This window comes from Uloborus diversus, unplaced genomic scaffold (assembly GCF_026930045.1).
Source record: "Uloborus diversus isolate 005 unplaced genomic scaffold, Udiv.v.3.1 scaffold_13, whole genome shotgun sequence".
NCBI lineage: Eukaryota > Metazoa > Arthropoda > Arachnida > Araneae > Uloboridae > Uloborus > Uloborus diversus.
In genome coordinates, this window is record NW_026557987.1 from 2,554,413 (window position 1) to 2,789,537 (window position 235,125).

The 235,125-nt window shown below is 34.1% G+C and overlaps 2 protein-coding genes across 2 annotated transcripts; one reads left to right on the plus strand and one right to left on the minus strand.

Annotated features, from left to right (window-relative positions):
- The first annotated feature begins 38,698 nt into the window (after positions 1-38,698).
- On the plus strand, positions 38,699-182,978 carry LOC129232671 (uncharacterized). The gene is made up of 4 exons (XM_054866804.1): positions 38,699-38,838; positions 103,907-104,065; positions 115,696-115,786; positions 182,828-182,978. The coding sequence occupies exons 2-4, from the start codon at positions 103,918-103,920 to the stop codon at positions 182,865-182,867; spliced, it is 279 nt and encodes a 92-aa protein (XP_054722779.1). The 5' UTR covers positions 38,699-38,838; positions 103,907-103,917; the 3' UTR covers positions 182,868-182,978.
- A 14,392-nt stretch (positions 182,979-197,370) lies between these two features.
- On the minus strand, positions 197,371-211,958 carry LOC129232608 (solute carrier family 25 member 44-like). The gene is made up of 3 exons (XM_054866743.1): positions 211,301-211,958; positions 207,461-207,588; positions 197,371-197,562 (listed from the first exon to the last, which is right to left on the minus strand). Exons 1-3 carry the CDS (start codon positions 211,956-211,958, stop codon positions 197,371-197,373), a joined length of 978 nt encoding a protein of 325 aa, XP_054722718.1.
- Positions 211,959-235,125: the final 23,167 nt, after the last annotated feature.

Consider the following 235,125-nt stretch of genomic DNA (forward strand, 5'->3'; position numbering starts at 1 on the left):
AGAATAAAACTTCGAAACAAAATTGTTTTGAATTGACAATAAAGAAGTAGTACATAAAAGAAATAAATGAGTATAATTATACAAACAAATGAGAGAAATTAAGTAGAATAAATTACAAATGAATGCAATATAATGCTTACACTTTCGTAAGACTAACATTGGAATGGGCAGAAAAATTAAGTTTATAATATTTGAACTATAACATGCAATTGACTGGTCAACGTGTTTACTTTTCACCCCTTCAATGATAATGGGAGCAACAAGGATATTTGTCATATTCTGTAAATTCGCTTAAGAGTGCATTCCTAAAATTCCTGTATCACATTAAAGACAGTTAAAAGGATTGCGGAACTGATCTGATCAGTTCCGCAATCCGTTTTCACTGATCAGATCAGTAAATCTGCAGAAATGCATTAGATGTAGACGCAATAGATTGATTTATGTGAAAAACTTAATGCTCGAAAACATCAATGTCCAAACTGAGTCATGAGACCAACTTCAAACTTTGATTCAAACGTAGAAACTTGTTTGATTATTGTAAATGTAAGTTCTTTTACAAATATATAAGCTTCGTAAATAACTATCCTTCTTGGTTGGATGGATGGGAAGGGCAGGGTGGAACACAAAGGGGAACTACCTATTAGTGGTGGGTTCTTGGATTCTAATGTAATAAAATGCGATTGAATTTCTAACAAAGAAATGCATAGTGCACATTTATGTCAAACAAAATTATCACTGGACTATAAAAAAGATATCAGTGAAATTCGCAAAAGAACTAAAAAAAGTCGATAAATGGTACATTTTACAGAAATTTACGACTTATGCGCGAACTAAAAACAGTAAAGGAATGCCCAAAGATATATGAAAAAGTGTGAAAAGGTGTATGAAAAAAGGATACATGAAAAGTGTTAAAAAGTGTCCGAATGGAATCTTAACAAAAATGCTGCTCCTCTAGCGAAAACAGTCTCCAGGTTTCGTCAATATCCTACACTTAAATGCATACATACACGCATCTACACACATATACATATATACACCTACACACATACACACACAAACACACCTACACACTCAGATACACACAACTACCCACACACTCAAGCCTGCACACAGACAAAAACACATATGCACACAGATACACATCCCCCCCACACACAAACACTCATACACACAACTACCTACACACTCATACCTGCACGCAGACACAAACACACATGCCTACACACATACACATACCCCTACACACAAACACACATTCCCCCACACATACGTAAACACACACGCCTACATACACACACTCGTGATTGCGAAAAATGTAATTTGAATTCAAGAGGTCAAAATTCAAATTATTTTTTCTTTTTTTGGCTATTAGAAGTTACATATCGAAAATAACTTTTTTTGAGCAATCACGATTGCTTATTGTTCTCACATGACTGTTTTTGGCGTCCTATCATTTTATTTTCCCACCGCCACCCTCCCCACCATCACCGTCGACGGGCTCCTCACGATGCTGCACCTCTAGCGAAAGCCGTCTCCAGGTTGCATCCATGTCCTACACACACGCGCATACATACACAACTACACACACACACAAACACATACACGTACACACACGCATACATAGAGACACCCACACATACACACAACTAGCTACCCACACATTCATGCCTGCACACAGACACAAACACATATGCCTACACACACATACACATACCCCCCCCCCCCCCACAGACACAAACACACATGCCTACACACACATACACATACCCCCCCACAGACACAAACACACATGCCTACACACACATAACCCGTACACACAAACACATACCCCCACACACAAACACACACGCTTACATACACACACTCGTGATTGCGAAAAACATAATTTGAATTCAAAATGTCAAAATTCAAATTAATTTCTTTTTTGTCTCACTCTACTACAAATTATTCAAAAAGCAAAATCGGAGTATTTATAATTACATTCTCTCTATCATAATTTAAAATACCTTAGTCCACAGACATGGTTCGGTTCAACTCGTAAGTTGAATTTCTTTTCGTTCAGCCTTAGCCCTAGAGGTAACTTGCTGTTGTTGCATTTCGGCAGTCTCACTTTAAAACCTCATGATTTGAAAATGCGACACGCAAAGTATACTCATTTTTTCTAAGGAAAAAATATTTTTGAGCCCTTTTTTAAGTTACCTATGAAAAGATTATTGATAGGTCTACCACGGAAAACGGTCCCGCACGTTACACCCCATATATGGGTCATTCTCCAAAAAGTGTAGCTTTTCAGTCACACGCCTTTTACACTAAAAACTTTAAGGAACAATTCATTTAACAATGATTTTTAATTTCATCAAAAATATATCTCTTTAATCTTGCCAACTATTTTTTAATAACAGTTTTTATTTTAGTACATTTTTGGTTCACAACATGTGAATTCTCACCTCCATGACATATCACACACCTTGTGTGACTGTTTATGTTGCTTAATAACGTGTTTAATAAGTATATACTTATTTATTTATTTATTATTCCTCTCACAAGTGTCCCAAATATAAATTGTTTAAGAACATTTAATTTTTAATATTGTATTTTAGTTCGTTTTAGTTGGATAAGAAGTCATATCACACAATGAATTCTCACCTCCGTTACCTAAACACAAAATGCCATTCATCATTAACACGTGGCAATAATGACATCACATTTTATTTTCCATGATGCAAGGGAGCCCCCTTGTTTATTTTAAGCTATAAAGAACTTGTGACATTTTTGTCAGAAAACAAGATAGATTTTGCTTTAAAAACTAAGTGTGGTTATTATGAACTCCCACCTCCATGAACTTAAATTTCAGGGATGTAAATTAATGTAAAAAAGAAGTGTTCATATGCTAAACATGTGCAGATTATAGCAACGAAGAAAAAAAAAATATTTCTCTGGAAAATATATCCATTGGGCCTATATTAATGAAAAATTCTCACCTCCGTGATAGACCTTATAAATGTCATTATTTCTGAGGTGAAAATAAATGATGGGGGGGGGGGGAAATACATCAATCTTAGGCATTCTACCAAAATTATAAATTTCCAGTATACTCTCAAATTTACTAAATGCTATTTTTTACACACATTTGAACAAAAATGATAACTACTAATTAAGCCGTACTTTAATTAATATAGCTTAATATTATGTTCCCACTAACCATTAAAATAGCTCATTGTTTGCACAATCAACCAAATTACTACTTTGATATCAAATTGGCCTCGATTTCTAAACATTAAAAGTTTTTCTCTTTTTTTTTTTTGTTTCATTTCCGTAAACAAGACATTTTTTTAATTATTTTTATTTATGAGTAAAATAATTGGAACTTAGCTGGGCCATTGTTTGTTGTTACTTCTCGTGGGTAACGCTTTCATGTAAGAATGAAAAAAAGAAAACAAAAGGAATTAAATTTGATAAATATTTACTTTCAAAAGTTTCGTTTTCTGGAGAAGGATCCTCATTAAAATGATTTCATTATAAATAGTAATTTACAAGGGTAATGAAAAACAATTTGCTGCCCAACAAATTACAAACGAATGTGTGAGTTCTAAAGCAAAAGATTTCGGCATTATTTTTTTTAATAATTCCGTTTTAATGAAATATATGAACCGTCAAGTGCGGAACAAAGTGACTACTTTTTCGTGGAAAGGCCCAATACATCATTTTTACTTTTTTCTATATCTAATATATAGAAGAAAGTATTGGATTCGTGTAAATTTTTGAATTGCGAAGGATTCGAACGTTTTGAGGTGTGCTGAGTCCATTTCGACTATTTTTGGAAAATGTCTGGCTGTCTGTCTGTGTGTGTGGGTGGGTGTGTATGTGTGTCACGTCTGTGGCCGCTCTACAGCAAAAACTACCGCATGTAATCGAAAGAAATTTGGTACACATATGTGCCCCTATATGAACTTGTGCCCATTGGTTTTTGGCGCGAATTCCTCCAGGTGGGTGGAGCAATGGGACGTTTTTTGAGTTACGCGTGCTTGCCATTCCTCAGGAAGTAACTGGCGGAATCAAACAAAATTTGGTCCATATATTGCCATTAACAGGAACAGGTGCTGATTCAATTTTGGTGTCAATAACTCAAACGGGGGTTTGAGCTATAGAACGTGTTTTGTCGTCAAGTGTGACTGCTGTATCTCAAGAAATAATGAACGGAGTGAAAAAAAAATTTATCGGCAAGTAGCCCTTAGTGGGTATAAGAGCTGATTTTATTTTGGTGTCAACAGCTAAAAAGGGGGTAGCGCAATCGTCCGTTCTTTTTTTCCATTGTGAGTGCTCTATCTCAAGAAGTAATGCTACGTTCTGGTTGAAATTTGGAATATATGTGAATCCATATGTAAACAGGCTTCGGTTCAATTTTGACGCCAATCGCTCCAAGAGGTGTTGATTTTTTTTTTTTTTTGAATAAAAATAGCTTTATTAATGCAACAATAAGAAAGATAAATCGTAATAGATTGTCGTCTGCGTATTTCTCGTGATTTTAATTGTATGGAAATGATCGGAAATATTATCTCAATGATTTAAAATTTTTACCTGTTGCCATCTTATGTTTGTTAACAAATAAAATATTTGTAATTAATTCAAGCAAGGCTTTTAAAATAACTTTCAATTTTCGCTCTTTGCTTTGATTTTGCAATAATTCAGACATTGGGATGGTCGTCAAGTTTTTGCATGGGTAATTTTGTTTTTGTTGCGATATTGCTCTCTCATCAAACATTGGGAGGGATCAGAAAAAAAAAAGGAAAATAATAGAAGAAAGTTTTGTGATGGCCGCAACATACTAATTTTTCAGCGGTTTAATTTAAACTATTGTTTCTTAACAATTGAGGTATGAGGTTTTGAGAATCAAAGGGATGTAAGTGGCCATTTTCAAATTTTTAGTAAAACGACTTAAAGATAGCATCCTAGGTAGACTTCCATGGGTTTTTTTTCTAAATCATGCTTTACAGCAGGACCCACCAGGGATACTAGTACTATCTCTTGCCCCAAGACATAGGAGGGGTTCACCTAGTATTTGTACTGGTTATCTCCAAATTTCATTCGTATTGGAACCTTTGCTCTCAAAATCTACAATTTATTTTAACATTAATATATTTATCGAGAAAAAATATGAGCTAATTCATAAGCAAGAGGTGGACTTTGGATATCCCGCATGTGACGCATGCAAATAAATTCAATTTTAAACAACAAAATTGTAAAAATGTAACTGTGTCAGGAGTATTCTTTGTATCAAATATAAAGATTAAAAAAAAAAAATAATTTGAATTTTGTCATTTTGAATTCAAATTATGTTTTTCGAAATCACGAGTGTGTGTGTGTATATGTAGGCGTGTGTGTTTGTCTGTGGGGGGGGGGGATATGTATGTTTGTGTGTAGGGGGTATGTGTATGTGTGTTTGTGTCTGTGTGCAGGCATGAGTGTGTGGGTAGTTGTGTGTATGTGTGTGTGGGGGGGGGTATGTGTGTGTGTGTGTGTAGGCATATGTGTTTGTGTCTGTGTGCAGGCATGTATGTTTCTGCGTAGGGGGTATGTGTATGTGTGCTTGTGTCTGTGTGCAGGCATGAGTGTGTGGGTAGTTGTGTGTGAGGGGGGATATGTGTATGTGTGTAGGCATATGTGTTTGTGTCTGTGTGTAGGCATGAGTGTGTGGGTAGTTGTGTGTATGTGAGTGTATAAGTGTGTGTGTGTGTGTTTGTGTATGTGTGTAGGTGTATGTATGTGTGTAGGTGTATGTATGTGTGTAGGTTTATGTATGTGTGTAGGTGTATGTATGTGTGTTTGTGTCTGTGTGCAGGCATGAGTGTGTGGGTAGTTGTGTGTATGTGTGTAGGTGTGTGGGGGGGGGTATGTGTATGTGTGTAGGCATATGTGTTTGTGTCTGTGTGCAGGCATGAGTGTGTGAGTAGTTGTGTGTATGTGTGTGTATGTGTGCGTGTGTGTGTATGTGTGCGTGTGTGTATATGTGTGTAGGTGTATGTATGTGTGTAGGTGTATCTATGTGTGTAGGTGTATGTGTGTGTAGGTGTATGTATGTGTGTGAAGGTGTATATATGTATATGTGTGTAGGTGCGTGTAAGTATGCGTGTAAGTGTAGGATATTGACGAAGCCTTTAGACGGTTTTGGCTAGTCGGTTTTTTGATTGGAAGATTTCTTAATTGAGAATATTAAGTAGAGTTAAACTGAAAACCGATGAATTATCAGACTATATGCGGAAACTAGACAAAAAAATGAAACAATGTGTTTGAACATTATTCTAAACAAAGATTAAAAAAAATATTTAAAAAAATTAATTTGAATTTTGACATCTTGAATTCAAATTATGTTTTTCGCAATCACGAGTGTGTGTATGTAGGCGTGTGTATTTATGTGTGTGTGGGGGGTATGTGTGTTGGTGTGTAGGGGATATGTGCATTTGTGTGTAGGCATATGTGTTTGTGCCTGTGTGCAGGCATGAGTGTGTGGGTAGTTGTGTGTATGTGTAGGTGTCTGTATGTATGCGTGCGTGTGTATGTGTGTGTAGGCGTATGTATGTATGTGTGTGTAGGTGCGTGCAAGTATGCGTGTAAGTGTAGGATATTGACGAAACCTGGAGACGGTTTTCGCTAGAAGTGCAGCATCGTGAGGAGCCGGTCTACTGTGATGCTGCGGAGAGTGCTGTTGGGAAAAAAAATCATAGGAAAGCCAAAAACAGTCAAGTGAGAACAATAAGCAATCGTGATTGCTCAAAAAATTTGCCTACCCCTATTTAATTAAAATATTGAGAGATATGACAAAATGTTAATGGAATTCAAGCGGGAAAAATGGAATGGCCCTGATACTCGATTACACACAATTGAATGGAGAATTAATTTAAAAAAAAACATGATTAATTAGGGTGGATTATAAAAATAATTCAAAATTATTGGTACTATTTTATCTTGAGAATGCTCCGAGTACCTCATTTTAGACACGAATCGGTAAAAAACTAAAAGATAACAGTTTTCAATTCAAGAGAAACTTTGTGTGCTCGACAGTTCATTCATCAGAAACATTCGATTGAACTGTTTACGCATACGGAAATGAAAACTAATTCTCAACGCTTCCTTCTAAGCAAGAAAATCGCAACGTGTTTCGGGCAGATCAGACAGATGATTCTTTTAATTGATTCCTCGTTCAGCGGTGCATCTATCAGTAGAAAAACAATGCCAGAATAAAGGGAATACTATTGTACAGTGCCACGCATCGTCATTGGACTTTTTCTCTATCATCGCTTTTAGGAAAAACGGAAGTATCATTCGTTTGTTTCTGCCTAAATGTCACACAAAACTGTCACACAATAATGTTAATGTACTCCAATTTTACTGCTGGGAAAATGTTATTACGTTATTTTTTACTCGTGCATTTTGTTTTCTGACAAGTATCATAGCATACTTCCAAAACCATTTTACTACAAAACTTTATTACTTCCTTTTACAAAAAAAGAATTACTGTATTCGCGAAAAAAAACTTCATTAAAAAATCGACCTTCATTTCCATTTTGCTCACCCCCGAATGAATGTTGAGAATTTTTTTTCGACCCGACCACACTTGCATATGTACCAAAGAACGTATAAACGCCCGAAATATCCGTTTTAACGTTTCCCGAGTTAATTACAACGAGTTTTCTCGTTACGTCTGTACGTACGTATGTATGTGTGTATGTATGTACGTATGCATATAAGTACGTACGTATGTATGTACGTATGTTCGTATGTATGTGCGTATGTGCGTACGTACGTATGTATGTGTGTATGTATGTACGTATGCATATAAGTACGTACGTATGTATGTACGTATGTGCGTATGTATGTGCGTATGTGCGTACGTACTTATGTATATCGCATAACTCAAGAACAGTATGTCCTAGAAAGTTGAAATTTGGTACGTCGACTCCTAGTGAAGTTTAGTTGTGCACCTCCTCTTTTGGTCATTCAGGTGTTTCTAAAGGGGTCTTTTGCACCTTTTTGAGGGGAAATCATTGTTAATTTCGATGCAAATACAAGTGGTGTTATAATTTGGCGGACACTTGGCGATATATTTCCAGTCTTTCGGTCGCCAAGTTTTGTCGCAAAGTTTTGTAGTTTTTTTTTTCTAAATCTGGTTTCAATTTGGCCACTGTTGGGGATATTTAGAGAGTTAACTATTGAATCACATTAAAATTGCCAATAATGGGGAAATAACATTAAATTGGTGTAAAAGGAAGTCACGTGATGCACACATCAGCTCGTTTTTTGTCATTATGAACGGAAGGTCTGCCTATTTACGGATTTTTGCTTTGCTTATTACCAAAGTTCCCGGATGTCGATCACTCGGATAGCCTTTAGTCCCCGTTATTCCGAACAAGCGAGGTCGTACTGCACTCAAATGTACACTCATGTCCAAAATTAAGGTCCCAAACATAAAATCTGCGAAAACTGAAAAAAAAACGAGCTGATGTGTGCATCACATGACTTCCTTTTACTCCCATTTAATGTCATTTCCCCATTATTGGCAGTTTTAATGTGATTCAATAGTTTACTCTCTAAATATCACCAACAATGGCCAAATTGAAACCAAATTTAAAAAAAATCGCCAAATTTGTCGCCAAGTTGGCGACCAAAAGATGGGCGATATATCGCCAAGTGTCCGACAAATTATAACACAACTTGAGTTTGCATCGAAATTAACAATGATTTCCCCCCAAAAAGGGGCAAAAGAAACTATTAGGAACATTCTAATGCAACCAAAAGAGAAGGTGCACAACTAGACACCACTAGGAGTCTACGTACTAAATTTTAACTTTCTAGGACATACCGTTTTTGAGTTATGCGAGATACATACACACATACGCACATACATACCGTACATACGGACGTCGCGAGAAAATTCGTTGTAATTAACTCGGGGGTCGTCAAAACGGATATTTTAATGTGATTCAATAGTTTACTCTCTAAATATCACCAACAGTGGCCAGTTTGAAACCAAATTTTAAAAAAAAATCGCCAAATTTATCGCCAAGTAGGTGACAAAACTTAGCGACCAAAAGACTGGCGATATATCGCCAAGTGTCCGCCAAATTATAACACCACTTGAGTTTACATCGAAATGAACAATGATTTCCCCCCAAAAAGGGGCAAGAGACCCCCTTTGAAGCATCCGAATGCTACCAAAAAGGAAGGTGCACAACTAGTCCCGACTAGGAGTGTAAGTACCAAATTTCAACTTTCTAGGGCATTCCGGTCTTGAGTTATGCGACATACACACATACTGCACATACATACATACAGACGTCACGAGAAAACTCGTTGTAATTAACTCGGGGACCGTCAAAATGTATATTTCGGGTGTCTGTACGTTCCTAGGCATATATCCGCTTGTGATCGGGTCAAAAAAAAAAAACTCAACGTTCATTCGGGGTTGAGAAAAATAGAAATGAAGGCCGATTTTTGAGTGAAATTTTTTTTTGCGAATACAATACTTCCTTTTTTGTAAAAGGAAATAAAAATCACTGTGTTGCCACGAAATTCTGCACAGCAGTATATTACAATGGGAGAAAGAACACAAAACCTACCAACGTGGAAAAGATTTTATTTGGGAATTAAGAAACAGGGTATATCAAAAAGTGTTGAATTATGAATCAGAGATAAAGAATTTATCTCGAAGAAAGCCTGTCTAATATTGAGTACGACAACCGTGCACTGTCATGCAAACTTCACAATGAACTTTCATACTGTTTATGAGGGCGTCAATAAATTCTTGGGTCAACAAAGCCCATTTGCCCGGATTTTAACTCATGGAGAGGATTAGGAGGGGGATTACGCCATGAAATGATTCTTCCTAGACCATCCCAAACATGTTCACTGAGAGTTGTATCCTCAAAAGCCAGTCTATACGTCAAATATCCTCTTTCTGAATATGTTTGTGACCTTAACCCCTTCTCTCTCGCTCCCGTGAATATGCCGGGCTGGGGTTTCGATCTTCATTTCTCGCGCCCGTGATATTGCCGTGCTGGGATGTGCAATATTAACGCGACGAAAAGATTAAAATCAATTCATTTCTTTTGCCCGGAATACATTTTATTTTTTTATACACTAGATGGCAGCACCAGTCAATTTTAAACGTAATTGCGGTTTTTAAATGTAATTTCAGAGATGCAGGAAGGAATTTTGGTACTACTGTCCACATTGTGACGTTGGCCTCTGTATCTCAAGCTTTGAAATTTGCCACACAAGAAAAATTTACATCTTTACTTACTTATATTACACAAAAGATTAATAAAATTCTTTTTTAATGTTTAAAAGACGTATTTCTTAAATTTTCGCTGCTTGCTTGGGCTTGCTTGTTGACTTTTCATAAAATTTTAATTTTTTTTTAAATTTCGATCTAAAAAATATTGAAAATGAAAAATTGAATGCACATGTTGTTTATACACTTATTTTTATATAATTTTCTTAAATAAAAAAAAAATAGACACTTTTATGACCGTTTTCTTGAAAATCATTCGATCGTTAAGGGGTTAATTTTGGACATGAGTGCATAGAAGAATTAAGCTAAATATTAAAATTTCGGGAATAAATAGAAAATATCTGAGTATAAATGTCTCATTCGTGCAAAAGGATTGAGCAAGGTGCCACAAAAGATGCTATTCATCCTTTAATGCTTCTATGAGCGAATAAATGATAATTACAAAAATCGCCCAGTTCGTGAACGAAAGCATGAAGTGAAATGATTACATTGAAGTAGAAGTAAATAGTCAGAAATGACGATTGAATCGACGAAGACTTTAGGAAACGGCACTAATTAAAACGCTGCGGTCACAGTTACGGCGTGCCCTTGGGGGGGGGGGGGGAGTACTCGACTCGGGTGGAAAGTCATTTATTTATTGCGGCGGCTTCATTGTTTTAACTCCCTGAAAAGTGATGAAGCTTCAAATTTCTTCCGCCAGGAGGGTGAAAGGAGAAGCGAAATTTAATTTTCTCCTCAAAATCTTCTCTCCGGAGTGCGTGCTTTTTAATATCATTTCGCGGGACCGGAGATAAAAACGTAAATGCATTATCGTTTCAATCGATTGGGTGTTTGGGGGGTGGTGAGGTGTGGATGGGGAGTCGAACAAGAAATCGCTCGACGCTTACGACGGGCTACCTTGTTTCAGGACAATTTCGTGCTCTAAGTTAGTTTCTGTGAAACAATTCTTGGTTATCTTGACTACTCGAACGAATTGATATCAGATCAAACTTCGTAATTTGAACATGTCGGATAAACGAACATTAAAATCTTAGAGGGAGTTGGTACACTAAAATCTTTAAAATTATATTTTTTCAATTTTATTTCAAAACTAGTGGTACCCGTACAATTTTGCCCGTATTTGAAAATTAAAAGGTCATTTGGTTCTCCCGAGTATTTACAAATAATGGATGACGAATTTCTCGCCAATTTGCTTTGTTCATTTGATCTCCGATGTTACGGTTCCACATTAATATAAGCTTGGTTTTCACTAAAAGGTGTAACATAAAGTACAGTACAGGACAAAAGTGTTGCAGGTTTGAGAAGATTAACATTTTTTCAAGCATGAGACCCATGAAAAAAAAATTTTTCTCCAATTCAACTCATACTTTTTTCGTCAAGATGTTTCTTTAGTTTAAAAGCAAGATATGATTAAGTTATTAAACACAAGTTTTTATTGAATTTCTTTTTAAAAAAAAGAAATTTTAAAAACTATTTTTAATTTATCAGAAAATGAAATCCATTTCGAATCCCCTCAAATAAAATGAAATAGAGATACAATGTCCAGTCACTCTGAGCAAGAAAAACAATAAATGAGTGCAACTAATGTGTACACGGCAATTCATAACAAACATCTTTATATTTAAATGAATTCAAAAACAACCAACAAATTTTAAAATAAAGAAGATTCAAGAGAAGATATAGGCGGTATAGATATAGACAAATATAGTAAAAGCTACCGTTTTGTACGGATAGCTTATACTATACAGTGAAACCTGTGTAAGTTGACCACTCGCGGTGCGCTACTTTAGCGGTCAACTTAAACAGGTGGTCAACTTACAGAGGTTGATTTATATGATAAGGGCTAATTCCGTGCCTGAAAATAGCGGTCAACTTAGACAGGTGGTCAACTTACAGAGGTTAATTTATATGATAAGGGCTAATTACGTGCATGAAAATAGCGGTCAAATTAAACAGGTGGTCAACTTACAGAGGTTGATTTATATGATAAGGGCTAATTCTGTGCCTGAAAATAGCGGTCAACTTAAACAGGAAGTCAACTTACAGAGGTTGATTTATATGATAAGGGCTAATTCCGTGCCTGAAAATAGCGGTCAACTTAAACAGGTGATCAACTTACAGAGGTTAATTTATATGATAAGGGCTAATTACGTGCATGAAAATAGCGGTCAAATTAAACAGGTGGTCAACTTACAGAGGTTGATTTATATGATAAGGGCTAATTCCGTGCCTGAAAATAGCGGTCAAATTAAACAGGTGGTCAACTTACAGAGGTTGATTTATATGATAAGGGCTAATTCTGTGCCTGAAAATAGCGGTCAACTTAAACAGGAAGTCAACTTACAGAGGTTGATTTATATGATAAGGGCTAATTCCGTGCCTGAAAATAGCGGTCAACTTAAACAGGTGATCAACTTACAGAGGTTGATTTATATGATAAGGGCTAATTCCGTGCCTGAAAATAGCGGTCAACTTAGACAGGTGGTCAACTTACAGAGGTTAATTTATATGATAAGGGCTAATTACGTGCATGAAAATAGCGGTCAAATTAAACAGGTGGTCAACTTACAGAGGTTGATTTATATGATAAGGGCTAATTCTGTGCCTGAAAATAGCGGTCAACTTAAACAGGAAGTCAACTTACAGAGGTTGATTTATATGATAAGGGCTAATTCCGTGCCTGAAAATAGCGGTCAACTTAAACAGGTGGTCAACTTACAGAGGTTGATTTATATGATAAGGGCTAATTCCGTGCCTGAAAATAGCGGTCAACTTAAACAGGTGATCAACTTACAGAGGTTAATTTATATGATAAGGGCTAATTACGTGCATGAAAATAGCGGTCAAATTAAACAGGTGGTCAACTTACAGAGGTTGATTTATATGATAAGGGCTAATTCTGTGCCTGAAAATAGCGGTCAACTTAAACAGGAAGTCAACTTACAGAGGTTGATTTATATGATAAGGGCTAATTCCGTGCCTGAAAATAGCGGTCAACTTAAACAGGAAGTCAACTTACAGAGGTTGATTTATATGATAAGGGCTAATTCCGTGCCTGAAAATAGCGGTCAACTTAAACAGGTGATCAACTTACAGAGGTTGATTTATATGATAAGGGCTAATTACGTGCATGAAAATAGCGGTCAAATTAAACAGGTGGTCAACTTACAGAGGTTGATTTATATGATAAGGGCTAATTCTGTGCCTGAAAATAGCGGTCAACTTAAACAGGAAGTCAACTTACAGAGGTTGATTTATATGATAAGGGCTAATTCCGTGCCTGAAAATAGCGGTCAACTTAAACAGGTGGTCAACTTACAGAGGTTGATTTATATGATAAGGGCTAATTCCGTGCCTGAAAATAGCGGTCAACTTAAACAGGTGATCAACTTACAGAGGTTAATTTATATGATAAGGGCTAATTACGTGCATGAAAATAGCGGTCAAATTAAACAGGTGGTCAACTTACAGAGGTTGATTTATATGATAAGGGCTAATTCTGTGCCTGAAAATAGCGGTCAACTTAAACAGGAAGTCAACTTACAGAGGTTGATTTATATGATAAGGGCTAATTCCGTGCCTGAAAATAGCGGTCAACTTAAACAGGTGGTCAACTTACAGAGGTTGATTTATATGATAAGGGCTAATTCCGTGCCTGAAAATAGCGGTCAACTTAAACAGGTGGTCAACTTACAGAGGTTGATTTATATGATAAGGGCTAATTCCGTGCCTGAAAATAGCGGTCAACTTAGACAGGTGGTCAACTTACAGAGGTTGATTTATATGATAAGGGCTAATTACGTGCATGAAAATAGCGGTCAACTTAAACAGGTGGTCAACTTACAGAGGTTGATTTATATGATAAGGGCTAATTCCGAGCCTGAAAATAGCGGTCAACTTAAACAGGTGGTCAACTTACAGAGGTTGATTTATATGATAAGGGCTAATTCCGTGCCTGAAAATAGCGGTCAACTTAAACAGGTGGTCAACTTACAGAGGTTGATTTATATGATAAGGGCTAATTCCGTGCCTGAAAATAGCGGTCAACTTAGACAGGTGGTCAACTTACAGAGGTTGATTTATATGATAAGGGCTAATTACGTGCATGAAAATAGCGGTCAACTTAGACAGGGGTCAACTTCAGTTTTTACTGTACCTCCTACATTTCTTCTTCTTCCAAATTATAATATGAATTTTATTAGCTGCTTGAAAATATTTAAATGTTTTTCCGTAGTAAATGCAGTAATTTTGAATGCTGTAATCATGAAATCATATATTTATTTTATTTCTTACTATTTAGTGCAAATCAAGTATAAAGAAATAAATTTTAGAATTTTAAAAAATTGTATTTTATATTCAAGTTCTTTCGCTTTGAAATTTATTAGAGATGAAACTTTTTAAAGTTTTAATTCAATGGATTACTCGCTAAATATCTCCAATATCGAAAAATTGAAACCAGATTCAAAAAATTATTTATTTCAAAAAATTGGTCACCAAGTTATAACATCACTTAAGTCTGCATTGAATTTAAGCCTCAAAAAAGTGTAAAAGAGCCTTTTTGGAACATTCGAATGCAACCAAAAGGGGAGATTAACCTCGTAACAAGTCTAGTGGAGTCTAACTAGACTTCATTCAGAATCTATATCCAAAATTTCAACCTTCTAACAGCATATCGTTTTTGAGCTATGTGGTATAAATATATACGGACATGCATACAGACGTCATGAGAAAACTTGCAATAGTTAACTTGAGAATGGTCAAAATTGATACTTTGGGTGCGCATGCGTTCTTGGGCACATATGCACGTGATGATGGGCTGCAAAAACGACTCAACATTCATTCGAGGGTGAGTAAAATGGACATTTATGCAGAAATTTGAGGGAAAGTTTTTTCGCGAATGCAATACTTAATCTCGACATAGTATAAAATGAAGTTCCCAAAAAGCGTCTGTGTGTTTGAACTCGCAAAACTCGCAAACTACCCGGCCGATTGCGCTGAAATTTTCAGTTTGTTCCTTTTATTCCTGAAAAGGTTTGCAGACCAGTTCGAATAAAATTCGATGAATAGTTCTTTTTTTATTCCAATTTACGTCCAATTTTCACATAAACTCTCAAATATGGGAGTGAAACATTACTCGCAAATAGTTATATTATATATCGTTGGAAAGGGAAGAAATTTCCGCGTTCTACGCAATTTGTTCCAATGCTCTAACTTAATTGCGGTGGGAGTTATTTGCGTTTTTAACTCGAATTTTTTTAGGCTTAGCTGAAATTTAAGCACTACTTTCTTCATTAATTAAATCAATAAAAAGTGAAGGAATTGTCCCAAAGCTTTCTTTTTGACGCCGTTGGAAAAAGCGGCCTTTTTTACTCCAGATCAAACTCGACCTATGGTCGAAAAAATAAGTTTTTATCTCGAAAGGAAAAAAAGTTACAAGCCTTTTTTAAATCAAGTTTAAGAAATATCGATTCCATTCAAATTCAGAACCATTTTCTTTCGCATTTTAATTCCTCAAACTTATTTTATTTTGTGTTTCCATGGTTACGTATTTTATATCCATCTCTCTGGATTTAATTTCTTAAAAGTATTTTAATATCTATCGTCATTGTTTGGAAGGGAAATTATGATGTTTTTTTTATTTATTTTTTTACGCCTGATTGTCGAGTATACCGTCACTTGACACAATTTTTGTTTTCAAGGTGGACCGGGCAAAGCCGGGCAACGCAGCTGGTTTACTATGTAAAGAGAAGTCAAATTTGCTTCCTGAAATAAAATTGTTATCCGTAAAAAGTTAAGCAATATTTTAGCACATACAAAACGATTATTGAAGGGCAAATTACAATTTGAGAGAAAGTTTCTTCTCTCCCCTTCGCGCTCGGAGGCATGTTTTTATAAACACTTTGCGGCGACAGACGAGATGAAGACAAACATGACTCAAGAACGTTTTCGTCGAGATTGAGGAAGTTATTTTTTGTACTGGTGGTTCCTCGGAGATACTGGAGAAAAAGTTCCGTATCTAATGGAAGGCAAAAAAAAAAAAAAAAAAATTAATTTGAATTTTGACATCTTGAATTCAAATTATGTTTTTCGCAATCACGAGTGTGTATGTGTAGGCGTGTGCAATTGTGTGTAGGGGTATGTGTGTGTGTGTGTGTGTACGGGTTATGTGTATGTGTGTGTAGGCATATGTGTTTGTGTGTGTATGTGTGGGTGTCTGTATGTATGCGTGTGTGTATGTGTGTGTATGTGTGTGTAGGTGTGTGCGTATGTAGTTGTGTATGTATGCGCGTGTGTGTAGGACATGGATGCAACCTGGAGACGGCTTTCGCTAGAGGTGCAGCATCGTGAGGAGCCCGTCGACGGTGATGGTGCGGAGGGTGGCGGTGGGAAAAATCAAAGGAACGCCAAAAAACAGTCAAGTGAGAACAATAAGCAATCGTGATTGCTCAAAAAAATCCGTATGAAAGTAAAAAAACATTTAGAGTTGCCTAACAACTTCGTATGTACGTACAAATTATACGCACACACGTCTATATCAAGGATTCCCATCCTGTGGGTTGTGATCCTAAATGGGATCGCGAAGCATTTCGTATGAGGTCGCAACTTTATTCCTACATTTAAAAAATGCAATATTAGTTTTAAAAACATTCATCATCATCATCTTCAATAGCTCGATAGTACTGAGCCTGGCTTTCTGGAGAAGACGAGACCATTCCCATAAAACCATTACAAATGAAAAACATCTTACTTTTATTTTCCTTAATAGCTATGCTAGTTTTGGCTAATTTTAAGAACAAAAGCATGTCGCTCGGATTTTTGTTCAAAATTTATCAATAACTTCCGATTGTATTAATAACTCATTGCATAATTTGTTTATTCTACGTATATTAAAGAAGAAAAAAAAAACGTTTTTTACGAATCGCGTTTACCACAAAATCAATAATTACAACGATTTGTAATGTATCGTCGATGTATGGTAAAAGTTATGGCTGCTGTCGTGTTCTAGTTTCTATAGTAATTTTTCTACGCGCATTATTACGTGTAAATGAAATATCTTCTTAAGAATCTTATGTTAAACATGCAGATTGTATGGATACATACAGGGTGACAAGAAATAACTTAGCCACACATAATACATTACAATTTTAATGATAATGAAAATACTGCGACCAAAATTCGAAATAACTATTAATACACTATCTCGTCTAATGTACAGTGTTGCCAGATGGTTAAATTCAGATTTCCCCAAAAAGCGATGTTTTCTATCAAAATTCCCCAAATTAAAAAAACAAAAAAAAAAAAAAAATCACTAATATTTTCATAAAATGAATCGATTTCCTCCAATATTTTTGTCTCTTGAAATTTTTTTTCCCCCAAATAGCCAAATTTTCATATAAAATTCCCCAACTTTTTTTCTTATCTTTACTAATAATAAAGCTAAATCCTCTGTCTGGATATCTCTCTGGCTGTCAGGATCTTTCTGGCGCGCATAGCGCCTAGACCGTTCGGCCAATTTTTATGAAATTTGGCACAAAGTTAGTTTGTAGCATGGAGGTGTGCACCTCGAAGCGATTTTTCGAAAATTCGGTTTTGTACTTTTTCTATTCCAATTTTAAGAACATTTTCCCGAGCAAAATCATCATAAGATGGGCGAGCTATCATAACATGGAACCGTAGCGTGGGCAAGCCAATTGGAGATAAGTTCAACATGCATTATCTGTAAATATACAGGGGAAACAAAAGACCTTTTAATTTTTCTACTGCGGGCAAAGCCGTGCGGATGCCACTAGTCACAAATACATTCGCCTGACCTAAAGATAAGAAATAGCAAAATGTTTTTTTTCTGCTTGCATTGACTACTCTGCTTCTGTATGTACATTTAAACTATGATTTTTGTATACATTTATCCAAGAACATTCTTTATCACACTTATTTTCACCCGTTTCACGTATCAACTGGTTACTCACGCAGAATATTAATGCGAATTCCATAGCATAATGTTCCGCATAATGCGAAATGCGAATTCCATAAAGTTGAGCAAAGCTGAACCAACGCTGTTTGATACAAACAATGTAACTACTACTTCTTGATGCGAATCTAAATACGAAAAAAAAAAATTTTTTTTCCTTGAGGTTTTTTTTCCCCAGGGTTTCCCCAAGAAAAAAAATTTTTCCCCAAAGAATTCCCCTCAAAACCCATTTTCCCAAAATTTCCCCAGAGAGCACCAGATTTCCCCAAAATGGGGAAATTTTCCCCAATCTGGCAACACTGCTAATGTATTTACAAATTTTCATAGTTGCTACCTTTAAACTAAATACAGAACTTTAAACGTGTCACAAAATTTTCGACTGTGGTCCGCCACTCACTTATTGAATATTTTGTCCTATTCCTTGGATAAGGATTTCTTTAGGGATGCCAAAGTTTTATGAATTTTAGCACACACCCTTGTCTCCGAGATGGTCCGAACAGAATAATTCGTTCTGTTCAAATCTGGGGAACACAGTGGCCATTCAGGAGCTCTAATTTAGTCCGGAAAATGTGTCCTGTACCAATCTTGAGTGCCTTAGCTCTATCTGCAGATACGGGATCGTGTTGGAAGGTCTATCTTTTGTTTCCAAAAACCTTATTTTATTACCAAAGTAAGACAACATCTTCCAAAATGAATTTGCGATATGTTTCTTGATTAATTTCATACCCTGATCAACAAAAACAAGTGGTGTTTTCCCACTAGCGCGCACCCCAAACCGTTACAGATTGGGGTGGTTGACTCCGTTCAACAATGTAAAAAGTTCTTAAAGGCTGGGGTATGCGCTAAACTTTATAAAATTTTGGCATCCCCAAAGAAATCCCCATGAAAGGAATGGGATAAAATATCAGTGAGTTGCGGCTCGTAGCCGAAAATTTTGTCACACGTTTCAAGCTCTGTGTTAAGGCCGCAGGTAGCCACTGTGAAAATTTGTAAACATATTAGACGAAATAATGCATTCATACTTATTTTGAAGTTCGGTCGTAATATTTTTATTAGCATTAGAATTATAATGTATTATGTGTGTCCAAGTTATTTCTTGCCACCCTGTATAGAGGGTGTCCTTCGGCCTGCAAGACCTTGCAACCGTTAGTCATAGATACATACTTCCATTTTCAAAAATGGTCAGAATACATTGCACACAGTTCAGATATTGAGAGTTAGAAGTGAATAAGAAAGTTAGTGAAAAGTATCGGCAATGTATGCTTTTCACTAATTTTCTTATTCGATAACGAAAACTTTTATACGGACCCTTAGTCCAGGAACTTATATTTAGGGAAATAATCTCCAATGAAAAATAATTCCAACACAAAAAAGTTTGACATTAGTACGACAAATATTCACTGACATATGAAAAGCAGCGTTTTGTAACTTACACCACTTTACCTTAAAATTTTCATAACCATAATAACGAACCTTGTTTTGACCATTTTTGCAATTGGAAGTATTCGTATGTATCTAGAACTAACGGTTGCGAAAATCGAGATCTTACAGGTGAAAGAGGGACATGCTCTACATAGACCGGTACACATCTGGTTTGGTTCAATACCCAGGTTGTTTAATGGACAAAAATAGGGGGCAAGGGCGGATACAAGGGAGGGGCGATGGGGGCGATCGCCCCCTCCTTGAGCCGAGAAACTAGTACTTTCTTCAAGTATATTTTCGATATTAAAGTTCCAAAAACGCAATTTTACATAATCTTCGATGGTGTTAGAAAAAAGGGAGCTATTTCGGAATTGAAGTTTTGAAAACGCAATCGTAGCCCATCTCTTATTACTCTGGGGATAGGGACTAGAGCTTTCAATAGGACTTTTTTTGAAATTAAAGTTCTAAAATCTCAATTTTAGACGATCTTAGATGATAATTAGGGATAGGTTCAGTCTCACCCTAGATATGTTTTGAAAGAAACACAACTATAGGACACCTTTGTCTACATAAGGGTAAGCGATGGGGTTCAGTACACTCCTTCGAAAATTAAGAGATTCAAGTTCCAAAGAGTGAACAGTAAAAAACAATCGCCCCCTCCTTGAACATTTTCTGGATCCGCCCTTGATAAGGGGTCACAACGAGCAATAGGTTGGAAACTCCTGTTCTATATTTACCGAATGATCTAACCCATGGAACGAACATAAGATTTCAAAATCAAGGAACAAGTGGAATTTTTGGTTTAAATTAAGTTTCATCGCGATGCATCTCCATGTATTGCATGTAGGAGAAAAGGGGGCATATGTGAGCATGGTATGTTTCACTCGGATAACTTCAAGCAAACGAGCAGATGTGTGCATCACATGACTTCCTTTTACCCCAATTTAATGTCATATTCTCATTATTGGCAGTTTTAATATGATTCAATAGTTTACTCTCTAAATATCACCAACAGTGACCAAATTGAAATCAGATTTAAAAAAAAAAAATTAAAAAAATCGCCAAATTTGTCACCAAGTTGGCGACAAAACTTGGCGACCAAAAGACTGGCGATATATCGCCAAGTGTCCGCCAAATTATAACACCACATGGAGTTTACATCGAAATCAACGATTTCCCCCCAAAAACGGCCAAAAGACCCCCTTAGAAACACCCGAATGCAACCAAAAAAGAAGTTGCACAACTAGACCCCACTAGGAGTCTACGTACCAAATTTCAACTTTCTAGGACATTCCGTTCTTGAGTTATGCGACATACATACACACATACGCACATACATACGTACATACAGACGTCACGAATAAACTCGTTGTAATTAACTCGGAGATCGTCAAAATGGATATTTCGGGTGTCTGTACGTTCTTAGGCACATATCCACGTGTGGTCAGTTGAAAAAAGAACTCAACATTTATTTCGGGGTGAGCAAAATGAAAATTAAGGCCGATTTTTGGGTGAAAATTTTTTCGCAAATACAATACTTCCGTTTTTGTAAAAGGAAGTAAAAATCTTGAAAAATTACCAAGTAATGGCCGTAGCAGTACTACTTCTTGGCCAACATTTTAGAGCAATAAGCCAGTTTATGTTCCTGTGGTGATAACTTCTTCGTTTTAGTAGATGCTGATGTAATTTTATCTCACTCTTCTTCACGTAAAAACACATTTTAAACTAAATAATTAGCTTAAACTAATTATTGCAAAGCATTGTATGAACATTCAAGTAAATTTATGACAGTGTTTAATATTTTTAATTAAATTAAGAATTTTTTTTTTTAAGAACTAGTTCTAAGGTAGATGACGAAACACTTGTGAACACAACATGTAAGGGTACATGTGAACAGTTCCCATATCCTCTTCGCAAAATAATTATTATAAGTGTTAATAAAAAAATTTTGAAAAAAAAATAGAACCGACTTCAAAATTGCTCTAAAAAGTGAAAAATAATTTTATTCTTTAAACACCATCGATAATGCTTTTAAACATAATTTTTGAAGTTGGCGCAAAAACAAAACGTAAAATCCAGTGTAACCATGCTTCGTTCATATTTTTTTTCAGAAAAGCATCCAAAGTTACGAACGAAACATTTATATCGCTATTCAAATATGCTGTCATCAATGCATAATGTATGTGATAGTGAAGAAACTGGTCCTGGTTAAATTTATAGTTGTATTTGAGTTATGGCTGTGAATGATTTTATCTATCGTTTTTGCGCAAACTTCAAAAATTATGTTTAAAAGCATTATCGATGGTGTTTAAAGAATAAAATTATTTTTCACTTTTTAGAGCAATTTTGAAGTCGGTTCTATTTTTTTTTCAAAATTTTTTTATTTCATTCTTTTTAGTGTAAATGTAGATATTTCAGAAATAATAAGAAGTTACCATCACGATAATTCACATTTTTTCTTAAAAATGCTCCATACTAAAAAAAAAAAAAAAAAAAAAACTATTGATACGCGTTAAACTTTAAGCGATTGGCACTAAAATCTTATCTTTGTTCCTCTCTGGAAATCATGCGTAGTTAATTTAATTATAACCATTTAAGTATTACGTTTTTCCTAACTAATTTACATTCCACAGCATCTAAGTTGCTCATGATGCAATTCTGTATTTTCTTACTTAGCCCCGATCATCTGTTATCGGCCTAGTTGATAACGATAAAAATACTACAGAGTAGTTGAGTCAAACCTAATGCTTGCATTGTGAAGGCTAAGCAGATCCTAATCACTGCATCACCTCGCTTCCAGGTTAGGTTTACCCCAACTATGGAGCAATAGCACTGAAGAAAGGAAGATTTTGATAATTCACATAGGGTTACTATAAATCAGCAGGGTTACTAAAATAAAATTATTTACGCCAAAAATGAGACGACAGCGTCAGATTCCCCATTATCGAAATATCCCTTGAAGAAATTTGATGCTTGCTTCAGAGAAGCCTTCATTCAAAATTATCATTACAATTACTATTAATGTTATAGGGCACCAAAGTTTTATAACAATGAGTTTCCTATTGTCGCGTAGATGAAGAAAGAGAAGACAATGTGAAAGCCAAATGAAGCGTATATTCGTTAGTCTCAACTCGAGATCTTTATTCAGAACCACGAATGAACGTTACATTTCCTTATATACAACTTGAGAAAGTGCTGGAACTTTCCAGACTTGGAAAGATACAGAAATTAATAGAAGATTCGAGAAAATACGGGAAACAGTAGAAACGAAATTTTAGTAAAATACACTTTGTCCTAGTCGGGATTTGAACCCGGGTTGCTCATGTGGGAGGCGAGAATTCTACCACTGAGCCACCGTTGTCCACGGATGAAAAGTGCGAACTTCGCTACAAACTCATTTAATAGGGAAATTGCATAAAATTTACTGTTTTTTGCCCATAACTTTTTTTCTAAAGAACAAATATGGTCAAACAAAGTAATGGGACCTAAGTTGAGCCATCCCCTATCCATTAAAAAAAGAATCATCAAAATCGGTTCACTAGGTGAGACGCTATGAGTGGACAAACAAAAAAAAAAAACATACATACGGTATGAATTGATAACCGCCTCCTTTTTGAAGTCGGTTAAAAAAGAGGTAAAGATTTATAATTAATTTTTTGTACAATCTGCATGTAAATAAACTGTTCATTATTGATACATTATTATTCATTAATTACTTGTTTACTTTATTAGTTTTAATTTTTTAATTCTTTTGTTACTAAATATTTGGCCAGCAATTTAGTGTCATTTAATATTTGCAAAAAAAAAAAAAAAAAAAAAAAAATAGTAATTCTTTTAATCAAAAACTGAAGTTTAAAATAATTTTTAAATTCATCATCATATTCTGTTTGAAGCTTAAACACACCATATAGCAAGTAACAAAAATAACCTCTTCATAATAAAATATTCTTTGTATTGTTTAGTCTCATTAGATTATTTCTTGTCGATCCAGTGATTAGAACATGCTACGAAAGTTTAAAATGTGAAGTCAAAAGAGTTATATAATTCGGAAAAAATATTTTCCTATTGACAGTTACTGTATGCAATTTAAACTAAGTAAAAATTGTCCTTCAGTGTTATTGACATATACGTATATGTTTCCTATCAAAGAGTTTTTCGTTGAAATGTAGCGCTTGTCCCGTATTTTTCAAATATGTTCATATGTGCCCCAGGCTTGTTTACGCGACCCCCCCCCCCCATATAGGGGCGCATGAGATTAATTGAAGTCATTTCTTTAAAAAAGCCAAGAAGTAATGAAATATATATTTTTTTTAATCTGAAAAAAATTCCAGGTCACAAAGAAACGACTATTCAATCATGAAGACGCTTTCGCGCTGAGAAATTTATACTATTTTTTCAGAAATCAATGAAAAAAAAAAAATGTGCAAATGTGCGCACTTTTCCCCCTATACTATGTTCTGTTTTTTTCTCTTAATTTTCATTGAATTCTTATTTGCTTTTCCTCTTTTTAGCCCATATTTTGGTTAACATTTTTGAAATATTTTTCTTGCATATAGAATCTCTCTTTTCCTCTTCCTTTCAAAACTGTTTCTACTGAGCATACTGCTGCTGACACCCCAAAGAAAAAAAAATATGAAACATTTTTCCACCACAGTAAAATATCTATTTTCTGGTGGTACTATCCAACATTTTAAAATTTATATTGAACTAGCTGTACCCAATGCGCGTTGCTACGTCAACAAAAAAATACATCATTATACTGATTTTCATGACAATCGGTTGAACGGGGCAGAAGTTGCTATTCTGCAGTGCCACCTGGTGGCGAGTGGCTTCAATGAGCATACTATGCACCTTCTCCGTGGAAAAATACATATATATAGCAATTTTCATAATAATCGGTCCAGGTATCCAGTGAAGCCGTGACTCTACTCAAATTTTGTACTCACGCAGTTTGCAAGATCAATCCATCGCTAAAAATATCAAATAGAAAAAGTTTTAAATCCCCCCGTTGCATGAAAAGCCATAAAACAATAAAGAAAGAATTTATTTGTTTAAACTCACAGCTAACGTCTTATCAATGAGATCTTTCACGCGAATTAATTTCTGCAGCCGATCATTTTATTCGTATTTATCCAATGGATTGTGACTTAAATTGGAATAAAAAAGGAACTATCGATCGGATTTTTTTCGAACTGGTCTATAAACATTCCCAGTACCAAAAACAACAAACGGTGAAAGTTTCAGCCAAATCTGATGGGTAGTTTTTGAGTTCATGGATGACATACAGGCAGACATTCATTTTTATATATATAGATAACAATAATTCTACAAAAGATCATTTCCTTCTAGTATCAAATTATTATAATATTATCTTCATTGGCTAGTACGTATTATAAAGTTCGGTCACTTAAGGACTTTTCGATAGTTATCACAGTTTGAAAAGAGGGATAAAAACGAAGGTGCAGAAGTGAGAAAATTCTGGTGTCCTTAGCATTCTGCGATACAGTAGTCAAAGGAGTCATCTATTATGAACGGATTAAGTTGTCAACTCATTTAAGAAAGCCACCAAATAGTTCCTCGTTACTCAATGACTTTGAAAGCCACTGTAAAGGAGAATAATCCTTAACCATTATTAGACAAAAGACTTAATTTGAATGAAACTCGGGATAGTTCTTCTAAAAATAAAAGGTTTTAATGAAGCACCCTTATCTAAAAATGTAAAATAAAGCTTGCTGAAATGCTTGAAGACGGTACGAAACTTAATAATTACAGTAAAAATGTATATATTCAAGAGTTTATACCTTGGAGCAGAAATTAGAAAATGGAGGGAGCAAATTCAATCATTGGCTTAGCAAAAGCTGAGGCTAAGACTCCAAGTCACGTGACTCAGTAACGACGAATGGTTGACACGCTTTGCGTGAAACTAGCAAAAGAAAATTGATTTCTTCCAATGCTTTGCTTTAAACTCTATTACGTGACTTGGCATCTATGGTTCACGAAAGAAAGGCTTCCCTCCTTCCATTTTATCTCTTCTCAACGATTTATACAGAGTGTATCTGGCAAATGTAACGACAAGCTATCGAGAGCGAGAGATAACATCCAAAGCTACATCCCCTTTTCACTTTTATGGAACGCTTCTGACAACGTCCAGATTTCAGGGAACTCGAACAGCCATATACTAATCTTTCCTAAAAATAGTTATTTTTTAGGTCAATACTAATGTTAAATGATTATTAAAGCAAAACGTATTCCTCATGCTTAACAGCTAGGAAGCAGTATTGTGATAAGAAATAACTGAAAAATAACGCTTTATAGATCCGGTATAACAGTATCAAATTACATAAAACTGCTTAAATCTGCATAAATCGCTACTGAAATATCTTAGTAATTAATAGATTCGTTTATACAGTCGACGCTCGATATAACGACCATCTCCGTCCCAGAGAAAAAGGTCTTTATAACGAGTGGTCGTTATAAGAGGTATAATTTAAAAAAATATACACAGTCATCTTGCATGCCCCGTTGTTCCGTAAAAAAATGGTACTTTTTCAAACATTCCAGTTAAATGCTCAAATTGTTTTTATCGTAGGAATTTTTAGAAAAATCGTGTGCGAAATACTATGACAGAACATTATAGAAATTTTAAAGTAGAAAATATAGGGAGGAAAATGTTACACACTTACAAATCTACTACTACTACTGCTACCACTACATTTTCTGAAGATAAAACCAGAAATAGATGGTTGCCTTTTTAACAGACGTGATTTTTGCAAAACATTATTTTCCGTTTCAGACATAGGTAATAAATTGTTTTTTTTTTTTTTTTTTGCTTTTCAAAGAAACATTTGAAAGTCCCTCGAGAACCGCAAATCTTAAAAACCACTAGATTCAAACACCAAACTACCAACACATCTGTCAACTCCCTTTTCTTAGGAACCTGGAAATTTCTCGATTTTTCCCAACTCCCTTTTCTTAGGAACCTGGAAATTTCTCGATTTTTCCTCCCATTTTTTTTTTTTTTTTTTTTTTTTTTTTTTTTTTGTGCTAGCTGCGATGAATGGTAATCTACGCGCACCCCCTCTCAAAGTTGGATTTGACATTGAAAACTTCAGGCAGATGTCCGTAAACAATAATCAAGGCCATTTCAAGCTACAAATTTGTTTTATTGGGAAGAACACCCGAAATAGCGTCCGCTGAATTCGGTCGTTGTATTGGATAAGATGATACAGAATGGTCGTTATAACGAAGGCAAATTAACGTTGTGTTTATTGGAACAAAGTTGGGACTTTTGCCACTGGTCGTTATAGTGGGACGATCTTTATAATGTGTGGTCGTTATAATGAGCGTCAACTGTAGTATCGAAAAAAGTTACCAATTGTCGTATGGCAAGTACAAAATGAAATACAATAAAACAAAAAAAAAGAGTCAAATTGAGCCAAAAGCATCGAGAAAGACTTTGGCGACTTCTTCGGCCTTCCGTGTGTAGAGCGTTCGCTTTGTGCAGTTCTGATCTATTTTGAAGAGGGTCGGTATGATGGACGGGCAATTGAAAATGTGTTCCGGGTAAAGTTGTTTGCCTGGGTCAATGTAGGCAATCTTGGAATTTTCTGGATCCATCAGGCATAATTTTCATGCCCTTCAAGTGCCTCGTTCTAAGCCTGGTGATCGTGGTAGTTAAGGGGTCTAAGGTCTCTTAACCTTCAAAATTTTCAATTTTCTGGAAAAAATATATGTTGTGCATAATTTAATTCTGAACAATTTGATACCTTATTTATTACCATACGCAAAAAACTTTCCAAGTTATCATGAAAATGCGTATACTTTCCCCATAGAGATTTATGTTAACAGCAGCTGTTTAAGCCTCTTTTTCTCAGGTTGCGTTTTCTCGGGTTTCTCATTTTGCGCGCATGATATCTCAAGACGTTTTGTATATATTTCCGTAAAACTTTTTGTGCATGCTTTTCCGGTTTATTTTTATGATCTGAACCGAAATTTATTTGTTTTTTTCGAAATGATTTAATTCTTTTTTGAAATTTTATAAGTTAATGTCAAAATTTTCCAAAAATTTGGGGGAAAATATTTTATTTAATACTAACTCTTACTTTTAGTTAAAATTTAGGTTCAGATCATAAAAATAAGCCAGACAAACACGCATGAAAAGTTTTACGAAATACATAAGAAACTTTCGAAGATATCATGCGCGCAAAACGAGAAACCGGCACTTGAGAAAAAGAGGCTTAAACAACTGCTGTAAACATAAATCTCTATGGGGAAAGTTTACGCATTTTCACGATAACTTGTAAAGTTTTTTGCGAATGGTAATAAATAAGGTATCAAATTATTCAGAATTAAATTATGCATAACATATATTTTTTCCAGAAAATTGAAAATTTTGAAGGTTAAGAGACCTTAAGTCTCTGTTGTAGTTTGGTTCAGGTAAGGAGTATTTCTTTACTGAGTTAGCACAAAGTCTCGTTTTAGGGACTGCATTTGCGTCAGACGATGTAGTGGATTAGGGAGTAGGATCAATTTACTAGCTTTCTTGGCAAGTTAAAAATTAATTTTATTTTTTGATTTTGGTAGAACTAGTAGAGTAACGCTTTTTGTTTTCTTGCAGAATCTTTAACATTGATTGATAGACCAGATTTGGGGGGAGCCTATTTAGGAAAGGCTAATCTAAATGAATGAAGATTACGAGGGTATTAACTTCAATAGTGGCAACTATTTATTTTCATCTAATGCAAAAGTAATGCGTGCCACTAAGTTTTACAGTCCTTTAAGATGAATCCATAGTAAAATTATATCTCTGTGAAACATTAATGACACATTTACGCATCCAACAAAGTAGTTCAATGATTTAAATAAAATTGGCACACAGCGGGACTCCAATCTTTAATAAAAATAAAACTGAAAGTCTCTCTGTCTGGATGTCAGGAGGATATCTGGATGTCAGGAGGATGTCTGGATGTCAGGAGGATGTCTGGATGTCAGGAGGATGTTTGGATGTCAGGAGGATGTTTGGATGTCAGGAGGATGTCTGGATCTCTGTGACGCGCATAGCGCCTAGACTGTTCGGCCAATTTTCATGAAATTTGACACAAAGATAGTTTGTAGCATGGAGTGTGCACCTCGAAGCGATTTTTCGAAAATTCGATGTGGTTCTTTTTCTATTCCAATTTTAAGAACAAATTTATCTTAACATGGACGAGTAAATTACGAAATTATCATAACGTGGAACCGTAACACGGGCACAAGCCAATTGGCGAGATACGAAATTATCATAACGTGGAACCGTAACATGGGTACAAGCCAATTGGCGAGGAAATTCACCATACATCATTTAAATATACAGGCGAACCAAAAGACCTTTAAATTTTTCTATTGCGGGCAAAGCCGAGCGGGTACCACTATGGGAAATAAAGCTAATTAGTTTCTCGTTTCGTCGTACCAAGAAGAATGACATTTTTTCTATTTATAGTATTTTTACTGGAAACAACAGAAAAATTTTCATGACGTTCCCCTACCGCATGAGTACTACTTTTTATTATAACTATTTGTAAATAAAATTCAGTAATGAAGAAATGTTAACGCATCGTTAATCCCCAAAGTCAATTTGAAAAACTATATATACTAAAGTATATTATTGCTTTTTGTTCTCGTTCAAAGACTTGCAATCATTTTGCTAAAATCATGTTTGTTAAGAAAGTATGAGAATCTGCGAGTCAGATCTAGATATTTGCCAGACAAAAAGAACATTTGAAGGCATCGCGTTGTGTTTCGTAGGAGTCGCAGAGTGCTCGGCAAACTTTCATTTTTAATATTCCGGTATATATCTTTTTCGAATTCAAAAAGAGCGGGTGGGTTGGGGAGGGAATGAACGGGGCGGGGTACGAAAACTGTAGAAATAGGTATAAATAGAACATACGTCTACTTTCTTTCTCCGTTTCGTTTAATCCCCTTTGTCAGGTGCAAATGTGTGAATCTATTTCCGTCTTGTGAAGAAATTATAAATAAAACCTCAAAATTTTATAGGAAACAAACATCATCGAAAATGCTCATCTTTCATTGCTTCTCTTTCAGTTCAATATTTATTGTGTTACTTTATTTATTTATTTATTTCTTAAAAGTAATTACGAATAAAACTAGTTGGCACTTGTTTGTCCTATAGAATGGGATACAAAAAAAGCTGCACTTGATTAAATTCAATATAGAAATTCCATCAAACACCGTGAACATATTTGGCAGTGAGAAGCAAAGGAATGTTAGTGAACATTTTCAAGTTTTGAGTAAAACATGTTTAAAGATAAGGTCCTAGGTAGACTTTCATTGATTTTTCCCCCTAAATCATGCTGTACAGCAGCACCTACCAGGGCTACTAGTGCTATCTCTTTCCCCGAGACAGAAGGGTAGTTCACTTAAAGTTTGCACTAGTTATGCCCAAATTTTTAATTTTAGTCTGCTTCTCACTTCCTCATATAAAAAAATCATCATAGCTTAACTATGGCTACCTTTGTGTCACTTTTCTTACAAAAAAAAAAACGAAAAAAAGTTAAGGTAGTTATGCCATTTAAGGCCAACCTAAGGCTCGGGACCAAATATCTCTCGCTCATTTATAGTTCAACTGGCTCCAATTATTGTACCTCCGTCAAATGACTCATACCAAATGAAAAAAAAAAGCAATTCCATGTTAAAATGTAAGCTTAAATTATTTTTGCCAGCATTTTAATAAAAAATGCGAATTGCCTTAATTAGAAACAGGGGTCCCCAAAAAGACAAAGTTTGAGTAAATGCAAACAATTAATGGAAAACTGTGAAAAAAAGGAAAAAAAAAACTCTGTCAATATCAAGAAATATTGAAAAACATTTGATAAACTCAAAACCATCATCAAAAGTTCCATATTTAATTCAATGAAAAAGGGAAAACTTCCATCGTCACATTCGGGCAATAATCTGTCGTTTTTTTTTTTTTTTTTTTTTTTTTTTTTGTTTTGGTCAATCCTACGCACAGTTCGTGCACACATGTGCAGCACTATTCCACGACTCTTTGGTGTGCAGGTAAGGAAGATTTATTATTATTTAATCTGAGTCGCGCTGGCTTTGGCAGATAGAGGTAGCAAAGGTGCAAAAAATTGCTGCAAAAGCTAAACATCATAGATTCGTTCCATGTTGCGTGACCTGGTTGTCCTCTTCCAACCTTCTCCTACTTTAAGGACGTTCTAGAGAGGTATAGACATGCCTTTGAAAATGACCTATGCACATTTTCAGCTTCCAAGACACAAATCCTAAAGATCTAGGGCACTTCAAATGTTTTTAAAAAGTGTGGTCCAAAGTGGCCTCCAATGGGGGAACCCTGTTACACATGACAATTCGTTTCACAAAGCTGATCCGCCACTTTGGAGCTCTTTTTTAATCGATCCTAGATCCTCAGGATTTGGGTCTTGGAAGCTGAAAATTTTTACAGTTGAGGTTCAAAGGAATGTCTGTGCACCTCTAGAAAACTTCTTTCAAGTCAGAGATGGTCGAATGGAGATGACGAGGACACTTGACATGGAATGGCTCAGTTTTTGACGCAACTTTTGTTTCCTGCCAATGCAAGGGCGACTCTCAATAATAGGGAACTTTTCTTACCTATTGTAGTGTCCTTTAGCAAAAAAAAAAAAAATATTTGAATTTTGACATCTTGAATTCAAATTATGTTTTTCGCAATCACGAGTGTGAGTATGTAGGCGTATGTGTTTGTGTGTTAGGGTATGTGTGTTTGTGTGTAGGGGATATGTGTATGTGTGTGTAGGCATGTGTGTTTGTGTCTGTGTGGGGGGGGGTTGTGTATGTGTGTGTAGGCATATGTGTTTTTGTCTGTGTGCAGGCATGAATGTGTGGGTAGTTGTGTGTATATGTGTGTGTATGTTTTTGTGTGTGTATGTGTGGGTGTCTGTATGTATGCGTGTGTGTATGTGTTTGTATGTGTGTATGTTTTTGTGTGTATGTATACGTGCGTGTGCGTGTGAGTAGGTGTATGTATGCGCGTGTGTGTAGAACATGGATGGAACCTGGAGACGGCTTTCGCTAGAGATGCAGCATCGTGAGGAGCCCGTCGACGGTGATGGTGCGGAGGGTGGCGGTGGGAAAAATCAGAGGAACGTCAGAAACAGTCAAGTGAGAACAATAAGCAATCGTGATTGCGCAAAAAAAAAGTGGGGCCATTATACTGTGACGTAGGTCTGGTGCTCACGGCTCTTACTCGATTATAATCAGCTGGGTTTTCTTATGGCGTCAAAAAAGTCAGGAGTTGTTTTTATATATAGGACAGCAAAAGCTTTCTAAGGGGTTGGTCTTATTGGTTTTACATGGTTTTATTTGGCGCTCACCTTATGCATTTTTTCAAGAATCAATTTTCGGAATTGTAGATTTTTTTTAGAGCGACGACCCACACTGATTTGTTTTATTTAGCCACTTATTGCACATCCAAAAGTCATGTTGTTGCTTACATTCAAAATAATTTACAGCGACCTTCTCTAAATTTCACTTGCAGTTATTTCTCGGTAAAACAGCAAATTACAAAGAATAAATGAATTTATATTTTTTCCCTTGATAAATCTCGCATTACAAAGACAGTACACTACGACGCGCAAACACGATGACACAACTCTACCTAGCCACTTTAGTCAAACAACAGCTCGTAAATTATTAAATTGGCTGTCATTTCGGCATCGACAAAGTTGCTTCGTTTAGTAATTGCAGAAAAACGGAGTTTACAGGGAAAATTAGTTTCCAACAAGTTCCGAAGCTCGTTTTAAACTGCAAAAATCAGTAATTCATTAGCTATTGTTTTGAGCAAGCTTAGAAACGTCTTTAAGGGCTATTTAAACTAATTTCTGTCAGAATAACGAGTTTGTTTAAATTTAAGTAATTCTTATCTTAGGGACAGAATGTGGAAAATATTTCTTAAGATTTTATTAAAAATTCGAACCTTTTGAAATTGCTGAAAATAGAGTTCATCACGAAATGAAGAGCGTTAGGTATACTGGTACATCATATTGATTTTTATTTTATGGTTAATATTTCTTATAAAATGTTCCATTTATGTGTTTTTCTTACTTTTTAAACGTTAATTTCGAAAAAGTTGCATATCGTTCCGCTGCATAATACGTGACTCCTAAATACTACTACTAAATGTATTTTCGCATTTGTTTTATGAATTTTGATTGACCGACCTAATTGCTTTTGCACCATGTTTCTATTTTTTCATTGCATTATTTTTTAATTTATCTCAAAGACTTGTGCTAGCCAAGTTTATTACATCTATACATATTTCTTACATCAGCATTTATTGCATTTGTTACATTATCATTATTATTGCTCTCTGATTTTAAGACCTAATTTTGATAATTAAAGTGAAAAGCCAACGTAAATAAAGCACAAATTCTCAAGAAAATACAGCGAATAGCTACTTCAAAGCTACAATAGAGTCTCTTCATTAGAAAAAAAAAAAAGCTCAAGACAGCAAGACACAGTAAGAGAACTGAGCGTCTGGTTCTGGTTCTGATAGTTGGTCAGATCTCCGAAGCGTCACCACGTCGACACTGGTACATGTACCAATTGGGACAACTAATAGGGAATCACGGTAAGAGTCGACACCCCCAAAAAAAAAGCAAACAAGTCAGCCCCGGAGCAAGCAGCAAGGGGGGGGAGACAAACGAACGGGAAAAGAAGAAACGACCGGAAGAAACGAACAAACGATTGGCAGTTAAAAAATTTGCTTCCCCAAATAACAGGAAACGAGCTGATGTGTGCATCACATGACTTCCTTTTACTCCCATTTAATGTCATTTCCACATTTTTGGCAATTTTAATGTGATTCAGTTGTTTACTCTCTAAATATCACCAACAGTGGACAAAGTAAAACCAAATTAAAAAAAAAAAAAAAAAAATTTGTCGCCAAGTTGGCGACAAATCTTGGCGACCAAAAGACTGGCGATATATCGCCAAGTGTCCGCCAAATTATAACACCACTTGAGTTTACATCGAAATTAACAACGATTTCCCCACAAAAAGGGGCAAAAGACCCCCTAAGGAACATCCGAATGCAACCAAAAGAGAAGGTGCGCAACTAGACCCCACTAGGAGTCCACGTGCCAAATTTCAGCTTTCTAGGACATACCGTTTTTGAGTCATGCGAGATACATACACACATACGCACATACATACGTACATACGGACGACACGAGAAAATTCGTTGTAATTAACTCGGGGGTCGTCAAAATGAATATTTCGGGTGTCTCTACGTTTCTAGGCATATATCCACGTGTGGTTGGGTCGAAAAATAAACCTAACATTCATTCGGGGGTAAGCAAAATGGAAATTAAGGCCGCATTTTGAGTGAAAATTTTTTCGCGAATACAATACTTTCTTTTTTGGAAAAGGAAGTAAAAATGGAGTACTGGAAAAATAATTGAAGAGAGAAGGATAATTTTTACAAATATAGAAAGCTCCCCAAACGTCAAAATCTTAGAAAGACGAACAATTACAAATGATTCTGGCAAATGAAAAATCAAAACAGTTGCAGAAGTCCAACGACGCTGAGGTAATGGAAGAGCGTGCAAGGTCTTGATGTTCAAATTTCATATTATGTTATAATTTTGTTATTTGCTCCACATTTTTTGCAGAACCACGTTACGGATCGTGCTGGAATGATGTCAAGCTTTGAAGGGAGAGGGAGTCGAGAAATTTTTAGTTTGTTTCAAAAAATAAGAGGGAACAAGAAGAAAGACATTACACATTTTTCAATACCGATATGTATGAAAAAAATGTTCATCACATGACTTCCTTTTACGGTAATTAATTGATAATAGTGTCTTGGCATTTGAATACGACAAAAAACACTTTACATATTTAAACCCCAAGTTTGCTGCAAACCTAAGCAAAAATAAAAACGTTTCATTCAGATTAATTTTCCCAATATTGGCAATTTTAATGTGATTTATGGTTAACTCTCTCAATTTCGTCAATAGTGGAAAAATTGAAACCAGATTTTTTTTAAAAAAAACTGCCAAATTTGTCACCGATCTCGCGACAAAACTTGGCGACCAAAAGTTTGGCGATATATTGCCAAGTGTTGGCCAAATTATAACATAACTTGAGCTTGCATTAAAATGAACAATACTTTCCCCCCAAAAAAGAGTAAAAGACCCCCTTTGGAACGTCCGAATGCAACCAAAAAGAAAAGGTGCACAACTAGATCTCACTAGGACTATACGTACCAAATTTCAACTTTCTAGGATATACCGTTCCTGAGTTATGAGACATACATACATGCGTACATACGGACGTCACGAGAAAACTCGTCGTAATTAACTCGGGAATCGTCAAAATGGATATTTCGGGTGTCTAAACGTTCTTAGGCACTTATCCTCGTGTCGTCGAGTCGAAAAAAAAATCTCAACATTCATTCGGGGGTGAGCAAAATGAAAATTAAGGTCAATTTTTGAGTGAAAATTTTATTGCGAATACAATAAAAAAGAAAGTATTGTATTCGTGAAAAAATTTCTCTCAAATTCGACCTTAACTTTCATTTTGCTCACCCCCGAATGAATGTTGAGATTTTTTTTCGACTCGACGACACGAAGATAAGTGCCTAAGAACGTATAGACACGCGAAATATCCATTTCGACGATTCTCGAGTTAATTACAACGAGTTTTCTCGTGACGTCCGTATGTACGTATGTATGTCGCATAACTCAAGAACGGTGTGTCCTAAAAAGTTGAAATTTGGTACGTAGACTCCTAGTGGGGTCTATTTATGCACCTCCTCTTTTGGTTGCATTCGGGTGTTTCTAAAAGGGTCTTTTGCCCCTTTTTTTGGGGGGGGGGGAATCATTGTTAATTTCGATGTAAACTCAAGTGGTGTTATAATTTGACGGACACTTGGCGGGCGAATATTTTTTTTGAGCAATCACGATTGCCTATTGTTCTCACTTGACTGTTTTTGGCGTTCCTTTGATTTTTCCCACCGCCACCCTCCGCACCATCACCGTCGACGGGCTCCTCACGGTGCTGCTCCTATAGCGAAAGCCGTCTCCAGGCTGCATCCATGTCCTACACACACGCGCATACATACACAACTACACACACACATACACACAAACACACACATACACAAACACATACACATACAAACACATACACACACAAACACCCACATATACACACACAAAAACGTACGCACACACATACACACACACAAAAACGTACGCACACACATACACACAAACACACACGTACACAAACACATACACACATACAAACACATACACACACAAACACATACAGACACCCACATATACACACACAAAAACATACGCACACACATACACACAACTACCCACACATTCATGCTTGCACACAGACACAAACACATATGTCCCCTACACACATACACATAACCCTACACACAAACACATACCCTAACACACAAACACACACACACACTCGTGATTGCGAAAAACATAATTTGAATTCAAGATGTCACAAAATTCAAAATTTTTTAATTTTTTTAATCTGGTTTCAATTTGGCCACTGTTAGTGATATTTAGAGAGTAAACTATTAAATCACATTAAAATTGCCAATAATGGGGAAATGACATTAAGTTGGAGAAAAAGGAAAACATGTGATGCACACATTAGCTCGTTTACAAAAGGAAGTAGAAAGACATGTGAAAAGAAAGGGGGGGGGGCAGGTGAAGTGAGACACTTTGTGACAAAGGGGGAGGAGGGGGGGAAATATACCTAAAAACTGATTATTTTACATGCTGAAAAAAAAAAAGTGATATTTATGAACAGTCCCATAACAAAACTAAAGGATTTTTTTTTCTTCCATTCAAACTACTGTGATTGGAAAGCCACTTTTACAGAGTTTATTTACTTCAACTAGCCTCGCTCGTTATAGAAATTCGACCAACCATGTTCAGTGTTTCTTTCTACCGAGTTGGCTTTCAATCTTACCTGTTATGGTTGTTATGGCAGGCAAAGCAAAATACATTTTTTTTTTAAGTTTTAGACAAGAAAATAGGTGTTTACTTTTAGGAAAGAAAATTTGGTAATCACTTTTAAAATAAGTATACATTGATTTAATCGTTAGTTAGCAACATTTTACGTATAAACTTTTGCGATTATTCCAAATGGATAAATACACTCGACGTTAAATCCCGGTTATCACAAATTTGCCATTTCAACTGCGCTTACGCGCGGACATAGCTGATTTCAAAAATCTTGCTAAAATTAAACATTTTTAATTTGTTAATAAATATGAGAAAGCAACAAATAAAAGTTACGAATCACAAAGCTTTCTCTGATTCAGTTTTTAGGTCTCGGTAAAGATTGAGTTTTGAGTCTTAATTATTAATGAATTGAGTCTGATTTTTCTATCAAAGGCCCTTTTCAGGGCCAAATTTTCAACCTCAGAAGAGCATACTAGAATTGCAGCATTCACGGCGGATCTTCGCCAAATTCGGCAAATATATATATTGTACCAGAGAAATATTACAGATGGTTTTTTTTTTTCGAAAGTTAAAAAAGCTACAAGCAGTGTCGGTTTATAATTTCATAGCCAGGAAATGACATTAAATATTTTTTTCTAATTTAAGAAATTATCGTATCATTTCAAATTTGCTACCGTTGGTAAACCGGTGGAAAAAACCCTCCATTATGAAGTTTTCCTCTACAAAGTAAAATAGAATAAAATAGCAAAAATATGCGAAGAAACTACATGAGGTTCTCAAGCATTTAAGTGTAAGTTACAAGTATCAGAACATTTTTTTCGGGGAACAGAATCAATAAAAACATTAAACAATTGATAACAAAACAAAATGACTTTTATAGGCAACAAAAGTTAAAAAAAGTTTATTAATGTAACTCTTATTTATGAAATTGGCTTATATAATGAAGTAATTAATGTAAAGTTCAACTTTTATTCAGTAGAGTAGTATTCCCTTAGATGTCTTTTGTTTATAGGGACTTTTCCCATACGCCGACACAAATAATATTTTTCAGACACTAAATGCTAAAAATAGGAAGGTTTTTTTTGCAGTTTTAGGATCATTTGTTGAAACAAGTAACTCAACGAATAAGGTCCTATCTTAATTCGTGATTGTGAAAAATAGAGTTTCAATTTAATCTGTCAAAATTCAATTTAAAGCTTTATATGCTAAAATAATTTCTGTATAAGCATTGTACAAAAAAAAAAAGAAAAAAAAAAGAAAGATTGGAAATCCAGCCCCTGGCATTAATTTGAATTTTGACATCATGAATTCAAATTAGTTTTTTCACAATCACGAATTGCTATAGGACTTGGCTCGTTGGGTTTCTTGTTTCTACAAATGGCTCCTGTAACAATCATAACTGCGAAAAACATAGTTTGAATTCAAGACGTCAAAATTAAAATTATTGCCAGGGGCTCGATTTTTAATCTTTCGATATTTTTTACACAACTTATACAAAAAAAAAAAAAAAATAGCGCATGGACTATAACAATTTTAACTTGATACAAAAAATACAGTACAGTCAAAAGATTCATCCTCCCCTGCATTTTAGGAATGACTTTTAAGACAATTTTGGTAACATTCGATTGAAAGTTATCTTGCCCTTATTTTTTTCCTACTAACGAATAAAAACTCTGCATTAATTAAAGTGAATAAAGTGCATTTTTTCACCATAATGAAGGATTATCCCTCCTTTCCCGACAATAAAACGTGTGAAAACCACTCATACGAAACAATATTTTCTTCCCCGAAATATCTTTGATTTCAAATAAATAGTTTTTCTCCTACATCTTTAATTAACTACTTCACTTGTTGATAAAATCCAAAAAAAAAAAAAACACGAGAAAAACAGCCGGGGCGGAAAGAGGTGCGCATGCGTGATCGTGGGAACCAATCAGGAGTGCCGGCGTGGGTAGGAAAGGGCGGCCCGCAGAGTTTTCGCGCACGTTTCGCTCTTTCGGTTTGGGGCGTAAGTCTGCGCCCTTAAGAGTATAAGAACAAGCGCTCTAGAATTGCTCCAGTACATTCACGCGAAGTTCATCTTCGTCAAAAACATCCAAAAAAGAGAAAACTAGCCTGGGAAGCCGCCCACTGGCGTTAGCGCAATTCGTTTCCAACTACAGGTTAGTGTTCATAAAAATATTTTATTACGTTTCAATTAATTAGTAATATATTTAACTATACATAGAGAGAAAGGGGAGGACTAAACAGAACTTGTTGCAACACTTTCTATATTAGTTTTATCCCAATATTTTTTTAAAAGTCGTCTCTTTTTTTTTCGTTTTCTTTTTCTTCTGTGTTAGTTTGATTTCAACAGGAAACAAATGTTTTTTAGACTAAGACCATGTATTTTTCTTTAAATACTATTTCTCAACTTACTTTCTCTGTCATAGTGCCAAAGTTTTACTTTTACTTTTCTGGTCAAAAGCAATGAAAAATAATCTTTACTAATAATAAAGCTGAGAGTCTCTCTGTCTGGATATGTGTCCGGATCTCAGTCTGTCAGGATCTCTGTGACGCGCATAGCGCCTAGACCGCTCGGTCGATTTTCATGAAATTTGGCTCAAAGTTAGTGTTTAGCATTGTGGTGTGCACCTCGAAGCGATTTTTCAAAAATTTGATTTTGGTCTTTTTCTATTCCAATTTTAAGAACAGTCTCCAGAGAAAAATTATCATAAGATGGACGAGTAAATTACCAAGTTATCATAACGTGGAACCGTCTACAACCAAAAGGCGAGAAATTCATCATACATTATTTGTAAATGTACGGGCGAACCAAAAGATCTTTTAATTTTCTACTACGGGCAAAGCCGTGCGTTTACCACTAGTAATAACTATAAAGGTAATTCTGGTTCAAATGTTAAGGCTGAACTTAAGCAACCGTACATTTCTAGATTATGGGCTATTCAAGCTTTTCAAATATTGCAAGTTTTTGTAGCTTCCTTTGATTCATGATTTATTTATTTAAGTCATCAGTATAAAAGCGTTTTTAAGAGCTTTTTTACAGTATATACTTACTTAAATTTGCTTTAAAATTACAATACATTTAGATCGTGAAAATCAATGCATCCTTTTTTTTTCAATAAGGATAGGTAACAGGCAAATATGTCTTAAATTTCAAAGAGCTTAATTTCAAATAAATCTCAAAACGAAAGTATTCTTTACTAATAATAAAGCTGAAAGTCTCTCTGTCTGTCAGGATCTCTGTGACGCGTATAGCGCCTAGACCGTTCGGCCGATTTTCATGAAATTCGGCACAAAGTTAGTTTGTAGCATGAGGGTGTGCACCTAGAAGCGATTTTTTGATAATTAGATTTTGTTCTTTTTCTATTCCAATTTTAAGAACAGTCTCCCGAGCAAAATTATCATAAGATGGACGAGTAAATTACCAAGTTATCATAACGTGGAACCGTCTACAACCAATTAGCGAGAAATTCATCATACATTATTTGTAAATATACAGACGAACCAAAAGACCTTATTATTTTCTACTACGGGCAAAGCCGTGCGGTTACCACTAGTAATAACTATAAAGTGAATTCTGGTTCAAATTTTGAGGCTGAACTTAAGCAACTGTATCTTTGTAGATTATGGGCAATTCAAACTTTTCAAATTTTGCAAGTTTGTGCAGCTTCCTTTGATTCATGTAAAGTCATCAGTTTAAAAGCGTTTTTAAGAGCTTTTTTACAGTATATACTTGCTTAAATTTGCTTTTAAATTACAATACATTTAGATTGTGAAAGTCAATGCATCTTTTTTTTCAATAAGGATAGGTAACAGGCAAATATGTCTCAAATTTCAGAAAGCTTGATCTTTACTAATAATAAAGCTGAAAGTATCTCTGTCCGGAGGATGTCTGGATGTCTGTAGGATGTATGGATCTCTGTGACGCGCATAGCGCCTAGACCGTTGGGCCGATTTTCATGAAATTTGGCACAAAGTTAGTTTGTAGCATGGGGGTGTGCACCTCGAAGCGATTTTTCGAAAATTCGATGTGGTTCTTTTTCTATTCCAATTTTCTTTACTAATAATAAAGCTGAAAGTCTCTCTGTCCGGAGGATGTCTGGATGTCTGTAGGATGTTTGGAGGATGTCTGTAGGATGTCTGTGACGCGCATAGCGCCTAGACCGTTGGGCCGATTTTCATGAAATTTGGCACAAAGTTAGTTTGTAGCGTGGGGGTGTGCACCTCGAAGCGATTTTTCGAAAATTCGATGTGGTTCTTTTTCTATTCCAATTTTCTTTACTAATAATAAAGCTGAAAGTCTCTCTGTCCGGAGGATGTCTGGATGTCTGTAGGATGTTTGGAGGATGTCTGTAGGATGTCTGTGACGCGCATAGCGCCTAGACCGTTGGATCGATTTTCATGAAATTTGGCACAAAGTTAGTTTGTAGCGTGGGGGTGTGCACCTCGAAGCGATTTTTCGAAAATTTGATGTGGTTCTTTTTCTATTCCAATTTTAAGAAAAAAACTATGATAAAATACGAAATTATCATAACGTGGAACTGTAACGTGGGTACAAGCCAATTGGCGAGAAAATTCACCATACATTATTTGTAAATATACAGGCGAACCAAAAGACCTTTTAATTTTTCTATTACGGGCAAAGCCGTGCGGATTCCACTAGTTACTAATAATAAAGCGGAAAGTCTCTCTGTCCGGATCTCTCTCCGTCTGTCAGGATGTCTGTGACGCGCATAGCGCCTAGACCGTTCGGCCGATTTTCGTGAAATTTGGCACAAAGTTAGTTTGTAGCATGGGGGTGTGCACCTCGTAGCGATTTTTCGAAAATTCGAAGTGGTTCTTTTTCTATTCCAATTTTAAGAACAAAATTATCATAAGATGAACGAGTAATTTACGAAATTATCATAACGTGGAACCGTAACATGGGCACAAGCCAATTGGCGAGAAAATTCACCACACATTATTTGTAATTATACAGGCGAACCAAAAGACCTTTTAGTTTTTCTATTACGGGCAAAGCCGTGCGGGTACCACTAGTGAGAAATAAAATATAAAAATGTTTCTAACTCGAAAGACAGTTCTAAAAGCTTGTTTCGGACATAAAACCATGAAATAAAATATGAATTTGATTTCTTGGTTATAACACTCAAAAACTAGTCAAATTCTTATTTATTTTTAGGTTAATTCTTAAGCAACCAATAAAATTTAAATAAAAGAATAGAGAGAAAAAATATGGATGGTATAGTATAAAGCCATTCGGTACAAAGCTTTATACTGCTTATTTTTCTCTCAAATTTTTACTTTAAACTTTATTCGCTGCTTTAAAAAAAATTGCTATTAGCTCTTTTTTATATTTTATTATTATAGCTCTTTTTAGTATTATTATATTAATCTTTACTAATAATAAAGCTGAAAGTCTCTCTGTCCGGATCTCTGTCTGTCAGGATCTCTGTGACGCGTATAGCGCATAGACCGTTCGGCCGATTTTCATGAAATTTGGCACAAAGTTAGTTTGTAGCATGGGAGTGTGCACCTCAAAGCGATTTTTCAAAAATTCAACTTTGTTCTTTTTCTATAAAAATTTTAAGAATATTTTTCCGAGCAAATGATCAGAACGTGGAATAGTAAATTACGACATCATCATAACGTTAAATCGTAACATAGGCGAGCCATTTAACATAGCAAATTGGCAAGACATTCGTCATCCATTACTTGTTAATATGCAGGCGAACCAAATGACCTTTTAATTTTCTACTACGGGCAAAGCCGTGCGGGTGCCGCTAGCTCTAAATATACTAATATTAAAAATAACTGACATTTTTGAGTGTTGTAATCGAAATGTCATTTACTTATATTTTTGCCTACTTCTTTATGCGAACCAAGCTGATAGAAATCGCCTCTAGAATTTAAAAAAAAAAGTTTTATATTTTATTTAAATTTTTTTTGAACCCATGCTATTGACGTGGTGTGCAATATTTATGAACTACGGGGAACTGTTAAAAACTAAGAATAATTGTTCTACATTTTCTGAAACTTAACACCAAAAAAATAAATAAAAAATTGTAATAATAAAGCATTTTTTTAATTAGTTACAAACTTGAGCTATAAGCTAACTTTTATGAGGCACGTTACGTGTACAATTTCGTTGCGTATTGATACTTTAATTTCATCTGAAATAAAAGTACATTCATATAAAAATGATCATAGTCTAACTATGAATTTGAAGAAAAGAAGTTACGTTTCAAACTTTTTCAGGATAGATTTAGAGGCGTTTTAATTTCCTCCAGCTTAAAAAATAATATATATATATATATATATATATATATATATATATATATATATATATATATATATATATATATATATATATATATATATATATATATATATATATCAGAATAATACGTATCGTGTCTTTGTCCGCCAACTTTTACAACAATATTTAAATTGGCACAGCAGGACTTGAAATCTTGCAGTAAGTCATGCTGCAAAAAAAAAAAAAAAAAAGCCACTTAAGTGTAGAAATAAAAAATTTAAAAATGCCAAAATGTGAAATTTAAAGAAAATATTGCTAATTGAAATCGCACAAATTTTCATAAAGTTGTCTTTTTCCATTCAAAAGATTTGAGCTATGGACTAAAAAACATCGGACAAATAATTACCTCTTTTGCATTGAAACATTAGTTCATTATAACACCGAAACACGTGTATACGGTTAGATGCAAATTTGTGCGATTGACCGCTGTAATATTCTCTTTTGCATGCAACTGAAAGTATGCGAAAGATAAAGGAAATATTTTGGTCAAAATAAATAGGAATGTATGGCGCTTAATTTGACGTATAAACGAGAGAAAAACGTAACGGTGAAAGATATATAAATGAAAAAGACATGAAGCCTAAACAAGAAACATGTGAACGTCGCTCTACGTAAAAGATGAAAAAGTAAATTTTGAAACCTAGTTTTTTTGAGCAATCACGATTGCTTATTGTTCTCACTTGACTGTTTTGGCGTCCTATCATTTTATTTTCCCGCCAGCACCCTCGGCAGCTTCACTGTCGACCGACTCCTCACAATGCTGCACCTATAGCGAAAACCGTCTCCAGGTAGCATCCATATGCTACATACATGCGCATACATACACAACTACACAAATACATATACAAACGCATACACACAGACAAACACATACACACACACATGCATATACACTGACACCTACACATACACACACAACTACCCACATGCCTACATACACACACTCGTGATTGCGAAAAACATAATTTGAATTCAAGAGGTCAAAATTCAAATTATTTTTTTTTCATTAATTCTGAGCATTTACCGAACAATTTAAAACATTTAATTCCACAAACTTCTCTAAAACAGGCTCAAACTTCCGGAAAAGTTTAACAGCGCATGATTACATAATCATCGTCACAATTTGTTCTTGCTGAAATACCCTTCATCATTTCCTCACTCCAACTTGCTAGATCTATTTACAAAGATATGACTTACGCATGTAAAACTTCATTATCATTTTCCGTTCCTGAAAAAAAATAGAGGTTGATCGCTACTAGACACCGTTTCTGAAAATGCAAAAACAACAGAAATCTTTTACTTTCTGCTTACAGTATATTAAGAACATTATGATTAGAATGTATTTAACTAGAAAAACTAAAATTTTTCTATCATGAAATCTACTTCTTACAAAAAAAAAAAAAAAAAAAAATCCATGTAAGAACTAATTCACTTTAAAAAGTGAGAAGAGGTTTGTCTACTTGAGACTGTTTTTTGTTTTTTTTTTTCTGAACCAACTTTTGTTTTTAGTTCTGCTTTGAGTTCAGTTTTGAGCCTATTTCTCACTTGTTTAAATGATCTAAAAATAGATTCTGATCACTAAAGTGATGTATAAATACCCCCGTTCTGTCCGTAAGCAACGACATAAATTTCGAGATCAACCTTTTGAAACCCCAGGCACATGAAGTTCCTCTAACTGTAAAACCTTTTCGGCATCGACAAAAATTGAATAGCCCAATGTTTCTTAAAAAACCGTCATGGAGAGACAATCATCTCGTTATATAACAAGAATTTCTTCGACTACATTATGGTTGGCGTATTCACATTTAAAAAATCGTAACATTAAAAAACAATCCATTAAGAGAAACTTTTATGAATAGAGACATTACTGACTTCAAAGTTTTAAATCCTTTTACAGAAAAAAAAGATATCTTTACGTTATTTTGCTTCCGAAACTATTTCGTGACAATGCATTTTCTCCGCTTGGAAAAACATTTTTTTAAAGTGACAGAAAACATGAAACATGTTCTGACGGAGGAAATTGTAAAACAATTTGTACAGTTGTGTTCTGATGTCATAAGAAATTTCTTTATCAATTCAAGAGTTGTGAGCTTCGAGATAAAAGTCTCTCGCCATGCCTTACTTGACTAGTGGGCTCATATCCCTGCTCGCTTCTCTGGACAACCCTTCTTCGCGGCTTGCATTACTGTACGGCCTATCGATTTTTAACCTGTGTGACACACTCGTACATAGCAAGGCGGTACAGAGTAGGAGATGGTCAAAGTTTTTTTTTTTTTAACCTATTAGTTTGAAAATAGGGTCTCTTGCGGTAAACCGAAACATAATTTCAATGTTTCGACTTCAGAGCCCTCCCTTTTCTTTGGATGATCTGAGATACAAGTTTTTCTACATCATTGTGATTGAAACTAATCTCTGAGAGTATCTGGAGTTGAACAATTTCACTTTTTTTTCTGTTTATTAGGAAATGAAATCATGTTTGTTTCTTTCTTCTTTTTTTTTTAACCCCTTTGTTTCAATTTACCCCAAAGACTGAGAGGTAAATGAAAAAAGAAAAACACACACACGCACAATTATTTCCTCATGAGAGTGATGCTTAAAACGATACTGACTGTGACTCAAATTGATACTGACTGTGATCAATTTGATGCCCGCAGGTGATATGCGACCTGCTGAAGCCTCCAACTGCCATTTGGAATCATTTAAAAAGAAAATACACGCACAAAGTTTAAATTATTCGCTGAAGTTACGGAAAATAAACATAAATATGTCGTTTACATCTAAATGTAATCTTCTAAAAAAATGGAAAAATGAAAAACTTAGTTCCAGTAAACTCCCGATCATTCACGGAATAGAGTGACGCGGAAGTCGTGGATAAGCAAATTCCCGGATAATCCAAAAATTGGTTAAAACGATGCAATTGCTTGCATCTCATATACGTTAGAAATATAGATATATACATTACTAGTGGTACCGGCACGGCTTCGCCTGTAATAGAAAAATTAAAAGGCCTTATGGTTCGCCTGTATATTTACAAATAATGTATGGTGGATTTTCTCGCCAATTGGCTTGTACCCATGTTACGGTTCCACGTTATGATAATTTCGTAATTTATTCGTCCATCTTATGATATTTTTGTTCTTAAAATTTGAATAGAAAAAGAACCACATTGAATTTTCAAAAAATCGCTTCGAGGTGCACACCTCCATGCTACAAACTTACTTTGTGCCAAATTTCATGAAAATCGGCCGAACGGTCTAGGCGCTATGCGCGTCAAACATTCAGACATCCTACAGACCTCCAGAGATCCTCCGGACAGAAAGACTTTCAGCTTTATTATTAGTAAAGATAACTATTAATAATACTCGCATATACATTATAACTATTGATAAAACTACAACAGTGTAGTTGAAAAATGCACGAAAAGCTAGAAAAGGATCGCTCACCATAGCAAACAAATTACACCACACATACGCTAGTAAATCGTACAAGCAAATTAAGTGCAGCAGGTCAATCTAGGTTACACCGAAAACGTAATGAGGAAGGGAGAAGAATTTTTTCCAAGGGGACTGGTCCAGTCATATATTTACGCACGTAAGTGGAGTGGATATAAAAATCACTAAGTAGTGAAATTCTAAATTAGTAAGTAGTGTAGATTTCAATTAGTTAGGTTTAAGTGACCTTAAAAGTTTAGCTGCCATTGGAAGGAAGAACGGAAATATCTAAAAAAAAAACATTTTGTACTAAGTTAAAATGTGCATTTATCTACATTCAGTTAATTATTGCCGAAAAAAATAATAATGTTATTTTTTTCTTTTTGAAAGGGTGAAAGGCCGCGGATAATCCGCCGCGTGGTCGACGGGTCTTTTGGAAATTTATATTAAAATTGAAATTTAAAGCAAACATTTTTTCTGGAAAACAACACCTCTTGTGTCCGGATTAACTATGTGAAAAGGCAATTTCGATAAATAAAAATTCAAATAATCCAAGTGATAAGCAGAACGCATTCTTAAATAAGCAGATTTATCTTTCACAACAGCAAAAAAAATAAATAAATAAATAAATAAATAAATAAAAGTAAAAAAGATTAATTTGAATTTTGACTTCTTGAATTCAAATTATGTTTTTCGCAATCACGAGTGTGTGTATGTAGGCGTGTGTGTGGGGTATGTGTGTTTGTGTGTAGGGTGGTGTGTGTATGTGTGTGTAGGCATATGTGTTTGCGTCTGTGTGTGGGTAGTTGTGTTTATGAGTATTTGTGTATGTGGGGGGGGGGAATGTGTATGTGTGTGTAGGCATATGTGTTTGTGTCTGTGTGCAGGCATGAGTGTGTGGGTAGTTATGTGTAGGTGTGTGCGTATGTGTTTGTGTGTGTTTGTATGTGTGTGTATGTGTTTGTGTGTGTTTTTGTGTGTTTGTATGTGTTTGTGTGTGTTTGTATGTGTGTGTATGTGTTTGTGTATGTGTGTTTAGATGTATGTATGTGTGTGTACGTGTGTGTATGTATGCGTGTAAGTGTAGGATATTGACGCAACCTGGAGACGGTTTTCGCTAAAGGTGCAGCATCGTGAGGACCCGGTCGACGGTGATGCTGCAAAGGGTGCTGGCGAGATAATAAAATGATAGGACATCAAAACAGTCAAATGAAAGCAATAAGCAATCGTGATTGCTCAAAAAAAAAATGATTTGTAACAAAATTGCAAAGTAACGTTTCTCGCAAATACTTAACCATTTCTAGTCCAGCTGCAGCGATGTCGAACTGACACACCAAATATGCAGTGTTGTTCGTTAGATTACAGTAATTTATTATATGACCCATGTAGGTGTTGTCAGAATTTAAAGCGAATGATTGGTGCATTTATACGTAGGTCAGTCAGAAAAATAGTTGCACTTCTTCGTAAATCTGTTCAGTCTAAGACAATTTCGATGAAATTCTGCGGCAACACTTCAGACATGTACTTTTCTTGAGTGACGTAGCGGCTTTCCCAAGACAAGTTCAGTTTTTCTGATAATCAGTCGCAAACATGTCTCGACAGCTGCAAGTGGCGCTCAAATTGGAAATGCGTGCAGTGATTCGAATTGGTGGGCAAAAAAGGTGAGACTGCACTGAAATATATGGGCAGTAGCATGAAGTTCATGGTAAAAATGCAATATCACGTCAAGCTATCGTGAAATGGTGCAACATGTTTGAGAATGGACTTACAGATATTGATGACTCTGAACGCGAGGGAAGATTACATTTAGGTGGGGTGTGTGGGATCACCTTCCCAAGCCACCCTAACCTTTCACCTCCTGACTTCGATATTTTTGGTCCCATAAAACAAGAACTTTCTAAGCGATGATACCATTCGGATGATGAAGTGAAAGCTGCAACCCAACAATGGTTATCGGATATTGGACGGGATTTCTTTGCAGAATGCATCGAAAACCTTGTACCATGCATCGACAAATGCTTAAATAACGGATATGGTTACGTTACAAAGTAGATTTTGAAAGGAACTTTAAAATAACAATAAAGTTATTGTAAGATTTCAATCCTTTTTTTGTTTTCTTGAGCAGTGCAGCTAACTTTCTGACTGACCCTCGTAGTTTTAATCTTGCTATGTCTATTTCGAATTATTATTAACACTAGAAAAATGTCTGTCAAGATGTGACGGGGGAAAATTGATTCTACTTTTGAACGAAGCCATTACCTGTTTGGTGATATTTTGATTGTCGAAATTTTAACCCTAACTCCAATGGCTGAACCCGAAACTCCAGTAGGCAGCCTTTTTCCTTCCTTCATTCCCCTGAATTCCCCTGAAATGACACAGTCTTACCAGTAAAACAGTGATCGGATCGAGTTCAGCCTTGTCACAATAAAGCCGTTCCCTCCATGTCAAACATTACAAAAACATAATATCAAATTGTCATGTCTTGGCGCGGGTTTCATTGTTGATGACATCAGGAACGTTGCCCGATCATTGGCTTTGACTATTATATATATGAGGATGATTTTTTTTTTTTTTAACTTTTACAAACTTATTCCGGTAAACTAGAAATCCGGAAAAACGAGAGCTGGATAAAAGAGGTCCTAATGTTCTTTCTTAGTCTCCTACAGGGAAATAAAAAGTATTTCTTGTGGACATTGGTTTCACTAGAGCATCGTTCCTAATAAGTATATTAGTTTAAAGATCCACTCGAGTTAATAACTTCCAGCATCAATTTGATTTAAAAGAAGACAAGGAAACTTTCTATACTCAGTGAAGAGATTGAACTTTACTTGATTGTGAAGCATTGTATTAGATTTTGACGCTGCATTTTTTCATTCTGTAACTTTATTAATGACATCAAAATCCTTGGAGTTAAAAAGTATTTGTTTATTTTGACTGATTGAAAATGCTTATATTTTTGTAAAGTTTTGCGGAAAGCATTTTTCAAAAAGAAAATTTTTTGCCGATAAAATAATATTCAAAATAACAAGACTGCAGTGGTTCAATTAAATTCTACGGAGTGTGTGTCTAAAATGAAATGCTGTCACTAAATAATCTATTGGAAGTAGTTCAGCAATAAATGAAACTGTTACCCGAAAACAGTAGGGATTGTTATAAGAGTTGTAAATGAGTGATGTTTCTGCTATTATTTTTTTGAGCAATCACGATTGCTTATTACTTTCATTTGACTGTTTTTGGTGTCCCATGATTTTATTTTCCCACCGCCACCCTCCGCACCATCACTGTCGACCGGCTACTCACGATGCTGCTCCTTTAGCGAAAGCCGTCTCCAGGTTGCATCCATGTCCTACACACACGCGCATACATACACAACACACATACACACACGAATACACACAGACACCTACACACACACACACAAACACAAACACATACACACACATACACCTACACAAACACATACACATACACACACACAAAAACATACACACAACTACCCACGCATTCATGCCTGCACAAAGACACAAACACATACGCCTACACACTACACACACATACCCCCCACACACACATTCATACACACAACTACCCATACACTTATGCCAGCACACAGACACACATGCCTACACACACATACACTACCCCCTGCACACAAACACACATACCCCCACACACAAACACACACGCCTACATACACACACATACTCGTGATTGCGAAAAACATAATTTGAATTCAAGATGTCAAAATTCAAATTAATTATTCTTTTTTATATTTGTTCAGAATGATTCTCAAATATATTGTTTCATTATTTGTCTAGTTTTCGCGCATAGTCTGATATATTCCCTGTTTTTCAGTTTAACTCTACTCAATATTCTCAATTAGGAAATCTTCCAAACAAAAAATACTTTCTCTGTATTTTTCTAGCATTACATAGGGCGATCCAAAAGTCAGTAGGCTTTTCAAAAATTTTTAATCATTGAGCTATTTACAATAACACGATGAATTTTTCACAAATGCTAGGAAACGGGGAGGATTTTTGTTTGTCATGGAAAAAAATGTTTTATACTAGTTATATTTTTCACTAAAAGGTGGTGCTAGTGTTTTAAACAGAATGCGATACTATTGCACGTAGAACAAGCAAACGAGCTAATTACATATTATCTACAAGACTCTCAGAATGTTGTTTTGATGTTGCTGAAACGTTTTTGCACAAGTTATTTTAAAAGATTTAAGAAACTGATCTTAAATCTATATATATAAAAATGAATGTTTGTCTGTATGTCATCCATGAACTCAAAAACTACCCGGCAGATTTGGCTGAAACTTTCACCGTTTGTTATTTTTGGTACTGGGAATGTTTATAGACCAGTTCGAAAAAAAAATCCGATCGATAGTTCCTTTTTTATTCCAATTTAAGTCACAATCCATTGGATAAATACGAATAAAATGATCGGCTGCAGAAATTAATTTGCGTGAAAGATCTCATGGATAAGAAGTTAGCTGTTGCCATTTTTCTTGAGTTTGAACAAATAAATTCTTTCTTTATTGTTTTATGGCTTTTCATGCAACGGGGGGATTTAAAACTTTTTCTATTTGATATTTTTAGCGATGGATTGATCTTGCAAACTGCGTGAGTACAAAATTTGAGTATAGTCACGGCTTCACTTGATACCTAGACCGATTATTATGAAAATTGCTATACATATGTATTTTTCTACGGAGAAGGTGCATAATATGCTCATTGAAGCCACTCGCCACCAGGTGGCACTGCAGAGTAGCAACTTCTGCCCCGTTCAACCGATTGTCATGAAAATCAGTAGAATGACGTATTTTTTTGTTGGCGTAGCAACGCGCGTCGGGTACAGCTAGTAATTTCGATAAAATTTGATCTTCAACTTCTGCGTTTGAAAATGCTATCTTCGTATGATAAATCTTAATTAGTATTTTTGTACATAAATAAAGAACCCGTAAGAATGGTGAGCAAGGTCTCGAAGTCTTATATCTTATAACTTTTGGTTGCTGAATATTGTAAAATCACGTGTGTAAAGAGAGAGGCCTACTTCTTTCACAAAATTAAAAAAAGCTATGTGACTTACAGTTAGTCAATAAAGTCTGCGTATATCAAGAAAACGTAATGTCATATCTAAATTGAAGGTGCGAAAATGGTAGTTTCTTAAAGTTTTATTTATTAAATATTTATTTTCAATAAGGGACTTTGAAATTATGTAACTGTAATATTTTCATATCTAATAATTTATGCACACTAATTTTTAAGAGGTTACAATGCCTCTAAATTGATGAAACGATCAAAAAAAATTTTAATGCTTATTTCAAAACTAAAAACTATCTAAACACAGGGGAAAAGTTTCATTGCTTTGGTTCTTAAAAAGTTGTGAGTGGTTTTTAGGCCATGCTCGCTGTGTGTTCTTATGCAAAAGAAAAAATTTAAATTGCTTTTTCTCGATGATGGTTTTTTTGTGTTTTCATGTCAGTGCAATCCCTAAGGATTTTTTTCTATTAAAGATACAGCTTTAAAGTAATATTTTTTGCACTTGGGATGACATATTTGACAAAACTGTGCATTGGATAAGCCTTTTATAAATTACTCAAATATTTACAGCATGTTAAACCTTTAAAAATCGAATTTTGTTTTTTAAAAATTTTGATTTTTTACATAATTAATCACAGAAAAGTTTCTAACAAACTCATAAGCAAATGAATGCACAGATTTTTAGAGATGATTATAGTGATCGTTTAGCAAAAAACTTTTTTTTAAATGAGTGCAAAAATAAAAAGCCTTAGGAATTTTAAAAAATTGAAATTTTCCTCAATTTTTTGAAGTTAAAAAAAAAAGTAGGCAATATTTTTAAATATTGAAAATAAATTATTGATTAAGTGATAAGTATGCATGTTATGGTTTCAAAGAAATATAAAATTTACTTGAATTTAAAAAAAATTGTTTGAAAGGTTATTATGAACTAAGTTTGCGTACAACGCAAAGGAAGCGGCGGATTTCTTATCTAACTTTTAAACTTCAAACTTGAGAATGCAAAGATTTCACGTTGATTGGAAGTTGTTATTTCTATTTTCTTTGACGAAAATGACAACCGATGAAGAAATTCCTTTAGTTACGAGAACACTAATTATAAAATTGAGAGATGAAGGTAAATATCTTCGTGATATTAGTAAAACCATTGGAAACTGATTCTCTAGTGTGCAAAAAGTTATTCAAAACTATCTTGACACTGGTAGTCTTGCTGTAAAACCAAGATGTGGGAGACCGAAGAAGCTAACGCAGAGAGAAGAAAGAAAAATTATTTTAAGAATTAAGCAGAATCCTAAACTTTCTGCTGCAAGCATTGTAAAAGACATTTTTTTTTAACCGGCAACAGGAAAATTTCTCCTGAAACTGTACGAAAAGTTCTGCGAAAGGCCGATTATCATGGACGCAAACCTAGGTCTAAGCCATACATTTCACTCGACGTTAAATCCCGGTTATCACAAATTTGCCATTTCAACTGCGCTTGCGCACGGACTTCGCTTATATCAAAATACTTGCTAAAATTAGTTACAAACATTTTGAATTTTTTAATAAATATGAGATAGCAACAGATAAAAATTAGTAATCACACCTAATCCCTGATTTAGTTTTTAGGTCTCGGTAAAGATTGAGTTTTGAGTCTTAATTATTAAAGGATTCGGAGTATGATTTTTCTATCAAACAAAGACCCTTTTCAGGGCCAAATTTTTAACATCAGAAGAGCGTACTAGAATTGCAGCATCACTTCTTGCACAAAGCCGAACCCTCAACCTAAATAAAAATGTATAATACACAAAATATCCGCAAAAGACGGATATCTGTACTCATATTCCTATCACTTTTGAAGAACACAACGTGTTTTACGTTTATGTTAAATAAATATTTCCAAACCAATAAATATTGAAGTGTCATTTTTCTCTTTCCACTATAAAAATTATAAGTTATTCATATCCGTAGTTTCATATAATATATCACGAAATCGCAGTGAAAATATTCTAATCGCATTCATTAATTTGTTGGGGCTCTGCCTAAATATAAACAAGTAATACGAAATTCTAAAACAGAAAGCCCAAAAAGCCAAGTCCGTGCGCAAGCGCAGTTGAAATGGCAAATTTGTGATAACTGGGATTTAACGTCTAGTATACATTTCTGAGACAAATAGAAAGAAAAGAATTGCTTTTGCCAAAACATATTTAAACTCTTCGCAGGACTTCCGGAACAATGTAATTTGGTCAGATGAAAGTAAATTTACAATATTTAAAGTTAATGTCCACCTTATTGTATGTAGAAATTCAGGAACATAACTGAATCTGAGAAATTTAAATCCAACAATCAAACATGGAGCAGGTGGTGTGATGGTACGGGGGTGCATGTCGTCGAAAGGAGTTGGAAATTTTCACATCTATATATATAAAAATGAATGTTTGTCTGTATGTCATCCATGAACTCAAAAACTACCCGGCAGATTTGGCTTAAACTATCACCGTTTGTTATTTTTGGTACTGGGAATGTTTATAGACCAGTTCGAAAAAAATCCGTTCCTTTTTTATTCCAATTTAAGTCACAATCCATTGGATAAATACGAATAAAATTATCGGCTGCAGAAATTAATTCGCGTGAAAGATCTCATTGATAAGAAGCCATTTTTCTTGAGATTGAACAAATAAATTCTTTATTGTTTTATGGCTCTTCATGCAACGGGGGGATTTAAAACTTTTTCTATTTGATATTTTTAGCGATGGATTGATCTTGCAAACTGCGTGAGTACAAAATTTGAGTATAGTCACGGCTTCACTGGATACCTGGACCGATCATTATGAAAATTGCTATATATATCTATTTTTCCACGGTGAAGGTGCATAATATGCTCATTGAAGCCACTCGCCACCAGGTGGCACTGCAGAGTAGCAACTTCTGCCCCGTTCAACCGATTGTCATGAAAATCAGTATAATGATGTATATTTTTGTTGGCGTAGCAACGCGCGTCGGGTACTGCTAGTTATTGATAAAGTCATGGATAAGTATGTTTATCTGGATATTCTGAAGAAAAATCTACGAGACAGTGCCCGAAATTTACACCTTTCTAATACCTTTATTTTCCAAGAAGATAACGACCCGAAACATACAGCTAAAATTGTGAAGGAATATCTCCTCTATCACACTCCAAGACAGTTGCGTACTCCTCCACAGTCACCAGACCTCAATCCAATCGAACATTTGTGGGCAAAATTGGAGAAACGAATTCGAAAAGACAATATTACGTCGCGAAATCAGCTAATTAGTAAACTGCAGAATGGAATGGGCAAAATTTACTTTGGGTGACACTGAAAAACTAGTTCTGTGAATGCCCAGACGTTTGCAAGCTGTTTTGAAGAATTAAGGATATGCTACAAAGTATTGAAGAAATAAAAAAAAAAACTTATATTTTGCCCCTTTTTTTTCTGAAAGTGTACGCAGATTTTATTAAAAGGAATTTCCGAGTTTTTTTGACAAAATATAGTTTTGTAAAAATGTAAAAAGTATTACACTTATATTATTTACTTTTTATTTAAACTTACAATTGTAATTAATAGAAGGAAAAAAATTCAGTGATTAAATACATTTTACTATGCTTTAAGTGTTTTTTTTTAAATTGAAAATTTAGTCTGTACGCAGACTTTTGTGACTAACTGTATATTCTCCGAGATGCCTTTTAGTGCGCTGTACAGGAGTTTGACATCATCTAACGGCTTTAATACTTATATGATGGAAAGCATAGCTACACTATATAGCTACAATACATTATATAGCTACAATATTTAAGCACTTCTATTGAGAAAAATAAATTTGAAAAGTCTAATGATGAAAATGGTTTTCAAAAGTCTCTTGACTTTTGCATCACCCTCTACAACCAATACCCCATCCCGATAGCTTTAAAGCAACAATGATTCATTATAGCACACTAAATTTACAACTTCGCAGCCCATTATTATTCGTTTCAGCTCAAATTTAAAATCCCAGAGAAAAACAAAACTAGCTCGAACTTCCAGAGGAACCCTATTTCAACCTGTCACCTGACTTGGGAGAATACCTGACTCGGGAGGGAGTTTGGCATCATCTAACTTATATGATGTAAAATAATTTAAACTGCTACAACATTTAAGCACTTCTATTAATAAAAATGAATTTGAAAAGTCTAATGTTGAAAATGGTTTTGAGAAGTCTCTTGACTCTTGAATCACACTCTACAACCAATACCCCCATACCGATAGCTTTAAAGCAACAATTATTCATTACTAGTGGTCCCCGCACGGCTTTGCCTGCAGTAATAAATTAAAAGGGCTTTTGGCTCGCCTGTATATTTACAAATAATGTATGGTGAATTTCTCGCCAATTGGCTTGTCCAAGTTATGATAACTTGGTAATTTACTCGTCCATCGTATAATTTTTCTCGGGAAAACGTTCTTAAAATTGGAATAGAAAAAGAACAAAATTGAATTTTCGAAAAATCGCTTCGAGGTGCACACCCCATGCTATAAACTAATTCTGTGCCAAATTTAATGAAAATCGGCCGAAAGGTCTAGGCGCTATGCGCGTCACAGAAATCCAGACAGAGATACTTCCAGCTTTATTATTAGTAAAGATAGCACACTAAATTTACAACTTCGCCGCCCATTATTATTCGTTTCAACTCAAATTTAAAATCCCAGAGAAAAACAAAACTAGCTCGAACTTCCAGAGGGACTCTATTTCAACCTGTCACCTGACTCAGAAGAATATTTCGCATTTTTCTTGAGGCAAGAAACTGATATTCATTGCTTCCTGCGTTGGGAGATGTCTCTTCCCCCCCCCCTCCCCCCCCCCCCCCCCCCCCCCTTGTCTTGACGGCGGTGAAATATTCTTTCGGAATGGCTCGTTTTTGAGTAGAAATTAAATGAGACAAGATTTCACTATCTTTCTTCCGAGGACGGACTGTATTTTATCATATTTTCAACTCGCTCCACGCAGTGGCGGAGATGATGATTTAAATGTTGTAAATAAATTATACGAGAGCTGTAAACATTTTCTGGTAAACAATCTGAATAGATTAAATTTTGAAAATTTATAGTTCTGAGGTTATAGTTAAGGAAGTTATTAATGTTATTGAAACACAAAGAGGAAATTCGCAGTTTGTCTTTGTGCCAGGGAATAATTACTGCATAGACGCAAAATGTAGAAGTATTAGTAACGCTTGCGCTTTATTTGACTACTAATGGTACCCTCACGGCTCTGCCCGTAGCAGAAAATTAAAAAGTCATTTGGTTCGCCTCTGTATTTACAAATATTGGATGATGATTTTCTCGCCAATTTGCTATATTCATTTGCTTGCCCATGTTACGGTTCCACGTTATGATAATTTCGTAATTTAGTCGTCCATGTTATGATAATTTTTCAGGTAAAATGGAAAAAGAACTAAATCAAATTTTCGAAATATCTTTTCGAGGTGCACACCCCTATGCTACAAACTGACTTTGTGCCAAATTTCATGAAAATCGGCAGAACGGTCTAGGCGCTATGCGCGTCACCGAGATCCAGACATCCAGACAGAGATCCAGATAACCAGACAGAGATCCAGACAGAGAGACTTTCACCTTTATTATTAGTAAAGAAAATGCAAAAAAAAAAAAAAAAAAATCAGCCCCTGGCATTTATTTAATTTTGATGTCTTGAATTCGGATTGTGTATTGTGTTTTTCATCATTTCGGTAGGGCTCTATTCGTTGGGTTTTTTTTTTCTACAAATATAATAGAATTAAAGTGGAGAAGAAATTCGCTCTCATCATATTATAATATGGATAATATCTCGTCATACTATATGCTGGTGATTTTCTAGATTAGGTAATACGAAGCATATTTATTGTTTCAAAAAGTAATGTATGCATTTAAAAATCACAAAATTTGACAGCCAATTTCTTCCCTTTCTGCAGTTACTGAAGAATCATTGTTTTAGCTAATATTCAATTTGTATAAGCATCGATTACAAAAAATAATAATAATAATAATTAATTAATGAATAAAGGAGTATATCACTATTTTTGGTTGACCCATTTTTATATATACCGGTGTCCACGTGATCGACGTTTTGTTCTTTTGTATATTGAGCTTTCTGCACAGATTGTAGTTTGACTCTATTGTGGCCTCAAAATAGCTATTGGCTGTATTTTCTTGATAATTCGTGCTTTATTTTCGTTGATCACTTCAATCAAATTTTCGCACAAAGGTCTTTTGATCAATTTTCATCTATATCACTATTATTTTAGTAGAATAACAATAAAGTAAATAACACACAACACTAAAAATGCTTTCGACCGAATTTCTACAAAACATTCATACGTTTAGATTTTCTTCATGAAAAAAAATGTGACTTAAAAAGATCACATTAGAAACAAGAAGTCAAAATATCGAGTAAACTTTCTCATACCTAAAAATGTTTCTCAAAACTCATTGGGAAGGACAAAAATACTGCTAAAACCATCATAATCAAGTTTAATTAATTAACTAATAAATGGTTAAAAATGCCTTTCACTGAAATTGGTTTTAAACATTGATTGATATAGTCACTGTGGATTACATTATTAAAACTGAAAGTCCATTGTAAAATAGTAAAACTGAAAAATATTATCATTAATGCAAACTATTATGCAAACCTTAATTAATATCGTGTGTAAATAGATATCAGCCATCTTCGAGAGCCTCAAACGCAACAAGAAAGTTCAAGGGAGAAATGCATTTGCGCTGTGTAAGTCTCCTAGCGTCAAACGAAATATTTCTATCCGACGCAGAAAGCATTCTACGGGAACAAACTCATATACTTTAAAGAAAATATTTCATGAAACTTTCAAAAATTCGTTTTCGAAGTCTAGCATCTTCTGCTGTTTTTCCATTCTTTTGCTTTGGAAATAAAGTCTTAAAATATAAACCATGAAACACGTTTGAGCACGAGGTCCCGTTTCTTCACTTATTGCATGTTTTTTTTTTTAATTTTAAAAAACTGTAAGCCTGAATTCAGCTTAAATATGAAACTTATAAAGTTAATACATTAAGATTAGTGTATAGGGTGTTCATAATTGATTGATCCTACTAAGTTGTCTAATGGCGAAGCTACTGCTCAGAAATCAACGAAAAAGTGCAAAGAGATTGAAAGGATGGGAATTTGTTTGAACGAATTAACTGCTTTAATAGTTCAAAATTTCACAACTAGCAAGCGTTTTTAATGAAATACATTACAGTAGACCCTCGTTTTACGCGGATTCATTTTACGCGGTTTCGATTACACGAATTACACGCGGTTTAAGATTTGACACCTTTATTTTATTTTACGTGGATGAGTTTTGGTTTTACGCGGATGCGGCAATGCAAACAGATAAAATTTTCCCCACTTCCAAAATCCTAACTCCTAAAGATTGCAGATTACGCGTAATCAACTGCATTTTGGCGTGCTAATAATCGAGCTTGGGCAGCTAGAGACATTTTATGCGATTGGTTCCAGAGCTCTTTTCAGAAGTAAAGTTATTAAGAGCCATTATTTTGAAGTTCAGACAAGGTGTGGCAGTGACCATTTTTGATTTTTCTAATTTTTTTATATGTCAAAGTAGGTCATGAGAAGTGAACATTCTGAAATTTTTGGCCTTCCAAAAAATTTTTTTCGCTCGTTAAAAATTTCCAAAGTGTGAGGTTTTGCAGCGCTTTTTTAGAAAAATTCTAAAAGTCGCATTTCAGTGCGCTTTAGCTCTTTACAGAAACAACACCCCACGGTTATGTTTATATTTATTGGTTGTACTGTATCTAGTGATGATGATTTCATAGTTATTTTGGTTGGGGGTTGTTGCTTTCTTCAGATTAGGGGTCGCAAAGTATGGATTTTATCCGTTTTCGCGCAAGTGTAACCTGCGTTATTTCCCCCCAAAAAGCCACCCCCCGAAAAAAATGTGACATATACTGAAAATTTATACTAGGAAGAGAGTAAATAGCTCAAAATTTGTTTGAGGTTTAATTTTTTTAGGAGAAAAATGTCCTGATATTTTTCAAATTTTCAAAAATTGTGCTTTTTTGATCGCAATTAACTCAAAACAGCATCACTAGGAAAAAAACCCTTTTATATATTATGGTACTTGGCTATGTGTAAAATATCATGATAAAGAAAACAGCATGGGATCTCTTCTTGTTTTCTAGAAAATAATTTTTTTTTAGCTCATTTTATGCATTTTCTCGTGCGTAAAACGTGTGTCCATTTGCATTTATTTTTGAATAAAAATAAAAAATATAAATAGTACCTTGTTTTTTCTTACTATGACGACCTGTCATTCTTCTGAAAGGGCGATAAGTTCCAATCTTCTGTATGGTCCCTTAAAACATTCAACTGGAATATCTCCTTGCGTTTTGGTCGCACAAATGTCAAGTTTTTTGTGTCAGCAATAGTTTTCCAATGAAGATTACTTCTCTAAATACTAGTTAGGAGACCTGAGGCCCGTATGAAATTTAAATTTTGTATTTTTTGACTCATTTTTACTTTTACTTCAAACTTTCAATATCCTAACTCTGCATCTGATTTTGAACATTTGTGCATTTGAAAGTATACACCTAGGACTAATGGTTGCGAAAATAAAGGTCTTGCAGGTTAAAACGGAACACCCTGTATAATACAGTTAGTTGTATAGGAACCACAAAACGAGTGTATAATTATAGAGCATGAAAGAGAAAATTTTAAAAAATCCTTTTCATTTTGTAGTAAAGTTGACAATTATTGTCTACTTTATAATCGTTTATTAATAAAGTACAAAAAAAAAACTATACATTTGAGAATGTCAACAAAGGTTTTAGAATTTTATAGTCATCAGTACTAAAAATTAAATCGCTTACTGATCTAAAATATTGCGCTAAATGCTATAAATTTGTGAATTTATGGTTGCGGTCATAGACTAATAATAAGAGTAGACCGAGCTTTCCCAGACTTGCTGAAGAAAAAAATTGGTTCATGGATACATCATGTGACTAGTGGAAGGCTTGGCGAAAACTTTGTCAGCATGGTTGCTAGATGGCAACATTATCTATAGTTTGGCACTCGACATGTATTTTAATACGTAATGTGTTTTCATTATATTTTTTTCCAGGTGCAGAGATTGAACTGTTTTTCTTGCAGTTATGCATTATTTTGACATTAGTAATTAGTTTTTGATCACAGTTTTCAGTAACTTTTATTTCATTTGGAACTGCTACATCAGCGTTGGCGTGAACGGAATGGCGTAAACGTTTTGCGTTAACGCAAAAATGTACTAATCGCTATCTTAAATTTAAATACTAGGTAAAAATCTTACCGTTTGCCGATTCTTTTTCGACGCTTGCATCTTTAATTGCTAAGAGAGTTATTGAAATTGACTAAAGAAAATGCACAGTACTATCTAAACGAAAAACTCACTATATTAACAAAATATTTACAACTTAAAATAACAAATTTACAAATCGGACTCCATAAAAGATCATTCTTCCGTGTTCCATCAATTTTATTTATTTTATTTCTCGCGGGACGTGATCGTCTGCGACGATCAACGCCCGCTGTTGCTAGGATATCCACTAGTCACATGGTTTGGTTTATGAGCAGCAAAAGGGTTGTCATAGCTCGATCTACTCTTATTATTAGTCTATGGTTGCGGTCCAATTAAAGTACCTGGTTACTTTTGTCAACTGAAAACTACTCGTACATAAAATGTCTCTTTCTTTTTTTTGTCACATGTAATTATTAACTTAAATCGTTAACTGGCGAATTTAATGGAGTTATAGGATAAAGTAGAGAATGAACATAAAACGGTTCTCTCGTAGAGTGGAAATCCATAGCTAGTACTAAAATAGTGATATTTATAAAATATTTTGTTACCAGCGCAGTATAATCCATTATTTTACGCTTTACAACCTAACATTAAGAACACCATTTTATACACATGCAATAGAAATATTTCCTTTCAAAAATTCACTTAAAGGCTAAAAAACTGGGAACGAGCTCTTCAATTTTGAACTTCATCCACTTGCAAAGCAGTAAACGGAGGGTTTTTTTTGACCTTAAAGAAACCGCTATCATTTCATTAAAAGTCAAAAGTTTCAATTTAATTAGCTATCCATAAATCAGTTTCGAGCCTAGTTCAAACAATTCCGGTTTTTATGAATTGCTTCATTTGGTGAAGCAGTACTCGATATAAAAATGGCACGGTGATTAGAATCTTCTTGGTAGCCAAATGGCCCCATCACGGGTACTTCGAGTGCAACCACTTGCTTTAAACTTCGTAATTAGAGTGGCAGAGTTTGAAAAAGGGATATTACTAGTTGATGCCATTGCTGAATTTTAATGAAGCATCGATTAAAAGAAAGCGTAGTGAAAATGTTGATGAAAGTGTTTCCAATAAATGAACTCTTTAAAGATGATAGTATATCCCAGAATATTTTTCTCAGCAGGAGGATGAGTAAGGGTTAGGACATCGGTGGCGGGGGAACAAAGCTTTTAGTAGAAAAAATATTGCCTAGTACAGATCAAGACTTCTTCGTTCCCAAACTATTTCGAGAGAAAACTGCTTAAACTGCTATGGCAATCGCTTATTAATTCATTTATTAATCCCTTGGGGAGAGATGTATTTCAAAGTGTTTTTGCATTTGGAAAGGATTAATTTTCTGTTACATGGAAAAGTATATAAGACTGCAGATTTCGGCCAAAAAATGCATTTATTTGAGTGGTATGATGGAGGAAACCTAACCTGCACTGTTAAAAATTCAGGAAGATTTTCTGGTAATTGTTACTGTAAAATTGCATCGCCGACGCATCGCTGATTTTTACGGTAATTTATACCGGAGAAATAAGCGATCCCAGTGCCAACTGGTTGCTGTGGCCTACCAAGGAAACCGTAAAATTTTACACAGTAACATTTGATTTTTACGGTAATAGTTACTGGCAACATGGATGCCAGTAATAATTACCGTAAATTTTCCGGAAAATTTTTAACAGTGTGGCAGCGCCGTAATGCTGTGATTCTGATCTGCGTAACCTTCACAATATTTCCAGCTTACGTTTGCTCCAACTTCAGAGTGGTAGAAATCTCTACATAGTATAAAATGAAGCCTCTAAAAAGTGTCCGTTTGTTTGAACGCGCAATGCTCAAGAATTGCCCAGCCGATTTTGCTTAAACTGTAACCGTTTCTTTTTTTACTTCCTTTCACAAAAAAGGAAGTAGTGTATTCGCGAAAAAAAATTCAATCAAAAATCGACCTTAATTTCTATTTTACTCACCCCCGAATGAATGATGAGGTTTTTTTTCGCCTCGACCACACGTGGATAAGTGCCTAAGAACGTATAGACACCTGAAGAATCCATTTTGACGATCCCCGAGTTATTTACAACGAGTTTTCTCGTGACGTCCGTATGTACGTATGTGCGTATGTATGTCGCATAACTCAAGAACGGTATGCCTAGAAAGTTGAAATTCGGTGCGTAGACTCCTAGTGGCGTCTAGTTGTGCACCTCCCATTTTGGTTGCATTGGGGTGTTTCTAAAGGGGTCTTTTGCCCCTTTTTGTTGGGGAAATCACAGTTAATTTCGATGTAAACTCAAGTGGTGTTATAAATTTGGCGGACACTTGGTGATATATCGCCAGTCTTTTGGTCGCCAAGATTTTGCGATTTTTTTTTTTCCAAATCCGATTTTAATTTGGCCACTGTTGGGGATATTAAGAGAGTAAACTATTGAATCACATAAAAATTGCCAATAATGGGGAAATGACATTAAATTGGAGTAAAAGGAAATCATGTGATGCACACATCTGCTCTTTTTTTTTTAACAACGGAAATTTTTGAGACCAGTTCGAAAAAACTTCAAACGGTGCTTCTCTTTATTATAATTTAAGACATAATTTTCCCATCAACTCCTGTATATACGGGCAAAAAATTCCCCGCACATATTAATGTTAAATATCTTTGAAAGGGCAAAATTTTCTGTGTTATGTGCAATTTTACACTATTCATTTTTAGTGACGAAATCGCTCCTTGCTACACGATGACGGGAAATTTTACACTATTCTATTTTCATTTTACTTAAGCCTGATTGTTGAACGTACGTCGCTTGAGACAATTTTTATTTTCGAAGTAGACCGTTCAATATTGTGCAATGCAACTAATCTGTCATGAAACCACTAAGCATACCTATGTTCAAAAAAATATCAACTTCTGACGAGAAGCCATGATGATGCAACTCATATGAGCAGAAAGTTTTTCAGCCAACTAAAGCAAAATCAACTGACTTAAACGTACTAAATTGGTAGCTAAAACATGCATTTATTTCAGTTCACAAGCTCAACTTTCTCCGAAGGAAAACAAACTCAAGTTTTAAGTATCTCTCTCGAGCAAAAATAAGAATTGATAATATTGGCTGCACAACCTTTTCATTAAGTTAAACACTACATTAATATTGGAAGAATTACTAGCACACAAGCGTTTACATTTTTATATTTTAAAACGATTCAGGCCCTCCTTCTTAAACATTTTAGCAAAGTGCGGATAATATTTTGTTAACATTTACAAATGATAAAAACAACCTTCTAAAAGAATAGAAGTGAAACGAGCTGATTTGTGCATCACATGACTTCCTTTTACTCTCAATTTAATATCATTTTCTCATTATTCGCACTTTTAATGCGATTCAATAGTTTACTCTCTAAATATCAACAACAATGGCCAAATTGAAACCAAATTTAATTTTTTTTTAAATCGCCAAATTTGTCACCAAGTTGGCGACAAAACTTGGCGACCAAAAGACTGGCGATATATCGCCAAGTGTCCGTCAAATTATAACACCACTTGAGTTTACATCGAAATTAACAATGATTCCCCCCCCCCCCAAAAAAAGGCAAAAGACTCCTTTGGAGCATCCGAATGCAACTAAACAGGGAGGTGCACAATTAGACCCTACTAGGAGTCTACGTACCAAATTTCAAATTTCCAGGACATTCCGTTCTTGAGTTATGCGACATACATACACACATACGCACATAAATACGTACATACAGACGTCACGAGAAAACTCGTTGTAATTAACTCGGGGATCGTCAAAATGGATATTTCAGTTGTCTGTACGTTCCGTTCCTAGGCATATATCCACGTGTGGTCGGTTTGAAAAAAAAACTCAACATTCATTTGAGGGTGAGTAAAATGGAAGTCAAGGTCTATTTTTGAGTAATAATTTTTTCGCGAATACAATACTTCCTTTTTTGTAAAAGGAAGTAAAAACATTAAAAACTAAATTCGAGCTTAGATGAGGCCTTAAAGAAACCTACATTGTTAGTCGTTGCTAAGATGAGGTCGCAACTTAACTCAGCTACTAATTCAGAGCTAAGATGAGATCCAAAAAAAAAAAAAGGAAAAAAAAAAAAGAAACATTAATTTAAATTTTGATATCTTGAATTCAAATTATATTTTTTCGCAATCGCGAGTGTGTGTATGTAGGCGTGTGTGTTTGTGAGGGGGGGTATGTGTGCTTGTGTGTAAGGGGTATGTGTATGTGTGTAGGCATGTGTGTTTGTGTCTGTGTGCTGGCATAAGTATGTAGGTAGTTGTGTGTATGAGTGTTTGTGTATGGGGGAGGAATGTGTATGTGTTTGTAGGCATATGTGTTTGTGTCTGTGTGCAGGCATGAATGTGTGGGTAGTTGTGTGTATGTGTGTGTATGTTGTGGTGTGGTGTGTGGGGGGGGGGGGGGTATGTGTATGTAGGCATATGTGTTCGTGTCTGTGTGCAGGCATGAATGTGTGGGTAGTTGTGTGTATGTTGTGGTGTGTGTGTGTATGTGTAGGTGTCTGTATGTATGCGTGTGTGTATGTGTATGTGGGTGTTTGTGTGTGTAGGTGTGTGTATGTGTTTGTATGTGTGTGTATGTGATTGTGCGCGTGTGTATGTGTTTGTATGCGTATGTGTGTAGTTGTGTATGTATGCGCGTGTGTGTAGAACATGGATGCAACCTGGAGACGGCTTTCGCTATAGGAGCAGCATCGTGAGGAGCCGGTCGACGGTGATGATGCGGAGGGTGGCGGCGGGAAAATAAAATGATAGCACGCCAAAAACAGTCAAATGAAAGCAATAGCAATCGTGATTGCTCAAAAAAAAAAAAAAAATCCTTACACTGTTAATCGATGGAAGATAAAAAAAAATCTGAAGTACAAAATATGTTTTAAGTAGTGAAATAGTTTTGACATTCAGTTTTTATTAAGTTATTTTTCTGCCAAAAGGCAAGGGTTTAACTTATTATGTAATCCTGTGCTTCAAAAAAAATGAACAATTTATTCGTTATCTTGAAATTTCATTGCAGCGGCAAGAAAAGAAATCACTAAGTTTGCAATTTCAAAAAAGTTGTACTAAATCTGCTTCTAACATTAAAAATCTCGAAATTTTAAATAGCTTTTAAGCAAGTGCTTCCTGTGCGGTATTTGTCTCGATACTTTAAAATCAAAGAGGCACTGAAATTGTTTTAATTGCGTTTGGCGACTTGTTTACTTTCCAAGTTGACCAAGTTTTTCTGCATCAGCAGAAAAATCTCTCTTATTTCACTGTCATATTTTTTCGTTGTGTCTTAATTTTGCATTTTAATGGAACTTTTATTGTTACTTAAGGTCTTGTAAATATTTAGTAGCGTAAATTTTTAAAATTTAATGCTAATTTTACTTAAGATCGTGTTATATTTTCTTGTCTGGTTATTTTGCATTTTACTGGAGCCTTTCTTACTGTTTTATTTTGTTAGTCGATTATTTTCATGAAAACTTTAATGACTTATTTTTTCATTACTTTATTTTTTTTCTTTTTTTTGCTTGAGGATTATTTTACTTCTTAATGGTTTTATTTACTCAATCTAAAGATTATTTTTCCTTTAAATGAAGCTCTTAGTTTTCTTTAGAAACTTGTTTGTTTTAAAAGTCCCTCATAAACACAACATTAGTATATGATATCTCCAAACAAGGAGTTTTTATTGCACTTTGATCAAAATAGCGGCAATAAATAAAATGGGAAAATAACCACCAAAATTAAAAATGCCGAATGCAGAAGCTGTAACTTAAAAGTACCTTTATATCTATACCCAATATTCTCTGGCGACTGAGCAATAGTACTGAATTGCGATGCAATCTAGTTTAAGTCGAAGAACACTTTGGTGTAAATTCCCGATGAAAATGAATGAATTATGTAAAAGATATTCAGTAAGTTACCGCCCTATAACCGTGGGCTAAGGCAGAAATACATGAAATACACCGCCAGCTCAGTCAATTCCAGCCGAGAACTGCAGTTTCGTGCTTATTAGCACTCATCAGCCCGGCATAGGAGTGACTGAGCTGGAGATGGAAAACCTCTTAAGGAAGCCAAGAGTGCCAAACAAACTGGTAACTAATACAGAATTAGCACTGACCAGACGACTGACGGAAGCAATGGTTCGGTTCAACTCGAAGATTGAAGGCTAGGCTGGTATATTCAGTAAGTTACCGCCCTATAGAGAAATACATGATATACGTAGTCACTCCTATGCCAGGCTGATGAGTGCTAATCAGCACGAAACTGCAGTCCTCGGCTAGAATTGACTGAGCTGGCGGTGAATTTCATGTAGTTAAAAACTTGTTAGCGTTTAGTCCATTGGAGGCATTTAGCTGTAAGCAGGAAGGTTATCTCTATGCTCTCGACTATTTTTGAATTTTCAAAAGATAATAAATGACAGGCTTTTTTCTTTCAAGGAAAAATTCTTGCCCGAGATGCAGTCCGCCAAAGATGGCAACTTAGGCGCCATGTCTAACTCAGGATTTTTGACAAAAACTTTAAATTGCTTCATTGCCAAGAACCGTAAAAGATGTTTCTCTGCAAAAGTAGTGTCAGCGCACGGAAAACAGCCTGTCCTCGCTGCTTCGTTAGGGACCATTCATTAATTACATAAGGACGATTTTGGCAATTTTTGGCACGGCCCTTCCCCCGTGAAAGGGTGCATAAGATTTTTCAAATCCCTCCCCCCTATTCTTACGTAAGATTCCATTTCGTTTTTCCAAAATAATAAAATAACGAATCTTAGATCACTGGAATCGTTATTATATTTACAGATTAAATTAAATCTTTTTGGGTAAAGAAATATTTACAAAAAAGTTTGAATCTAGACTGAATGTTCTTTCGACATTTTTTTTGTATATGATGCGATACTAATTAAAACTGAAACAAGTGATATATTATACAGGGTGTCCGAGAAGTCTTTGACACACTTCAAAAATTCGGTAAACAAATAAACGAGATAGAAAGTAAAATTAAATTACATTTATTACCTCATATTAGAAAAGTTTTTTTTTTAACGTATCGATACCCTCGATGTGGGCCCTTTTCGAAGTGGGCACGAATAATATCCATCCTATAATCAATTTCTGATAAAGTTCATTGTAGCATTGATTCTGTAACTTCTGTGAGATTGCAGCTGTAACGCGATGTTTAAGATCTGAAATGTTGTGCACTTTGGTGGAATACACAGAGTCTTTGACGAGTCCCCGAAGAAAGAAAACAGGCGCCACTGGATGGGACCATCTCGTCCGATCCTCCTGTTTGGGAATTCTCGATTTAAAAATTCCCGCACCCAATTTTGCAGCCATTTTTGCATTAAAAAAAAAAACTTTACTATATGAGGTAACTAGCTGCGTTGCACGGCTTTGCCCGGTCCACCTTGAAAATAAAAATTGTGTCAAGTGACGTACATTCAACAATCAGGCGTAAAAAATAAATAAAAAAACATCATGATTTCCCTTCCAAACAATGACGACAGATATTAAAATACTTTTAAGAAATTAAATCCAGAGAGATGGATATAAAATACGTAACCATGGAAACACAAAATAAGTTTAAGGAATTAAAATGCGAAAAAAAAAGGTTCACAATTTGAATGAAATTGAGATTTCTTAAACTTGATTTAAAAAGGCTTGTAATTTTTTCCCCTTTCGGGATAAAAGCTTATTTTTTCGACCATAGGTCGAGTTAGATCTGGAGTAAAAAAGGTCGCTTTTTCCAATGGCGTCAAAAAGAAAGCTGTGGGGCAATTCCTTCATTTTTTATTGATTTATTTAATGAAGAAAGTAGTGCCTAAATTTCAGCTAAGCCTAAAAAAATTCGAGCTAAAAACGCAAATAACTCCCGCCGTAATAAAGTTAGAACGCGGAAAATTCTACAATTTCTAACGATATGTAATATTAATATGTGCAAGTAATTTTTTACCCCCATATTTGAGAATTTAAGTGAAAATTGAGCCTAAATTGGAATAAAAAAAGAACTATTCATCGAATTGTTTTCGAACTGGTCTGCAAACCTTCTCAGGACTTAAAGGAACAAATTGTGAAAATTTCAGCGAAATCGGCCGGGTAGTTCTCGAGTTTTGCGAGTTCAAACAAACAGACGCTTTTTGGACACTTCATTTTATACTATGTAGAGATAAATGTAATTTAATTTTACTTTCTATCTCATTTATTTATTTATTTTTTACCGAATTTTTGAAATGTATCAAAGACTTCTCGGACACCCTGTATTTTACGCTTTTCATTCTTTGCAACACAAATAAAAACAGTTCATCCTAATACGTTTTTTACCTTAAAGACGCAAATGAAATATGACCCCTACCAAACCACTTGACCGAGCGATTTCTAATGTAAAATATCGACTTGGAAAATATTACGTAAGAATGTGTTTGACCCCCCCCCCCCTTCCCCAAAGTATGGGTATGCGGAGATTTTCCCAAAACCCCTACCCCTCGGTACCCTTACGTAATTAATGTATAACCCCTTTCTTGACTAGAAAACGGTTGCTTTAATGCAGAGTTTTCTAGATAAGAATAAATGACAGATACTGGAAGAAAAATACCTGTTAATAATTTGATATTGATGCTACATGCAGCTTGATCATTCAGACATTAAAACAAAACAGAAACACAAAATTAGATTTTAACCTTAAGTCGTCGGTTAATGTATATTTTCTATTGTTCTAAATCGGAAATCATCCCCAAATCTTCCTACTCTTTATTATTGAAATATGGATAGCTGAATTGAAGACACGTCATTTCACAATTATTTCCCAACGTCATCACATTTGAGAGATGCAAGTTCCCATAAAACGGTTTGAATCAAGATATGGAGAAAGTTTTACCTCTGGAAGTTTCAAATATATTCGTTCTTCAGATACGAAATAATCAGCATAAAGCACCATGACATGCAATGTTCGTTCTAGCTCGCTAGTATGATCACCGAAGATTTCATATTTGCGTAATTACAATACGTAAATGTTATTGAATTAAACTTTGCGTTAATCGATTTGATAAACATTGTCTTCCGTAGAGATGTCATGTAACAGAAAAGCGATTTGAGGACTTTATTTCTAGCAGGGATTCGGGGAATCGGAGTCGAACTGATGTTGGGGAAAAGGAGTCAGAGTCGGGAGTTGAAGGGTTAAAACTCCAAGTGTCGGCGTCGATCATTTTTCCTCTAAGTCCGCAACCCTGCCAATGCTTATGCTGTAAAGTGGTTCACTAAAAACTTTTTTAGCTAATGTCCAGGACACCCCGTATTTTTTGAGCAATCACGATTCTTATTGTTCTCACTTGACTGTTTTTGGCGTGCTATCATTGTATTTTCCCACCTCCACCCTCCGCACCATCACCGTCGACGGGCTCCTCACGATGCTGCTCCTCTAGCGAAAGCCGTCTCCTGGTTGCATCCATTTCCTACACACACGCGCAAACATACACAACTACACACACGCGCACGCACAGACACACACACAAACACACACGCATACCATCCAGACACATACAAAACTACACACACGCGCACGCACAGACACACACACAAACACAAACACATATGCCTACACACATATTCACATACCCCCCCCCCCCCACACACACATTCATACACACAACTACCCACACACTTATACCAGCACACAGACACAAACACACATGCCTACACACACATACACATAACCCCTGCACACAAACACTTACCCCCACACACAAACACAAACGCCTACATACACACACTCGTGATTGCGAAAAACATAATTTGAATTCAAGATGTCAAAACTCAAATTAATTTTTTTTAGACTTACTAATAGTATTATGCTGTAAAAGTTTTAGCTTCTTACTCAAATTTAAGAAAGTGCTGAATGACCCCTTCATTTTACATTAGCCGTAGAAAATGCATAGAAAATGTCGCAAATTTAGAAACATTGAATTTCCCCAGTTTTTCTTTTTGTAAATAATTATTTTATTGCAATGTATATGCACATCACTCGTGTATATTATAATATGTAACATTGTTTTTTCAGTTCAATGTATTTTTACCCCCCCCCCCCTTCCCCGTACTTATGAAGTTTTGGGGGAGGGGATGAGCACCCGCTTTCAATTAAAATAGGAAGTCAAAATTCTTCCATTATATTTCTATCTTCAAGTCGAAAAATATAGAGGGGTGTCCCGTTATCTTGGAGAAATATTTTCTTTTTCATATGTATTTTTGAACCACCCTATTGTACAGTCAAACTTAATTTGGGATAAAGGAGTCGGTCATTTCCCACCCCCTCTAGAGATATTTTTAGTATTTTCTTAACTTATTTTTAAATAAAATTCTCGTGTTCCATTTCCAAGTTTAAAACAGTAATAATTAGAGGAGTATTTTAGTTTTAAGAAAAAAAGTAAGCATTTCTTCTAAGTTTTGGGCCATTTTTCATTTTAAAGCGTTTTGTCAAATGTACGAATCTATAAATAAAATATCTTCAGCTTTTAAGTCATTTTTAATTCAAATATACTGATGAATCATGTAAGAAACTTCTCAATAATATTAATGATAATAATTAAAAAAAACTATTCGACTATTTAAGTGTTTATGATTAAAGTAAATCATTGTTAGAATAACAATAGTACTCTGCCGTTGGAAGGTAAAGCACAGTATCTACATAAATGAAGTTTCGAGATGAGAGACGGAACGCATTTCGGATTCCATACCAACAATTGGGAAATGTTGGAATTTGACTTCTCCCCCCTCCCCCCGAGTGATTTTCTAGAAGAGGGTCTAGAGTTGAAAATCTACGTTTCTGATAATATACAACTCCAATAACTCGTCAAACATATTTTTTGATTTTAATAAGTGTCTCGAACAAATAAAATTTAAAAATAAATTACTGAATTAATAAATTATTATTAATTAGTATTATAAATTATTGATAACAAATACTTAATTAAATTACCAGAAATCACAATAATTTCTGCACGCATTTACTTTTTTTGGTGATTAAAAAATTAAAAAAAAGCAAATCATTTTTCAGTAGACCGAGAATTTTCCATCACTTCCAAAATATTACTTAATTTTACAGGGTAATTTACAAAGCATATTCTACAATTGAAAATCTAAATGTACTTGAGCTGCATCCGCGGAATATCCGCGCTACCTAGCCATGTACAACTGTCTTTACTAATAATCAAGCTCAACGTCTCGCTGTCTGGATATCGGGATCTCTGTCTGGATACCTGAATCTCTCTCTGTCTGGTTCTCTGTGACGCGCACAGCGCCTTAACCATTCGGCCGATTTTCATGAAATTTGGCACAAAAATTAGTTTGTAGCATTGGGGTGTGACCTCGAAGCGATTTTTCGAAAATTCAAATTGTTCTTTTTACATTCCAATTTTAAGAACATTTTACCGAGCAAATTATCACAACGTGGATGAGTAAATTACCAAATGATCATAACGTTGAACCGTAGCATGGGCGAGCAAATTGCCATGGCAAATCGGCGAGACATTAATAATCCAATATTTCTAAATATACAGGCGAACCAAATGACCTTTTGAATTTCTACTACGGGCAAAGCCGTGCGGGTACCACTAGTATGAAATGCAAGTAATGAAAGCTTTTTTTATTTTGTTGTCACGTGGCATTACCGGTGTACGTGTAGAGATTATTACTATATCAATACGATTATATATAATCGAAAAATAAATTGAGGGTGATAGAGGAATTTGGACCCCCTGATGTGTTCACTTTAATTTCAAGATAAGTCACCAAAAAAAGTAGAGTAGACCGGAGCACGTTTACGCGAATTTTTTTTAATGAATTTTCTAATTTTAATGCTTTAACTAAGGACATTTTAAGACATTGAAGTTTTATGAAGCAGTTAATGGAGTCAAAACAAGTATATTCAGTTGTTGCTAAGTTTGTGGTTTTAACTGTTAAAAAATACTTTTTGAGTTCAAGTCGGTTGCGTAAACTTGCCACATGGGGCACGTTTATGCATATTTATTTTGACACCTAGCGTGGTTTGATTATGCTTTTGAACATAATGCCTTACCATCGCTGAAATAAAGCAAATTTATTACAAACTGGATCTATATATATAAAAATGAATGTTTGTATGTCATCCATGAACTCAAAAGCTACCAGGCAGATTTGGCTGAAACTTTCACCGTTTGCTATTTTTGGTACTGGGAATGTTTATAGACCAGTTCGAAAAAAATCCGATCGATAGTTTCTTTTTTATTCCAATTTAAGTCACAATCCATTGGATAAATACGAATAAAATGATCGGCTGCAGAAATTAATTCGCGTGAAAGATCTCATTGATAAGAAGTTAGCATTTTTCTTGAGTTTGAACAAATAAATTCTTTCTTTATTGTTTTATGGCTTTTAATGCAACGGGGGGATTTAAAACTTTTTCTATTTGATATTTTTAGCGATGGATTGATCTTGCAAACTGAGTGAGTACGAAATTTGAGTAGAGTCACGGCTTCACTTGATACCTGGACCGATTATTATGGAAATTGCTATATATATGTTTTTTTCCGCGGAGAAGGTGCATCATATGCTCATTAAAGCCACTCGCCACCAGGTGGCACTGCAGAGTAGCAACTTCTGCCCCGTTCAACCAATTGTCATGAAAATCAGTATAATGATGTATTTTTTTGTTGGCGTAGCAACGCGCGTCGGGTACAGCTAGTAGTGTATAAAGTGGAAGCCGAAGGAGCATGAAGACAGCATTATATGATTTTAAGCTATAAGATACGCATGTGTAACTTAATTAAAAATTAAATGGTAATTTTCAAAACTAAATAGCTGAAAAATACTAAAAATCTTTGAGACAGTTTGGAGCGAAAAAAGGGTCATTTGCACGTTTAAGTAAAACGCAGAACGAACGATCGTAAAAGTTCTCCGACGTTCAACGCGTAAACTTGCCCCGTTGCTGAGTTTGGATTTATTTTTAACGTGCAAAAAAAAAAATTAATAACATTTCTGTTCATACAAATACAATTCTCAAAAAAGGATAAAATTTTGCTCATTTTTATATATTTGTTTTCTGTTTTTTTTTTACTAAGTATTACGTATCTTAATATATAAAAATCAATGTCCTGATATATATATATATATATATATATATATATATATATATATATATATATATATATATATATATATATATATATATATATATATATATATCAACGCACAGCCAGTACCGCTAAAGCCTCAGACTTTAAATTTAGCAGGCATGTCCACATGATTACGAAAGTATCCACTAAGAAAGGATTTTTCGAAATATCGATTAGTTCAGGAGAAATTAATTAAAACCCCTTAATTTCTGTGAAACTAAAACCTGTCATTGAAATTTAAATCCCTTATTTTCGGAGGCTTTCCTCCATTCAAATCATTATTCAGTATTCATCTCAACTTTTGGTCGATAGCGAATTTTAAATTTGATATTGTTTTTGTTTATCACGTGATTCTTCGAGGCTTTTCTCAAGTCAAATAATAATGTTTCTGTCTTTTGCTTTCAATTTTTCAAAACTAGAAACGAAGTTTTTAAGAACATCATCACAGGTACACTATCCTTTTGAATTTAGAAAAGGGCAGTTTCCTGTAAAAGTTTGCTTTGCAATAACCGTTATTAAGTCACAAGGACAGACATTAAAAGTAGCAGGGATCGATTTAAGAGAATATTTTTTTTCAGATGGCCACTTTGTATTTGTAGCTTGCTCCAAAGTCAGTTCATCAAGCAGCTTAATAATTTTAGCACCAGAAAAAAAAACTAACTAGTATGTTGTGGCCATCACGAAACTTTCTTCTATATTTTTCATTTTTTTTTCTGATCCCTCCCCATGCTTGACGAGGAAGCAATATTCCTAACAAAAACAAAATTTCACATGAAAAAACTTGACGACCATTCCAATGTCTGAATTATTGTGAAAACAAAACAAAGAGCGAAAATTGAAAGTTACTTTAAAAGCCTTACTTGAATTAATTACAAATATTTTATTTATTAACAAACATAAGATAGCAACAGTTAAAAATTTTAAATCATTGAGATAATATTTCCGATCATTTCCATACAATTAAAATCACGAGAAATACGCAGACGACAATCTGTTACGATTTATCTTTCTTATTGTTGCATTAATAAAACTATTTTTATTCGCAAAAAAAAAAAAAAAAAAATCAACACCTCTTCGAGCGATTGGAGTCAAAATTGAACCAAAGCCTGTTTACGTATGGATTCACATATATTCCAAATTTCAACCGGAACGTAGCATTACTTCTTGAGATAGGGCACTCACAATGGAAAAAAAGAACGGGCGATTGCGCTACCCCCTTTTTAGCTGTTGACATCAAAATAAAATCAGCTCTTATACCCACTAAGGACTACTTGTCAAAAATTTTTTGTTTGATTCCGTTTGTTATTTCTTGAGATACAGCAGTCACAATTGACGACAAAAAACGTTCTATAGCTCAACCCCCCTTTGAGCTATTGACACCAAAATTGAATCAGCACCTGCTCCAGTTAGGGGCAACATATGAACCAAATTTTGTTTGATTCCGCCAGTTACTTCTTGAGGAATAGCAATCACGCATAACTCAAAAAACGTCCCATTGCTCCACCCCCCTTGGAGGAATTCGCGCCAAGAACCAATGGGCACAAGTTCACATAAGGTCACATATGTGTACCAAATTTCGTTCAATTTCATGCGATAGTTTTTACTGTAGAGCGGCCACAAAAAACTGGTCACACACAGACGTGACACACACACATACACACACACATACATACACACACATACATACACACAGAAAGACAGACATTTTCCAAAAATAGTCGAAATGGGCTCAGCACACCTCAAAACGTTCGAATCCGTCAAAATTCGAAATTCGAAAATTTGCACGAATCCAATACTTTCTTCTATATATTAGATATAGAAGAAAGTAAAAATGTGTTATACAAAGAAGTTCTTGCTTAAACATAGGTATAACAATAAAATGTGGATGGCCTGTGTTTGAAAAGATAATCAATACTTTAAAATGATCGTTAAAAACAGTTAAAAATCGGTTAAGGACAAGGGCATATATATATATAAAGAGTCCAGGGACCCCGGGATCCTCCCAAAATAAGAAAATAAATTATAGGTAATAAGTAATTATTATAGGGGATTTTCGAAACTAGGTGCACCAAGCACTGTTAACCCCTGCTAATTCCATTACCCGAGCAATGCCGGGTACGGGAATGTTAGTTCACAATAAGTTTCAAAACGATCCACACAAGATTTACTCAACTTGGTACAAAAAAGATTATTATTTCTGCATGCTTGACCGAAGCTCGACAAATGCTCAAAAACTTGTGAGAATATTTGCTAGGGAGTAGCATTAATCTGTTATGACTGTTAGCTCTCCAGTTACAATTCGTTTTGAAAAAAAAGGGCACTGCGTAAACGTCTACCCTATTTTTGAAATTAAACTGATTTTTAACTTCCTTTTACAGAAAAAGGAAGTATTGCATTCGCAAAAAACTCAAGAACGGTATGTCCTAGAAAGTTGAAATTTGGTACGTAGACTCCTAGTGGGGTCTAATTGTGCACCTCCTCTTTTGGTTGCATTCGGGTGTTTCTAAAGAGGTCTTTTGCACCTTTTTGTGGGGGGAAATCATTGGTAATTTCGATGCAAACTCAAGTGGTGTTATAATTTGGCGGACACTTGGCAATATATCGCCAGTCTTTTGGTCGCCAAGTTTTGTCGCCAACTTGGCGACAAATTTGCCTTTAAAAAAAAAACGGTTTCAATTTGGCCACTGTTGGTGACATTTAGAGAGTTAACTAATGAATCACATTAAAATTGCAATAATGGAGAAATAACATTAAATTGGTGTAAAAGGAAATCATGTGATGCACAAATCAGCTCGTTTAAATGTCAAATTCTGAAACGAAGTTGGAAGAAACGTAAGGGGAAGTTTTGGCATTATGAAACAACGAAATTAGTTAGTTAATTTGTTAAACAAAAGCTTGTGGAATCCATGCCTAAAAGAGCGGCTACTGTTATCGAGAAAGGGACGGGCCCAAAACATTATATTTTCCGGTTAAGTTACACTCACTCATTATTTTTCCTGCTCAGAGTAATTTGAGATTGTGTTATTATTTCATTTTATTTCAGAAAAGTCGAAATGGATTTCAGTTTTTAATATCCGGATCATTTTTTGCATATCATATTTTTTATAAAACTAACTTGTTTTTAATCACTGAATTATATATTGTTTTGAAACTAAGTAAACATTTTGACATTTGCAAAAAGTATCAGATAAATGGCAAAAAAACAAAATATCTTGCTTAAAAATGTCCTTCTCAAACTTGCAATGCTTTAGTCCAGTAGTGTAGTTTTCATATAACCAATTGCTATACTAATATTAAAATGTCAATGGGATAGTTAAAAATAGAGAAATTGTGAAACAAAAGTCTTCTGGATGAATATTGAAGATGATTTGACTTAATAACCACTTCTATCTCATATTTCTGACACCATTAAAAATGACCTGAAGTAGCAGGAAAAATTTGAACGAGGATTTTTCAGTCGACCCTCGTTTATTTGAACACGCTTAAAACGAATTTTGCTAAGACGAACTACATTTGCATGAGCTCTTGATTGTTGCCGATTTTTTTTCACATAAGACAAACTATAAGATAAATAAATACCTTTGTGATGAAGTTAATAATCTTAAAGGAGTTCCAATATTTTTCCAACATTTGGCTCTCATATCTTTAATACTTTTCTTTCCCCATCCATTTTTTTTCTATTTTGCATATTTTTTTCCCATTCATTTTTATCTATCTTGCTTTATTTTTACCTTTTTTGTCTTGGTTGACATTCCCCCCCCCCTTTTTTTTTATTCTATTTATCTTTATTTTTTCCTTTTTCCGATTTTTTTATATTTTTTTAGCTTTTTTTTCCTTGCGGTTCACAGTTACTGACATTTTCTTTTTGCTTAAGCTTCGGCTTAATCTTTGTGCAATTGAATTCTTTTTTTCTGGGTTTACTGTACCTCAGAGAAAGCTCTTGGCCTTTGCTGGCATTCCTATTGGTTCCTTATCGGTTTATAATTTTCTCATTGGTGTTTAACTAATCCGCTATTTTTATCTTTTAAGTTGCATGCTTATCTGCTCTTTGCTTTTGTCGGATGTCTTTTCATCCATAAGCTCATTACTTTTTGCACTGAAAAAGGCGTTCCCTGTAACGCCGAAACACGTGTTTGCTGTAATTGGCAATTTGTGCTTTTTTTGACGTTGTTTTTCCTTATTTTTAGACTTTATGTTTGTCGAGTTTCAACTGTAAGGTCTGTTTAAAATTTTCATGTCTCATTTTTGAATGACTATGCAATATTTTAGGAGTTTTTTCTTTTATTTTTATGCCAAGAGATGTAATATAGTCGAAACGACCTTTAAAATGAATTATCCTTAACCGCAGTAAATACAAGTATTAAAAAAAAGAAAACAATAGCATGGGCGTCGCAAATACAGTTCATCTTACCTCGTTATGCGTTTTAAGCGCGTTTCAATTAACCGAGGCTCAACTGTAATACTTTTAAACTATTAGTGGGCCAGTTAAAAATGGAGTAATAAAGTTACCCAATATGAGTGCAATTAAGATAATTCCAGCCATTAAGTATAACAAAACTAACACCACTTCTTCTACCTTCCTATTGGTATGAGATCGATTAAAACCTATTCACTAATCCTTCCATTTCTTCCTCTATTTCCTTTCAGCGTCTCCTAATCATCCGCTCTTTGCTCATCAAAAATAGAATGTCGGGAAGAAAACACCACATTCCATAAACTCTCTCCCCGTTTTGTTTCCACTAAAATATTCCACGCCCGTAGACCTCGGGGGAGTTGTCCATTTTTGGAAGGAAAGACTCTGAAGTCGATTAAAATGAAACTGCCACTTGGTCGAACCGTTTTCCCCGTGAACGTTGAGACGCATTCCTGTTGTTAAATGAAATCATTAGAATGGATGTTTTACTCTTCTAATGGATACTTCCTGCCCCCCTTCCATCTCCTCGCTTTATTCTCGTCACCGTAATTAGTGGAGGTATTTGTGTCAACGGAATAACCAGCTCTTATCGATGTCTTTTTTCCCCAAATTTCAATCGAATTTAAGTAGTAAAGCCAAAGATATCTATATTCTTTGGTAAAGCGTTTGAGATGAAACTCGAGTGAACTTTAAATATACAGTAAACTCCCGATTATGCGTGGATTAAGATGGCACAGTAACCGCGGATAAGCGAAACCGCGGATAATCCGAGTTATAGGCCAAAAACGATACTGGTGTATACAATAGTTAAAAAATAGGAATAAAACTCACACATACAGAAAAGTTATAGCTAAACAAATAATATTGATAGTAAACGAGCTGATGTGTGCATCACATGACTTCCTTTAACTCCAATTTAATGTCATTTCCCCATCACTGGCAATTTTAATGTGATTCAATAGTTTACTCTCTAAATATCACCAACAGTGGCCAAATTGAAACAGATTTTAAAAAAAAAATCGCCACATTTGTCGCCAAGTTGGCGACAAAACTTGGCGACCAAAAGACTGGTGATATATCGCCAAGTGCCACATCACACCCGGCACTTGGCGATATATCTCCAGTCTGTGATATATCGCCAAGTGCCCGCCAAATAATAACACCACTTGAGTTTACATCGAAATTAACAATGATTTCCCCCCCAAAAGGGGCAAAAGACCCCTTTAGAAACACCCGAATGCATCCAAAAGGGGAGGTGCACAACAAGACCCCACTAGGAGTCTACGTATCAAATTTCAACTTTCTAGGACTTACCGTTCTTGAGTTATGCGACATACATACGCACATACATACATACAGACGTCACGAGAAAACTCGTTGTAATTAACTCGGGAATGGTCAAAATGGATATTTCACTTGTCGATACGTTCTTAAGCTCTTATCCACGTGTGGTCGAGTCGAAAAAAAAAAACTCAATATTCATTCGGGGTGAGTAAAATGGAAAGTTTAAGGTCGATTTTTGAATGAAAATTTTTTCGTGAATACAATACGTCCTCTTTGAAAAAAGGAAGTAAAAATGTATGAAAAAGCTAAAAACAAAGAATAACATAATCATAAGTCACCACCGTTGAAGGAAAAAAAAATGTTAAAAGACACGCGGATAATCCGAACGCCGATAATCCGGAGTTTACTGTACTTGTGATGACAAAATATAAATAACACGACCTACTTATCGATGGCTTTAGTGCAGAGCAGGGGTTTTCAACCGTTCAGGCTCTACATCCCTTTTGAAAACTGACATCCCCCTCCTAACAATATGTTGGCAATACAAGAATCTGAAGCCAAATAGGATAACTGAAACTGGCTTAAGGGTAAAAATTCAAGATGAAATTCACATAACAAACTTTATTTTGGAACGCATTAATTTTCGAATATAATGCAAGAAGCAAAAAAATAAATAATTAAATACATTTTTTGGAGGTGATCTTGAGGAGGGGTTATCGGGGTTAAGTTGGAGTGCATCCTCCCTTCCCCCCTACCCCCAGTCATTTTCCCCACATTATTGCGAGTGATGACACTGCTACCTAATATTCACATGTCACCATAAAATTCAATACGTTATTGCTTAGTTTTGCTTTATCTTTCATACACTGAAGTCTCCCTTGAAAATTTTCTACCCCCGTCTAAGGGACACGCTCCCCCCTCCCCCCCCAAGTTGTGAACTGCTGGTGTAGAAAACTTGACCGTAACTCAGTTTAACAATCGCAATAGCTTTATTACAGATACGCAAACACATTTTATCAAACTATGCTCAAAAGTTTTCAACTTAAACATTTATTGACCTATACATAATAGGTTAAGCCAATTTGTGATTAAAAAATATGGCATGGATTGCATATCACGTTTGAACTTTCAAGCTAAATAAATAAAGCCTGAACTAAAGGAAATGTTACGCATCTAAAACAACGTACAGAACAGGTACAGAAAATGTTGCTGGTAAGTTGAAAAAATAAGTTGCAAAAAAAATGAGCTGCTTGATTTTGAATTTTAAATTTCAGAAATTCAATGAGTTTATCACTAGTGTTATCAACTCTATCGATTTAGCCCCAAATTTTTAATTTCAACTCTTCATAGTTTACCTCCACTAAAAATGTATCAATAGAAATTTTCAAGAAGTGGGTACGCTGTTTGATCTAAATTTGAGATAAAAATTCCATATACTTGTTTACAACAAGTTACAAATGCCTGAGAAAAAAATTAACTACGCAAGAAAACTTTCCTACTTTTTTCGGCATTTCGTATATTGGATTTCTATTCATCGTTAGTGGACTCAAAACAATTGCGAAACCTAATACAAAACATTTGAGACGCCTGATGCAAAACATTTGCAGTTGCTTATATTTCGTCCACTTCCAATTAGAGCAGATAAAAAACTATCTGATGTGTGCATCACATCACTTCCTTTTACGCCAATTTAGTGTTATTTCCCCATTATTGCAATTTTAATGTGATTCAATAGTTTACTAAATATCATCAACAGTGACCAAATTGAAACGAGATTTAAAAAAATATATATTAATTTGAATTTTGACACCTTGAATTCAAATTATGTTTTTCGCAATCACGAGTGTGTGTATGAAGGCGAGTGTGTTTGTGTGTGGGGGGTGTGTGTGTTTGTGTGTAGGGGTATTTGTATGTGTGTGTAGGCATATGTGTTTGTGTCTGTGTGCTGGCATGAGTGTGTGGGTAGTTGTGTGTATGAATGTGTGTGTGGGGGGGGGTATGTGTATGTGTGTGTAGGCATATGTGTTTGTGTCTGTGTGCAGGCATGAGTATGTGGGTAGTTGTGTGCATGTGTGTGTATGTTTTTGTGTGTATATGTGTGGGTGTCTGTATGTAATTGTGTGTGTATGTGTTTCTGTATGTGTGTAGGTGCATGTGTATGTGTGTGTAGGCATATGTGTTTGTGTCTGTGTGCTGGCATGAGTGTGTGGGTAGTTGTGTGTATGAATGTGTGTGTGGGGGGTATGTGTATGTGTGTGTAGGCATATGTGTTTGTGTCTGTGTGCAATCATGAATGTGTGGGTAGTTGTGTATGTAGGTGTCGGTATGTATGCGTTTGTGTATGTGTTTGTGTATGTGTGTAGGTGTATGTGTGTGTATGTGTTTGTGTGTGTGTTGTGGTGTGTGTTTGTGTATGTGTGTGCGTGTGTATGTGTGTGTGTGGTTGTGTATGTATGCGCGTGTGTGTAGGACATGGATGCAACCTGGAGACGGCTTTCGCTATAGGAGCAGCATCGTGAGGAGCCGGTCGACGGTGATGCTGCAGAGGGTCCGGTGAGAAAATAAAATGATAGGACATCAAAACAGTCAAGTGAGAACAATAAGCAATCGTGATTGCTCAAAAAACATCAAGAATTTGTCAAATTTGTCGTCAATGTGGCGACAATACTTGGCGACCAAAAGACTATCGATATATCGCCAAGTGTCCGCCAAATTATAACACCATTTGAGTTTACATCGAAATTAACAATGATTTCCCCCAAAAAGGTACAAAAGATCCATTTGGAAACACCCGAATGCAACCAAAAGAGGAGGTGCACAACTAGACCCCACTAGGAGTCTACGTACCAAATTTCAACTTTCTAGGACATACCGTTCTTGAGTTATACGACATACATACGCACATACGTACATACAGATGTCTCGAGAAAACTCGTTGTAATTAACTAGGGAAATATCAAAATGGATATTTCGGACGTGTCTACGTTCTTAGGTATATATGCACGTGTGGTCAGGTTAAAAAAAAAAAAAAAATGATTTCCCCCTAAAAAGGGGCAAAAGACTACCTTAGGAACATTCGAATTCAACCAAAAGGAAAGGTGCACAACTAGGCCCCACTAGGAGTCTACGTACCAAATTTCAGCTTTCTAGGACATACCGTTTTTGAGTTTTTGAGTTTGAAATCATACGCACATACATACATACGGACGTCACGAGAAAATTCGTTGTAATTAACTCGGGGGTCGTCAAAATGGATATTTCGGGTGTCTGTACGTTCCTAGGCACATATCCACGTGTGGTCGGGTCGAAAAAAAAAAAACTCAACATTCTTTCGGGGGTGAGCAAAATGGAAATTAGGGTCGATTTTTGAGTGAAAATTATTTCGCGAATACTATACTTCCTTTTTTGTAAAAGGAAGTAAAAATATGGCAGCAATCTCCATTTCAAAAATTTAACCACTAACAAACTATGAGAACACTAGCGGTTCACCATAAACGCAAATAACTCATTTCGAATGGAAAAAGCGATTCGTTATTTCGTTAACATGAAGAACTGCTTTGAAAAATGAGAGAAAATCCATTACGTTCTCGAAAATTCGATCTAGTTTTTTAAAATGGTGAGCCGTTCATCACAACCGCAGCCTTATTTCTGAAGAATATGCATCATAACTCTAAATTTGACACATTCAAACGCTGGCGGAAAAGTAGTTAAGTAAAATGGCGTAAAACAGAGAATGGGAAACGTAGTATCGCCGAGCAAAATGAAATGACATTAGTTGCGGGAAAAATGGATCTTGCTCGTAAGAAGAACAGGTTCCATTAAATGTTTGATATTTAGGACTAGAGTGGGCATCTATTGCTGAAGAAGAAGGGTTTTGACTTAGAATGTTCTAAGTTCGTCTTTGTTTCTAGTTAGTTTCTTTGTGCTTCAGAGTGAGCTCGGACGAAAATTATTCTCATCAATATAATATGCACACTGTGGTTACTATGTCCTTTTTCTAGCCTGTAGTAAATTTCAATAAAAGTTTTGATACAATATAATAAAATAATAATAATTTTGTCCAATTCCAAAAAAATGGTCCGCATCAATGACTTTTAAATCGCAAACTTCAGTTCCTTCAGCACAGTCCAAATTATAATATTTCAAAGAAACTTCTGATTCGAATATTTATATTTTGCCTTTTTACTTTCTTCTATATCTAATATATAGAAGAAAGTATTGGATTCGTGCAAATTTTCGAATTTCGAATTTTGAAGGATTCGAACGTTTTGAGGTGTGCTGAGTCCATTTCGACTATTTTTGGAAAATGTCTGTCTGTCTGTGTGTGTGTATGTGTGTATGTATGTGTGTGTGTATGTGTGTGTCACGTCTGTGTGTGACCAGTTTTTTGTGGCCGCTCTACAGCAAAAACTACCGCATGAAATCGAACGAAATTTGGTACACATATGTGCCCCTATGTGAACTTGTGCCCATTGGTTTTTGGCGCGAATTCCTCCAAGGGGGTGGAGCAATGGGACGTTTTTCGAGTTACGCGTGCTTGCTATTCCTCAGGAAGTAATTGGCGGAATCAAACAAAATTTGGTCCATATGTTGCCATTAACAGGAACAGGTGCTGATTCAATTTTGGTGTCAATAACTCAAACGGGGGTTGAGCTATAGAACGTTTTTTGTCGTCAATTGTGACTGCTGTATCTCAAGAAATAATGAACAGAATGAAAGAAAAATTTATCGGCAAGTAGTCCTTAATGGGTATAAGAGCTGATTTTATTTTGGTGTCAACAGCTAAAAAGGGGGTAGCGCAATCGCCCGTTCTTTTTTTCCATTGTGAGTACCCTATCTCAAGAAGTAATGCTATGTTCTGGATGAAATTTGGAATATATGTGAATCCATATGTAAACAGGCTTTGGTTCAATTTTGGCGCCAATCGCGCCAAGAGGTGCTGATTTATTTTTATTATCATTATTTTTTAGCGAATAAAAATAGTTTTATTAATGCAACAATAAGAAAGATAAATCGTAATAGATTGTCGTCTGCGTATTTCTCGTGATTTTAATTGTATGGAAATGATCGGAAATATTATCTCAATGATTTAAAATTTTTAACTGTTGCCATCTTATGTTTGTTAACAAATAAAATATTTGTAATTAATTCAAGCAAGGCTTTTAAAATAACTTTCAATTTTTGCTCTTTGCTTTGCTTTTGCAATAATTCAGACATTGGGATGGTCGTCAAGTTTTTGCATGTGTAATTTTGTTTTTGTTGGGAATATTGCTTCCTCCTCAAGCATGGGGCGGGATCAGAAAAAAAAAGAAAAATATAGAAGAAAGTTTCGTGATGGCCACAACATACTAGTTTGTTCATCGAACGTTGTCGATAACTTATACAGAAATGTTACCATGTGTCTTCTTTACGAAGTGTGTTTTTAACCTTTGTTCTACTCTACTTTTAAAAAACAGATCGTAGGGGGGTGGGGCCAAATAATAGTTTTTAGATATAATATCGTCTGAAGAATATCATAAATAATACCCTAAATAATTACGTAAGAGGGCTAATATCACCGAGTAAAACGATGGAGTTAGTTAACTTCCAACTTTCCCAATGTTGCTCTAAGTTCAGGGTTTGTGTTTACTCAGTAAGTTACAACCCTATAGCCTGGGCTAAGGCAGAAATACATGAAATACACCGCCAGCTCAGTCAATTCCAGCCGAGGACTGCAGTTTCGTGCTTATTAGCACTCACAGCCCGGCATAGGAGTGACTGAGGTGCCAAACAAACTGGTTGCTAATACAAGAATTAGCACTGACTAGACGAGTGACCGAAGCAATGGTTCGGTTCAACTCGAAGATTGAAGGCAAGGCAGGTATATTCAGTAAGTTACCGCCCTATATACCGCCCCAATGCCCTATATACCGCCACAAAACTGCAGTCCTCGGCTGGAAATGACTGAGCTGGTGCTGTATTTCATGTATTTGTTTTTACTGTTCAAAATCGGTTTTTTCAAAACTATCAACACATTTTATTTTCCATTTTATCGCGAATAACACTAGTCTATAATATATTCTACTGTTTCAGTTGCTACAAGCATCATACATTTAATGCAGTAAACGTTAAAGTACACTCTTGTCCAAAATTCAGGTCACAAGCATAAAATCTGCGAAACAAAAAATATTCACTGTTGCCACGAGACTTGGTTCAGAGGTGTACTACAATAGGAGAAAGAACATAGAAACATAACAACATGGATTCTATTTTAATTGGGTATTAAGAAACAGGGTATACCAAAAGTGTTAACTTATGAATCAGATATAAAACATTTATCTCGGGAAAAGCCTGTCGAATATGGATGCCGTGCACTGCTATACAAGCTTCACAACAAGCTTTCAAACTGCTTATAAGGGTGTCAATAAATTCTTGGGGCAACAAAGCCCATTCTTCCAAAAACGCTGGTTTTAACTCCTGCAGGGCATGAGGAGAGGGGGGGGGCGGACACGCTGTGCAATGGCTCTTCTTAGCCATCCCAAGCTGCTGAATAGGATTGAGATCCGGAGACCTCGAGAACCAGTCCATGCGTTGAATATTTTGTACCTCAACATGCTTGTGACCTTGATTTTGGACATGAGTGTAGCCAGATGCAACTGCAGCAAGTTTTTTTTTTTTTTTTGAGCAATCACATTGCTTATTGTTCTCACTTACACACACATACGTACACACGCATACACATACACTCATGCCTGCACACACAAACACACTCGTGATTGCGAAAAACATAATTGGAATTCCAGATGTCAAAATTCAAATTTTTAATATTTTTTTCCAGGTACAACTACAACTATAGTCTATAGTCTTTTAGCAGTCAGGACACAAAAGTTCATCAATTGCAACCACAGGAGATTTTAAAAAATGCAAAAGATTTTTTAAGTCATATCCCTAACACACACGTATCGTAAACTTTAAAAAGTACTTTTTAAAATAAAGATATTATCCAAAACGCAAGTGACTAAAGCATAGCTTTACTCCATGCTCATTGGACTCTACAAGTAATAAATATTAATAATAACGAAAAAATATTATAACAATAATAATAATAACAAAATAATAATGATGATAATAACAAAGATAATGATAATAATCAATAGTAACGATAAGTAACAATAACCATCTTCATTATATAAAGAAAAAATTAATTTTACATGGGGTCAATTTATGAAAACACCAACATTTAAGAGCAAAAATTACAAAGCATATTTCTTACTCAACACACATTTCGGAGTGACAAGAAACCTGTTTATCAAAAACATTGTTAAAACGATGAAATGAGCTTTCTGATCTGGAGCAGAAGTCGCAACAAAGCTAGCAAGTGGTTTATATTTATGACCTAAAGCAATAACCCCGTAACTAAAAATATGCAAACTTTTCAGGACAAGCAAAAAAAACCTTGCGCAACACGAGTTTGAGTTTATCCATTTAATAACGCATAAAAAATACTTTAGAGTTTTTTTCTGAGGTTTTTCATTTCATACCATACAAATAATTTTATTTGAACTTAAAAGAATGCAAAAATTAAATTAAAAGTAATATACTTAGTTGCTTAACGCTTTTCTAAAACGAATGATTATTTTTAAAACAACTCACAGTTAATTGAGCATTAATAAGGAAACAAAATTTAAATCTTTGAGTTTAAACGAGCTAAACTATATCTATTTGAAACTAATGTTGTGTTCTCTAAAAACGTTCTTTGCTGATTTCAGTAGTTCACCAGAGATTTATAACTGATAAAAAAAAAGTGATTTTACATGAAATTTTATCTCAAAATTTAGAGTACATTATCTCTAGTACCTGTGTGAGCCGTTCATCCTTTCTCCCCTAACGGCTGATGAGGTTTTGGTGATGATTTTTTTTTCTATCTCCACACACACAAAGTAGAAAAGATTGATAAAGTGCAAGCGGTTGATATTATTTTTAGGCTCTCGTCTATTAAATTATTGTGGAGCAGTGATCTTTAATCGAATCTTGAGAAATCTTTGTTTCATATTTTCGGCGCGTACCATAGCCTCAGGCTTTTTACTTTGGGTGGAAGACAATGTATTCAGCATTTTGGAGTAAGTATTTATGATGAGGCTAAACCTGATTACATATACGAGGCCTGTTAGAAAACTATCTGACCTTTTTTTTTCGTGAGGGAAAACTACCCGTTGGATATGAATAAGTGCGCTTTCAGGAAATAACCATGTATCTTTGTGCGCTTGCAATAATTTTTTCTTCGTCTGTCAACAGTGCCAGTCGCTGGCAAACAACGTTTGATTGAGACAGTGTATAGTACTCTCGTAGGTATTTTAAATTTCAAGGAAAATGACGGGACAACTAAAGTAGCTCTTGAATCAAATTTTGCCATAAACTGGGCGACAGCTAAGTGGAAACTATTCGGAAGATGTAGACGGGTTCCGCAGACGATTTTCCTGAACATTTACAAATACAAAAGTGACGACCAGCAACAGGCTCTGGGCCCAGCTAGGCTGGTCCTAGTCCATTTACAATCCCCAGTGAAGATCAACGGCCCTCTTATAATTATCTACTCCCTTGCTCATTACCACCTCTTCCGGTTAGCTGTTCCAAGGTTCCACTACCCTGCTATAATAATAATTTTTCGTAATATCCGTGTTAGCCTGAGATTTAAATAGTTTAAAACAATGACCCCTTGTCTTGTTTTCAGTGCTAAACTTCAGCCCCGTAACATCTTTCATTTTAATAAATTTAAACAACTGAATCATGTCCCCACGGTCTCTTCTTTGCTCAAGACTGTACATTTTTAGCCTTCTAAGCCTGGAATCATAGTCTAAATGAGAAAGTCCATTTATTAGCCTTGTAGCCCGCCTTTGAACCCTTTATTTACAATTACATCTGCTAATTCCTCCGCACATTCAACTAAAATTTATGGATAAATATTATCTGGCCCCGGAGCCTTAGTCTCTTTAATTTTTTTCAAGTGAAGTAAAACGTCATCCCTGGAAAATACAAAGTCCTCAAGCTGTACTGTAGCTTGTGTCTTGTTGATGTCAACTGTTGATTTCTTGCACTTGATTCAGGGTGTTTTAACGACTAACTCCAAATGGTTCAACAAGCTCTTTACTCTCCTGATTTGTCCTTCTGCAACTTCTAGCTGTTCCCTAAACTATAAAAGCAGTTGAAGGAAACGATATTTCCAACGAAAGAAGATATTATAGCGACAACGACGGTCGAGCAAAAGTTGATCCCTAAATAGGTCTCCTTGGAGTGCTTTCGATTATAGAAGCACCGAGTGAGAGAAGTGTGTAGATCCTAAGGAAACTACTTTGATGGCAGTTAGATTTTCGTCGCTCCTGCTTTTGCTAGTTTTCTTTTTTCTTTAGACAAAGGTCAGATACATTTCGAGCAGACCTTGTATATTAATGTCGGGAAGAACAGTTTATAGGTTAGACATACTTTCGATAGATATTTCAAGTTTTAGAAAAATGTCGGCCAAATTAAGTAGTTTTGAATATTTCTTTCCATGTTGCTCCAACTCAAGTCGACGAATCCGTCGAAATGATTCTTATTAGGTTACTTTCCGGAAAAAACACGATTTTGAAAGAACATTGGCTCTAATACCCCTGTTGTCTTCATTGATTTAGAAAAAGAGGAGGATAAGTAATTGTATTAATATCAAAATTTCCGATTTTTTTTTTTTTTTTTTTTTTAATTGCCTCCAACTTAACACGAAAATTCTGTGCTAATACGCTTAAGAACTTTCCAAGAAAGCGCCTTGTTAATAGGATGTGCTGTGTAGGAAAAAAAATAGCGAAATAACTTTCTGAGCAGCCATTAATATTATTGAACAATTAGCCCTTTGACTGTTGGATATTTTTCCTTAGAAGCTCCTTCAAAGAAAAAAAAATAATTCATTTACGTATTTCAATTTTCCACATATTTTAGAATGGCAACCTATAATATTCTCATGCAACAGATGTTTTATTACTATTATTATCATTATTGTTTTTAATCATATGAACAGACGTTGAGGAAAAACTAACGCTTCGAAAAATTATACAAAACAAAATTCTGTAGTTATATTACTGTTGATTATGTATTTAAAAAGATAAATATACATACTGCTTATACTAAATATATTATTTACACAAATTATGTTAGAATCAAAAATTATACTTAATGTAATATTAAATCAAAACAAGGTTTAAGACAAAGTCCTATTTCCCGTCTTCAGCGTTTAATTCTTTTTCTTTTTTTAATATTATAATTTATTTATTTGTTTATTTAATTCATTTTTTAATTGATTTGTTTATTTTTGACAGCAAACATCACAATGTTTTCGAATCTTTTCCGTGATTGAATTAAGCGGACTTGGAAAAGGGAACGCTGTCAATATAAATGCGTCAGAAAATGGATTTATGACATTGAAACGAGGAAATAGCGGTTAAGGTTTTGAATATGCTTAAGAAGGCAAGAAGAAGGCGTTGGGATGAGTAAATTTTGTTTCATTTGCATTACTCATGGAATCGCAGGATGAGCAATCAAATAGTTAAACAGGAAAAGCAAAAATGCTGAGCATACTGATGGTAGATTCGTTAAATAGTGTCGATGGGCTGTTAGCAGAACAAGAAGATTGAGTGAACCGTATGTTAAATAAAAAAATATAATTTTATTTAATGACATCGGAAGTAGATTAAGAGGAATGTAAATAAACAATGTTACATACCAGTTAAAAACGCTGTTCTTAAAAACTAAATTAAAGTACCATTTTAATGTATTTGGCAAACGACAAATAGAATGAATAAATATATTCAAAGGCTCTGAACTTAGATTTAACGAGAAGGAAATGATGGGGCATCTGGGTTGTCAACAAATGGGTTCCTATTCTTTTTACAACTACGTGTGAACAAATAAAGACAGCTTAAAATCCTGCTATCTAAATGTAACCCTGTTTTGTCTAACAATGAAGAGCATATAAACAATCGTTCATTTAAAAGAATACTTCAACGCGATTCAGTAAGTAGTTTTGGAGTTTAACAAAGAAAAACAAGTTTCACAGACTCAAATTTAGTACCCTACGTTAAGAGATGCATTATGCGTAAGAGGGCTGAATCCAAAGTGTTTACACTATAGGTAGTTTATTCTTAATTATCCTTTATATATTTTCTTTTAAAATCTGGGGACATCTTTAACTATCATCTTTGTAAAAATGTAATAAAATCATTTTTTTCACGAGCCAATCGACAAAATTAACGTAACGAATATACGGGATCTCAATCGACAAAATTAACGTAACGAATATACGGGATCTAAGACTATTCACAGTTTTACAGCTTGGACACGCCACCTCGTGGGGATTTAGGATATTAGCCAAAAAGGTAAAACAATGCAATTGGCGTGGACGAGGCAGTTTTCTTATTAGGCAAGTCTAAGTGAACTTATCTTTTGGCTTATCTTGTTTGGCTTATCGCTTTCATCACTCAATGGCCAGCGCCCCCTATAGTTCGATTGAGTTGAGAATATTTTTTGGCACGCATCGTTTCAAAATTAACCAATGTATAATGCACTCAAAATGTCCATGATACGTACAAATACAGCATGCCTGCAGAAAAAAAAATTAAAATCAACTCAAACTCGAATAAATTAAAATAAATTTTCTTAATCTCAAATTTTTATCCCTTAATTACTGCTATATAATACTTTTTTTTTACATTCGACAATGCTTTATATATCTTTGCTATTAATTTAATTTTTTATCATCTGCATTATTTACTTTTTTTAAACGCTACACATAATAAAATTAAAAAGCAAGTAGATTAGTTGGAATGTTTTGACAGAAGCTGAATTTTATTTATTACCCGTTTGCTTTATTAGTTTATAATGAAAGTAGTAATTCATAACATATTTAATGACACATTTTCGGTGAAGACTCGGATTTCATTTATGAAAGATATGACAAATTTGTTTCAAAATTTCAAATAAAAAATGAAACAAAAGAACTGTTCTGTTTTTTAGCAAAAAGACCTTGTTTATCCGGCATTAACATTTACATAAAAAACTTCATAAAAGTTGGAGAACTACAACTGAAAAATTCCAAGTCTTTCAGGCAAAAACCCCAAAAGATAATTCTTCTTAGAGTGCTGAAAAATGACTTGCGCTTGATTGGTTTTTTGCACTTACTACAACACACCTTAAAAATACTTTTGATTTCTCTGTCACAGAAGTTGTCTTCCTGCATAATTTCCTTTGCGTAATTGTTGTATAAGATTCAGGAACCCCCAAAGCGTTTTTGTTCCTTAATAACAGTGTGCTGAAAAGAAATGATGTAATGTCGAAGTTTTTTTCTTACGGAAGAACAGAATCTTCATCGATTTGGCAAAACTAGAGGGTTTATAAAGCCATGCACTAGAAAAAATATTTATTGAATAAAAACTACTCTAAACCCTCATCATTCCGGACCCTATTAAACCGGACTTCGCTTAAATCGGACAGCCAGGTGTACAGGGTGACTAGTAATTAACGCGACGAAAAGAATTTTAAATTTCTCGTCCATAGTTAGTTTCAGTTCGTTGGCGGATTTTTTTTTCTTTTTTTGCGCTGTCTCATTCAGTTGACTTTTGTTTATTTTTTATTGAAAATCGTGAGATATAGCGTTTCTGAGCGTATTTTCATAGTTTGAGCGTATTATTCGAACAGTAATATCCCAATTGAGACTCAAAGAAAGTTTTCGACCGAGTTTAAGCTTAAGACAACGAAGAGACTGTCACTTCTGAACGATACGTGTTGTTGTTGAAAAATCAGTTCACTCCAGCATTTCAAACTGAGCAAAAATTTGAAACCACGTGGTTCATGAAAACCGGCGCACAACCTCATCATACCAATGAAGTGTTTGATCTGCTTGAAGAGCACTTAATGAGCGGATTTTGGCTTTAGAGTACCCAAAAAATGAAAAATATGGGAATTTGATTAGGCACCCCAGTCTCCTGACCTGAACCCCCGCGATTCATTTTTGTGGAGAGACATCAAAGAAAGTTTACGCCAGATCCACCAAGAGCATCGAAGACCTGAAAACTGCGATTCAGCTAGTTATTGAAAGCTTTGAAACTTCGACCCTTCAGTGAGTGATGCAGAATTTCGATATTTCTTTTGTGCTATAGAGATAGAAGAAACATTGAACAAGTATGAAACTGATTTCAATGTATTGTACTATGTTTTAGAATTTAAATAGAATTTTTTTAATCAGCAGTTTTCGAGAAATTAATTTTTAACATCAGCGGGTTAATTACTGGTCGCCCCGTACATACTATATAAATATGTCAAACTATTTTTTCACTTGATGTTCATTGTAAGTAAAATTATGTACGTTCTCTTATGTAGTTCTGTATATCATTTTCTTGGACTCAAATACAAGTTTAACTGTGTGCCTTAGTTTGCTTATGTACCTTGGCTCAGTTTATAGGTTATTTTGTTTAATCCGCATTTCCTTTAGTTCGGAAAACCTGAACTCCCTATGAGGTTCTACTGTCCTTCATATTTAAATATAATTATTTTTTATGTTAATCCTTATTTCAAAAAAATTTCTTTTTTCACACAATGTTTATACGCTTCTACGTGTGCGCTTTCCATACTTCTGAGAAAATTTAGACGACTTTCAACTTTTCGCCAGGCACTAACGGAGCTGAAACTTACCTTCGGTCACACCCACAATTCGCACATCTCAATGATTTTCAAGAACAAAAAATATTTTTTCACAATATTTATACATTTCTAGTGTGCACCTTCTGTCCTTCTGAGAAAATTTAGACGATTTTTAACTTCTTGCCAGTCACTATCGGAACCAGAATTTACCTTCATTTACGCCCACGATTCGTAAAAATCATTAATTTTCAAGCACATTTTTTTTTCACATAGTTGATACTTAATATTATGATTCATAATGGTTTTTTATATTACAACTAGAAAATCACCTGTTAAAAATATGACGGGCAAAAATTGCTTCTACATTTGAATGAAGCCATTGCCTGTTTGGTGATATTTCGATCGTTGAAATTCCAACCCTAACTCCAGTGGGTAGCATTCATTGTTGACCATTTTTTACGTTTCTTCATTCCCCTGCAATGACACAGTCTTACCAGTAAAAAAGTGAAGTGACCGGGTCGAGTTCAGCGCTGTCACAATAAAGCATTTCCCTGCCATGTCAAATATTACCTAAAAAATATTATCAAATTATCATGTCGTGGTGCGAGTTTCATCGTTGATGACGTCAGCGTTACTCGATCATTCGCTATTAAATATATGAGGATATATCACAATTAAAAGCAGAAGTTTAAAATTCCCGGATTAAGATGCAAATGCAGGAGTAAAAATGTCACATTATCGTAGAGAGATCCGAAAGAGGACGTACCCCCGTTTCCAATCCAAAAAATATGGTATAACAAGAATACGAGTAAACTCGTTACGACAATACTCGTAAGTCTTTTCCTAACTTCGTTACAACCAAAACTTGTAATTATCACTCCGAAATTTCATTTGGGAGGAAGTCCTTCGATGCGTTATTACTGAAAGGAAGTCTATGTTCCACGCATCTTAGAACCAATGTCAACTGTTGGCATCGTGTTTTGAGGAAATAAAATCCCTTGAAGCAAAACTTCAATTTAAAAAAAAAAATTAAGCGAAAGTTTAAAGTTTTCTTTTCTGTTGTAAAACTGAAGTTTTTGAAGTTTGATAAACGAATTACTTTTCCATGACCTATCAACGCATTAAGTGATGTAACAGAACTTGATTTAAGTGTCTGAATGACACAAAAAAGAAACGGTCATGAGAAATTTTCAGTTCACCTCAGGACATTGAAATCATTAACACAGTTTTATTTCCGAATGAAACTTTCATTTCAAATTCAATAAAAATCCAATTTTCTTCATCTTTTTCTGCTAATAAATTCTCGGTTTCTTCGTTTTCTTAAAGAAGCTTCGGTAATTTTCAATTAAGTGTTGTTTTCGAAAAATAATATGATGTTCGTTTTTTTTTCCAAAAAAGATTTCAAACGAATTATTCTATCAAAAGAAAAGTATTTTTCAAGCTGGATTTTGAAACGTCTAAAGCCAATTGTTCTTTGTTGTATTTAATCAAGAGAATTAAAAACTCTACTTATATTCAATGGTTCTGTTTTTCTTCAAACATTTGACTAAAGGGAATTTGAAATATATATATATATATATATATATATATATATATAATATACAAAGAGGTTAGTTGTTTCAGCAGTAGTTTAGTCTCTCAGATATGCTTACATATACGCTACAAATTATCGTCCAACCTCTTCGCAGCACTATTTATGGCGACTTTTATTGCAATTACAGCGTGAAGCGCCAACTGTTGGAACTTTTTAAAACTAATTTACAAGTTCCTGTATATGATTTTTATGGGTTTCACAGTAAACATACCGTTTATTTTATTCCAATATCGTCCTTTGTTTTCGAGATATTTAATTTGGAAACCAGGGAGTCCTTTGCTAAACACCCTGTATATATATATATATATATATATATATATATATATATATATATATATATATATATATATATATAAAGTAAAAAAACATACAAATACACACAGTACTAAAACCAACCCTTTCTTCAGCCATAAACATTTAAATAAAATTAATTTAAAAAGCTCAAGAAATGTTTTATAATTTGCCATAAATATTGCTTTCGTCCAGCCCATAAAGAAAAAGGGTGTTGCAATGCATCAAGGGATTGTGCTTTATTGTCACTCATAATTTGAACCTAAGCACCTCAAAGGGTGACTTTGGAGTTAGCACCATCAAGAAACATACCTAAGCCTGGATTACTTGGCTACCACGACAGATTTTTATGAATTTTAAACTTTATACGGGCTTTTTGCCTACCCTGCGTACACAGGCGTATGTGTGTGTTTGTGTGAGGGAGAAAAAGAGAGACATTCCACTAGACGGTTTTTTTGTTTGGGTTTATGTATTCCCATTAGAATGCGGAGCAAAATTGCTACAATTCTAGAGCTTATCGTTCTATTTATTCCACATTAACTAAATCTAGACTAAGCATCCATAAATTTACTGCAAAGAAATATTAATGATAGTGATTGCATGATAATGATGTGACACTACGTTTTTTGTTCTTAAATGCGTGCTTAAATGCTCATAAAACCTTCTACTTTTGCAGCAGAAATTGAAAAAAAATTTAAAAATTAATTTGAATTTTGTCACCTTGAATTCAAATTATGTTTTTCGCAATCATGAGTGTGTATATGTAAGCGTGTGTGTTTGTGTGTGGGGTATGTGTGTGTGTGTAGGCATGTGTGTTTGTGTCTGTGTGCAGGCATGAGTGTGTGGGTAGTTGTGTGTTGGTGTGTGTGGGGGGTATGTGTATGTGTGTGTAGGCATGTGTGTTTGTGTCTGTGTGCAGGCATGAGTGTGTGGGTAGTTGTGTGTAAGTGTGTGTGGGGGGTATGTGTATGTGTGTGTAGGCATATGTGTTTTTGTCTGTGTGCAGGCATGAGTGTGTGGGTAGTTGTGTGTATGTGAGTGTATGTGTTTGTGTATGTGTGTAGGTGTATGTATGTGTGTGTAGGTGTATATATGTATATGTGTGTAGGTGCGTGTATGTATGCGTGTAAGAGTAGGATATGGACACAACCTGGAGACTGTTTTCGCTAGAGGTGCAGCATCGTGAGGTCCCACCCGGTCGACGGTGATGCTGAGGAGGGTGGCGGTGAGAAAAATCAAAGAAACGTCAAAAACAGTCAAATGAAAGCAGTAAGCAATCGTGATTGCTCAAAAAAATTGCCTTTGTGAAACATCATGCTCTTTATTCCTTCCTATACTCAGTGCATGCAAAAAAAATCACGTTTTAGCCAGTTTTAACTCTACAACGAGATCTTGTGAAGGGAATCTTTCGAAAAACTTGCAGGGTCTGTTGGGGAGTAGAAAACATAACTTCAATGTTTCAACTACAGATTCTTTCCTTTCATTCGGATGATCTAAGATCTAAAATTTTGTACACTTTTTCCAAGATGACACTCGCTGAGAGCAACTGGGTATGAATGATTTGTTTGTATAACCGTTTGTTAGCGTAAGATATTAGTTTTTTTTGGGGGGGGGGAGGGGTTGTGGAATAAATAGAAAACCCTCGTTTATTCTTTCATTAGGTTACTGTAGGTAAGTAATCGCAATATACACAATCCGTTTTGAATCATATGCTGCTTCTACACCAACAATACTCAATATGTAACCTACAAGTTGTATGCGACACGATAAATCCTCCAAGTGTAATCTAAAATCACTTGAAAAGAAAAATTACACAAAAAATTAAATTGTGCTAAATTTATGTAAAACGCACACAAAAATGACATTTACATCGAAATTGAACCTTCCAAATATTAGGAAGAATGGAAAAATTTAGTTGTTTCCATTCACCCCAGAGCACTGTATTTCTGGGGGTTAGTAGAAGAACCGCAGTTGCACATCAAAAATGGCTGGGAAAGTGCAATTCATAAATTAAAGTTTTTAGTAGCCTTCCGCACGACGGGTGAAACAATTTGATACCAGTTACTTCATTTTGTAGTAAGTTACCGCCCTAAGCCAGGGCTGAGGCAGAAATACTTAAAATACACCACCAGCTCAGTTATTCCATCCGAGGACTGCAGTTTCGTGCTTTTTAGCACTCATCAGCCCGGAATAGGAATCACATGAGCTGGAGGCAAAAAACCTCTTAAGGGAGCCAAGAGAGCCAAACAAACTGGTAGCTAATGTAAGAATTAGCACACTAGATGAGTGACCGCAGCAATGGTCACTCATCTGGTGAGTGCTAAAAAGCACGAAACTGCAGTCCTTGGATGGAATAACTGAGCTGGTGGTGTATTTTAAGTATTTCTGCCTCAGCCCTGGCTTAGGGCGGTAACTTACTACAAAATACCATTGCTTTGCCATCAATCTTTGAGTTGAACCGCACCATTGCTGTGGTCACTCATCTGGTGTGCTAATTCTACATTAGCTACCAGTTTGTTTGACTCTCTTGGCTCCCTTAAGAGGATTTTCGCCACCAGCTCATGGGATTCCTATTCCGGGCTGATGAGTGCTAAAAAGCACGAAACTGCAGTCCTCGGATGGAATAACTGAGCTGGTGGTGTATTTTAAGCAGTTACTTCATATCTGCAGGCTTGGCAAGGAAAAAATAATATAACTAAAATAATGTAATTTAATTAAACAAATCATAAGTTTTTTTTTTTACTGTGATTTTTTAAAAACAGGCAAAGTTTGAAATGTTTGTTTAATTTTCGCCAAAGCGGGATGAAAATTCTTTAAAACCATACCCTACGTTTGAAGTTTGATGACGTATTAAAAAAGTTACGGCGTTCTCACAAAAAAATAATAATAATAATAATAATTTGAATTTTGACATTTTGAATTCAAATTATGTTTTTCGCAATCACGAGTGTATGTAGGCGTATGTGTTTGTGTGTTGGGGTATGTGTATGTGTGTGTAGGCATGTGTGTTTGTGTCTGTGCTGGCATAAGTGTGTGGGTAGTTGTGTGTATGAATGTGTGTGTAGGTTGGGGGGTATGTGTACGTGTGTGTAGGCGTAGGTGTTTGTGTATGTGTACAGGCATCAATGTGTGGGTAGTGGTGTGTATGTGTGTGTGTGTATGTTTTTTGTGTGTGTATGTGTAGATGTCTGTATGTATGCGTGTGTATATGTGTATGTGCGTGTGTGTATATAGTTGTGTATGCATACGCGTGTGTGTAGGACATGGATGCAACCAGGAGATGTCTTTCGCTATAGGAGCAGCATCGTGAGGACCCGGTCGACGGTGATGCTGCAGAGGGTGGCGGTGGGAAAATAAAATGATAGGACATCAAAACAGTCAAACGAGAACAATAAGCAATCGTGATTGCTCAAAAAAAAAAGAAATAATGTAGGTCATTCATAAAAAATATATTCATTAATGCTCTCGAAATTTTGCAGAAAAGGTTAAAGTTACTTCCTTTACACATTAACTCACTATTCCCTACCGAACAAATTAACAATGCTCTTATTTTGTGCGTGTAGCGTCAGATGAGCGTTAAACGAGACCAAAAGCGAATTCGTACGTGTTTCAATCTGACGTCGCGAGCAGGAATAGACTTTGACGAGCCGTCACTTCGGAGCATTGAGTTTACTTTTCCACTTACGATGGAACTTTGCCCTAACGATGGTTAATATTTGCAGCGCGTGGGCGCAGAATTGGCGAGAAATCACGAGATATTATTCCTAAAAGAAGCGCGGTGAATATTCACCGCCTTATGCTCCAAAATTACGAATCATTGTTCCAGTACAATTAATAGTTTAAACTGCTAGCTGCGTCGCCCGGCTTTGTACGGTCCACATCGAAAATAAAAGTTATGTCAAGTGATGCTTGTTCAAAAACTGCTGGCTTGAACAAAAGAAAAAAAATCTAAAAATTAAAAAATCAGTAAAATTTTGAGGCAGATTGCGGAAAGGTAAACATTTTAACTCTCTCGATTACAGAAAAAACCTTTAAAAGAAAATCCAGAATTTTACCTGTTCATATTCGAGGAAAAACTGGCAACAGATCTTTCGTCTCAATGATTTTCTTCACGCTATACATTTTAATAAAAGCATTGTTGCGGAAAGTTGAGATGAAGCACTGAATAACAATTTGAATGGAGGAAAGCCTTCGAAAGATAGGGATTTCTTATCGAAATCTAAGGGTCATAATTAATACATAGTTTTAATTGATATATCTCCGCTAATTATACATCGGAGGATTATGTTAAATAGCCAAACATAAAAACGGGAAGATGACGAATCCATCGATACCTGGTTCGATGGTCCGTTCACTGTCGTTCGGGAGAAGAAACTTGGACCTACATAGCCGCATACAAAATTGCATACATAGTTACATACATAGGTACATAGGCTCAGTTTTTAATTATATGGGTCTTTCCAAAAAGAACGATCTCTTTCAAGAATTGAAAAAATGAAAAAGATTTTTTTTCAATTAACTCAAAATATTGTTTGAGTGGTTTATAAATATAAACATGAATATAGTTTGAATATTGGCCGCACACTTAAAAAATATATTAGTCACAAAACTTAGAAATGTAACCATGTAAACTAAAAATTGTCTCCTGTGTCAACATTATTAAATAATTATTTTCATATCAAAGTAAAAACCTATCTCTATGGTGCTAAGACTTTGATATAGATGCACTTTTACACTGTCTCGTAATTTTTTGTTCGTGAAATATTTTTCCTCTTTAAGTAGGATTTTTATGTCCCCTGTGTTATTTTTATTGTATTTTCCCAATATAAAACTTTATGCAGCTTATTAAAAAGCCTATCAGTACAGTAAAATTATCCTAATATTTACCTAGACAAATTAGTTATTGCATATGTTTCAATTTGATTTTCAAATTTTTTTTCCCCTTTTGTCCATATAATAAAAAGGTGTTGGTAACACGGGGGACATCAAAGTAACAAAGTGGACATTATGAATGCAACACTCTTTAAAAAAAAGTAAGGTTTTATCGAAACTAACAATTGATTTTTCATATATATACATTAATGAGTACACATCAAATTTTTAATATATCCTATTTCCTTTTATTTTCAAAGTTGGATTTTTTTAGAATTTCGAAAGACATCAAACTTGATGTACCATATCTCTTAAAAAGAAATCTTAAACACTTTCATTTATTATTAAACGCTTCTTTTTCTGAATTCTAGATTTTAAACCTATAGCTTTGAATCCGATTTCTCTCATAAATCCTGTACTTCTTAATCACTTTACTTGTTAGAATCCTTTTTAAGACTAATTTCTTCTTTTTTGCAATTTTTTTTTATTGTGTTGACATTGAATATGCTATGGAACTGTATTTTAAGAGTTGTCTTGAAACTTTTTGAGTTATAGGTGTTTATTTCCCAGGGAAATTTGCTCTCATAAATTGTGTCTAGTTTTTGAACGAGGAGTCATATTAATATCTGTATCTGTTATGCTCTTTCTATACACTTGTTTTCTTAATTTTTCTATTTTTTCGTGTTAATTTTTTATTCTCTATTTTAAGATGCAAACTATCCTTTTAAAGCTTCGTTCTGTTTCGTTTAATTTTCTTCTTTCCACTGCAGCTGCGTGAATTCATGTCTTCAAATGGTGAAAATATTATATATAAGGCAGATTCAAGCTCCTCCCCTCCCCCCTCGTTGTTTTGCCTTAGGTTTTTCTATTTAGTTGAATTTTTCTAGCAGGCATATCAGAATGTAACTATTCTGTTGCATGATATTTGTCACATGCTTTTTTTTCCCCTTCGACTTCTTTTCCTTATTTTTATTTAGTTTCCTTCGTTCTCTATAACGGCCATTATCTGCAACAAAAAGGGGCAAATTTACCAAAAATCTCATTGTTGTAGGTTAAGAAGGTTACATTAAGGTAAAAACGTGCTTCTTATTTTAAAAACTACACTTTTCTTGCAATTTAAACAAAAAAAAACTAGTGCTCTTTTCCATTAAAAATATTTTCCAAGTACCAAAACTGAATTCATTTAATGATAACGTAAATAATAGGGATTAAGAATTTTTATATTAGAAATCTAAATAGAGTCTTAGGAGAAGAAAAAGGTGCCTTTTAGTCCTCCTTTGTTTTGATTATCAATCTCTGACAAAATTTGGATGTAACCAAAGAAAAATTTGCAAGTTCTTAATTTAATTTTATTAAACATACACATTTTACATATAATTTAAAATAAATACTGCATGTTCTTTCAACGTAAATATTTTTTTCTTTCAAAATTTAACTACATAGTAAGCTTAGAAACAATTAAGTCCCCTATGTTACTTGTTGTCTCCTGTTTTACCAAGATCATGGTAACACAGGGGACTAGTAACACAGGGGACAAAACTGCATTGAAAATTCCCCTTGAATTAATGCGGTCATGGAAACAATGCAAAAGTATGTGATTTTTTTTTTGTAAAACTTAACCTGAAAGTTTTAACATGGATTAAACAAAAAAAGTTTAAACATTTATAGAATTTAATAGTAACACAGCGGACACATCAAAAAGACACCTACGTCTAAAGTTCTTTTTTCCTCACCTAAAATTCTTCAAAATATCGCATGTGAAAAAAATGACTACTTTGCATTAATAATAACTTGCAGAAAAGTGCATAGCTATTGCTAAAAATATTTAAATAACAAATTCTTATTCTAATAATTAAATAATAAATAGGCAGTAACATAGGAGACAAATATTAGGGGATACAAGATTTTCTTCCATAAAATAAAAATAAATTTGAAATTTTATTTTAAAAACATGTTAATATCATATCATGTTTACAAAGAGTTGAAAAGAAAGAGAAACATATTTTCAAAAAATTAATAACATGAAAAAAATATGGTTTAAAAATAAAAAAGTGCTGTTGGGACAGGGCTTTTTCATAGGATGCAATTTCAATAGCCCCATTTAAAAAGTAAAAAATGTATTTTTTGTTAAATTTTAGTAATGTATCAAAGAAAAATATGTCTGATCTATCATTTTTAATATTTATATTTAACTTTGGAGTAAAATTTGGGAAAATATTACAACTTAAAGTCTCGGACACCAAATGTTGCTTTAATTTTGGAATGACCCATATAAGATAGTCATCGGATTAAATGTGATTTTACTCCTTCTCAAATTTTGATGGTGAAATGCCCGGATCCATTGGAAAAAATGATATTTTGGTCTTGCTCAAAATTTTGTAAGGCTTATTTACTGTTTGAGAGATTTAATTTTGTTGTTTAGTTGGTATTAAATATTCATATAGGGGAAAGGGGGGCACGTGTGAGCACTTGGCACATGGGAACGTAGTATGCTTTCTAAGTAAACAATTATCGGATTCCTGCTGTTAAATGTTTGTTTCATAAGTTTTTGCAGGAATTCACATCGTTAATCGGTCGACCTCTCGCATAATCCTATTGTTGTGAAAATATGAGGGTGATGCATTTTTTTTTTACCAGCACTGTATTTATGAATATTGGATGATGAATTTCTCGCCAATTTGCTATGTTTATTTGCTCGCCCATGGTCGCATATGGTAACTTGCTCGTACACGTTATGGTAATTTGCTAGTCCACGATATAATAATTTGTTCGTCCGTGTTAGGATAATTTGGTCGGTAGAAAGTCCATTTCTTAAAATTAGAATAGAAAATTATTTCATTATCTTAAAATTAGAATAGAAAAAGGATAAAATCGAATTTTAGAAAAGTCGCTTCAAAGTGCTCACCCCTATGCTATGAACTCATTCTCTGCCAAATTTCATGAAAATCGGCCGAACGGTGCAGACGCTATGCGCGTAACAGAGATCCAAAGATCCATACACACAGACTTTCAGCTTTATCATTAGTAATTAGTGGTACCCACACGGCTTTGCCCGTAGTAGAAAATTAAAAGATCATTTGATTCGCCTGTATATTTACAAACACCGGATGATGAATTTCTCGCCAATTTGCTGTGTTCATTTGCTTGCCCATGTTACGGTTCCACGTTATGATAATTCCGTAATTTGTTCCTCCACGTTGTGATAATTTGCTCGGTAAAATGTTCTTAAAATTGGAATATAAAAAGAACAAAATCGAAATTTCGAAAAATCGCTTCGAGGTGCACATTCTTATGCTACAAACTAATTCTGCGCCAAATTTCATGAAAATCGGTCTAACAGTCTAGGCGCTATGCGCGTAACAGACATACAGAGATCCAAAGACACAGACTTTCAGCTTTATTATTAGTAAAGATTTGTCACTATAACTATCAGAATGGGCCGTGGTAGCCCAATCGGTAGAGTGTCGGATTCGGGGCCGGAGGGTCCTGAGTTCGAACCTCGATGGTCGAAGACCCACCGTCGTCATTAAAGGGGATGGGCGACGTTAAATATGCTCGTGGTCTCAATGTCCTCCAAGTGAAACGATACCTCTGGGGGTGCTAGCACCAGGTAGCTATTAGCTCCTGGTCTAGTTCTAAATTCTCATTAACTGTTCGATGCGGTGATGGTGCTGCCATCTATCGGTATAAACAATAATGGATGCAAGGCACTTAGCATGCAGTCCTCGACATAAATACAGTTGTAGTCAGTTGTGACTCGGAATCGAAAACTATCAGAATCAAATTCTCAAAAAAACACCTGTTCTAACTTTAAATTTATGTGCCTGTAATATTGTACTTCAGTGTATAAAAATTTTCTCATGGCGATATCGTTTTCGGATATTTTGCAGACAAGTCCAAGATGGCGTCCCTCTTCTTATGCAGCTCCCGACACGTGGCCGTCGTGATCCTGGCCCTGCTATGTTGCTCCCTACTCTGCGAAACGAGGGCACAACAGTTCTATCCCAACGGACGGTACGGAAGAAGAAGCTCAGTCCCACCCCTGGCCGGTAAGTTCTCTAACTCCTGATGCCATTCTCCTATTTAGCTGACGAAACTGCTGTCATATCTGAAGTTGTATTTTCTCCAAGACATCATATTAATCTCGATTCCTTCTCATTTCACAGAAATGATCAATCTTTAAACGTTGGTGGTCTGTTTGCACTCCTCTTTAGTCCCTCTCCCGCCTCCAAAAAAACCCTTCACAAAAATCGTTATCGCATAACTGACGCTTCATAAAATCGAAGCAAAAATTGTTTTCGTTGCTCATTTTTAAATTAGATCAATAAGCTTTAATCAGCTTCAATCGGAATCAACGTTAAAAATGTATATATAAATAGAATCTCAAAAGAGAGAGTGAGAAAAATGAAGCAGCTGGAAATTTCCGGGTTAATAAATAATTTATTAGCATTCGATTGGCTAACACCCCCCCCCCCCTAGGGTGGTTTCCAAAATACATGTAAAAAAGGTTTTTTCTAGATAACAGGACACCCCTCAATGTTTTTAGACTTGTGAATAGTAATATAATGGAAGAATTTTAGCTACCTATTTCAACTGAAAGAGGGTGCTCAACCCCCTCCCCCCAAACTTAAATAGTATGGGGAGAGGGGTTAAAAAATACATTGAACTGAAAAAAAATGCTACATATTATGATATACATTAGCAATATGCATATACATTGCAATAAAATAATTATTAACAGAAAAACAGCTGGGTAAATTGTTTCTAAATTTTTGGCATTATCTATGCTACAGCAGATGTTAAATGAAGGGGTCATTGAGCCCCCTCTTAAAACTTGAGTCAGAAGCTAAAGCTTTTACAGCATAATAATATTAGTAAGTCTAAAAAATAAAAATATAAAAAAAAATAAAAAATAAAGGGGGTGTCCTGGACTTTAGCTGAAAAAAAGTTTTTTAAACCACCCTACCCTTCCCCCTTCCCCCACTGCTAACACCAATCCTTTTTTTTTATATGAAGTTTGCATACTTGTCTTATGCTGAGCAAATATCTCCTCCATGTGGCTATATGACCAAAAGTATTGGGACACATTCAAAACTTCACATTTTTACGGATTTCTCGAGAAATAAAAGACCAATTGCTCTGTAATTTTTTTCACATTAAAGGTATACTCCAGCTGCCATTTTCCAACAAAAATTAAGTCTACTATTCATATCGGAGACGATTGGAAACAAGAATTGAGGAAACAAGAAAAGGTTTTTAATCATTTTTCATTGTAAATAGCAGGGAATGAGCTATAAATTTCAGAAATGAGTTAAAAACCTATCTAGAATTTATTTTTATATTTTCGTAAAAGTATCTCCTATACCCACGGAGATATAAGCAATTCTTTCAAAAATGCAATTTTTTTTTTTTTTTTTTTTTTTTGAAGGTTATCGGCTCATATCACGCAGAGTTTTCCGTCAAACGTTACTAAATTTTCAGAATATTTAACAGCGTATTAGAGAAACATAATATAAAATTTGAAGATAAATTATTAAAAATTTAATGAAATATGAACATTTATAGCAATTAATTTTTCACCGCGCATGCGCGAAAGATAGCAATTTATAACTTTCACAATCCAAAACTCGGATATATCCTACAACTCATAAAAAAAATTCCACCTCAATATCTTTAAAATTAAAAAGTTATCAGTGATCTAATGAGCCGAATTTCTAGAACTCTTGGATAGGCAACGAATGGCAAGGGGTCGTTCCCAAACCGGCAACTCTTTCCTGTTATCTCTGCAAAGTGATTCTTGATAAGAACGGATTATTTGCGAACGATCCCTCTTGATTCGTCGTCTAGCCACGAATTATTAAAATTCGGCTCATTGTATCGCTGATAACTTTTAACCTTTTAAAGATATCAAGGTGGATTTTTTTTTTTTTTTTTTTTGTAATTGGGCGCCAATTATAAAAGGTTTAAATTGCTCTTTCGCGCATGCGCAGTGAAAAATTAATTACTTTAAACTTTCATATTTCACTACATTTTCAATATTTTAACTTCAAATTTTATTATTAGGTTGCTCTAATATGCTGTCAAATATTCTGAAAATTTAGTAACGTTTTACGGAAAACTCTGCGTGATATGAGCCGAAAACCTTCAAAAAAAAAATTGCATTTTTGAAAGAAACGCTCGTATCTCCGTGGATATAAGAGATACTTTCACGAAAATATAAAAATAAATTCTAGATAGGTTTTTAACTTATTTCTGAAATTTATATCTCATTCCCAGCTATTTACAATGAAAAATGATCAAAAACCTTTTTTCGTTTCATCAATTTGTTGCTGGTCCCCGAAATGCATATTAGACTTAATTTTTGTTCGAAAATGGCAGCTGGAGCATAATTTTTATGCGAAAAAAAATTACAGAGGAATTGCTCTTTTATTTCTTGAGAAATCCGTAAAAATGTGAAGTTTTGAAAGTGTCCCAATACTTTTGGCCCCTACATACACTACATGACCAAAAAAGATCTTTCGCTAAAGTCGTCATCGTAAATTGAATCCAAAAATCATAATAAATAAATGATTCTTCACAAAATTTTCAAAACGCGCTAGTTCATCTGTCAAATATCAAATGACATTTTATACAAAGATAATACAAAATCCGCAAGAAAGGAACTGTTACACTACCTGCTGGAAAGGATATCTAAAGGTTTATTGGGGACTAGTGACACCCGCACGGCTTCGCCCGTAATAGAAAAATTAAAGGTCTTTTGTTTCGCCTGTATATTTACAAATAATGTATGGTGAATTTTCTCGCCAATTGGCTTGTACCGACATTACAGTTCCACGTTATGATAATTTCGTATCTCGCCAATTGGCTTGTGCCCATGTTACGGTTCCACGTTATGATAATTTCGTAATTTATGATAGTTTTTCTTTTCTTAAAATTGGAATAGAAAAAGAACCACATCGAATTTTCGAAAAATCGCTTCGAGGTGCACACCCCCATGCTACATATTAACTTTGTGCCAAATTTCATGAAAATCGGCAGAACGGTTTAGGCGCTATGCGCGTCACAGACATCCATACATCCTACAGACATCCAGACATCCTCCGGACAGAGAGACTTTCAACTTTATTATTAGTAATAATAATAAAGAAGATAAAGAAGATTAAACGACTATGGGAAGGAGTTCGGAGTCACATCAAAAGCAATTCCTCCAAGGGCAGGTATACGGCAGTATCTGGAGAAATGAGTTTTTGAGATATTTGAAGAAACGTGTGTCGGATTCAATACTAACAATAGGAAAATGTTGGATTTATACTTTTTTTTTCGCGTCTTATTTTCAGCGGAAACTAAATAAGCAAACTTGTACAATAAAGCTAATCTCTACATAGTATAAAATGAAGTCTCCAAAAAGCGTCTGTGTGTTTGAACTCGCAAAACTCGAGAACTACTCGGCCGATTTCGCTGAAATTTTCACAGTTTGTTCCTTTAAGTCCTGAAAAGGTTTGCAGACTTGTTCGAAAAAGAATCGATGAAAATTTCTTTTTTAATTCCAATTATGCCCAATTTCGACATAAATTCCTAAATATGGTGCTGAAAATTACTTGCCTATATTAATATTATATATCATTGGAAAGAGTAGAATTTTCTGCGTTCTATGCAATTTGTTTCAATGTTCTAACTTAACTACGGCAGGAGTTATTTACGTTTTTAGCTCGAATTTGTTTAGGTTTAGCTGAAATTTAGGCATTACTTTCTTCATTTAATCTATCAATAAAAAGTGAAGGAATTATCACACAATTTTTTTTTTTTTTTTTGACACCATTGGAAAAAGCGACATTTTTAACTCCAGATCTATCTCGACCTATGGTCGAAAATTTAAGCTTCTATCTCCAAAGGAAAAAAAGTTACAAGCCTTTTTAAATCAAATTTAAAAAATCTCATTTCCATTCAAATTGTTAACGATTTTCTTTCGCATTTTAATTCCATAAACTTATTTTATTTTGTGTTTCAATGGTCGCGCTTTTTGAATCCATCTTTCTCGATTAAATTTCTTAAAAGTGTTTTAATATCTGTCGTCATTGTTTGGGAGGGAAATTTTGCATGATGTTTTTTTTATTTATTTATTCAAGCCTGATTGCTGAATATACGTCACTTGACACAATTATTATTTTCAAGGTAAACCGGGAAAAGGCGGGCAACGCAGCTAGTGTACAATAAAAGAAAAATTTGCAGTTTCTGCCCTTTACCTGCACACGGCAGAATAAATGACTACAAATAAAATCGGGACGAATGTGAGTTTATTAATGTATGAGCAAGGTATATTCAATAGTAATGTTTCACATCATCAAGAGCTAATTGTTGAAAACACAACTGTTCGCGCGAATATCTTTTGGTTGACGGCTGAAAATACCACTCAAAACTTTAAAACATGGTTCCCATGTGGCTTATTTTTTACAATTAATCATTATTAAATTCAAGTTATAAAAATAAAGCCAATGCATCTCAACCTTTTTTGACTGCCCCCCATACTTGAATGAATCAGATAAAATTTAAATGTCTTGAAAAAAATTTTTTAGACGATACGGGAGGTAAACTGTGTACAATGTTGCCAGCTTATTTTTAAAATAAAAAGTAAAAAACTAGAACTATAGTTTTGCCAGTAGAATGCATCATTCGGACCTTTACAATTCCTTTCAAATTCGAACATACTAAGTAGTATGAAGAGGTGAAATGTAAACTCACAATGCTCAAAGTTACGTAAACTTACTGAACCTATAGAACTTTCAATTAAAGAGATTTTTTTTTTTTTTTTTTTTGCGTAACCCCCCCCCCCCCGTTCTGAAAAATCCTTTTAACAGTTACGAAATCTACGTACAGTAGAGTCTCGTTTATCTGCGCCTCGTTCATCCGAATCTCTTTATTATTCGGAACAAATTGGTAGCCTTACAAAAAATATGCTTACATAGATAATTTCAATTATGATAGCAAGAACTCAGCTTTAAGTAATCCGAACATCCGCTTTTTCTTTTGATCAAATGTATAGCTCCTGCATAGATTACACAAATAAATAATGATAATCTTACAAACACCACTGTAGCTGAACTGTACGATACTACAGTCGGACCCCTAATTAACGAGTTCCGCGATTTAGCAAGTTTCTCCCCCCCCCCCCCCGACTGAAATGTAGAAACAAAACCCCTATATACCGAATATTAAACCATGAATTAACAAATTATTTTAACTTCCGATTTTATTATTATTATTATTATTGATTTGAGTTTGGAAATATTGGACTGTTTACCAAATGTTATTAGCCATATTTAGCAGAAAAAGACTTTTTCTGGAATCAGCAATTTTTGATATGCGAAGGAGAAACTAATTGAATAGCGTTTCTGATGCAGAAAGCGATCATGAAATCCCCATTAAAACTTACTTTTTTAAAATGCTTTACACATGGTCTGGAAACTGTAAAAACATATCTAATGCAGCAGGCTTTTAAAGGAAACAGTATTTTCTTCTCCCCACAAAGTCAAAAGTGTGAACTATTTCGAGTCAAATATCTAGGATATTGTCAAACATCTACAATACAGTATTTTGAAATTTCATATTAACCAGTGTGTAATAAGTCGCGGAATCAATACTAATAATAAAGCTGAAAGTATCTCTGTCCGGAGGATGTCTGGATCTCTGTGACGCGCATAGCGCCTAGACCGTTCGGCAGATTTTCATGAAATTTGACACAAAGTTAGTTTGCAGCACGGGGGGTGCGCACCTCGAAGCGATTTTTCGAAAATTCGATGTGGTTCTTTTTCAATTCCAATTTTAAGAACAAAAATATCATAAGATGGATGAGTAAATTGCGAAATTATCATAACGTGGAACCGTAACATGGGTACAAGCCAATTGGCGAGAATATTCACCATACATTATTTGTAAATATACAGGCGAACCAAAAGACCCTTTAATTTTTCTATTACGGGCAAAGCCGTGCGGCTACCACTAAGTGATGAATAAAAAGGGTACACTTTCTAATTATGGATATTTTTCCGCACTTGCTTATTGGGACTTTTAGGTAAGATAAGTGAAATTTGTAAAAAAAAAATCATACCCCGATCTTACGAATAACCTCGATTTAACGTGTAAAAGTTTCGGTCTCGATGAATTCGTTAAACCGGGGTCCGACTGTATTATGATAAAGTGTTAGATTGACCATGTTTTGCTCAAATGACACTCTTATTTGAACTGGAAGACATTTGACCAATTTTATGTTAAGAAATTACTTGAAAAATCGTTTTGATATTTTTAAATGTTTTTTTAACTTTGTGTAGTTCTGCTACAAAGTATGATTTTCTGTCGTAACGAATGATAAGCCAGCTTATTTAAGAACTTTTCAGCTTATTACCCGATTATTTTTTATAAATGTTTTTTTTTTTAATGTTGTACAAAGTTAAACTGTACTTTTCATTGTGATTGACAGCACTTCTTTTTATTTATTTCAAACTAGTGGCACCCGCACGGCTTTGCCCGTAATAGAAAAATTAAAGGTCTTTTGTTTCGCCTGTATATTTACAAATAATGTATGGTGAATTTTCTCGCCAATTGGCTTGTACCGACATTACAGTTCCACGTTATGATAATTTCGTATCTCACCAATTGGCTTGTGCCCATGTTACGGTTCCACGTTATGATAATTTCGTAATTTATGATAGTTTTTCTTTTCTTAAAATTGGAATAGAAAAAGAACCACATCGAATTTTCGAAAAATCGCTTCGAGGTGCACACCCCCATGCTACATATTAACTTTGTGCCAAATTTCATGAAAATCGGCCGAACGGTTTAGGCGCTATGCGCGTCACAGACATCCAGACATCCTACAGACATCCAGACATCCTCCGGACAGAGAGACTTTCAACTTTATTATTAGTAATAATAATAAAGAAGATAAAGAAGATTAAACGACTATGGGAAGGAGTTCGGAGTCACATCAAAAGCAATACCGCCAAGGGCAGGTATACGGCAGTATCTGGAGAAATGAGTTTTTGAGATATTTGAAGAAACGTGTGTCGGATTCAATACTAACAATAGGAAAATGTTGGATTTATACTTTTTTTTTCGCGTCTTATTTTCAGCGGAAACTAAATAAGCAAACTTGTACAATAAAGCTAATCTCTACATAGTATAAAATGAAGTCTCCAAAAAGCGTCTGTGTGTTTGAACTCGCAAAACTCGAGAACTACTCGGCCGATTTCGCTGAAATTTTCACAGTTTGTTCCTTTAAGTCCTGAAAAGGTTTGCAGACTTGTTCGAAAAAGAATCGATGAAAATTTCTTTTTTAATTCCAATTATGCCCAATTTCGACATAAATTCCTAAATATGGTGCTGAAAATTACTTGCCTATATTAATATTATATATCATCGGAAAGAGTAGAATTTTCTGCGTTCTATGCAGTTTGTTTCAATGTTCTAACTTAATTACGGCATGAGTTATTTACGTTTTTAGCTCGAATTTGTTTAGGTTTAGCTGAAATTTAGGCATTACTTTCTTCATTTAATCTATCAATAAAAAGTGAAGGAATTATCACACAATTTTTTTTTTTTTTTGACACCATTGGAAAAAGCGACATTTTTAACTCCAGATCTATATCGACCTATGGTCGAAAATTTAAGCTTCTATCTCCAAAGGAAAAAAAGTTACAAACATTTTTAAATCAAATTCAAAAAATCTCATATCCATTCGAATTGTTAACGATTTTCTTTCGCATTTTAATTCCATAAACGTATTTTATTTTGTGTTTCCATGGTTACGCTTTTTGAATCCATCTTTCTCGATTAAATTTCTTAAAAGTATTGTAATATCTGTCGTCATTGTTTGGGAGGGAAATTTTGCATGATGTTTTTTTTTATTTATATATTCAAACCTGATTGCTGAATGTACGTCACTTGACACAATTATTATTTTCAAGGTAAACCGGGCAAAGGCGGGCAACGCAGCTAGTGTACAATAAAAGAAAAATTTGCAGTTTCTGCCCTTTACCTGCACACGGCAGAATAAATGACTACAAATAAAATCGGGACGAATGTGAGTTTATTAATGTATGAGCAAGGTATATTCAATAGTAATGTTTCACATCATCAAGGGCTAATTGTTGAAAACACAACTGTTCGCGCGAATATCTTTTGGTTGACGGCTGAAAATACCACTCAAAACTTTAAAACATGGTTCCCATGTGGCTTATTTTTTACAATTAATGATTATTAAATTCAAGTTATAAAAATAAAGCCAATGCATCTCAACCTTTTTTGACTGCCCCCCATACTTGAATGAATCAGATAAAATTTAAATGTCTTGAAAAAAATTTTTTAGACAATACGGGAGGTAAACTACAATTTTGCCAGCTTATTTTTAAAATAAAAAGTAAAAAACTAGAACTATAGTTTTGCCAGTAGAATGCATCATTCGGACCTTTACAATTCCTTTCAAATTCGAACATACTAAGTAGTATGAAGGGGTGAAATGTAAACTCACATGGCTCACAGTTACATAAACTTACTGAACCTATAGAACTTTCAATTAAAGAGATTCATACCCTCCCCCCCCCCGTTCTGAAAAATCCTTTTAATAGTTACGAAATATATGTGTCTCGTTGATCTGCGCCTCGTTCATCCGGATCTCTTTATTATTCGGAGCAAATTGGTAGCCTTACATAGATAATTTTCAATTATGATAGTAAGTACTCAGCTATAAGTAATCCGAACATCCGCTTTTTCTTTTTCGATCAAATGTATAGCCTCTGCATAGATTACACAAATAAATAATGGTAATCTTACAAACACCACTGTAACTGAACTGTATGATACTACAGTCGGACCCCAATTTAACGTACCTCTATTTAACGAATCCCGCGGTTTAGCGAGTTTGAAACAAAACCCCTATATACCAAATATTAAACCCCGAATTAACAAATTATTTTAACTTCCGATTTTTTTTAAATTTTTTATTATTATTATTATTATTATTGATTTGAGTTTGGAAATATTGGACTGTTTACCAAATGTTATTACCCATATTTTCTGAAGCAGAAAAAGACTTTTCCTGGAATCAGCCATTTTTGACGGGCGAAGGATCAACCATTGAATAGCGATTCTGATGCGGAAAGCGATCATGAAACTCCCATTAAAACTTACTTTTTTAAATGCTTTACATAGCCTGTAAAAACATCTAATGCAGCAGGTTGTAAATGAAACGGTATTTTTTTCTCCCCACAACGTCAAAAGTGTGAACTATTTCTAGTCAAATATCTAAGATATTGTCAAGCATCTACTATAAAGTATTTTGAAATTTCATATTAACTAGTGTGTAATAAGTCGCGGAATCATTACTAATAATAAAGCTGAAAGTCTCTCTGTCCGGAGGATGTCTGGATCTCTGTGACGCGTATAGCGCCTAGACCGTTCGGCCGATTTTCATGAAATTTGGCACAAAGTTAGTTTGTAGCATGGGGGGTGCGCACCTCGAAGCGATTTTTCGAAAATTCGATGTGGTTCTTTTTCTATTCCAATTAAGAACAAAAATAACATAAGATGGATGAGTAAATTGCGAAATTATCATAACGTGGAACCGTAACATGGGCACAAGACCATTGGCGAGAAAATTCGCCATACATTATTTGTAAATATACAGGCGAACCAAAAGACCTTTTAATTTTTCTATTACGGGCAAAGCCGTGCGGGTACCACTAGTGCTGAATAAAAAGGGTACACTTTCTAATTATGAATATTTTTGCGCACTTGCTTATTGGGGCTTTTAGATAAGATAAGTGAAATTTGTAAAAAAAAAAAAAAAAAAATCATACCCCGATATTACGAACAACCTCGATTTAACGTGAAAAAGTTTCGGTCCCGTTGAATTTGTTAAATCGGAGTCCGACTGTATAATGATAAAGCGTTTAGATTAACCTTGTTTTGCTCAAATGACACTCTTATTTGAACCGGAAGACAATAAACCAATTTTATGTTAAGAAATTTCTTGAAAAATTGTTTTGATATTTTTAATGTTTTTTAACTTTATGTAGTTCTGCTACAAAGTATGATTTTTTGTCGTAACGAATGGTAAACTAGCTTATTTAAGGATTTTTCAGTTTATTACCCGATTTTTTTTCCCCTCCCATGAATGTTTTTTTTTTTTTTTTCAGTTTATTACCCGATTTTTTTCCCCTCCCATGAATGTTTTTTTTTTTTTGTATTATTATTATTATTATTATTATTAATGTTGTACAAAGTTAAACTGTACTTTTCATTGTGATTGACAAGACTTTTTTTTATTTATTTCAAATAAAATTATTTATTCAAACTAACAAATAATTTATTCATTTATTTATTTCTTATAACTTTAAAGAAAATCAAGTAGTTGCTGATCGCTTCTCTGATTATTTAACTGCTCGCTAAAGAGGGAGCGACATCGTCACTTCCTCACACAAGACTTTTTCAATCGAACAACTACCGATAGAACCTTCCGCTTCCACTGAAAGGCATATCGAATTAAGCTCCGGAATAGAACGAACTCTGGCAAAAATTAATTTCCCCCCTCATTAGACATTCAAACCGAACGTTTAAGCGCCATCGTAGAAAACTTAAGGTCTCGCTAATGATCTCCAAATCCCCAAAAATATCCTTAACTTTATCTCGAGATGTGACTGAAATGTTAAAGTTGTGGTGGCCGCAGAGCTCATTACACAGACGATAGAGAAAAAGGAAGTGCTGCTGCATAACCTGTTTAATTGCATTGTGCTTGCTGATTAAGAAGCGGACTGGGATGCCATGAGCCGTGTGGGGCCGAGCATTAGTAAGATGAGCTAAGAATGTCTTTATTTAATTACCTTCCATTGCTGCGTTGATGGACATGGATTTCGTAATAAATATGCATTAGATATGTTTTTCAAGGGGAAATGCTGCGAAAAGTGGGTAGTAGACTAATAACTTAATTTCGCTCTTCAAATCTAATGATTATTAATTCTTCTATTATTAACAATTCTTCACTTTTTGCTTAAAAAAATAATGACTATAAATGGGTCAACTATTTTTAAGTACCGTTATAGGCTTTTAGTTGATTGCAAAACGTAGCTAGTATTTTCGACGAAGAAAAATTATGCAGTATCATGAAATATGAAAAGAAAATTTTATTTTTGGGTGAAAAATTGAAATTTAAAATGGCGCTTTGCTGAAATTTAACAAAGTTGTCAGATAACTCAAAAAGCTGCAGCTCATTCTTTTTCAAATACATTCGGATGTTTTCCAAGATTTTATTTTTAAAACTGATGTTCATATTTTGGTAAGCTTTTGTTTATTCAATCTGTTTAATTTTATTGAGTCTGTAAAAATTTTAATCTACTTAATACTGCTTTTTTTTGAGATTACTCTATCTGGTAGGGCATAACGTTTAAAATATTACGATTCATCAGTTTTAACTTCATGTGATATATAGAATGAATAAAAAATCTGAAAAGTTTGATTGAAATTTAAAACTTTTCGAAGTACGAAGTAACAACTATCGAGCATGAAAATTCGAAAATAAAAAGGACAATGATTGAAAAAAAGTAAACTACGCTTCAAAACCTAGTTGTAATCTTTGATCGTAAAAATTCTAATTGGCCACAGAAAAATGTATTTTCTCTTTTTTTTTTAGATTCCGTCAGAGACATCAGAGTGGCTTTTTTCGGAGATGATTCTGTGGTCTGCAAATTCACCGGATATGCCGATTACTACAGTTGTACAAGGTAAGGACTTAACCATTAAATGTATTGTGTTTTTATTTAACACGCTTTTATTTTAGCTTCACCTGTATGTATGTATGTATGTATCTTGTAACGGAATCTTGCAGCTCAAATTTCGCCCACTTCCTGCGATCGGATTCTTTTGAAATTTGGCACGCGACCTCAGATCCGATGACAATGCAATGTTCTATAATCAAATTAATTAATTAACTCTTTTAATTGTTAGTTTCCTCCAATTTTAATCAATATTTTGGCATAAGTCCAACAATGTGAAAAAGGAAAAATTAAAAAAAAATACATTAATAAATGCTCGTAAAAATTATTTAAAAATATCTACAAAAACCTTTAATTTTTCTGCATCAGACAAAATTTGGTTTAATGTTCCAAGGTAATTAGAACATGAAATATAAGTGTTTTAAACTAATTTCATGCCAAAATTTAGGTGAGCCTTCAATTCGAAATTCATTGCTGATTAGACCATTGTTGAACAAAACTTTTATTCAAATGCATCTCAAATTTTCAAAGTAATATAAATATGATTTCCGCAAACATACATCGATGACTCACAGTAGCTTCCCATCGGGGTGCCCTTGTCTTACCTTTAAGACATTACCTCGCATTCGTTTTATAAATAATTTCGTCGCCTGATAATTCTCCAACATAAGACTAAAAAAACAGAAAAATAAAATAATAGTTTAAAAAACTAAAAAAACACGCTTTCGTAGCAAAATGAACTAAAAAGTGAAAAATAATCCTTGGATGAGAGTAGTTGACCAATCACTTAATTTTAATGTAATACAAAAAAGCGTGGGGGGCTTATCAGTTGTCTTGAATTTCTTCCATTTGTTGTCCAAGCAAAAATGTAAGTAGACAGCACCCACGCTTTTTTGTATTCCATTAAAATTAAGTGATTGGTCAACTACTATCATCCAAAGATTAGTTTTCACTTTTTAGTTCATTTTGCTACGAAAGCGTGTTTTTTTAACTTTTTAAACTATTATTTTATTTAGCAATATAGGGGAGAGCGGGGCACAATGGAACAGTTTTCTCTTGATGTGTTGTCATTTCTTTCATTCTAATTTTAAATGAATTTTAATTGCAGGGCATATTTCAGAACACTTTAGCCTGTGATTTTCTTCATATTTTATCCTCATTCGTTTCTATTCAAAAAATTAAAATTCCGAAAGGCTGTCAAAGTGTCTCCCCCTATGCCCCACCGTTGTTTTATGTGATTTGCATATCAGGTTTAACTGCAACCTGATGCTTGTGTGTAATCTATAAATAGTATCTCCTATGGTTTAATTTATTTGTTATTGCCAAGCGAAAAGTGGAGCTAAGATTGCTAAAAGTATACTTAAACTAGTATGTTGTGGCCATCACGAAACTTTCTTCTATATTTTTCTTTTTTTATCTGATCCCTCCCCATGCTTGATGAGGAAGCAATATTCCAAAAAAGAAACAAAAAAAAAAATTACATATGCAAAAACTTGACGACCATCCCAATGTCTGAATTATTGCAAAAGCAAAGCAAAGAGCGAAAATTGAAAGTTATTTTAAAAGCCTTGCTTGAATGAATTACAAATATTTCACTCGTTAACAAACATAAGATGGCAACAGTTAAAAATTTTAAATCATTGCGAAAATATTTCCGATCATTTCCATACAATTAAAATCACGAGAAATACGCAGACGACAATCTATTACGGTTTATCTTTCTTATTGTTGCATTAATAAAGCTATTTTTATTCGCAAAAAAAAAAAAAGAATCAACACCTCTTGGAGCGATTGGCGTAAAAATTGAACCAAAGCCTGTTTACATATGGATTCACATATATTCCAAATTTCAACCAGGACGTAGCATTACTTCTTGAGATAGGGCACTCACAATGGAAAAAAAGAACGGGTTATTGCGCTTCCCCCTTTTTAGCTGTTGACACCAAAATAAAATCAGCTCTTATACCCACTAAGGGCTACTTGCCGATAAATTTTTCTTTCATTCCGTTCATTATTTCTTGAGATACAGCAGTCACAATTGACGACAAAAAACGTTCTATAGCTCAACCCCCGTTTGAGTTATTGACACCAAAATTGAATCAGCACCTGTTCCTGTTAATGGCAACATATGGACCAAATTTTGTTTGATTCCGCCAGTTACTTCCTGAGGAATAGCAAGCACTCGTAACTCAAAAAACGTCCCATTGCTCCACGCCCCTTGGAGGAATTCGCGCCAAAAACCAATGGGCACAAGTTCACATAGCGGCACATATGTGTAGCAAATTTCGTTCGATTTCATGCGGTAGTTTTTGCTGTAGAGCGGCCACAAAAAACTGGTCACACACAGACGTGACACACACACATACACACACACACACAGACAGACAGACATTTTCCAAAAATAGTCGAAATGGACTCAGCACACCTCAAAACGTTCGAATCCTTCGAAATTCGAAAATTTGCACGAATCCAATACTTTCTTCTATATATTAGATATAGAAGAAAGTAGAAATGTTACGAGTCTAATCGGGATATATACATCGCGCTCATGGAATATAGAAATACACCTATTAAAGGTTTAGATTTTTCCCCATCCCAAGCCCTAATGAGTAAAAGAAATCGTACTAAACTGCCAATAAGTAGAGAGTTGTTAAAACCTGAATTACAATGTAACGTTCGGGATAAAATTATTAATAAGCAACAAATAAGTAAGTTATATTATGATAAAACTTCTAAAAAACTTAAAGATCTTCATAAGGGTCAAAACGTGTTAATTCGTAATGGTAATGAATGGGAAAGAGATAAAATAGTTAGAACAGATAAAGAACCTCGTAGTTACTGGGTGAAACAAGAAAATAATCGTATAGTAAGGCGAAATAAGTGCCATTTAAGATCTTCCCATAATGAGCCCAGTTTTAGATTTGATTGCGATATGGATGGTTCTATAAATGCTGAAAATGTAACAAGTGATTCAAATATAGATTCAGGTGTTGAAAAATCAAACAACAATTGCTCTAGAATGAACTCAAGATATTATGTGACAAGATATAGAAGAACTGTTAGACCACCAGATAGGCATGTTGCACCGGTAAAATAATTTGAACAGTAAATACTTGAGTTGGTTTGTGTATATAGTTTTAATGTTTAAATTCTGAAAAAGGAAGGTGTTTTATGTGATTTGCATATCAGGTTTAACTGTAACTTGATGCTTGTGTGTAATCTATAATTAGTATCTCCTATGGTTTAACTCTGCAGACTCTTGCTCAGGCTTGTAACTGTTTATGTTGTGCTTTTAATAAACATTCATAAAATACAACAACCGTGGTACAGGGTTTGGGGTACAGTGGGACATCGAGAAATGCACACTCAGAATCAGCTACTTTCTGACAATATTTATCATTACTTCATTGAGATTGAAATACAGTACACACACGATATTAAAGCAATTTCTAAGCAACAGGATTTTTAAACAAGTTTTTATTATAAAGCACATTTGAAATTTAAAATATTTTTCCAAAATAATGTTTGAGGCAATGAAAATACCGAAAGAACAGTAAACAAAATATTTTTAAAAAAATAAAATTGGAAGGGTAGTATAATTCTTTATATAATTTTATTCCTTTTAGAATTTTGAAATTATCTTATTGTTCGACACAAAAAAAAAAAAAAAAAAAAAACAATTTATGTAGAACACTAAACAATATCAATATAATAGCTCCAGTAAAATATAGGCTGCTAGAAATTTTTTTAAAAGAGATGTTCATATATGATTAAAGCAGCTGTTTGTATGACACTTCATAAAAATTAATGACCATAGTTTATTTAATGTCAAATCTAGATATTTGAAAATGCATTTACTTTCCACTTGCTTAAAACATGTTTACTTTACAGTGAATTATGGAACGCTGTCCCACTCTAATCCCATTTTTGACCCAGTTTGACCCGGGTCAAACCTCCCTATTTATTTTTATTTGATGATGTAACAATTTTTAAACCGTATACAGCATTTAGTTAGTTAAAAAAAATGATTTTAAGGGGGTCCGGGACACAAAAATCCTCAAATTTTGCATTTTTTTTAATTTGAGAAATTGCTTCGTTTTTTTCTGCTTAAGAAGACGTTTGAATCTTGTTTCTACCTTAAATAGAACGAAAGATATAGTTATTTTTGTTGCATGCATCTAACTAATGTGTACTTAACTTTAAAACTTTAAACGCGTTTTTCTCCATGATGCAATTTTTTCCGAATTCTTGCATTCAAACTCTTATAAGTCAGGAACCGATAAAGATAAAGTAATGAAACTTGGAGCATATCTTTTTCAAGCAGTTTACTTTAATTTTTATTCGGCGAATTTAAAAAAACGTTTACTGCAAAAATTATGATTTTTTTTTAAAAAAGTATCTTCGAATTATTCGAAATTTTTCTTCAAATATTTTTTATCTTTTATTGAATCAATATTTTTAAAATCGCCGAATAAAAATTAAAGCTTAGATATTTGTGCATACGTTTTTGAAAAAAAATTGAAAATTGACCAACAATATTTTGAGTTATAGCAATTTAAAGCAACCCCATTTTTTTGAAAAAAAACTAATTAAATTTAAATAAAAAGATTTTTTTTTTCATATTTATGTTATGATTTTGCTTATTAAATAAATGATGAATCAGTGCAAAAAATTTCAAAACTCTAAAGTACATAATAAAAAAATTTTCAAAATGTGTCCCGGACCCCCTTAATTCAAATAAAAGAAGTTTTTGGTTCTTAACTTGGAATCAGCGTCTCGATATTCATTTGAAGCGGTTTATGTTAATGCGCTGTACTGGTCGGACTAAACACAACTGAAACTCACTTTTCTCATTTGTTAGCAAACTTATTAAGATACTCAACTCATGTCTACTTTCCTCGATTATTGGCCATTTTGGTTTTATTCTAACTTTAATTTCTAAGTACCTTTAATTTTATGATATGAAAATCATTAAAATAAAATCCTAGAAAAGACAAATGTGGTGGAAACGTACAAAACCAATGATTTTTAGACACCACTGCCAAAGCTAATATCGGAAAGATGCACAACATGAAAAAGGTAAAGAAAAATTCTTAAAGTATTAAGAAAACGACCACGAAACAAACAGAAGATTAGATTTGTCTTCACATAATTAATCTGAATCAAAATAATTTCTAGAGTAGATGATTATTTAAAAGACTTCCAAACAATTGCAGTATCCTTGAAATTGGAGATTTTTTGTAAGTAGTTTAAATAACTAAACTTTCTTTACAATATATTGGTCGCTCCTTGAACGCAAATGGACATGAATCTATATATATATACAGATGGGGGACAAAATAATATGAACACCTATGAAAAAGTATGCCGTATTTCACACCTATAGTACAGCCACGCCACCTGCAACAGAAGTCTGCCACCTGGTGAGCGTGAAGAGGAACCTATCAGTGTCTCAACAGTAGTCACAAATGTTGCGTGCTTGGTTCTAAATTTCTGTAATAAGTTGAGATGTCAGACCTTACAGAGTTCCAAAGAGGAATGATTGTTGGGGCGCGTTTAAGTGGAGCATCGGTTACGGAAACAACAAAGCTTTTGGGGTGTGCAAGAGGTACGGTGTTAGAGGTTATGACAGTAGACACGAAAGAAGGTAAGACGACGTCTTCAAAGCACCACAGTGGTCGAAAGTCAAAGCTTGCTGATAGGGATAGAAGAGCTTTGAAGCGCATAGCAGCCCGAAAGCGCAAGCAATCCCTATCCGAAATAACATCTGAAATGAACAGCCATCTCCAGGACCCCGTTTCAACAAAAACTGTCAAAAGGGAACTTCATGCTGCGAACATTTATGCAGAGTGGCAATTCGAAAACCCTTGGTGACAGCAACTAATGCTTTCAAGCGACGCCAATGGTGCAGAAACTACAAAGTTTGGTCCCCACAGATGTGGCAACAGGTAATATGGTCAGATGAATCATCATTTACCCTATTTCAGACTACCAGGCGCGTTTATGTCTGGCGAACGCCCTCAGAAGCATTTAATCCTGAATGCCTTTTGCCGACTGTGAAGCATGGGGGTGGCTCAATTATGGTATGGGGTGCGATATCTTGGCGTGGTCTTGGGCCACTTGTTATTCTGCATGGGCGTGTCAAATCTAATCACTATCTGAGCATTCTAGAGGATCATGTCCATCCGTTTGTCCAGACTGTTCTCCCTGGAGAGCGACCGCTCTTTCAAGACGACAACCCCCCCATACACACTGCCAGATTTGTCCAAAAATGGTTTGAAGAGCATGACAGTGAAGTTGAACATCTCGCCTGGCCCACTCAGTCTCTGGACTTAAATATTATTCAGCATTTATGGGGATATTTAGAGTCCAAACTTCGTTCCCGATTTCCACCTCCATCCGGACTTTCGGAATCAGAGACCATTCTGCACGAGGAATGGCTTAATATTCCTTTAAATGTTGTCCATGACCTTTATGCATCCATCCCCCGTCGCATTCAATCTTTTCTTCAATCAAAGGATGGTCCAACCCCCTATTAATAAAGATTTTTCCTTATTTCACAGGTGTTCATATTATTTTGTCCCCCATCTGTATATAAATGAATGTTTGTCTGTATGTCATCCATGAACTCAAAAACTACCCGGCAGATTTGGCTGAAACTTTCACCGTTTGTTATTTTTGGTACTGGGAATGTTTATAGACCAGTTCGAAAAAAATCCCATCGATAGTTCCTTTTTTATTCCAATTTAAGTCACAATCCATTGGATAAATACGAATAAAATGATCGGCTGCAGAAATTAATTCGCGTGAAAGATCTCATTGACGAGAAGCCATTTTTCTTGAGTTTGAACAAATAAATTCTTTCTTTATTGTTTTATGGCTTTTCATGCAACGGGGGGATTTAAAACCTTTTCTATTTGATATTTTTAGCGATGGATTGATCTTGCAAATTGCGTGAGTACAAAATTTGAGTATAGTCACGGCTTCACTTGATACCTGGACCGATTATTATGAAAATTGCTATATATATATATATGTATTTTTCCACGGAGAAGGCGCATAATATGCTCATTGAAGCCATTCGCCACCAGGTGGCACTGCAGAGTAGCAACTTCTGCCCCGTTCAACCGATTGTCATGAAAATCAGTATAATGACGTATTTTTTTGTTGGCGTAGCAACGCACGTCGGGTACAGCTAGTATTCTATAAATTTTATAAGAAGACCCGTTGCATGTGGCTTCAATTTTATGTGTCCTGAAAATGAAGTTGTTGCAGCAGTGTCCCAAACAGATGCAAGTAAATTACCCCATCCAGTAAAGGCACAGAATGAATTGATTTGAAAAGGAAATTTAACTGACATTTGTATCAATCATAATCTCTACTGATTCAAATTAAATACATTTAACAATTTTTGGCATTTCCTTAGATGAAATTATTTCCGGTACCTTGTAACAGCATCTCATTTGACATGTAATGATTTCAGCATCATCTTTAAGTTTAAATCTTAATCTCTATGAGTCAAACCTCCTCAAGTGGGAAGGTCTGACCTACTTTGGATACTCTTGAAAAATTACTAATGAAAATATATAATTTAAATAATTAATTATGTAAAAAGTTACGAGACGTCATAAGGAAACAAATATTGCCAATTTGGAAATTTTCTAACTGTTATGGAAAAAAATAGAAAAAAGTATTTGTAAAGAGCAGATTAAACCTCCCTAGTTCCCCCTAAATTACACGAAAAAAAACAGGAACAACATTGTATCCAGAGATATTACTAATTTAAATTAAATTAATGTTGAAAAATTAATTTGCAACTTAAACTGATACTTTTACTTCCCTAATTTCCAGTATGTCACATAAAGCCACGTCCTATTCCCATAAATGTTTATTTTTAAGGCTTTTCAGTAAGCTTATTATACGTAGCGGAAGCGGTTTTTTTTACTGATTTCAGCATTTCTCTGATTTTTCATTACAATCTAACCATTAAAAGGTGCTAATTCAATTGAGAGAAACAGGCTGTTTATCCATTTATTTTATAGTTCAAAACTAAAGCCGTACTCTTTTTTTTTTTAATCGTTACGAACTATTTAATCATTGTTATTTCCCAGTTTTTAGCTTAATTCTTTTTTAGGAAAAGGTTTTATTTGATTGCTTTCACACATGCAAAAGAAGAGGGATTTTAAATTTTTCTAATAAATATCTTGCATTTTCCTTATAATTCTACACCATTTTTTAAAAAATTATCTCAGTGCACCACTGAGTCAGTAAATATTCTAGATCTACGTCAAGAATTTTGAACTGATAATCCGGTGAACCGGTACTGGTTCTTGTAAAACTTTTACAAGTTTTCCGGCTTTTATTTTTTCTCGTTCAACGGTTTTTCCGATTTTTAAAAAAAGGATAAATTGATAGTATTTTTTACGTCACAATGCTTTAAACGTGTCTTTACATGTTGTAGTTATAAACTAACCTAGTAGTTTTTTAAATATACCCATTGCTATTTTTTTAGTTTATAAAAGAAATAAAAACACAAATACGCGTTTTTTTTTTTTTTTCTCAAATTTTGATAGTCAATGCATCAAAATGTTTGAGAAAAACTATTCAAGAAAAACTGAAAGCTAAATATACGTGGAAATTCGAAGGAAGTAATTCCACTTCATGGTTATTTTTCGCTAGCTTTTAAATGAGACTGAAATCAAGCCAATCGGATAATTATTTCGGGTCTAAAGAGCAATTTAATGTCATTTTTGGCTCCTAAAATTAAAATCCGAACGGTTCGGTTCTTTTTTTTGCACTCGAAAAACCCCTGCGTTCCTTCTCGGGAGCCCGAGTACCTGAGATTCGACGTGAACTGTGGATTTGTATAGAGAACATAACATACATACATATATATTCTTTTATTGTTATCATTTTCGCAACAGATTATAGCTCAGAGTAACTGAATATGTTTTTCCTTTCATAAGTCTTAAGATGTGAATGACACGTTCAATAAGTATTGCATCCCCCACGTGTTCAACCGTGCTTTCCCAGAAAAGATGCGCTTTTGGAAAATATTTAACTGAAAAAATCGTAAATTAAAAACTATATTGCACTATGTGACAACGTTTGCAGGAGCGTGCAATTAAGTTGTTAGTTTAAAATGTAATCTTGAAAAATATTTTGTTTGCTTCATTAAGTATTTGAACTTTTTTCGCAAACATTCTAATTTCATTTAGATTTTTTCAACTTTTAATTACAAAACTTCAAACGACTGCTATCACAACAAAATTTGTAATTTAATGTTTCGAAAACTTATTTGCTTTCTCAGTGATAGGGGCAGATAAATTGGCTGTTTTGCTTTACTTAAAATTTTAGAAAAGTTTAAAAGAGGAAACATGGGTGGCATTTTCAATAACTATGAAAAATATAATTCAATAAAAATATAATCCAAGAACAAAAAAAAATCAATGCAATGCAAAACTACTATTTCTATGTAATTTTATTTGCTAGCATTTATTTATTATGATGAGGGGGCAGGCAATCGAAAGGCGGGGGGATCGATTACATCCCTTGGCTTTGAGAGATTAATGTGGTTACATGTAAGTAAGCGTGTTTGTGCTGTTTTTTTTTTTTTTTTGGTGTATTACATCTCTATCTCTACATAGTACAAAATGAAGTCCCCAAAAAGCGTCTGTGTGTTTGAACTCGCAAAACTCGAGAACTACCCGGCCGATTGCGCTGAAATTTCCACAGTTTGTTCCTTTAAGTCCTGAGAAGGTTTGCAGACCAGTTCGAATAAAATTCGATGAATAAATCTGTTTTTATTCCAATTTACGTCCAATTTTCACATAAATTCTCAAATATGGGGGTGAAAAATTACTTGCACATATTAATATTACTTATCGTTAGAAAGGGTAAAATTTTCCGCGTTCTACGCAATTTGTTTCAATGCTCTAACTTTATTACGGCGGGAGTTATTTGCGTTTTTAGCTCGAATTTTTTTAGACTTAGCTGAAATTTAGGTACTACTTTCTTCATTAAATAAATCAATAAAAAGTGAAGGAATTGTCCCACAGCTTTCTTTTTGACGCCATTGGAAAAAGCGACCTTTTTTACTCCAGATCTAACTCGACCTATGGTCGAAAAAATAAGCTTTTATCTCGAAAGGAAAAAAAGTTACAAGCCTTCTTAAATCAAGTTTAAGAAATCTCGATTCCATTCAAATCGTGATCCATTTTCTTTCGCATTTTAATTCCTTAAACTTATTTTATTTTGTGTTTCCATGGTTACGTATTTTATATCCATCTTTCTGGATTTAATTTCTTAAAAGTATTTTAATATTTGTCGTCATTGTTTAGAAAGGAAATCATGATTTTTTTTTTTATTTTTTTTTCTACCTGATTGTTGAATATACGTCCCTCGACACAATTTTTATTTTCAAAGTGAACCGAGCAAAGCCGGGCAACGCAGCTAGTATAGTATGAAATGAAGTCCACAAAAAGCGTCTGTTCGTGTGAACGCGCAAAACTCGAGAACTACCCGGCCGATTCCGCTGAAATTTTCAGAGTATCTTGTTCACAGCACCGGAAAGGTTTGCAGAAAGGTTCGAAAAAATTCGACGAGTAGTTCTTTTTTTTATTCCAGTGTAGGCCCAATTTTCAAATTCTCAAATAGGGGGCCGAAAAATGACTTGCACATATTAATACTGCATATCGTTGGAAAGGAAAGAATTTTCCGCGTTCTAAGCAAATTTTCTTCAATTTTCTAACTTAATTACGGCGGGAGTTATTTGCGTTTTTAGCTCGAATTTTTTTAGGCTTAGCTGAAATTTAGGCACTACTTTCTTCATTATATCTATCAATAAAAAAGAAGGAATTGTCCCACAGTTTTCTTTTTAACACTATTGGAAAAAGCGACATTTTTTACTCCAGACCCATCTCGACCTGTGGTCGAAAAAATAAGCTTCTATCTCGAAAAGGAAAAAAGTTACAAGCCTTTTTAAAATCAAGTTTAAAAAATCTCATTTCCATTTAAATTGTTAAGCATTTTCTTTCGCATTTTAATTCCTTAAACTTATTTTATTTTGTGTTTCCATGGTGACGCTTTTTAAATCAATCTTTCTCGATTGAATTTCTTAAAAGTATTTTAATATCTGTCGTCATTGTTTGGGAGGGAAATTTTGCATGATGTTTTTTTTTTTTTTATTGATTTATTTAAGCCTGATTGTTGAATATAAGTCATTTGACGCTACTTTTATTTTCAAGGTAAACCGGGCAAAGCAGCTAGTTGAGTATATATCTTTTGCCACTCCCCTGGAAAATTTGAAATGAATGGCGTGAACGGTATATTAAGTGATTTACCTTTTTTTTAAGACCATTTAAAAATGCTGCAATTGATGAAATAGATCTAAAAATATATCATTCAATAAAAAGATAAAACGTCAATATAGGATTTTCTTTTTAAATCGATAATTTGTTTTCAAGGAAAATTAAAAAATGTATGAAGTAAATTTTTTACAAACTGTTTACGACAAAAGTCTTCAAACAAACTTTCAGACAAATTTGGTTCTATCAGATGTATAATATTTTTCTTTTTAAGTAATAAATCTGAAATTCACTAAATGTTTGAAGTGTTTCATGGATGTAGCTGTTGATGCGTCATCTTCTTCATCTTTACTAATAATAAAGCTGAAAGTCTCTCTATCCGGAGGATGTCTGAGTGTCTGTAGGATGTGTGTGACGCGCATAGCGCCTAGACCGCTCGGCCGATTTTCTTGAAATTTGGCACAAAGTTAGTTTGTAGCATAGAGGTGTGCCCCTGGAAGCGATTTTTCCAAAATTCGATGTGGTTCTTTTTCTATTCCAAATTTAAGAACAAAACTATCATAAGATGGACGAGTAAATTACGAAATTATCATAACGTGGAACCCGTAACATGGGCACAAGCCAATTGGCGAGATACGAAATGATCATAACGTGGAACCATAACATGGGTACAAGCCAACTGGCGAGAAAATTCACCATACATTATTTGTAAATATACAGGCGAACCAAAAGACCTTTTAGTTTTTCTATTACGGGCAAAGCCGTGCGGGTACCACTAGTAGTTAATAATCGTAATAACTATGAAATAAATAATCCCCGTTACATCATAGTAACAGTTAATATGCTGTAACGGGATGCCACTGCCTCGAGTGGTTGGATTTCGTTATAAACACAAGAAAGATTTCCAGCACCAAGAGAGGAAATAACACCCAGGGCACCGGTGGGAATCGAGCCCAACATACGTAGCGAAACCTCTACCACAGACTCCCCACTGTTTGTATGGTAGCACAAATAATAAAAATATTTTTACTATTGCATTTCTTAAAAAGCTAATGCAATGGCACAGCGAGCAGGGGAGATTTAGGAGTAAAAACACCCCCTAGACGACTAGATTATAGCATTACTGCCAATTCGTATGTAGTAGTTTATACACCTTTAAAGACTTCTTTACTAATAATAAAGCTGAAAGTCTGTCCGGATCTCTGTCTGTCAGGATCTCTGTGACGCGCATAGCGCCTAGACTGTTCGGCCATTTTCATGAAATTTGGCACAGAATTAGTTTGTAGCATGGGGGTGTACACCTTGAAGCGATTTTTCGAAAATTCGATGTGGTTCTTCTTCTATTCCAATTTTAAGAACAAAATTATCATAAGATGGACGAGTAAATTACGAAATTATCATAACGTGGAACCGTAACATGGGCACAAGCCAATTGGGCGAGAAAATTCACCATACATTTTTTGTAAATATACAGGCGAACCGAAAGACCTTTTAATTTTTCTTTTACGGGCAAAGCCGTGCGGGTACCACTAGTATGATATAAAACAAAACTGATAGGTAATTCTGGCTGCGTTAGTGAGCTAATGCATTGTAAAACTTTTGTTTCTCAAGTCCGAGGATACTCATTAGGAGAAAAAAAATGCCTGCGCTGATTCTTTTAATTAATAATACGGTAGAATCCATCTCAATTCAACAAGTAGCGTTACATGATGGTCTCCTATTTTTTTTGAATTTAACATATGTTAAAGTTCATAAAAAATTAAGAAATAGGTTTTTTTTTTTTTTTTTTGCCCAAAAAAATTCTTGGGCCGAGATACAGACCGCCAAAGATGGCGGTATTGTCGTAATTTCTCAATTGCGATTTTCGTCAAAATCTTTAAAGTTCATTATTTCAAGAACGGTAGAATATATTCTGTTGCGGTTTGTTTTATTTAAAAGGATATTTTTTCTTGTTTAAAACAATATGCAGCATTTTGAAATATGTCCTTTACTTTTTTTCTACAGTCTTTTGAAAAAGAAGTTTAAAATAATTTTTTGATTTTTCTCAAAAATGCCAATTTTAAAACTTTTCATTTTTTTACTGTTTATTAGTACCACTGAGCACGACATTAGGTGCGCTTCCACTTGTTTGTTTAAGAGATTTTAGAGGCATTTGAAAAATTGGGGTTTTTAAGGAACTCTTTACGTAATGGCAGACCTAAAAGTTCAAAAAAAAAAAAAAAATGAACAAGTGGCCAGAAAACACTTTTAATCAAGTTATATAGCAAAATTTTCATTTTGAGTCTCCACTTTTCCTAGGAGTTTCCTTTTTTATGAAAACAAGAACGCATTTCCCCACGCAACCTTTCAGCGCAGCGCCAAAAGAATCGTTAAGCGCAATATGCCATCTTGTTCTCACTAAATTTAATATCGCGAACGAAATGGCCACTCAAAATTAAAATTTCGCTTTATAACTTAATCAAAAGTGTTTTCTGTGGCCACTTGTTGCGATTTTTTTTTTTTTTTTTTTTTTTGAGCAATCACGAATGCTTATTGCTTTTATTTGACTGTTTTTGACGTTCCTATCATTTTTCCCACCGCCACCCTCCGCAGCATCACCGTCGACCGGCTCCTCACGATGCTGCACCTCTAGCGAAAACCGTCTCCAGGTTTCGTCAATATCCTACACTTACACGCATGCATACATACATACATACACGCACGTACACACACACAAACACACACATACATACACCTACACACATACATAAACACACACACACACACTTACACACTCACATACAACTACCCATACACTCATGCCTGCACACATACACAAACACATGCCTACACACATACACATACCCCCCACACACAAACACTCATACACACAACTACCCACACACTCATGCCTGCACACAGACACAAATACACATGCCTACACACACACACATACCCCTACACACAAACACACACGCTTACATATACACACACAATCGTGATTGCGAAAAACATAATTTAAATTCAAGATGACAAAATTCAATTTTTTTTTTTTTTAAATTTTCAGATCTGCCATTACGTGAAGAGTTTCTTTAAAAACCCCATTTTTTTCAAATGCGTCTAAAATCTGTTAAACGAAAAAGTGGAACCTCTCCTTTTCAAGGAACGTAGTGCTCAGTAGTACTAATAAACTGTAAAAAATAAAAAATTTGAAATTGGCATTTTTGAGAAAAATTAAAAAAAATATTTAATTTTTTTTTTAAAGACAGTGAAAAAAAACTAAAGAACATATTTCAAAATGTTGCATACTTTTTTTAATAAGAAAATATAAACCGCAACAAAATATATTCTACCGTTCCTGAGATAATGTACTTTCAAGATTTTGACGAAAATCCCAAGTGAGAAACCATGCTCGGCCCAGGAATTCTTTTGAGCAAAACAAAACAAAACAAAACAATAAAATTGAATTTTGACATCTTGAATTCAAATTATGTTTTTCGCAATCACAAGTGTGTGTATGTAGGCATGTGTGTTTGTGTGTGGGGGGTATGTGTGTTTGTGTGTAGGGGTATGTGTGTGTAGGCATGTGTGTTTGTGTCTGTGTGTTGGCATAAGTGTGTGGATAGTTGTGTGTATGTTTTTGTGTCTGTTTATATGCGTGGGTTTATGTGTGTGTATGCGTGTAGGTGTGTGTGTGTGTGTAGGTGTATGTGCGTGTATCTGTATGTATGCGTGTGTGCGTGTTTATGTGTGTAGGTGTATGTGCGTGTATCTGTGTGTATGCGTGTGTGCGTGTTTATGTGTGTAGGTGTATGTGCGTGTATCTGTATGTATGCGTGTGTATGTGTTCATGTATGTAGGTGTATGTGTGAGTGTGTGTGTGCGTGTAGTTGTGTATGTATGCGCGTGTGTGTAGGACATGGACGCAACCTGGAGACGGCTTTCGCTATAGGAGCAGCATCGTGAGGAGCCGGTCGACGGTGATGGTGCGGGGGGGGGGGGGAATAAAACGATAGGACGCCAAAAACAGTCAAGTGAGAACAATGAGCAATCGTGATTGCTCAAAAAAAAAAAAACGTATTTCTTAATTTTCTATGAATTTTAACCTATATTGAATTCAAAAAAATCGGAGACCATCATGTTACACCCCTTGTTGAATTGAGATGGATTCTACCATAAACATATTTCCTTGTTTCTCAAAACCTCTTTTGAGTTGAAATATTTGATCCACTCAAAAATGTTGTCATGAAAAATTTAAAATTTATATTACAATTCTAACTGAATCCATATTTCCAGACTTCGTTTAAAAGAATAAATTCACCCTAAAAAGTTAGATTTTTCAGTGTAGTTAATTTTCATCGAAATAGTTAAAATAGCCCTTAGATCCTCGTTGCTTTACTAACTAAAATAAGATCAAACACAGTTCTTCCGAGAACTTATGAAAAGAAACATAAAAGGAAGCTTATGTGCATAAAAATCACGAGTTAAATTAAGTATACAGAATTGACCTTTTTAAATTTACGAATAAAAATCTTAATTACCCGCCATAAAATATAAAAAAGCTAACTACACCATTATGAGCATTGCATCCTGTGTTTAATACGAAAATTCGTTTTCAATAGCTTGTGGTGACACGCATGTTTTTGTCCAGTTCCTAAAGGCCCATTAATGTCCTACTTCCTACGAAAATATTTTTAAGTTCTTGAAAGTTCTTTCATTTTTATAAAATTTCCCACATTTTCTTTATGTAGTTTGAAGAAACTCGTTTTTCAAAAGAGATGAAAATTATACTCGACTTTGAAGTTGAAGGTTCTATTTTAGTTAGATTAAAACAAAAACTCACTTATTTCCCTTTGTTCCGTAATAATTTTATTTTTCTTATGAAATAGTCATTTGTGTGCTGTATTTCAAGTGATTAAAAAAGTACATTTGTTTGGTTATCTCAAAGTTTGGAATCTTCACGGACTTTGCAGACTGAGAAAAATAAATACCTTTGTCCCAAGAAGTAAAATTAAATTAAATAACGCTGTTATCGCCGAAATTTGCAAAAAGAAAATCTGGCCTTATTAGAGGTTCCTATTTTGAATGAAAAGAGAGGGGCTCCCTTGTGACCTCTAAACATGTGTCTGAAATTTTCTGTCTACAAATTCAGGCATTTTCATAACTTTGTTTAACTATTCTTCACACTGTTATTAAACAGAAACTGAGCAGTTAAGGAAAAATATTTTGCAGTGGTGAATGATGCAAGTTAATTGCTGCCCAATGTATATTTAGTAAATGCTTAAACTGCAAGAGGAAATATTTACGCTCAAATACAAAACATAAATTGGTACACTGTCCACCTCTGAGAAGCTGAGCTAGTGCCTTGAGCAAGTCTATTTCTTTCAAGGGAGAGCAATCCGTAAGAAGAGGAATTGTTGGGCACACAGTTGGGCTACCATTGCAACCCTGTTACTGGCGAGAAAATCCTGCACGGCTTGCTACTGCTTACCTGAATAGTAATATTGTTTGCCAAATGAGCAATGACACTGTCAACTAAATTCACAAGTTGTTAATCCATTCCTCCTCACCCCTATTTCAACTAATGGAAGCGTTCAATCGGTCTGGCAGCGGAGCTTAACGTGCCAGAGGTGGACAGTAGGTTTTTGCTCACTTAGGCTGAACGTTTATTATTATTATTATTATTTTGATAATCTTGCTCGCAAGCCAATGGTTTCAAGTTTGCAGTCTGTGTACAAGGAGTGCCTACGAGGGGGAATCATGTCCCAGACAGCGCCAATGAAGTATTTAGGTGAGTGTTTTAAGGAGTCTTGGTCTCCTTTTGAGTAGTCTGGTTTGGGGGAGGAAAGATGCTCCGTAGTATTTTAAGGGATGAATCAGTACTCATATGGTGACGTTTAGTTAGGGCCTTATTAACGAATATGCCAACTAAGCCTGGGCCTAAAGTTCCATTTTCTAAGGGTCTCCAATTTTTTTTAAAAAGATTTGTACACAGCATTAAAACTAACATAAACAAGGAAAATTCCATGTGTTTTTTTTGAAAAATTATGGGTTATTAACTAACAAAAAGATCTCGTAAAGGGAAGTTTTTAAAAATTCTGCTAGTGGCATATTTGCCATGTCGCAATTGCTAGGAGTCCCCTCCCCTTCCTCCTCCTATCGTAGGGGGCCCAGAAGAGGTTCCATAAATGCGCATGATACATGATAAATAATTAACTAAGTTCTGTGATAGACAAAAGGGCCTCCAAAAAATACTTTCCGATGCATCAAACCTATGGTTTGCCATAGAGTCTTGAGGTGGCCTCCGAACTATTTGGGGGCCTTGGGCTTCTCCTTTAATCAGTCGGGCCGTGAGTTTAGTCCCGAATAAATGTTGAACACGTATTAAAACGAAGTATAAATATGTTGCGAAGTATTAGGTAAACGTATTAAAACGTATTAAACGACGTGTAAACAAAGATCAAAAGAAAAAAAACTTTTAGTTCTTTCATGCCCGAGACACGGGATCATAACGCAAAATGTTACGCCCGAGCATTGGGAATTATTTTTACTTCCTTTTACAAAAAAGGAAGTATTGTATTCGCGAAAAAATTTTCACTCAAAAATCGCCCTTAATTTCCATTTTGCTCACCCCCAAATGAATGTTGAGTTTTTTTTTCGATTCGACCACATGCGGAAAAGTGCCTAAGAATGTATAGACACGCGAAATATCCATTTTGACCATCACCGAGGTAATTACAACGACTTTTCTCGTGACGTCTGTATGTATGTGCGTATGTGCGTATGTATCTCGCATAACTCAAAAATGGTATGTCCTAGAAAGTTGAAATTTGGTACATAGACTCGTAGTGGGGTCTAGTTATGCACCTCCTATTTTGGTTGCATTCGGGTGTTTCTAAAGGGGTCTTTTGCACCTTTTTGGGGGGAAATCATTGTTAATTTCGATGCAAACTCAAGTGGTGTTATAATTTGGCGGTCACTTGGCGATATATCGCCAGTCTTTTGGTCGCCAAGTTTTGTCGCCAACTTGGCGAAAAATTTGGCGATTTTTTTTTTTTTTTTAAATCTGCTTTCAATGTGGCCATTGCTAGTGATATTTAAAGAGTTAGAGAGAGAATCCCATTAAAATTGCAATAATAGGGAAATAGCATTAAATTGGTGTAAAAGGAACTCATGTGATGCACACATCAGCTCGTTTTCTTTTTAGTACAGTGTTCTATTTTCGAAGAAGTTTCATTGCGGTTTCATCTCTTTGTCACCCCAGATATATCAGAAAAAGTTGAATTTCAATTAACACTTTACTGAAAGCTTAAAAGGATAGAAGACTCACAATACGCGGCATTTTATTTCTATTTAATTTTTTAATCAATTTATTTCTTTATAAAATAATGAAATTACTTTTTTGAAGATAATGTTCTACTATAAGCAAACATTACCCCTGCCACAAGCAAATATACAGTTGCTACAAAACCTTAAAATTTTTATGCATGCAGTTGTACATATCAATTATTAACTACTAAATATGTTTTATTTTGTATTAATCATTTAATTTTCGTAATAAAAAAATGAAAATTTATGTACCCAAATCATCAAAACAACTTGACAGTTAAAAGGCTAATCAACAAAAAGTTATTAGTCTTTCTGAAAAATAAGTTATTGATCTAATATTAATCCAATAAATTGGCCTGACAGGATCGTTTTTATTTCTTTAAGCTCTTCAAATAAATTATGCGTATTTCATGTAAAAGGTTCTCCATAAATAATGGGAAATAATTTTGACTTCCTTCCCCTTTATTACCCTTCACTGCACCCTTTTTTTCTTCCCTCTGTCACATGTCAAGATAGATAAATTACATAAACGTAAATAAGGAGCTTGGAAAAAAAAGCACTATTTTTCAGATCATATTTCTATTTTTTGTTCTTAAAATTCGACTATGTGTTTTTAGTACACACACACACACTTTTATGAGCATAACAATGATCATAAAAGTACTTTTGCATGAAAAAAATTAAAGTTTACCACAAAAACATAACTTTTATACAATAGTAGACAATATGAAAGAGCGTCAAAAACAGGAGTATTTAAGATTTTTAAAAATTTTGCTACAAATTTTATCTTTAGCTCTTGAACACAAAATACTCATAGGCAGATATTGATCAATCTTTAAAAATTAATGTTTTTTTTTAAAGAATTAATTGAAATTTGGATAAACATCGATGTAAAAAATGTAAACGTAAAAAGTACAAAAAAGTATGATCTGCGACTTGTAAGTGTTTTTATTTTAACCGAAATATTTAATGTCTTACTTTTTGTTCCACCCTCTCCCACCTTTATTACGAGCTGCCACAATTTCATGACCCCTTAAAAGCTTGAAACCTTGTAGACGACCCCTTCGGGCTTCATAAAATAAATCATTTTCAGGCAAAGAAGGAGAATCCACTTCGATCCCTCATCGGAGGATGAAAATCAAGGAGGATACAATAAGAGGAGCCTCAAACTCAATCGTGAGCACTTGTAACCGTGAATAAAGTTGGGTGAGGGAAAGATAAGGGCAAAAGTCTGCCAACAGAAAGCAGTTTAGTTTAATGGAAAGAAGTCGGGGGGAAAAAGAAATTAAAGAAATTCTTCGTACTAGTCGAGTTTTTGTTGTTAGAACACAATTAGTGTTTTACCTCCAAACAGCAACCTAAAAGTGCAACTTATTTAACATTTTCATTTATTTTATTTTCTGTTAGCATCAGAAAAATTTTCTCTGCCAGTTAATGCATTTTTGGAAGGTTCTGTGCTTATTAGTTTTCACCACAGCAACTTAATTTTAGGAACTTGACTGCGGTTAAAATGAAATTTGTTTTATTTATTTAATTTTTAAGCTAATGCAGAGGCATGCATGGAATACTAATGATTTTATTAAGAAAAATTTTAAAAAAATGAAATTCAGCTTCGGATTTAAAAACAAAAATGTCCTCCATTTTAATAAAATGGAAGATAATTTGTTCGCTAGTTGAACTAAATTAAAATTATACTCTACTTTTGTGAAAACAGCAGTACAGATTTATTTCAAGTGGCATTACGTTTTCCATTTTGCATGACCAATTAAAACAATTTCTCGTTTCGATTTACCAGATACAATTACAGATTGAAAATGAAACCAAAAGTATTAACGAGACGATATGGAAGGAACAGATTAATTGGTTAATATGCAGAGAGACAATCTACAGGTTTTTCTATTACTTCAAAAAAAAAAAGGAAGTTCTTTTATTCAATAATGGAACCCTAAAACTTACAACAAAGAAAGTCTTTATATCTTCAATACATTCAAGTACAGAGCTTTAAAACTACACCGCAGTCACGTTTCTATGTCGATTAAAATTAACACAATTAATGGAGCAGGAATGTATTTAAATACAATTTTACTTTTTAACATGATTTCTCAAAACGTCAATTTTAACGCATGCTCTTTTTTCTAGAGAACTTCTTTAAGTATTACTTTGAAATTTTTACCTCATGAAATTTATGTGTTCATAATTTTACTGAAGGGAGTTTTTTGCTGTAACCCCTTCAGTTGGAATTATGAAATATTTGACCAAAAATGTTAATATTTAGTACACAGTGTGCTATAGTAAAGGGTGTCTTATAGACAAAATTTTGAGTTTGTAGGAGAAAAATTAAAAGAGTTATGGCACGTCCAATATTCCAAACTTATATTTTTGAAATCAATATTTCATATACAAAAACGATAAAATACCGAACAAACTTCATTATACAATGTTCTACAAACAATTATAAAACATAATATAAGCGTTTGAAACGATTGATTAAAGATTATATATTTTTTTAAAAAATCAGGAAAAAACCTCGCTTTTCAGATGAAAATCCATGGTTGGAAAAATGAGCCTCTCTCAATCCTTATATGTCAGTGTTGTCAATCACAAAATGAAAAATTATTTCACAGATTATAATACGCAGAATGTAAAGAGTCAACTACAAAAAAATCAACTAATTAAATCAATTATTAAATGATTAGCAGCTGTTTAAAGTAGTTGTCCGGTATACAGGACACCAGGTCGGAAGGGGTTAAGACTCGATTTTATCCTAAACAGTTGTTTTTATGGTCAAAAACGTTTTTTTTTTTTAATTTAGAAATAATTGGTTTTAAATTAGTGCAGAATTGCCTTCAAATTTCACTTTAGTAGACGCTTGGATATTTGTTGAAAAACTGAACGTAATAAGTTTCTGCCATTAAACGTTTTGCGAAAAAGACACAGAGAAGTTTAGCAATTTTCCATTCCACGTGTCAGGTAAACGTTTAAGGGAATAGATTCCCCTTAATGCGCAATGTCAACTGAAATCAATTTATACAGCTCAGTCCTCGAAGGAACAGAGTATAATTTTGACTTAAAAAAACTTACATAAAACAAATTTTTTGAGCAATCACGATTGCTTATTGCTTTCATTTGACTGTTTTTGACGTTCCTTTGATTTTTCCCACCAGCACCCTCCGCAGCATCACCGTCGACCGGGTCCTCACGATGCTGCACCTCTAGCGAAAACCGTCTCCAGGTTGCATCCATGTCCTACACACACGCGCATACATACACGCACCTACACACATATACACCTACACACACATACATACACCTACACAAACACATACACACACACACACTTACATACACGCAACTACCCGCACACTCATGCCTGCACACAGACACAAACACATATGCCTACACACACACCCACACAACTACCCACACACTCATGCCTACACACACACACGTACCCCCCTTACACAAACACACACGCTTACATATACACACACACATGATTGCGAAAAACATAATTTGAATTCAAGATGACAAAATTCAAATTATTTTTTTTTTTTTTTTTTTTTTCAATTTAAGAAAAATAGTGCCTTATATATGGGTTTGTCGTAGCCTGAAACTGGCTTTAAGTACTGGACTTATTATTGAAAGCATTTTAACCTTTAATTTCTTTTAAAGCAAGTTTATATTAATGTCGAAGAAGTAAGTGCTTTATATAATTTTTGCAAATTTAACAAATCTCCTTCTGAACAAATAAGTTTCATTTTCAATGTCAAAACCATTCAAAAGTAAGGTAAACGGTTGATGTACCAAAAAGAAGGGAGTGTCGGAAAAGCTGTTTTATTAGATCTTAACATTACTCATTAAATAACTTCTAAACATGGAAGAGGACTTCAAAAATCAGGACGGATGGCCATCGTAGACTCTCCCCTGCAATTGAATGTTCCATTTTCATGAAATAACGTGAGGAAAATCCATTTATTTAGTTTCTATTTTTAGAAAAAAATCAATGCACCTGTAAAAAAAATATTTTTCAATCAATTATTACCTTTCAGACATTTTTTTTTTAATTTAAGAAAAGTTTTTTTTTTTTTTGAAACCATAACATGCATACTTATTTCGTAATCCATAATTCATTTTCAAAATTTTTAAACATTGCCTATTTCTTAAAAAATTCACAAAAATTAGGAAATTTTCTTTTTTTTTAAATCTATAAGGCTTTTTTGTTTTTGTACTAGTTATTTTATTATTTATTTAATTTTTTTTTTATAAACGATCACAATCCTCATCTCTAAAAATCTGTGCATTCATTTGCTTTTGTGTCAATTAGAAAATTTTCTGTAATTAATTATGTAAAAAAACTTTTTTTTTTTAAGTTTGGTTTTTAAAGGTATAACGTGCTCTAAACATTTGAGTAATTTATAAAATGCTTATCTAATGCACAGAAATGTTAAATATTTCATGCTAATTGCAAAAAGTATTACTTTAAAGCTGTAACTTTAATAGAAAAAAAATCCTTAGAGATTTTAATGACATGAAAACACAAAAAAGCAATTATCAAGAAAAAGTAGTTTAGATTTTTTTTTTTTTTTTTTGAATAAGAACACATAGCGAGCATGCACTAAAACCCCTCATAACTTTTCAAATATTTGAGCTAAAGCAACGAAACTTGATCCCTGTTTTTGGAACAGTTTTTAGTTTTGAAATAAGCAACAAAAAGTTTTTCGATCGTTTGATCATTTTTGAGGTACTTTGACCCCCTAACTTTAAACTCCAAAAAGGGGAGGAAGAAAGGCCCTTTACCTAAGGAAGTCAGGTGGCAGTTCACTCCCCCCCCCCCCCTCCGTCACCGTACAAGCTGCCTATAACGTCAAAAATGTTTTTCATTTTTTTCCTTTTTTCTGGTTTGTTTATTGACTCCTTTAATAGTTGGATTCACTGCCACAATGAACATTGATAAATTAATATTATAATTATTGAGCAATCACGATTGCTTATTGTTCTCATTTGACTGTTTTGATGTCCTATCATTTTATTTTCCCACCGCCACCCCCCGCACCATCACCGTCGACCGGCTCCTCACGATGCTGCTCCTAGAGCGAAAGCCGTCTCCAGGTTGCATCCATGTCCTACACACACGCGCATACATACACAACTACACACACACACGCACGCACACACACACACACAAACACATACACACACATACACCTACACACACCTACAACTATACACACATACAAACACTTACACACACGCATACATACAGACATTCACACAAAAACATACACACACACATACACAACTACTCACACATTCATGCATGCATACAGACACAAACACATATGCCTACACACACATACACATACCCCCCCCCACACACACACATTCATACACACACATACACATAACCCGTACACACAAACAGATACCCCCACACACAAACACACACGCCTACATACACACATTCGTGATTGCGAAAAGCATAATTTGAATTCAAGATGTCAAAATTCAAATTAATTTTTTTATTATTGACTAGTGATACCCGCACGGCTTCGCCCGCAATAAAAAAATCAAAAGGTCTTTTGGTTCGCCTGTATATTTACAAATAATGTATAGTGAATTTTCTCGCCAGTTGGCTTGTACCGACATTACGGTTCCACGTTATGATAATTTCGTATCTCGCCAATTGGCTTGTGCCCATGTTACGGTTCCACGTTATGATGATTTCGTAATTTATGATAGTTTTTTTTCTTAAAATTGGAATAGAAAAAGAACCACATCGAATTCTCGAAAAATCGCTTCGAGGTGCACACCCCCCTGCTACATACTAACTTCGTGCCAAATTTCATGAAAATCGGCTGAACGGTTTAGGCGCTATGCGCGTCACAGACATGCTACAGACATCCTACAGATATCCTACAGACATCCAGACATCCTCCGGACAGAGAGACATTCAGCTTTATTATTAGTAAAGAAGATTTCATTTCTGGCAGTCATGCCGACCATGAGCCAGTTTTTTCCTGAAAGATTTCCCTTACACTAGGACTTAGAGGTAAACATTGCAAATAGGGGCCTCCGGAAAACTCGCAACAGCTCCCCGTAGGAGACTGCTCCTTAATGAAATTCGAAGATTCGAGCGCGAGATTCGTTCTTTCTTCGAATCTGAATCGTGACCGATATGTTGATAAGCACAGACAAAGGGGGAGTCGGAGAAAATGTCTATCGCGAGGCAAACATGTGGATGATAAATAAATTCAAGCAATGCAAAGTGCGGAGGTATGCCGACTGGGAATATGACAATAGGAATCCCCAGCGCCTGTCATATCCACTTAACGTAGATTATAATTCAGGCCTATGAGCGATACAAAGAAAGGTGTTGCCATGTCTTATTTAAAAGTTCGATCGAGAAGAATGTCTAAACCCGGTGGCTTTCAATGGGTTCTTTTTTTTTTTTTTTTTTGACGTTCTCTCGGCGAAAAATCAAGAAAAGAATTTACATGTTTTCGAAATAACTGACTGCATAAAATAGCCAACACTTGAAAGAAAAACACTTACTTGTTCAAAAAAAAAAGGTTAGGTAAAAGTTTTTTTTAAGTGCATTACGTCTTTTTCAAAAAGTCAAAGAAAAGAAAAATCGTGTATCATTTTTTTGAGCAATCACGATTGCTTATTGTTCTCATTTGACTGTTTTTGGCGTCTTTTGATTTTTCCCACCTCCACCCTCCGCACCATCACCGTCGACCGGCTCCTCACGATGCTGCTCCTATAGCGAAAGCCGTCTCCAGGTTGCATCCATGTCCTACACACACGCACGCACACACTAACACATACACACACATACATACATACAGACACCCACACATACAAACACAAAAACATACACACACATACATACAGACACCCACACATACACACACAAAAACATACACACACACATACACACAACTACCCACACATTCGTGCTTGCACACAGACACAAACACATATGCTTACACACACATACACATACCCCCCCACACACACATTCATACACAGAACTACCCACACACTTATGCCACACAAACACACACGCCTACATACACACACTCGTGATTGCGAAAAACATAATTTGAATTCAAGATGTCAAAATTCAAATTAATTTTTTTTAATGCTGATGTGAACGACCCTATGGAGAAAAACACGACTGAAAATTCTACTGAAAAACTGACAATATTAGGAAAAAAATAATTCTAGTTTTTTTTTCCACAGAGGAAATGTTTTGCATTAGCCAGCAACTTCATACTAATAACGAATAACGAATGAATAAATACCTTTATGTTGAAAATTAAATGAATTAATTAACCAACGTTTTGAAGCATAAAAATTGCAAATTACTGCAGACACTTGTTTTGGTGCTGCGAGGAACAGTGGCGTACCGAGAAAAAATCCTTGGGGGGGCTGGGAGGGGTAATTTTTTTTGAAGTTTAAAGTAAAGCCATGTACTCAAGTTTACACACACACACATATATATATATATATATATATATATATATATATATATATATATATATATATATATATATATATATATATATATATATATATATATCAGGAAGACATAAGCTTTTTGCCGTCATATAAAAGCTATTATATTAAATAAAAACCTTTTATCTCATAAACAGAAACCTTCAAGTTCGACTGAAAAATGATTTTTTGGGGCCCATGGGGGGGGGTCTGACCCCCCCTATCCCCCCCCCCCCCCATGGCTACGCCGCTGGCGAGGAACACCTTTTTCAATGCAAAGAAGTGTGAGCATCTGGATGAAAGTCATCCAGAACTTCTGGATGAAAGTCATCTGCAGTAATTTGCAACTTTTGTGCTTCAAAACGCTGGTTAATGATTCATTTAATTTCATAGTGGTTAGGCGTTGTCCTCGTACGAGCAAGGTAGCTGGTTCATACCCGACTCCAGTCGGCGGATTTTCAAGATCCAGATCACCACCAGCCTGCGTCCGTGTTGTGCGATTATGTCGCATGTGAAACATTGCTTGAGTATTTATTCGGCTTGAATACGCTCGGTTAATTTGATTCCTAGTGTAGTTTCGATAGCAAAAGCCCAAGGTTTAAGTTGTGATGACTATTTTTCTATTGCGGTAACAAATGAAAGAATTGATGCGAGACCCTGGGGAATGCGTAGAACATTTGCAAAGGGTGTGGAACCAAAGCGAAAAGCAATAAAATGAAAACATTCTTTTAAAAAAAAAATCTTCGAAAGGAAAAGGTCGTTTTGGTTATTTGTTGGTGTGGGTACCTGTCGTGAAAATGGCATGTATTGCAAAAAAAAAAAAAAAATGGTAGAGTTAATATCGTGTTTTTTTTTTTTTTTTCTAATTTTTCGAATTATAGCAGTATTGAAGTCAAAAACATTATCTTTACTAATAATAAAGCTGAAAGTTTCTCTGTCCGGAGGATGTCTGTAGGTCTCTGTGACGCGCATGGCGCCTAGACCGTTCGGCCGACTTTCATGAAATTTGGCACAAAGTTAGTTTGTAGCATGGGGGTGTGCACCTCGAAGCGATTTTTCGAAAATTCTTCGTGGTTCTTTTTCTATTCCAATTTTAAGAACAAAACTATCATAAGATGGATGAGTAAATTACGAAATTATCATAACGTGGAACCGTAACATGGGCACAAGCCAATTGGCGAGAAATGAAATTATCATAACGTGGAACCGTAACATGGGTACAAGCCAAATGGCGAGAAAATTCACCATACATTATTTGTAAATATACAGGCGAACCAAAAGATCTTTTAATTTTTTTATTACGGGCAAAGCCGTGCGGGTACCACTATTCTCAAATAAGTTGACAGCCAAAACTGTAAGTTAATAAATATTTTCACAAAATAAAATGCATTAACATAGGAAAATTAATTATTGCATCATTTGAAATACCGGTGATTACGCATATGTAAGCTGTAAAGCATGAAACGATGTAAGTGTCCAACATTAATTTGAAAGCCTTTTGCATTATAAAAGAATTGAACTTATGGTTGAAAAGACATCCGACTTTTGTCGGATGTTCCCATATTCACACGCTCACTCCTTTTGCGCTGAAAAAGGGGTTCATTTTAACCCCGAAACTCGTTATGCAGTTTGTGAGAGAATTAAGGTTGTAATATTTCCTTTTATTTTTCTGGAAAAACGTATTTCTTTATTTCTTTCTGTGCGCATGTTATTTTTCAATAAAATCAGGGAAAAACACAAAACGTCATGCCCGTAATTTCTTAGTAAAGACAACTCGTCGAGTTTTGATTCTAGCTTTTTAAAGGTCTACCTGGTCTTTCAGAAAAATACTTAATCATTAAGAGTAATCCGAATAAAAAACTGAAACACTAATTAAACCTAAACTAGATTAATGTGGAAATGTGCTTTTTTTCAATTTTGGCCTCTGGTATCATAACGACGGTGGTCCAAATTTAAGTTTTTAATTTGTATCATCCTCACAAAAAAAAAGGCTAACAATCCTCAATTAAAAGAAACAAAATATCCCGTGTTTTCGACATATGACTATTAACATGTACTACAAAAGAACTCTTTATAATACCAATTAGTTTTTCTGTTTTAAATTCGCGCGAAACGCAGAAAAGAAATAAATCTACGCCTGACCACTTCGTCTAAAATTCAAATATCCAACCCGGGCACGGGCAAACCATTAATTAACGAAGCGCCAATTAATTAAAATGCGTATCCACGAAACAGAAAAGATGATGAAATTTTCCAAGCTGAGTGATTTAATCTTTTTCCCCCTTCCAAATTTCTTTTGGCGCTCTGAAAACCGTGAGGTTTAGTGTTTTTAAGTAATTGGCTGACGCTCAAGTTTTAACAGAATATTTCGCAAACATGATTTAGAAAATACTTTGTTATTTTTTATCACTATTAATTTTTTGTGTTCAAAATGAGGTCAAAATGGTAAAAAAAAAAACTTCTCTGGTAGTTTTATCTCGATACAAATTCGCAACTCCAGAGCTCGAATACGCTATCTTGCGATGATTAACAATACTAAAGAAAAAGGTACATTCCGTTCCACGTGTTTTTTTTTTTTTTGAGCAATCACGATTGCTTATTGTTCTCACTTGACTGTTTTGTGATGTTCTATCGTTTTATTTTCACACCGCCACCCTCCGCAGCATCACCGTCGACCGGCTCCTCACGATGCTGCTCCTATAGCGAAAGCCGTCTCCAGGTTGCATCCATGTCCTACACACACGCGCATACCATACACAACTACACACACACGCACGCACACACGCACGCACACACACACACACACACACACGCACGCACACACACACACACGCACGCACACACACAAGCACGCACACACACACATACACACATGCACACACATACACACAACTACCCACACATTCATGTCTGTACAGACACAAACACATATGCCTACACACATACACATACCCCCCCCACACACACACATTCATATACACAACTACCCACATACTTATGCCAGCACACAGACACAAACACACATGCCTACACACACATACACATACCCCCTTCATACAAACACACATAACCCCCACACACAAACACACACGCTTACATACACACTCGTGATTGCGAAAAACATAATTTGAATTCAAAATGTCAAAACGCAAATTAATTTATCTTTTTTTTTTTTTTTTAAGAAAATTTCAGGCTTCAGAGAGTTTGTGGTGCAACGTAATTTCAGAGGAATAGGAAAGAAAGTTTCCCACAAACACGATTTAATATTACTCTCATTCAATAAGCTTCAAAGCAAGTTATAAGTTACGGCATCTGTTTGTTTTACCCTTTTCATCCGCCATTAGACAGTGGCTGCAGCGCCCCCTATAGTTTATCGGAGCTGCGAATAGATAAGATAACTGATTTTTAAACCCTTGATATTTTTCCACATGCCACAATTGGCGGAGTATAATCAAACCTTCTATTTTGAACTTAAAAGTGTATACTATAATAGGTTATTATTTGTAAATTTTAAAATTAGAGATGCGCCGAATATTCGTTTAGATTATATTGCCTATTTGGCAGACGAACTTAATGTTCGCTTCAACGGAATGCTTCGACGGTCGAACAGTAAGCAAATTTGTTCGACAACTGGAGGGCTTGCTGCAAAAAAAGAGGTCGCTCGATTTTCAGTATTTTCAAAAACCACCAAACGACTTTTTTTATATTTTAGTAACTCCCCATTGTATCTCAGTACAGCTATACAAGAGAAGTCATCACATTTTTTTTGTTTTGTTTTTGAGCAATCACGATTGCTTATTGCTTTCATTTGACTGTTTTTGGCGTGCTATCATTTTATTTTAACGCCAGCACCCTCTGCAGCATCACCGTCGATCGGCTCCTCACGATGGTGCTCCTCTAGCGAAAACCGTCTCCAGGTTGCGTCAATATCCTACACAGACACGCATACATTCACACACCTATACACGCACACAAACACATACACACACATACATACGCCTACACACACATACACACACCTACACACGCACACAAACACATACACATACATACATACGCCTACACACATACACAAACACATACACGCACATACATACGCCTACACACACATACACAAACACATACTCTCACTCAAACACATACACAAACACGCATACATACAGACTCCTATACATGCATACAGACACATACACACACAACTACACACACACTCGCATACATACAGACTCCTGCATATACATACAGACACCTACACACACGCACAAACTCGTGATTGCGAAAAACATAATTTGAATTCCAAATGTCAAAGTTCAATTTTTTTTTTTATTTAATTTTTTTTTGTTTTAAATTAACAACATAATATGATATTTTGCGTCTTAACGGGGACTCATTGAAACTTAAATAGTAATACCTATTTTGAGCTAGAGCCGCTATCTTTACTAATAATAAAGCTGAAAGTCTCTCTGTCTGTCAGGATCTCTGTGACGCGCATTGCGCCTAGAGCGTTCGGTCGATTTTCATGAAATTTGGCACAAAGTTAGTTTGTAGCATGGGGGCGTGCACCTCGAAGCGATTTTTAAAAAAATTCGATGAAGTTCTTTTTCTGTTCCAATTTTAAGAACAAAATTATCATAAGATGGACGAGTAAATTACGAAATTATCATAACGTGGAACCGTAACTTGGGTACAAGCCAAATGGCGAGAAAATTCACCATACATTATTTGTAAATATACAGGCGAACCAAAAGACCTTTTAATTTTTCCATTACGGGCAAAGCCGTGCGGGTACCACTACTATATATATACAGGCCGACACTGCAGCTTAAGTTGAACCATTTTGGATCGAATTTTTCATTGTTGCGGAACTAGGGTTACCAGAATAGAGTTTCGCATTTTGCCAATTTGGCCAAACGTAATATTTTATTTAATAAACAATTCACGTGTCGCTAATAATTGCTCTTAGTGAAAAATCACCAAACGCAGTAACTCGCCAGAAAAGACAGCCACACAAACACGCTCTCCGATCCAAAATGGCTGATTTTAAGCTGATACGCCAACTTGTATATTTTGAGCTACCTCCTCTTTGCAGTAAACTCCTCAGCAGGTATGTATACAAACCTGTTTTTTTTTTTTTTTTTTTTTTTTTTTTTTTTTTTTAATGCAGTGATTGAATTTGTAGTATTAGGTGTACAAAATTAATTTATATTGTTACTTTATAATATTATTTTCCAATTCAAAAAAATGTTAATGTAAGAGAATGAGAAAATAATCAGAAGTTAGATTTCCATTTTGTTGCAATTCTTAAATCTTACTAACTGCGTGCCCTGCGTTGCACGGGCTAGTTTGAAAATGAAAGAGATGTCCAATTGGTGTTTTTGTATTACTCTGACATCTGTTTCTAAAGCGCTGAGGAATAAATAAATACGCGTATTGCAAGGTTTGCAAAACACCAGTAGAGCATATTTTTGGCAAAAATCTCTTTAACGTTAATCATAGTTATTAATGGTACAGGTTATGAGTATTTTCAATTAGCACAAAAGATGAAAGTATATGCATTATCAACTATAATCTGTGCTCACTTTAAACTGAATTACATCTGATAGACTATATCTGAAATATTTATGTACAATTACAATCAGCTTTTTACATAAAATGACACACACTTTTTGGTTGATTACTTGAAAATAAAGCACGAAGCCTAAATAAATACCAATAAGCATTAATTTAATACTTAGTCATCAGATTCCAATTTAGCTTTAGTTAAAATCCTTAAAAGCAATCTTTTTTGTTCAACTCAGTTTCACTTAAAGAAGTCCAAATCTCAATTTAACATGTTCTTTTAACGATACAAACTGCATTTCAAAAATAGAAACAGGAAGGAAATAGAGAGTTATTACAATTCCAAAACTCACCCATGTGACGGGAAAAAGTCCAACAAAATAAAAATAATTATTCGCACATCCTAAATGTACCAAAATATGAGGCCGGTCAATGATAAACTTACACTACAATCAATAAACATAGCTAAAGAAACAACTTTCATATGCTAAAAAGAGTTAAGAACGTTAACTGTAAAAAATAAAATAATGACAGACGATAAAATAAAGGTCATGTCCGAATAGGAGCAACCAATTTTAAAGTAATTTAAAGTGAAATTCTAGATGGAAACGCTGTTTCAAGATTTGGACAGCAGCCAAAAAAAATCTCTTTTAAAACAATTATTAGAATTTTATTTGCTCACCCATACGCAAAATGGCAACAGGAAAAAATAAAAATTCCTGAATAACGTTATGTTAATTAACGTTTTAATTAATATCTCCGCTAATTAAAGTCGTACAGTCACGAGATTGGTTCTATTGTTTTCTTTGGAAAATTTCAAATTGATCGGTATCTCGTTCGACTCTCGATTCGCTGCGGTTCTCGAGAAGATCGATCTTCAGACAGACGGACAGACGGACGCGAACAGATTTTAATATTATAGTGGATGCTATGCATTGTTTTTACTACTAAACCTCCATACTAACTCATTTAAATATGAAATTCTAACTAAAAAGAGAACCTCATAATATTCTGTGTTCATAAATTTATAAAGTCAATTAATTGCTATTTTTTAAAACTAAAAAATGCAGCTAAAAATGAAAACTCATTTATCGTAATTTCACAAATATTCTAAAGATAAGCTATTTACAACAATTTGCATTTGCTTTTGAATAATTTAGTTTATCTTTTATTCATTTTAAATTGATAATTACACTTACTGTAGATACATTTAGGATATTAAATAGATATGTATTTACATTTCAGAAAAAGACACAAAACATATAAGTATTTTCTCTCTTTAGTGCCAACACCATTTTAATTCACCATTAAAAATTTTATAATATAAAAAATCCGGTATTCGACTGAATATTTGCTTTGAGTTTTAGCTGAATATTCAGTAGTTGGAAAATAAGGAATTTGGTGCATCCCCACTTAAAATTCTTGAAACTTTATAAATGCTTCATCTTTATAACTTGCATACAGAAAATGTGTTAGGTATTTTAGGACATTGTTTATCGATAATTTATTGCCGATACTTAAGAGCAATATTTCGGTAAATATTTAATTTATCAGAAAATATTTACCTCACACTCAAACAGAGTCAACGTAAACGAGACAAAATTTAGAGACACATAGAAAAATACATGCAAACAAACAAATGTATGAAAAAAAAAGTCACCTTCACATTCTAATATATATAATAGCGAATTCACTGATCGAGTAACGCTCTGACGTCATCAACAAAAACACTTGCGCCATAGCATGATAATTTGATTTTTTTTTTGAGCAATCACGATTGCTTATTGTTCTTATTCTCTTAATTTTCTTTTGATGTCCTTTGATTTTATTTTCCACCAGCACCCTCCGCAGCACCACCGTCGACCGGGTCCTCACGATGCTGCGCTCCTCAGCGAAAACCGTCTTCAGGTTGCATCCATGTCCTACACACACGCGCATACATACACAACTACGCACGCACGCACACACACATACACGCACATATACCTACATACACATACACACCCGCATTCATACATATACCTACACATACACACACACACAAAAACATACACACAAATGCTCACACATTCATGCATACATGCAGACACCTACACATACACACCCAAAAACATACACACACACACAAAACATACATACACACAATTACCCACACATTCATGCCTGCACACAGACACAAACACATATGCCTACACACATACACATACTCCCCCCCACACACACATTCATACGCACAACTACCCACACACTTATGCCAGCATGCAGACACAAATACACATGCCTACACACACATACACAAACACACATGCCTACGCACACATACACATACCCTCTACACACAAACACACATATCCCACACACACAAACACACACGCCTACATACACACACTCGTAGATTGCGAAAAACATAATTTGAATTCAAGATGTCAAAATTCAAATTAATTTTATTTTTCTTTATTTTTTTTTTTTTTTGCCAATGTTTGACACGCAAGGAAATGCTTTATTTTGACAAGGCTGAACTGGATCCGGTCATTTAACTGTTTTACTGGTAAGACTGCCATTTCAGGAGAATGAAGAAACGAAATAGTGGCCAACAATGGATGCAATCTACTGGAGTTTAGGGTTCATCCACTGGAGTTGGAGTTAAAATTTCAACTATCAAAATATCACCAAACAGGCAATGGCTTCGTTCAAATGTAGAAGCAATTTTCGTCCGTCATACCTCGACGGGCGACTTTCTGGTTTATAACATTCGCAACCAAAGTCTAATAATAAGAGTAGACCGAGCTTTCCCAAACTTGCTGATGAAAAAATTGGTTCATGGATACATCATGTGACTGGTGGAAGACTTGGCGAAAACTTTGGCAGCATGGTTGCTACATGGCAACATTATCTATAGTTTGGTACTCGACATGTATTTTAAGACGTAATGTGTTTGCATTATAATTTTTTTTTCCAGGTGCAGAGATTGAATTGTTTTTCTTTTAGTTATGCATTATTTCGACATTGGTAATTAGTTTTTGATCACAGTTTTCAGTAACTTTTATTTCATTCGGAACTGCTACGTCAGCGTTGGTGTGAACGTAATGGCGTAAACGTTTTGCGTTAACGCAAAAATGTACTAATAGGTATCTTAAATTGAAATTGTAGGTAAAAATCTTACCGTTTACCGATTCTTTTTTGGGCACTTGCATCTTTAATTGCTTAGAGAGTTATTGTAATTGACTAAAGAAAGTGCACAGTACTATCTAAACGAAAAACTCACTATATTAACAAAATATTTACAACTTAGAATAACAAATTTACAAATCGGACTCCGTAAAAGATCATTCTTCCGTGTTCCATCAATTTTATTTATTTTATTTCTCGTAGCAGACGCGATCAACGCCCGCTGTTGCTAGGATATCCACCAGTCACATGGTTTGGTTTATGAGCAGCAAAAGGGTTGCCATAGCTCGGTCTACTCTTATTATTAGTCTATGTTCGCAACTCCAACGAACTATAGGGAGCGCTGTAGCCACTTTCTAATAGCGGACGAAAAATGTAAAACAAATGCACGTGGTAACGAAGAAAATGCTATAAGCCTAGTAAATTTTGTTCGTGTGCATGATTTTTTCGCTTTATTCTTTTTAAATTAATTTTCAAAGTCTTGTGGATATTCTAGCCCACGTAGAAAGAAATGAGAATTCAAGAAGCATTACTAAACGTCAGAAATTAATGCAAACTACGTAGTTCGTAGTTCTAAGCAGCCATTTCCACGACGTTGAATTCGATATTTATCAATTCTTGATAAAACTAAATGATTATTGTGGCCTGACAAGAATAACAATTAATGCTAGAAACTTTAATATGACATTACGAATTATTATCAAAAGAAGATGATACTTCTTTGCCTTGCTTGGCTAGCGCTTATTGTTTTGCATTTGAAGCTGAATTATTTCTCAAATTCTCGAATCGGTTAATTTAAAATTTTTCTGTTTCGATGTTTCTAATTTCTGAGTTATGATTTAATTATGTCATGCTATGCAAATCATCAACAAAATTCTCACGGATACATGGTGGTAGTTTTCTTTTCAGTTGATCTACCATTATTTCTTTTTACTTATGGAATTGTTAATCTTTCTACCATTTTATTCCACTCATGATAAAAATTAAAGATGGTTTAACCAACATGCGGAATCTCGCCAAGGCTACTTTGCTCGCACAATACTAAAACTATAACCCTAAACAAATTTGGCGAAACCCTTCAGCTGAGAATAAAAGCAATAAAGTAAATTCTTTCTCGGATAAACATTTTTCATTTTGTTCTACGATTTTTGCACACTGTCCATTCAAACTAAATGCTGCTGTAAAATATGGATAGTTAAACTAATTTAAGGTTTAAAAAAAAAAAACCCTTATTCTTACAAATTCGCACAAAACAATAAAATTTTTTTAGCTGGAATAACGTTATCCAAGTTTGTTAATCCAGAGTTTTCTAGTGTTTACGCTTTCACCATTTAACAATCAACTCGCTTTTTAGAAGGAAATAATGAAAACTAACATTATTTTGAGAAGCTCGAGAATACTATTAAGGATCGAAACAATTTTTGTAGCTGAAAGCAATCAAAGACACATCGATTGCGTTTATAAATACTCAGAACAAACTGCCTGTGTTTACGTCAACAGACACACGTGGAACGCAGTGTGTCAATGTTTTAGTTTTTTCGGCAGTTTTGTAAATCACCGCAAGGTAGCGTATTCGAGCGCTGGAGTTGCGAATTAGTGAGGATTAAGAGGACAAATTTGCGTTTATTCAAGGCTTAACTTAAGCAGATTCACCTTCAAAAAGGGTTTTGTAAAATTACGTTTTTCAGGAAAAACATCAACCATAGATGAATTTAAAAAGAAAAACTTTATCTCAAAATAAAAATTTCAGATTACTATTTCCTATATTTAAGATTGATATGGAACATAAATACCATAATGGTATACGCTGTAAAAATAATCTGTATGATACATGCGCAGGTGTAGATTTGCAATAATAATCATACCTTAATTCCCGTATCATAATTAATTTGCTTTTTATGGATACATCTCGTATAACCTAATCTAGAAAGTCACTAGTCATAAAAGACCCTATTTCAGGACGCACTGATTAATCGGCAATGATTGGCCACTTTGCCGATTATTTATAATCCTCCAAAATTTACCAATTAATCGGCGGAAAAATTATTTTTCAAAACATTTTTTTAAGCATACTTTCCACGAGAAAATATAACGAATATATTTATGAACAATAAATAAACGTAATTTACTGCAAACTCAGCCGAAATTCACATGACACTACCAAAAAATAATTAAATTATAGGACTTTTACATTGGAATAGGAAAAATATTAATCCTCCCTAGCCCCCCCCCTTCTCCCCTCCCTACACTTTTCATATCACCTGCCTTGCAGCTAATTTTTATTTTTACACTATTAATGTTCTTTATATTTATCTTTTGAAGGACAGAAATGTAACAGAAATAAATTAGCCAATTTTCATGAAATTTTAAAATGATTTTTGGAAAATTAAGAAAGAGGAGAAATCGTCGCTCGGAAATGAACAGTTAACTATATTTACAGTCGAAAAGAAAAAATTGATAACATTAAAAATAATCATTTGATCATTAATCGCCCAGAGCCGATTAATCAGCCGATTATCAACATCCGATTAATCGGTAATCGACCAATTTGCCTATCGGTGCTTCCCTGATTGGTATGAAACAAAAATACCATAATGGTACACGCTGTAAAAATAATCTTTATGATAAATGCACAGGTACAAATTAGCCATAATAATCATACCTTAATTCCAGTATCATAATTACCATTTCTTTTCATGGATACGTCTCTTATAACCTAATCTAGAAAATCCCTAGTCATAATAGAACGGGTGTGAATTTCTTCTCCATTTCCATTCCATTCGTAGAAAAAAAGAACCCGCCGAGTAGGGTCCCTACCTATCGCAGTTTTGTGATTGCGAAAGACAATCTCTACATAGTATGAAATGAAGTCCCCAAAAAGCGCCTGTGTGTTTGAACTCGTAAAACTCGAGAACTACCCGGCCGGTTGCGCTGAAATTTTCACAGTTTGTTCCTTTAAGTCCTGAGAAGGTTTGCAGATCAGTTTGAATAAAATTCGATGAATAGTTCTTTTTTTATTCCAATTTACGTCCAATTTTCGCATAAATTCTCAAATATAGGGGTGAAAAATTACTTGTACATATTAATATTACTTATCGTTAGAAAGGGTAGAATTTTCCGCGTTCTACGCAATTTGCTCCAATGCTCTAACTTTATTACGGCAGGAGTTATTTGCGTTTTTTGCTCGAATTTTTTAAGGCTTAGCTGAAATTTAAGCACTACTTTCCTCATTAAATAAATCAATAAAAAGTGAGAGAATTGTCAAACAGTTTTCTTTTTGACGCCATTGGGAAAAGCGACCTTTTTTACTCGAAATCTAACTCGACCTTTCGTCGAAAAAATAAGCTATTATCTCGAAAGGGAAAAAAGTTACAAGCCTTTTTAAATCAAATTTAAGAAATCTCGATTCCATTCAAATTGTGAACCATTTTCTTTCGCATTTTAATTCCTTAAACTTATTTTATTTTGTGTTTCCATGGTTACGCATTTTAAATCCATCTTTTTGGATTTAATTTCTTAAAAAAGTATTCAAATATCTGTCGTCATAATTTGGAAGGGAAATCATGTTTTTTTTTTTTTTTTAATTTAGTTTTTACGCCCGATTGTTGAATATACATCACTTGACACAATTTTTATTTTCAAGGTGGACCGAAGCCGGGCAACGCAGCTAGTCTTAGTTAAAATGTATTTATTTTTTTTTCATATGAATTTCTTCTTCCTTGAATTTGTTCTTGACAGCCGAAAAGAACAAATTTAAGGGATTTCAAAGAATTTGTCACATAGTATGGCGAGTCTTAATCAAATAGAAACTACTCTCCTTGTTGCAGCCATCCCCCTCCCCCCCCCCCCCGTTCTAAACACTCAAAGTCATACACTATTTCATGAAGTCTGAATGTCAAAAAAGAAAAAAAAACATTTCTCGTTTTTGTATATTTACACGAAACCTTTAAGTAAATAATACGCTCAACGTATACCTCAAGGAAAGCAGGAAAATAATGGAAACCCTGGAATAAAACTTTTCCGTCTGCCAATGTTTATTTTGAATTAAAACACACTCCGCCCCTTTGTTTCGCGGTAAACAAAGCTGCGACATTTACGGTGAAGTTTGCCACCGACATTTTCAAAATATATTAGCATCATGCAAATAGAGCAGAACTCCAGAAATGTGTTATTACTACACTAACCGTCATTGTCTGGCTCAAAAAAATAAATAAACAAAAGATTTCATTATTTCATTTTATCAGATAGCCAGAAACGCAAGAGTCTTCCTTTGTCGTTGTTCATTTTATATTAACAACAAAGGAAATGAAGACTACATTTCTAGAACTTGAACCATCTTGAAAGATGCGGTGAAATTAAGACGAAATGCTGAATTTATATATTTGTTATACGCTAAGTATTAAATCTCCATCACAACTTTGAATTTTATGTTATTTTATGTTTATCATTAGTTTTGAACGCATGTTATTATAATTAATAAGGTATTGTAAATAGAAGTCTAATCAACAAACTCAAAACTTCAACTTTCGATTTCAGTTTTAAAACTTGTGGACATTTTAATGACTCAAAAGTTATGCCACAGTGGCTCTGATAAGAAAGCCAAACGGAAGTTGTAGGAAGGAGAATAGACTTATATGGAAGAATAAGATGTCGTTATTTTTCACGAATGAGGAGGGCTTTTTTACTATTATTTTTTTCATTTTAACTATTGAGAAGTTCTTTTAGTTGAGCTTCAAAACGTAGATTAGATTTATTGAAAAGGTTCAAGTAGTAGTTCTCAAAAAAAAAAAAAGGGTCCTTAGAAGCCATTTAGAAATGAAGCTATGATTTGAATTTTAATGTGTAAAATAGAACTTTTTCTATTTTTAAAGAACATCAAGATAAAATCTTCTTTGAAATCAATTACAAAGGCAGTTATTTTCTATACATATATATTTTTTTTAAAAACGAAATTTCGTGCGCTACAGCATCCCCCCCCCCTCGTAAATAGAAAATAATAAACTTAGGTTCTAAGAAAGTTAAATTAGTTTCTAAGCATTTTCTAAAAGGGGGGGGGGGGACTCCGAATAAGAGAAAACGCAAAGATTAAGTAAAATTTAATCTTTTGGTATTTACTATTGTGGGAGAGTATGGAAAATAGAATTAATTGTTTTCTAGTAAGTCGTTTTGGGTTTTCTTTTCTTTTTCCTTCTTATTTTTTTTCCTTTTTCTTTTTCCCCCTTTGCTTCTTTTTTTCCTCTTTCTTTTTCCCCTTTTTCTTCTTTTTTCCTTTTTCTTTTTCCGCCCTTTTCTTCCTTTTTCCCCCTTTTTCTTCTTTTTTCCTTTTTCTTTTCCCCCTTTCATTCTTTTGTCCTTTTCCCCCTTTTTCTTATTTCCCATTTTTTTTCTTCTTTTCCCCCCTTTCTTTTCTTTCAACTATTTTTTTTTATTTTTTTGGGAGACGGGATGGGCCCGGCGACATAACTGACAAGGGGCCCGCCTTGGCTCTCTGCGGCCCTGTACAAGTACATGAAATAAAATAATTTTGGAAACCTACGAACAAATAATGGCATCATTAACATTCTGATGACTGCACATTCATTACGTTTAGTTCCACGAAGAATTTCATTTATGTTTAACTTTTCATCTGCAGTGAACTTGCAGCAAATTAAGATAATCGCTGGGCAAATTAATTATTCTAAAAAATGACCCTTATTAACAAGGAAAAAATGAAATGAATTGCGTTAACGTACCCTGGCAGATCCTTTATTATTCTTCCATGAAATTTCCCCTGGGGCATGAAAACAGTCATTAATAAAGAAAAAAATAGAAATGTCAGAAAAGATGTGTCTAATAATAACAAGAAAATAAAATAGTTTTTTTTTGAACTTTTTGCAAGAATTGGTAAAATTATGAAATATCAATGCGAAAGTTAAATTATTTTAAAAACTATACAAATAACTATTTGTGATCCTGGGGAAATTAAAATTTAGTATGGATCTTTTTCGGTTAAATTTGAAACGAACTAACTAAAAACTATCACCCCCAGTTTTGAAAGTAATGTACCTAACTGATATTTTATTTCTGTAATTTCAAGCCTGCAAATTACAGACTCGTTTTTCTATCAAACATTTTAAACATGGTTCTTTTATACATATATATATTTATGTGTATGTATGTATGTATATATATATATATAGAGAGAGAGAGGAGGGGGTGCTCAATCCGATGAAGGGGGTTTAATTTCTTTCCGCTTTCCCGTTTTCGGGATATACACAATTTAAATGTAGCCTATAATAATACATTTCAACTCAGATGATTTTGTAGCATTTTTTCTGTACTTTTCTATGTGTTTGGCACCAATTCGTTCATTCTTTAAATTTAAATTTATCATTCAAAAATGATCCTTGGTCTGAGGAGGATATGGATTGTTTTGCGCCCGCTCTCCTCCTAAAAGGTAAATTCTGATTGCATTGGCGAAACAATAGCATACTAGAACAGGCAATATGGCTTAAAACCAAGGAATCTAGGGAGGGTTAAACGCCCTCCCCCCCCCCTCCCTTCCTCTCTCTGTTGCTCAGTCCGGCAATCTGTGCTTTATCAATTCCACGCGTAAACGGATCATTCTCCAGAAAACGTAAGTTTTGAACGCAAATATTTTTCAATTTCGAAACCTTTTGTTTTCTTTTTTTTTTTTCATTCTTACATGAAAGTTTTACCTACTGGAAGTAACCATAAACAATGGCCCAGCTAAGTTCCAATTATTTTACTCATAAATAAAAAAAATTAACAAAAAGACTTGTTCACGGAAATAAAAAAAAAAGAAAAAACTTTATATGTTTAAAAATCGAGACCAATTTAATATCAAAGTAATAATTTTGTTAATTGTGCAAACAATCAGCTATTTTAATGATTAGTAGTAACATAATATTAAGCTCTCTTAATTAAAGTACGGCTTAATTAGTAGTTTCAAATATATGTTAAAAAATATTTAGTAAATTTGAGGCAATTTATAATTTTGGTAGAATGCCTATTATTGATGTATTTTCTCTCCATCATTTATTTTCACCTCCGAAATAATGACATTGAAAAGGTCTGTCACAGAGGTGAGGATCTTTCCATTAATATAGGCCTAATGGATACATTTTTCATGGATTTTTTTTTTCTTCGTTGCTACAATCTGCACATGTTAAGCATATGAAAACATGCTCACTTCTTTTTTTTTTACATTAATTTACATCCCTGAAATTCAAGTTCATGGAGGTGAGAAGTCAGAGTAACCGCACTAAGTTTTTACAGAAAAATCTATCTTGTGTTTCGAAAAAAAAAAACTCACAACTTCATTATGGCTGGTAAATAAACGAGGAGGCTCCCTTGTATCATCTTCTTTACTAATAATAAAGCAGAAAGTCTCTCTGTCGTGATCTCTGTGTGTCAGGATCTCTCTCTGTCCGAATCTCTGTGACGCGCATAGCGCCTAGACCGATCGGCCGATTTTCATGAAATTTGGCACAAAGTTAGTTTGGAGCATGGGCGTGTGCACCTCGAAGCGATTTTTCGAAAATTTGATGTGCTTCTTTTCTATTCCAATTTTAAGAACAAAACTATCACGAGATGGACGAGTAAATTACGAAATTATCATAACGTGGAAAGCGTAACATGGGCACAAGCCAATTGGCGAGATACGAAATCATCATAACGTGGAACCGTAACATGGGTACAAGACAGTTGGCGAGAAAATTCGCCATACATTATTTGTAAATATACAGGTGAACCAAAAGACCTTTTAATTTTTCTATTACGGGCAAAGCCGTGCGGGTACCACTAGTGGAAAATAAAATTTGATGTCATTACTGCCACGTGTGAATGAGGAATGGCATTTTGTGTTTAGGTAACGGAGGTGAGAATTTTTTGTGTGACATGACTTCTTGTCCTAATAAAACGAACTAAAACACAATATTAAAAAATTAAATATACTTAAACAATTAGTATTTGAGACACTTGTGAAAGGAATAATAAATAAATAAGTATACACTTTTAATCAAACAAGTCATTAAGCTACATAAACAGTCACACAAGGTGTGTGACATGCCACGGAGGTGAGAATTCACATGTTGTGAACCAAAAATATACTAAAAAAATTAATTTGAATTTTGACATCTTGAATTCAAATTATGTTTTTCGCAATCACGAGTGTGTGTATGTAGGCGTGTGTGTTTGTGTGTGGGGGTATGTGTTTGTGTGTAGGGGGTATGTGTATGTGTGTGTAGGCATGTGTGTTTGTGTCTGTGTGCTGGCATAAGTAACACTTATGCACCACACACACATTCATACACACAACTACCCACACATTTATTAAGTGTGTGGGTAGTTGTATGTATGAATGTGTGTGTGTGGAGGGGGATATGTGTGTGTAGGCATATGTGTTTGTGTCTGTGTGCAGGCATGAATGTGTGGGTAGTTGTGTGTATGTTTTTTTGTGTGTATGTGTAGGTATCTGTATGTATGCGTGTTTGTATGTGTTTGTGTATGTGTGTAGGTGTATGTGCTTGTGTGTGTATGTGTTTTTGTGTGTGTATGTGTTTGTGTGTGTAGGTGTATGTATTTGTGTGTGTGTAGTTGCGTGTGTATGCGCGTGTGTGTAGGACATGGATGCAACCTGGAGACGACTTTCTCTATAGGTATGTGTTTGTGTGTAGGAGTTATGTGTATGTGTGTGTTGGCATGTGTGTTTGTGTCTGTGTGCTGGCATAAGTGTGTGGGTAGTTGTGTGTGTGAATGTGTGGGTGGGGGGGGGGTATGTATGTGTGTAGGCATATGTGTTAGTGTCTGTGTGCAGGCATGAATGTGTGGGTAGTTGTGTGTATGTGTGTGTGTATGTTTTTGTGTGTGTATGTGTGGGTGTCTGTATGTATGCGTGTGTGTATGTGTTTGTATGTGTGTATGTGTTTGTGTATGTGTGTAGGTGTGTGTATGTGTAGGTGTGTGTATATGTATGTGTGTGTATGTGTTTGTGTGTGCGTGTAGTTGTGTATGTATGCGCGTGTGTGTAGGACATGGATGCAACCTGGAGAGGGCTTTCGCTATAGGAGCAGCATCGTTAGGAGCCCGTCGACGGTGATGGTGCGGAGGGTGGCGGTGGGAAAAATCAAAAGACGCCAAAAACAGTCAAGTGAGAACAATAAGCAGTCGTGATTGCTCAATAAAAATTATTATTAAAAAATTGTTGGTAGGTTTAAATAGATATATTTTTGATGAAATTCAAAATCATTGTTAAATGAATTGTTCTTTAACTTTTTACTGTAAAAGGCGTGTGACAGAAAAGTTACACTTTTTGAGGAATGACCCAAACATTAAACTAACTATACATCTTGTAGAAGCATAAATCTGTATTTTCCTGTCAAATAAAGCTAGTCTTAGGGGGAAGGGGGAGACAAGAAACTATGAAAAGGAATTAATTTTGGCGAAAGTTAAGATACGACTTTGACCTTCATCCTCAAACAAAGTCAATCGCGTTTTCGCTTTAAATTAATTCAAATTTATACCCCACGAGACATCAAAAGATTTTTTTTTTTTAAGTGCTTTTTCCCCTTTCCGTCTAAAGATTTTCTAGAGTTCCAATAACCTAAATTAATGAAATGAAAATTTGAGTTGCCAACTTTTATATAGTTAAATTTAGAACAAAGAGGCACTTTTTTACTGCAAGTGAAAGTTGAGTTTTAAGTCTGTTGTTACCCAAATTGGTTTCAATTCGTGATCATTTTAATGAAAATATCAACGACCCTCTAAAACTTTGAATTAAAAAAAAAATATTACATTTAGGCCAAATAAGGGGTCATTCATTAATTACGTAAGGATGATATTGGCATTTTTTGACCCCCTTCCCCCCTGTAAGGGTACATAAGATTTTTCAAACCCCTCCCCCTACTCTTACGTAAAATTCCACTTCGTTTTCCAAAAAAATAATAATAACAATCTTCTTTATGTTCTTTATCTTTACTAATAATAAAGCTGAATGTCCCTCTGTCTGTCCGGATCTCTGACGCGCATAGCGCCTAGACCGTACGGCCGATTTTCATGAAATTTGGCACAAAGTTAGCTCGTAGCATTATGATGCGCACCTCGAAGCGATTTTTCGAAAATTCGATGTGGTTCTTTTTTACAATCCAATTTTAAGAACAAAAATATAATTAGATGGACGAGTAAATTACGAAATTATCATAACGTGGAACCGTAACATGGGTACAAGCCAATTGGCGAGAAAATTCACCATACATTATTTAAATATACAGGCGAACCAAAAGACATTTTAATTTTCTATTACGGGCAAAGCCGTGCGGGTACCACTAGTAAATAAATAAATAACAAAACTTACTTACATCACTGGAGTCACTATTAAATTCACTATTATTAAATTAAACCTTTTTGTGTAAAAAATATTTAATAAAATGTAGGAATCTAGACTTTTTTTTCGGCATTTTTTTATATATGATGCGATACTAAATAAAAATAAAACGTACCATATATAGTGCAATTCTTTTATTACATTTTACACTATTCATTATTTGTAAAACAAGTTAAAAATAGCTCTTCCTAAGGTGTTTTTTAAATCTTACAGACGCAAATGAAATAGATCTCTGCCAAACCACTTGACAGCGCGATTTCTAATGTAAAATATCAACTTGGAAAATATTACGTAAGAATAGGTTTTACTTCCCCCCCCCTTTAAAGTAAGGATATGTAGAGATTTTTCCAACCCCCCTCCCTCTCGGTGCCCTTACGTAGTTAAGGAATGGCCCTTAAAAATCTAAAGTGTCCGTTTGAAATTTATGCAGAGCTATAACTCATAAAAACATAGATAGATCAACTATAGAACATAAAAATTCTAAAAAGAGCAAATTCTGTTTCAAAACTAATCGAAAATTTCAACTTGTCGGAAACAAATTCTTTTTTCCCCCGCTGTTGTGTAAAAATTACACGCGTTTTTTTTTTTTTTTCTTCTTAATTGTTTTGTGTGGTAAAAAATTAACAAAAATCAACAATTAAGGTGTAACAATCGAGCAATAAACTCAGAATCCCCATATATATAATAGCCCATGATCGAGTTACGCTCCTGATGTCATCAACAATGAAACTTGCACCACGGCATGATCATTTGATAATATGTTTTGGTAATATTTAACATGCAGGGAACCACTGGAGTTAGGGTTACAATTTCAACTATCAAAATATTACCAAACAGGCAATTGCTTCGTTCAAATGTAGAAGCAATTTTCACTCGTATATTTCATATTTTGACGGGCGATTTTCTAGCTCCGCGTTTCTCAAACGGGGATCCGCGGGGCTATCCAGCTAAAACGTTAATAATTGAGATTGAAGGACGAGTAACGATATTTCATTTCAAAAAGAAAGCACATTTAAGAGGAACAAAATAGGTCTTGCTTAAGTACATGCAGGACGCAGCAACCCCCCTCCCTTCGGAACTCTCGCCAGTAACCACACTATACATTATTTTTGTGTACATGACGCAGTTAATAGTTACAAAACTGTATTAAGTAAAATGCAAACATTGGAGCATATTTTTACAGCTGGGGGTAGTATACTTCGAATAAAACGTTTTTGTTCCTAATTGAATTTCAAACAGAATCTTACTTCCATGATAACTGAAAACAATGTAAGAAATGAAAAGCATTAAGTAAGCTCATGTAGGAAATGAAAACCAGACAAGAGCTCTGAAAAATATACAGAACACTGAACAAAAAATTTAAAGGAAAAAAAGCGTAAAAATATATTAGAGAAAAGAGATTTAAGTGTTTTTTTTTTTTTTTTTTTGAGCAATTACGATTGCTTATTGTTCTCATTTGACTGTTTTGATGTCCTTTGATTTTATTTTCCCACCGCCATCCTCTGCACCATCACCGTGCAGGTTGTATACATGTCCTACACTCACGCGCATACACACACACACGCGCACACAAACACACACATACACCTACACACACATACACAAACACCTACACCTACACACACGCATACATACAGATACCTACACACACACACAAACATGCACACATACATACACACAACTACTCACACATTCATGCATACATACAGACACCTACACATACACAAAAACATACACACAACTACCCACACAGTCATGCCTGCACACAGACACAAACACATATGCCTACACACACATACACATACCATCCCCCACACACATTCATACACACAACTACCCACACACATGCCAACACACACATACCCTCTACACACAAACACACATATCCCCCTCCCCATAAACACACACGCCTACATACACACACTCGTGATTGCGAAAAACATAATTTGAATTCAAAATGTCAAAATTCAATTTTTTTTTTTTTTTTGTGACGCGCAATGGAGGGGGGGGGGTCCGCGAAGCTCGTAATTTTTCCGGAGGGGCTCCGCGGAGGTCTGAAGTTTGGGAACCTCTATTCTAGCTCTTAATAAAAAGCTTTAAATAGTGAATCAAGAATGACTGAGGCATCTTTGATGATTATTGAGATATAATGATAAGGGTTATTGCAAAGATTTCATGAAAATTTTCTGTATTTTAAAGAAACTTCTTTTTTAGTGTGTTGAAGGAAACATGTAAATCAAAACAATTAAAAATTCAAAAAATAAAGAAATTAATAAAAATAAAATGAAAAGTTAAGTCATAAATCCTAAGCAAGAGCATCCCACAGCCTCCATTGCAAACACCTCAATACACATGTATAATTACTTACACAGCCACTTACATTGCTAGTATAATCAGCAATAGATCCAAAAAAATATTCGTTTAGCAATCTATGGGATAATCTATAAAACTTCCCTAACTCCATAAGGCAAGAAAAAAAAACATCAAGTATCCAGATCCTGGCATTCATTTGAATTTTAATTATGTTTTTCGCAATCACGAATTGTGATAGCACCCTGCTCATCAAATTTCTTAATGGAATAAAATGGAAATGGAGAAGAAATTTGCACCCGTCCTATTATGACTCTGGGTTTCCTAGATCAGGTAATACGAGGAATACCCATAAAAAACGGAATTGCAATTAGGATGAGGTAGTTAAAGATGTTTTGGTTATTATGGCCGATTTGCACCAGCACAATTATAAAGGTCGTATTTACAGCGTTATTATACCGTTATGGTATTTTTATTTATTATCAATCTTGAAAATATGGGAATTAGTAATCTGGAAACTTCGATAAAGTTTTGCTACTTAAGTTCATCTATATAGGTATTTTTACAGAAAAAACTTGATTTTACACAGGAAAATAAAAAAGTTTTAAATGTTAAATCTGCTTCAGTTAAGCTTTAAAACAAAATGAATAAAAACTCGCTGGCGATTTGTAAGCATGACGACGAAAGTTACTTTATCTAAATAAAAATCACAAACAGCGAGCTAGACTTACGGTAAGCTGAAAAATAAAAAATGTATAATAGCTGGAAAAAAAAAATCTCTTTTTAAATTCCTTCCAACTAAAAATTAATTTAAAAAGATTATGCTGTTTCTTGATCCTTATTACTGATCGTTCTCCAAGTGAGGAAAAATATTCAAACTGTTAATTTTAATTTTTTCCTTTTTTTAAGTTTTAATTTTTTGTAGTTTCTTCAAAGGTATGACAAACTGCATCTCTTTTTTTTTCCTGGAAGCTTGGTGTAAAATGTAGACAAAGAAATATGGCAATGCAACGCCAAGACGGAAGAAAAACTTAAAAAATTACTTTTAAATAAAAAGAACCGCCTTCAAAAAATACCCATTAACTAAAAAGCAAAAAATAACTGATTGCACTTACATTCTATTTCCTACCCAAACATAGAAATGAAATTTATTTTACAATTCCAATACAAAAATCAACTAAACTAAACACCGATTTATAAACACTGATTTAAATTACTATACGATGAATTACTTTAAATAACTAATTATATACGCTCTCTTAATTTTTAGTAACCTTTTGAAGTCGGTTCCTCCTACAAACTACTAAACAACGTAACTGACAGCCCACCGAATCCTGAATTAAACACTAATTTAACTATATACGCGAGATTAGTCTTTAAAACTAAACATACTTAGTTACGTTAGGCAGTAGTTTATAGGAGGCCCCGACTTCCAAAGGTTATTAAAAATTAAGAGATCATATATAATTAGTTAGGTATTTAAAATAATTCATCGTATAATAATTTAAATCAGTGTTCATTTCATAATTCGGTGCTTAGTTTAGTTGATTTGTGTACTAGAATTGTAAAATAATTGTCATTTCTATGTTTGGGTAGGAAATAGAATGTAAGGGTAATCAGTTATTTTTTGCTTCTTAGTTCCTGGGTATTTTTTGAAGGCGTTTTTTTTTTATTTAAAAGTAATTTATTTTTTGCTTTTTAGTGGTGTAAATATAAAATAATTTCTTAGGATAGAGTATGTGGTACATGACGTTGAGGCCTTTTTTACGCGCATGTCGAGTAAGAAAACGTCGAGCACATGAATTTGCTTTCCGAAAGCAAATGCAGGAGTCACCAAAAAAAATCACTTTAAGTTTAAATTTGTAAAATTGTAATATTGTAAATTGTAATTTATGTTTCGCAATACGTGTTATGTAACTCGTGATAAAAGTCGCATGTTTCTTCACATGGCCCCACAATCGATGAAGATTAAAAATTCCACTAGAATGAATTTTATGTTTGCTTCAGAGAATCCTTAATTCAAAATTTTCATTATCATTACTCTTAATAATATATTTTTTTAGTACTTTCTTAAAGTATAGGTAAAGAAAGTATATACCTTTGTTTATCAATCGGTTTTATATTTAATCGTTTGTGAGCTAAATTGCATGAAATTTATTGTTTTACCCTTAACTTTCCCCTAAAGAACAAATAGGGTAAATCAAAGATTTGAAACCTAAGTTAACCACCCCTAAACAAAACCACCACTAAACAAAAAAAAAAAAAAGCATAAAAACCGGTTCACTAAGTGAGACGATAAACAAAGTACAAATCTATTTAAATGTGAGTATGATATTTGAAGAGTTTCTTCAATTTTATCAAACCTAAACTTGATTACCATTAGACCGCCGCGGCAGTATACCGTTTCAAACAAAAAAAAGAATTTTCCTTATCGGTACAGGCAGGGGCGTGCACAGAAATTTTGGAGCCCATCACAAATGACTTTTCCGGGCCCCTTTCCATATTGTTTGCCCCAATATTTCATCCTTAGTTATAAAAATATTGGTGCCCCTTTCAGGCTCAGGCCCGGGCCAACAGGTGTCCCTCCCCCCTCCCTGTGCACGCCCCTGGGTACAGATATCTTAGAGTATTTATGGAACCTTGTACAAAGGAAAAACAAATCCGACGAGTTCAGAACCTCCTCCTTTTTTTTTTTTGAAGCTTGCTAATTAATGTAACCCTAATTTCAAATTGAACTGGCGGCAGCGTGAAATAGTAAATCTAGAATATTGGTCAAACTTCAGAAATCATACACAGTTATAATATACATATTATTAAAGAATATAAATTAAATCATGGGGGAGGGGTGCTCTGTAATCAATTCCTCCTCAATTGAACACTAAATATATTTAAAAACTGGAATACTAAATAAAAAAACTTCATATTTTAGTGCCTAAATAAAGTTATTAATTAGTAAATAAAATATTAAGGTAATTTATTCAACTATTAAAGTAGCAAAATATATTTAATTTACTGCTTTGGTATCATGGGCGGATCAAGGGAGGGGGTCATGGCCCCCTCCGAGAAAATTTCAAGAATAGTTAAAATCCCCTTTTTTGAGCAAAAATTAAAAAAAATTTCCCTTATAATGCATACAAAGTACAACAATAAGTAAAACAATGAGAGGGGGCCATGGTCACCCTGAGAAAGTTTCAAAAATAGTCAAAAACCTCTTTTGGAACTAAATATTAAAAAAAAATCCTTATTATTCCTCGAAGTCTAACATGAATATAAAAACAATGCCGAGGAGTCATAAACTCACACGAAGGAAGTTTCAAGTAGTTTTTTAAAACCCTCTTTCCTAGCTTAAATTGAAAAAAAATGGAATCAAGTTTTTTTTCGTTCTAAGTGGACATCCGAAACTGTTCAAGCCCTAACCTTACCAAAGACAGTCTGAAATGGGTTTTAAAGTTTATAAATTAGGAAAATTTCCTGGGATGGGCCTTTTGATCTCTCCTCCCTTTAACATCACGAAAAATCGTCTGAAACAGCCTTTTTAAAGCTACAATTTCCGGGGGAGTGCTGCAACTCTCTTCTCCCCTACCATTATCAAATATAATTAGAATGCATTTTTAAGACTAATTGTAGTTTAGAAAATTTTCTTTGTGTCGGCCCTCGAATCTCTCCTCCACGTACCATCACGAAAAGATCGTATTAAACAGCGTTTTAGCTCTACAACTGCAAAAAAAAAAAAAAAAAAAAAAAAATCTGCCAGAGAACTCCCGGATCTCCTTCTTCTTAACATTATTGGAGATAAAGTTTGCGTTTTAAAGTTTCAATTTCGAAAAATGGACGGGGGATGGAGTCGCACCCGAGTGCTTAATATTACGAAAGACAGTCAAAATGAATCTCTAAGTTTACAAATCAGAAAAATTTCCTTCGATGGGCCCTCAAATCTCCTCCCTCTAACCGCATCCAAGATCGTCTAAAACTGCATTCTTAGAACTACAATTTCGAAAATTAGATCGGGGAGCGCCACCAAATCTCTTCTCTCCTAACATTACCAAAGATCGTCTAAAATGTGTTTTTAAGACTACAAACTCCAAAACTTTCCCGGGGGAGAAACCCCTGAACCCCTGAACATCGGAGTCAATATTATACTGACGGTTACTTCATATCGGTTTCCTCTTAAATCAGAAATACTTATACAGTCGCCTCAGAACAAACAGCACTGATTACAGGAATACCATTTTGAAGCGACAATAGATGCACACGTTTGTTCAGAAAAAGAGGAAAATTATTGGGACGGTTATACATCCTTTATGTTAAACTTGTGTCGCCTAGTGAAAATTCCTTAAACAAATGCTCTGGTTAAAGGTGGGCTATATTGATATTTGTAATATTCAAAAATTTCCAAAGCATATTTTTCAAAATGGTCCCCTCCGAGAATTCTGTCTGGATCCGCCCCTGTTTGGTATGCAGTAATAAATACATTACTAACACCTATAATAAAAAAATAACAGGCGACGCAGCGCCAGCGTTGCGAAAATTAATCATCCATGTGCCGCGAGAATTAAATATCGTTCAAAAGAAAGCCAAAACAGGTGTGAAAATACACCGATCACAGCAAATCTACGTAACCTTGACGAAATGAAATTTAAAGTTTCTTGGATTTCTCCGAGACCCCTTATCAGATTCAGACCAAATTACAATGGGACCATCTGGGAAGTATACCCTTCCAAACAATTTTTTTTTTTTTTCAAATCGGTCCAGTAGTATTGGAATAATTCGAAAACATGCATAAAAAGTCGCAATACGAAATCATAACCTCCTTTTTTGAAGTCGGTAAAAAAAAAAAACAGTGAAAGACAGCTTATACTTGCGAAAAAGCAAGGGTTTTCAAACTTCTAGACATTGCGACCACCTTTTTAAACAAAGTACTTTGGCGCCCCCCTCCCCCCCCCCCCCAAAAAAAATTGACTCTGTATAAACAGCAATACAGTAATTAAAAGCTTCAGAAATGGTTAGGTTTTATCCTTAGAAACACAACTGTAGTGTGTTAGAAACACAACGACAGTAGTAGACCTTACTGATTTTATAATCTTGCGGAGTTTTACGACAGTTATTGACCTATTTTTGTGCTTTTTGTGTATTTGCTGTGTTTTTATTTAAAACACAATGCTGTGGCTTTTTTTTTTGCTGCTTTTGCTTTTTATTAAAAACACATAGGATATGGGGATAGAAAATAACATTGGTTTGTAAAAACTACTATAAGATTTTAAGTCGCGGAATACTATACAGTTTCAAAAATAGCGAATTTCCTTTGCAGATTCGTGCTTTTTTTTCATTTTTTTTTTTTTTTTCATGTCGAAAAGAATGGTTGAGAGCAACTTCAATTTTATCAAGGTTTAGTTGGTGAAAATACAATTTCAAACCTGGTTTAACACGCTGACAAACCAATTTACCTGATCTAGATGTCTGCCCCTTTAAAAAGACTCATAATCTATACTTCAAACAGATCATAGCAAATAGGAAGCGGAATCTCTGGAACCCCCATAGATGCCTTTTAAGGCAGATCAGCAAGATCAGTTTAAAAACAAAAAGAAGAATTTTCATAAACAATAGCCACAACTTCTGACTTATTAACGGGGGTTTCTACACTTAAATTCAGATTTCGCATTTCTTCACCTATTTTCGCCCAATTTTATAAATCAAACAACTGTTACAAAAAAGGATTTAGTTCAGTTTTTCTAGCTTTTTACGTTAAGTTTAATGAGAGCGTACAATTTAATGGTGATTTAAACTACTTTCTTCATACAAACTGTCAAACAGCTAGTTCTGCACTTCATTCACAGAAATAGAAAATTGGTTATTGGTTGTACACAAATGTTGTACATTATACAAACAGCCGCATCAAAAAAACAGAAAATAAATCCCAAATTCTATAATCTTACCTTGTATCCGTAGTAAAAGCAACTGTCCTATGAATTCGCTTCCGCCATTTCAAATATTCACTACTCAAATGAATTCGTTTCCGCTACCTCAAACTTTCACGCCAACGCGCACGGTGACAACTTAACATCTTTTACTACGTCACACAGTTCTAGCAACATTACATTACATTCTTCAATACGCGCTAAAAAATGATAAGGGATACAGAAACTTAGATCTCACAACCTCGGTTGCAATAACGCAATAACTGCAACACGTTTAAGATTTTAAAAAAAATAATAATAATAAAAATTAATTTGAATTTTGACCTCTTGAATTCAAATTATGTTTTTCGCAATCACGAGTGTGTGTGTGTATGTAGGTATGTGTGTTTATGTGTGTGTGGGGGGTATGTGTGTTTAAGCTCATTATGTTTTGCATTGAAAAAGGCGTTCCCTGTAACGCCGAAACACGTGTCTGCTGTAATTTACAAATTTGTGCTTCTACTTACGTTGTTTTGTCTTACTTTACTGTTCAGCACAAAGGTATTTATTTATCTTATATGTGTTTGTGTCTTTTTGCAGGCATGAGTGTGTGGGTAGTTGTGTGTGTATGTGTAAGTGTCTGTATGCATGTGTAGGTGTCTGTATGTATGTGTAGGTGTCTGTATGTATGCGTGTGTGTGTATGTGTTTGTGTGTGTATGTGTTTATGTGTATGTGTTTGTGTGTATGTGTTTGTGTGTATGTGTTTGTGTGTGTATGTGTTTGTGTACGTATTTGTGTGTGCGCGTGTGTGTGTGTGTGTGTAGCATATGGATGCAACCTGGAGATTGCTTTCGCTATAGGAGCAGCATCGTGAGGAGCCGGTCGACGGTGATGCTGCGGAGGGTGGCGGTGGGAAAATAAAATCAAAGGACATCAAAACAGTCAAGTGAGAACAATAAGCAATCGTGATTGCTCAAAAAAAAAAAAGTCGTCTCCAGTTGAAGGTTAATTAAAAGAGACGACATATTTGGTGTGTTAACAAAGGTGCGCAATGAACCGGATTAATAAAGAATGTATTAATTTCTGTTTACATTGTAACCTGCAGTTGACCATAACTCCTTTCAACTACCCCGATTTGCACCTAGTAAGAAGAAGTAGGGAGAAAATACTACTCAGCAACGATTGATTTCCTTTTTTTAAAAATATTCTTTTATGGCGGTTTTAAAGTAGCTCCAATGAGCCAGCTTTTTGGCAAATGTAAAAGTGCTCATTAAGGTTCAAGTTATTGAAAGAATTTGGCATAATTTGTAAATATGCTATTTTCTCAGTTGAGACACTAAGATGACCTTGGGTTGAAAGGTGTTGTTCTCAAGTGTAGGAATGGTAGCAAAATATAAGAAACACATGAAAACTCCCATCAGACAACTTGGTGAGCTTAGACTACATGTTACAACCACCTCTTCGTTTTTGGTTTCAAACACAGACATTTTAGTTCCTATACGTACTCCTTAACGTTGAACCACAAGTTGGATTTCTAATTTGCTTTGCTGGTGTAGGTGGCGGGTTCGACTCCCGCTTTCACCCCGGATGTAATTTCTATATTTTTCTGATGTAACTACAGTGATCTCTCGCTTATACGCGACCTCTGTTATACGCGTTTTTCATTTATACGCGTTTTTTTCACGGGCCCGGCCAACGATATAGGGAAACAATATTAACTCTTGTTCATTTATGCGCGAAACCTAAAATGCACCTTTCACTTATGCGCGATAAAAAACTTTCAAGTTTTAGTTAAATCGCAGATTTGCGCTTTGCTTACCAGAAGATTTGTACCCTTCTTATTCTGTCTCTTAGAATGTATCACGCGCCTTTATTCCATTGTTCGAATTCTTCCAAACACCAGTTCTTTCTTGCACAAGTGAGCAATTGTGGGTGGAATTAGTCTTGTGATTGACATCGAGAGGGGAGAAAGGGTTACTACGAAAAGGTTGTCGTCATTAAAAGTCGTGGTCAAGCGGTAAGCATTGACGTTGCCTTTTGAGGATCTTTTGCATCCTCGTAGACTATAGCTCTGATCAAGCTACATTTTTTAGGTTTGGGCGGATTCGCTTACGGGCTGTACAGTGTATGAAAAATGACAGAACGTACAACTTCATTTTTTTAAAAATTACAATGCATAAACCGAAATTATGTGCATATTTATTCATTAGTATTAGTAGTGTACTATTAGTATTACTATAAGTGATGTAAACTTATTGCATTTAAGCTTATTTTTGGGGGTTTCGCTTATACGCGAATTTCACTTGTGCGCGAAAATTTCGTTGTCCTCTTTGGTCGCGTATAAGTGAGAGGTCACTGTATGTGCTGTTTGAGGCAAAGAGCGGGATGGGGATCAGGACGGGGGAATGTTCTATAATCTCCAAATTCTGTTATTATATTCCACATGGGATCACACCATTTCTTGAGTGCAGAGCATCTTACTGGAAATAACGCCAATAGTGACCATAATCATAGAACTCATGTGCGTTCGAAATTGACGAGTCTGTACTCCATTCACGGAAAAGGTAAACGAGATGCCAACAAAGAAATACGCCATTTGACGGCGTCAACCTATTGTTTGGCCCGTAGACAATAACAAATCCGATCCAAACAGACCGCGAATTTTGGGTTACTTTCTCCACAGCAGAGAAAATCCGTGAAATCTGCAACCCATTTTACAAGCTGCAACCCAAACCATCTTTACTTTTGGTCTATCTGTTTGCTGAAAACAGTAAAACAAGTTTCGACGTCCACGCTCTCGAGACAACTATTTTCCAATTTGAACGAAAATGTCGGTTAAAAGACCGTGGGATATAAAGGCAATACGATTAAACTTTGCTGAAACACATTAAAAAAAAAATACTCTATAAATATACCATACTTGACCGTAGTACTTTTCTTTCATTTTAAGTATGCATAAATGCATTTTGTTCTTTACGCTATCCTATTAAAAGTTCTCAATCAAAACCACAGTGTCTATCAATTTTTAACCGACTTCAAAAAGGAGGCGGTTATCAGTTCATACCGTATGTATGTTTTTTTTTGTTTGTCCACTCACAGCGTATCACCTAGTGAACCGATTTTGATGATTATTTTTTTAATGGATAGGGGATGGCTCAACTTAGGTCCCATTACTTTGTTTGACCATATTTGTCCTTTAGAAAAAAAAGTTATGGGCAAAAAACAATAAATTTCATGCAATTTTCCCATTAAATAATTAAATTTAAAACCCATTGTAATGAAAGTTTGGTGCCATACGACAGTAACATTAATAGTAATTGTAATTATAATTTTGAATGAAGGCTTCTCTGAAGCAAGCATCAAGTTTCTTTAGGGGGATATTTCGATAATAATCGGGAATCTGGCGCTGTCGTCTCATTTTTTGGCGTAAATAATTTTACTTTGGTAACCTTGCTGATTTAAAGTAACCCTATGTGAATTATCGAAATCTTCCCTTCTTCAATGCTATTGCTCCATAGTGGGGGTAAACCTAACCTGGAAGCGAGGTGATGGGATGTGATTAGGATCTGCTTAGCCTTCACAATGCTACCATTAGGTTTGCCTCAACTACAGTAGTATTTTTTTTCGTTATCATCTATGCCAATAACAGATGATGGGGGCTAAGTAAGAAAATACAGAATTGCATCATGAGCAACTTAAATGCTGTGAAATGTAAATTAGTTAGGAAAAACGTAATACTTAAATGGTTATAATTAAATTAACTACACATTAATTCCAAAGAGGAACAAAGATAAGTTTTTAGTGCCAATCGCTTAAAGTTTAACGCGTGTTTATTGTTTTTTTTTTTTTTTTTTTTTTTTTTTAGTATGGAGCATTTTTATGAAAAAACAAGGTGAAGTTTCGTGATGGTAACTTCTTTCTATTTCTGAAATACCTACATTTACACTAAAAAGAATGAAATAAAAAAATTTTGAAAAAAAATAGAACCGACTTCAAAATTGCTCCAGAAAGTGAAAAATAATTTTATTCTTTAAACACCATCGATAATGCTTTTAAACATAATTTTTGAAGTTGGCGCAAAAACGATAGATAAAATCATTCACAGCCATAACTCAACTACAACTATAAATTTAAACAGGCCCAATTTATTCAATATATCATAAATTATGCATTGATGACAACATATTTGAATAACGATATAAATGTTTCGTTCGTAACTTTGGATGCTTTTCTAAAAGAAATATGAACGAAGCATGGTCACACTGGATTTTATGTTTTGTTTTTGCGCCAACTTCAAAAAATATGTTTAAAAGCATTATCGATGGTGTTTAAAGAGTAAAATTATTTTTCACTTTCTGGAGCAATTTTGAAGTCGGTTCTATTTTTTTTCAAAATTTTTTTATCACGTCTAAATTATCAAACTAAACAAACACGTCTAAATGTGTAATATACCAGACGCAACTACATGAAAGTTCTGCCTTATTTCTGGCTTAGGGACGGTAACTGCTAAATTCCGTCTAAATGTGGCTGAATCAGCTTATTTTAGCACTTTACATTTTTACTACCGTTGAACTTAGTTGCGTGATACTATCACTTTAAGAAGCCCAGTATCTGGAGAAACTAACATCAGAGAGAAAAATTATACCAGATGTCTTCAAAATGTCAAACAAATGTATAACATTTCTCTAAAATTCAAATATTTAAAAATCTGCCGCTATACATTCGTCTTTTAGCCCTCAAAGAAAAGACTACTACTAACTCTAGAAGATTTTCCAATGATCCCCCAAAATTAAACGATTTTTCCTCACCTCTTAAAAATATGAGAATTTTTTTCTTAAAATTATAAGATTCACTACTGACATTGCAGGATTTAAAACATAACATTTGCCTTTTTCTTCGCACAGAAAATACATCGGCTACCCCTAAACAAATTTTTCTAATATTCCCCAAAATTTCAAGGATTTTTCCACACATCTTAAAATATGGGAATTTTTTCTGAAAATTATAAGACTGATATGTAGCATAGGCGACTAGTACGGGGGGGGGGACAAGGGAGGCAACTGCCCCCTCACTTTCAGAAGCAAAGGGGCTTTGGCTTTGCCTCTCCACTTTTTCAAGTTCAAATTTAACTACCGATCTAAAACTGATAAAACCGATCGATTCTCGTGTTTAACAAAAAAAAAAAGAGACTGAATAAGTATTCAGTAAGTTACGCCCTATAGCCAGAGCTAAGGCAGAAATACATAAAATACACCGCCAGCTCAGTCAATTCCAGCCGAGGACTGCAGTTTCGTGCTTATTAGCACTCCTCGGCTGGAATTGACTGAGCTGGCGGTGTATTTTATGTATTTCTGCCTTAGCCCTGGCTATAGGGCGGTAACTTACTGAATATAATTGCCTTGTCTGCAATATTCGAGTCGAACCGAACCATTGTTTCGGTCACTCGTCTGGTCAGTGCTACTTCTATGTTAGCTACCAGTTTGTTTGACACTCTTGGCTTCCTTAAGAGGTTTTCCATCTCCAGCTCAGTCACTTTCCTATGCCGGGCCGATGAGTGCTAATAAGCACGAAACTGCAGTCCTCGGCTGGAATTGACTGAGCTGGCGGTGCATTTCATGTATGACTGAATAAGTGTTTATTTTTCTCATAAAATGAAATGGAGCTTCGAATTGGAAGTAGGGAGCCCTACAGTGGCCTTCTGTCCTGATTTTCGAGGCTATGTTCCTCATTAAATAAATAATGGCGTTAAAATGAAATTGCCCTTTTTTTAAAGTCAGTTTTTGGGTAAAGTCAGTTGTTACCTAACCTCCCCCCCCCCGCGCACCTTCTTTGATCCTTCTTTTTTTTTTTTTTTGCCACACTAGCCACCTATGATGTTGTAGGATTGAAAATTTTCGTTCTTTAGATTTGTCCTTTACTTCGCACAGAAAAGACTTCTAACTGGATACTCTGTGGGGGATACGTAAACATAGCTAAGTTGCAAACAGCTAATTAATAGAAACACAAAACTCTTTGCGTGAAAACAGCACGATATTTTCACGCGAAAAAAAAGTGCCACCGAATCTTCAATTCTTTTGTTTAGTGCGCTAATGGCTTTGTGCGCCAAGAAAAGGAAAAGCTCACCTTTCCCATTCTTTTCTTTTATTGGTCAGCGCTCCCGCTAAGCCTTTGTTCTCCACCAATTGCAAACAGATCTTATTTTTAATGAGGATCGTTAATGGGAAGCGGTTTCCGGATGAGAACAAGCAATCGCAGCTTTTTTTTTTTTTTCCTTTTTAAAGTGTCGTTTTCATTAATGTTCAGACGAAGAAGAATGTGGCATTAAGATAAAGCGTTCGATAGAACTTTCAGAACGGTCGTAGAACTCCGGCAGATGATATTCCAAGGGATCGATTTGTGGTGAGATGAAGGAATGAAAAATCGAAAATCAATCTTTTTGAAATGAGAACAGAAAAAAGGTGTTACTTCTCTGCAGCAAAATTAAAACTATTTCCAAAGTAGTAATTAATTGAGAAAGATTGAATTTGGAATCATGGAAACAAATCCGAGACACAATCTGCATTTAGGGCTAATGTCGAGACCTAATTAGTTAACTCTAAAAGACTTGTGTTCCGAAAGTGTGTTTGAAAGCCCGTCATTTCAATATCAAAGATAAGAGGCAAAGAATATTTTACAGGATCCAGCAGGGAAGCAGGAGATTTTAAAAGTGCCGTTAAAAGAGAAAGAATACTGTAAAAACACTTATTTTCACACGAAAATTTCAGCCTCGTGAAACATTTTAACAAAAAGTCAACTTTCAGTTCTGTTCATACAAAATTCGCAAAACTTTCAGCCCGCAAAACCACAGATATCGCGAAAATTGTAGCTGACGAAAATAAATGCATTTACAGTACTACCTTTATTAAATTGAAATACACAGGGCATAAAAGTACACAGTACAGTAAAGCATTTAATTTTCGAGCTCAAAAAACTTTTGAAATCGAATTTTAACCTCCTGAATTGTGCATCCAATGTAAGAAAAAGTTCAGCGAATTCCTGTAGAGATGCTGCAACAGGTAACGGGCAATATTAGCTCCCACATGCTCGAAAAAAAAAATTTTTTTTTATTTTGAAAGACGGTAATTAACTTAGGAATTTTGTGATTTAAACCCGGATCTTTGGGGATGATTGGGTATTTTAAGAATAAACTACCTCTATGATTTTCCACGATGATATTAGACTTAAAAACAAGGTTATGTAAGATTTTTTCCAACGATACCATAGCTAAAAACTCTTATATGTTCTCAATAACAACCTGTTTCTCAAGTAAAACTAAATAATACCTGAAAATATACTTGTTAAAATTTTCTCTCTCTGTGTGTGAGTGTGTAAAAACAAAAACTAATTTAGTTTGTTGGTTATAAGGTTAAAAAAAAAAAAAAAAACTATATACGGTAGAACCCCAATAATTCGGGTTGATTGGGATCCGGCTCAATCCGGAATATCGAAAATCCGGATAATGAAAATAATAAAAATAAAACACACTTACTGAAAATCACCTTTATACGAAACACATAGAATAACACAAACTGTAAACATGTTTATTTTGTTATTATTAAGTCTGTAATCTTCTGCTGTGAGAGTTCAATTTTTTTCCCTACAGAGGAAAAAAGTATTGACTCAAAAGTTGCTTTGCCAAGAAAAGGGAACTCAATGACATTAACGGTCTTGCCGTGAGAGGGTTAATAAATTAATGTTATGGAAATTTGACGATCGCTCCTCAAATTGAAAAAAAAAAAAAAAAAAATCTATCGATCCGGAGATCCGGACTAACGGGTTCCGAATTTGCGGGGTTCTGCTGAAAAGCACTTCTCACTTTGTAATATACGATTTCTTAAAAACAGTTTAGCACTTAGAAAAAATATTAAATATTCAAACCAATCATTTTAATGTTTATGTAATGGGGTTGTTTCCCTCAGTCAAAAGTACTACTTTTAGTTACTGAAATTGATAGAATGAGTAAAAAAAGTAACATGGACCCAGAAAATACTTTCATTTTCTCAACAGTTATTTTTTAATTAATTTTTTTAAATGTCTGATTTTGAAAACAAGGCGTGGTCTTGATGACGTCACAAATGATGCACTTTGCCGCATCTTTCTACCATGTTATGATAATCTAGAAACGAATTAAATATTGCGCTCTACGCTCGCTATCAACCCTATCCAATACGTTCCCCGTTGCCAATACGCGTGAATAAAGATGAGAATTAAATATTTTGCTCTGTGAATGGCAACACTGAATGGCATTTCATCATTTGTGACGTCACACGACAGAAGCGTAAACAATGAAAGCGCACCAATTTAAGTAATTTTTTAAAAATATTAAACAAATTTTTTAAAAAATGGTCAGATTCTATGTTTTTAAGCATACTCTTTCAGAAAAAAAAACTTTTGAAATTTTGGAGACTACTCCATTGTAAAACAATTCAAATTTATTTAATTCGGTATTGAGTTAACTGCGTGGGTAGCTGTGATATTCATTACAGTTTACTTCGCATAAAATGTTACGAAAATGTTAAACTAAAATGTTAAACTAAAATTCGCATTTACAACAGTAAAACGATTAAAATTGAAATTATGAATCAAAAAGTTAAACTGAGACATCGATTTCCTTAAACTACATGAAAATTTTCAGGAGTGTTCGAAATTTCCTTCCCAAAAGCTCGATTTACTCCCGGTTATGCACTCGTTTTTCCCTTCCTTTATTACAACACTACTATTGCCTTACAATGACCTTATACCGTATTTATAACAATACTAGTGGTCCCCGCACGGCTTTGCCCGTAGTAGAAAATGAAAAGGTCATTTTCTTCGCCTGTATATTAACAAATAATAGATGATGAATTTCTCGCCAATTTGCAACGTTAAATGGCTTGCCCATGTTACGGTTCCACGTTATGATGATTTCGTAATTTACTATTCCACGTTGTGATCATTTGCTCGGTAAAATTTTCTTAAAATTGGAACAGAAAAAAAAATCAAATTTTCGAAAAATCGCTTCCAGGTGCACACCCTCATGCTATAAATCGGCCGAACGGTCTAGGCGCTGTGCGCGTCACAGAGATCCAGACAGACAGAGATCCGGACATCCAGACTTTCAGTTTTATTATTAGTAAAGATTGCAATCTTATTCGAAAGGTCTCTAAGGAATCTCGAAGACGTCGAAACATCGCTCAAGTGTTCTCATCATTCCAAATAACTTAAGGATTATTATTACAGATCAGCTAATATAACAGGATAGTTTTCCGTCATTTAAAATAATCATAAACATGCATGCGGACACCTGTTGATCAAACTCGTGCAATTACATTGTATTTGACACTGCACTGCCCCCTCGTGGTTCGCAATAATGCGCTTACGCTAAGCTATGATCGTTCCAACATGCGATTGTTCTAATTAGTCTTAACATTCCCAACTGCATCCAAGTCTTATAATGTGAAGAAAGGGACTTTAATCGTAGAGCAATAAGTAAAGGAACACTATGTTACGATAGAACACACATCATCGACTCACACAGGTGGGTCTCTCTGGTAATCAACAGGAATTAATTCTAATGGACATTATGATGAATCGGAAAATTATTCATGAATCAATATCTGTAGAATTGGTTATTCTACGTAAAATATAAATGGTGATTTGTTGAAGATGAACCAAGATTAATAATCCCTATAATTTCATTAAATTTAAATAATTTAGAAAATTAGTAAATTCAGATATAATTTGAGAAATTTAATAGTATAGTACAGATACAATTTATCGTTTTTCCTAAATCAGGAGTTCCCTAAATAGGCGCCGCGGTACCCTGGGGTGCCGCAAGAAGAGACGAGGGTCGCCGCGAAACGTCCATGGTCTATTCATATTTGTGTATTAGAGATAAACTAGTGTGCTGTGAGAAAATTATAATTTTTCAAAGGCTGCCGCGAATCGGAAAAGATTGGGAACCCCTATCATAAATAATTGACAAAGCAGTAGTAGAGTATAAACTTATTTTAGGGGTGATATTGAATTCAAGTAAAATTATTTGAAGACAGAGTGAAATTTTCGGAACCTCTTCAAATATGCGTACAAAAATAATTGAAAAAAAAAAAAAAACATTTTAAAAGTTTCTTTTTTTTTTTTTTAATAATTTTTTAGTTTTAGAACGTTGTCAGGACAAAATTTTGGAAAGGGCAATCGAAAATGTTCGGAATTTTCGAATCTCAAACACCCCTGGCATACTTATGATGTGCAATTGCGATTGGCTGGGAAAAAATCTAATAAATAAATGACGTGAGGTCGGTGAAATAATAACTCAAAATCGCTTATATCATTTGGTACGTCATCAGAATCTTACCCACCTGAAGAAGAATGGTAAAACATAGAATGATTTGATTTTCACGGTATATTTCTTCGGCGAGGAACTGTCGCACCACAAAAAAAGACAAAAGCTTAACCATCTTTTCGGTAGCATTGCTTATTGCGATGCATTCCCCTAAAGAAACTCCGAATTCTGGTGGCAGTTTTGGTGATTCGTCTTGCAGACAATATTATCATCAAATACACCGTCAGCTCAGCCATTCCATCCGAGGACTGCAGTTTCGTGCTTATTAGCACTCATCAGCCCGGCATAGGAAGTACCTAAGCTGGAGGTGGAACACCTCTTAACACTAGAAAGACGGAGGGGCCTGTGTGGCCCCTCGCATAGTTTGTTGTTTAATAACTCGGATAATGTCTAATGGAACGTAATGTAACTTCCTGACTTTTCATTATATGACACTATTTGAATGCTTGTTTAATCATTTTATCATACGCCTCATAGTACTGTAAATATTGATCCTTATACCTAGAAAGACGGGAGGGGCCACAGTGGCCCCTAAGCTTTTTTACAATTAAAAAAAATTTTTGTTTTCTTTCTCCTAATTGTTCTAGCATAAAAAAAGGCCATTCTCTCTAATTTAACCTGTAACTTCCGCTTTATACAGCCAGTTGGATATCCAAATGCTATAAACAGTACTGACTGCTTACCAGTCTAATGGTAGCCATTGCTCTTGAAAAGAAAAACTGATCCAAGCTTTTGGCCAGTATAGAGAGCAACACTACAAATAATTACATACTAAGTTTTTATTTAGTCATGAAAGAAGGTGCATTGGGCATGTGGACACACTCAGGAAGAATTTTTAAAATAATTCACCCCAAAAATGGGTAGGGGCCACACTGGCCCTTTCAGTCTTTCTAGGTATACAGAAAATGTCAGTCGTTCTAGTGTTAAAGAAGCCAAGAGTGCCAAACAAACTGGTAGCTAATATAAAATTAACACTGACCAGACGAGTGACCGAAGCAATGGTTCGGTTCAACTCAAAGATTGCAGGCAAGGCATGGGATGGAATTTTCAGTAAGTTACCGTCCTATAATGACTAAGCTGGCAGTGGCGGCGCGAGAGCAAAAGTAGACATCGGCGATGCAGTTTTGCGAGGCCCTTTTAATCATAAAATATTCTCAGACAAATAATTGAATTCTTGGAATTAATTTTTGTACTAACTATTGGCACTTAGGTTTCCCAATTCACTTAATTGCTAGGACATTTCGTGATTAGTAGCGCAGTCAAAAAGAAGTTTTTTTGGTGGTGGGGGTGGGGGAGGAGGCGGCCCATTCACGGGGAAAAAATAACCTGATAGAAAGGGGGGCCGGGGGGTTCTCCCCCCGAAATTTTTTAAAATTCATAGTTTAAAGACGCCTTTTTAGGCTTTCTTTGCTGATGTTATAAGGGAAAAAAGGTGCAGGGGGTCTCGGTGGAAATTTCTAGAAATTCAATCCTTAAAATCGCAAGTATAGGCCATATTTATTGACTTTAGGGTCAGAGACTGTCCCAGATCGATTCTTTAAAAAAAAAAAAGGTTAAAATCAATCTCCTGCAAATTCTCGAAATTGAAGTTTTAAAAACGGAATTTTAGACTAACTTTGAAGATTTTACGGGAAGGAAGGGAGCTCTTCCCTCGAAAAAAATTTTCGATTATGGTACTAAAAACTTTAGCAATATTTTATATTCAGAAGCCATTCCACTTAAACTTTTTGTTAATGCAGTTTAAAAAGCCTAATTGCTTATGATATAAAAGAAAGACGGTATGGGGACCCTTGCCCGAATATTTTCTGAAATTCTAGCCTTAAAAATGCGATTGTAGGGCTATTTTTTGTAATATTAGGTTCGGTAATTTTTGAAATTCAAGCTAAAAAAACGGAATTTTAAGCGATTTTCGATGTTGTTGAGTATTTGCGTTTGTTGTATTTAATAAGAGCTTCAATTAAAAACATGGAAATATCTTAAAACTTCTGAGAATTTTGCGAGGCCCTATCTGCGCGAGGCCGTCGGCAGTTGCCGACGTCGCCGACGCCTAGCGCCGCCACTGTAAGCTGGCGGTGTAAATTCATGTGTTTCTGCCTTAGCCCTGGCTAAATATTATCATCATTTGATGTGTCCTCAAGCTTTCCTCCATGATCATAAAATGCTTTGTCTTATGTTACTAGGGATGAATATGTAAAGTTACGTACTCGATGATTTGATTCGCGATCCATTTTCAGTTTGAAAAATTGATGTGCTATTTAATGCCTTGCATTACAGCTCAGTTCTTGAAAAAAATTACAATTTCAAATTGCACTTTGCTGGGTTTAACACGTGTACAGTATTATCAGAAAGTGGGTTCATCTATTGTATGGTTTTAACTCTATAAATTTAGGCAGTGAGAAGCAAAATGATATAACTGCCAGTTGTCATTTTGTTTCTTGTTGAAACATGCCCAGTTAAGAGGATTACGCGTTTGAGTAGAACGCGTGCTAAGTTTAGCAACACATTCCGTAGCCTTTATTACTATTTCTTCCCCCAAAACAGGCGAGAGTTTCTTTTACCATGGTTGTTCTCGTGTTCAAAACAATGTGCCAACTAGGCTGGCAATCAGTACTAGTTATTCAGTAAGTTACCGGCCCTATAGCTTTTTCTAAGGCTGAAATACATGAAATACACCGCCAGCTCAGTCAATTCCAGCCGAGGACTGCAGTTTCGTGCTTATTAGCACTCATCAGCCCGGCATAGGACTAACTGAGCTGGAGGTGGAAAACCTCTTAAGGGAGCCAAGAGTGCCAAACAAACTGGTAGCTAACATAGAATTAGCACTGACCAGACGAGTGACCGAAACAATGGTTCGGTTCAACTCGAAAATTGCAGGCAAGGCAGGTATATTGCCTTAGCCCTGATTATAGGGCCGGTAACTTACTGAATATACCTGCCTTGACTGCAATTTTCGAGTTGAACCGAACCATTGCTTCGGTCACTCGTCTGGTCAGTGCTAATTCTATGTTAGCTACCAGTTTGTTTGGCACTCTTGGCTCCCTTAAAAGGTTTTCCACCTCCAGCTCAGTCACTCCTATGCCGGGCTGATGAGTGCTAATAAGCACGAAACTGCAGTTCTCGGCTGGAATTGACTGAGATGGCGGTGTATTTCAGTACTAGTTATCTCAAATTTTTGTTTTTGGGACTTACACCCTCTTTGCTTTTAGGAGTATCGATTCTGAACCGAGCTATTTGATACTGACATTGCGTTTCTTTTCAGCCGGAAAGAAATTCCATCGTCGGATCAAGTCCTCAACTGATGGGTCGACCCAGCATGAAAGAATCCTTCCCCGTGAACGGTTACACATCATATCCAACAATATTTATATGAATCTGTAAGGAAACGTTATTGACTAAATAAAAATCTTACTTTCAAGGTATAAGAGATTTTTTGGTGCACTTCGCTCGCAGCACTGCCTGAAATGACTCGCTCAAAAACTGAGTGTACAGTAATCCGCAAATCGCTAAGTGGGAAAATCGTTGACCCATACCAGAATTTGATATTGTAATGCGTTACACATATTTTGCAATTTACAGCGAGAAAACGAATCCTCACGACTATAAGCAAATATTAGAGGACCATGCTATTCCAATCCAGGATTTGTTAGGAGGACCTAACTGTGTTTTTCAACCAGACAAGGCACCGACGCATGCATCTAATTCAACAAATATGTGGTTCATCATAAATAATATCATGTCCAAATCCCGAATATCAGAATTTGGAATCGTTATACATCCCTGAACTCATCAAAATCAAAACCCATGCAGAATGACGGCACTTGTCAAGTACTCCGTATTGGACCAAGACACATTTTTTCCAGTGGAGTCCAAATGTTTTTGACGTCATAAATGTCCAGTTTTGGAAGCTTTTAAAGGATTAATTAATTTTGCGTTTGATTCCCCCCCCCTCCTCCCTATCTTAATCACAGTCTACTGATTTAAAAATGCAAACAGGGAATCTTAGTTATTATAACGATCAACATCAAAAATAACTGAACTTAGACATTATATCAAAGTCTTTAAGAATACAAGCTTACTGTAGCCTTTCCAAAAGTAAATTTAAGCAAAAGAGTAGCAGTTGGCAACTGACGGACCGCTGTCCAGTTCCGAACCGTAGAGGGTCAAAAACTAGATCGCCAAAAATGCTTCAAAATTCTAAGCAAAGAGATTGTTTTAAAATATTTTAATGGTAAGCAACGATATCTTCAGACCGAACCTTTATTACTTTTTCTAGTATTTTAGAAGTAACTATGAGAAAAATTTAGACTTTTAATGGTTAGTCTCGACTATGAGAATTTTTTCTCGCAGGGCCGCGTCCAAAGGGAGAGTTTTAGGAGAAAATTATAAGTCAAATGAAGAAAATGTATATTTAACTTTAAAATTAACTTTAATGTGAAAGCTTGCGTTCAAAGTTTTTTTTTTCTTTTTTAAAACTTTCTCTCTGAAGTTTTTCTGCAATTTGCAATTGTTAGAGCTTTACCAACTAAATTAATATTTTGGAAAAACTATGGTGGAAGAACCGCTGAATGATCTACAAATGCAAAGCATTAATATTGCTGATTGTGAGGAGTTTATGATGAATTTGGCATTTGTTGCATTTGTGTTTGGTAATGTACTTTGCATCTGCAATAAGTTCTCATTTACTTTATTAAGCATTATTTTAGAAAATAAAACCTGATGCATATTCTACATTATAAAAGAATTTGTGGAGAGTTTTTAATATTTGCAATGTACTGCATAGTAAAAAGATCTAATTAAAAAGAAAAACAAGGTTTTATTAAAGTAAACCTGTAAAATGAAGAAATACTTGGGTCACTTGTGCAACCAGAATTATCCTTATAAGATGTACCAGGGGGAGGGGGTACAGCAATCTAATGGGTGCATAAATGCTATACTGTGATCGCAATTTCTGGTAAAACTAAAGTTCGTGAGAGGTTGACTCCCCCCCCCCTTTACAGGTAAGATTAAAACCCCTCCCTTTCTGAAAATCTGGACACGGGCCTCACTCAATAATATTTTCAAAATTATCCAACAGCTTTGATCATGGTTTTTATTTATTCGTTTAGTTTTCTAAAAGCATGAAATATAGCTGACAATTACACATATTTCTTAAACAATTTAAAATATTGTATTGTAGTGAGACCTCGACGGAGATTGTTGCTACATGCAAGCAATTCCCATCGTGATTTGATCTGCCGAGGGGCAAGATCAAATCACGATGTGATTTGATCTTGTACCTTGGCAGATAAAGGGCAGTATCTGCCAAGTTTTGATTTTGCATTTTTGTCATCTATTGTGCGTTAACTTTTTAGTACAAGCTTGATCAGTAAGTTTCCACTAAAAAAAAATGGAAAAAAAAGGTATAATTCTAACATTTCCCGATTGTTAGCATTGTTATTGAATCGAAAACTTTTTTTTTTTTTCAAATATCTCGAAAAGTCATTTCTGCAGAAACTGCTGTTTACCTGCCCACAACAGTGATGTGCTTCATACGTCTAAGGAGCTGTTCACACACATAAGTGCTTCCAAAGACAAAGCCATTGGCAGAACATGATGGTAAAACTGAGGTCTGTACCTCTGTAAGGAAGGGGCCAGAACCCTCTAGTTTTAACATATTGCCAGTCCTAATGCAGAAATTCGTAGACATGTCATTAAAGTAACAATCCCTCCCGCAGAATGTAAACTCCGGTAGTGCTAGTGACAGAGGGCCAAAGGTCTACTGATTCATATATAGCCAAGTACTAGCCTTTTAGCTATTTTAAACTCTAGCATAAATTCTTCTTCTGATTATAAAAAAATAACCAATGCTTCGCTAAACTGGGATGAAATTGATTTGGAAATCTCCAAATCGTCAGCATTTGGTAATATCGAATACAGTCCCGAAAAAAAATTATTACATCATGCACAAAAGTAATGTAGTATTCACAGTTCAAACCAAAGAGAATGACTTCCAAATTCCGTTTCCGTCACACACATAAGAAATATTTTGTTACAATTTAGCTCAGCTTTAAACAGAACTTACAAAAATGAGTTATTTAAAAAAACTTTCCCTTTAACAGCAGTGTCTACGGCCAGGAAAAAGTTCAGTTTAAAAATTCGCAGCTTTTCAGTCTTTTTTTTTTTGGGGCAGTCTCTAACTGGAGCCATAGATGAAAAAACAATTAAGTTAGAAAATTACTTTTCATGATGGGTTTGCTCAAAACTTGAACAACACAAAGGAGGACATCTCAAGGTGTTTAAATAATTAGGATTAATCAGTGTTAATATTGCTTCAGAATGCATCAACCTAAATTTTGCTCCCAGCCAGGGGACACTTCAATTTTAATCAAACTGGAAAACCACGTTCATAAGATTTTGCCCTAGTTTGGCAGTTACACCAAACTGTTTGTGGAGTTTTTAAAAATCTCGGCTCCATAGCTAGGTTCCACTAAAGTGTTAAAATTCTACAAATAAATAAATTATGCTACAAAAAGCCATGAAAAGTTCCATTAAATCTAAAAGTAATTTGCCAAATTAATTTTTAAAAAATAAAGAAAGGTTTGATTGAAAGTTCCATTGAAAATGAAGTATAAAATAATCCACTAACTACATTATTTATTGTTAAAAGTAGGATATATTTGCAAAATGCATATTTTTTCTTTTTTTTTCTTTTGACATTAGAGCATGTAAAATCATAGAAATGGCAAATTTAGAAATCAAAAAAAAAAAAAAAAAAAAAAAAATGAATTTTTACTGGGTCATCACTGGACTTTGGGTTTTTTTTTTTTTTAAAAAAAAGCTTTAAAAGAAATTTATAGGTGAAATATTTTGTTCGTTACAAAGAAAAGAAAACCAGGCGATACATGAGAAACCATTTCATGGAAATGAATACTATCCTTCCCGATAGCCATTATGAAAAAAAAGGGACTTTGGGGAAAGAGGAGTCAACGAGCCACCCAGCATTTGAGTATTTGCTTAGGAATGTTTAATGGGTCTGAGCAAATGGGGTTTTTGAATTAATAAGAAAAGATATTTTCATCTATAGAACTAATAGTAAGTTATAAAAGGCAATGTGAAACGTGAAACAGAGTTTGAAGCACTTATTGCAGTAACAGTAACTAATGTGCATTAAATTTTCTGTAAAAAATATAGGTTTAAAATATATTTATTGCATTATTGAAAAAAAAAATACAAAAGTCAACCATTTTTAATTAAGAATGACAACTTTTCTGTGGATTAGTAAAAAAATATTGGTGCATATTTTCGGTACTTTGAGTGCATCTAGTTTAGGGCATCTTTGTTATATTTCAATCATGGGTGCTCACATGCAAAACTTTAGGGGGGGGGGAAGCTCAGATATTTTCTGAATGGTTTTGCAAGATATTTTCCCTATGGAAACCGATTTCAGTACAAATTAAGAGTTATTAAAATTTGACATTTTTAATAATTTATTCATTAATGGCTTTAGAAAAAATGTTTTTACATTTTTGCAAAGAAAAAAGTACTAAAAGCAAAAGAGTTCTAATTTCTAGGGGGGGGGAGCTTGAGCCCCCACCCTCCGTGTGGGCGCTCATGATTTCAATGACTTTTTAGTTCACAAAATCCAAGCTTTATTCAGTCAACTTGTCAAGCGACCATGTTACCCCACTCTTAGTTTTCCAGGAAGCATAGCAGTTTTAAATACTGTAAAAGCACTTATTCTCGTTAGCCTTAATTTTCATCATGGCTGTGATTTCAAGAGCTGAAAGCTTTGCAAATTGTACCCAAACAGAACTGAAAGTTAAAGAGGAAAAAATCATGAGGCTTAAATTTTTGTGATGATTGGCTTGGAAAATTTAAGGCCTAGCAAAAAGAAATGCTTATACAGTATTAAAAGCCTCAACAGCGCAACTAGGGTTGCCAACCTTGAAGAAACAATTTGACGAGGATCTGTGGTGATTTTTAGAAGTATTTTGAAATTTTGCGGCGCAGCAGCTCGATATTTTGCACGAAATTCAATAAAAAAACTAAAACCACATATCCAAAATGGTTTTTGAGCTCTAAAAATCATTTTAAGCACTAGCATAAAAATGAAAAACAGCTTTAAACACTATGTCATGCTTGAAAATGCTTGAACGGGAAATGCAGAGCATGAGAACTTTTTTGCGTAGCTGAGGAGTTTTTGCGGAGCAACTCCGCAAAGAGCAAGCAGAGCGGAGCAGTTTGCAACCCTACATAACACTATTTTTATGCCTATAAAAGAATACCACTCAAGTACCAAAACAAAAAAGGCTTTTTTTCTTTCAAAATCAACATTTTAATGATTGGAAACATCTGATCAGTTAAACTATTGCCACAATTTGGTAGGTGAAATAAAAGGCAACATGAAATGATAAAATTGTCACATACAATACATGAAAATTGACTGTACTGCAGTTAGACACTCAAGGTGAATCACACTTACATAGCATTTCACTAGATTTACACTGCTTTAGACAAGTACTCAAAATGATCAGCTAATTGTTATTATTGCAATTTAAAACAAAAAATTTTAAAAAATCTATTGCTTTAATAGATGTTTACATAATACCATTGCCAACTGAGTTGGGTTTATAATATTGCTCAGAGTAAGAATGAAAAACTAAACATAACTGCATTATTTTTGTACTGCATTTAATACAATTTACACTTTCTAAACTTTTAAACAGGAAACTTATGCAACAAGAATTTAAACTATACCATGGTCCATTTTTGACCTCAAAACCAAATTTTGATTCAGAGCATTGGTCTAAACTCTAAAGTGTCAAAAACTAGACTATACAATCAAACAAAAAAGTTTTCAATCACTACACATATGCATGAAATTAAAAACTTGTTTTCATGAAAGTTTTAAAATTTTGTAATACCTCATACAATTTTTAAAAACATGAAGCACAAGGAATGTATAAGTAGGCATTGTAGCAAAACTAGAATTGTATTAAGTTTTTTTTTCCCTTCTTCCACCCCCCCCCCTCCCCCCTCCCCCTAAAACTCTTAGCTGTCAAAAGTCTAGTTGATTCACTCCTGAGACTTAAAATTCAACAATAATTCTATATACCGTTAAATTTTATCATTAAAAGTAAACGTCATCCCAAATAAATTTTAGTGTCTACTAAAAAACTATGCAGCAACATTTTTCAAACTTCAAAATATTTCAAAGGATGAACTATCTGCATTTAGCTCATATTTAATTATCCAAAAGCAAATAAATTTTTTAACTTTGTTTTAAATTTGTGCAGCAATGAAAAGTATCTAATACTTCTGATCAAGTTTTGGGACTTCATCTGATGTAAATTCAATACAATAAAAATTTGTTTCTGAAGTTATCTAATGTAAACAACCATTAGGTTTGAAGGCCAGGGGACATTGCTGCCAAACACATGAGTGTAGAAGTGTTTTAAAAATATTTTTCAATGGTATATAAATGGCACTAATAACATAATGAGTTACTTTACCATTTTACAATATTAATAGTACATGATAGTACTAAAAATAATTATAAATAATGAGATGCTCTGAAACGTAACAATTTTAATCACAATAAAATTCATTTCAAAATAATGCAGCACATAAATATTAAAACTGACAGATGCTATAAGTTTACACAGTGATATGCTTCAGTTATAAAATCATATGAACATAATAATAAATAAATAAATAAAACAGTTACTGAAATTAATAACCCTGTTCATATTTTGACACCTTTGGCAAGGTAAGTAAATAAAAGTAATGGTTAAATTAAAAGAACTGAACGATTTTAATTAATCAAAAGATTTTTAAAGATTATCTGAAAATAACAAATTATCACACACAGTGGAACCCGATTTTAGGATTTCTCTCCAACCAGTGATAGAGAGAAAACGTAAAATTTTGGCAGTGTTAAAAATCTAACCACATTGTTTAAAAATTACTATTTCATTTATAACATGATTTGCACTAAAAATATTTTTCAAATTTCATAATGAAACCTAGATTTTAATTCTTATTTCTAACATTGGGTCGGCAAACATGGTGCAACTCAACTCTGCTTCATTAACCAAACTTAACTGCTGAGGTAATAAAGTGTAAGTTTACACAAAACTTTATGCAGTTGCAGATGATAACATAAGGTTACGGCAATTTAAAATCCACACAAAAAAAAAAAAAAAAAAAACTTCTCAAAATTCTAAAGTAGACACTTGTATACATATATTTTTTGGACCCAGTCATTATGAAAAAAAAGGGAGAGAGAGACTTATAAAGTAACATGCTATGTACCTTCAGAGATGATAAATCCTAAACTTCAAATGTACTAATGCAAAAATATAGAAAGAAAAAAACTATTTGGTACATACTACAGAACAGGGGATGGGTACTATATTAGAAAAGTGCTTGCCCAGTGGATAATGATTACAAAGAACTCGAAACTTATCTTGCAGTTTAGCAATTAAGCCTTGAAATCACTAAATTTTGAGTGTAGATCTGATAATGTAAAATTAAACACAACAGTAACAGCTTTAAATACCTAGGATTATGGTAAATGAATAAAAATAATATCTGATTGCTACAAGACAGAAAAAAAAATTATATTCAAAGTTTTAAAAGTGCAATTATTATTATTACATATTTATTTTTCCAATACTTAAGAAAAACACAAACAGAGAACAAAAAAGGTATAAGTATTGTGCATCTTTTTTACAACACATATTCTTTTACCATTTCATCTCTTAATGATCTTATTATTTTCAAGAAAACAGTCATAAAAAGGCCTATTTTTTTAATTCAAGAAAGGTGTTTGCAAAATATGCAGATTCATTTTCCATTTTTTTTTCTTTTAATTTTTAGCTCTAACCCAAAAATATCATGAGCAAATTACAATTCAATATCGGATAATTTTAATTATAAAACAGCATTTTATTACTTTTATTTAAAACTCAAGGATAAATTTTTACAGGTGTGAAAATTCATTAACAAGTTTTGTGAATAAATAAAAAAATAAATAAGGCTGGAAGGAACCTTAGTACATAAATTCAAAAAAAAAAAAAAAAATATGTATTCAATGAGGTAGGTACTAAGTAGCAATATCAATTAATTATCTAATGTCTAATAAATTGCAAAAAGATATGATATTGTCACTTATAAACAAACTTTTTAACAATAATAAATGGCATCAATTTATCACATTTCTCACATTAACACCAAACATTCAAACAAGGAAACCACGCTTGTAAAATATTAAAAATCCGAACAGGGTTGCCAACATTAGAGAAACAATTTAATGAGCATCTATGATGATTTTGAGGAGTGATTTGCAATTTTGCTGAGCAGTTCAACATTGTGTTTTAAAATCATTTTTTAAAAAATCCTAAAGCCATGAAACTTCAAACATTTTCTACATATGGTGCTTGTGTGGCTGTCTCTATTACCTGGGTCAGCTGATAGGGAAGTTTTATTATTCAAAATACTACAAAATGCAAAATATAAAGGCATACTATTATAGAAATAAAAGAAGTTTGCCAAAAAAAAAACTATGAATAAATGTAATACAAGTATAGAGTATTTCCAATGTCTTTTGACAAGATTTCCTTAAATTAGCTGTCTCAAATATTGTCCCTTCATTTCTTTGAAAATAAGTACTGCAATATGCACTTTTTTACGTGAGGCTTAAATTTTTGCGAGCTCATCACAATCACTAATACTTAAACCATACAAAATATTTCAACCTATACATATAACATACTTGCCAACTCTACTGTTTTTAATGGGAGACTCCCGTTTTTTGCTTCCATCTCCTGATCTCCCGTTTTTTACAATTTTCTCCCGTTTTTGCAGTTTTTTCAGACAATCATCAAAAAGTTTCACTTTCTTCTCAGTATATGGTGCCTTTTTCTATTCTACCATTGTCAGGGAATAAGAATTTTGCCAATTAATAACTCATTTAATAAAAATGAATTTTTTGGAAGCTTTCCACATTGCATGTTCAACGAAGCACGTGCTTTGCCGAAAATTGCAGCAGATTTCAATCTTTTTGCATCTTGAAAATATTTCAATCATTTTGAAAGAGTGAAGTTATTTTAACATGTGCTACCATATACCTACTTATTTTATATTTTATTTTCATTATATATTGATTTTTTTTTCGGATTTAAGTAATTAACTTTTTGTAGTTACTTTTTTGGTAGAGACTGGGGAATGTACGAAACTTTAAGCAAATTCACTCCTTATTATTTTGTTTTTTCTTTTCAGTATATTCTTCTTGCTGCTACCAATTAGCTTAAATCTGCGAAAAATCCCCATATTACTTTAAATTTAGTATTTATGTTATTAAAAAGCATAATTTAATCATTCTATTGTGAAGATATGTCGCTAGTGAAGTACCTATATAACTCTAGTGGAATCTCCTGTTTTTTTTTTTTCTTCGAAGGTTGGCAAGTATTATATAATCAACCATTGGCTCTGTTCACATAAAATTCACGAAATTTTCAGTTCACAAAATCTTTGATAGCTTGATTTTTGCGAAAATTATGGCTCACGAAAATAAGTCCTTTTACAGTATATCTGGGATGGGTAGATGCAGACAAATCATTTATGAGCAAAAAACAAGCTGTTCTGAATGAACATTGTTTAACTGAGTTTTACAAACAATTTAGTTCGTTTTAGTATTGCATTTATAATTTTGTTCCTTTTTGTGTTTTGCAGATAAAGTAGTCGGTGCATTTATTTTAGCATAATACTACACTGTATAGTAGGGAAATGTGGGGCAAATTGAAATGACAAAATATTTTCAGAGCTTGCAGCATCACCAATCCAGAGATATTTTATCTACATTCCAAACATATTGCTAATTCCAATGCAAATAGCTCTAAAGATACTACAGCAAAATAATACAAATAATTTTTAAAACTCGAAGCACATATAAGAATCTGTGGTTTATCAAAAATAGTTTTTGCTACAATAAAATTATACAATTTTTTAAATTAACATTTTAAGTTTCTAATTGAGATCTACTAGTGCCCAATGCAGTACTTATTTAGTTAATATTAGGCATGTTTCGATTTTAAATGTTTAATTCAATTTGTCAAGCACAAGCAGGCAAGGAGAATAGGGCAACGTGAAATAGTTCACTTTATTTACTTAATTATTCATTTATTTAATCACTTATGTATCCATTAATTAACACATTAATTTAGATTTATTCATGTAATTCACTCATTTATTGTTTTTAATATATTAATTGGTTTATTGTTTCATTATTTAGTTATGCTTTCTTTTATTTATACAATCATTGGGTCACAACCGTGTTTAACAATCAATTAAAAAATATTTCATACAAATTTACTACAAAAAAAAAATAAAAAAAAAATACTGTTTTAATGCAAGTTTTATAACAAAATGCATTGTTTCTTTTTTATGTTCTGTAATTTTCAAAGCAAATTTCCAATTTGTCCTTTTTTTTTAAGTAAGTTATTGTAACTATTTTACTTTGCCCCACATTAAAGGTGATGGTTTTTAATTGTTTAAAAAATAACTTTAAATATTTTTTGGTATATGTCACGATTTAATAAAACTTTATCTAGTGATGAGATCCAGTTTCATAACCTTTATTTGTGTTTTGGCTAGTTACAAATTATGCAATGTTGTTTTTTTATTTGACACAAAGAATGTTTTACTTCATGTTATTGCTTAAAAATTGGCTGCAATTGCACATTTTGAAGTAAATGTTTTTCAAAAATTATTTTGTTTTTAACTTGATTCATGCTTTTTATTTTTCGAAAAAATTATAATTCTGCCAAGGCTACCAAGAGTTGAAAAAAGTTGGGAACCCTTGTGATATTAGCATGGTTTCATGTTAAGTTCTTTAAATAATTACTTCAAATAATAAATGATCAATAAAGGCTCAAACAAACATGAATAAATTATATCAACACATGAATAAATTTTATTTCACAAGGACTAGTAATGTAAAGGAACTTTTTCTTAAAACAAAAGATTTTGACGAGATAATTTACCACATTTCCTTTTTAAATCCTTATAAAGATAGGATCTGATAAAATATGTAAGAAGTGGAATCCAGAAACTAAATCTCAGTCAGTATTAATAACTATTGATTTCTAATTTAGCAACAGTCGAACATTGTTATCACATTACCATCAAGACTATCTACAAAGTGTCATCATAGTCGAGGCAACGACTTGACCGAAAGTTTAAAAGTACATAAGTGATAAATATTTTATAACACGACAGATTTAATAACCTAATTAAAAACTTGATGCTATGAATTAAATTCTACTGACACAGATTTGAATTATTGGCATATTGGTCAAAGGCTAAAATTATAAGGAAAAATATACTTCACTTTTTCTTTCACTAAAATATTTTCTAATAAGGATTTGCTTACTTTTTTAATAATAATTGAAACAACCGTACTTTCAACAAAGTTGACTTTTGATTAAAAGGAAAATACCCCGTATTTATCAGTGAGAAAGAAACCATCTGAAAAACTCTTCATACCTCCCCACATCTCGAACATGAAAACTCGACTCTTTTCTATAGAGTAAAAACCCTGTTACAACTGTTAGAAAAGAAATTTCGTTGTAATAGATTTCAAGTTACATAATGGCAGTTCGACTGGAACAGAAAAAGTATTTCATTAAAAACGGATATTTCTTTTTATTGGAATTCATTGTAACGGGATGTCCTTGTATTTTAAGTTATAATTTTAGTAAATTTCTATGCTTAAGCATACTTTTAATACTTAATTTCCCTTGTCAATCTAATAAGAGGCTCAATATTATCTCTTTCTTTTGAAAAAGTTTGCTATGAACAACTACAGCTGGAGGTAGATACAGGGGCCTCCCTCGTACATCAGGGTTAACTCGTTCCATGTAGTATCGAAACTGTGTTATAAGAGATTTTTTAAAAATAATTTTTTAACTTATTTTTTACACCAATTAATCATGTACATAGAAAAAAATCATGTCAATATGTATCGAGTTGTATCGAAACTATGTTATACGAGACTTAGAAATAATGTAAATCAAGCAGGGATGTTGTACCGTGTTATATCGAAACCAAGTTTCATATAAACAAAGTAAAAACTTATTAGAGTATCAAACATTAACAGAATGTATTAAACAAAAATGAAATTACATCTTTTTTAAAGATAACATTCGTGTTATCAAAACCATGAAGTTTTAAATTCGAGTTTCATAACGTGTAATATCGAAACAATGTAATAATAATAGCAAATTTGGTATGGTGTAATATCGAAACCATGTTGTACAAGTACCATGTTTTACGAGGGACGCCTGTACACTATTTTTCTTCTCCTACTACTTCCCTCTAGTTCAGTTCTAAAATTCCTCTACCTTTGCATTCCTTTCTCGTGTCCCCGATGTAGAAGACGAAAATTTCACTTTCAGAATTGACAACTCTGGAGGTCATACGCATGAGATATAATAACACAAGTCTATTATTGCTTGTCAGAAATTCCTACAACAAATGTTTTTATTACTTTATTGAGAATATTTCAATTGTGAGGAAAAAATCGATCATGTCTAAGAATGAAAAAGGGTCGTGGTAGCTGGAATTTCCCAGCAAAACAATGTGGTGAAATCCAGAGCCACTTCACTTTAAGAATATATGCCGTACGTCCAGGACTTTTGAAAAACTGACATGACATACAGAGTGTCATGAAATACGTGTGTCGTGATAACAAGGTTTGACTGCATATAATCAAAATGCGTTAATATTTCCACCTAAACTATTCAAAATTGTAAAGACTTTTAAAATTTGAACACATTATTTGCTAGCAGTTGCTACTAGTTGAAATTCAAAACATTAAACCAAGCTCAAAAATAGATCAATAATATTTATGAAGGGGGGGGGGGGATACCTAAGAATGTTTTATCACAGTTAGCAGACTTTCACACTATATAAGATTATTTTGATCAAGTATTTTTATGCATTCCTATTACCTTATTACACAGATGAAAAAATGAACAAATATTATTACTATTATTTTTCTAAAACCATTCAGACAAAATTAAGAATTTACGATCTAAACTTAAAGGGATAATAAACGACTTGAAATCATTTCCTTTCATATTTCTTTCACCTTGTTCCACAGATGAAAATATGAACAAATATTATTATTATTATTGGAGCATTCAGCTAAATCTAAGAATTCACGCATAGTTAGGAGTAATTTTAAGAGATATCAAATGACTTGAAATCATTTTCTTTTTATTTTTCATACCTTGGAGTCAAGGGCTAGTGAGACTTAAAATCTATAAATAGAGCCCTATCTCAAGTTCAACTTAAACTAAAATTCAACAATATAAAAATGAAAATGCAAGAACAATGACGATTAATTTTCCAGATTTGTCAGCAACGAGAATAAAATACATAATCTAACGTTAAATTATGTCATTTAAATGACAGACTTCTATAAAAATGTATGAAGTTACATTTGACACGAAATTAATGAAATAGCATACTACAAAATTATAATTTTGTGTGTGACGAAGAATACATGAAATTATCTTTAAGTACATATGAATTTTTTAATTAAAATTAAATTACTTATGAGTGGTTGAAAAAATAAAACAGAGAAAGAGAACAGCAAATGAGAATATTGAAACAATATTCATTGTACTGATCCTACCTTGATTAAAGACAAATAAAACATGATTTCGAAAACATAAATTTTAAAACGAACTCTCTTTATAAAACAATAAACCTTTATCACTGTGTGGTGATAATATTAAAAGGGTTATTTAAGTCATCAGAAATCGAATATTTTTATTCTTTCACAAGAAATTTTTCCCAATTATATGATTTATCAAAGTTAGTGCTCTTTAAAACTGCACAAAATAAAAATTAATTTCTAATAATTTTTATTTTCAAAAGAGTTCCTAAATTCTAATAATTAATGATTTAATATCTCACAAGTCTTACCTTAACATTCAAACAAAAAATAACTAAAATTCATTTAAAATACTTCATCACTTTAACGTCTTTCTTTTTTTTAAGTTTAAATAGTATTTTAAACACGATAAAACCTAACAGGACTTTTAAAATGTTTTAAAATACTCTTTTAAAGGGCTTTAATAAAATTTTCATTTCAACTGAGACACATCACTGAAATGTTATTTGACTAATATTTTTGAAAATATTGGAAATATACAAATCATTTAAAAAAAATTTTGAAAGATTTAATTTTAAAAAAGATTTTTAGTTAATAAAATTACATTTAAAAACTGTTCATTGCTAAACCGATAAAAAAAAAACAATAATAATATAGCAAAAATCAGACTTTCCTCTTTCACATTGTGTACTAAAATTGAAATAACTCAAAAAAAAAAAAAAAAGAAGAAAGGAAAGGAAGGAAGAAAAAAAAGCTGGGGAATGAGAGAATTTTGTGATTCCCCAAGCAGAATAAATTAAAAATTACTGCTCAAAACTATTTTCGAACAGGCAGATTTCAGTCCCTTAAGAAATTATTTCTGAATTAATGTCTTTTAAAGAGCATGAGCGTAACTTTGAGCTTCTTGGAACTAGACTGCAGCAAGTTTCAACTTTCACACAAATAAAAACAGGAACAAAGCAATTGCAACAAAATTATAATATAATGAGGACCTCCTTATTTGACTACATGTATGAATAATTAGCAAAAATATCTCAATAAAAATAAAAAAAATGAAATTTGCCTATTTTACAAATAAATACATTACAATATATTAATTACATAAATTTCAATCACTAAGAAACTAGAAGAGGCATCTTTCACCAACGTATCTGATCCTTGTACTGGTCGTAGACACTCCACCGTTTCAAGGTCTCATAACCAAGGACTACAAAAAACGAAGAAAAGAACGTCTGTATGATGCGTGCGGAAAGACCTTTGGATAGAAATAAGATGCCTTCCTCGAACCAGATTTTATTGAGGGCACTAGAAAAAGAATTCATTCGGTGAACCTGCAAAACAAAAAATAAAGCATTAAAGTCATATGAAATTAAAGTAAAGGGAGTTCACAGCATTTTAAAAATACTTAACAATCAAGACCTTATTTCTTTTTCAAGGTACAGTAAAAAAGTGCTAAGAGTTATTATTTAGAAAGTTTAAAGATTGCTGCACTTTCACAGCAATGCTCCAATATAAGTCAGCCTGCTTAATCGGGCAATAGCATACCTGCCAACCTCTGAGAAAAAAAATCCGGAAGATTTTTTTATTTTTATCCACAAGATTTTAACGCAAAATAAAATCAAACAGGACACCTACCCTCTTTACATTTAACAATATATTAGTTATGAATTTTATATCAATTGAACTTACTTTCGTTTAGTAAATATTACTTTTATTGCTTTCTTTAAAAGTTTGGAAATAACATTTGTTACTCATCTTAAAAAAAGAATGAAGCAAAAACAGCTCGAATTGAGAGAATGAGAAGATAATTGGCGCCGAAATTGTGCCCCTAGTTGCCAGGCGCGACGCTTGCTTTGATTGGATCCCGATGAAGTCATGCGCTGTATCACTCAGTGACGTCATAATCTTGCCTCGCTTCTTCTCGTGCCATTCTCTTACGGCAACCTTTCCTTGGCTACTTGGACTATAACGCGGTGCTGCGTTCTACAAAAGTCACGTTAGCGCCAAAATTGGCGAGATAATTATTTTTTCTACAAAACGTGAAAAATCCGGAAGATTTTGCTCATAACCGGAAAAACGGAAAAGGACATAAAAATCCGTAAAACTTCCGGGAAATCCGGAAGGGTTGGCAGGTATGCAATAGATAAACATACATGCCAACCTTCGAAGGAAAAAAACAGGAGATTTTACTAGAGGTATATAGGTGATTCACCATCGAACCATATCCTCGCTACAGAATTTTTAAAGTATGCTTCTAAATAACATAAATACTAAATTTTAAGTGAAATGGGGATTTTTTGCAGATGTAAGGCAAATTGGTAGTAGCAAGGAAAATATACTGCTACGGAAAAACTAAATAATAAGGAGTGAATTTGATTAAAGTTTCACACATACTTCAGTCTCTACCAAAAAAGTAGCTACAAAAAATTTAATTACCGAAATCCGAAAAAAAAAAGGAAATCAATACATAATGAAAATACAACATAAAATAAGTAGGTATAGGGTAGCACATGTTAAAATAACTTCAAACATTCAAAATAATTGAAATAATTTCAAGATGCAAAAGGATTGAAATCTGCTGCAATTTTCGGCAAAGCACGTGCTTCGTTGACCATGCAATGTGGAAAGCTTCTAAAAAATTAATTTTTATTAAATGAGTTATTAATTGGCAAAGTTCTTATTCCCTGACATTGGTAGACTAGAAAAGAGCGCCATCTATTGAGAAGAAAGTGAAAATTTTTGATGATTGACTGAAAAAAACAGCAAAAACGGGAGAAAATCGTAAAAAAACGGGAAATCGGGAGATGGAAGCAAAAAACGGGAGTCTCCCGTTAAAACCAGTGGAGTTGGCAAGTATGTAAACAAATACCTTCCTTACAAGAATACAGCCTTGCAGAACTGAATATTTCCCCACAGATGCTATGTTAAACAATCCCTCTTTAAACGATCGAATAATTCTGCCAGATAATAGAATAAAACTGGTTTGCTTTCCCAAAGATTGTTATGATTTTTTTTAAAAAGAAATTTAAAAAGAAATCAAGTAACACAAAATGACAAAACAGAGCGATTGTTTTTAATTTTTCAATATTAGAATGATGGGGGTACATAGTGGAGAGTTCTTTTAATGTTTTGAATGTGGAGGTAATATTTCTTCACAAAAAAATCAACAGCCACGGGCCAATCCAAGATTTTTTTCTCACTACCTATTTTTGTGAAAGTATTGCATCATTCAATTTTTGTGAAAGTTTTTTTTATCAGCATTGTTTTTGTGAAAAGTTTAGACGCATCCTAATTTTTGTAATAGAAGAAGTGGAACAAGTGAAATTTTACTTCGAAAAGTGTAAATGTCATCTATTATTATTTTTAACAGGTTTTGTTTGTCTTTTTTTGGGGGGGGGGACTAAAAACCTAAGAAGTAAGAAAAATACCATCGGAATTTCAGCTTAATGGTCTATGTACTGTGTACAATATAAGAAATTATGAGAAAAACGGTTCCCCAAAACAGATGTTAAAGGATTGCGATAATATTGCATAAATACACTTTGGCGAGAAACAGCTAAAATTTAGTTAAAATACTACAAAAAGATTGCTATTTAAGCGATTGTTCATATAAACCTGCTTAGAACTTTATTTTATGAGTAAATTTTGTTTTAAACAGAGAAACAAATTTTAAAATGTGAATTTTTGTGAAATTTTCAATGTTTTTGTGAAGCTACTGATTTTATTACTTGATTTTTGTGAAAGTACCGATTTCAAAACAAGATTTTTGTGAAGGGTACCGAAAAACGGTAGCAAAATCAGCTTATATTGGGTCCCGGAACAATCACTTACTATGGAAGTTTTTAAAAAGTTATGTAGGAAAAAGTGGTGCTAAAGCAATGTTTTTTCAACTCAAGTTCTAAGCTATGCGCATTTTTTAATTTTTCACAAGTACTTATAATTTAAACAAGTAATATTATATTACCTTGTTGTTTATTGAGCTTATTTCAAGAACTTTTGACCACTGACAATAATAAGGGTTGGTAAAGCTTTGAATTACCGTCCAGTCCAAAACTATATTTTTACTGAAATTGTATTTGTTAGCATAAAACAAAAATAATCCAAAATCTATAAAAATAAATATTTTGTAAATTAAAAAAAATAAAAATTGATTGAATGTGAACAATCAAATATGTATTTAAAAACATATAAAACCTATACAGCTGACTCTAATTTTAAATATGTTTCATTTATGTATATATTTTTCGTTCTAAACTTTTTTTCTTAATGATTTTCATATTGTAAGTAAAAAAAAAAAAACTAAATATTTTTACTGAATGTGGACTAAACGTTTTTATTTTTAGAACCAATTTATTTAGATTAATATTGTGAACACTTCAATTGACAAGTTATTTATTTATTTTTTACAAAGTCACATTAAATACATTAATACATTTTAATACTCAAAAGTTATTTTATATTCAGTATACCATATGAAAACACTAAGCAGGCTGTAAGAAAATATAATGTCTCAGCCCACCAAAGCATTATTTGCTGTTTATCTAACTAAAACACAATGTACACACAAGACTGAAACAGAAAATTAATATCAGTAATTAGTGGAAATGCTTTGGTAAAAACTTTAATACATTTGCATTTAATGGGTGTGTATATATTTATACGTACACACATCTAAATAAATATGCAACTCTAAAATTCTAAGAAAAAAAACAACTTTCTGTTTCAAACCTCACAATTTACAAAAAAAAAAAAGTTCCAGTTTTTGTCAAAAATATTTATTGAACTTTTTACAAAAATCACATCTTATTCAAAAGTAAACATTGAATGATGATTAGAATAATTTGGATAATTTTTGGTGTTTTGAACAAAGAAAGCTCATGGCTAATCTTTTAAATAGGCTTAAAAGTTTGGTGCATAATTCTGTTAAAAAGAAAATAATAATATGGATTACACATTTATATATTAAAATAATTAACATTTTTTATGTTCTCTATGAAAATATAACTAGTAATCTACATTTTAATTTGTAAAAAATCGATTTTTCTATTTTTTCTGGAAAAAAAAGGTTTTAAAAAAAACTTTTTTCCCCACCACCTCAAATTTTTGGAAATTTTGCATCTGTATTAAGAATGCAAAAAGAAAAAAGTAATCCAATACAAAGAACAAATTGTTGTGAATGACATAAAGATACAACTTCATGAAAATAACTTAATTATACTTCCAAAAAAAATCTACAACGCGATCCGACTTACGCGAAATGGCTATAATGCGAGTTTTTCATGAGTAATGAATTTTTTATTGCGGACACAAAGTCCTCGACTGCAACTTGAATTTTTTTGAAAATTAGCAGCCGAGCGTTAGAATGGACTTTGTTGTCACTAAATTTTGGGTTTTGTGAATGGACTTTCATCGCTTTAGCATCACTGAAAGCGGAAGTTCACACACTGCATTAGTCTAAACGTTTTGCTTTAGTTTATACAAATAACCTCTCCGATTCTTAACGTGTTTTTTTTTTTGCCTTCATTCTGCATAATGAACGTTGATAAAATGGAATGACTCCCAAACATGCGTTTTCATTTTAAGTTCGTGAAAGTGGAAAGATAAAGAGAAAGTTTCTGAGCATTAAAGAACAGGTCAAGATTCCCGATATGGTTGAACAATTAAAAAGTGCTTCGAAGGTAGCACGACAATTAGATATGAGTGAATCTTCGATACGTTCCATTAAAATTCAGGAAAAGGAAATCCGTAAAAGTTCAGAACTTAGCTTTAATACTGAAGCTGGCGGAGTAGTGTCTGAGGAGCAAAATACAAACATCATGAAAATGGAAGCTGCTCTTTCATTGCAGTTAAAAGTCTGAAAGAGGGGTGTTCCCACACTGCATAAACCATCATCTTCATCATTTTAAAAATTATAATTAAGTTTACAATGTCTACTGTTCAGTGCTATTATAATGCAGTAATGTACTTAATGTAAGTGCCGTACTGTTTTAATTCATGTCTCTCATTGATTGTTGATTTTGTGCATCATAACAGTAATTTATGTTAAATAGTAACGTTTTTTCTAAAATACAGTAAAAAGTCAGTTTTTAATAAAAGATATGGTAATATATAGTTGAGAAATGGTTTGAAACAATTTGAGGGGTGTTAACACATGTCTGAAATAATTGGGCATGCTTATAAAAAATTTCTAAACAAACTTAGTTCCACAACGCGAAATTTCGACTTGCGCGATTGGACTTGGAAAGCATACCCCGCGTAAGTCGGGACTCGACTGTACATTTATATTGTAATAAAATATGTTTCCAGTATAATATAATTTTGGGAAAAAATATTTTTGTCTACTTGGCTTGTATGATCTGTAAAAAAAAAAAAAAAAAATATGAAAAATGATAAACAGAAAGAAAGTGTGAAAAGACTGCTGGAAATCCTCAGCAATGGGAGAAAATTATGAATATATTTTTAACATGTAAACAAAAATTAAAATCGGCAAAAAATACTATCAAAGCATAAAAACTGAATGAAACTTATGATTCAAAGTAGGGATGACCAACCTGCAGCACCTGAGGGGTATTTAAAGCGGCATGCAAATAAATATTGAATTTTTTCTGACTGTTTTCAGGAACTTTGTCAAAGCCTGAAAACCACATTTGAAAACGATCAAAATACGATTTGTGGTTAATTTATTCTTAATGACACATATCATGATGAATAAAATGGTGCAAAAAACATGGCCCGTTTAAAAGCTCTGCCTAGAAATATCATATAGATAGCATGGGCCAGGAGGTTGGCACACAAATTATGTCTGCAGAATTGCAACTATGGCAAGTGATCCAAATTACATTGAGTTTAGAAGTAATTTTCAAAGTCTTTTCAAATTTACACGATTTGGCCGTTTGGTATTATAGGTTAATATCAACATACCTTTGTGAACAAATTTTTTCCATTAAGGATATAACAAATCAAATAAATGTTCAAGATTAATTAATATGTTTCAATTTCTTCAAGGTGTAACCTCAATATTTTTTTAGCTAAAAAGCTACAAATTCATAAGAGACATTGACTACTGTTTAACAATTCTCTAGAATTGTTCCAATTTACTTTTCTTTTAATTACATGCATAAAGTAACTGACTAAACCTTTAAATATGTTTATTAGCAAAATCATCTAATTTTGTGCTTTTTCTTCCTTTTCTTATTATATTGTTTTTTTTTTTTTTTTTTTTTTTTTGTTTTTTTTTTAATATTCTCTATTCGGATGCACATGGATTTAAAAAAATAACTAGAGGAGGGTGGGCCACAATGAGACATTGTAAATTCAAAAGTAAATACTATTCAGACAACTACCACCACCTATAGGAAGAGTAAATATAACCAAAATGTGTTACTGTTTGGACACACTGAAAGTTATTTGGATAATTTCTTGCATCCATCATAATCTTGAAAAATTTCAACAATTAAGCTAAGTGTTGTAGTTTATGTTATTACTGACACTTTACTCTTCTATTATTCAGCTGTAATATTTTTAACTCATGGTTAATTTTAATGATATGAAGCAAAAATCTTTATTTTGTTGTTTGGGCCACAATGAGAAGTCTCATTGTGGCTCAAACAGCAGTAATCAAGTGTAAAATACTTATCTAATTCATGTTTTAGTTTACAAAAAAGAAATTTAACAATAAAAAAAGGCTTGATTTAAAAATATTTATATTTTAACTAATTCAGTAAAATCCCTATAATGGGGACATTAACGGGACAATTTTTTGTCGCAATAGAGGAGTGTCCGCAGAACAGGGGTTCAATAATGTTATTTGCATTAGAGCTGGGGAATTAAAAATTGTCCGCCTTTGAGGGGTGTCCGTTAGGAGGGGTTTTACTGTATTACAAGTGAACTTTTTATTTTACTACACAGCTTTGTACAAAACAAAACTAGAAACCGGTTAGTTATTGATAAGGTTGCCACACATGGTACTCATTTCAAAGCACTTTATAATTATAAAAAATATTTGTATAAAATAATTATATAAGTTAAATGCCAAATATTTATTACTTAATTCTTTTCCTGTTTCTTAAATCCTGCTTTTTCTTTTTTTTTTTTTTTTTTTTTTGCTTACTGTAATTAAATTTATTTCATATGTAAGAAAAAAGTTTTAACCATTTAAAATATGCTTTAGGGGGACACAGGACCTTGAAACTATCAAATTTAGGAAAAAAAAAATTTGTTGGAATTCTGGAAAAAATCAGTCTGTTATCACGTGGTGTTGTAATTTTTTAATAACTCTACTGAATTGGGTTTCTTTAATAAACCAGCTAAAGGTACATATTTTGCAAACTTTGGTACAAAGTAGTCTCACAGTGACCCATCACTGGGCCACAATGAGATACTTTTCATCGAATTTATAAAGCTTCATAATTTTTTTTCCTAACATTAAATGAGCTAAATTTGATGCAATATACTATAATTTGATATCTTTAATATAATCAAGTATGTTTCTGTGGTTTAGAACTCACCAATACTCGAAAAATGAAAAATATGTATTTTTTGTCTCGTGGCCCACCCTCCCCTACTTGAGCAAAAAAACCCACAAACAGCGTATAAATAATATTTTTCCCTTTTTGTATTTTTGAGAGTTTGTTGGAAAATTTGAAAAATGCATGCGCAACTTTTTATGTCTAGATAGAGCCACTCTAGCCAAAACGGTCGGAAATCCCTTATATATTTAAAGCATTGAAGTCATAAAAGAAAAATATTTCTTTCCTGCTAAAAAATAACAAAATAACCTTAATATTTGCAAAATGCTGCTATTTCCTCTTCAGAATAACTATCAAAATTTTAAATAAACTGTTCTTAAAGTGAGTTGTAAAAATCTTGAAAAAAAAAAAAGTAGTAGTAATAATACTTAATGACAGAAAATTTATATAGACATTTGATTTAATTTATCAAAATTTAACAACTTTAAAGAAAACTTAAACTTCAGTTTAGACATTCAAAAGAAACATACTTCTGAAGAGAAAGAGGGGCCTGTTGGTTGGTTGGTTTGAATGGTTTTTTTTGGGGGGGGGGCTTAGCAAGAGACTTAGTAGGCTATACTGCGTCAAATGATTGTTGAATAGTGGAAAGAAGAGCCAAAAAAAAAAAAAAAAGATTTTTACTAAGGAGCAAAGGACATAAAACTTCTAGACTTATGAAAAATTTGCCAAAATAAACGCATTAACGAAGTTTTTTAATTTTGAGTGACAAGCCGAAAGGAGTAACCGAGAAACAATTTCGAGTAACATAAAAAATAATAACAACAAAGACAAGACAAAAACAAGGACAGAAGAACAAACACTGAATAAGAGACAAAAATCCAATCTCCTGAAGGAAGGGGGACAATTTAGGATGAGGTGTGTCCTCTAGCAATTCCTTCAAGAGACGGATGAAATTGATTGAAAAATTTGAAACGAACATGATTGAAATTTGAACAATCAGAGAGGATATACAAAACTGTCTGATTGACATAGAGGGGCCTGAAGTATAAGCAAAAATATAAATTTTTGAACACAGGAGCTGTAAAATGTGAAACAAAAAACGCAAAACTTTTATAAAGCTTCTTCAGAATTTCTTTTCGATATTCTGAAGAAAGAAATGTTTGAAAATGATAAGGATTTTTTTTTTTAACTTCGTACAAAATTGCTTGACATTTTCCTGAAATATTTTTAGAGTTTTATCAATTTTGCCATTTTGTTATCAGTTATAGTACTGATTACTAAAATACTTTCACCAGAAGCATCTTTAAGATAAAGGAGATAGCAAATCCAATATTTGAGTAATCTTAAAAAAAAGTTAGTGAAATCTCAAAGAGTATGGGTACAATAAAGAACTAAATAGAAAAATCCTAAAATTTTTAAGGAACCTGAAGGGGGAAAACAACAGGATGCCAACAAACCTTGCATCAAAATTTCAAAAAAAAAAAAATAAATAAATAAAAAATAAATAAATACATAATCCTAATACTAAAAGAAGATCCTACATTTGAATCTGTATTATTCAATGTTAATGCCGAAATACTTTTCCGTCTGAAGTTAGCACAGTAATACAATTTCTACTGGAAAATTTTCTGCAAATACAGTAGAACCTCTCGATAGGGGACACTAATGAGACCACACATTATGTCCCTTAAATAGAGGTGTCCCTTATTCGGAGGTATTTTAGTTTACGCATGCAGTGTGTTGGCTCATTATAATTTTGTTAGAAACTTAAGTTATTAACATTTAATATTAAATACTTTTCATTTTTCATACACAACTAAATAAAATTCACACTTAATGATTTTTTTTAAGTTTTTTATAATTTTATTAATTATATTTATAAGTCAAAAATTTGGTCAGTTCAAAGTTTTGCAGCATAAAGCAATTATTTTGAAGTAAGTCATTGCATGAATTTGCTTTATGTCATGTAATTTACAACGCAAGATATTGTGAATTACAATTAGTGTTCACATTTTAATTTTCATATAAAAAGGTAGTCAGTTTCTGTGACCTCTCCTTTGCCTTCAAGTAGGCCCTGAGCCTACTTGAATAAATATCTGGGTGGGAATATCATATCATGCATGTAACTTTCAGCAAGACTTTTACAATATATACTTGTTTGTTTAACATATGTTAATGTCAAACTCTTCTCAATTAGTTATTAAAGGAAAAGTGAAACTTGAATTCCAGTAAATTCACTCTTTCTTATGCACTTGCACATAATTATTTTTTCTCTGTGACTGTCCCTTAAATGGAATGTCCCTTAGTTAGAGGCAAATACATGGAGGTCCCTATTCAAAGGGACTGGGACCAGAAAAAATGTCCCTTAAATAGAGGTGTCCCTTAAGGGAGGTTCTACTGTAATTATTTTGCCTAACTCACCCTTGAATAAAGAATTAAATTTATATTCAAATATGTAAAAGGCCAAAAAAAAAACAATCATTTAATTTTTTTTTTTCACAAACATATAATTTGCTTAATTTTCACCAACTGAAGAAAACTGCCAAAACCATTATTTTTTTTCACACGTGTGCTTTAAAAGGCTTTTGGAGAAAGGCTTCAACAGAAATAAACTGGGGTTTTTTTTAAAAACTTCCTTAATTTATTTTTTTTTTTAAATATTTTTATTAACGTTGGCAGTTTAACAAAAATTTTCTGCGAATGCAGCTCGCGCGTTCGTCTATATTATGCAAGACTGTACACATCATGAGGAAATCATTACCTGGATACGAGCTCGAATGACATCCAGTGGATTGGTGATCACAGCTACTGTAATGCCGCTCATCTGCCCCCCTATGCAGTGGATAAACATGTGGGATGTCCATAGAGGCAGCACTGATGCTAGAGCATCTGGCAGAGAAAAAGAAAATGTCAGTTTACAGCGTCAAAAATAATATTGCATTAACCGAGACATAAAAAATTTGCATAATTAAAAGAAAGAATTTTTCAAAAATTGTGTTATTTAGATTGGTGACTGCCTGCAGTTTTTTACGTAACTATGCATTTTTGAGTAGTTCAGTCAACACACAAAAAATATGACTTAGACCACATTTATATGACCCCAAATGCGTGCCTGCCAACTTAACTTTCCAAGGAAATATCCAAAAGGTTTCTGACTATCCATTTAAGTGCAATCATATGCAAATGATTTACTTCAGAATACTTAATACAGCTTGATGTACAGTTAAAACTTGTTTTTGATCAAACGTAATAAGCATTGATAATGTCGCTAGATTTTGATGTATTGAAGTTTAAACTTTATCAGGAAACTTTCAAACAATGGAGTACATACGTCAAGACAATCTTTAGAACAGGGTCCGTGATTTTTTTTTTTATCAAAAAAGTTGGATTTTATTTCATTTAAATCGGGTTTCTAAAATTTAAATCAGACATTTTTTATTTTTTTAAATGTTTAACAATTTGTAGATACTAATTACTTTACATTTATAAACATAATATATTTAATACAATAGATGAATCCATTCAACTTACTTTTAAAATTAAGATAAGTTCTCTAACTATTCAATAATATTGTAAGATTTATAAATACGTTATAATGCTTAGATAAGATGTGATTTTGTTTTATGCTTTGGTTAAAGATAAGTTTTCCATTATCATGTACGTTTTAGTGTAAAATAATATGTTGAACCACAACTTTTCTGAACTACATTAGTCATTCAAATTTTTATTTTGTTCTAAACTAATTTTGGAGTAAAAGCAATAGAGTGAAAATCTGTGTCATATGCAGATGTAGTTAAATTTAGAGCAATACATTCTAAAAATGGAAAATTAATTTATAAAATAAATCAACTGATTTTAATTAATGATTTTGTTAAAAAAATCACGATATTCAAATCAATTGATTTAAATCAAAGACATTTTTTTTTAAATCACTTGATTTAAATTATGATTTTAATCACGATTTAAATCAAGCTGATTTAAATCAATGAACCCTGCTTTAGAAACACAATTTCACATGGTTTTTTCCCCTCAAAATTCCCTAAATAAAGGGATTTTCCTAAGTACTTATAAAATTCGGTATATTTTTATTAAAGATTGGAAACTGGGAGAAATGCTGAAAATCCTGCAAACCACTGGAAAAATCAGTGGGTCGATAGGTATGCAAATGATATCACCCTTTGAGGGGGGAAGGGGTCCATGGAATAAGTGAGTTTGTGACAAAGAGGGGGAAGGGAGAGGAAGTAACACGAAGTGTAACATAGTTTTTAATAAGAATGTTTTTTATGAAAAATAGCAGACTTGCCATCGTTCAAAGAAAGAAAAACAGGAGATTCCACTAGAGGTATAAAGGCGATTCACCAGCGACACATCTTCACAACAGAATTATTAAATGATGCTTTTAAATAACATGAATACTAAATTTAAAGTATAATGGGGATTTTTTACAGATGTAAGCTAATTGGTAGTAGCAAGAAAAATATACTGCAAAGGCAAAACCAAAAATCAAGGAGTGAATTTGCTTAAAGTTTCGTACATTCCCCAGTCTCTACCAAAAAAGTAGCTACAAAAATTTAATTACTAAAATCTAAAAAAAAAAAACAATATATAATTAAAATAAAATATAAAATAAGTAGGTATAGGGTAGCTCATGTTAAAATAACTTCAAACTTCCAAAATAATTGAAATATTTCCAAGATGCAAAAGGATTGAAATCTGCTGTAATTTTCTGCAAAGCACGTGTTTCGTTGAACATGCAAAGTGGTAAGCTTCCAAAAAATTCATTTTAACAAAATGAGTTATTAATTGGAAAAAATCTTATTCCCTGACATTGGTAGACAAGAAAAGGGCGCCATCTATTGAAAAGAAAGTGAAATTTTTTATGATTGACTGAAAAAAGTGCAAAAACGGGAGTAAATCGTAAAAAACGGGAAATCGGGAGATGGAAGCAAAAAACGGGAGTCTCCCGTTAAAAACAGTAGAGTTGGCAAACAAAAGAGCAGTCGGGGGAGGTGAAATGTGACAAAAGGAGGATAGGAACAACACTGTTGAAAAAAAAGTTGGACACATGGACAGTCCCTTATACAGCTCTTTTTACTACTTAAAACTTATGAAGTTGTTGATGATCGAACAGTCACTGCTATAATTTCAAGTGCAACTATATGACATAAAATAGTTTTTTTTTTTTTAAATAAGAGAAGGATACTTTAAAAGAGAACTTAACATCATTTCATAGGAAAGATTAGAAGCTGTTACATGGTAAATGAACCTTAATTTAATTTAACAAAATAGCAAAACTCAAGATCAAATGAATAATTGGATATTTCTCTAGTAAAAACAGCAATTCCATACTTCCCAACTTAGCAAGTATGCACTTGGTGATTTGTGTCATTTTTGGTTGTACAATAGAGTCTCGAAAATCCGAGGTAATTGGGGCTCGCCCCACCTGGGATTACTGAAAACTTGGATTATCCGAAAAATTTTATAGACTACAAAAGGACATGCGCTGCTTACTTCCTTAAGCAATGAAAAAGAAATATTTTCTTCTCTAAAAATTTATTACTGAAATATCAACATAAATTTATGTTTAATTAACCCTAAACGAGTTTTGATTAGTTTTTTTTCTCGATGTCTACATGTACTTGAGTGTAAACTTGCAGGCAACCAAAAACTGCTCTTTGATCATCCTCGAATAAATTTAGTTGCAACATTTGTTTCTATAAGTTTTCTACGTACATTATGTGTGTACCTCACATAATACAAAAACGTTAGTCCATAGAAGGATAAAATTTCGTATATACGCTTCGTACAGCGTCAAGTTTTGCATTTCCCTTTTAAATTGCAATCGGATATTCCAAAAGAGCTGTTTGTTCGTCCTTTGAGGCAAAACAACTTTCAGGAAATATAACATTAGCATGGGCTCCTACATAACTCCTACCTCAAAAAAACATGAACAAAGAATGAAATTAATTATTCTTACAAGTAAAAAAAAATTATATGTAAATTGACAGTATTTTCCAAAAATTTTCTTTGCAGAAGAAATAATTTTCAATGAATCAAACGATTAAGACAGTTCAAAAAAAAAAAAAAAATTTAAAAGTCAAACATTAAGTAACATAAAATGTGTCGCATACAAAACTAGAATTTGATTTTTATTGAGAACAACAACATTATATAACTTTGATTGGTATTTCTGTAATATTGATAAAGATTGGCTCATTTAGCACGTCTTTCTTAACAATTTCATATCTACTAAGAAAAACGCATACACCAACTGAGCCAGACTTAGCTGCTTAAAAAATAGAAAATTGTGGTTTCCATAGCTTGAGCTTACTAAATGGTAAAATAAGTAGCTTTTGGGATTGATTGCAACCATATGTAAACAGCAATACGATGAAATTCCGTTGCAGCAAACTTCAAGAGACCACAAATGTCGTTGGTTGTAACAGGAATTTTGTTACAATGGAATTAAAATAATGTAATAGCAATTATATCAGAACTAAAAATTTATTTGGTTGAAACAAATATTTCATTGTATTGGCATTGGTTGTAACGGGAAAAAGGTACACAATACCCTCTGAGCTATTTTCAAGTGCATAATTACCAGAATAAACGGGATAGAACATCCACCACAGTGCACTGCTAGGAACGTATGTACACAGCGACGCATAATATCCTCTGTAGAAACCTTTAAGTCCATCTTTTTTGTACACCTCTCTCACGATGGCCATCGCCAGACCCCTCCTGGAGGAGCCAAGCTGAATGTTCAGAGGATTCATGGCCGTTGGATTTGCGACACTCTTATCCCTGAGCTGCCCGAGGACCATCATGTGCTGGGACACCACATCGAAAGGCGTTATGATAGTCTGTCCCACCAGTGAGCCACATCCTCCACCAATGAGACCCTTCAGCCTTCCGTCCCGAATGTCCGCATAGAGAGTCAGCATGTGCCTGACCTTCTCGTAGGTTATGATGTAGCCGATGCCAGAGACCATCTGGATGGAATTGATCCAGAAGCCTCGATAGAGTCCACAGGCTCCTTCGTATTTCAGGATCTTCAAGAAGGCGTCGAAGGTTCCGGTGTAGAGGGCATTCTGTCTCTGGATCTGCAAGCGGGTCTTGATGACTGTGAAGGGATACAACAGACCACGGAGGGCGAAGGAGTTTACCATCGAGAGCGAGAAGAAACGGCTCTTGTCCATCATATCCCATTCAATGGTAAATATTCTCGGAGGATCCATGGTTTCAATTTGGCACGTCATGCTATGCAGTCCGAGGTCAAGAGCATACGGGGCAGTCCATCGCTAAGGAGAAGAGGATGACTTTGTGAAGTGTCATCAATTTGCAGGCATGACAGTGATGAATGCTGACATTAATAGCTCCATTTCCTGAAAAGTAAAAAAAAAATTAACATACTAGAAATAAGTGGAAGTATTAGACACATTTCTCTACAATACAGTCAAATCTTGTTTGAAACTCACTAAGTAATTATTCTCCACGGGACCAGATGATTGTTGAATGTTAACTGATCTTTCTCGTTCATGAGATTCGAGTGTACTATGCAGGATTGGCAAATTGATAAAAGTGCTTTTGAGAGAGTTAAATCCACCCTTAGTTTTCTCAAAGTTCAAACTTTAAAATTAAAGTCTAACAGGCAAGAACATTTTACATATAAATTTTAACTTGGTGGTAATAAAATCCAGGAAATAAAGTTCCCTGATATTCCCTGGCCAAGCTCCAAACATTACGATGATTGTACAATTGTGACTTTTATACAGATGTAAAGGATAACAACATCAATGTAGCACAAAATTTGCACAAAAAAAAGCTACAGATGTTTCATAATTACAAAGAACCATTTTATCAACACAAAAAGATGTAATGGATAAAAAAACATTTGACTAAGGGCAACAAGCAATATTTGAATGGTCTAGTGTCTTCACATGAAAGGGGTAAATCATTGTAACCCTAAACTGTACAAAAGTACAATGCTATTTTTCCAATTTTTGGTACTCCTTTGACATGTTTTGTTTGTAAAAAAATATTTCTTTCATTTTGCTAAATGAAAGAACATTCAAGTGAAGAAAATGCTTTTATCGTGTTGAATTCAAAAAAGGATATCGTGGTCTCAGAGCAACAGTAAGATACCTAATCCCAGAAATAACACTAAAATATCTTACTGTTGCTCAGAGGTGACGATATGTCAGAGTGAAAAGTTTAATACCAATGACGAATCTGAAAGTTTGCAGTCGTTAGAGCATCTTCATCTATTAAGGTTTAGAAACACATTTTGATTTAATATAACCTGATGAAATAGCATTATTTTCTAAAAACTAGAAAATTAAAAAGTTACGGAGACATTACAGCATAGATATTTAAGCTGAGGGTAAAAAAGGAATAATGCAAAATAAACAAACAAAATTGTAAAGTCTTTGTTCTGTGGACACTCCTCTGTTAGACAAAAATTGTTTGCCCCGTTATTGTTCGGTTTAGAGGGGTCTTACAGTATTTCATACACTAAATGAATCTATTCAGTTTACTCCTAAAATTGGGATAAGTTCTCTAAATATTCAATAAATTTTTAAGATATTTGAATACATTATAATGTTTGGATAAGATGTGATTTTGTTTTATGCTTTGCTTAAAGATAAGGTTTCTGTCACCATGTATATTTTTGGTGTAAAACAATATGTTGAACAATTACTTTTCTGAACTAAATTAGTCATGCTGTATGAGAAAAATTGCAAATTTTTGTTTTCTTCTGAACTGTAATTTTGGAGCAAAAGCAATACTCCAAGAAAGAAAATCTGTTACACACACAAAAAGAATGATCTATGTACAGTTGAACCTCCATATATCGAAGTAGCAAATTGCCGGAAAAAAATTCAATATATAGAAATTTCGATATATAGAAACAATCGTATTTTATCATAAAAATATCCTAAAACATTAAAATTAAAGCTAATTTTCGTGCATGAAATCCCATTTCTAATATACGAGCATCAAATTAAACAAAAGTTAATAACTGAAAAATTAACAGAAATTACATTTTTGTGCCTTCATACATCTTCATTCTTCGGCAGTTCAACTTAATTCACAACATGAGGGGATATTCGTTCTGACAATGTAATCGAGAGAAAAGTAAAAAATCAATCTATTTAACTTGAATGATTTTTACTGAAGCTAAAAAGACTAGGAATGATAATCAAGAGACAAAAGGGATAACTTGAAACTGATTTTACAGTGTTACTGGTTACAACTAAGATTTGAAATAAACTTGAGGGAATTTAAGAACTCCAGAACGGAACAACGACCTATCTATACTCACCCCTCAACCTCAGATTCCTTATGAGTTTCGTAGCAACCTTTAGTGAACATAATGTTCTCCCCTAACCTTCATTTTTTATCAGATAAACAGTCTAAAGCGGAAAAAAACTTCGAATATCTCGAAAAATAATTTCGATATATAGAGATTTTTTCGATATATAGAAACAATTTTTCTATGTAATGAACATAGAAATTTGCTGGGATTTCGATATATAGAAAATTTCGATATGTGGAAGTTCGATATATGGAGGCTCGACTGTAGTTATGTCTGTTGAAGTTAAGATTGTATATATAATAAGAGCAACACATCAAAAAACGCAAAATTAATTTAGAATGTAAAATCAACTGATTTTAATCAATGATTTTGTTAAAAAAATCACTTGATTCAAATCAATCGATTTAAAATCCATTTTTTTAAGTCACTTGATTTAAATTAACAAACAATGCTTAGTAAAAAATGCAAATAATTATTTGCATGACATCTATGTGCAGAGTAAACGGAATTATCTAAAGATATTTTTATTACCTTTTTTTAAAAAAACATTACACAGCTTTAGAAAGAAAAATAATGAAACATCACTTGAATTTAACATCACAATACAAAAATTTACAACTTCAACAATCTGTAGTCAACAAAAAGGCTATATTATTGGAACATTTTACTGAAAATCAGAGTTTAGAATTAAATTATGAGAACATAAAACCATTCAATTTACAAACTATTATTGAAATGATGCACCACATTAACATAACATACATTTCAGCACAAAAAATAGTACATGCTTCAATTTTACCATAATGAGTTTTATAAAAGTAATTTATTTATACTCACTAAAAAAGGTGCTTCTGTGAAATTATAACAATTTTTAAGTAGCCAATGTTCTTAGTGGTGCTGGAAAAGATTTTTAAAATCCTGTTAAAATTTATTTTAGAAATTTTTGGATCATAGAAGTATTGTTTGGATTTAGAAAAAAATATGAACTCAAAATTAATTTAAAATAAAAAAACACCTTTAATTAAATTGATGCTACAAATTAATTACTTGTTTTCTCATTGCTTTAAGAGAGGGGGAAAAACCATTGGGTGCCCATACTTAGTAAATTACGTATACCTAAATATACAAAGTTACATGTTTTTAGAAATTTATAGGTTTTTTTATTCTAATTTCATATATAAATACAGTAACAATGCAAAAACAGTCATTTAAAGTTGCAATTCTCCTGTAACAGTCGATAAAAAGGTGTTGCAGAATTCAAATCAATACACACAAACAGTTTTAGACAAACAAATATACGGACATCAAATGCCACATTGTAAGAACTGTGGATAAAAAAGTAAATAGTAAGAAAATTTGAAAAACATATTAGAGGTCAATGGATCTTCTGAAAATAATCTTAGTGAAAAAATTTGTCCGATGAATAATTATATCAAAATATTGATTAATGATAAAAAAATTTATCCTGTAAATGAAGCAGCAAATTTTTAAGTGAAATTAAAATAAAGTAAATTGCTATGCATCTGAATAATTAAGCATTAAAATTTTAAGAAATTCTATTGTGCCCTAATTCTAAATTATGTAATGTATATGCAAAGACACACGTGCACTATACGAATGGCACATTTGATTTCAAAAAATTATAACATCCACTTTAAAATATGTTTATAAACTTCTTTTAATCGTCAAAAATGAATAATCACTCTTCCATAAAAATTCAATCATCAACCGATTGAAGTTTAAAATCCAAAACTTAACCTTTAAACACGTACGGAATACTTAAGTCAGTCAGACAAGATTAGCAAATAAAACCAACCATTAGCCAATACTGTTGAAAACATTAATCACGTCAATGGCAAAATGATATGTTTTCTTTTTTTTATTATTTATATTCTCAAGAATGTAAATAAGTGAAGCCTGTACAAATATTTCTAGGTTTGATAAATGCGAAAGCTTGCTGCCAAGAAACCAATAATCTTTTGATAATAATCTACTATTACGAAGGAAAATGTGGTACATACAAGATTTAAGACATCAACATTCCTTTCCCACAAATGATAATATTTACTAATAACAAAATAATTCTCGCAGAAAGGACGAAATCCGGCGCAAGAGAAACATTGCGTCACGATGATACGGTGGTTGTATGATGGGATTTCGTTGCCAATCTGTAAATCACTAATTCTATTGCATTAAGCCCCAACGCGCAGTGTTCTAATGAGAGGAATAGATACAGAGTCTCTACTCTTCAATTAACTTGAGCTCAATGGTTGCCTGTAAACCATCGATATGATACGCTGTAAACCATAAATCTGTCCCACAGGGCCCCCATCAGGCAGTTGTTTCGATTTCCACACTCAATCCGGGTGTACTTACTCTTCCTTGTGATGTAAATTCTTTCATATGTTGTTTATATGTATTCTGTATCATATGTATAGAATCCCTGTATGAAAACACTAGCTCTTGCCTGCGGCTTCGCTCACGTTGATGTAGTTTTTTTTTCAATTGATTCAAGTTAATGGTCATTACAGGCAGAGGTCAAATAGTTACCAAAACATTGTTTGTCTCTAGTTTCGCCAACATTTCAAATTGCCTACCCCCTTAAATGTATCAAAAGGTATGATTAAAACTGAAAATTAGGGGGAAAGGGAGTAAATGAAATGTTGGCAAAACTGAGAAGAAACCCAAAAATCACAAAAAATAAATCACGAAAACTTTCAGGAGTTGTAAGGAAGTCAGTTTGGGTAATTCCCGAAAAATCCAATTCGAGTGAGGTCAACTATTCTTAAATAATGTGAAACAGTTCCCTTATAATCCCGATCTCCATCAAATACATAATCGCCAGCGCTACACCGGCAATCTAAATCTTAATATATAAAAATCAATGTCCTGAAATAACATATATATATATATATATATATATATATATATATATATATATATATATATATATATATATATATATATATATCAACGCACAGCCGAAACCGCTGAAGCTCCAGACTTGAAATTTGGAAGGCATGTCCACATGATTACGAAAGTAACCACTAAGAAAGGAGTTTTCGAAATCTCAATTAGTTCGGGAGAAATTAATTAAAACCTCTTAATTTCTGCGAAATTAAAACCTGTCATTGAATTCAAATCCCCTATTTTCGAAGGCTTTCCTTCATTCAAATCATTATTCAGTACTTTATCTCAACTTTTGATCAATGGTGAATTTTGAATTTGATATTGTTTTTGTTTCTCACGTGGTTCTTCGAGGCTTTTCTCAAGTCAAATCATAATGTTTCTGTCTATTGCTTTCATTTTTTCAAAACTAGAAACGAAGTTTTTAAGAACATCATCACAGGCGGACTATCCTTTTGAATTTAGGAGAGTGCAGTTTCCTGTTAAAGTTTGCTTTGCAATAACCATTAATAAGTCATAAGGACAGACATTAAAAGTAGCAGGGACCGATTTAAGAAAAGACTTTTTTTCACACGGCCAATGTTATGTAGCTTGCTCCAAAGTCAGTTCATCAAGCAGCTTAATAATTTTAGCACCAGAAAAAAAAAAACTAAAAATGTTCTATACAAAGAAGTTCTTGCTTAAACATAGGTATATCAATAAAATGTGGATGGCCTGTGTTTACAAAGATAATCAATACTTTAAAAGGATCGTTAATAACAGTTAAAGATCGGTTAAGGACAAAGGCATATACGTAAGGAGTCCAGGGGCCCCGGGATTCTCCCCAAATTAGAAAAAGTTATAGGTAATAAATAATTATTATAGGGGATTTTCGAAACTAGGTGCACCAAGCACTGTTAACCCCTGCTAATTTCATTACCAGAGCAATGCCGGGTACGGGAATGCTAGTTATTGTATAATGTGTAACTTCTTACCGTAAAAATCATCCCAAAATAGGGTCAACAATGATGCTACCCGAAATGTTTCCAATAAACAGTAAAAATTTGGCAATTGTTTGAAATTGTGTGCAAAGACAAAGTAATGGAAGTTTTTGCGCTGTTTATGAATTTGCGAATTAGTTGGCGAATTATTTTACGTGTTAACAAATTTAAAAAAGAAATATCAAAGAAATGGTAATGTTTGGTTACATGGTGAAAACCGAGAAACAGTATTGCGTAGTCTTAAGCTTCAAAAACAGCGACAGTTGAAAAAAAATGCCAAATGCCTTAGCTATTAAAATGATTCCACAAAAAAAATTTGGCTAGATTCCAGCTGATCGATTAAATACCCAGTCAATACAAATAAATAAATAAAAAAAAAACATTAATTGCCTCAAAGTTGCATTAAAATGGAAAAAAATCAGCCAAATCCATGTATTATTTGCCAATCTTGTGCAAAAATCTTACTTCAAGATTTGACTTGAGAAAAGCCTTGAACAGTCACGAAAAGCAAAGATAGTCAACAATACAACAATAGTCGTTATCGACAGGGAGTTGAGATGATACACTAAATATTGTATTGAGTTAAGGAAAGCCTTCGAACATGGAACTAAACAACTCATAACTCGTTTTTTATTCTACTTGGAAATTTCGAACAGGTGCCATCTTCAGCAGAAAAATCAGAGCTTTCGATGGACATATAATGTTAATATGTGCAAGTATTTTTTCACCCCCATATTAGAGAATTTATACGAAAATTGTGTTTTATTGCCCCCTAAGGGGGTTTTGCCTCCCCATAATGGGACGAAAACTACCCTATGTGTTATTCTGATGCATAAGCTATATTATTGTAAAGTTTCATCAAAATCCATTCAGTAGTTTTTGCGTGAAAGAGTAACAAACATCCATACATCCATACAGACAAACTTTCGCATATATAATAGTAGTAAGATAAAACACTCAGATTGTTGTTCTCATCAAACAGAACTGTGCAATATGGACCTTATTCACGATTTGGCAACGGTCCCATCAGCTGTTCGTCTGCGGGTATTTGGTGAACTTCGTAGTGTCAGCAGTGCTTAAAAAAAAAAAAAAAAAAAAAAAAAAAAGCGCATAATGACATGCTTAGGGCTTATACAGACTTATGACTGCATGAAAAATGACGAGAAAAGGGACAAGTAAAAAGAGAATTCGAGTTTTCACCATGTTCATGATAAGGAACAAAAAGGGCTTAAACCCATGAAAATACGATAGTAAAGAGAGTATTTCGTATCAAATGAATCGTTCATCATTCTTTTACAGAAAGAGCGTGGTTAAAAACATAGGATTTGACCATTTTTAAAATATCTTGACTAAGTGCAATATTTTTTAACGATTATTTTAATCGGTGCGCAGATTCAATTTCATTTTTTACACTTCTACACATGACATCACAAGTGATGAAAAGCCATTCACTGATGCCATTAGCGCAGAGTGCGATATTTAATTTGCTTCTTTACTCGCATCTGCTGGCAACGATATGGTTGACAGCAAGCGTAGAGAGCAATATTTGACTCGATTCTTAATTATCATAATCTGGAAACGCGGTAGACAGCAAGCGTAAGCATTCAGCGCACTAAAGTTCACCTCTTGTGACGTCATACAGACCTTGCCTTGACACCACGCCTTGTTTGAAAAATCGGACATTTTTTAAAAATTGATTAAAAATTAAGTGTTTTGAAAAAGAAAGTTTTTCCTCGCTCCAGGTTTTTTTTTTTTTTGCTCATTCTATCAACTTCAGTGATTAAAAGTCATACTTTTGACTAATGGAAATAACCCCATTACTTATTATCTAAATAGAATAAGTAATACGTAATCATTTCTTCTTTTGAATAATCGCCAAAGAGAAACAAAATAATCCATATCAACAGGAAAGTGCAATTATTTTTTCTTTTCTTTCTTTTTTCTTTTTAGAAGACTTCAACTACTGATTCCGATAACATCTTAAAAAGCATTTCGGAATCCCAATTTTTGTTTTCCTTATCAGTCGGCTTTTACGCAACGATGCAATGTTTATTGAAACTCGGAAGCTTTAGGAGCTTCACGAACATTAGTGTCCTCCAACTTCGTTTTCGGCATTCGACCGCGTTTTTTTTTAAGTGCTGCCATCTGTAAATACACGTGGAAATGAAACGTTAAAGTAGGGGATAGTGGGGCAAAGCGATAACTTACTTTTTTGAAGCTGGAAAAATTAGAAATTTAGTTTGAAAATTACAGTACGGTAAAGGAAGATGTGTTTTATTATAAAATTTGCACTCAAACATTATTTTTCTTTTTTGGTGGTAAATTTGTACCATCAAAAAAAAAAAAAAAAAAAAAAAAAAAAAAAAAAAAAAAAAAAAAAAACGTAGAAAGTTTTTACTTTAAAAATACATGGGGCGAAGTGAAAAAAAGTTTTTTTGTTCTGGAATATTTTTAATTTGATTGCAAAAAATGCTCTTTACTAAATGAATGAATAAATAAATAATGAAATAATAAACGAATATAAGTAAGAAAATTAATTAATTCACGAGAAAAATGAATGAGAAAATAAAAGGGAGAATAAATAAGAAAAAATGTAAATGAATGATTAAAAAGGAGAACTAATAAATGAAGGAATGCAAATGAATTGATTAATGGATGAATACACACACATGATTAAAAAAATGAATGAATAAAGAAACGAAATGAACCATTTCACTTCGCCCGCGTGTATCTGACAAATTGTGTTAAAACATTGAAAATTCAAACATGCCTTTTGTTATCTGAATAATTACTGCACTAGACATCAGTGGATTTCAATTAATACTTTAAATATTAATTACAGAAACTGCATCATCCTTAAATAAATAATAGCCAATGATCGAGTAACCCGCGAGTTTCAACAATGAAACTCGCGCCACGGCATGATCATTTGATAATATGTTTTGGTAATGTTTAACATGCAGGGAGAGGATTTATTGTGACAAGGCTGAACTCCATCCGGTCACTAAGACTGTGTCATTTCCGGGGGATCAAGAAACGAAAAAGTGGTTGAAAATTAACGCTATCTACTGGAGTTTAGGATTAATCCACTGGAGTTAGGGTTACAATTTCAACGATCAAAATATCACCAAACAGGCAATTGCTTCGTATCAAATGTAGAAGAGTAGAAACAATTTTCACAAACCATACCTTGACGGACGACTATCTAGTTCTATAGTAACAGAAATTATTTTTGACAAATCTCAAAATATTATAATATGTGTATCTAAGATTGAAATGACCTGTATTGTTAATACATTGTTTTAGAGCTACATATGTTAATTTTTTTCTCTATAATCAACTGTATGTTTAAGAATATAGTTAAAATATTGCTCGATTTTGGCGCAGCAAACTGTGAAACTATTTTACCATTCCACTTTGCCCCACATTCCCCTACTATTACTTTTTATGCACTACCTGGAAACTTTAACTGCTCAGCACGGCTTAACCTTGTGCATGGGCGTAGACAGGACTGGAGTTAATGGAGGGGCAAGCACCGGATAAACCTTACGCACTACAACTAGCTGATGACTTAAGCAATTACAACAGTGATTCTCAACCTGTGGAGCGCGACCCCCGAGGGGGACGTGAGCACACTCGAGGGGGGGGGGGGTGTGGATATCCAAGAGAAAATATTATTTAAGAGAATTGATTAACTGACTGGAATGAAAAGCAGACATACAAATAGAAAAGAAAATGTATTTCAACATATTTGATAATTACCTTATTAAAGCAAACAACTTCTGAATCAAAACTTACGTACCTAAATTGAAAAGAAATTTCGTAGTTATCAGTGATTTCCTTGGGCTTGTATTGATGAGCAAAGTTTTTCGAAACAAGGCTTAATATTAGAAATTGCCGCTCTCAGTTCTGTTCCTATATTTAGACAAAATCTATATTTTGCCTTCAACGAAGCCAAATCAGATAATTCATTTTCAGAAAGGTAGGTTGCTGAAAATGGAAATAGAATGCGAACTGCCCTTGTTTTTAGAGCGGAAAAAGAATCCTCTACTCTTGACCAAAATTCAAATAGTGATTTATTACGAAACGTCTTTTGGTTTCGCCACTTGTCGTAAAGTCTATGAATTTTTCTTCCTCATCAATGCAGAGTTCTTAGGGAATCTTATGAAAAGGATCTCAAACCTACTCGTAATTTGTTATCAGTTTGTCGTCAGCAAGAAAATACTTTTTAAAATTCTTTGCCAGCATGACTAAGTGATTTTCAATGGTTACAAAACCAACTTTTAGATGTTCTTCTTCAGCTTTGTAAATTGTACTACTGCTAGAGGTTGATAATCAACCTCATCTAGGTCCTAGATTGCTCCCAATTTATTTGCATTCAGTTCTTTAATTTCTTGTGTTCTAATAAGACTATGCTCAAAGCAAAGTTTTGCGTAGTAAGATTAATTTTTTTTAACGAAATTATCAATATTTTTATTTAAAAATCTGCTTTAGCTATCCCAACTAGTTTCAGTTTCAAATTTTGACTGTGCCCTCGTAATGACGGGGGGGGGGGAGGGGTTGAGCTCCCTTCAGTGTTCAAAGGGGGGCGCAAAGCCTAAAAGGTCAACCCCTGAATTACAACCAAGAAAGAGAGAGAGAGAGATTGGTCCTTCAATTAATAAACAAAATGAAGAAGAAGAATCAATAAAGAGAAGCAAATCTTATTGACTTCAAAATGAATTTGAGATTTTCCACAAACTAGTTCTAGTCTAGTGGATTCTTGATCGCTGTACTGGAATCCGAATTTTCCCACCAACACCTTAGTTAAAGCTCAGCTGCACACTGGCACACTGTCTGGAAGATGAAGGTTCTTTATTTTTCTGTAAAAATGTAATATCTATGCAATACTGAATATTATTGAAAATCTAGTACTTGGTCTTATTAAATGAAATTTAAAATAAGATGCAGAGAAAGCACGGTATGTCTTTATTTCTTTTTGAAGTGGACTTTCCTGATTGGCAAACTTTTGTGTCAGGGAAGTGACGCAGTTGTTTTTTTGTGCGACGAAAAGTTGTAAATGCGCTCTTCTAGCTTTCTTTCCTTCTCGTTGCTGGTGGTGTCATGTGCTGAGTTGAGTATAGCTGTAGGTTATCAACAGAGCATCTGCGGCAACACGAGTTCATTACCAACGCATTTCTAGTATTGTTTAAGACCTCATATTTTGAAAACAGGGACAGGAGGGAAAATAATTTATGAGTCCAAAATGGATGTTTTACTTCGCTGTTTTTATTACTACTTATTCTGATTTTCTTCATCATTACACTACATTTCTCTCTTTTCTTCATCATTAGTACGGTTTATTTCGGTACGTTAGGGACCATTCATTAATTACGTAAGGATGGTTTTGGAAATTTTTGGCACCCCTATTCCCGTGTAAGGGTACGTAAGATTTTTCATACCCCCTCCCCCTATTCTTACGTAAGGTTCCATTTCGTTTTTTAAAATAATAAATTAACGAGTCTTACATCACTGGAATCATTACGAAATTCACAATTATTAAATTATTTTTGAAAACCTTTCTGAGTAAAGAAATATTTACTAAAAGTTGGAATCTAGACTGAATGTTTTTTCGACATTTTTTTTTCTTTTGTAGATGATGTGATACTAATTAAAAATAAAACATGCCATACATAGTGCGATTCTTTTATGATATTTTACACTAGTCACTCTTCGTAAAACAAGTAAAAAATAGGTCATCCCAGTACGTTTTTTACTTACCATAACGGAAATGAAATATGGTCGTTGCCAAACCACTGGACCACGCGCTGTCTTATATAAAATATCGACTTGGGAAATATTACGTAGGAATGAGTTTGCCCCCCCTCCCCTTCCCCAAGTAAGGATATGTAGCGATTTTTCCAACAACCACTCCCTCTTTCCCCTCGGGTCCCTTACGTAATTCTTTAACGGCCCCTTAGCGAAATCCCTGATATCAAAAATCTGCTTGGGAAGATTTTGGTAACGCACACTCTTTTCCAAAACTTTTCTTAGCGAAAGCCTGCCGGGGAGAATTTCGGTTACGGGGTTCCTCTCAAAATTCCCTGCTACCGAAAGTCTGCCTTGGAGAGTTTCGGAAGCGAGGTTCTTAACCAAATCCCATGTTATCGAAAATCTTTCTTCTTTCTTTTTAGAAAAATGCCAATTTTAGCGAATTCTGGTGAGAAATGGAAGACGTCTTTCGCACGCTTTGCAGATGGAAGTCCTGCCACATGGCAGACAATGAAATCTTGTGTCTTGTGGTACCTTCCGTTTCTCGCCAAATCTTTTAAGTCTTTAAAGATTTCGGAGAAAATATTAAACTTAGCGCTTTTCTCAAAATGTCCGTAGACTTTAAGACTTTATATCTCGATAACGGAGACACGAGGGAAAAATTGTTTTGAAGCAAAATAAATAAATAAATAAATCTCAATGTGTTCTTTCGTTTGCTACCTACTTCAATGTTTTCACTTAGTACACACTATTCGTGTGGGGTTCCCTAGTAACAATGGCGATGCAAAGAGGGGGGGGGGCTGAACCTCCCCCTCTCCTCAGAGTCATTGGTTTTAACATAAATGCAAATTCTAATACAGTAGTTTATGAATATAAAAGGGCTGTTTTAATTTAAAAAAAAATCAGAAGGTATTTTTGACCACAAAATTCCCTTAAGAAGGTATTTTTCACGACCCCCGCCCCCCCAGGAGGAATTTTTGATCAAAAAAAAAAAAAAAAAAAAACCTCCAAAAGGTATTTTTGATTTACAAAATCCCTTCCAGTTAATATTTTTTATCAAAAAAACAACCCCTCCAGTAGGTATTTTAGATTAAAAAAACACCAGATGGTATTTCTAGCAGTGCTAGGGCCTAGTAACAAATACCCGCTACCTTTCCTGTTAGTATAGAGGCTGTTAGCAGGGCCGCCAAAAACCTAAGCGATCCCCTTGTCAGTTTAGTCCCCCCCCCCCAAGTTCTGGGCTCCTTGTTTTCGACCAGTCTGACAAGGCCTCTCTTAGGCCCTGGCTGTCAGTTGCCTGCCTTACCCAACTGACCTTAATCCAATTGAAAGTACACTCACAAAATCAAAACCGCCAGTTTCGGTTTTAGAAAGTTTAATATTTAAAGGCAACTTCAAAAGAGTCCAACATAAGTCAAGCTTTTGCTTCCGACACTTCTATTTCATCACCACACTCCGCATTGTTCAAAACGAAAGCGTTTAACCTGTTGCATCACTTGAGAAATCAATAGGAAGATGCCTTCGAAGGCCGTGACATTGAGTAGCAACATTTCACCGCGAGTGAGACTCATACAGAGTCAAAAAATATATTTATGAGCGGATGAATGACATTTTATTTCCGATTGTTTAAACGGTGTGAGGGTAAACGTGTAAATAACTAATGACTGAGAGGAACGTGACGCATACCTCAATGAAACGTTGCAGACGTGAGGATCATTGAGAAGAGATAAAATGGACGGAACTTCCATTCGTGAAGCTAAGGGTCCAAGTCCGGTGACAGGTTTTAAAGAAAAGTATGGGAAGAAATCAGGTTTATTTTGCTAGTTTCACGCAAACGATTCGTCGTTGTGGAATCACGTGACTTGAGGCCTTTGCCTCCAATGATTCGACTTGCTCCCTCCATTTGTTAATTCCCGCTCTAAGGGGAGGACATTCTGGCTCGAATAGTTAGAGGGGTACGAAGGCAAAACGTGTTGAGCAAAAATGGTGCACCCCATTTCTAAAGAATCATATTTTCGAAAGTATTGTACATCTTTACTAATAATAAAGCTGAAAGTCTCTCTGTCCGGAGGATGTCTGGATGTCTGTGACGCGCATAGCGCCTAAACCGTTCGGCCGATTTTCATGAAATTTGGCACAAAGTTAGTATGTAGCATGGGGGTGTGCACCTCGAAGCGATTTTTCGAAAATTCGATGTGGTTGTTTTCTATTCCAGTTTTAAGAAAAAAAATATCATAAGATGGACGAGTAAATTACGAAATTATCATTACGTGGAACCGTAACATGGGTACAAGCCAACTGACGAGAAAATTCACCATACATTATTTGTAAATATACAGGCGAACCAAAAGACCTTTTGAGTTTTCTATTACGGGCAAAGCCGTGCGGGTATCACTAGTATTACAAATATTGATACATGAGTTTAAAGTGAAAGTCGAAGTTTTTTCCAGTAAAGTTCAAACTTACAAATTTGCAAAGAGGAAGCACACTGTACGAAATGTTCAATTTCAAATGGTCGATAGCCATCCTAGGATGATTTTGGTAACGGGGATTCTTCGCTGAAATCCCCGCGATGGAAAGTATTCAAGAGAAGAGTTCGCAACCGGAATTCTTCGCCAAATTCTCTGCCATTGGAAGTTTTCGTTAAAGGGGGGTTTCAGTACGTAGCGGGGTTTTTTAAACCAAAATCCCACTGCAAGTAATCAAAGATTGTGTTAGTGTCTACTCTTTTTCAAAATTCCCCCTTGCCGAATTCCTTGCAATAGGGAAGTTGCAACCTATTAAATGTTCATATTTTGGCTATTTTATATTGTTAATTGACCATCAAAACTAAAAAATTCACAATCGCCGAATTTTAAAACACCGTGGTTGATTTTTAATGAATTTTTAAAAATCCATACGTCACGAGCCTACGTCACAGGGCGCTCATGGGCAGCCTTCCGCCGAAGATCCCTTGTTTTCGCCTGGGACATTTTGAGCGCGCTGATATTTTTATTTTTTAGAAATTCAGTAATCCTTTTGAACACACTATGGAGGCCGGATTCGCTAAAGCACAATCTAAATAATCTTCCTCAAGTAACATCAATGATGATATTCCAATATTTCCGAGAGGATGAGAGGTTTAATGTTCCAGAAACGCGAGGAGTTAAATGCGAGGAGATAAGCCTTTTACGTTTCGTCTTCGAAGTCGAATGCAAGTCCTTCGGTTTCTCCCCTATCGGAAGAGCGAATGACGTCACTTCCTATGCCATTTGACGTCACAAGCGCTTGAACTTTAAAAATTAATTTAAAAAAAACTATTTATCGTATCGCAAAAATTTTTTCACCTATGATGTTCACATATGTTACTCTATCATATAAAAATAAAATTGAAAAATCGAAAACTTCCCTATTCATGGAAGGACTTCGATAGCAAGGATTCTTTACCGAAATTCCCGTTATCGAAAGTCTTGTTTAAAAAATGTCGGTGACGGAAATGAGGATTTCGGCAGCAGAGATTCCTTGCCAACACTTTTTTTTTTAAATCAAAAATGTTCGTAACATGGACTCTTTTCCAAAATTCATCTTATCGAAACTCCATTGGGAGAATTTCATTATAACGGGAATTCTTTGCTAAATTCCCCGTTATCGAATGCCTGGAAGTATTTCAAAGGTTTTTTTTTTTTTTTTTTCAGAATTACGATAGTTTTTTTTGGATCAAAACATCCTGTTATTGCAAGTATTTGCCAGGGAGAAATTCAAATTATATTCCGAATTAAAAAAATATATATGTATTTAAAAAAAATTAATTTGAATTTTGACATCTTGAATTCAAATTATGTTTTTCGCAATCACGAGTGTGTGTATGTAGGCGTGTGTGTTTGTGTGTGGGGGGGGATGTGTGTTGTGTGTAGGGGTATGTGTGTGTAGGCATGTGTGTTTGTGTCTGTGTGCTGGCATAAGTGTGTGGGTAGTTGTGTGTATGAATGTATGTGTGTGTGGGGGGGGGGTATGTGTATGTGTGTATAGGCATATGCGTTTGTGTCTGTGTGCAGGCATGAATGTGTGGATAGTTGTGTGTGTGTGTGTGTCTGTTTTGTGTGTGTGTGTAGGTGTCTGTATGTATGCATGAATGTATGAGTAGTTGTGTGTATGTTTTTGTGTGTGTTTGTGTATGTTTAGGTGTCTGTATGTATGCGTGTGTGTATGTGCATGTGTGTGTAGGTGTATGTGCGTGTGTGTGTGTGTGTAAGTGTGCGTGTGCGTGTAGTTGTGTATGTATGCGCGTGTGTGTAGGACATGGACGCAACCTGGAGACGGCTTTCGCTAGAGGAACAGCATCGTGAGGACCCGGTCGACGGTGATGCTGCGGAGGGTGGCGGTGAGAAAATAAAATCAAAGGACATCAAAACAGTCAAGTGAGAACAATAAGCAATCGTGATTGCTCAAAAAAAACTTTTTTTTAGAATTTCCTGCTGCGTTGCTCGGCGTTGCGCGGTTTGATTCGAAAATGAAAGCTGCGTCAAGTAACGCATGTTCAACAATAAGACTTAATTAAAAAATAAATAAATAGCGTCAAATTTCACGTCAACGTGTAGAAAAGAGCAATTTTATAACTCTAAATTAAATTTTAAATCTCTTCCAGTTTTTTTTTTTTAATTCCAAAAATTAAACGATTGTTTTAACAGGTGTAAACATTCTGCCTTACAAATATCATTGCAACCCCCCTTAAGTGGGTTCCTCCCCATAGATTAAGGAAAAAACAAAAAACTGAATTTCTGTGCATCAAAAATTTCTGCCAAATTGGCGAAGATCCGGCGCAAACGGTGGATTTTATCTGATAAACTAACACACACACACATAAACATATATTCTTTTATATATTCATAAATTAGTGTCATGATAAGGTTTTTTACCAAGATCATGGAATTATTTTCAGATTAATAGTGGGGAATTTGTAGGAAATATTATCAGCCCTGGCGTACACCTTGCAGGTGCCTCTATACTACGCTTTTTTCTCTTCTGGCTTCAATTAATGCTTCCAGCTACAGAGTTTCATTAATTCTACCAATTATAAATAACTTGTTTATAAATTGGTAATAATTAATTATTTAAACGAGTGCAAATTTAACTTATCTTTGAAAAAGCTTAAAACACTTTCCAGATACATTAGCGGTGCCGCACGGCATTGCCCGTAGTGGAAAATCAAAAGGTCATTTGATTCACCTGCATATTTAAAAATAATGGATGATGAATTTCTCGCCAATTTGCTGTGTTCATTTGCTCTTCCATGTTACGGTTCCACGTTATGATAATTTCATAATTTACTCGTCCATGTTATGAAACTTTGCTCGGTAAACAATTACTCGGTAAAATTCAAGCTGTCGCAGGTTACAAACCATTCAATGCAATTGGTATATACCTATTATGTTTCATAAGAGTTTTTCTTAAAATATGTTGCTTGTTCTGAATCTTTTAATTGTGCCCATAGTATGTGCCCCACGCCAGTCCTCATGTGCCCCCCCCCTGCAGGGGGTGCAAGAGAACAATTGAAGACGTTGTTTAAAAATATGATGAAGCAAAGAAATACTTTTTAAAATAACCTCAATAATAAAACGGAAAGTCTGTCTGGATGTCTGTAGGATGTCTGTTACGCGCATAGTGCCTAGACCGTTCGGCCGATTTTCATGAAATTTGGCACAAAGTTAGTTTGTAGCATGGGGGTGTGCACCTCGAAGCGATTTTTAGAAAATTCGATTTTATTCTTTTTCTATTTCAATTTTAAGAACATTTTCCGGAGCAAAATTATCATAAGACGGACGAGTAAATTACGAAATTACCATGACGTGGAATGGGGGAGCGAATGAACATAGCCAATTGGCAAGAAATTCGTTATCCATTATTTGTAAATATACAGGCAAACCAAATGACCTTTTAATTTTCAACTACGGGCAAAGCCGTGCGGGTACCACTAGTTTTAAAATAACCTCAAAAAGCTCCATGCCACAAGGAAAAGACTATTCAATCATGGGGAACTTTTTGCACTGAGAAATGAATAACATGTTTTGAAAAATAAAGAAAGGGGAAAAAAAATTAAATTGAATTTTGACATCTTGAATTCAAATTATGTTTTTCGCAATCACGAGTGTATGTAGGCGTGTGTGTTTGTGTGTGGGAAGTATGTGTGTTTGTATGTAGGGGGGTATGTGTATGTGTGTGTAGGCATATGTGTTTGTGTCTGTGTGCAGGCATGAATGTGTGGATAGTTGTGTGTATGTGTGTGTAGGTGTATGTGTTTGTGTGTGTTTGTGTGTGTGCGTGCGTGTGTAGTTGTGTAGTATGCGCGTGTGTGTAGGACATGGATGCACCTTGGAGACGGCTTTCGCTAGAGGAGCAGCATCGTGAGGAGCCGGTCGACGGTGAGGGTGCAGAGGTTGGCGGTGGGAAAATAAAATGATAGGACATCACAAAACAGTCAAATGAGAACAATAAGCAATCGTGATTGCTCAAAAATGGCTCATATGTGCCCCCATTTCCCCTATATGTATATTTGAATAACTAATTTGAAAGCTAACATCGCCCACATAAGTATTACAACTTCTTTTGAAAGTTTCATTTCATCGTGCAAAATGTCATAAACACCTAACTTTTTGCAATTACTTTCCATTTAGGGTACGGTAAACAGTTCCATCACCCCGTGTATCTTATCGTTACTGTTCTAGTTCAGTTCACTTTTTCGCGGCGCGAAATATTTGGTCACATTTTCTGATGTATTGGGAACAGTTCTTGTGTGATGTGTTAATAGCCTACGATTGGATTATCAAGGATATTACATCATAAATAATAAAAATCTTTCAAATTGTTGTAAGTATAAACAAGACTTTTAACACTTGAATGTCAAGCCTTTTTTCAATGTTACATTTAATACTTTTTTTTTTTCAATAAACATATTTGATTATAAAATCGACAACGTTATCTCTGTATGCAATTAAATCATAAGACTAAGATAAGATGCCTTAGAAGCTAACACGCACCCTTTTCCAATGAGGTCGTTTCCAAAATTTAAAAAGTATTTTTTTCCGAAAGAGCATGCTTAAAAACATAGGATCTGACCAATTTTTAAATAATTTGTTCAAATTTAATATTTTTTAAAAAATGCTTTAATCGATGCGCTTTTATTGTTTACGCTTTTGCCAAATACATCACAAATGATGAAATGCCATACAACGAGAGGCTTGCTTTGATAACTTAAAAACGGCTGTTTTCAAAATTTGTCTCTTTTTTATTTATTTATTTATTTATTTATTGAGGAATCAGGATTGCTTATTGTTCTCACTTGACTGTTTTGATGTCATATCATTTTATTTTCCCGCCAGCACCCTCTGCAGCATCACCGTCGACCGGCTCCTCACGATGTTGCTCCAATAGCAAAAGCCGTCTCCAGGTTGCACCCATGTCCTACACACACGCGCATATATACACAACTACACACACACACACACGCACACATACACACGCACATATCCACACGCACACATACACACACACACACACACACACAAACACATTCACACATATACACCTACATACACATATATAAACACATACACAAACAAACACATACACACACACAAAAACATACACACACATACACACAACTACCCACACATTCATGCCTGCACACAGACACAAACACATATGCCTACACACATATACACATACCCCCCCCCCACACACATTCATACACACAACTACCCACATACTTTTGCCAGCACGCAGACACAAACACACACGCCTACACACACATACACCCTACACACAAACACACATACCCCCCCACACACAAACACACACGCCTACATACACACACTCGTGATTGCGAAAAACATAATTTGAATTCAAGGTGTCAAAATTCAAATTAATTTTTTATTTTTTATTTCTTTTTACGAAAAAGAAAGCATTGTATTCGCAAAAACATTTTCACTCAAAAATCGACCTTAATTTCCATTTTGCTCACCCCAGAATGAATATTGAGTTTTTTTTTGTTTTTTTTGCGACTCGACCACACGTGGATAAGTGCCTCAGAGCGTATATAGACACGTGAAATATCCATTTTGACGATTCCCGAGTTAATTACAACGAGTTTTCTTGTGACGTCTGTATGTACGTATGTATGTATGTGCGTATGTATGTCGCATAACTCAAGAACGGTATGTCCTAGAAAGTTGAAATTTGGTACGTAGGCTCCTTGTGGGATCTAGCTGTGATTGCATTCGGATGTTCCAATGGGGGGGTCTTTTGCACTTTTTTAGGGGAAATCATTGTTAATTTCAATGCAAACTCAAGTGGTGTTATAATTTGGCAAACACTTGGCGATATATCGAAAAGCTTTTGGTCGCCAAGTTTTGTCGCCAACTTGGCGACAAATTTAGCGGTTTTTTTTAATATCTGGTTTCAATTTTTTCATTATTGGCGATATTTAGAGAGTAAACCATTAAATCACATTAAAATTGCCAATATTGAGAAAATTAATCTGATTGAAACGTTTTTTTTTTCTTTTTTTACTTCGGTTCGCAACAAACTTAGGGTGAAAATATGTAAAGTGTTTCTTTGCTTACTCCAAGTCCAAGACACTATTATCAGTAAATTAGCGTAAAAGGAAGTCATGTGATGGACAAATCAAATCGTTTTTTTTTTTTTTTTTTCGTTTTTTTCATTTTTACTTTTAATTTCTTCTGTCACTTTTTCTTTTAAGAGAAAAAAATAATCTCATGAAAGATAAATCTGAGATCCATTTCGAAATGCAAACGTAACTAATTACGCAAAACTTATCTTAGTTGCTGCAAGTTCACAGCGTCAGAACACTGGTGTCAGTATCCCTTGATGCTTTTCGAAAGATACCTTCATTTGAGACTCACAGTGCACAGTGAGCAGTGCATCTCCTCCCACGAGTATCCCCCCCCTCCTATTCACTCTCCCGCAATTTTAGTCCTGCTGTGCGATATATGGGTGGATGGGTTGCACATCAAAGCAGCTGTGGTCTAGATAAATGTAGAATTCCAACATTGCAAGTCGCTATGACGGAATTAATGCTTAATAAGTTGCTATTGCTTGAAAGTGTTCGCTGTTGACCCATTTTTGCATAATGAGGGAATATTTTGCATGACTTCGGAGAAAAAAATTATGGCTTGAAGTTTTTAAACGTTGATTAAAAGTGAAAGAGACTAGACATCCAGCAGAGAAAAAAATTGCTTATTTTTGACTATACTGCCACGCTAAGCACAGATTTCTTATTTGTACTTTTTATGAAAATTGAATTATTGTCACCATGTGGTTCTTTATAACATAATTTACTAATATGAAATATTTTAAGGTATTTTGCAAATAAGAAATATTAAAAAAAAGAAAAACTTAAAAAAGTGGCGTCTGAGTGAAGCATATTCTCTTATTATTTTTTTCCTTTTATATTAAAAACAAGTTTCTAAAAATCCCGTAGTTTGAACAACGACAACTCGTACCGACTAGGGTCTGAATGTACCAGTACTTGTGTACTTGGCCAAATTGAAAAAAAAAAGAAAAAAAAACTTTTTGGAAAATCGAATTTTCAAGTTGATAAAAACCGGGCCCCTAAGCCTAAATGTACCGCAAAAACATTTATCTAAATTTTAAAAATATTTAGGTTTCCCGCAAGAGGGTTAAAATTTATAATTTTCATCAATAAAACTGATTTTTTCAATTTGTCTTTTAAAAAATTGTATATAAATTTAAATGAAATATAAAGTTTTCAAAAGTTGCTAGTGAACACATCTTCAAGTTAACATTTACAAATGAATAATAAAAAAAATAATGTATTTAAAATGAAACTTAAGCTTGAAAAAAAAAATCCATATTTTTGAGCACTATGTGGGAGACTGAAATATTGTTTGAGAGCAAAACTCATATTTAACGTCTAATTACCTACTTTATTGTTTATATTTTTCAGTTTGATAATTTCTTAAAATTTATTTTACATTTTAAAAAAATATACAGATCAAAATAATTTTTTTAAAGAAAACTTTAAATTTTAGGTCTGGTGCAGAACTATTTTTTAAGGTAAATAAATGGATTGTTGTGCATGTGGGGCTTTAGGAGTAACGTTTTATCTGCGTGAACTTCGAGTATCTAAAACATTTTTTTTTAATTCGGCCTTTTCTAAAAAAGGTTTGGTACACATGACATGATTTCAGCCACGTTTCATCACTTATTGTTTGATACACAAAAGGGCGCATCAAACCTTATTCAGAAATTCAACATGTCAAGTTGATAAAAGGTTGATCCTAGAGACCCACAAAACATTAGAAATAAATCAAAAAAATATTTAGGTATGCCGTACGAGGTCTAAAGTTTAAAATTTTTCAACAAACAAAAATCGTTTTTTCCAGGTATATATTTTTTAATCAACTAAATTTAAAAGCATATTCAATTTGACTGATAAAAACAATGAAGTCGAACAATATTGTATAAAACAAAAACAAAAAACTTTTACTCTTATGCAATATTTAGGTCTTCTGTATAGTACTCAGAAAAAAAAGGATTAAAATTTTTTTTTTAATATGAACAAGTTAATTACATTGAGAGGAATAAAAAAGTTTCTAACACTTCCTCCTGGTCCTTATGCAAAAAAACCCTCCTGATCCAAATATGAGCACCGTTTTCCTCCGTCACCCACCAACCACTTTTTGGAAATGATAACCTTTTTTTTTTTTTCAGTTTTCGACAATTTCACTGCCATTATTTTGATTTGGAGGGAAAAGCATCATCAACCATTAACATTTTTCTTTTTATCTCGAGAAGTGAAAAGTTCAAAACCAATAACATTTGTCCCTCCCCCCCCCTTCCCCAATATTTTAAACATCATGAAAACGATCTTTTTTCTGGTTTATTTTTCACAATATTCTTCACTTATTTTCGGTGTAAAACCAGAGCATCTGCTTCACTCGCATGAGCTCCGATTCCAAAAATATGTTAACGTTGCAAAAAAAAAAAAACAATATATATATATATATATATGTATATATATATATATATATATATATATATATATATATATATATATATATATATATATATATATATATATATATAATTCTTAGAACTTTAAATAAAATATTCTACATTTAGACAGCACAAATGCAGCTAAAGTGTTAAATGTATATTATATATACATATAACACTTTATATATAACTTGCCACGTTCAAACTGGCAAGTTAATACTTAATAATATGATAAGAATGCAAATGCACTATGACATGTACGTTACCAGCCTCTATAGAAACCTGCAAATTAATATATTATGCCAACTGCTCCAGCTCTTTGATAACGTAGCAGTTACTGCCATTCTGAAGTTCATATTGTTCAACTTCGCACAGTTTTTCAATTTATATTGTTATTATTCTTATATGTTTCTTGTTGTTTTTGTTTCATACAATTGCTAGTGTGCCACTTACGAG

Bases quoted from the DNA above. Each gene is read 5' to 3' on its own strand.
- LOC129232671 (XM_054866804.1), top strand. From the start codon at position 103,918: ATGGCGTCCCTCTTCTTATGCAGCTCCCGACACGTGGCCGTCGTGATC. The intron at 104,066-115,695 runs GTAAGTTCTCTA...TTTTTTTTTTAG, and splicing joins CTCAGTCCCACCCCTGGCCG to ATTCCGTCAGAGACATCAGA. The intron at 115,787-182,827 runs GTAAGGACTTAA...GTTTCTTTTCAG, and splicing joins GATTACTACAGTTGTACAAG to CCGGAAAGAAATTCCATCGT.
- LOC129232608 (XM_054866743.1), bottom strand. From the start codon at position 211,958: ATGACGTGCCAAATTGAAACCATGGATCCTCCGAGAATATTTACCATT. The intron at 207,589-211,300 runs GTAATTATGCAC...TTTCTCTGCCAG, and splicing joins GTTCTATCCCGTTTATTCTG to ATGCTCTAGCATCAGTGCTG. The intron at 197,563-207,460 runs GTAATGATTTCC...TTTGTTTTGCAG, and splicing joins TCATTCGAGCTCGTATCCAG to GTTCACCGAATGAATTCTTT.